This window comes from Hemibagrus wyckioides, linkage group LG02 (assembly GCF_019097595.1).
Source record: "Hemibagrus wyckioides isolate EC202008001 linkage group LG02, SWU_Hwy_1.0, whole genome shotgun sequence".
Classification (NCBI taxonomy): domain Eukaryota; kingdom Metazoa; phylum Chordata; class Actinopteri; order Siluriformes; family Bagridae; genus Hemibagrus; species Hemibagrus wyckioides.
The window spans coordinates 7,764,432-8,052,789 of record NC_080711.1 but is presented as its reverse complement, the minus strand read 5'-3'; the positions used below and the strand labels follow the sequence as shown (position 1 = coordinate 8,052,789).

The 288,358-nt window shown below is 37.7% G+C and overlaps 1 protein-coding gene and 1 non-coding gene across 2 annotated transcripts; one reads left to right on the top strand and one right to left on the bottom strand.

Annotated features, from left to right (window-relative positions):
- Positions 1-36,456: 36,456 nt before the first annotated feature.
- Positions 36,457-36,528, bottom strand: trnac-gca (transfer RNA cysteine (anticodon GCA)). Its single transcript has one exon. It is a non-coding gene; the product is annotated as a tRNA-Cys (tRNA).
- Positions 36,529-87,687: 51,159 nt separating this feature from the next.
- Positions 87,688-228,231, top strand: crhr1 (corticotropin releasing hormone receptor 1). Its single transcript, XM_058405397.1, has 14 exons — positions 87,688-88,755; positions 131,290-131,377; positions 145,986-146,036; positions 150,667-150,786; positions 162,988-163,073; positions 179,003-179,109; positions 202,215-202,335; positions 207,925-208,078; positions 208,987-209,047; positions 210,915-210,987; positions 212,108-212,193; positions 215,774-215,909; positions 217,673-217,714; positions 224,642-228,231. Exons 1-14 carry the CDS (start codon positions 88,732-88,734, stop codon positions 224,780-224,782), a joined length of 1,290 nt encoding a protein of 429 aa, XP_058261380.1. The 5' UTR covers positions 87,688-88,731; the 3' UTR covers positions 224,783-228,231.
- The last annotated feature ends 60,127 nt before the right edge of the window (positions 228,232-288,358 follow it).

The window sequence follows — 288,358 nt, the reverse complement described above, 5'->3', positions numbered from 1 at the left end:
GAAGCTTAACGAGGGGAAGGGAACATTAGCTAAAATGTTATCTCAAGCTAAATTCTGAGTTAGTTTAATATAGTTAGCATAATATAATAATAAATAATAAGACAACACAACACAGACTCTATGTACAACACACACTACCTCAATTGACTCTTTGCACAGTACAGTTATACATTTTGTGCACTAAAAACTTCACACAATTACACAAAATTGTCCATAAGTTGTCAGTCACTATATCATTTTCATACGCTGCAATTTAATATATATATATATCCTGGAATATATATATATATATATATATATATATATATATATATATATACTTTATTTCATTTTCCATTACTCTATTTTGCTTAGCTTATGATATTGTACCTTAATTTATTTCATTTTATTCAGTTGTGTTTTATTTACATACACACACACCTTTTATTCACACACACACACACACACACACACCTTTTTTCACCCTCCTCTATTTGATTCTTTTATCACATAAACATAATCTTTTCACTGCATATTGTACTGTGTATGATTGATATGATGACTGTGTATATGGTCAATAAAATTTGAATTTGATATAGTTCTATACCAAATTCTGAATAATATTTAATAAATATTTAATTTAAACATAATATGTGTATCTGATAACCGGATTGGATTAGTCTTATTTGACCGTATTTATTTATTTATTCATTTTTAATATTTAAAAAAATGTAAATATATTTTTTCAAAAATATTTAATTTAATAACTCCTGAATATTTGAGTAGGTTCAGTCAAATACTCTTAAACCTTTTTCTTTTAATTATAATAATAAGAATAAGATTTTCATACAGCTTTTTTCACCCCTACACACACACACACACACAAACTTTATTATCCTTCTGAGGACCATCTATTCGTTTGATATAAGTATTAATAATCTGACATACATACATAATTTTGCATAATTATTAATGCAATTAATTAATGCTTTGCCTACGAAAGGCAACAAGCAGCAAAGCTACAAACAAAAATAAAACCTCATACAAATAACAACAACAACAACACCTGTTTATTTGTAGGGACAAGCAAAATGTCCCCACATGTATAATAATATCTAACAGTTTGGACACTGTAGGGAAATTGACCTGGTCCTCATGAGGGAAACTTTTATTACAAAAGCAGATTGTACTTTGACCCTAAAGGATTTCCTAATTAGAAGATTTAAAACTCAACACTTCATGGATTATAGGCAGTAAATAATGCTGCTCATTTTACACCCAGGAAAAACAACAGACTGAGAAACTATTTGTCACATCCATCATTTAACTCAAATAAATCATGGACATTCCTCACAAGTTACTTTTCCACAGCTGACTCCAAAGGTACTGTATTTAGTTATGTAAGTGTTTCATCTGCCACTGAATCAATGGAACTATTCATGGATTGAGGAAAATTATGTCTGCATGGACTATTTCAGAATTTATGATGTATAAACATTTACTGGCAATAAACACTTTCATGCAACTCATGAACTTTCTGTTCATGGTATTTCCACAATGGTGGAGAAAAGGGACAGAAAAATGAAACCTCGTGTTTCTGTATTCACTGTTTTGTGTTTGGTTTTGCATTTGTTGTGTCATTGTTGTTCTGTTGTGTTTTCTAATTTGCTTCACTTTTCTGATTGTTATTCTATTTTGCACTATAGACCACTGTACATTATTCTTAAAGTGAACCTGGTAAATGGGCTGTTTCAGGACGTTTTGTTCCAACAAAAGCACCGGATCTAATAATGTTGTGAAAGCACTGTAGCTGAGTTATGTCCATGGGTTTGGTCCAGGTTTTGCTTTGCCTCAAGGAAACGTCAGCGATAACTCACGCAGAGAAAGAGAGCGATCAAACTTGTAAATCGTTGATTGTTTACAAATGTTGGCTCCTTAACGCCGGGATTCTTTCCTGCCAAATGTATTTCTTTTGACTGAGCCGTATGAAAATAATAAGAACCTCAAATAAGGGTGAAAATGTGGAACCAGAAGATCACATCCAGGGACCACAAATCATTTCAGAATCGATTTAGTTCCTTTGGAAAACCTCTTCCAGGACTTGGACCTTCAAGTGTACACATATTTTGGCCAGTACACAGATTAATCCGCGTCAGCTAAAACAAGCAAACTAATGAAGTCTTCTCTGCCCTCAGCCCCTTCCTCAGCAGGCTGCTCCTTCTTTTCTTTCCATTTCTGTTCACTTGTCATCTTCCATTCGATACCTAGCCGCTGACCAAAAGGAAGTAATTGCTTTTTCCCTACAGGAGTGCGACCAGCAAGGCCAAGAGGACTAATGAAATCACACAAAGTGAACAAGGCCTCAGAGCATGTTGCTATAAATACAGTGCTAAGAGGCACATGGCTAAGATATTAATTGTCCTCCGGTCAGCCAGAAAGCCTCATGGTGGCACTTTCCACAATATGCACAGACACTCTCTGATGAAGCTAAATACAATTATATTAATGAATCGGAATGTAGAGACACAGCACCTGTTGCTACGTGGGCATGGAGCGAACACATATCTCCTTCTCTGAAAGAGCTTAAAGGTTAAACATAGTGATGATGGGCTACTGAAAAATAAATAATGGTGGAAAACATTATGCTGTAAATGTTGCTGCTGAATGAAAATAGTGTGAATATATTCTTATGTGTTTTATTGTTTAGTTTTTCACATTACTGCAGCAGGGTTGTGTTGGATCCAGAGAGATCCAGGAAACACAGGATGGTTTTCTGTGATCCAAATCCACAATGTTGGTCTGGTTGCAGACTCACTTGATTCTTTCGAAACTCCAGTGCATTTATTTTCATCTTACATCATCACAAACCTGCATGGAGATCACAACCATATCAACTCATTATATTTTCTGTCTTTTGTAAAATAGATAGATAGATAGATAGATAGATAGATAGATAGATAGATAGATAGATAGATAGATAGATAGATAGATAGATAGATAGATAGATAGATAGATAGATAGATAGATAGATAGATAGATAGATGTGCAAACAGTAGAAATTGTACAAATGAACAAGTGCAAATAAATAAATATTTGCAAGTTGTCTTTACAGCACATAATGTGTAAAGAAAAACATAATTATATAAATGTATAAATATAAAAAATTTGTACATTTGAACTCACACCACCTCCTACAGTAGGCTCGGGTTCGGTAACTTCCTGGTCCATATGACAGCTTTCAACATTACCAATGTGTCATGCAAACTGTGCTATGATTTGGATTAAACGATTAAAGCCTCCTGAGTGTGAGGCCCGTGAATATGCCCTGTATGGGATTGCCATTACAGGGCACCATGCACACACACACACACACACACACACACATATATACATACATACTGATATTTTTTTAAATTGGTTGGAGGAAACCAAATAAACTTGAGAAAACACGCAGAAGGGAAAATAGACAAATATGATGGAAAATGAAAAAATATAATGGAAAAAAAGGACAGGAAAAACAGGTTTAAAACTAGAGAGTGAAAAGATCAAATCAGGGATCCTGAGGTAAATTTCCTGCTGTTCCACTGCAGCCTTGTTAATATGATACATTTATCATAGGTGCAGTCTTCCTGCATGAGCTTCTTAGAACAATTTGTGATTAGAAAATCATTAATTTATCAGTGACAACGAGCACAATCATGAATTCTGCTCTCACATCTAATGGCTTGCCTTGGCTTGATGTGCCCTGTTCATGTTTTGTTTTCAATTTCCTCCATGTGCTTTTTGTTTATAATTAACATGTGTTTCCAATTGAGTCTTGAAGCTTGTGTCTTGTCATTCGTGTGTTTTCCTGAACGTGTCCAGGTGCCTATTAATATCCTCCCGTGTCTTTGTCAATATTAATATGCATTACTGAGACTTAATTGTAGTATCCTTGTTTTCTAGCTCCATGACATCCTAGTTTTGATCTCTTCCTGGAATATGAATAATGATTCATAGATCGACTCAAAGAAAAGACACAATGATTTTACTCACTTGCGTCCTGTCTTCATCAGCCATGTGTCACTGTAATTCTTAAATTAATTCAGTCTTTAAGACTTTTCATTCATTCACTTCACTATTCAGAGGACTCAGAGAACACGCTGAGCATGCTCACGCTAGGATATGCTGCTACACAAAACCCCACTCATCGGTTATTATAGCTAAGAGGAATAAATTTTATTAATGTGGTTATAGACGTAGGCTAAATTTACATTTACAGTCTGGTAAAATTGGCAAGAATGCATTTAACACTTTCTAGGAGTCAAGCACAAACATAGACAGTTAAAATAAAAGAAGCAATTTGACCATTTACTCATAACTGTTTCGTTTTAATTTATTATAAACAAAGACTGCTATATTATTATTATCATTATTATTATTATTATTATTATTATTATTATTAATAATAATAAAATTATTTAAATGATTACAAATATTAAACTTATTAAAATTATTCTATATAAATATATTTACTATAAATGTTATCTTTTAAAGATGTATTTGTAATGTATGTAAGCAAAACATTCACACAATGGCATCAAGCAACACTATTTTACTGATTTTTCTTTTGCACATTAAATGCACAAAAGCTGATGTCTCTAATATTTAGGTAAACAAGACCTAAATGATATGCAGAATGTGTCCTAGGTTTTTATTGCATGGACAAATTGATTTGCTTGATTTACTTGTGTCTGTAAATGAATTCACACAGTTGCCTTTAATGAATCATTCGGGAATGGCTCCTCGCTGGCAGAGATGGGAAAAACCCAGATGGCAGGAAATTAATTTGTAGTCTACCCAAAGAAAAGCAAACAAAGGACAAAGCGTTTTGCTGTGAGACAAATGATTTAAGCATCCTTGCCCCTCAATGCATGCCTACTCACATGCCCATATTAATTATCACTATCTCATGTCATTATTTTTTCCTTTCTATTTAGCCCACACTCCGTGTCTGGGCCTTGACCTGTAAAGGTCAGTGATGCTGACTGAAGTAATTAAACTAAACTGACACTGCACAATGAAGAGTAGACGTTGACACTTGTGAAGGAGAATTCTCAAAAGCTATGTCCGGGGGGTTGCGTTACCTCTCAGGGTAGACATGCATGCCATGACTTATGGCTTCTCTAAAGTAAACGGAAATTACTATGGCCTCTGAAAACACAGCTAGGAGAATAACTGATTTGGGAGTAGGCAATGGCTTACCCTAATGAAGAAGAAAAAGGATTGGTGTGGTCAGAAAAGACCCTTTAATTAAAAAATTAAACACATCACCTCAGATAATAAATAAACTGAAACTTTATATTTTTAAATATATATATAGTGTTGCACATATCAGACCTCATGTACACTTTATTTGCATAAAAGATTCTGCTTACAGCCAGAATTACACGCTCCTTGTCCTCACAAAGCTAGCAATAAACTCCTTTTTCCAGTCATTCCCTGTCCTCTATTCATCATGTTGCTTCTCATAACTATTCGGAACCATGTCAGATCTCCCTGGTCTGCCGTCTTAGTTAGATTCCCTTATTAGCTCCCTAGTCTTGTAATCTATCACTCACATGAGTGTTGCCCAGTACAGCACTCACCTCTCAATCATCTTGGTAAGGTCTTCCTCTGCACATTTATTTATTCATGCAGGCCGGTGTCTAGTGTCCTGCTGGCCGGTGAATGTGAGCCTAAAGCATCACCATACTGCACCCTTTCCTACTGACCTCGAATACACTAACATGCATAGCGGCGTCTCCATCAACACACCCTTTGTTCTAACACAACCTCTAACACCCTTTGTTCTCACCACCGGTCCTAGTTAACCAATGCATGCATATACAGAACCTGTTCATAGCTATCCTACCACATTAGCATGACACAAGTCTATTTTTCACTCTCAGTGGTTCTTTTACCTGCTTCCACATCCCTCACTGTCTAGACTAGTGGATCTGTAGCTTAATATAAATAGCATTGTTCAAGTTTTTTTTTTAAACCAGCCATAACACATGCATCTCTTGGTTAGTTACCACATGAACTGAGTTTGACTATGCACAGCCTCAGCTATAAGTGACTAATGAACCCCTGGAAGATGGGGATGAGCAATAGGGGTAGCGTTGCAGGGCTGGGAGTTGAACTCATCTTCTTCTGAACCCTAACCACTGAATCCTATGTCCTTGACTTGGGATTTTATGTAATTGAGGCTGTATTCTGACCATAATTGCCCAAATTCTGCTGTTAAATGTATTCAGAGCTTGTGGAATGTGAAAAAGCCTCCACAGCAAGGATTTTAAATATCTTAATTTATATAAAGGTTTGACGATCCAAAAACCATCCAAAAACATAACAATAAACACAAAATTACAGTAATTGAAAGAGTAAGTACATGTAATAATCCACTTCCTTTCCCCACCAAAAAAAGTCCTATACCATATTATAGAGATTAAGATTAAGGTGTCCTACAAGATAAAAGATAAAGATCTATTTTAACATGCACAGCTGAATAGCTGATCAAATCACTGTTGTATTACTATACAAATCTGCAGGTGCCACTTCTGAGACATTCGTATGATATTCAATGATCATCTGAATAGATTCCAACAAAGCGATAATGACAGTGTGGCATCATAATGAGGCACTTGCCATTTATGAAAGCTGCCTTAATTCCTGAAAGGAGGTAGTGCAATATGGACCACGGTGAAAACATATTCATGTTCAAAATTCTGCGAAGTACTGAACAATGGAACAGGGCAAAATTAGGATTAAAAGGATGTGGGGCAGAGGAGGAATGGAAGAAAACAGTGATGAAAAGGTAAACTCAAAGGTCAGGTGAGATGATACTCCACCACAACTGATGATGCTGTATCCATGACATTTCCTCAGTGACATGAGGGCAAAATAAAGTCTTGGATGGGTTGTGTACCAGAATGGACAAAGAGAAAATAACACACAACAGAACTAACCCATGACAACCAGACTGGAGACACACTTCCTGTTTGGAATAGATATACACTGTGTATCATTGGGTCTTAGTTATTTTCTAGCTATTTCTTTTCTTTTTGGAGCTCTGTTTTTTTGAGAACTGACACTGACTAGGTGTCCACTTGTCACAAGCAGCATGTCTTCCACAGGTCTTGCTGCTAATAAATTGATGCCACTGTCTGTGTGAAAACCACCACTCACTGTCAAGCAATGTGTTTACCAAAAAGTACTATTCAAATGGAAGGATATAAATGTCAAACCCAAATAATTCAGTTTTGCTTACTGACTGGCAGCAGCAGGTATCTTAACCACCTCACAGCTCCAGAGTCCCTGGTTCAATTCTGAGCTCCTGTGGGTTACTGTTTTGCATGTTTATGGGTTTCCCCTGGGTTCAACGGTTTCCTCCCACCTCCCAAAACCATGCCAGTTGGTGGATTGTAGAAAAGTATGATGTCCTCTGTTGCCAGAAGCTGGCAGGTTGTCTATTAAAAGCCATAAAATGTAAAATGTTGCATCAAATATCCAATTAAAGTATCTGTCAGAAGAACACAACACACAATTGCCACTAAAATTGTTTTGCTTGCTAAGTTTGGTTTCTTTAGTTACTTTAGTTTTATAACTTCCTCAAGCCATTTGATCCATTATTCACTATGAAAATTCTCAAATAAACCAAAAGAAACATTTCCTCCTGCAGCATTTCTGTGTTCATCACAGTCAGCCACTGTATTGAAAAAGTTATGAAGCGGCACCAATTGAGCCAAAAATAACAGCTTGGGGAGTTTAAGAGAGAGTAGAAATTCAGCTGAGAGCCAGAATTGGATGATGGAAATAAAATGAATTGGCATAAAACCTTCCATTCAGAAGATGTGTGAAAGTGCTGGCTAACAAGGAAGGGATTTGAACTTGACTACAATACGAAGGGAAATAATTTAAACTATGGAGATAGGTCAGTGTTTCTCTCTCTCTCTCTCTCTCTCTCTCCCCAAGTCTGCACACAAGACACACAATATAAACTGAAACAACAGCGTACTGTAGTTATCATGAAAAGTTTCCAGGATTAAGGAAGAAGTGTCATAATCCCCTCATATTATAACCACATCTATAACCACATCATGTAAGGTTTGTATTTACTGAAATCAGTATTCAAGCCTCGGGTGTAACTAAAGACTTAAGCACTACATAATGTGAAGAATAAATGGCTAATTTATAATCTGCTGAATAATGAGGCTGGAAGCCATACTGTTAAATTAAATTAAATCTGCAGTGTGATATCTCTAGGACTTTTCCTGCTGCCAATGTTTTAAGCTTATAAGGGAGTGCTTGTGTCTAAGCGGTCAAGGTGCTGGAAAACCCTGTACTCACGAAAGATCTGGCAACCTGGGAGTCATGCACTACATGCAGTTAATTGGAATAATCTGAATGGAGTAGAAGGTGCATAACCTGTCTCTGAATAAGAGTAACTTTCCATCCAGAAATACTAATAACTTTTAGACCCTGAATCTGAATTCAGCCTTTAATGGTTAAGAAGAAACACGTTTCTAAAGCAGTTTCTTTGCACCAAAATAGTAGCTCACATGACCACTTGAACCACATGAAAAAGGTCAAACCAGAAAGTGAAAGCCGAAAAGAAAACAACTTGACCGCTCTTAGCTTTATACCATAAACAAACAGAATGGATAACGTAAAGAAACAAAACCAGCAGCAGAGTTTTCCTATTTACAAGCAGCTGGAACAGTCAACGCTGTGTGTGCGGCTAAATCACCATGTCTTAGCAGGAAAACAAATCCCTGTAGCAGACAAAACAGAGCCAACATGCCAGATGCCAGTCTACCCAAACATGTCTTTTAAGCAATATAGATGAAATAAAAAACTTTGGGACCCCACTAGCTTCCTACTGGAGGCAGATGAAATGGTTTAATCATTTTAGTAAACCCTACAGCAGATGTCAACTTCAATAGAAAACAAAGAGAGATTCAAATTTACCTCATCTGAGAAAATACCAAGTGGATGAAGTGAGAAATCTACAAATCTTACAGCGAAGAGGGAGTCAGTACCAACCTGGCATCTCTACATTGTAGTTGAATAATTTAGTATAGTCATATGGGTTTTTTGTGTTTTTATATGTGTTTATTTCTACTTATCCTGACTGTTTAAAACCAGAACCCGTCACTCCACTGCAGTATTTATAGTACAGTGGTACCTCGGTGTTCGACCTTAATTCGTTCCAAAAGTCTGGTCGAAAACTGAATTATTTTTCCCCATAGGAAATAATGTAAAACGAATTAATCTGTTTCAATTCGATGGTTGATCTCACAACTTTCCTCTTGGCAGCACTGATGCCTGATTTCCCCTTTTTCAGAGAAATGGCTACTGAAATGATACCACAAAAGATAGCGTTCCTAACGGTCGAGTCGTACACCGAAAACATTTTCATACACAGAGGTCAAATTCTAATCAAATACCGAAAATTCAAACACAGGGGTGGTCAAGGACCGAGGTACCACTGTACATAGTAACTAATGCTAGCTGGCCAACATGACAGGATTTAATGGTGAATATTAAGCCAGGAAATTTGTACACAAATCTGAGTAAGATTTTTTAATAAGATTATCCTCATTGTGATCCACAAATGTGATTGACAGGGGCCAGTGAGCCGGTACATGTGTCTATTTTTTAATGCAGTTCTATAAGACTCCTATTTGCAAAGGGATTACATTTTTAATAATCTATTCCTTCATATCTTAAACAGACTCCCACAGGAAATATCTGGTTTTATTATATAACATGTTCCAAGTCACATTTTATTGTCATTTCAGCCATATACAGCTGGTTCAGTACACAGTAAAATAAAATCTCAGTTATTTCCCCTCTCAGTGTGTGGGCAGTAACAAAAGCAATCAAACTCTTTTGACTTAACTTAAATACAGTTTTAGCACAATTTTAACATACTGATGGATATTTATAAGTCCATGAATTAGCAGTTCTTTGAACCTGGCAAAACTATGAAATTTAACCTTAACTCATGAAATATTAATGTCCGTAACTTTATTATATCATTATCTACTACGAATTTGAAGAGTCCATAAAATTTTTTTTATCTTTTTTGTAACATGAGCACATGTAAGACAGTACAGTACATAGTTTGTAGATAATATAATGTATCCAATGCGAAAAAATATTGCGGATGTAAAAAATGAAAAAAAATAATTAACATCAGCCGTCTGGAAAAAAAAGTCACTTATTGTTTCACAGCCAAAATAAATGGGAGGTCCATATGAGAAGCTTCAGAAGTGTGTTTTAAACTCAAGTGGTAGGGTAGGTTCATTTAATTAGTAATGGCTTGGTGGATGCAGCACACAAAATAAAAAGAGAAAAGAAATGTCACATTCAACACGGCAGTGGATTTTACCAAAGTAGCACATGAGAAGGATGCGCCAGAATCTGTGATAGTAAGCAAATATGAATCCATTACGTTTTCCTAAAAATTGCATTATTGGAAAAGTTGGAATTTCTACACACTCCTGTTCTCAGCATGTCCCTGTGGGATTCCTTTAAGTTCTCTGCTTTCCTCTTAGAGAAAGAATTCCATCCAGAAGACTTAAAATTATAGCTGTACCTCTGACTGTTACAAAGTGCTGACACTGTAGACTTTGTCCAAAAAATTTTCAGTAGAAATGCCTGCGTAAGGAACAACAGAACGTATTAGAACGAGCGCATTATTCCAAACCTGGCAGCTAGCACTACTTTCAGAGCGGCTGTAATGGAAAACACCTTTTGAACAATCGTAATAGAGACTTCAACAGTGCTGTGGTATGAATGGAAATTAAGTAATGCTAAATAGTATTAGTGAAAACAGAGCAGGTTTGATGTAAATCTATCAGACAATCAATCAGTAAAGTCAGATTAAGGACTTGTATAATGATATAGTCTATTAGGTCTATATTTGAAGTGCTGGAATTAAATTGCTACTCCAAAAGAAGGATGTGGAAATGGGATTTCTTTAATCATGGAGGTGAATAAAAAATGAAACCATCCCACAGTTTTAAAGTTACCTGTAGAGATGACACTTACAGGCTGCAGGATGGAGCTTTACGGCGAATACCAAAATCTCATTTTCCTGTTTCACCTTTTTTTCAGGTCACATCTGTTACTTTCAAAGCATCGTCTCATTTCTGTGTGGCCGCTCAGAATGGGAGTACGCATTGCATGGGTGCATCAGAACCATAACTTACAGTGGAATGACTTTCAGTGCTTAAATAAAAAATGCAAAGACCTGGATATTCTCTCTCTTACCATGTCAGTAACCCAGCAAGAAGATTTTTTTCTTAATGTCTTTTCAGGTTTCCTTTTAAGTTAAAATGAAATAAAAAATAAATGATAGATGTTGTATAATAGAGCTGATTTAAACATCAGAGCCAGTGAGTTTTAGTCTAAATATTAACATTGTCAGTCAATCTAATTATATATAATACGTAAACATGTCATTGTTGTGTTACTTCCAAAGTCTTCTCTAAAAAATGATAATAATAAAAATCTTAAAGAAGGCATTTGGGATAGGGGATTTCTTTAGCCACTGAGAACATAAACATTAAACATACCATTACAGTGATGGAAGCACATGGCTTTAAATCAAGCAGTGTCATTGATGTGCATCACTTTGCTGTGTCATGGTAATTTAGAACATGGAATGAGTATGGCTTTCATTTATGACAAACTAAAACCAGTACACTTTGCCATTTGTTCGGCATCGTGCAGTCATACAAGTCTAATGTAATATACGTCATAGCAAGTGTAAAAAAACAGCACTTAAATATCTTCAATATTGTCAAATTTAGCTAGAATTTCTCAAATATGAGATAATTAAACGTGTTTCTAGACAACTTTAATCGTTTCTAGCTTTAGATTTGCTTATTGTATTGGCAGATCATTTTGCTTCTTTCTAGTGAAATAAATTTAAAAAGTTTAAAATAAGTAAAATATATGAATAGGTTTATAATAAATAGGATTTGTAATGATATTCGTAATAGTATAAAACAAAATACTAGCTAAATTTGACTATATTTTTTCTGTTTTCTAAGATAGCATTTTTTTGAAGTGTTCTGTAATCTCCCATAATGCATTGCTATAGGCAAAGAGTACACTATGCAGTTTGTAGGGTGTAATGCAGGGATGCAACAAAGACACTTATGAAAGTACAGACTGGCAATTATCATGAATAAATGGTAAGATAGTTATAAATAAGACGTAAGAACATAAGGATATGTTACGGTGTTTCATGCCACCATTTTCGATTAGTGCCATGGACTCTAGTCAATAGATGAGACACATTTGGAATGTGATGCAGAGAGAATAAACACAAATCTCCATCTGTTCATCTTTAAACATTCTGCTTTCAAACATTTACTTTGAAACAGAAAACGCATCAAGCCATTTTGTCTGTTTGCTAAAGTAATAAAATGAAAAATCTATGAAAGTCTAGATAAAACCAGTTCCTATCTGACCTAACATCTCTAGCCATGTAGCTATATTCCATAATGACATAAATGAATGTAATTGGATAATCCTATAATAAACAGAGCCCCTGCTACAGAAGTCGCATTGGTTTATATTTCGAAAACTTCATTACGGTTTTTTCCCCCAATTTGTTTTTCTCCAGTACTCAAATTTGTGATGATCAAATACTTTCCTGGTTCTGCATCTGGACCAAGGTCCAATAACTAACAACCCTCAGTGTCGGAGGTAAGCTGCCATTTTGGATAGATATTAAGGCTCTGAATTAATGCAAAGGCTAAGAATATAACACAAAACAAAAGAAGAAGCATGTGACCTTGTTGCTGTAGGAACCCTGGTTACAAGTGTGGAGGCTTAGATCATGACTATTATTGGCATCGCATTAAAGCTTTAGCATGTATCTTAATTAGATTAACAGTAGAGAAATATGATACTGTTCCATGCTACTATCTGTTGTAACATCAATCTTTACTGATCAGACCAGAAATCTTTACTCTTAGACATCATCTACAGTGAAGTCATTTCCATTGCATTTAAAAGATACTAAAGTTTTTTGTTTTTTTTTATCTATGTGGATCAGTGAGCTGTAAATGGCTACGTACAATAGTCCTGAACTCCACACAAACATTACACTGTATGCAGAAATCTTCGTTACGTCATTTTCTTAAAGCGGATGCCAAAACCTGCTGCGATAATGATTTAAGACTTAAAATCGTTTAGTGAACGCATCCCGACTCTGATGACTAGTGATTAAGCGTCTCTGCTAGCGAAAGTTAATTTCTGTCTTCGCTTCCATGTTAATCACTGGCCCGATAGTCCAATCTGAAAAATATGAAATATACGTGAGGAAGTTCAATCAGATGGAAATCAAGCTGAGCAGATTTCGGCTAAGGAAAATGAAGTTGATTACTTTTTAAATTACTGCTAATGCTTGGGCATCTGTTTGATTCACTACCAATGATGACTCATGAGTAGTTAGAGAGTCCATTCTCAGAGATTGGTCTTTTTTCTTTCTTGGCAGTAAATAAGAAAGCAGATGTTCCAACATTTTGGCCTATTTTACATTTACAGCAGTTAGCAGGCACTTTTATCCAGACCTACAAAAAGTGTTTAGTAGTCTCTATCAAACATGTGTTAAATGTACCATTGAGCTAAAACTACAGTGTACAGACAGAGTACAGTGTGAACTGAAAACACACAAATCACACGACTCATATCATGTTTAAATTCAAGTGCTGGTTAAAATGTTAAGCCTGTTCTCTTCAGATAGTTCAGATAGCCATGTGAGGAGATGATTTCGCAGAGAGCACAGCTATAGAGGTAGAAGAGAGGAGGATCCAACACTGAGCCTTGTGGGACGCAAATGAAGAGTCTGCATGGGGGCGATAGAGATGCCTTCACTGTCACTTAACGTGACTGCTGTCCCTACAAGTAAAAAGACTTCCAGTCAGACCAGAATAAAATTCATCTAGTGGAAAAGGCAATTCAGCGAAGGAGAAAGGACACAAGATGATTTTATTTCAAACTGAGCTGTGAATTCATGAACCTTGGTCTTGCGAGCCAATAAAAAGCAAATGGGAGGGACTTTGTCGTCTCTACCTTTCGACTATGAAGTAGTGATCGGTGTAAACATTTTCTTCTTCAAAGAATTCATCATCTGACATAGTTTTTTTTATTATGTAAAATTCTGCTTATTTCTCTGTGCTTTTTTAGGATTTTCTGTTTGCAGTTTGTAGTAAGAAACTAAAACTGATGCAGTCCAATTTGGTCACCACATAGCTCTCTATCCTCTAAACAATCTCTCTTGTTCCCAGAAACGGTTCAGTAACAACACACATTTGCCCGAGAGTAGGATTGACAAGGATATAATAAAAAGTCTGGGCAGATGGCAGCCTTCCTCGAGGGACAGTGTAACAATAAAGAAAGCTCTATGCTGTATGGATAGATGCCCACCAAAGGCTTTCTGTGTTATTGACAAACATTCAGCTGTCTACAGGTGGGTATAAGTCAAATGACTCATAGTGCCAATTTTACATTTTTGGAATGAGGATATCAACTGTGGCTCAATGTCACGGTGTCATTTCTGAATTTTCTTATGAATACATAAAACACAAAAATTTACAATATTAAATTAGGATTAGGGCAAATGTGGCACATGGTAAATCATGGTCAGTGATTCTGTGACTGATTACAGGAGAAAAGAAAGAAAAATTGCTATGCGACAATGATTCAGCAGACTCTATATAGACAGACAATAGCAACAAAAAAGAGATAGCTTTAACATAAATAACGATGACCTCCCAATTTATTTTTAATTCCATTTAGCAATTGTTCCACCACATTAATTAAAATACGCCACATCCTACTTTTAGCCATTTCCAGTTACATTTAATGTTGAGAAAAGACCACAAAACATGTTACTTCCTGTTATCACAAATTATAAGAGCTTCAACCATCTGTTCCATCGCCAGCCTCTTTTCTACTCTCTTCTAGTTAATAAGACAGTAAAACCTGCAGTAAATTACATTACAGAGAAATGACAAATCCCTCTGTCCTGAGCACTTCCTGTGTCTGAAAACTTAGAGTTACAGCTTTACCTCGGACTCCAGATGTGACAATAAAAACACCTTCCAAAAATAAAAAAAGTTTCCTCAGTGCCACAAATGTCAATACATTTAAACAAGTACGCATGTTTCTTTTCTGTATCAGGGGAGCATCCTCCATACATACGAGCCCTTAAGTAAGCCATTACTATCTATCTATCTATCTATCTATCTATCTATCTATCTATCTATCTATCTATCTATCTATCTATCTATCTATCTATCTATCTATCTATCACAGAGGTTAACATCACAAACTCTGCTTTACTACAAACATGGCCACCATGGTCCATGGCAACTCCCAGCAACCATCTGCAATTCCACGTTCACGGTCATCAGCTTTTGGATGATGTTCACCTGTGTATAATTCTGTATGTTTTGTTAGCACCTTCCACAAATGTTTCAGTTTACTTTTGTGAAGTATATATGCTCAGTTCCTTTGTTTGTGGCATTTTCCAATCTGCCTCTTGCAATTCTGATTTCCTGTTTGTTTGAATGTTGTCTGTTCACGACTCTGACCTTATGCAGCCCATGTGGATGTGTCTACTGTCTATCTGTTTGACCCTGCTTTTTGGGTTTTTTTGGAAGGTTTGCCTACCTGGTTTGCCTTTGTTCCTAATTTTTTGAACTAAACCTATTATTTACACCAGGCACTTGCACTTACATTCAGGGGGTTAAATACATGACTTTCTCACACTCTTTCTCTTTTCTCTAGACAGACAGACAGATAGACAGACAGACAGACAGACAGACAGAGCTTATTTAAATTTTGGTATTAAGATTAATAAAAAAATTTGCATGTGTGTTAATGTCCAATCTAGCAAATTGTATAATCATTCTAATAATAATAATTAATTACTGTGTCTTTATGACTGATGTTACACCATGGAGGCTGAGTGATAGAATGAACGTTAATGTGTTCATTAATGAAAATTATAGTGAACATTAATGTGACACATTCTACATTGTATCGTAATTAACCAAGATTTTTCTACATAAAAAACAAGGATTGTTTACATAAATCCTTCAACCCACATTAGCTGATATGGTACACTAAGGCTAATATTTCCACTGAGTTCTTACACAGCTGACATTCAGCCTTCTGGGAAAACTTCAGCTTGACAAAGCTAAACATAATCTACGTTTATTGCCCTCGGCGGGCCAGAGCATGCTGTGTTGAAGGCGAGAACTTGTTTCAACAAAAATCCACATGATGTTCTAGTGACAGACTCCAGATTCAAGAGCACTATAGCAAAAGAGTTCAACTTTAACTCACTTTCAGGAGTCAAACAGGGCTGTAGTATGCATTGTGGCTAACTGTGGAGTCACTTTTTTATTATTATTTTTGTCTTTAACCTTTTAATAAATACTATAAATCTGTAAGCCTGCATTAATAAGCACTGTGAATCACTAGCTGGACCACTCTGAGGCTGCGTATTCTTTAATATAACAAGAAATAAATGTCCAAAAGGTGTGAGCATCTCTTCTTCCTTACCGTGCCAATAGATCTATACAATTAACTAACTGCGTATGTATGAGGTAGGAGTTTTATAGCACTTTATCTGAAGTGCTGTAAAGAAATCTATCTTTCTTTGGCCGAGTCTGGATTGGCTGAGTCAGTGCATAAGTGATCTGTGACCTCTGGCATATGGTGTTATTGCAACGTTTTGCCATACATTGAGAAAAGGTGAAGAAAGAGTAAAGAAGAAAAGCAGAGAGTACAGGCAAGTGCCGCAAGTCTTGAGGGGATTCTTGAGTGGTGTTAAATGAAAATGTTAGCCTTATGCTTAGGAGATTGCAAGTTTAAATAGTGATGACGCCAAATACATAGGAGGCCTGGTCTTTGTGTGGACGTCATGGTGTATTCTCTCTCGTAGAGGGTAGGTCGAGGGACGGTGGTGGCTCAAACAGTTAAAGACTGGTTACTGATCAGAAGGTTGGGGGTTTAACACCCAGCACCTCCAATCTGCCACTTTTGGGGAAAAAATAGAGATGGTTTGATGTCCAAATAACATTAAGGATTCTAAAAAAAAAAAAAAGTGTTGCCTGCTAGTGTGTCAGCTAACAGGATACTCCACATAAACCACCAAACAACTAAACGCATTTTACAAATGAACTCACTCACCACAGCCATTTCTCAGAGTTAATGCTGATATATGTTCACAGTGCATTAGAGTATAACTCACAGTTGCTCCATTTCTGAGCTCGCATTGTATATTGGCTAAAATAACGATGAGCAATAAGTCATATTAAAACACTTGATATGGTTTAAAAAAAAAAGAAGAGCCACATTTAAGTCTCTATATTCTTGCTTTCCTTGTTCTCTTTCTACGGAAGTATTTTGTTTGTGTGTTTGTTTCACAAAATGCCCGTCATTCAGTTGCCACCATATTTGATAGAGGAGGTGTTGTGAGTGCTTTAGCTGCCGGTGTCTGGTTTTGTCACTAAGCAGCTCTCTTTTTCTGCTGCCGGATCTCATCTCTGCATCCCCCCTGTGCGAGAATAAATCAGATCTGAAGCCAAATCCATCCTGTCAGAATGCTGCCTCACATCGTCTGCACACTGAGGCCGCCAAACTTTACAGCCTCGTCTATCATGCCTGCAGTCCTCACTGCACCCAGTCACTCCTCTGTAGCGTTATTTATGACTCCAACAGTGAGCCAGTCGTCTGTTGGTGTGGCGCTGCTTTCTGCCCCTTTCTGACAGAAATGAAACTCTTTGGTCTGCAAGCATTTTTTTTTTTCATTTCATTCTCACCGCACATACCAGAATGTTTACACAGAAGGATGCTTTGCACTTTATTGTGCTTCATTCTACATCATTTTAATTGTGATCTGAATATCTTATATAGAAAAAGTTAAGTATTGTTGTAAAACTTTGGCCTACAATCTTGGAAGAAATTTCTAGAAGTCTAGACAATCTGGCACTTAATTTGACAGAAAGGCGAATCCTAGCACAGTATTGCATCACACTCTAAACGAATGAGATGTAGAAACTAAATAAAATCTAGAAAGATGTGTGTATGTGACTGTGTGTGTGTCTATAGACTGCTAAAAGATTCAGCTTTCCACTCTTTGGTTTTGCTGAACAGTTTAGTGAAGTCCCAGTATGGCGACGGATTTGTCAACATGCTGCTTTTTGTCAATAGCAGGGCTTTTAATATTGCTAGCACATCAGGGAGCCAAGTGAGTGCACTGGGACAGCGCAACAAGATTAAGTGACTTGAAAGGAGATCACTGGGGTTTGGAACAAGGCAGGATGGGGTGATTGGAGTGGTGATCACTGCACAGGGATTGGCAAACAAACCACACTTCAGCTAATAACCTCAGCCAAGTCATTTACCTGGCATCTTTCTGTGTATTCAAGATTCAAGAAAGGAATCTGGTTGTGGAGAAAAAAACCTGGACCTGGGGTTGTCTATTAGAAGGTTATGAAGCCTAATAGAGAACTGAATGAACTGTTGTAGTGCAAAATGTTTTTAATGGTGGAACACGGCTAAAGTCTTTACGAGGAGAAGTGGTGGAAAGAATACAAAAGTCAATGGTATGAGCAAAATTCAGGCTATTGTAGTAATCATTCACTTGATCAGCCAAAAAACTTGCACCTCACTTCACCTGTAAAACCTCAAACCTACACCTTAGTACACCTTTACATACCTCTTAACACCTCACCAGTTATCTACACACCTCTCAACACCTTATCCCTTATCTACACACCTCGCAATACCTTTACACACCTCTCAACACCTCATCACTTATCTACACACCTCACAACACCTTACAGTACCTTTGAACTCTTCACATTCCTCTCTCTGTAACAGAAAAACGTGGCCTTTATGCCTGATATTTGGGATTGTTAGATTTTTTTTCTCCTATTAAACTCCACTGTAACTATTCTTGTAGTAATGTAAATTGTGCTGAAGTAAAGGAGTAATGATTTGCACACAAATATCTATCTAAATCAGTAGCATTACTCGATTGCTTTTACTTAATTAGAAGATACTATGCTGAGCATTCTGGAAGTCAAGCAGGGATGCTCCTGGCTTAGAGTTTGACTCCCGCCCTACTTCCAAGTTTACAAAAGATCAAGTGGAGCTGTCACTGCAATACAGAGCCTGCCTTCTTCTACCTGAGGCTATTTCAACCCCAAGGCAACCATTTAGTGCTGGAAATCGACCATGCTATGGCCCAGGAAGAGAAAAACAAAAATTGATTTTGTCTTTTGAGGCCGACAAAATGGATTTCAAAACTGCATGTCATTCTAGAATGAAAGGATATTAACTGCGAGATGGGATATTATTGACAGAAAAAAGGACAGGGCTTTGAATGAGAAACAATGTGGAATATTTACACTAACAATGCGCAAAATATCACAAGTAACACACTGTTGTACAATATTTGCACATAATATGATATTTGATGATGCTTAGTTCGCTGTGGACTGTCACTAGTATGACAGTTCGTTAAGGAATAAAACACGACTAAACGTGTCCTTATAAGAAACTACAACTGGGGGGAGTGCTTTATTCTTTTTATACCACAGCAATTTGCCAACAGTGATCAATTTTTTGTACTACACAGGGTTCCAGGGTACCTGGAGGTTATACGCAAACTCATCACAGGGTAAAATCACACAATGTAGAGATGCCAATCAGCTTACAATGCATGTGTTTGGACTGGCAGAAGAAACTGGAGAACCCAGAAGAAACCCCTAAAACACTGGAAGAAAATGAAAGTTCTGAATACACAGGACAGAGTCAGGAATCAAACCTCCAACCCAGAAGGTGCACGGCAAACATCCTAACCACTAAACCATCAGTCGTTTTATTTATTTATTTTTTAATCTGTACTTTGAATGGTCTTAAATATCATTAAAAATGCTCCTGTTATCACTTACCACAACAGTTGTTCCCTCACCAGCTCCACTCTAAGTGAGGTTTAGATGGTTAGAAAAACTTAAACTTAACTTATCATTAGTCATTCGTTATGTAGAAAACCCTCTGTGCTCCGTCCATAAGGAGACACTATTTTTTTTTAATCTCCTTACAGACAGCCTACAATCATAATTTTTTAAAACCCTTTTATTTTTAGCCTTGATTATGTGGAGCATCCAGCCTATGAGCATACAAGTCCCTATGAGCTAGCATTTACTATAATATTTATAACAGATTTGAACAGGCGCATTAATATAAACCTGTGAGTTGCATTACAGCTGGCACTACTGTCATAGCTGCTATTTTGTGCAAGAATTATGCCTCAGATCCATGCCTGAGGCCAGAAGACAGACAGCAGTGAAAAGCTGAAAATAATTAAAACTGCACACAACACAAACAATTACACACATCTGCATTGTATTAATAATAGTAGTACTGTATTCATATCTTTTCATATCCGTAATATGGGATCTGTATTCACATACTATTTTATTTCCGATATATTTTAACCAATTTTCTACTGTACATTTAAATTCTATATTTATTGTCATTTTATTCTTTAGTCTATTTTTATTTTGACTTTCATAAAAAGCGTTTCATGTCATATGTTGTTCGATTCTATATGTGACTAATAAAATCTGAATTTGAATTACAAAGGATTGGACAGCTAAAGAAGCTGGAGACCACAAAACTCCGAGAAACAGCTAACTGCCCACATGCCGAAAGACGCCGGAATGCGCAAACACAACAGAACGAAACACAGGTGAGACAAAACAGATGCAGCTGCACACAACAATGAGAGGCATGGATAATCCAGAGCTGCAAGTTAACAGCTGTGTTATGTGACAAGAGCAGCATCAAGTGTGGGTAAGTGTCACTATGGTGTTTTTTTCCCCCAAAAAAAATCTTAAAATTCTATATTCATCATAAATGACTGCAGAGATTTAGAAATTCCCTGCTGAGAAAATAAGCTACATGCTGTTCATGACTCAACAAAGCTGGAAAAAGAAATGATCCAGAATAACTGATACAAAGTGTGTTATCATGGTAACATAAAATATCTGTCATACTTTATTGTGTAGCCAGAACATGTTCACAAAAGAGTGATAATGTGTGCAAAGATGTAATGAGGTAAGTATGTGGATAGGTTTCGCTTTCCTTTCAAAAGGAGAGTAGGAAGCATCCACTCTGATCATTCTGGATGAGACAAGAATCCACTCATCATGTTAGCTAAAAGAGAGAGAGAGAGAGAGAGAGAGAGAGAAATCCCACGGGATCTAGAGCCAATCCCGGGAATACTGTGCACTAAGTAGGAATACACCCAGAATCCGTTATAGGACTGAATACATCAAGCAAACACATGTTCACACACTTGCTTGTTTAGACCTAGGGGCAATTTATCAGAGCTCAACTCAACTACCAGCATGTTTTTGGACAGTAGGAATATTTCAGAGAATACAAAGAAAGCTCACACAAAACCCAGAGACCACGGGTACTGAAGCTCTGAGGTGGTACCTGTTTCACCACTATGCTGCAAATATTATTATTTTAAAAGCTTCCCTCCTTCCTTCCTTCCTTCCTTCCTTCCTTCCTTCCTTCCTTCCTTCCTTCCTCCCTCCCTCCCTCCCTCCGTCCGTCTGTCCTTCCATCTCCAACTATAGATCAGTGCTTATCCAGCAAAAAAAGAGTAAAATCAAAGCTTAGAAAAAAATATATTTGGAAAGCAGTTCAAAAATCAAAGGTAAAAGAGACAATAATAATAATAATAATAATAATAATAATAATAATAATACATGTTTTGTGTCAGGTTTAGAGGCGGAGCTTATATAAGTCATTAAAAAAATAGATTTACATAAACTGGTTTAAGGATCATTGATGCAAATAAAGTGTTTAATATGACAAAAGAAAAATATCTCATATTGTTTGTGATTTTTATCAACAATTTACAATTTTCTTCTTAAAACGTTACAACACTGGATAAAGGTAATGAAATATTATGAAATATTATTCGTTATTACTGTATCAGGCACAACTGTCTGACTTTCTAAACGTGATGGAACTGAATGTGACTTGCTGAAGAGTTAATAAATAAATAAAATAAAAGCCGTTCTTAAATCTTTTATTTACACCATGACAATTTCAAAGAAGGCCAAACTCTGTTAGCTTTAAGTAGTCAAAAAAAAACGCAAGAGCAGGTCAGTAAAATCTTTTTTTCACAAAAACTTTCTATGAAGGTCATGTGTAGAATGAGCTATGAACACATTCATTGTAATATATATATATATATATATATATATATATATATATATATATATATATATATATATATATATAAATATCTTATAATATTTATAAGATATTATACTAACTGTTATAATTATTATAATAATTGTTCTCTACAGGAAGGCTTCAAACCTTTACTATGGCGAGCTGAAAGACAAAACAAAAGGAAACAAAAAATAAAAAGATTGGTGCCAGCTCAGCTTTTGGCTGCATCAGCAATTTTCCATCCTGTGAAGCTGCCAAATTGCTGATGAAAAATGCAGCTAAATTCAATTACTCTCTGTTCTGTTGACATAAAGGAGAGCTGAAAACATGTGGCTGTGCTTATGCCCATAAATGCAGGAGCTAAAACTGATAAACTGACAGACAAATGTTAGCATGATCTCTGATTGGTATTTATGCCCCGGCCTGACATATGAAATTCAGTATAAATACAATAGAACACTGATGTTTTGTGTGTATATAGTTAAGGCTCATGATAATTTCAAAGAGAGTCAAATTCTCAAACAGTTAGCTTTAAGTAGTGAAGTTAAGAATCCACTGATATTGTTAATACATCGTTTCTATATATAGAAATACACATATTACGTAATATGAAAAGAACTTATATAAAGAATGAACTCATTCTTTACATGCATTCATAAGGTTATAACGATATAACATAACTGTTATAACAAGCTTGGAAAATACATAAATCTCAGGTCAGTTTGATTAATGTAGGAGTCTATAACTTGTCTATGATTTGTAAATTTGTTGCAATAAAATTGTAGCTTAAAATAAAAATTTAAAAAAATAATGATAATAAAAAATCAATTGCGTGAACAGGCATCCCATTCAAGCTGTATTCATTCCTCAAGCCCAGTGATCCACTGCAACCCTGACCAGGAAGAGGATGAAAAAAAAAACAACAACCTTGTTTTCTATTTTACTGAAAGGAACACAGCTCTTCATGAACCTGTCACTACTACAGAGTGCTCAATGCAGCCCAAATAGCATTAATTCATTCCTGACACCTCCAAACTACAGCGAACTCGAAAACCACAACACAGTACACTACCATGTCTTCCTTTAGCAAACTGCTGGTCTAATGTTACTTCCCATATAAAAATTTTATAAAATTATTTTATGACATGATTACAAATTTTCGAATTTGTGCAACTGATAGGACTTCATTGTCCCATTATGTTATGTAGTGTAAAGTGAAAATGATGGGGATGGCATGGTAAGAAAAACAAGTAAAGGCAAACTGAAAGGAAATTTTACATTTAATAATTAATCAACAGATAGGTTTTTATTTTTTAATTGACAAAAGCTAACTCTTATGGTAAACATATCTGGGTATTTAGCTCCCATTCAGAGATTTAAGAGAACCATATTGCTTACAATTTACTATAAGGTCCATAGATAATAACCATATACAATATTAATACTCATAATCCTCATAAAAATAATCAACAATGGGCTTTCTAATGTCCCAGTATTTTATACCTTTGCAAGCTGCCAATGCTTAGCATGTATGTATGTATGTATGTATGTGTGTATGTATTTGTTTGTTTTTTTAAAGAAGACCCTATAATTGAGCTTCACTGAGCACCATTGTTGTTGCACTGAATGCCGTGAACCCTTGTTCATGTTTTAAGAGCTTTATACAGTTGTTTCCTCACTGGACTATTTTTTCCTCTACTTTTCTCTCCTTCCTCTATACTTAAACCTTATAAATTAATACAAAAAGCTTCACCAAGGCAACAAAAATAGGTTAAAAAAAAAGACTCAAATGATGTGGAGCATCTGCCATAATAGTCCTTTTAAATCAGCTGTTACTATAGAAACCATAACATGTTAGAAAGCATGTGTTAATATAAACCTGTCAGAGCTGTGCAGAAGTGAGGATTCAACACTGCTTTAATTATATATAGTATAATATAATTAAATGAGCACTTAAATGAATAGAATTGAATGCACTAACCATTAGCCCATTGGGACGTTTGGACATAAACAGCATCTGAGTCACATATGAATAACCATAAATAATGTTTATAGTTAAGTATTATATTTTGTTAGCTCATTCTGCTAATGAATGCAGTGACCTTCAGTTTTTATAAAGCTTGCTATTATTATTATTATTATTATTATTATTATTATTATTATTATTATTATTATTATTATTATTATTATTATTATTATTATTATGAATGGTATTTGGTGCGAAGCAGGTTAGGCAATCAGCCAATCATGTGGCAGCAGCTCAATGCATAATCTCATGCAGGTGCAGGTCAAGAGCTTCAGTTAATGTGCATCTGAATATCATCTAAATGACTTTGACCTGTCTTTATTGACAGAATATTCACACACAACCGTCTCTAGAGTATATACAGAATGGTTGGAAAAACACATCCAAACACATCCAGTGAGCAGCAGCTCTGTGGGTAGAAACACCTTGGTGATGAAATAAAAAAGCAAAGGAGTGCGGTCAGAGTGGTTCTAGATGACAGAAAGGCAACTCAAATAATCACCATGATGAGCAGAAAAGCCTCTCAGAAAGCACTTCCCACCAAACCATGAGGCAGATAACCTACAACAACAGACGATCACATGGGGTTCCACTTCCTGTCAGCCTAAGAAGTGAATCTAAGGCTACAGTGGAAACATGCTGGACAGTTGGAGATTAGAAAAAGACCACGAGATGTTTTGTGTGGTTTCAGTGAGCCTGTGCACATATTCCTCTTGTGTGAATATATTGTGCATTTTTATAAGTATGCAGTAATTTGAGGAGAAATGATATATAATTAGGGACCCAACTTACATTACAATAAACCAGATAATTACGTTTTTACACTCTCAACTCTAAAACCACTAATTGTTCTGGTAAGTTCTACATGCTGTTCATGACTCAACAAAGCTGGAAGAAAGAAATGCTCCAAAATAACTGATGCAAAGTGTGTTATTATAGTCATATAAAGTATCTGTCATACTTTACTGTGTAGCTAGAACATTTGGGTTAAGTTTATGTATGTTTAATTCCACTGAGAAAAAAAATTATTTGTATTTGTATTTATTTATAATAAATGACTTCACTTGCATTATAGACTTCATATAGGTTAACATATATATATATGTTTAGTTCTGTGTTGTTTTATGTATTTCTGTGTCTTTTTGTAGCACCATGGTCCTGATTTTCACTATCAGCAATATTCTGTCAAAATAACAATAATAGCTTCCTGAATCTTGGCTTATTCATATGCAGTATGACTCAGAGGCTGTTAAGATATGCGCTTCATTGTTTTCTGATATGGAAAGGATTCGTTTATGTGTTAATTACCATTTTTTTGTCCCGAACATCTCCTAAAAAGTTGCCAAGGACACAAGGACAGGTACATACAGTACTGTATGTTTTTAAAGTACAGTATCATGATCATATCATAAATCATGATCAAATGTCATGCTGGATTTATGTTGGAAATGCTAGTTTTGGAGCTTATCTGTGAGCACGTGTGAAGGGATGATAAATGGTGGAGTTGGTAGAGCTGTCAGTCTGCCAGCGAAGCATACAGAGGATGTAGACATGGAGAAGGTGGTGAACGACGTATAGAAACACAAAAATGATGAATGAGGAAACAAAAAGGAACAAAAGGATAGTAGTTGAGAATAAGTAAGAAAGATGAAAAAAGTAAGGGATAAAAAATGAAAGAAAAGCTTGTTGGATTACTCAAAATGGTATTCCTGAGGTAATCCTGCTCATGAGACTGAATTAATAAAAAGAATATCTGGAAATGCAGAATAATTTTGCAATAGATATAGATATATAATGCACAGGCATGGAAGTTAAAGTTACATAGTCATTAGAGAGTTAAAATGTCAGTAATGAAGTTATCTGCATTGCTGCGAAAATGATATACATTCATCATCTGCTGATCTCAATATGCAAGGTGTATCTGGTGCATACTATTACGTTACTCATAAAACTCACAATTCAACACTTATCCAATCAACAAACCATCTTGTTGCATAGATAAGATTCATAAGTTTATATTATTCATTCAAAAGGAAGGGTTTCAGTGAGAAAGACAAGTGGAGACAAGGATTTTTTTTTTTTTTGCTCTGACGTTAGATGACTACTCTGAAGGTTGTGAGGTCGAAGCCCAGGTCCACCAAGCTGCCTATCCTGGGCCGTTGAGCAAGGCCCTACAACCCTCAGTTGTATAAATGAGCTAAATACAAGCCTGGATACGAGTGTCTGCCAAATGTCCAACTGCTGTTAGAATCTTAATTATGTTCTTGTTCCTTTTTTAGTCTGGTTCCTCTCCAGGTCTCTTCCTCATATCATCTCATGAAGTTTTTCATTTTTATTGCTTCTTTCTTGCTCATATGGTATAAATATAAATGTAACCTTACCTGTTAAGCACTACACAAATAAAATAATAATAGAACTGAAAGTCTTTAGTCTTAGCTCTTCGAAATATCCTTGATTTTGAATAATTACATCCTGAGACCTCATCTGAAAGGAAGGGGAAATCCTTCAGGGTCACACTGCAAGGTGGATAGAGTACATAAGATGTCAATGTCCATTACCAGGTGCACTGATGATATAAGTCAACAATGTATTGACTTGCTGTGGGTCACTGCTCAGCTCTCCACAACTATTTACTTTGACAAATATCTTTCTGCTTCTCTAACCATGTCGACACCATACCTGCAGCCACCTGGCAGGTTCAGGATGCCATCTGTTTAAACAGCACCTATACAGCAACCTAGCCATATGAATCAGTAACCACATCCACCATGTACCCAACGTTAGAAGAAATCTTTAGAGCATTGCTAAATTTCTTTTTCAATAAAACTGCATAAAAATCTAAGGTCTGTGTATCTATTTGTATCCATCCGATCTGTGTATTGTGAATACACGTGTACAGTGATATAAAGCCATTTTATTCTACCAGCAAATATGTCCACTGTTAAAAAGCATATCGTTAAAAATGATTTGTTTGGCTAATGCTAAACCTTAGATCAGACAACAAACAGAATGACCTCAAGGATGCATGTGGTTACAATAATACTGTGTATGGAAAGTGATGTTTAAGATATAATTTAACAGTATAATAAATACAGTGGATATAAAAAGTCTAGGTGGGACAGTGGTTACTGCGTTTGCCGCACACCTCCAGGATTTGTGTTGTAGGCTGTTTGGCATCTCTAAATTATGTGAATGGGTGTATGAGTGAATGTGTGATTGTGCCCTGTGATGAAGGTCATCTAGGGTGTCCCCTGCCTTGTGCTCTGAGTACTCTGGGACTTCTGGTTCCCCATGACCCTATGTAAGACAAGATGTACAGAAAATGTATGGATGGATGGTTGGATTGTTAAAAAAAAGTCTACACAACGCTGTTAAAAGAAACAACGAATAATTTGTTTGCTCAGGCAATGTAGCACTTTACACCTTGATTTTCCAAAAAATATCCCATCTGATCACCTTATGAAGGGGATCACTTGTGCACAAGTCATTCCAGAGATTTCCAATAGTATTTCTATTTCTGCACTGACTGGGCTATTCCAAAATTTGGTCTTCTTCTTCTGAAGCCATCATGTTGACTTCAAACTGTGCTTTGGGTTGTTATCATGATGGAAGCTGATTTTCTTCATCATCTTCAGAAGAAGCCTACAGGTACTGAGCCAAAATAGATTGGTATTTGGAGTTGTCCATGATTCCAGCTTATCTTGACCAGAGCTCGGTCCCAGCTGAAGAAAGGCAGAACCATTGCATGATGCTGCCACCACCATGTTTCAATGTGGTTCTTTGGGTAATAAGGTTTCTTATTCTTGACTCAAATGTGTTATGCCAAAAAAAGGTTTCTGCCCTGGTCTCATCAGAAGAAAGTGCTTCTGTCTAGCCACCATACCCCACATCTGAGATATGTGAAGAATACAAGAGACTGTTGTCACATGCACATAGTAATCAGTCCTGCAACTACTTTAATTTTGCGATATGTCTCCTTGAGAGCCTTGGAAGGACGTCTTATTCTTTAGTAACGTTCCTGTGATGCCCAATTTCTGCACTTGTTGACAAGGCCTTCAGTGTTCCATGGTATATTTTACTAGGTTTTGGAAGTAATTTTTAGCCATTCAAAATTTAAAACAATTAGATCCCATACATGCTTTGTAAGATTCTTTGAGGCTTCAGCAACCAGACAAAACCAAGAAGAGTCCAAGAAAATCTTACAGAAATGGCAGATCTCTTTTAGGGTTTAATTGGAATCTCTTCATTGATAACAGATGAATTAGGAAAGGGTGTGCATACTAATGCAACCAAGTTTTTCCCTCCTAAAGAATTTCTATTTGTTTTAGACATTTGTTAGTTGCTTTATCGCGTTAAAAATGGAAAAAGCTCTGATGTAATTTTATTGGTTGCATTTTTTTATATCACAAAAACCAATTATTATAGTGGTGTGTATACTTTTTATATCCAATCTCCAACAGTAATATTACATTAGAAATAAAACACAAACAAAAAAACACACACAGCTTGTTATGTTACAGAGAATCTGGAACGTTCTTCTGCCAATGTCCTCCCTCTTGAGACTTTTCCAGAAAGGTTTTTGCAGTTCACTGGTTTTTAAAGTGTTGATGCTGGACACTTCTTCAACAAATCCATATCTGTATCCTTATAGGAAACATCACAATATGAACAATTATATGTTGACCAAAAAAACCTCATGGGAAAGTATCACGGCAGGAATCCAACATCCAAGATCCACAGTTTCATGTTTTTTTTTCTACTCCATGTTCAGACTATGATTCATTCTGTATGTGTGACCATGTACGGTATGACTCTTTCAGCAATTACACCACTCAAAAACAAAATCATAGATATTATAAGCACATGGAATAAACGGCTGTCATCGCTTAATCTGCTGGGTTATTCAGCCGGTAAAATGCAGATGTATTTTAAGCCGATTCTTTGCAGTTTACTCTCTCTTGCTGTATGGGGAGAAAAGACTGGCTGTACTGGCGTATATGAAGCGGTGCAACATGGGGGGAATTGACAGTTCGCTGTCACAGTGATATTTTCAACGTGCTTTGGTCTAAAATAGGACTTGCTTAACTGTGGGAAACTTCCTGTTAGCACAAACTCGCTAGCAAAACAATGTTACGGCTCAGCGCTCAGTTTCCAAATGTCATGCAAATGAATTCATTACCAGATTGCCAAATTATATTGCAGATGTCAGATAATCAGTTTTATTTCTTTTTTTTATTTTTACCTGTGGAAAAAAATCTGTATTAGCCTGATATCATAAGTTACACCCTTTGCATTTTAACTATTATTATAAAGACGGGTTGTTTTTTGGTGAAGATCGATAATATACCACTACCTTACAAATACTGAATAAACTCTTCATATCATAAATAAGTCAACTATAGACTTATTTAGCCAGGATATTTTGATACCAGATGATTGTTTTAGGACTCAGCCATCCAGGAAGATTTATTCAGCCCTCCAGCAATGCATTTTTTTTTTACCTTCTTCCACTAAAGACCACCAAATGCCTAGTGCCCTGAAATGTAATATGTGATAAATAAGCTGTGTTTAAACTGCTAAACTGTCGGCATGGTATTTACATCGGAATCTGCATCGACCTCAAAAGCAATTTTCACCAGCAGGTCCCATGGGATTCGGACTGCTCTTTGTGTTTATAGATGTTCGTCCAGGTAGACTTATGAAACCACCAGAGGAGCTTGTTAAATACTTTTAGAGTTTATGAGTTAGGGGAAGAGTGGTGAATAGCAGCAGTCAATGATAATCTTCCAGTGTTGGGCCAGAGATGAATCACAATCACTGGTTCTATTACCAATCAACATTTATTGATAAGGAGGAATACTACCTGGATGTCTGGGTGACAAGTCTGAGGTAGATAAGCTAGTTGTTGTTTCGGCTGCTCCTTGTTTGGTGTCACCACATCTGGATCATCTGGTCTGCATATTTGATTTGCCACAGGTTTTACACTGGATGCCCATCTTGACATGGCCCTCCCATTTTATCCAACCGGGATTGAGAGTTAACTCTTTAGTGTCTGGGTTATTTCCCTGCCCAGGAATCGAACCCGGTCCACAGCAATGAGAGCACAGGATCCTGCTGCTGGACCACCAAAGGACTGGGTTATGCAAAGTTACAGTATCCAAAAGACATCTCCTTATTATAAGTTATGCTAAGAATTGTTTTTCAGGTCTTACAATGTCCAGATTCTTCGCTGGACCAGGAACCAGGAGTGGAACCAGGAGTGGTCTTCTGCTGTTGTAGCCCATTTACTTTATGATATATAATGTTGTGAATTCTTTTCTGAAATGCTTTTCTGCTTAGCCAGGCTGCAAGAATGATTATTAGATTGTCTGATATATAGGTCACAGTAGAAGGTAAGATTGAAAGATGGCTGAGGGATTAAAGGATTTAATCCTTAAAACAATACCACACAAACCTCTATCATGAATAATAATAATAATAATAATAATAATAATAATAAAACAGGTACTGGTGAATATACTGTATTTGGAGCACTCATGAGCAAAGATCTTTGCAGTTTTTCTTTTCTTATTGACTATAAAAAGAAACCCAGACATGTACAGTATCGCAGCTTGTTATTATTTACCCGCCAGCAAATTCTATTCACTCTGAATCCGCTAGTGAGGAGTGAGAAAGTTCTTTATCATGTTGTTTACAATCCCTATGACAGATAATCCCAAAACACTTACGCTGTCACTTCCTAATGAAGCGTCAACCCGGTATCGACAACTGAAGACAAATCTATTTGTGTCTTATGGAAATAAGCAGTTCACCTTGTAACTGTGACTTTTCTTCACCTGTCAGATCTGTCTGAAGAAAAACACCGTTTACACACTGGAGTTCTGCTGGCTTGATCAAGGTCAGAAAGATACTCAAAGATATATGAAGATATAAAGAACAGAATAAAAAAGCCAGCTTGTTTTTTTCCCCCTTCTGTTTTCTTTTTCACTTTTTTATGGTGCTTTGTATTTTGTTCTTGTATTTATTTATTTATTTATTTATTTATTTATTTATTTATTTATTTATTTATTTGTGTGTGTGTGTGTGTGTGTGTGTGTGTGTGTGTATATATAAAAACAAAAAACAATATTTGGTCCGTTCATTATGGAACCTCATGGCATTCCACATCTATGTTAAAGAAGTAAATGAGGAGTGAAATCTTTTGACACCCTTCAAAAAACATTGAGGGGAAATTATACAATAAACATAAATAAACACACGATGACATAATATTTTAAGTACAAAAAAAATAAAAAATTAAATCCCTAACCACAGAGGTGTGAGGCAAACATTCAAAGCACTAAGCCATAGGAAAACCTAGATTTTTAAAAGAAAAAAAAAAAGAAAAAAAACGCTCAATAAAAAGAATTAATTAATTTAAAAAAATTGAAAATGAATTAAAAAATAATAATAATAATGGCATATGGTTAAAATACATTGCTCTTTCTGCAATGATCTTTTTACTCTTTTAAAGAAAGGTTGGGAATAATTCTTATTATAATATTATTATTATTATTTGATCGGTTTTAATTATTATCCTATTAAGTTAGTGCACAACAGGTTATAGTAAATGCTATAGGTATTAAAAGTTGTACCTTTTGGTTAAACCATACTTGTTTAACAACAGTAAATTGTTAACTTGATAATGGTTGCTTACTGTATACAATGAAAAATGGCCAGGAATTAAAATATATTAATGCAAAAAAAAAAAACCCTATAATGTTGCCATATGGTTGTCCTACGCTTAAAATAAAAATGTGCATTTCTTCCTCTTTTTTCTTGCTATTTATTATTTAAATAAATAATTCAGGGCTGTATACTATCATATTATTTCTAAGCTTAAAGGGCTTTTTCTCTTGCCCATGCCCATATATTTGTCTGAAGCCAAGAATTCAGTTTAAGGGACTGCACATATGTACAAAACAATTATCCCTCTTCAACCATTTTAATTACTTTATGTAGCTTAATTCTTTGCATTATGCAGTACGCAGATGGCAGAGTGCCTGACTGTTCAGAGTCTCACTACATCTACAGTTGCACAAATTGTCTCTTAACCAACGGAGATGATGAAACAGTCGGAGAAACAGTCTGTGATTAACCTTGAGGAAAATTCAATTATAAGCTAACAACATGTTTATTATGTATGTTTAAACGTTACGGATTTCACTGTACCTCAAAGCTACTAAGTAAAGTAACCACACACCTCACTACCTGCTGCACTACATACATCAGCCAACCATTTGGCAGAAGAAGTGATCTGGCTGATGGTGGATGTTTAAACTAGCCGGATAAATTAAAACGCATGTGTGACAGACGGTCACGATTATCAAGAACAAGCAGAAACATATGAAGTAACACTGATGAACCCGAGCAAAATAAATTTCAAGACATCCGAATATCCTAAAAAACCCTACTATACAGTTGGTGAAAGGACGCCAAATCAGTATTATGTCTGAATTGTCAGTAATCATAAAGGTGAGAAATACCTGTATGGACTACACCTTCCCCAGATATTCTGCAGGATGGAAGCTCTGTGCTATCCCAGAAGGCAACTGGACAGAGTTTTCAGGAACAAAAATAGCGGAAGGCAGCACTTTTTAAGGGTAGGTGCTATAGGTATTAATAGATGAATCATACTTGTTTAACAACACCTGAGTAAACTGTTAACGTAAAGGTTTATAAAAAGGTTTTTTACGGCTAATGTGACATTGTAGGTCACATAACATCGGGAACATGGTGGATGTATGTCCGGATTGTGTTATTACTATATACATGTACTGATCTGTACATACTGTTACAACAACCAAGCAGTAGGTACTGAATTGATGAAGTTCAAGCTGTCATGCAAGTTAACACACACACTCTCTCTCTCTTTTCATAATTTAACATATTTAGAGAAAACTAAACCCCTAACCAGACTCACATGAACTCTTTCATGCAGAAACACCAAAATGGTGCCCAAAGACTTGCAGACGATTTCTTGACAACACAAACTAATTAGTAAGCATGATTGCAAAAGATCGCTATCTCTACTCGTTCATTTCCCATTACTTTGTATTAACGAACTTTTAAGCTGAGCTCATCATACCATTACCTACATTAGCTACTGATTTTCAGACAGGAATCAAAACACTGAATTGGCAACACACTGGAGATATTTGTTTAAGTTATAGTTAAGTTATTAAGTTACAAATATTTTAAGATATTTGTCTATTGTTCACCTGTGAATGGAATGAAAAAAAAAAAACAAATCATGAGAATGAGTGAAATGAAGAAGCTTAGAAATGGGAAATCAAATAGCTAAACAGACAGCTGTAATTTACATGAGTCATTCACACAACATCCTGTTTTTGGACCACTAATGGAGACATTGGGTGGAAAAACCGTCTGGTTGGAAGAAGTGCAACAGATGGTGCATCAGTGGCTTCACACGCAACTGGAAGAATTTTTTCGTCGAGTGCTGGAAGACTTTGCACGGAATCGAATGGAGATGACGGAGAAAAGTGATAGACTTTTTGAGACTTATTTTCAAACGCAATTGCAAAATTAGTACTTTTTTTCCCAAAGGTTTTAATTTGCCTGACAGTTCAACTAGAAAAAAACAGTACAATTTGCAACGACACGTCTCAAACGCGAGTCACGCAGCGCTACTGGCGCTCATCTCCACCTTTCATATATGAAGTTTAACTACTAAATTCCCTCTCTAGAACCGGTGAGAGTAACATAAAATGCGAAACGAATGCCGTTGAAATTTCACTGCAGTAAAATGTAGTTATTGTTCCTCAGGCCATGAAATGATTGGAAAGGACATTATAGGGAAAACAAAAAACAAAAAAAACTCACACCAATCTATAATAAGTAATTGTTCAGTTACACAGGAAAAGACCTGGGTTTCACTGACAATTAAGTCAAATTAAGTTAACTATATTCTCAGTGTTGCTCAATGTTTATGCAAACTAGCTTTACATGTACTCTTTTTACTCTGCACATTGCTTAGGGCACATATATTCCCCCTACTTGTTCCCAGTGGCTTTTGATTCAATGTTTATATCGTGTAGAATCTTGTATCTAAGACATCTGTAAATTTGGTCTTTTTTAATCACCTAATAAATGCAATTAACAAACAACAGCATGATATGTTAAGTAACAGTCTGGTCTACGCTCACCATCAACTTTATAAGGAACGCCTGTACACCTGTATTTTAACGCAGCAAACTAAAAACAATCCGCGAGCAGAGGAACCGCAGGCTGAAACACCGTACTGAAGAGAGAGAGATCAGAGAAGAATGAAACTCAAATGCAGTAACTCAAATCATCACTCTGTACAACAGGGGTGAGCAGAACAACATCTCGAACCGTGCAACACATCAAAGCTCGAGGAGGATGAGCTACAACATCGGATGCACAGGTGTTTCTAATAAAATGGACAGGGTGAGTGTTACATATACAACCATACACAGTGCTTTATCGGCTGGCCGAGTCATAAAATTAAATTTAATTTAAAAAAAAGAATAGAATAAAATATATATTAGAATACAATTTCAATGAAATGAATAAAATGACAATAAATAAAAAAAATTCAGTTAATCGTGTTCTCTCTCTCTCTCTCTCTCCCTCTTTCTTTCTCTCTCACCCCCCCTTTCTCTCTCTCTCTTAATCTCTCTCTCCCCCTCACTCCGCCGTTCTCTCTCTCTTGCACCAAATTAATCATAGAAATAATAGAAATTAGGCACAGAAAAATTTTATATTAAAAATCATTATTAGATTGTATTCAGTGATTTTCTTTTTTTTTTTTTTTTGGTTTTTTAAAAAAGTCTCTCACTTCTATGCTATAACGTATTACATTGAACATCGAAGCAACAGAAACAAAGTGAATTGGTTCCTCAGTCCGCGTTTTCTATCCCCTGATTTCTTTTTCCAGTCTTTACAGCATTTGGCAAATATTCTTATCCAGAGCTACTTACATTTATCTCATGTACACAAGTGAACAGTTGAGGGTTATAAGGGCCTTGCTCAAGGGCCCAGCAGTGGCAGCTTGGCTGTGGTGGGATTTGAACTCCTGACCTTTTCCTCAGTAGACCAACTGAGTGAATCTGAATACGCTTAATACCCTGACCAGAATATGGAATGAACTACTGTATTTAAGTCTACTGTAATTTAAGTGGAGAAGTCAGTGTCAGTGTAAGAAAAAATATAGCAACTCTACACCGCTGCTCAGCTCAGCATCCAGTCTGAGTTCTACACTGGACGTTAAATTTCCTTCAGGATTTGAAATGTTTATTTTCTTTGTGGTTCTCTCACTCTCTCTCTCTCTCTCTCTCTCTCCCTCTCTCCTGTGTGTTTGTTCCTGGCCCTTCAGGCTGCTCCACAGCCCCCAGCTTATTTGAACCTCATGTTAGTGGGCCCTACGGGAACATTTCTCATTTATGTCTCAAGACCATCCAGAACCACATCACATCATTGCTTTACCTCACTTTCTGTGCCTTTGCTGATGTTCCTGTTCAATGTGAATCCAGAAAAAACTGTTACTATACAATACTATGTCTATATTTTATCCCTAATCTGCTGTACAGTCTCTGCCTCATATTGTACTTGCTCTATTACAATAATTTTTTTTTTTTTTTTTACTAAAATCAAGGTCATGAGAGTCCTGGGACTAAAACTTAGCCGAACAAGTAGACATAGCAGGTTTAAAAACTCCAATACTAGTCATTTTTAATTAAAAATCAGTGTGATATATGTGAGATTCTGCGTATTGACATTGCCACCTACACACAAGTATATTTTTATACATGGTTTTATTTTTGCCTACTCAAAGCACATTAATACTACACCTACATCAATTAAAATGTATGCACAGTGTCTTTAGACGTGCAAAGACGTGCAAAGTGTGGGCAAAATTTAATTAGTTCTAAATTAGTTTTATTCGTTGAATCCATTTACACAAATAAGTGAGGCTGCTGGAGAGAGATGGAAGGTCCTGCCATGGATTACAATGGTGTTGTTAATAATGATTTAAAGTGTATGGACAATATCCTTTATCTTATGGGTTATATCCACTGACACATTAACCATAACACAAATCAAGCAGGGGGCACCCGGAGTTGAACCAGGGACCACTTGATCTGCAGTCAAATGCTCTACCACTGAGCTATACCCCCACAGGCAAGTAAGTGCAACTGAGAACAGGTCTGTTTTAAAATAAAATAAAGGGTCAAACCCTGACAGTGAAGTAGTATCCAACAGACACATTTTGTCAAAATGTACACTATGTAGTGTGCAAGGTGTAGAATTAGGAGTTAGGAAAGGCTTAAGTCTCTCGAGGCTTCCATACTATTCTCATTAGCTGGTCATTGACTCACTGAGAATAGTTGGCTTCCAATGTCAATAAATCTCTTTCAGGGTAAATGTCCGTGTGCAGTTACATCAAATAGCCTTTAGTTTGTGGACACCTGACCATCATATCCTTTCATCCTCCCTCACATCCTTCAGTTGTCTAGGATGTTGGGGTTAGAGCACAAGGTCAGCGAGGATACACCGTCCCTGGAGCAGAGAGAGGCAGGTTAAGGGCCTTGTTTAAGGGCCCAACACTGGCAGTTTTCAGTGTTGGGGCTTAAACTCTAACCTTTTAAGCAACATCCTAAAGCCTTAACCATTTGACCCAACACTGCTCTATAAAATATAAACTGCTCTCTATATGATTCTTTAATAATTCTTGCATATGATTTTGTGGGAACTTCTACAGCAGATGTAAACCCAGATAGCAACCAAACATACTGACCTACAAGTGTCTTTGCACTTGATTTCTGATTAAATTGGAAAGTCAATGATTTTTGGATCAATATAGCTTCAGCCAGGCATTTTTTAAAAACACAAAACTCCGAAAATATGCAAGCATTTTAATGTCTTCTCACAAAGCACATCAACTCGGAAAAATACTAACAGTATGTTTGACAACTAAAAAGGGCTTCTGTTGTGCAATGATTAAAATCATGCAGAGGTTTGATTAATGTTCTTATTAAACACAATGGAAAAATTTTGGGGTGACTTTGACTTGACATTGGCATGTTTATTGGAGATCAGAGAAAAATGACCATACTGGTTTGAGCTGACAGAAAGACTACTCAAGAATAACTAATAATAAAAATAGGCACTCTTTACAACTGTGGTGAGCAGAAAAGCAACTCAAACTCACAACACCTCCAACTTTGAGGTGGATAGGATACAGGGAGAAGACCACATCGGGTTCCTCTCCTGTCAGAACGAGAACAGGAATCTTAGGCTATATTGAGCAACAAAACTGGAACAGTTGAAGATTGAGTGTATTAATGTGCTCATAATAATAATATTGTTTACATAGTTTGCATTGTTCACTGGATCAGAAATACCTGTGCTTTACGGCAGGCTGAACATCCCCTGAGTGTTGATTATTTTCCTTAGAACAGCATGCAGTGGAATTTTTTTATTCCTCACTAATGAGATGTGTTGCTTGATTTGTTCTCTAGTGTTTTATGCTTTTAAAATTGTCATGGACGTGTCATACCGCATCAATCTCTGCAAACGAAAAGATATGTATTCCTGATATAAATGGTAGGGCACACACACACACACACACCATACCCACAGCACCACACCAACATTCACAATCCATGGAGTGAAGTAAACGAGCAGATGGGTGCTGTTTTTTTTTAGTTCCATTTCCGTGTCAAAGCCCACGGCCCACTGACGTCTCAACCAGCCCACACGCTCACGGTTCCCATCTTGCAAGAATCTTGGAATCTCCAATAAAGGAAGTAAACACAGGGTGAGCCTGTAAATCTTCCTTCGATACAGCTCTTTGACACACAGTATGACGGACAGCAACGTGCTCTAATAAAGTAAACAACCTTCTAGCGCTGAGGCTTCAGGTAGTTTGATTTGTTTGCTGTCAGCCTTGAAATGCCTTGCGAAAAGATATAAATAAATAAAAATGTGAACACCCCACTTTCAAATAGAGTGGAAATGTGAAACGGAGTCTCTTTATTCCATCTGACTTTAAGCCAGCTCTGTAGCCTTCTTTATAAATATGAAATAGGTTTAAGAGAACCCTTAACACTTAATACTGATGATAAAATAGCTCCAAAACAAGATCGTATAAAGCGGCTCATGGAGTCTGGCAGGATCGTAAAAAGGAAGTGGTGCTTTGCCAGTACTACGTCCTCCACTGGAATGATTAAAAACGGCATTTGTTATGTCACGCTAAAAGGTCCACAGGGATATTTTCTTTCTGCTAACGGACTCTTTGACAATCCTGCTATTCAGTGATGGAAACTGGGCTTATGAAACATGGACTTGCACTTTTAATTACTCACACCTTGTAAAAGATCTCTGTTTTGTTTTGCTTTTTCCTCTATAGAAATGAATGTGGCCTTTGCGTGAAAGGCTAATTCATGGAACCTCTCCATTGTGCCTAATTACATTATTTTAGATGATAAAGACAAATCAGAATGAAGACGTGAGATGAGAACCTCCATCGGCTTTCCATGATTTAACTCTCAGGGGAAATTTCAGACCTCATTGACAAAAGAGGAAAATTTTTTTCTCAATTTTCATTTCTCCATCTCTGTGTTTTAATGCTCCTGGTGTACCTTACAAAGAGAGAGAGAGAGAGAGAGAGAGAGACAGAAAATTCATTTAGAAATATAGCTCTTAAAAATTGTTTCCTGGCCCATATTCCTGCTCTTTATTTGCTGCTTTCATGTTACACTTGCTTCCTAGATCATCTGAGAGCTGAGTATTCACATTAAACATGCATCCAGGAGCCAGAATTGACTATTTCTGCTCGGAAGAATTACATAAGTTCAACTAATAAAAAAATATTACAAATTATTAATAAAATAAAATTATTTTATTATTATTAATAATAAAAAAACATGTATTATGATAAATTATTTAATATTTGAGCCTATAAAAAATCTAGCAATATCTCTAAACACTTTCTTTCATAACTTCGCTAAGCTTCGCTATCCTCTGTGGTATACTCTGTCTTTATGGACTGTGAGCCTGGATGTGTGAAGCTTCGAAGCTTTTAAAAGGAAACATCTGTTCTGCCGAATCAGAGAACTGGTTACGATCCAGTGAGGTTCAGTGAGTGAAGTGTGCTGCAGTGCTGCATGAGAGTGTAGGAGCTCTTCACTAGCAGGAAAAAACAAACACAGCCTACAGAACCCACGATGTTTATCACATAATAACGGTGTGGCTTTAGTTAATGAGTGTGCGCTTAGCTAACAATAAAGGGTTAAAATAACTCACAACAGAGTGTTATCGTAGCTAATAATGGTGCTATTTAAAACAGGATGTTAGCTGACAACAGAGTTACCATAACTAATAATAGGGTGTTAACTAACAATAGCATGTTACGATATCTAATATTAGTGTGTTAGCTAACAATGTTCTGTTATTATAGGGAAGTGGTAGCTCAGTGAGTTCAAATCCCAGGACATAAGGGCATCTGCCAAATGCTGTAAATGTAAAATTATAGCTAATAATGCAGAGTCTTGCCACAACTAAAAACTTGAGTGCTATGTATGACAGTGCTAGCTCATTGGTTAATATGTTGGACTTCTAATCAGAATAACTGTATGAATTTGATAAATGCAATTCGTTCTGGATAATGGTATCTGCCAAATGTCATAAATGCAAATGTAATCGTAGCTAACAACAACATTAACTTAGCTAACAATAAAGTGTTAGCATAGCAAACAATAGAGTGCACCTAAGCTAATGATAATATTTTATAACAATAGCAATTTATTTGAGTGTTACCTTAGCTAATAATAGAATGTTAATTTAAAAAAAGGGGGTGAAACCGTTGCTAACTATAGTGTTATCTCTATTAATAATATGTTTTACAGAAGGTAACAGTAGCGATCTTTTTGCTAAAAATAACATCCGCAGAAGTTAACACTGAAAGCTAGCTAGGTGTTTATTATTAATACAGTTTTTTACCTTGTTTGTGATAAGTTAGGGAGACATTTTAGAATTCTGTAACATTTTATTTACTATCTGTACAGAGAGGATTGCTCTTCACCCTTGCTAACACTAGCTAATTTTATCTTTAAATAAACCTTCATGTGAACACGTCCTCAGTTTCCACAGGCGAATCGGAAATACTACAAAGTTCTCCCTTAGCGCTTTACTTTATTTCTTTCTGTTGCCTGGCGAAAGTATATTTTACTTGGCTGACTTTGAAAAGAACTTTCTGGAATAAAATTACAAATATGCTAACCATGTTAGGCTTAATAGGTATTGTCATTCCTGGCAAAAAAATGAAAAAAAGGAAAAACAAACTTTTTGAAATCTTATTAAGCTTATTTGCAGCAAATAGTCCATGCAGGAAGACTCCATTTTGTATGAGGCAAAAATGTTTTTGTTCTATTTGCTGACTGTAGCTCATTTGTTGACTAGCTTAAACAAACAAACTCACCAACCCCCCCATTCATATGTTCATATGCATCACATTCTCAGACAGCCATAATGTACCTCCACCTTATCTTATGTCCCTTCCTCAAACTGCAAGTACAATTAAGTTAATGTTTCCATCTTCACTGAATATAGCATTCGTAATTTAATGTTTGCACTGGTTCACTTTTTATACAAAATTTTACTGCACTATTACACATTTCCTCTTGCTTATATGTTTCTTTCCATTTTTATGTTTAAATTTTAATTTTAGCGCACCAATACACCAAGGCAAATTTCTTGTAAAACCCACAGTCAATGATTCTGATTTTCTAGTCACTGCAGCTTTCTCCTATGTTTTTTTGTATCTGTTTTCTATTCTTTGAAACTGTGTTTCTCTTGCAGATGTTTCCCTCTTCTGATGCCTGAAACATGTCCCCTCTTAAGAAATTATGTTCTCATTTTTTTATAGCACATGTTCAAGTGTGTGATACAACAAATAACATAACAGCTCAGAAATAGCGTCTCTAGGTAGGCACAGTTCCTGAAAGCCCTGCATATTAGTTAATTACAACGAGGCTTGAGGTGAATATTTATAGTGTGTTGCTGTTGATTGAATCCTGGCTCACTGCACCACTATTCATCTTCCTTCTCTTCTGTTGGTGGAGCTGTAAAAGCAACCGCTGCAAAATCCAAGATTAGCTTTACAAACCCAGAGAATGCTGAACAAGGAAAAATGGCTTTCTATATATAGCAACAGAGAATGAGAGAGACAGAGAGAGAGAGAGAGAGAGAGAGCAGTGAGTGAGTGAGTGAAAGAGAGAGAGAGAGAGAGAGATTATTATGAGCTGTGAAATCTGTTAAACTAGCTAGCTAATTTCCTCACGCTATTCCACAACATTTGTCATGTTTTATAAGGAACCAAACTACTTCGGCGTGTGATTCTTCCTCAGGACTGATGCACTGTGGGGCGTGGAGGCTAAATGTGTCCTCTGACCTTCAACTCAGAGTTCAGAGTAATGTCAAGTCAACAGCTCTAAGCATAGTAGTTGAGTGCTAGGTCAGCTTTTCCTTTAAACCATGGGCATGTTTGTTTGTTTGTTTGCTTGTTTTTGTCTTTCTTTTTTTTTTGGATAGCACCTAAAATACCCCCCAAAATACTGCCATTCTATTATTCATTTTATTATAGAGAATGTACAATAAACTAGCTTAATGTACATATGACACATGGTCTTAATTAAAAATTCATTCAGTTACAATTGTTCAATCAATTATCTCTTCATCCAGCAGTATGCAAATTAAATACAAATGACACTCCTTTCAGATTTATGATTTATTTTTATTCTTTACAGCCCACATTTCCTGCCCCAGATTTTTCAGACTTGAAAATCTGGCAGGAGTTTAAAGCCTGTGGTCTAGACATTACTACTTGTACACTTTTACCCAAGGAAAAAAAGTAGAATTTATAATATAATCTGCATGATGTGGTGATGTTTGTATAGTTAGTATATCAGTATTTTATGATTACTGGCTCAGGAACATTTAGTCTAAAACTGTGTATATAAGGAAAGGCAACATAAAAGTCAAACATATTCCAGAGCACAATTTACAGAAAATTAACTTCTAAATAACTTGGAAATACTAGCTATACTCCAAGCTTGAAATTTTACCTAGACATTAAATGATGTGTACAAGGTAACTCCTGAAATATGGAGCAGATATTAGCTTAAACGTCATTCTATAACATGTTGGGAAAAATGTTAGAAAAAAAGTATATGCATCCTTATCTTTCTGCTTTCACCCGCTGCCTTGTGAAGACAGTTTATCTGCATTTATTCTGCTGTGCTACAGGAGCCATTTCTAATATACACATATTTCTAATCCGTGGAGAAATAGCATTGCTCTAATAATAGAGATAATCTTTAACGATAAAGATGTCTTCCTGTCAGATTTCATACTTCGTTTTTACAGAGCGCAACAAAAGTCTAGCCTTAGCAATACAACCGGTACATACCTATACCTCCAAGTCCTAGCTAGTCTTTATTCCAGATGTCATGTGTTCCATGGTAACATCTGGAGACAAGGTAATCACAGACTACAAAAAAAAAAAAATCATTTGTCTGGAATCATTTATCCTCGCCAGGGGCGAAAACACTTAAAAACGCATCAATCGTTCTGTGGTACCATCAGAAACACTGCTTCCTCATTTGGAGAATGATCTCTTGTCATTTTACAATTTGTCACGGTTGAAGGCGTGAGTCTATTATTTCAGGGAAAAGTTTGCAAGACCGCATGCTAGCGGGGTTTTTTGTTTGCAGAAACTTTTAGCAGACTGTTACAGTTTTATCTGCTTGTCTCAATGATTTTACCAAACCTCATTAAGATTCATTAGAAAAGCTCTAGAAATAAGTTGCAGGTAATTTCCTTGTCATTAAATCAAGTCTTAATAGCTTTTAAAGTCTCTTAACTGCTTCTAATAGTTGGAACGATCCTGTGACAGACCTTCTTTATAAGGCATAATATTCATTCAACAGCAAGGTCTGACTTCGAACCTAAAAGCAAACTAAACTGGCCACATTATTTCATTAGATTTCATAAAAAATTAAGTTGGAGTGTATGCTTCAGCTACGAAATGTGGGTCTAACCTTAATCATTTATAATGTTTCCTTTATTTTGGCTTGGGTCTTACAAATTTGAAAAAAGCTGGATTAGTTACTTGATTTTTAGATGCTAGGAGGCACAATGAAGATTTTTTAGAGTTGATTTTGAATGCAGGGTCAGTTTCACTTTACTTGATTTAATTCCCTTATAATCATAAGTGTAAAGTTTGTCACTTAGGTATTATTGAGGGGGTTTACTAGTAATTGTTAAAGACATGAAATATTGGTAAGGAGACATGATGGCTTCAGTGTTCTCACAATGCCTAGCTCTCCGGTTTGACCCTGAGATCCAGGCTACTGTCCTTGCAGAGTTACTCATGCATGGTCTCCTAAGGTTTGTGCAGGTTTTTGTCAGGGTTCTCAAGTTTCCTCTCATCTCCCAAACACCCATTAGGTGGATTAGTTATTCTAAATTGCCCGTGTGTGTCCTCAGTTTTGTGCAGGTTTTTTTGCAGGGTTCTCAAAATTCCTTCCAACTCCTGACCAGACCATTAGATGGATTTGTTATTCTAAAGTTGCTTCGGTGTGTCCTCAGGATTGTGCAGGTTTGGTCAGGGTTCTTAAGTTTCCTTCTACCTCCCAAGTAGAACATTAGGTGGATTAGTTATTCTAAGTTGCCACTGGATGTGAATGTGTGCAAAGCTTAAAGCTGTATCCTGTCACAGATGTGTTTCCACATGACACCCAGTATTCCCAGGATTAGCTCCAGATCCACCTCGACGCTGACCAGGATAAAGCAATAACTTCAGATGAATCAATGAAATCACATTTTTGTTCATCTTTTTTTTTAAGTCTACACTTTTATTTATCTAAATATTCTCCACACAGGTGGACCTTTACTTTTCCTCCAGGCATGGCAATAATTATTTATGAGGAATAGTAGCTCTAACAACTGAAGACACAGAAGGAGTGCAACCTTAAATAATAAATAAATAAAATCATTTTACTGAAGGGTCTCTGAATTAGACCTTGATATGTAGCATATTCATAAGTATCAATCATTTAGGAAGTACTGTACTGCTACTTGATTTACATCAAGTCAGTGAGGACATATTTAGCGACATTAGATGTTTATATAGAATTATGACCAAGAAAAACATGTTACGTTACTCCTACATTTACATTAGTTTATGTGAGTGCAAAAGTAAAAGGCTTTGGGGACAACATCATGAATTTTATACCATCTGAAAGCTGGGGCTCCGACAACCAAAATTTTGGTGGAGACAGAATTTTCCTTTTTGTTTCAGCTGTGAAAGGAATAAACATTGAGCAAAATGTAATGTCCAAACAATTCCAAATAGTAAACAAACAGGCTCATTTTGGATCATTTTCACTCTGTTCAGTGAATATTTTTTCACGCAAATGTTTCTATCTTCAAAGTTAATGCTGATATCAAACCCATTTCTGCTCTCTAAGATGCCCCAAGTGCTTTTTCATAAGCAGCTAAAAATTTGAAGGCGTTTTTATTCAACCACTAAAATTCTGTGTAAGGTTATCCAACAGAGAGGAAAACGCACCTCACACTGAAAGCCAACAGAGTCCCGACTCATTTTATATCAGACTTGCAGCCATAAAATAATCCATTTGTTTATATTGATTGAAAACGTCCGATACATCGATTTGTGTACTCGTAAAAAGGGTTAAAAGCATTTCACCAGTACTGAAATCCATGACACCAGGGACGTATGTCAGGTTTTATTTCCAATTTTAATTATTGTCCTGTAATTATCAGGCTATGACTGTGTCTTCAGCTAATAAAGTTTACAACAACACATAAAAGAAAATGGAAATGAAGACCAAAATAGTAAATATTAAAAGAAATTTACGGTGATATTTATCCTGTAATCAATGTTTGGATCAATCTTAATGACTGTTTCGGAAATTTCACCCCTGATATTTTTTTAAATACAGCAACTAGAACATTACCTACATCTTATCCAGCACGGGGAAGTCTAATCGAAATTCTAACTACATCCTTTAGCGTAAAACAGGAAACAAAAAATTCTGAATTCTACTTACTGAATAAAAAAAAGCAGGATTTTTTCCTTTCTTCCTCCATACAATCCCATTAGCTGAGAGCCTCACTATGCAACTAAAAGGATTAAAAAAAACCTGGCAGGCTGTACATATGTGTACTCTAATATCATTTCCTGGAGGTATTCATAGCATTTGTAGCAACATTAGAAAAAAAATTTCAACATTTCAAGAAAAAAATGCTCATAGTTAAAGTTCTTAAAATGGATGTAATCTTACCGAGTTGTACATAAATGTAAATACTGTATTCTTACTTAACGTGTTCTTTTACCCTTTAGCCATAACATATTATTTGACGAACATCAAAACAAGAGCTTCATGAAGGCTAGCTGGAGTTATATTTATTAAAATAATCTAGAAAGACTTTCTTTGAGGAAGGAAAAGCCATTTAATTGAGAAAAAAAAAAAACATTTTCAAAACTTAATGTCAAAATTACAACCTAGCTGCTAAATGCCTGATAAATACAGTACCATTTAAAACTAGCAGTTTGCACTTATTGTAATATATTATAAGCAAAGCTTGATTTAATAGTATTTTAAATGGTTTAAATATTGAAGCTAATAGTGATTTACTAGTAGAAGAAATAAAATGTTCAGATGAGAAACATTTGATTTAAACTATATGTTTTCTCTGTAAAACAGAACATTATCCCAAAAGGCTTGTCTCACTTTTATCAACTACACCTTGCTGTTCCTCTTAGCCAGCAGTAGTTTTTACCTTACAGCTCTCCCATGAATACTGTTTTTTGCCCAGTCTCTTTCACACGTTGGACTCATGAGCGCTGACCTTACCTGAGCTGAACGAGGCCTGCAGCTCCTTAGATGTTCATCATGATTGTTTGGAGTCTTCTGGGAAGACTCAGCTGTTCCACGTTTTCTCCATTTGAAGATAATGGCTCTCACTGTGCTTCGCTGGAGTCCCAGAAACTTTTAATGGCTCAGGTTCCAGACTGATTTACAGACAGATATAACTTTCTTTCTCAGTTCTAGTGAGAAAGTGTTCCACTTCATGTTGCTAAAAAAGGTTCGCATTGATTTAAGTGCTGTATAGATTGAACAAGGCTGGCACTAATCAAGCCTGGGCGTGTGTAGTCTAATTAAACCCAATTATCAGTTACATTTAGGTAATTACTTTATTGAGCAGTAAGATTACAATTACTTGTTCACACAGAGCCAGATGAGGTTGGATATTTTTTTTTATAATACTTATACAGTGAATATAATACGTTTATATTTATATTATATCATAAAAATATGACGTTTCTCATTAATGCTTGACTTTATTGCTTAAACTAAACTTCATTCAAATTTAAAACAAATTTCTAATTACTAGTGTGAATTATATAGCGTGAGCATTATCGATGCACATAGTAGCCTATTAGCATAAATGAATTACATTATGAAATCTCGCCACTGATGGGAATTACACTACAATGAACAAAAAAATCTCTGAATTGTTTTAAACTTGTGTATCGATTCCATTTCTTTGAATTGAGTTACACTAACACAGTTCATTATCATACATCGAAGACAAATTAATCATGTATATTTCAAAGCTCTGAATAAAATCGCACTCTGCGCTCTCACCTGACCTGAGGATCGATCCCGGGTCCCTGGCTCTCTTCACATAAATACTATATACACTACCCGTCAAAAGTTTGGACACACCTTCTAATTCCATGGTCTTTCCTGATGTTTATTTCTTTCTACATTGTAAAACAATGCTGAAGGCGGCTGAAATACACAATAATGTCCTTTGAACAGTTGATATTGAGATATGTCTGCTACTGATGCTCTGTAAATCCTTCATAACGGCTCTAATCTGAGGTGCTGTTAATTGGTGATTTCTGAGGCTGGTCACTCTAAATGAACTTCTCCTCTGCAGCAGAGGTAAATTTTGGTCTTGCTTTACTGGGATGGTCTTCATGTGGTCCAGTTTCATCCTGGTGCTTGATGGGTTTTGCAAATGCACTTGACAATACTGTTCTTGCAAGAACTATTCCAGAACACCTGACCTTCGTGTCTTAAAATAACAACTGACTGTGTTTTGTTGTCATTACATATGGATTACTTAAGTCCATGTGTGTCATTTCATAGTTTTGAAATCTCCAGTATTGTTCTAGAATGTAGAAAATAAATCCCTAAACAAAAAACATTGAATTAGAAGGTGTGTCCAAACCTTTGACTGGTAGTGTATAAGACATAGCAATTAAAAACTCTTAAATTTACATTAAGTTTAATAAGATCAATGAAATCACATTTTGATGAGAAACTTTATTATTTGTATCTTAATTTCACGTAATGTTTTCTTGAATTTGATCGATTTTTTTTAGCGTGTAGTATTAAAAACACATTTCAGACAAAAATACATTATCAAATCATGTTGGATGTATGAAAACAAATTGTGTTCATGTAATTCGATCAAATATCTGACTCCCTGATCAGTGCTGTGATTACTGAACTTTAGAGCTGATTGAGACGCAGCCTTTAATACCCGTGTTCGTTAAACGTTATAGTGGATCAGGTACAAACAGTCACGTGAGCTGTGAGGCGAGTGTTGTGATCAGGTGAGGTGCATCTGTGACAGACAAGCTCAATAAATCTAATCATACGACATGAAAAAGCACAAAATATATGCATGATGTGGCCAACTTCTTTTTAATTATTTATTTTAGAAAATAAAGAAGCGGTAAACTTCTTCAAATAGAAGCGCAGTAGTGTTTGATAATGTCGATAATCAAAGTCTGTATGGTTCTGCCAGTTCCACTTATAGAAGGAGCACCAGAAAAGTCTACTTTTATTTTTCATGTTTGTTGTGTTTGGAGTCAATGCATAAGAGTCCATGCAGAGTTTCGATGCAAACAGTCAAACCAATGGATCAATGCCAGCAGCCACAGCGAGGGTCAGCTCCATGTAAAAGGTTCCTTAAGTCAATTAATCGAAAGCTACAATCAGGGCATCCATCTCAAATTCAAATTCAAATTCAAATTCAAATTCAAATTCAAATTCAAATTCAAATTCAAATTTTATTAGTCACATACATAATCGTACACAGTATGATATGCAGTGAAATGCTTACACGACTGTTATGACCCTAGGAAAAGGAAAAGGAATAAGGACAGAACAAAAGACAAGGATAAAATCTAAAAATAAAATCTAAAAATATGAAATATAAAAAATAAGAATATGAATTATACTAAAATATGAAATATAAAATATAAAAACAAGTTCACAGCAAGCAAAAAAAATAGAATAGAATAAAAATAGAATAAAATAGAATAAATATAAATAAAGTAGGGTATGTATATATGTATATAGAATATGTATATAAAATAAGATAGAATATGTATACAGGAAGTGTAAAATACAACAACTGTGATGCAAAATTATATAAAATTATATAAAGTGAATAGTGTGTAGTGCAATAGTGTCCAAGGTGCAGACAGCAGCAGTACAAAATTTTGCAAAATTATATAAAGTGAAGTGTGTAGTGTGCAATAGTGTCCAAGGTGCAGACAGCAGCAGTACGGGGTGGTCACGAAGTGGAATGAGGTGATGAGAGCAGTGGTTTTGTCCATCTTTAAAGTGCAGATGTGCAAAAGTCCTCTATGTATGTAAACGAGAGCAGACTGTGCAACATGTATGTTTATGTGTTGTATTGTGTGCACAGTCCTGTAATGTGTAGTGTCCAGTGTGGTTGGTTGGAGTTCCAACACGTGTGTAGGAGCATAGTAGGTCTAATCAGTTGAGTCCTATGTGAGGTTCTGATTGAGAGACCGTATAGCCTGTGGGAAGAAGCTTCTCCTCAGTCTCTCAGTGTTGGCCTTCAGGGAGCGGAGGCACTTCCCTGACCTCAACAGAGAGAAAAGTCCATTGTTGGGATGGCTGAGGTCCTTCACGATCTTCCTGGCCTTGGTCCAGCACCACTTGTTGTAGATCGAGTGCAGGTCAGGGAGCTCGGTACAGATGATGCGCTCAGCTGATCGCACCACCCTCTGAAGAGCTCGTCTGTCCTGCATGGTGCTGTTCCCGAACCAGGTGGTGATGTTTCCCATCAGGATGCTCTCTATGGTGCAGGAATAAAAGTTCCTTAGCACCTTAGCAGGCAGTCTAAAGTCTCTCAAGTGTCTGAGGTGGAAGAGATGCTGCTGGGCCTTCTTCACCACGGTGTTGATGTGACAGGACCATGACTGGTCCTGCGTGATGTGAACACTGAGGTATCTCAAGCTGTCCACTCTCTCCACTGGGCTGCTGTTGATCACAGGGGTCTGGTAGTTCCTCTCCTGCTTTCTGCTGAAGTCCACTATCAGCTCCTTAGTCTTGCGGACGTTAAGGTGGAGGGTGTTCCTCCGGCACCAGTCCTCCAGAGTCTTAATCTCCTCCAGGTAGGCCATCTAATTGTTGTCGGAGATCAATCCGACCACAACGGTGTCTTCAGCAAACTTGATAATGTTGGTGGAGTTGGTAGTGGCCATGCAGTCATATGTGTACAAAGAGTACAGCAGGGGGCTCAGAACACAACCCTGGGGGACTCCAGTGCTGAGGGTGAGTGAGGCTGAGACATGTCTGCCCATCCTTGCTGCCTGTGGCCTGCCAGTTAGGAAATTAGAGATCCACTGACAAAGAGATGGGCTGAGTCCCAAGTGCTCCAGCTTGGTGGTGAGTGTGGAGGGGATTATAGTGTTAAACACTGAACTGTAGTCAACAAACAGCATTCTAACATAATTCCCCTTTCTAGTGTCCAGGTGAGTGAGTGATGTGTGATCTTCAGACTTTGTTGACATTCTACATATTCAATGCTACCATATGATAATGTAAAATATTTGTAATGTTTTTAACAGTAGTAAAACAGGTAGTAGTATTCTGTATGTGGTGCATACTGATTAGCATCCAAACTAGATTGTAGCTTAATTAAAGCAGATGTGAGAGACAGTACTGTGGCTAGGGTCGAGAGGTGTGTGTGTGTTTGTGTGTGTGTGTGTCAGAGAGAGAGAGAGAGAGAAAGAGAGAGAGAGAGAGAGTTCACTCCTTTGATGGTTTCAGAGCGATGTCAGCTGATGGAGGAGAGATCATTAAATTGCTGTCGGTGAGAGATCTAGTGCACCTCCATTATAGCTGTGTGTGCAATAAAGTGCATAAAATAAGAGAAATGTAGGTCATTAGAATTCATAAAAAGTGCTGGAATATCAGTGTTGTAGTTTTTTTTATAAATACCTGCATATGCACTCAGCTAATGTGTGGTCTTTAGAGTACACTGAAATACTGAGTACAGTAGGACCTTGATTCACGAACACAATTCGTTCCTAAACTTTGTTCGTGTTCCAAAATGTTCGTGACCTAAAGTTAATTTCCCCATAAGGTTTAATGGGAATACGATTAGTTTGTTCATGACCCCTCCGAACCATTATAAATTACGTATTTTATGTTTTATTTTACACAGATAATATTAAACAAAGTGCAACCTTAATATATCTAATAATATAATTTATAATAGTAAACTAAAACTATAAAAACATTTAAAAAGTGAACACTTACGTTGGCTGACACAACTTCTGGCTTGACAGACGAGAGAAGAGGAGGGTGGGTGGGGAGGAGGTTATTGCGCAGAGGGAGAGCCCTCCGTATCCAGGTCGGGGAAATCTCGTTCCGGAGATTCATCTCTTCTGGGTTTTTTTTTGCACTTTTAATCACAATCTTATCCAATGTCTGTTGCCTTTTCCTTCCTAGCATAACTGTTCTAAAATGATTCATTAAATTTCCATTGACCATGTTCACGATCCTGTTCGTAACAATTTTGTTTGTATGGTACAACTCAAGGAAACAATGGACATCACTCCACTTTTCTGTTGCGGATTTAATTAACTCACTGCTGGCATCTGTAACTTCCTCCCCATCCTCCTCTTCGTCATATGATTGCTCCTGAGCCAGCTCCTTCTGCTGCTCTTTGTGGAGTTGAACAAGTTCGTCCGCGGTCAAATCCTCTGCATATTCAGCGACCAGTTCTTCAACATCTTCCTCGTTGACTTCCAGACCCATATTGTTGCCCATGGACACAATTTCTTGCACAACCTCTGCATCGAAGCCCTCAAAGTCACGGTCAGTTACGCACTCAGCCCAAAGTTTCCGCCACGCAGAATTTAAGGTGCGGTACCAGACCTCATTCCATGTGTTGTCAGTGAGGGTTATGCAGTGAAAAATATTAAAGTGCTTCTTCCAAAATTCTTTCAGAGTTAATTGTGTATCTTCAGTCACACGGAAGCATCTACTGAAGAGCGCCTTGGTGTATAATTTCTTAAAATTACAAACTTGACTTGTTGGTCCATGGGCTGCAGAATAGGGGTCGTGTTTGGTGGGAGAAACTTTCAATGCTGTCAGCCAAGTAGGGAGGGTGTGCCAGGGCATTGTCCATGACCAGAAGGCACCGCTCGGGCAGCTGGTTCTCGCTTAGGTACTGCCTCACGGTCGGTGCAAACACTTTGTCCAGCCATTCCATAAACAAGTTCCGTGTCACCCATGCCTTTATATTGGCCCTCCACATTACAGGCAGTCTGGCCTTATTCACGTTGTGTTGCTTAAAGGCACGGGGGTTGTTTGAATGGTAGATGAGTAGTGGCTTTAGTTTCAAGTCGCCACTTGTGTTCGCACATAACAAAAGCATAAGTCTGTCCTTCATGGGCTTGTGGCCCGGCAGCATCTTCTTCCAGAAGAGGCCCGTTTCATCACAATTGAAAACTTGCTGCGGGACGTATCCTTTGGCCTCCACGTACTCGGCAAACTCGGTCACGTATGCCTCGGCAGCAGCCTTGTCTGCGCTAGCAGCCTCACCATGCCTAAGTACAAAATGGATGCCAGTTCTCCTCCTGAAGTTGTCGAACCACCCTTTACTAGCCTTAAACTCCTCAGGCGTGGCACTAGTAGAGGGGGTTTCCTTCAGCAAACTCTGATGAACTTTCCAAGCTTTCTCGCAGATGATCGGCTCGTTGATGCTATCACCTGCCATCTGTTTCTCGTTTACCCACTTCAAAAGGATTTTTTCTACCTCTTCGAGCGTTTGGGATCTCATCTTATTAAGTACAGTCACGCCCTTTGCAACATTAGCCTCTTTAATGCCTCCGTGTTTTTCAAAAATCGTTGACTTGGCCATCTTGTAGTCGGTCGCGAGGTCGGTCACACGAATACCACACTCATACTTTTCTATAATTTCTTTCTTTATTTCAATGGTTATCTACTTCTGCATCTTTTTCTCACCATCACTCTTCACTTTCTTAGGGGCCATTATGAAAAAAAATCACAAGTTTGCACACAAAAAAGCACAAAGAGTTAGAAGCGAATGAACGCATGTCTACTCAAGTTCGAAATCAAAACAGACTAAGCGTGGGTGGAAGTGCGTGGGAAGTGCGTGGGAGATGTACAGTACCCTAGAATAACAAGATGGCGGCCCCCATAGAGGCTCGGATGCACCCACATGAGATGAGCGATTGCCGACATTTTTCAAATTTTGGCCATCGGACCATGTTCATGAATCAAAAATTAGTTCGTGAATCAAACAGCATTTTTATATATATATTTTTTTGTGAATCAATTTGTTCGTGGGTTAATGTGTTCGTGAATCAATGTCCTACTGTATACTATAGTGTAAGGTACAATAATGCATTAAATAGAACACTACATAACTAATAGTCATAAAATATGACACAAAAATAGTCAACAGCCTATAGCAGGACATCACAAAGCCCCTTTTAGACCTCAGCACTTTGGCAATGCTAACAATTTTTCATATCATACTTTTCATTCTTTTATAGTTTTATGTAATGTTATACTATAGCAGGAGTATAAGCTAAAACCACAGCTTATCATGTTACAAAATACGAAAATACATGTAACGAAATACAAAATTCTCCATGCTGAAGGCTTTCCCATGTCATTTCCAAGGTCACAGGGAGTCTGGAGTATGTTCCAAGGGACTCAGGGTACGCATGGGATGCCCTGGACTGGGTGCTAACTCTTCTCAAGACACAACTGTGTGCACACACTCACACCTATTCACAATTTAGAGAATTCAGAGATGACAATCTGCCTACAAAAGTCTTTGGACTGGGGAAGGAAAATAGAATACCCAGAGGAAACCTCCAAAGCACTAGGAGAGTAAGCAAACACCCACACCCACACAGGGCAGAGTCAAACCGCCAACCCTGGACGTGCAAGACAAACATGCTAACCTCTAAACCACCATGCCTCTAGTCCTATCACAGAAAATTTTACCTTATTGTTACAAAACACTGACACAGGAGACTCCTTAAATAAATAAATAAATAAATAAATCTCCTTTAAGAAAACTAAACCATATAAAAATCTCACTGTGTAGGTTGTTGCCATAGAATTGATAACTTTTAACTTGATAAGCTGGAGCTGCTGTCCAAGCTGCTGTTATTGAAAATTAATTAACCTTCAGACCAATCAGACTGGAGCATTCAGGACTACTGTGGTAAGAAAAATGCATAATGTATGTCTTTACTAAAAAATGGGTAATGGATAAAAAAGTCTAGTGCATGTTAGTACATATCAGTAGCCTGGTGACTCACACTATCATAACAGTCAGCTGTCCGGATTTAGTAAACACTTTAAGTAACTTTAATGCTAGAGCTGTTCATTGCAGTGGGGCATAAAACAAGTGCACATTTTGCTACAGTGTCATGAAAGTGGGCTATGATCGGATTCTGCTATTAGAGTCACTTACAGCTCAAGTGTCAGCACAAGAGGTCACTTACACCGTTCCTGTAAACTAGCATTATAATCAAGCGATAATTTTTACTACAGTTTGTGGACAACCGAGGATGACTCACTGGCAACAAAAACCACAAAAACACCCGTCCTCCGTTGAGGGCCTTGTCACGACAAAACTAGTCTTCAAATGTTAATCAATTTCAAATAGCATTTAAGTGAACACAATGCCTCCCTCGTACAGACGGAAGGGATCAAAGACATCGGAAACGAAAAAACCTCTCATCACGTAAGCAGATGCAAATGGCCTTCGTGTCCTTCGTCCAAAACAAGGTTCATTTAAAAATAAAATGAATAACGTTATACTAAAAAACAAATGCTAACACCGAAGGAACAGCTTGGAAAAATGGCCCTTCACGAACGTGGGTCTCAGAGCATGAGCAGATCTAAATATAACAGCTTTTAATGGATGCATGAAAGGCTGGGAATGTGAGAAAGGCGTTACATTTTGTTTTATTTTTAATAGTGTCATCTTTCTATATTTGTGCAAAAGTAGTGAGCCAAGCAAAATCTTCATCAGTCATCAATCAGCAACAGATGAGAGCAGTTTTAAATTTCTACCTTGTTGTAACGTTCATATTGTCAGGAAGTGGACAAAAAAAATCTGCTTTTATTAAACCAAACACAATGGCTTAGAAATAATTACAATCATTAAGCAGGACAAGGGCAAACAAGCATAAATTAGACAGTTAAATCTTTAAATAGTGAGCAGGTGGAGGTCAGAACGGGTAAATAACAACAGTTTGAATTTCTCACACATGTGACGCTAAAGAAAGACTATAAAAGTAGAAATAACACGGCGGTCCTGTTCACACCAGGTATTAATATCCAGCTCTAGGGATCTGATCACGAGTAGACAGCCAAGATGTATATAGCTATTCACACCAGGCTTTACGAATGCGTCTCCTGTGACTGCTTGCATTCAGATTTCATTTATTACAACAGTCTTCTGCTGCATTAGTTTTCAGGCTGAAATATCTGAACGTTTCTATTTTATATCCATGTAGAGATTGCTTTAAACGTGTGGTAAGAAACCTCTACAACAGTAGATGAGATGGAAAATGAAGCTTTCATGCTTCCAGCTGTTTCAGACACACTAGAGATAATTTAGATAGTGTAGTTGTTATCACTGGATATCAGTTTGACACAAGACTTACAGCAATTACGTATTCTTCAGCTAGTGTGATGACTCGTGACGATTTATTGGGACTTTTTTGCTGTTGAGGATACAATGAGATGATTTTGCATTCATACATCAGCTGTCATTTGGTGGTGACTCAAGTGGTTAAGGCTGTGGGTTGTTGATCAGAGGATCAGGGTTTAAGCCCCAGCACCACCAAGCTCCGTTGCTGGGCAATTGAGCAAGGCCCTTAACCCTCTCTGCTCCAAGGGGCAGTGTATCATAGCTGCCCCTGCACTCTGACCTCAACTTCCTCAGCTGGGATATGCAAAGAAAAGAATTCCACTGTGCTGTAATGTAAGTGTGGTGATAATTAAGGTTTCATGCCCTCATGCATCCCAGACCACCATCAAATGTGGATTCAGTGATTGGATGTAGAAATACTTTATGTATAATGTACTTAGTTCCTAGTTCTGTGTTGTTATATGTAGCATATATGGTTGAAATGACAATAAAAGCTTCTTGACTCAACTTGGATCACAATGAACCTTTGAGACACATTTGATTCTGTTCATACTTCATACTGTTCATCACTTATTAGCTGATCATACAGGACACACATCACTGTGCACCTTCTATTACAACTTCTTATTTCTATTCATTTTTTTAACTTCTTAATTGAATTTTATTTATTTATTTATTTATTTATTTATTTAATTTATTTTATTTTAAACTTCTTAATTTTATTTTATTTTATTTTATTTATTTATTTATTTATTTATTTAACTGCACAGTCTAAGAGGAACAGGAATTTGATACATACCATATGCCCCTGCTGTGGAAGCACTGACGCACACTGATCAGTGGACACATCTGGCATCACAGCTGGAAACCTGTTTTCTTTCACTGTAGCATCTAATTCAGGAGCCAATCACTGCATATTGAATGAGCTTTTAATTTGTTCCTAATTGTCCCACATGTCCCTCATGCAGGTGTGCAGGTCGACTCAGATCACACAGCACACTCTCCGGTTTTGTTGGGTAGAACCAGGGATTTTACATAACTAAAATCACCCCAAAATAATAATTATATTATTATTCTCATAAACTTAATAAAGATTTGGGTTTTTTGTAAAGAAGCTGCTGAACCTTATCATTTGATTTCACCAAGATTTTCATTCTGTGCTCTGTTTCCCTTTTTGTCATATGGATTGCAATGCAATTAAACCTTAAAATCTTAATGAATAAATTGTTACGTGTTAAATAAGTAAGTCTTATATAAATAATTAAGCCTAATTAAGTCTGATAAGGTCTGATTCATAACACAATGTACAATGTATTAGTAAAAATTGAAAATTGAAAAAAGTGAAAATTTGAGTGAAAAAAAAATATATATATATAGTAATAAGTGGAGGCTTCTGCCCAGCCCATATGTTTTTGTAAGTTCATATATATATATATATATATATATATATATATATATATATATATATATATATATATATATATATATATATATATATATGAACTTACAAAAACATATGGGCTGGGCAGAAGCCTCCACTTGCCCAGTGGGCTATGAGCAAATGAATGACACCTTCATCCACCTCTTTAGAGTAATACTACTGCGAACAATCAATCAGAAGCTGGGGGAAGATGATGACACTTCATTCAAGAGCATTGTCCATTACATTGTTCAGTTAGAGTACAGGTTTTATCATCAAGGTGAGAGGTTTTGTCTTTGAACACGGACACAACGTGTAATTGATGCAAATGTCTACTCTTGTGGTTTTTCACAGAGAAAAACACACAAAAATGGATTAGATCCATCACTGGTTACACATAAAAACTGGTTTAGATCCATCACACCATTTGTTAGTAGCTTGGAGAGTGAAACATTTAAAAAAATTGTTTTTGACAAACTGCAAAGTTGACATTCTTTTACAGGGCTATTTACACATGAATATGGGTGATTGTAAAGTCCAGCTAAAGAAAATCCTGTGTTTCACATTTTACACTGCTCATACCTTACCCCGGGTTAACGACAACCATGACTAGATAAATTCTACCAGTGACTGCTTTAAATAATGGTTTGTCTTATCATTTTTGAGAAAAAAGGACACGTCTGCTGTTCTGCACCCGAGTACATATTGTTATTCATTACAGCTTTGTATACTTGTCGTTTACTTGAGCAGGCGATCACTAATATCCAACTTTCAGTAATTTTTCATTGTCACATATGTCCCTCTCGCTTGATCAAATCTTTGATGCTCAGTGTTTTATAGCTTGGTGCATAATTTTAGTTAATTGTTGGTTTTTACATCCTTGTTTTGTCTGCTGCTAAGCATCTCACTGTAACATTCTAACTGAATCATTTCACGCTGTACACATTTGGCACCGCAATGCAGCACTATAAAAAGTGTAGCTAATCCTGCTTCAGAGCAGTGTTTTATAACCCTGGGTAAAAAGTTTCTAAAATACTAAGTGTGAAACATTTCTTCATCTGGAGCTAATAAAGGTTTTAGGACAAACATCACCCAGGGGTTAAGCGCAGTATGAAAAGCCCAAAATCCAGCCACCCGTCTGTGGACCCTCCAACCATCATACAATACACACATTTCCTTTTTGAACACCAGATTCTAGATTAATAAATTGTGTTCTCCCAAATTTGTGTGTTTGGGGAAGGTCTACATATGGGTGTGATGTGCAGGACAACAATAATGCATGGTGTGAAAGAGTGAGTTACACACCAAATTCTTGAGGGGCTTCACATCTGAAAAGGAATTGCATAATATAATCAAGTCTTCCAAGCTCAAAGATTAATGCAGTCTAAAAAAAGCAGGACTTGCCACTAATATATTCTGATTAGAAGACATTTCATTGCCACAGTGGTGTAAAAGAACTTCTCAAGGCTTTCTTGTTCTCTATGAAAAACTACAGCATGTAGAAACTTTTGTGATTTTTTTTTGTTGTTGATGGTATTTTTGTGTTCTTGAATGCCACATTTCCATAATAATAAGCCTTTTGCTGCCCCATGTATTTTTCTGTATATAAAAGTTATGCATTAGAATGAATTGGGCAGGGTGAGTCAACATGGGGCACAAAGCTGGATATATTTTGCAGCTGAATTTTAGGATGTTTTTTTATTTCTTTTCTGCACCAGGGTTTCTTTGGGATTATGAGACGAAGTCTCTCATTCTCATTCTTCAAAGGGAAGAATGTCTTGAAAATTCTGCTTAAGAAACTGACACTGGAGACTAGACAGTATGACTGCATTCTTTTACTGGCCAACACAATTCAACCATCAGATCTGTCAAAGACACAGACCAGATGGATGCGATTTATGAAATTTTGCATGCAAAGCCTTTTCATTTTTTCTGACGGTCATCAAGTTATGACTTCATTTCTTATCCTTCATTTGTCTTTTCAGACATGTCTAAAGGCTGCATTTTTCTCAAGTGAAAGCTAACTCTACCTTGAGTCATGATCTCTGTAAAAAGAGTCGCACACGTCTTCACGTTCGACTGACTCATGTTTGAACCCAGACAACTGCCTGTTATTATCAAAAATATATTATGTACAATTGTGATGCTACAAAACACCAACTCACCAAATTTACAAGACTTGCTCCAGAGTTTTTTCCTGTCTATCAGACAAGTTATAGAAAGGAAATTATTTAGATTCTTACTATCCAGTGTCATTCAAATGAGGATGGGTTACCTTTTGAGTCTGGTTTCTCTCAAGGTTTCTTCCTCATATCATCTCAGGGAGTTCTTCCTTGCTACCGTCCATTCTGGCTTGTTCATTATAAACCAGGAACAGTGTCATCATCATAGACTCCACTCACCTAGGTCACAGAATGTTTGTTTCCTTACCATCTGGGAAAAGGTACCACACCCCACCCCCACCCCCACCCCCACCCCCGCATATCAATCACCCCTCAAGAACTGTTCGAGGACTAAGGACAATTTTCAATAAACCCATCCTTTGCTACTACTCCTTCCCTGTACAACTGTCAAGGACTAAGGACATATACTTAGCTACTACTCTAAGACAATTTACAGTGCAGTAATGCTATCTTTGCTGCAACACACACTACAGTCAAGTGGGCCTGAAACCAGACAAATGCTGCCATTTCCCATCATGAAAACCAGCTTATTCACAGCTATAGGCAAATTATTGCAGTTAATCGATCTACCTCCTTGTTTTTGAAGAGGGAAACTCCACAGAGACAGAAACCTGAGCTCAGTATTGAACCCCGAACCCTATTTTTCAGGCAGCACTGCTCACTACACAACCGTGTCCCCAATTCCTTCAAATCATCTTCTAGTGAAGAGTAAGGAGCCACTTTACCAACACTGTGACAAATCACTCTACTTTATGAAGTCTGAAGTGGGATGGTGAATACTAGGCTTTGATCAAGTTGTTGTGTAGCTACATGCCATAGTGAAATCAACATAAGACTTATCAGTTCAGTATGTATTAATGCTATGATGCCACTGACAAATTGGAAGCTTAAATGCTGTTGGGTAAGTCATTATATTTCTTAAAATATTCCATTTACTGTTATTTAAAAGAAATAGTCTGGAAATAGTGAATATGATATGGGACTTTCATTCTTGTTTTCTGGTTTATTTCATCCTCCCTAAAATGTGATAGTAAATCAATCAAGCAATAAATAAATCAATATAAAAAAAAGCATGAATATTGGATTTGCCTCTTTACTAGCTTTGACCACAGATATTCATTTGTAGCAGAATTCTAGAAAAAGCCTCAATGAAGCGATCCAGGCATTAATCTCAGGAGGCAGGAATAAACAGAAAAGTATTCTCCAAAATCTGTGAAATCAATAGCATTTAAACTTTTATATGCTTAGCTGATGTTAAGCATTTGATGCACAGTTCAAGTCAGCATTATCGTCTCTTCACACATAGCAGTTGGTGGGTGAAAGGTTGAAAATGCATTAAACAGACGTTACCACAGTGGGGAAAAAGTGTGTCCTTCATAATGTGTGTGGTCCTTGAACATCCATACATGATTACCGGCATTTATACCTGACCATGAGTTCAACGTGTTGGCTTGGTAGTCACGGTTCTGTGGGCGTTAGGTATGTTTGACGTTGGTTGTGGGTTGTTAATTGGGTTACATATTTGCCCACACATTGCAAAAGGTTGAGAAGCTCTTCAGTAAGTGTTCTGTGTCGTAGTCATTATTTTGCATCCTATGAAAGAAATAGTGAAATTGCAGCAATCTAGTCTAAAGGGCTTTAATACAGCTAGGAACTGAAATATGAAATATTATCTAGTGTGGAAATCTATTGTGCTGCTAAAAGAAAGAATCAGCTTTATTGACAAGTACTGTGGGTTTTACATGAACAAGGAATTTGCCTTGGTGTATTGGTGCTCAACAATAAAATACATATATAGGTTTATAGAAAATTTGAGCAAGAGTAAATATTAACTGTGCAGTATAATATTGTATAAAAAGTAGGGCTGTCAGTCGATCAAAATTTTTAATCTAATTAATTACATGATGTGACAATTAATTAATCTAATTAATCGCATTTAATCAAACATGAACATTGGCTGAGAAATTACCCCCAAAATGATCATTTAAAGTCATTACTGTGTTAGACGAGCATTAAATAGACATTACAACAAATACTTTTTTATATTATTTATTAATGAACAACAGCCTATCACTTAGACTACAACATATTTAGCTTGAGCTAATCTTTCCTCTTTTGATTTTTTTTCGGTGTCAAACAGCTGAATTATTTTCGAAAGTACTGTAGTTCTTGACTATTCGAAATGCATCCATTAACCTTGTCTTCCACTATATTAATAGGCCTACAGTCCACAGAAATCCATTTAGCTATCGTATTTGCAAGTTTTTCCGTTTTTCCGAATTTTGTCGCAACTAGCCTCAGGCAGTGTGGTTTGGTGGAGCGTGTTGATTGTAGCAGCCGGGGTTGTGCTAACTGTAGAGCTCGCTAAAACATGCTTTGAGTTCATGTGGTATTTCAGGCTAGAACTGCTTTGATGGTATGCAAATTCCTTACTGCAGACAATGCAGACGACTTTGGTTTGATCAGTGGCTCCATCTGGATGAGTTTTAAATTTACATTGTCCCTTCAGAGGGTAGATCTTTGTCGTGGTTTTGCATCATCACTACAGCTTACAGTGCTAAGATGATGTACAGGTCTGGAACGGGACGGGTGCGTTAACTGCGTTAAAGTATTTTAATCACGTTATTTTTCCATTACTAATTAATTAAGTTAACGCATTAAACTGACAGCCCTAATAAAAAGTGAACCAGTGCAAACACTGAAAGACGACAAATTAAAAAACATCATAAAAAAATACCCTGATATGGTGTAATGGATATTTTGCTTGTATGGTTTGTAGAGCGGAGGTGTCCAACATCTGGCCATGGAGTCAGATGCAGCCTGTGGACAGATGTTAAATAGCCCATTGTCATGTCACCATCAGGCATGATCTCCACTTTCCAGCAAACACTACAGCCTTCCAACATGGCCGCCGTGGATTACACTACCCAAAACAAACACACACTACTGACTGAGCATACATGTGTTTAATCAGCCACACACGCAAAGGCTCCTCATTCATTCAAACTTTACGACATATCATACGGTTTACACTCCGTTCCTGATGTACCCAGTTTTACCATCATTGCTCCTGTATTTTTGCCTCAGCCTGTGTTATACTGTCTGCTGACCACCTGACCTCGGCCTGTTCTGACTAACGCTCTGGAATATTTGTCTGTTTTTTTTTTCATTACAACCTGCATTGTATCCACTTCTGCTAGTTTTCTTGACATCCACAGCTTCTCAATAGAACATGTTGCACTCTCTCTTTCACTCTGTTAACACATCTTAATTGCAAAAATCTTTATTTTTCCTGACTACACTTGCAAATGAATTTACTGAATGATATTTACTCATAGCTACAGTAAATAGTCAGAAGGAGTGATTTCAAACAAGCTGGAAACAAGAATACCTTCTCAGAGAGCCATAGCAAATGCAGGTGTCTCACTAGTCAAGAGACCGTCACGGTAATTAAGGAATTCAGTATTGAAAGACGTTATGAAACAAATCATGTACTCTGTAATACAAAAAATATTCAGGGGGATAGAAGGGCAGAGAAACTAAAGCAGCTGGAATTTATCCTGACAGAACTTTTTATCAGAGCAATCAGAGAAAATGAGCCACAGAGCATTACCAGAACTAATATGTGCCGATGCTTCCAACCACTAAGGATGGAAAGCTGGTAAGGATGGTAAATTCTTGAAAGAGTCCATAAATAAAGTGGTTAATGTCATTTGTCCTTGAACAAAAGCACACATGTACAAGTATCATTTTGTGTGCAACTGTCAGGTGATTCCACAGTAATATTCCACTAATAATATTTTAAACCCTGACCCTCAGGTACTTAGATGTGGTTTAATCTGGCCCTCTAATCTGGACACCGCAGCCTAAGAGGGTCATTACAAATCAATACAGTTGATCTCACCCATCACCGTTATCCTATAATGAATCATTTCCCTCCTTGATAGTAGAGGCCTCTTCCCAGATGACCCCGACCTCATTCACGGGGTACAACATCTAACTAAATGGTTTGATGATTATCTCTTCTGGATTTTATGGCCATCACTAGATTTCAACCCAATTAAAAATCTACGGGAGATTTTTGGAGCAATGTCCTAAACAGTGCTCTTCACCATCAGCTTTAAAACAACAATTGAGGAAATATCTTAAGGAGAAATGCTGTTCATTTATCTAATACAGGTCCAAAGATTTATTCTAAGGAGCACTGGGGATGTTCTTGTCACTTGTGGTGGCCCAAAATATCACGGCCTTTACTTTGCCACACGTCTATACATTAATATTTTTTGAAAGGAGATGTAGAATATGAAATGTATTTTCTAAAATATATAATAAACAGAATAATCAGATAACTGCTTGTAACTGCTTGTAAGTACCCAAGAAGTGGTCAGTAAACTTTCCTAGATATAAAAACTCCTGGCAATTTTTTTTCAACTGTACCTTCTTTTTTAGACAAGCTAATAATGCATGTTGAAGAATGCCCAGTAAATCAAGCACCTTTTACTGTCTTTTAAAGATTGTCAGGTTTACAAGGTAGAGCTGTCATTCAAGAAAGGCAGCTTCATAGGGGAGTGGCATTTATATCAGTAGGACTAGCCACAATAAAACATAACAATAAAAAAAATAAAAAAAAAGTTCTCACTAGGAATTGGTGGAAATCGAAATGACATTTACAGCTACAACCTTGTAAGCCCTGGCATGCTCGTGTTCACTGGCACTTTTGCTCGATGTTCCATTCGTCAAACGTAACGACTGCCACTTATGTAGGCATTAGGTTTTATATATACATATATGTGTGTGTGTACGAAGTGTAATCCAGGTCAAACTGGAACCTGTGACTATTTTTACATAAGCTGCATTAAATTGAATCTCGTAATGCTAATTCAACATCATATCCTAGGTAACACGAGGAAGTATGTATATTTTGAACAGGGTTAGAAACTGGAGACTGGAATTTGACCTGTACTCTGTTCAGAGAATATGTCCAGTGAAGTGTATGCCAATTTTCCACCCATCAGAAGCCTGGCTTGACAATAAACTGTAGGAAGGTTTACCCTCATCAACAACACATAAATATACTCAGTGAGTCTCATGAACTTTGCTATGTCATCAAGAAGGCCTGTTAAAGCTGTGTTAAATCTTTTTTATTGACATTTCAGCTAACTGTGAGATTATGTAGGTAGTGTGTTATATGATGGTTGGAATAATTCAACACCATGGACATGCCTGGGCAAACAAAGTGTTTTTGTCATAACAATCTATTATATTAACCTGATAATAATAGTTCATCCCCTTGGATAGCATTAAACACAACCAGGAGTTTTGTGGGGTTTTTTTTATGGAAATCACAAGCAGATGTTTATTATTAAGCAATCTGACTGGTCAATTGAATTGAATGGCTTTAAATCAAATCTTGATAGCTCCATAGCAATTCCCCTGTAGTTAAGGAATTATCACGATAAGGAAGCTGATACTGACGCAAGTGTAGCTGAGGCGGTTTGAAAGAAAGTTCAGCAAACAATCCAGAGAATATACGAGGCCAGGTGATCAACACTTGGCCAGGTGAGAACACAAGCAACTATGCAAACAAACAAGGTCAAACCAGGAAAGCATGAACAGGTAACGAAATATCATCAAAGGACAAAGGCTTGGTGTCATTAGAACATTAGTGTAATCTGAGTATATTCTTTGTGATATGGTTGTGACTGAGAGTTTTAAGCATTTTTGTGTGAACACAGGTGTGTCTCTGGGAACAAGTATGCACTGTGGGAAGTTTGTAGGCTGCAGTGCATGTTGGGGATAAAAGTTCCAGGATTTGTTTGACCTGACAGTAATTTTTACAAATCAGTGGAACAATCAAGAATTAAAACATTTTTGGCTCCAATAAATACACTATATGACACCTGCCCATTCTTCCCAAAAATGTTGCCACAGATTTGAAAGCACACAATTGTATACACTGTATTTGTACACTGTAAATATAAAATTTCCCTTCACTTGAACTAAAAGGCTCAAACAGCATGATCATGACAATGTCCCTGGGCACAAAGTGAGCTCCATGAAGTGTTCTGCACAAAGCTCTGACCTCAACGCCACTGAACACTTTGGAATAAACTAAAACATTGACTGCAACCCAGAACTCCAGACCTGACATCAGTGCCTGATCTCACTAATGCTCTTGTAGCTGAATGAATACAAATAGCCATATGACAATATCTAGTTCATATGGGTATGATGACCAGCTGCCCATATACTTCTGACAATACAGTGTAGCAAGAATATTATTTACAAGTGATATTAACAAAATCTTTGTACTGAGAGATTTTCTGTACTGCTAAAGGGATAGTTGAAGACTTCTTCTGGTAGCAGCAACCTAGAATTATCCAAAGCTCATATTTGTTAATAAGGTACATTAGCAATGAAGCCACCTTCGCTGCTTTTATCACGATCCTATTTAAGTCTGCTGAAGAGAAAACTCTAACTCCAGAATAACTCCGGCTCTCCCATGGCTCTAGTGTCATTTATGATAATGATTTGTGCTTGCTTCAGTGTCAACACCACAGAGCGTCTCTTTAAGCTGATCTTAATTAGCTGCTTAAGTGAGGCATTGTAGAAGCTAGGTAATTGGCCCTCAGTGAGGGATGATAGCAGAAAATTAAATACCATATGTATGCGCCAGTTCACAAAAGTGCACAGATATACACTTTTTAAAGCAGACCAAAACATTTAAAAAAGTAAAATAAAATTATTCGGTCAGTTCATATCATATCTACATATTTTGCCTAAAACATATTTACACTTCCATGGTAACAGTTTACACAGGAGCTTGTACTATGGACATGCCACATAAATGGATTAAAAGCAGTTGTTTGTATGGTGGCATTTTCTGGAGGAGAAATTTACCTAGAGTTTATGGAAGGAGTCTCCATTTTCAGCACTTTGTAACAGACAGTGTTATAGCTGTAAACATATGGAGGATGGAAGGCTTTGCGGCTTTTCCATATCATAACCTGCATTTTTTTTCTTCATCTTATTATCTTCACATGAGAGAAACATGAGACACTTGATGACTGCTGCTATGTAAGTAAGTAAGTGCACAGTATTAAACATTGTACTATAAGTGGATGAAATGCTAAAAATAATAAAGTATAGCGGTTATTTCATGATGCATAAGACATTAAAAACACTAATGTCATTTGAAATTGATCAAGTTTGTGGTGGAATCAACATCAGACTAGTGTGACATTGATTATTGTCTCATAACAGCACATCTTGTCATGTAAAATATTTATTTATTTTATACATATGTTGTAATAATACTGAGAAACCAGTAACCCTGACCCCTGTTGCTCTCTGGACCTGAGGATGTTAACTTCATAATAAAGCTAGAATGAATTTACCTGGTTATGCAATTGCACTTCTTGATCATATAGTACACCGCTATAGAAGGGATGTGGCTGGGTTCCATTTTGAGTCTGGTACCTTTCAAGGATTTTTCATCAAATATCTCCTTACCATCTCCACTGGCTTGCTCATTAGGAATAAATATAAAATGTATAATCTATATCCTGAATTTATATCTATTTCTGTAAAGTTGCTTTGGTACTGTGCTATACAAATAACATTGAATTGAATTGAATTGAATTGAATTAAAGCATGTATAGAATAAACAGTATAATTATTGTATAATTACCTTTACAATGTAAAAAAAACAAACAAAAACACTGCAGGTTTCCATGGTGATGAAAATGCACAAGCTTGAGGGTTCATGAAACAACTGAGAGCATCTCTTGGAAGAGCTCATGACTTCAATTTTTATCTCATCCTCACCCTTCAACTGAGTTACAAAGTCACTTATCATGACGTTCTAATATAAGTCATGTCAGAAAAATATCAATTTCTTTACATAGGTGTTTCTGTCATCTTGTTATTTCGACTGTAATCGCTCACGTTTTCATTTCTCCTACTAATTAGCGTTTTGTTGGCACTGAAAAATTGTTCCTGGATGAGAATATGGGCAAACAGTTGGCATTTCTTGTAAACCGAAAAACATGAATTCTCCACTCCATTCAACAGCCAAAAATCTGCTGCTTCATGATTATTATGAGAGCTCTGCTCTGCTTTTTCGTCAGTTGAGAGAGAAAAGACAGTCGGACAAAAGTGAGAGTTTATTTGGGTTTTTTTTTTTGTTGTAGTTTTTAATTTGCACTCAGAATTAAACTGGCAAAATGTAGAAGACAGCATTTTTGTTGCATCTCTCTTTAAGCAAGCTATAGCCTTTATTTGTCACATATACATTACAGCACAGTGAAATTCTTTCTTCACATATCCCATCTGTCACGGATCTGTGGGACTCTGTGACGTCACCACGCCCTAGTCACCTGAGTGCCGCCGGTGCACCTGCTGGCAATTAGCCAAAGTTAGTATTTAAAGGCCAAACTCGCCAGAATCAGCGGCGAGTATTAGCGTCTATTTTCGAGTTTCACGTTATGCTTGATGCCTGCCTTTTTCCCTGCTTATCTAAGTTTTGTAGTTTGACGTGATTCCCTGAGTTTATTCCTTTTCCCTTCAAGGACGTTTTTGTGTTCTGGCCAAGAATAAATCACCCTTTGAGAGCATACCTGTCCCATCTGGTTCCTTCCTCAGCTGACTGTGACAGAATACTCGCCCTAACTGTAAGAAAGCAGTGGCCACTTACCTGGAGAATGTCAGTCCCACACGCCGGCGCACCTTCCCCACCGGACCCGCAGCCACCGCAAGCTGGACCGCCACCTGCTCCCAACCCTTTCAGGGAACTGGCCATCTCGCTGCGGGAGACCATACAGGCCGCTGCGGCTCCTCCGGCTTGTCCCGTGGCCAAACCGGCGTTATACTCAGGGGAAGCATCGGAATGTGCCGGATTCCTTATGCAGTGTCAGCTCTATTTCGAGGTGGTCCCTCAGCAGTTCCCCACCGACGGTGCAAAGATTGCGTTTATGCTCTCCTTACTGTCAGGGGAGGCTCGACGCTGGGCGGAGGCGTTATGGACATCTGAGAGTCCCACCCTTGCCTCCCTGGACAGCTTCAAGTCGCAATTCAAGGCAGTCTTCGGCGCAAGCGCGTCCGCCGTTTCGGTCCACAATGAGCTGTTTTCCCTGTGGGTGGAACGACACGGCGCTACTCGCGGCTTACTGGCGAGGCTTACGGCCCGAGGTCCGACGGCAGATGGCCATTTATGATGACTCCGCCAGCCTTGAAGCCTTCATGCTGAAGGCACAGAGTGTGGCACGACATCTCACCGCAGTCAGTGCTGAGGGACACTATACGTCTGACACTTCACCCCAAGAGGACTTTCCCGCATCAGAGCCCATGCAGACGGATGAATACCACCTCTCCACCAGCGAACGGCAACGCCGTGTTCAGCGTGGACTCTGCCTCTACTGCGGGGAGGCCGGGCATTCCATCCCTACCTGTCCGGTCCGGTCCCAACGCCCAGCGGTGAGTACTATCCAATTGAACTCCTTAATGTTTAACCCCCGGTACCATGAGGCTACTCTGATTTCTGATTCTCGCTCTTATCCAGTGCAAGTACTTTTCGACTCCGGGGCCTCGGGAAATTTTATCTCCTCCCAGGTTCTGGCGGCCTGCCATATACCCCGACAGCCGACTCCCAGGCATTATCAGATTACCACTATCCAAGGAAAACCGCTGGGTCAGGGACTGGTGAAGTGGATCTCGCCCAAACTCATTCTCCGTATCGTGGTGCTGCATGAAGAGACCTTGTCGTTCCTGGTGCTGGAGGATTCTCGGGTGGATATCGTGCTGGGACGCCCCTGGCTGGCTCTTCACCAACCCAGCATCCGGTGGAGCGAAGGGAGCATCGACCAGTGGAGCAGCTACTGTCTACGGGCCTGTCTATGTGGCCTTCCAGTCACTAAACCTATGGACCTAGCCCTGGGATCGACCTCCATAGAGAGCCCCCAAAGCTGCCCTTCAGTGGATATCCCAACTGAATACCGGCACTTCAGGGATGTCTTCTGTAAGACCGCTGCCACTAAGCTACCTCCGCACTGGCCATGGGATTGCGCGATAGAGCTCCAGCCTGATGCCAAAATGCCCAAAGGACACATCTACCCTCTGTCTGTTCTGGAACATAAAGCGATGGAGGAGTACATTCAGGAAGTGTTACACCAAGGGTTTATACGCCCGTCTACCTCCCTGACGGCGTCCAGTTTTTTCTTTGTGGCTAAGAAGGATGGGGGACTACGGCCCTGCATCGATTACAGGAAACTAAACGCCCAAACGGTGAAATTTGCCTACCCCTTACCTCTGGTCCCTGCGGCACTTGAAAAACTTTGAGGATCGCGCAGCTTCACCAAGCTTGATCTCCGGAGCGTGTATAACCTGATCCAAATCCGCCATGGCCATGAATGGAAAACAGCTTTCATCACCCCTTCCGGACATTATGAATATCGTGTCATGCCCTACGGTCTCGCCAACGCCCCCTCTGTTTTCCAGAACTTCATGAATGAGATTCTTTGGGACATGCCACATCGCTTCGTAGTGGTATACATAGATGACATCCTAATTTATTCCCCAAACTGCGCTACACACGTCCATCATGTCCTGCTAGTGCTCGCTCATCTTCGACAACACCACCTTTTCCTTAAACTGGAGAAATGCAAGTTTCATCAGCTCTCAATACATTTCCTGGGATATGTTATATCTGCCAACGGCATTCAGATGGATCAAGCCAAAGTACAAGCCGTGAGGGAGTGGCCAAAGCTGCAAACGGTCAAGGAATTACAATGCTTTCTGGGGTTCTCGAACTTTTACCGTCGCTTCGTGGCAGGTTACAGCCAGCATGCTGCCCCGCTTACTTCTCTTCTTCGAAACAGTCCCAAAAAACTTGACTGGACCACCGAAGCCGGAGACGCCTTCCAAGATCTGAAAGCCACTTTCTGTTCCCCACCCACCTTAATACACCCCGATCCCACTTACCCGTTCATAGTAGAGATAGACACCTCCTCCGTGGGGGTTGGAGCAGTGTTATCTCAGCGTGGGGGCGACCCCGCGGTACTCCGACCATGCGCTTTCTTCTCAAAGAAGTTATCCCCGGCGGAGCAAAATTACGATATTGGAAATCGTGAACTACTGGCAATCAAATTAGCCCTAGAGGAATGGCGGCACTGGCTCGAGGGTGCTAGACATCCATTTGAAGTGATCACTGATCATAAAAACCTCCAATACCTCCGAGAAGCCAAGCGATTAAATCCTCGGCAAGCGCGTTGGGCTCTATTCTTCACAAGGTTTCAATTTGCGGTTACCTACCACCCGGGGCATAAAAATGTCAAAGCCGATGCTCTGTCACGTGTCCACACTCCAGAGCAGAAATTAGAAGAATCAGAGCCCATATTACCGCCTAAGCTCTTCGTCAGTCCCATTCTATGGTCCCTTAATGATGAGATCCATGCCGCTACCTTGGAGGAACCTGCTCCGCCGGGAAGCCCGGAGGGGAAAATTTACGTGCCCACATCCTGTCGTTTACGCTTGCTGGACTCGTTGCACTCCTCTCCGGGCTCTGGGCATCCGGGCAGACAGAGAACCCTCTCACTCCTGAGGAACAGGTATTGGTGGCCGAACATGGTGTGAGAAGTTGCGCGTTTTGTGAAGGGATGCTCGGTCTGTGCCGTCATTTGCACACCATGCCGGCTGCCAGAGGGCAAGCTCGTTCCACTCCCGATTCCTCATCGGCCCTGGTCACATCTGGGAGTCGATTTCGTCACCAAATTGCCCTCGTCTGAAAATTACACCACTATTCTCATCGTGGTAGACCGGTTCTCTAAGGCGTGTAAACTTATCCCGCCCCGAGGTTTACCTACCGCCTTAGAGACGGTTGAAGCTCTATTCCATCACATCTTTGCCGAAATTTTGGCATTCCAGAGGACATCGTATCTGACAGGGGACCCCAATTTACATCCAAGGAATGGCGAAGTTTCTTTAAGAAGTTAAATGTATCAATCAGTCTATCTTCTGGTTATCATCCCCAGACTAACGGCCAGACCGAGTGCAAGGTCCAGGAGATCGGACGCTACCTGCGTGCCTACTGCCGAGGTCACCAGAATACCTGGAGCCAATACCTGCCCTGGGCCGAGTACGCACAGAATTCACTTCGCCAGGACACTACAGGACTCACTCCGTTCCAGTGTGTGCTCGGTTACCAGCCACCTCTGTTCCCGTGGTCTGGAGAACCTTCAGAAATCCCCGCCGTAGACTACTGGTTCAGAGAGAGTGAGAGGGTCTGGGAATCGGCACACATTCATCTGCACCGCGCCGTAAGCCGGCACAAACATCAAGCCGATACCCACAGGCGGGAGGCACCGTTATACCAGCCGGGAGACAAGGTCTGGCTTTCTACACGTGATCTGTGGCTCAAACTTCCCTGTAGAAAGCTGAGCCCCCGATACATCGGACCTTTTATCATCCGACGCGCCATAAATGAAGTGACGTTTGAACTGGACTTGAATTGCCGGCGCAATATCGGATCTCATCCTCTTTTCATACATCACTTCTAAAACCCTATATTGACCCCATTCTCCCTTCTTCCACAGAGACGGCCGAATCGCAGCAACCAGAGGTGGTCGCAGACGACACAGTCTACCAGGTCCGGGAAATCCTCAACTCATGACGACAGGGCAGCCGACTCCAATACTTAGTCAACTGGGAAGGATATGGTCCGGAGGAGAGGTCGTGGGTGAATCGTGAAGACATCCTCGATCCCGTGCTCCTCTCCGAATTCCATCAACGTCGACCGGACCGGCCCGCTCCCAGAGGCCGGGGGCGGCCCCATCGTCGAATCCGGACGTCTGGAGAATAAATCACCCTTTGAGAGCATACCTGACCCGTCTGGTTCCTTCCCCAGCTGACTGTGACACCATCCTTGGAGGTTGGCGTCAGAGCACAGGGTCAGCCATGATACAGCAACCCTGGAGCAAAGAGGGTTAAGGGTCTTGCTCAAGGACCCAACAGTGGCAACTTGGGGGTGCTGGGGCTTGAACCCCCAATCTGAGCCACTACCATCTTTACACCAGCTCATCACTGATCTGTTACCTGATGTGTGCACCTGTTCTGAGTTTATTGCTTAATATTTTGTCTATTCATCTCCTTGTCAAGCATTTGCATAGTTAAGGGTCTTCATTACTTAGTTTCAATTTTTTTAATATAAATTATTTAAAATTGTCTATGATTCTCGACTTTCCAAAATGTCCATAACACAGAGTTTATGCTGCTAATCAACCTCACAAGCATATTTACAGCATAATGAATTCTTAATATATTTATTTCATGTAGTGACATACTCTTAAAGCATTATATATTATTATTATATATTATATTATTAGTCATCACCCGTACTAATGTAGTCTAGCATCTTTATTTATATTGCATTAATATTTTTTCTTTAATAAATTACAGTTTTTCCCAACTGTTTACACACATGTGCTGACTTTTTGGTCCATTATCCCCAAAGCTCTAAACACAAAACCAAAAAAAAAACACAAAATGAAAAAGTCTGCAAATCTCTAGCAAATGAAAAAAAAATTGCATTCAAAACTGTTTATCTGCGTTCTCTTCTTTTGGATCAACATGACAAAAGAAAACCAGAAAAAAACATTCAGTAAGACAAAATAAATAAATGAAATAAATACATAAAGAAAGAAAGAAAGAAAGAAAGAAAGAAAGAAAGAAAGAAAGAAAGAAAGAAAGAAAGAAAGAAATGAAATGGAATAAATAAATAAATAAATAAATAAATAAATAAATAAATAAATAAATAAATAAATACTATTTATTTATTTATTTATTTTTATTTATTTTAATTTATTTAAAATGTAAAAAATAGAAATTAGGCAGCTGTCCTCCCTTGTCCTATATATGGAAGAATCAAGAATTCAGTGTAATACATCTGAGTGCAAGAAAACAGAATTTTAATATATGTAAATTTAGCAGCACATCCTCCTGTATCTCTGGCATGTTTCTTAACATTGTAAGTACAGCGCTAATGTACAGGAAGAGGATTGTGACCTAGATACAGCAGATATCATATTTGCCATCCTACATTGCTGAGACTTTTTTCTCGCTTCCTATTCCCCCTGTGTTTACTTTCTTATCAGTTTTGGCTCTGACTGGAGTCTGCTGTGTAAACCTGAAGGTACCTTTGAGGTTTCGATGGATAGCAGCCAAGCACACACACAGCACAGGGTGAATCCCCCAAGATCTTAGATACTGGTGCTTTTTTTTTTTTTTTACTTGTCCCTTATGTTATGGATGCCATTCGTGTCCGGGTAAAATTTTGTGATTGCCTATTTAAATGCACCATACATTATATGCACCACTCATGTAAGTGGATGCTGCTCCACAGTAGAGCGCATTAGCTGCTTAGCAGTAAACTGACTGGCTAATTTATTATGATTTATTTCCAATATCAGAAGGAAATAAATTAACCGAGAGAATCGAATCACAGCTAAGACATCACTTCAGATGGATTTTAAATCGCAACTTCTATTTTTGTATTGCTACACTGTGTGATAGGAGCTGTGTGTGTGTGTTTGTGTGTGTGTGTGTGTGTGTGTGCAAGAGAGAAATGAAGTCATCCTTTCCAGAATGGCAACTTGCCCAATCAACATCAGTCACTGCAAAATTATTGTAGGTGAAGTCTCAGGGTTCATGTTATCATATCCAAAGCCAGCACTCTAATTACACTGTCACACTGGTGCTAATGTCATGCTTTAGTCAAAGTTGACCACAGAAGTTGGAGATGGGATTACAAGGCAATCATCTTTCTCGAAATAACAATGCTTCCAGAAAGAGAATGAAGGATCTAAAAATAGTGTCTCTATCCTTGGCCTTTTTGAAAAGGTTACCTTATGTTGTGGCGTTCGTAATCTGAGTCCAGCCTAAGGCGATAGTGAATAATTAATACGCAGGAAGTTAAACCAGATGTAATCTATTTCTAGTGACAAAATACAGAACAAATGTCACCGTGATGATGTTATTAGACTTTATTAGGTGCAATAATAAGGCAAAGACCTTGTAAGGTGAACGTTCACTGGCTCAGTTATGAGCAGGATTGAGCATCATGCTGTCATCATCGATTGTCAATCACTTTTGGTCCAATGTCACCGGGGCTGGACCAGAAAAAGAAAACAGATTTTGTGACCAACACCACATCTATAAGTCCCCTTAAATGTATTAATTTAAGGTATATCATTTGTAGCAATATATACAGGCTTGCGATTTGTTAACAATTTTGTCTTTTCAAAGCGCACTGGATCATGTAACAGACGATACAGAGAGAGAGAGAGAGAGAGAGAGAGAAAGAGCGCTTCACACACTCATTTAAACTGGGAGCTTCTCATTTCTTTAATTGCGCCTCTTGGCTCATCCCTCTGGGGGACACAAGGAAAGGCTGCAAGACAAGGAAACAAGAACAGGATGAATCACAGGCAAACATATCAGCCGTTTGAGACGAGGTGTCCTTCCTCGATGATGCAAAGATTCAAGGATGCAAATGTGATCTTATTCTAAAATAATTCACTCCTAGAAAAACACATTGAACAGAGAGAAAGAATTTTGCTTAAGCACAACATGGTGTAATTACATAATAATATAATCATCGAAGACAACGTCAGTGCATGTGTATATCATGCTTTAGTCACAAAACTGTAGAATTTGATCTATATGTAGATAATGCTGCAAGATGTTTTAATATATGTTTACATATGACATCCTCTAGATAAGATCACAATTAGAAACTGAAATGATTGAAACATTTAAATAAGACGGTAGGAGCTTTGCTGTTATCAATACTATATACAGTTAGTTTATAACAATGTTATAATTAATTTATACTTTGTTTGAATTTGCTGTATTTTATTAACAACAACAACAAAAACAACAATAATAATAATAATAATAATAATAATAATAATAATAATAATGATAATAATAACTTGGATTCAATGAATCCTTCAACATGGTTCTATATAAAGAACCATTCTGGGTTTCCATATATGAAGCAAGTGATATTTTAGGTTCTATACACCATTCTATAACCATTCCTTATAATGAATGTTCACACTGCGCTCTTTTATTTATTTTTTTTATTGCTTTTGTTCATTAATATATTACTTTAACAGCAAGGTAATCATATAATTATTCACAATGTGATTCATCGTGTCTAATTCCATCTCTCTTATTATTTTATAAAACTATTTTCCACTTTTTTTTTAACATCTGTGGGCTTGGATTGGATTTTATTGCTTAAATGCATCTGCCATTAATGTAATAATAAATATAATAATGTAAATTTTTTTAATACATTTTTTATTTTTAAATTCATTATGCTTTTGGTTTGATCTTCAGATTGTCCAGCCTTAATACTGTATAACAAACTTTCTGTATGAAAGACTTACAGAAAATATTAAGACTTCTGTATGAAAACGGCATAAAATCAGGATGGTTCTGAAAAGCATGCGACTGAGAATTAAAACCATTGTTGTGACAGCGATAATTATGAGTATTGTTATAACGTTCTAATTATCCATTAAATAACCGCAAATTTCTGTATTCCAGGCGTTCTATTAGATCGATAGTAATTACTAATAATTATAACACCTTCAACTCTCAACAAAACATCATTAATACCTTGATTGTCACAATGATGAGGTTGGTGGTTATGGGCTCAGTTTCCCCGTTTGTGTCTCGGGTTGCAGTAAATAACCTGTAAATCGACCCAGTAACTGACCACTGGTGAATAAATAATCAAGAATGGAAGGAAGGATTGAATGGTCTTGGAGTAATTATTCATGAATAAATTCCCAGTCATTATTACACTTTGTCGAAGCTGAGAAATAATCAGTTGCATTCACGAATGTGGTTATCAAACATGCAGACAATAATTAAAATATCTCCTGTGAAATGTAAAGAATTGATTAGAGAAGAGTCTTCCTTTCTCATGGCTGACAAGTGACCTTTAAATGACTAATGATGTCCTCACAGATAAACTGCACTGTCAAATCATTTCAGCACATTTTTTGTATTCAAACTTCTGCACTGAAAAAAAAAAAATAAAACATAAATAAATAAGTAAATATATATATATATATATATATATATATATATATATATATATATATATATATATATAAGTATATATATATATATATATATATATATATATATATATATATATATATATATAAGTATATATATATATATATATATATATATATATATATATATATATATATATATATTTGGAAAAGCTGCAGTTGTTGGATGCTGGATTTTGCTGCAGCTTTTTTCCAAAATTTTTACAAGCAGAGGATTTCTTTTTCAAACTCCTATCATTTAAGGCACATGTGAAATGGCTTTCTCTGATAGATGTATGTCGATGATGCATGTAAATGAAAGAGAGCTTAGTGTGTGTTGTAAAGACAGAAAAATCTGCAGTAACTTTGGAACATTTGGCTCCTCTGAATATCGCAGAGATTTCTTGATTTTGAATCAATTCAGCAAAATCCCAAAACATTTAAATCTGTCAGAAACTAAGTTGTTATGGAATCGTTCTGTATGCTTGAACGAAAGCATTTTAAAATTATTCCTTATTGCTAAACTGTACATACATTGATTCATGCTATTTAAATTGTAATGGAAAAAATTACTCATAAGCACACTTATTTTTTGCACTTTTTATGTAACTATTTTAAAAGAACAAATATTGAATCAACACAATTAGGCCCTTATATATATATATATATATATATATATATATATATATATATATATAAAAGTTCAAATACAAAATGGTCTAATTTGCATGTGCAATGTTGTGGTTGGGCCTCAAAGAGACTCCCAGAAGAGTATAACACCAATTAAAAGTTAAGTCACACGTCAAGACACTGTTCAACACACATTATGAATGCTAAATCAAAGTTTAGACATAAATGTGTGTTCTGGTGATAAGAAAAAAAATGTTTTACTGGCTTTTTAAATCAGAGGTGTGAACACACTTTGGTGCATACACAGTAAAAACCACATTTATTCAATCATTCATCTGTTTTTCTTGGAGAAAGTTGCAGAAGGTCATTCCAGACTTCTCTAGCTCCGGCTATCTTCCAGATATTCCCAAACCAAGTATGACATTTAATCTCTCAGAAGTCCCAGGTCTTCCCTGGGGTTTCTGTTAAGTAGGACATGCCTGATACCAATTTTAGTGACCACCTCGACCGGCTTCTCTCGATTTGACACAGCAGACATTCTCCAGAGTACTCAGATACCATATCCCAAATGAGCCTTGGCCGCCCATGAACCCGGTTCACCACTGTTCCTTCTTTGGACCACTTTTGATAGATACTGACCACTACAGACCGGGAACACCCCACAAGAGCTGCAGTTTTGGAGATGCTCTGATCCGGTCATCTAGCCATTACAATTTGTCAAACTCGCTTCAATCCTTACTCTTGCCCATTTTTCCTGCTTCTAACACATCAACTTTGAGGACAAAATGTTCACTTGCTGCCTAATATATCCCACCCACTAACAGGTGCCATGATGAGGAGATCATCAGTGTTATTCACTTCACCTCTCACTGCTCATAATGTTATGGCTGATCGGTGTATTTAACTACAGAATTATAATTTCAAGAAACTTCATTGAGTAAAGAATTTATTTAATCTTTAAATAATGACAGTGGACCAAATTTAATACCTGTCCTTTGGTTGCATTAATTTGCATACACAATAGGTTTTCCAGAGCTGTCTATCACAATGCGGATGTTCATTCAAATCAATTTTTATTTGTATAGCACTTTTAACCATGGACATTGTCTCAAAGCAGCTTTACAGAACACAAGAAAGAAAGTTCTTGAAAAAAAATTCAAGCTTAATATTAGACAAAAACAAGATTAACATTGGACTTATATTTACATTTATTTGTATTTAGCCCTAATGAGCAAGCCTGAGGTGACTATGGCAAGGAAAAACTCCTTTTGATGGTAAGAGTAAGAAACCTTGAGAGGAACCAGAGTCATAAGGGAACCTCATCCTCATTTGGGTGACACTGTAGTGTTTGAATTACCGTAAACACTGGAGAGTGTGATTATGAATAATGTACCAGTACACTGTTGTTCCATTTTGGCTTTCCAGGGAAATTGAAATAAATTTTCTTATTAAGTCCTTATAAACAAGTGTTTTTTCACAGCAAGTCTGATATGAAATTAGGCTTTCACTGTGAGATATTTTGATCTCTGTTTGTATAAACTTAATTTTAGTTGCGAAAGATATAAATAAAATATATAATCCTTTGGGTGAAAATAAACCTAACCATTGTTTTTTGGGGACTTTTCTGTGTGTATGTTGCCCAAAAACAGAAATAGTGAGTGCTTGCTCTCATATGAGTTATTAACCACCACTGTGGAGTGTGACATGTCAAAGAAATGGGCACGATAAAAACAGGTACAAATTCCATTTTTTGGATTTAATCTTCATAAAGTCATCATTAATTCATACACTTTATAACTTTGGAATGCCGCTGAAATACTAAATACCTCTTTGGAGTGAAAATATTATTAATTTTTTCTACAGATCAGAACATTTTTCCAATTGTCCCATGATTAGCTTGAATTTCAAGATGTTGGGCAAATCATGGCGCCACTTCCGTGGAATTATTATTGTACCTAGTGGCCGAACATGGGAACTGCAACAAGAGATCTATACAGTGTGGCCTAAAATTTCTCTGCCTCATCACTCTATGAACAATTTCCATGGAGGAGGAACAGTGGACAGTACAATTAATTACAGATAAAAGAGCCACCAAGATTTTAGTTGACAGCTGATTTAAAAAGTGTATGTGTAGACAGTGTGTCAGACAGGTAAGTCTAAAAGCATTCAAAACGAACTGCTAAGCTAGACTTCTATCTATTTATTTACTGCATATTTTGGGGGTTAGTAAAGTAAATTCACTAAATAGTAGACTAAAGCAGAAGTCAAGTGTGGTAGCCTCTGGACTTAATTGTGCTTGAGGCTATGTGGTTATTAATGTTTGCCCCAGGTCATAGAAATCTTACAGCACACTGAATTGAAAGCCTTCAGGCATGAGAATGCCTCTTTAAAGTGAAGGATCTGGAAAGATTCGCTGAATTGATTCAATAATCTAATGAATAATGCAGTTGCCTGCTTGAACATTTTAGCATATGAAGCAGTACAAAGTAAAGACTAATGTTCACCCAGGGCTCCTGTAACTGTGTGTGTGTGTGTGTGTGTGTGTAAGTGTGTGTAGCACTTTGTGATGATCAGAAGTAATCATATTTATAGGACTGTGTCAAATGTCCCCATGATTACCAGGTCCACACAAAAATAAGGTATTAAAATATTTCCTTATAGTTACTGAGATTAAGGTCATGGTTATGGATATAGCATTAATTAGCTACAGCAATTATCATGCCAGTAAAAGGTCCTCACAAAATCAGCGTGTGTGCGTGTTCAGGTCAGTTGGTGGGTACAAGGTGGGTGGGTTCTACCCAGTGTTGGGTAGGTTACTTTGGAAATGTAATAGGTTACAGATTACAAGTTACTCTGTTTAAAATGTAATAAGTAGTGTAACTTTTCAATTACTTTATAAAAGTAAAGTAACTGATTACATTCGATTACTTTTTGATTACTTTTAAGTTTCTAATGGATATTTTCAACAAAATCATTTATACCAGGCATTTATACCATTTACATTTATCCCAGGCAAGGTTAACCTTACAGTAGAACTCAACTCTGTTTACTGTTAGAATTTTAAATCTTTTCATCACTTGAATTAAGATTATATTAATTTAATTTTAAGCACAGCCACCATAAAACCAGACTTCAGAACAAAAACTGTTTAATACTGTTTTAGGAATCAAATCTTTGACAGGACACACTAGCAAGTAACAATGCCTTGGAAAAAAACATAATCTGAAAAGAGTCATCATAATGTACGCTACAGTGCCAAAATAACTAAGTTATATTAGATCTGACATTACCAACACATTTTCAAGGAGGAAAAGTGTGAGCTATATATTTTCTGTCAAAGGGTTCATAAATAGAAGTGTGCCTGGTAAAGGTAGCTAGCAGCAGGGACGATTTTAGGATTTTCATTTAAGTGGGGCTCAGCCCCCAATGAGGGTATAATAGTAAAAATAAATAAATAATAAATAAATAAATAAATAAATAAATAAATAAATAAATAAATAATAAAATAAAATAAAGGTTTTACTAAAAGGGTATGATAGTAAACTTAATGCAGCATTCCACCGTATTGCATAGATGTGTATAACATTTGAGTACTGAACAAGCCAAATACGAGTCTTCCTGATCACACACACACACACACACTTGTCCTCTGATCCTCGCTCTGTGACGCCGCGGTTTGCGGATTTAAGAATGTGCTGAAAGACGGGGAGGAGCCGAAGAGCCGCCGTTTTCATATGAAATTTAAAGGGGACTGAGGCGATCACTTATTCGTGTACAGTTTATGGACAATCGCAGAATTTTAGGGGGGCTTTAAAATGGCCTAGCGACGCCCATGGCTAGCAGACTAGCTAATTTGTTCTGAATGTTTTGAATATAGGTCTTGAGCACACTATGGGCTTTAGTGGATTTTTTTCCACACAGCAGCTTCAGTAAATCAACTGACCACTCCGTCACTTTTTATTATACAGAAACGAGTAATATATCATTCGAAACTAAAGGGTCTGTTTTTATTTCTGTACACTCACAATAATGACAAAAAATTTTACATTTTAAATATATTATAAAATAAAGAAAGCCTAGGTTCCATACCTGCAGATGCTTCCTCAGGTTCAACATTGAAGCCTTTGATGCTGAAAGCATTTTAACAGCTAGCAAACTAATTTCCCACTGAACTGTTATATTTGCCCCTTATTGGATTTCAGGATGAAATTATTTTTAAATTTCCAGGACTGAAATGCATTTTTATCACTCGCCATGGTGGCAACTCTCAGACAGTGTAGTAGCCTAAAGCTTTCCGGGGCAATGTGGATTAACGTAATTGGCAGACGCACCGCAAATTCAAACCAGAGAACCAATCAAAATCATCAGAATAGCACCGCTTTAACAAACTCTAACAACAAATTAATATTTATTCAACATATGCTAGTTTTTTTAAAGAAAATATTCAGATGTAACTCTATTTGTAATCTTTAACATTTTCATAAGTAACTAATTTTAATTACATATTTTTCTAAGTAACAGTAACGAGTTACTGTTACAATTATTTTGTAATTAAGTTACGTAACGCCGTTACATGTAACTAGTTACTCCCCAACACTGGTTCTACCTCGCTAACCTTGTATTTGGGCAATAATTTTCTGTACACGTTTTTCGCCTTTTGTGAGGACCAAAAAGGACCAAAAGTCCTCATATTGATAGGGTTGTGTCAAATGCCTTCATCTGGTTCTTAGAAAATTAAGGTGTTTTTAAATAGAAGTAAAATATACTTCGTTCTTTTAACTGGGTTTAAATTCGAGCTTAGGGTTTAGCATAAATTAGCAACAGTAATTCTATCAGTGAAAAATCCTCCAAAAATGTGTGTGCGCGTGTGTGTGTGTGTGTGTGTGTGTGTGTGTTTGAGTCAGTGGGTGGTACAAGACCTTTGCTGACCTTGTCACTGAGTAACACATTCTCTCCAGCTATCTTTCTGATTTCTGAAGTGCTTCTATACATTTCCGTCCTTTTTCTGGGGACAATACTGAGGACGATAGCAGTCTGTCATATGTTGATAAAAATGCTGTGGTTTAAGCTTTTATTTTAAAAAAGAGTATAAAGATTTATCTGGTTAGGTTTAGACATAGCATGAATAATGTCAATGGAAGGCCATTACAAAGACAAAAAAGACAAGTGTGTGTGTGTGTGTGTGTGTGAGTGTGTATATATATATGTGTGTGTTGTATGTCACCATAAAGGACATTATCCTTAGGCCTGGCCTTGGAAATAACAACACCTCTCATAAACCAAACTAAAAAAAGTCACACTTGATGTATTTATAGTCTAGAAACATTTACACATGGCATTCCATCCTGGGACTATTTTATTTTAGTGACATACGGTGGTAGACAGCACAGTAGAAGACAAGTAGAAGACTCTCTCTTTAAACACTCTAAAGGGAACAAAGATGTCATGAATCTCATCAAGGTGCTCAATACAGTCAATTCTGCATCTTAATTCTGAATTCATCATAGTCAAAGGAGGAAATTGCATAACCCCATTAAGTTCTAGCTTATTATTCAGTTATTCAGTTATTCAGTAATATGTTAAAACATATTATCCAGAAACTATGAATTACTCAGCAGTTTAATAACTGCTAATCTTCTTTGATTTTTGTAGTCATGACAGTCTCTATCGTTTGCACAGAACGATGCCTCGTTTAGGAAAAACGTCTGAGGTGAATGAACAGGAAGGCTATGGTGATGAAAATGATCACTCTTTGCAGCCATGCTAAACAGAAAAGCATGTCATAACACAAAACAACTTAAAGCTCTGACTTTTCTGGACTTGCCTGTATAGCACAGCACACTTTTTATGCATTGACACATTGCACACACATGCGCGTCATTCATAAACAGTCATTCTATATTCATATCACCATATATCATCAGTCATTGTATTGTTTTTTTTTTTTATGCTGCATTTTTTTTTAAAAATGTTTTTTATTTATTTATTCTCTTTTTCTCCTCTGGTCTTTGTACAGCTATTTTTCTTTTATTTTCATTTTTTTTATTTAATTAAATTTAATTTTATGTATAGTACAGCTAATTCCATTAAATGAAATTTCGCTTTTTATATTTTTATTTAATGAATTATACATTAAATAATATCACTTTAATATACTACTTAATTGAATTTTAATTTCTTTTTAAATTCACCTTTTTGACCCTATTATTACTTGACTTAATTTTAATACTATATTTATTCTCTTTTTCTCCTCTGGTCTTTGTACAGCTAATTTTATTTTATTTTCATTTTTTTTATTTAATTAAATTTAATTTTATTTATAGTACAGCTAATTCCATTAAATGAAATTTCGCTTTTTATATTTTTATTTAATGAATTATACATTAAATAATATCACTTTAATATACTACTTAATTGAATTTTAATTTCTTTTTAAATTCACCTTTTTGACCCTATTATTACTTGACTTAATTTTAATACTATATTTATTCTCTTTTTCTCCTCTGGTCTTTGTACAGCTAATTTTATTTTATTTTCATTTTTTTAAATTTAATTAAATTTAATTTTATGTATAGTACAGCTAATTCCATTAAATGAAATTTAGCTTTTTATATTTTATTTAATAAATATTCATTAAATAATATCAATTCAATATACTATTTATTTGAATTTTAATTTCTTTTTAAATCCACCTTTTTGACCCTATTATTACTTGCAAACACTAAGGACAAGTCAGTGGAAAGGAAAACTTTGTGTTAATATAAAAGAGGTTGACATGGTTGAATTTCTGAAAATGGAATTCACATTTGAAAAGGTTTAATGTCATGTGGATGAAGAATGCTTAAGCATCTACAGTATATACAGTGAAATTGCTATGCTACATTATTATAGTGATATGAACAGTGTGTACATAGGCATAGAGCGAGATATTCACTAAATTATTAACATAATAAGGATGGTTATGTACATACAGTGGGTTGTGGTTGAGGCGGTGTTATTGGTTATACTTCAATAGTCTGATGGAAGAAACAAAACACTAAGCAGTGATCCTTAACTTAAACCTTTGTAGATTCTCATATTTGCAATACAAAGTTTCAGATTTCCAATTTCAGTACAATATCGAAAAGCAAGGCTACTGAGTAAGGCAAAAAGAAAGATTGTCAGGAGGATGCATCTGAGGATGCAACAGACCAGTAGTGGCCATAGACTCCATGTTATCTGAGACTCTGTGTAGGATGAGTACTACATAAAATGGATAAAAGGATGGATGTAATAATAATAATAATAATAATAATAATAATAATAATAATAATAATAATAATAATGAGAGTAGAATATAGAGATACATGCATTTTTGAGTCACATTTTGATTTGTGTTTAAGATGTTCTCCGAACATTGCAGCTAGAAAAGAACAGCATTTCTTGAATACTTCCTCTCAGTTAAATTTCTTCTAAATGTCCTGCCTGTGGTGCTAATAGCACTGAACCTAATGAGATGAAACATCAGCATTCGCTGCTGCATCATTCAAAATAATAATAATAATAATAATAATAATAATAATAATAATAATAATAATAATAATAATAATAATTTCCACAACAGCATGCAGCAAAAAAAAGTGTTAAAGTGTCACTTTAATGCATTCTTGGAGAAAATTGTTTGCTTTGGTGCTTCCTGCTAGATGCACAAGAGAGTCATGAATGAAGAAGAAGCAACTCAATGCCACCTAGACATAATATGGATGTCATACCACCGGAAGATTCCGGTGAAGTGTGTGTGTGTGTGTGTGTGTGTGTGTGTGGGCGCGGGGGGGCTGCTATGGTGAATTCTTAGATAACGAGCATTTCTGTGACAGGTTTGCTTGCTAGGGGGTTTGTTATTACTGAAATATATAGAAATGGAGTCTGTGTGGCATGACTATTTGTTAATAGGCCTGGGTGGCAAGAAACAACTGCCTACAATAAAAAATAGACCCTAAAGCTATATTCATGATATGAAGCAACGGTTGAATTTGAAGGTGGTAGGAGTGAGGTGAAAGGACTGGCACAGGTTTGGGAGTATGGCTTCAGATTTCATCACAAAACAAACCAAAAGCACTGACAAATACAAACAACATGCGAGGGTATTGGTAGAGTGGATCTTACATCGGAGAAACTCAAGAAAAATATATGAGAGCATGAGAAAAACAAAGCAAATGCAAAATTTAAGAAATCTATTGTCATACTGCACAATGAAAGTCTTTATGCTGTGTCCACAGATACGGTGATTTTATCATTGCCAGTGAAGTCGCCAGTAGGCGTTCCTCCTACTGGTTGCCGTAGTGATAATGTTTATCAGTGGCTGTAGCAACTAGAATTTTTTACTAAATAGGTTTTCTTGCCGCTAAAATGAAATCTGGAGGGATTTTTTTTTTGGATATATAAAATTCATCATGTTTTCACTCCCATAGATAGTCGCTGCAGCAAGATGCTCCATACTTGTATAAAAGTTAAACTTTTATCAACTTTGTCACCTCTCTGGACATGTCCACTTCTAGTCACCAACAGTCTGTGTGGCTCATGTGGTCTAAAGTCAGCAGCTCACACTGACAGTGAATAATCTCTGGTTGCTTTACAGCTGCGACTCGCACTATGTATGAACATAGCATTAGTTTGCTTATTGCTGCACAGTTTATTGTTTTTAAATTTCCCTCAAAGCCTGTGGGGAATCGTGTATATGCATACGTACAGACGTCAGAGTAGTCAATGATATTCCGGTAATATTTATGTATACACAAAACTGTATATGCAAAACCACTTAGTAGATTAAGTACAAGAACACTTATTTAAAAATAGGAACATCATGGTACACCTTAACCACCAAACACATTTCAGGACCTCTGACCGTGCACTGAGATAAAGGAAGAATTACAGATGATGGATATGGTCTTTCTTTTTTTTTCCCTTTTCGAAACCTGCTGAATTCATTCAGCACATACCCATACATCAGGAATACATTTAAATCTCTACGTCTGTGAATGACAGCAAATATATCACAAGGATTTAGACCGTTGTCACTCTAAACTGGGGGCAGGTGGCTTTCCAATCAATACTGACCTCTAATGCACTAAGGAAAAAAGCCTGCGCTGAGACACAGTTGGAGAGAACACGCTGGAAAATGAAAATCTTGCAGGTGCTTTTCACGGTGTTGTGGAGTTATATTTCTTTATTTTGCTCTTTAACTATAAAAACATGGCAGGATATCGGAACAAAGCTAACGTTAGAATACGTAAAGGAAACATTCGAGCAGGTCTGCCAGCTGAGGTGGAGCTTCTTAAGTAATAGCGAGAAATTGATTTTCCTGTTTAGACCTTGAGTCTTGCCATGGTGTTTAATGAGACTGCGTGTGTACAAATGATATTAATGAGACAAATAAAGCCTTTTGGAGTTTATGCTTCCTTTACTTCAAAACAGGGTGCACATTTTCTATCTTTTTTTTTTTTTTACGAGATTAGAAATGTGGAAGCAATTCTACTCATGTAATCACGTAGATACAATTCAAGAGCTTCAGTTAATGTTAATGTCACCCACCAGAATGCAGAAAAATGTGATCTCAGCGACTTTGACAGTGGCATGGTTGTTAGTAACAGATGGATTCATTTGATTATTTCACAAACTGCGGATCTCTGGAGATTTTCGTGCACAGCTGCCTGTAGAATTTAGACAGAATGGAGCAAAATGGCACAGTTCTTCGGTTGGAAATGCCTTGTTCATGAGAGAGGTCAGAGGAGAATGGTCAGCCTGGTTCAATTAATCACTCTTTATAACCTTGGTGAGCAGAAAAGCATCTCAAATGCACAACATATGGAGACCTGAGGCAGGTGGGCTTCAACAGCAAGAGACATATGCATTGTATGTAGGAATCTTAGAACACATGAATGTGAATTTTATGAAAGGAAATGGAAATTTATATATATATATATATATATATATGTATTCTAAAGTCGAAGTGAGATTATAAATTAAGTCATGTACTGAAGTATACTTGGACATCAAAAGTAAATTTTTGCTCCTGATTCATCACTCTGTGTGTGTGTGTGTGTGTGTGTGTGTGTGTTTACGTTCTCTGAAGCGCTGAGCTCATGCGGGCTGGCTCGCGCACCACAGCGACTCCGCGCTCCAACAACTGCACGAGCTGAACGCGTAAGGAGCACGCGCGCGCGCAGATCCACATACAGTTTTAATTGCTTGAGGCTATGCCACGGCAACAGAGCTTGTAATTACGCACCATACTCCCAGGCTGCCTCCCAGATTGTTTATTGCTTACTCCTGATTGTTTTTTGTTATGTTCTGCTTTCCTAACTGCATGCTATCTAGCGGCGCGTGGGTTTGACATACTATTTAGTACATTACGCTATTCAGATAACAAAAGACTTTCAAATCTGGACTAAAATGGAAATGTGATGCGTGAAAAGTGTCGAAACGATCTTTTTCCTCCCCAGTAGTCTAGTGTTTTAACTTGTGATATGAGACGTTCAAGTTGGTCTATATTAAAGGAAGTAGGCTGTATGCATCCTCACGTAAAATGCACTAATTCGTAGGATGAATGCAAGTAGCATTAAAGGTCGGCTAAAAGTCGACTATGACGTGCAGGTTTTATATAAGAGCACCACCTAATTAAGCAGAGAGCACGGGTGCAGCTGCAGAGTATATGACTGTTGCAGAGTGAACGGGGCATAATGAGTATATTATCATTTCTAATCCTTAAGGGATTTGTTTATATTTAGATGAACTAGATGTGGATAATTAAGTCTGCAGGAATTGTGGCAATAGAGGGTTGCTGCAATTGTCAATGCATTCTTCTTCGTTTGATGATGATGATATTATTATTATTATTATTATTATTATTATTATTATTATTATTATTTGTTGTTGTTGTTGTTCATGAAGTGCTTATCTCCAAAGTCACCACTAACTCGTCACGCATTGTGGAGCACGGTGCATTGCGTAAGTGAGACGTGAGAATTGAACGCGGACAGCCTCGCGAGCACTGTCACTGAGAGCAGAAAGGCGCGTGAGCTCTCCAACTGCACAGCGCTGTCGCTTGAGCGCGCGAGTGCGCGAGACAGCAGAACCGGTCGAACTAGCGAGGGAAGTAAAGGCGCTCTAGCTTAACATAAACCAGCTGAGGTTTTCACACAGTTTACGCTTTGATTGTCCTACAAACTATTTCCCTCACCCCTACGTTCTTTGTTTATTTATTCCTTTTCTTCTTCTTCTTCTTTTTCTCCGGATCCATTCCGCTCGCGCACAGCAGGCATCCACGCAGTGCTTCGTCACTCCGGTAGCCTACGTATTAATGAAACGCAAGTAGTTCAGGAGAGACTGGCTGAGCGCAAAGCGATCTGTGCATGGAGAACGGAGGTTGTGGGAACGTTTGTTTAGGAAGAAGAGGAAGAAAACGAGGAGAAAGGATCGCACGTGGGACGAAACCGGATGCGTGAAAAGTTCATTCTGTTGCTGCAGGATTTAAAAAAGCAAGCAAGCAAACAAACAAACAAACCGGCGCGTTATTTCTTCGTGGATCACCTATACCAATTTTGAAGGACAGAACTGAGTGGTTAAGCGCACGTATGCATGGACACTTACTGAGGATTTGGAGACATCGATTGCGCACGAGATCGGGGATTCCCTTATAGGAAGGAAAACGAGGCAAATGCAATTGGGCTTTCATTAAGATGTAGCCTGAAGTGCACACCGCTTCCCAGAACTAACCGAGCACAATTCTCTGACAGGCTCTATAATGAACCCGGCATCATAGCTCTTATACATTTCGTGCACACAGAGTTGGAGCATGTGGAAGTGACTAAAGACGAGTGCGCACGCATGCTTTCTTTCTTCATAGAGCTTCATTAGGTTCCTCTCGGCGTTGCTCCAAGCGTGAGACACCGGGGAGATATTTCAGCGATCATGCATTTCCTTCTGCGTCCTCAGGTGAGTCTGAGATTTCATCTTTGTCTCAAAGAATGCGAGTGGAATAGAAACAACTTTCCAGTTTTGATTTGTGTGAAACCTGTCAAAGAGCGCTGTCACTGAATGAAGCATGAGGGTAATTTAAAAAAAAAATTCAGCACATGTGACAGTACTGGAGGCATTATTAATACTAGCTATGTCTCTTCTCATATCACACACATCGTATCTTCTCACACACACACACACACACACACACGTTTGTAAATACTGAGTGCAAAATGATGAGTATACATTTACAAAACACTGGGAGTTCCTACAAGCTGAAAAATGAGAAATGAAGGATCTGCCAGAAAGGAACCTTGGAGTGCTCTTCCAGGAACCTCTGGAGGCGTGTTTAAGTGCTCCACTGAGAGATGTTTAATGGACTGTTTGTTTTCTGTAGATCGGCTTCATTAGCTATAAGAACAGAGCAGAAAAGTGGTAGGTCAGCAAAGATTTTTTTTTTTCCTGGTAATTATTCATTATGGGTGAGAGATATGAGATGTGAACGACTTGTTAGGGTAAATTGGTTAGTCTTAAGGGTTCTGCAGTTGCTCATATGGGTTCTTTGTTTAATTCTTTAAGCGTTCTTTGGTTGTCAGTCTGGGTTCATTTTTTTCCTTCTTTCTTTTTATCCTTTAGGATCCTTCCTTCCTTCCTTCCCTTTTCATCTAGCAACTTAAATGTCCGTTTTCTTTTTAGCTTTATAGAAAGTGAGAACCATTGCCCATCTATGCAACTGTTTCTTTCTTACATTTTTTTTTATTACTTTGGGCATTTTAAAAAATCTTTAGTGCAATCTCTCTCTCTCTCTCTCTCTCTCTCTCTCTCAAGAAATTGAAAGCATGCCTGCAATTTTGACCAAAAAAAAAATAAATTGATGAGCAGCTCAACCTGAGTGCAGTGCTGCCAGGCATTGATATGCATTTGCATTTCTGACACGCTGTAATGCAATAACACAGTGAACGTGATTGGGGCATAATGGCAGAAGGGCATACCATCTGTGGTAAAATATCTAAAAATGTAACATTTCACTGAATATCAGTTGACTCACTGAGAGGTGATTAACAAGAGTGTGTGTTACATAATTTCAAGAATACACAGAATAGAAGGTTGTTTTGGGCAGGTTTTATTGGTAGTGTTATTAGAAAATCTCAGCACTCCCTGTAACAAACTGGAGGTCTATTAGATCAGTAACACTTGTTAATATGGAACTTGATGTTTTTTTCATTTTAGTGAGAGGGGAGAACATGTCCAGATGAAGTTGGTTGCCAAGAATATAAAAGAAGTCCTAATGAACGTGATGCACTTGCTCGTCATTTACATTTAGATCCTCCATTCACCCTATTCAAATTCTGCACTTCATACATTTATACTCTCCCCCAACTTTCAAGCCAGGTCAAGAACAGATGAATTTTCATTTTGAAGATTAACATCATCCCCAGCATAGGAATGATCTTATCCTGTTATCAGATCATCTTATCTCCTCCTCCAACAAGATTGGAATTGATCTGCTCTCCTGTCAAATGTCATGCACCCTGCACTGTTGGCTCTCGACCTTGAGGTGGCGACCCCACCTGGACTTGTGGATGGGGTCGCGGGAGATGTAACCAACCATAATTTATGACATCGTCCCGTTCATGTAAACGTGATTGATAAAATATTTCGTTATAATTCAAGAGACCAGATTAGCATTATTTAAAATTTTATTAGTCTTCATTTTAATTTTCGAGTGCCTCTTGAGCCCAGTTTGAACAGCAGTGCTGTTACCAACACACTGTCATGTTAATCGAAGTGTTCTTTTCTCATTAGACACTGGATGTGCAGTGAAAGGCTATTTAAAATTTAAGAAATAATCATATTTTGCATGATAAAAGTCATGGTTTATGAAAAACGCTATCTTTGTAGTGTATGCTCATAATCTAAACAGCACATGAAGTATATTTCAGTCTGTAGTGTACTGCAGCAGCACACACTCTGGCTTTGGTTCAAAGCCAAACTTTGTGGAAGTACTAACTGTGCGTCGAAGTGAAAATCTTCAAGCAATTGAATACGGTGATAAAATGCATAAAACAGGCTTTACATAAATGTAGAAATGATATGAAATGAAATAATGAACATGACTAAACCGTTTGCAAGCACTTATTTATTCACCAGGTTCAGTAGGATGCCCTGTAGGTGAAAGGTCTAAAGCTATGTTCACACATACAGTGACTTTATCACTGCAAGTCATCGTTCTACGATGAAGTCTTCAGTAGGCGTTCATACTACTGGTTGCCGTAGTAATAACATCAGTGGGTGGTGCAACTAGCTATTCCACTCGAGGACAAATCCGTTTTCTTGCTGCTGAAATAAAACATCCTTTGGCATTTGTGTATAAATCCACCAATGTTTATATGCATCATATCATGAGAGAAGCAATGTGAAGCAATGTGTTCTGTACTAATGTCTTCACTCAATTGCAATCACTTCACTGAGTCATTCGTATCAGAATCAGGTTTATTGAGCGAGTATGTTTTTATACATGCAGGAACTGCCTGCTGATGACCCTCAAATGTACAGATTTAAGATACTACACTATACATATAATTTACGAACAATGTTATACAAAAAATAAATAAAATCCACAATATACAGATTATTAGACAGGTTATAAATGTATATAAAGTGAGTGTATACTAGTGCAGCAATAGTGTGTGTAACATATGAGGGTGAAGTGACTGGTCTTACAGTAGAGTATATGTAGATGTTAAGTTAAGTAGATTTATTGCATGTCCCGTCCTTGATTCATGATGCAGCAACCCTGGAGCAGTAAGGGTTGGGGGCCTTGCTCAAGGGCCCATTGGTGGCAGCTTGTCAGTGCCAGGGTTTAAACCCCAATCTTCTGATCAACAACCCAGAGCCTTAACCACTTGAGCTACCACCAAGTGAAGTGTTTATACAAAGTATTTGTATAAAGATTTTCTCTATTTTGTCAGGTCACTGGACAGACCCACATCTAGTCATTGGCATCAATCTCACTGGAAGTCGGTAGCACTCAATGATAACAAATCAGCTCTGGTCACTTTGTCACTGAGTGCCCATGTATTTGTGTATATATAGGGTAAGTTGGATGTAACAACCTGGGCTCTTTTGGCTAGACACTGATACCCTCACAGTGCTGCAGTGTGACGCACAAGCCCAGACCTCTCAGTACAGAAGGGAGCTCTTACACAGTGATTCATTAAATATGTAAATATAAAGAGCCCAAGTGTAATCTTTTCCTCTTTGTAGTACAACAAGTGTGATGTAAATGTGATGTAAATGAGATACATGCACTGTTTTTTATATTTTGATGTGATTTATGTGTTTATAAATCAAGTACGTTTTGTCTGCATATTTTACCTGGAAACCTTCAAATAATTTACAGTACATAACTAGACCTTAACGACTCTTACTGTAAAAATAAGTTAAAAAAGTAACATGACTTGTAAAAGGTGTCATACTGAAGATAAAAACAAAGCATGCACACTTAAAGGTAACCCCTTACACACAGTAGCGAGGCTTGGTACCTTTATTTCGGAGAGTATAAGGTATATTTTTGCTGAATACAGAATATATATTGTTCGAAAATAAATAAACATCTAGTGAGCGGGAGCTTTGACCTAGGATATATCTTGTTGATAAGAGAGGTCAGAGAAGAATGTCCAGATTGGTTTGTGTTGGCAGAAAGGCTATGGTAGCTGACAAAGGACTCATAAAAACCGTGGTGTGCTGAAAAGCACATCAGAATGCACAGCATATCCAATCCTGATGTAAACAGGCTCATGAAGACCACCTCGGGTTCCAGTCCTGTCAGCCATGTATACGAGGGTGAAGGTATACGAGAACATGTGAATGTGAGTGTTTAGGAAGGAATATTTTTCAATTTCTTTTTGTAATTTATGCTTACCAACTTAGCTTGCTAATTGGAGTAAGTTAACAAATGGTTGGGCCATAGACTCAATAATACTGCTCAGTTGAAGATCTGTTTTCTGTTGCTAATCAGGTGTACAGCCTTAATATGAATTCATCTGATCTAATCTGTAGGTCCTGCCTTTATTATTACCAATCCACATATTCCCTGAACCGTCACTCCACTCCTTTAGTGCTGGTATCATATCCGTGTCATCCAAAAGGCTTGAACCCAATCAGTCTTAGCCACTGTCATTAAAGTCAATCTATTGAAGGTGAGTAAGGACACACTGATTTAATAACCCTGTCACAGGCATGTCATATGCCTATAGTAGGCCGTTCTCAGCTCTGTGCATACATCTGTACTGGAGGATGATGGAATAGAAGGATGGAGAAGAGGTTCAAGAAGTGTTCAAGTTGCTCCTCTGAGCATAAAAGTACAACTTGATTTGCTGGCAGAAACGTAAGAGCTATACTGAGGTCATATTTATTTCCAGGCACAATCCAGGGGCTGAGCTATTTGCTTGCACTCCTGCAATGATGCCAGTAGGTAAGAGTATCTCATTATTCCCTCTAGTGCACAACACCAACCAGCCTCCATCACCCAGGAGAGCAGTTTTATCACAACCTGCTCTGCGCCAATAAAAGCGAACAGTCAAGGAGCTGAGATGCAGGGAAGTCATACAATGCCTCTGCTAAAGGGAACACTTTCCTTTACAGCACCTGAAAGCATCTGAGCATTTAAGCAGTCATAGACATGGACTGTTTCTATATGAGACTTTTATGGCAATATTGGTGCTTAAAAATATGGAGCTAATGTCCTCAAAGGGGCATTCATTTCTGTTTCTCAGCCGATGATTTAAATTATATTCTGTCCTGTAATGTTTGGCACAATAACAACCAAGCAGAGAAAATATCCCATTACTGCGTGGGTTATCTCCTCATTGTGGATTATTTTCCTGTAACTGGGCAACCTGTCATGTTTTATTTCTCATTATTTCTCCACAGCAATTTGCCATTGATTATAATTTATTAAGGCATTTTGCTTTTCAACTATTCATAGATATATTTATTATAGAAAAGCATAATCAAAACACTTTAGTTCCTGTTAATACTTATATCACTATAGCCACAATAATAACAATTATACTGTGGGCTGACACTGGAGACTCCTTCCTTAATAAACACTTAATAAGCATCTCCCTACAAAAAAACTTTCATAATACATTTCCAATACACTTTTCTAATCAGTATAAACAAATGAATTATTTTCCTGGCTGCAAGTCTGATATTTGAATATGCAGTAATCCCCCGCCATATCACGGTTCATATATCACGGTCCCGGCATATCGCGGATAACTTCTTTTTTTCACGGATTTTCCCGGTATATCACGGTATCCGCAAACCTTATAGTGAATTGTTATTATGTTGGAATAAGGTAATTTATTATTAAAAATATAATGATTAATTACAAAATATAAACATTAATTGAAAATGAAGTAAAATGTTAATAAGAACACGTAGCGTTGTTTAGGAAAGAGCGGCTACGGCTGGAGGAACGAGTCTGGCCAATCGGAAGGCCCCATTCATTTAATCGCGGTAGTGATTGGCTGCTGGCTATGTGTGCAGTTGGGGAAGGGGATGCAGAATTCTCCAGCATCCCAATTCTTCGCGTGTCACTTTCGTTTTGTTCTGTGTACACTTTTTCTTGTTTTTCTGCAAGCTCTATTATGTCGAATTTACTCCAAATCCATCTCGCTATATGCTTGCAAATGTTTTCTGTGTGTGTTTAAAGAGTGTGGGAGGGTCATTTACGGCTTGAACAATAAAAAAAAAGAGCATTTGGGGGTGGCGTCCGTGTATCGCAGATGTTCGTTTATCGTGGGTGGTTTTGGAACGTAACCCCCGCTATAAACGGGGGATTACTGTATTGCCCCTAGTAGGCTGAGTGAAATAAAAAATACTTATGAACTTCTTAAATCCCCGAGAGTCTACTTTTATGTGAGCCATTAAAACACCACTGTGGAGTTTAAAATGACGAAGAAGTTCGATGCTGAATATGGACAGAGATTCATGGTACAAACAAGACTAGTAATTGGACTCACAGTAACAAAAGAAAAAGAGAAAAAGAATCATTTTCTCCTCGAATAGAGAAGATAAGAACCACTTGAGAGGATTTCAGAGAGTTACCTTGTACTTACCTCGTTTTTTTTCTTGTTGCAGAAGACAAATGTAAGATTTTGGAGTGTCCTGTGTGACTTAAAAGCATTTTGTGTTTATATAGTTTTCTTCTTATCTAAGCCTCCTGGTGGTCAAGCGGCAGGATCCCATGCACTCATTGCCACGGCCCGGGTTCGATTCCCGACCAGGGAGCTAGCCCAGCCATTGAAGAGTTAGCTCTCAGTGCTGGTCCCAAATAAAACCTGTGCCAAATCAAAAATATGTGGAACAAATGATCTACTGTGGTGAACCGAGCAAGGAACAGCCGAAAGAACAGCAACGTTGTTTTCTTTTTATCTCTACTCAAAAAGAAAAAACCATGAACCAGCTTCATCAAAATGGTATGGAAATGTGTCTGTTTAGACTAGACCTTGCCTACCAATCTTGCCTTGATCATGTGCATACTGATCATGTTGTATGAGAAGCAAACACAGCAAAAGATCTCGCAAACCTTTCCATCCAAGATTGTTTTTCTCACAGCTTGTTGAAGCCAGGTCGTATTCATACAAACCTAATCAGTTCAGTTTGTCAGATAAGAGCTGTCAAAAATCTCGTCAATGTTCCTGCGTTGTTACATCATCAAAACAAAAGGCAATCACACGCGCTGTATAGTATATATATTACAGCAGTGTTTTATAATGTTTAAATGTCACAACGATGACTAAACGATGTTGAGTCACCAGAACAGAAGTGACTAAATTAATCCAAGATTATTTTCCCAATTGATGAATCAAGCGATCAGACAACTGTTGATGAGTTGTGTACAGGAGACGATGCTGATTATTAAGTGATAACTTGCAATTTCCTATTGTAAGACTAAAATTTGAAATCTACATACATTGGAACCTCGGCATATGAATGCCCTCCCTTTTGAATTGAAATTTTGCAAGAAATTTGCATTGGCATACAAAGAATTCTTCGGCATATGAACGATCCGGACTGAACACCAGCTAAGTTGCTTGTACATCTGGGAGCCATTCAAGACTTGTTTGCGTCAGTGGAAAGCCAGGCAAAGCCGGCAAGTTTATGCATTTTACATTTGTTTGTTTTTCTCATACAGAAAAGAGACAACCCAAGATACTAACGTTGCCTTCGACATGCATTTAAAAGCTATGTGATTTTTCACGTGTTTTTTGGTGACAGATTGGTGGCGTGGGTGGTCCGTTCTATTTTTAGCCCAAGCTTGGTGGCACGACATTCTGTAAGGACCCTTGACATGGAATGCTTGGGTCGGTTCTTTGTAAGCAGCCGTACAGTTTACATATGCTACGTATTGGTAATATCGGTAATATTCTTGGGTGGCTGGAACAGATTATCTGCATTTACATTATTTGTTATGAGGAAATTTGTTTCGCAATACAAACTTTCACCTTAAGAACTCGTCTGCAGAACGAATTAAATTTGCATGCCACGGTTCCACTGAACGTAGATTAGGTTATAAATATGTGGTACGTAGATTGGAACTGGAATTACATCTTTAAATGGAATTTTACATTTTTATTTGTTCGAATAATACTAAGCCATCAATGTCGGTTTAGGAAAGCTTTTTGAAGTCTAGCCATACAATGGGAACTGTAAAAAATCGGACAAATTTATGCAGCAGCGAATATTTTCAAAGAGCAGAAAAATGTGTCAAACGGCTTCTTACAGAGCACTCTCTGGACTCCAGCCACGTCCTTGAAGCTCATCCCAGCCTTAATCGCTTCCTCTCTGTGTTCTCAGCTTTTTCTCGGTGTCACTCCAGAATGCTGATCTCAAATGCTCTGCAGATAATCCCTCAATCCACCCCCTCTATAAAAAAAAACAGCCGCATAATGCATGACTGTAATTCAGAAAGTGTATTCTGTTCATAATTAAAAATGATTCCGTGGTGATTATACAATAGGTATAACCAGTGTAACTAGCATCCATGCTACTCTGCAATCTGTTCTAGTGACAGGACTGGCTTATTAAGATTCATTGAAACATTTTCCATTGTAGCGGCTATACATGAAGCAGGATGTAAAAACACGTGGCTTAAGCGGCAATGTGGGCAATGGGCAAACTCGCAGCGGACATGTAGGTCAGAGTGCGGACAGGCTCTTGGAGTGAAAGTGTACAAACAGGATCAGATGCAAATGAGCAGAGCAGGAAATAAGCAAAGTTCAGCCTGCGCAAAGGACTTGGCAAGAACGAGCAGATAGAGCAGAACAATCCTGAGAAATAGTGCCCTGATGTAGGCTGGTGTCATACAGCATGTAGGGTGTAGCGATGGTTGGTGGTTATTAAATGAAGATAAGTACATCTATCTATTACAGATTATACTGTATACTGTATATATTTATCATGAACGAGGTTTATGTTTATGCACTTGTCCTTTCAAATGTATTATGGCTCATTCATTGTAATGTGAGACTCATAATAAACACAGCCAGTCATTCAATTAAGCTCCCTGACTTTTTAATGAAATGGTCTTCCCCCTTGTTTCATTTTCAGTCTCTCCTCATTCATATAAACATCAAGACTTTTCAATACTCAGATCATTTAGCAGAGTCTGCCATATTGTGTTAAAAAGCTGCTAGCTGAAGATGGAAGTCACAGCTAGATTTTTAAACAACAGATGTCACTTACTGTGTATCTGAAAAAATTACCTCCAGGGTTGTGGTTTGATTTCCGCTTCTCCCCTGTGTGTCCAGTTTCCTCCCCTGGTTCAAAGACATATATTGTAGGTTGATTTGCATAACTAAATCGTCTCTAGTGTGTAAATGGTGTGTATGTGATTGTGCCCTGTGATGGGTTAGGGTTAGGGTTAGAGTTCCTAGTCCCCTGGGAAAAACTCCAGGCTCCCTGTAAACCTGTGTAGGATATGCGGTCCAGAAAATAGATGGATGCATGGACGGATGTTCAGTCCTGATTTACTGATTGGTAGGTGGTTGCGAGGTTCTGCCCCTTTCTGCGAAGTCTACCAATCATCATGAGGAGAAACCCTGCATCAATGCAGGACAAACAAGGAATGCACTGTACACTGAATGACAAGATGTTCTTTTAGTTGTTAAATCCTGTTGTCCGATGAGAATTAATGTATCGTCCAATTAAAACAGTGAGTAGACAAACGTGTAACAAAAACTAATTGACCCACCAGCTTCACAGCTCATTCTATTTGAATAAAAGCTTTAAGTTAAATGAACAAACAGATAAATATTGATTGATTTGGAACATTTCATTAACTAAAATAATAGCTAAATTATATACCAAGATTGATTGAGACGGAGACATTTCATTACCGCATTTCCAATACAGTTCTATTGGAAAGCCGTGCTTCCTGTGTAGAGCTTGATGGATCGAGCATGACCCCGACCCAGATCAGGCCAATTTCCCATGAATAAGGGGCAGGTTGCAGCGGTCAGTAAATGGGTGACTGTAAAAGCTAACTCAGACGGAGGCGTATCCGGGGGTGTGACAGGCATCATTATTATATAACCGATTATATAACTATGTAGGGTCACTATCTCAGTGCTTCCACATGTGGGAGAGATTTCACACTGCCTCATTAAACCATCAACTGGTGTTGTCCCACCAGTAAAACTCTGATATTAATCCTTGACTAATGTCTGTGGATTATTTAATCTTATCACAGTTTAATTGCTTTGTTTGAATCTCAATCACTCAGTCACTGCTCTGGGGCTCAAGAGAAGACAGGCAGCTTTTCTTATCAAAAAAAATCTTAGCTAGGAACCAACACATTATTATTATTATTATTATTATTATTATTATTATTATTATTATTATTATTATTATTATTAATAATAATAATAATAATATACTAAATGGCAATTATGATTTATTTAAATAATAAAATCCAAATTACACAGTATGTCAAAACACCTGCTTTGTAAAAGGAAAAGAAAAACAACATTTTTTAAATTCCCAGTTATCTAAATTAGTATTTGTCTCAGCCATCTTTTTTTTTTTTGCTAGTTAAATCAACACCAATAAATATTCATCCCCTTTAAAACAAGTAAAAAAAACCATTTTGCTCTAATTGGTCAATTTGTAAGATATTTGTGAGGTGAATATTCGAACCACTTGAAACATATCAAAAACATTTTGTTTAGAAAAAAACATTAGATGTGCTATGTAGATATGATAATATGAGTTTAAATGAATAGTTAAAGATATTTTAAAAAGTAGCATTTTTTCTGATTAGATAATGCGTGGAAGCTGAGTGAGAATATATGAGGCTTTGTGAAGAAATGATCTAACTGCTTGAAAGACAAGGAAAGAATATGAGAATATGAAAAGAATAATAATTATGTGAATGCTTGGAAATTACCGAAAAGAAAGGGAGTTAATTGAGATGTTCGAGAATGTATGTGTCTGTGTGTGTGTGTGTGTGTGTGTGAGAGAGAGAGAGAGAGAGAGAGATATGATGGATGGTTAATAGACGGTTATGAGGACATAATGAAAGTGACCAATTTCAGTTTATTATGAGTGAGACAATGCTACTGTCTGTATCTGTATTCAGAATTGGATTTAGAAGTAAGCATGCTCCAAACCAGAAGGTTCAAATCACTGCAAAAATGGTGTCAGAAAAATCCTATTTACGTGTTCAAGGCGCATGAACAGCACTACAAAGTCGGAAAAGTTCCGAATTTCCAAGTCAGGGTGTGTCAGTAAGAAAACATGGTGGAATCAATGGTCTGTAATAAATTTGTAAATTCGTTGAAATTGAATGTTTACTCGTCTCAGAAACTGATTTCAATTCCTTGTATAATTTGCATTCCTTGTTTTTTCAAAGCCGAAATAAAAAAAAACCTTGCTGTATTTTTTTTGTAGTTCACCTCCGACTTGCTCCAACCAAAGTGACTTGAACGCACCTGAAGTCATAATTACGACTTCCCAACTCATAAATACAACTTCCCAGGAGGACTTGAACACAGAAACATTGCTACTGGAAAAAGATACACATTTTCCTCACAAAATTTAACAAGAAATAGCAATTCACAGAAGATTCTGCAGATCACTCGAGTTCATAAACAATCTCAGACAGAAGCGTGGGGGAAATTTCCTGGTAGAAAAGTAACTGACCAAGTTATTTTTTAAAACAATATTTTTTATTTTTTTAATCGGAAGCTTTTGTTTACAGTCGACAACAATAACCCGATTTGGTTTTTCCTTCAGTTTTTGAGTTTCGGAAATATCAGAAAAGCTTTCAGAAGCTACTATGATGCTGCCCTGTGCCCCGTGAGTTTTCATGGGTTATGTGGAATAAAAGTATATTTCTTTGCAAATATTCTTTGTGAAGTAGTTTCTTTTATGTAGTTTCTTTATGTTCTTTTATGATGTGGTTAAAATGGTTTTATTCTGGAGCTGTGTAAGGCACTGTGCACTGTAGGTTAGGCAAGCCCACAAACAAAAAAAAAAAACATCCAAAAATAAAAACTTTATTTTCATTTCAAAAAGATTTTTAAAAAAAACCACGAGAGTTATTTCAATCTATTTTTTATTAAATACAAAAGAAAAAATGTATTGATGCAGAAAAACTGAATTGCTCAATGCATTATGCATACTACAGATAGATGATAGCGGAAGCTGATCCTCATGTCCACGTAGCCGATTACACAGACATGCTAAAATAGCTTAGCCAGAGATCAAGTGACAATGGCCTTGTAACCGTACTCTAATACAAATTTAGATATGGCAAAAAAGAAAAAAAAAAGTTCTGTTGTCTTTGTTAATATCAGAGTTCGTGATCTAAGAATATGGGGACACGTTTGGGTTTTCCTCAAGAAATTTAAGAAGATTTTTGGCTGAATGAAGCTTAAGTCAACTCTCAAGACGATAGAATTCTTTAGTTTGACTCATTACTTTATCCGATTTACTAATTAATCTAAGTTCCAATGCTTTCAATTAATCATTTTTAAGTAATGTATGCATCATTAATGCAAATATTTAGTTAACTGTTGTAGCTGGGTTTTGTATTTTTTTTTGTATTTATTTAACTATGTTTTATCAATTAGATTATAAATCTAATTTGTTGCATTTTATACATAGAACATGTTTTTCAGGTTTGTTAAGGAATAAGCTACTATTGTAGATAATTCATGCTATTTTTTCCAGAATGTGAATGACAGTATTGAAGCTTTCTCATCCAGGCTGTAGGATCAATCCTGACATCTCACTATTCCTCACACTGACCTTAATTAATGCAGCACCTCCATATTCCAGTAGATAATCATCCCAAGTAATTCCAGGTTTAACTGCATTATCCCGGAAGAAGTTTTTCTCGGCAAGAAGCTGGAGCTGTTAGCACTAATCCTGGCTAGGTCCTTTGTATTCTCTTACTTTCTTTACTTCTTCCCAGACAAAGTGCAATTTTTGCACAAAGAGGTTGGTTGTAACGTCAAACCATATACTGCATGTCCTAACTATCATTTAATAGTAACTGAAAGATACAAAAGCTGTGTCAGGTCATATACTGAAACACTTTATCGGTGCTAGTGCTGAAAAAGAGTGTAGGAACTTCACTGATCAGCAGTGTATGGCATTGCAATGTGCAGAAGTGACACACTTCTCATGTCTGGTTCAATAAAATGGTCTGAATTGAGCTTGACTTTCCAGGATTTTTAACATTACACCATCACTAATTAACCAGTGTGGATTTTCCAGAGGTTGGGGGTTCGATTCCCACCTCTGCCTTATGTGTGTATGGCATTTATTCTCCTTGTGGTTCAGGGGTTTCGTCTGAGTGTGCTGGCCTTCAGTTTAAAGACATGTGTTGTTGGTTGATTGGCGTCTTTAAATTATTTGTACTGTGTGAATGGGTATGAATGGGTGTGGGTACTGTCTGATGCGTTGGCACCCTGAGTGATACCCTGATGGGATAATCTCCAGATTTCCGGTGACTTCCTGGGACAGTACAGAAAATGGAAGGAAGGATAGCTGGAGATATGTATGAATGGATGGATATATGTATGAATGGCTGGATATATGGATGGATGGATGAGATTTTATGATACAAATACACATATCTCTATGAGAAGCTAAAGTTTTGGCTTCCAGTAGAAGTATTAGTTACATAAAGCTTTTTTTATTTTATTTTTTTACAGTACTAGGTATAGATCATGATCAGCCCTTTAGATCATAGTGCATCCACTCTGTTGATTATAATTCCTTTCAGCATTTAACTAAATTACCATATTTACACTTTTATATTTACACATTTATAACTACTACATAAAACTGTGTGTGTGTGATACATATCCCCAGGCACAAAGATGCTGAGTGAGCAGGACAGAAGTCGCTTTGGTTTCTCTTCTCTTTTTTTTGTATTTGATGTAGTCGACGGTAAATTCAACACGGAAGCTGTAATTACTATTAAGAAGCAAATTATGCAAATAAGTATACAGCAGCTCTGTGCATATTAGCTTTGTATATATTAGTGCTTAATATGGTCTTAATCAGATAGAATTAGTGCTGAATTCATTGGCAGGAGAAGCACTGCATTGTGGTGATACTGGTGCACAGCATCCAGATGAATGCTAACCCCTGGCCTCGTGGGCCATCAGCACAAGCGCAGTAGCATATTTACACCGTCCAATTTTACATCATTGGCTAGGCAAGTGGTGCTAATGGGGTGAAGTCAAGTGGAGGCACTCAACCCTGTTTTGTTACTGCAGAAAGTCTGAGGAGAGGAGGATATCTCATCTACAATAGAAAATTTTATGCCAGTCTCTGGCCTTGCACTTAAATGAAGCCTTTACAAGCAGACAGCAATTCCCAATGGAGCTTGCATAGCAGTTGTTGGAGTCACGTACTGCTTCGTCTAGTCCAAAAGCCCTGGAGAACATTTTGAAACTTGTTCACTCTGGGATTCTACACAGCCTTCTTTAGTTTATTACAAAATGAAAACATGCTTATATTTAGAGGGAGCAAACACTGAACGTCCCTATTGGTATTCTAACTCTTCTTCTTCATCTTCTTCCTTTTCTTCTTCTTCTTCTCCATCTTCTTCTTCTTCTTCTTCCTTGGTCTGTCTATGACACCCCATAGAACCATCTGGTAAGTTGTGAAATTTCTCCCACTGATTGTAGAGGATTAAACAAGCCCAGTGCTGCCAATGCTCAAGCATCACAATCAGGTCAAATTAGGGACTAATCTGGAAGTGTTTTTATTTTAATTACTTTTCAACCATATGTCCAAAATGTAAAAGTCAGGCTTCACTAATTTTCCTGGGTTAAGGCAAGTTCAATGTACCCTGTGGTGTCAATTTCAACATAATTACATTTTCTGCCATCTTGGATTTTGTCAAAAACGTTTTTCACTCCTCCTCCGACAAACTATGTCTAATCAACACCAAATTTGGCATACTTCATCTTCAAGCCAAGCTAGACAAAAGAAAAGGATTTTTGATTACTCAATATAGTTTGCTCATCACTGGGGCCAAAGAATCTGACAGCGAAGCCACCAGACAAGATGTGAGGCTGTACCTCAACAAATGGCTTTGCACATTGACACAAAACTTGGTTAGCATCTTCAGCACCGTGACCTGAGGCTACACAACAAATTTCTTGTCAGCATGACCTACTGGACAAAAACCAGTAGATTCACATCCTCCTGATACCTCGTTGCAGTTAACACCACAGGTTACAGCTGCAGCAGCAATGCCACTCTGCTGCTCATTCGTTCTTCTAGACTTTTCCTCCTACAGTCCACTGATGTCCATCCGTGGTGAAAACATACACACCATGAGTGAAAGTACACATCACTTTTGAATCGCTGTGCAGAAAATTATGACTCTGCTTTCCTGTGTTTGTTTAAGTGTAGTGCATCTGTGAATGTGTGGCTCCAACATATTTTCCATGCAATTGTATAATTAAGTGCTTCTTTGAACCTGGGTCTTCTTCACCACTGCTATGCGCAGTGTAGTCTTTCCATTTCTCTAACACACCTGTTTCAACTCATCTGCCACTTCACGGGATGAAGGAGGCATGTTAGAGCAGGAGCGGAGCTACACTGAACAACGCGGTAGCACTTCAGGACTGGATTGTGAAAACATAGTCAGCTGTGATACAGATTTCAAATCGTGCTGATTAGAATGAGGTGAATGTGGTTCGATTCCCAAATTTGACTGGTCAGAAGGTGCTGATTAATATTCGGTTACAGAACCTGGGATGGGGAAGAAGTGCAGGCTTCAAGGCAGATCAAAGGTTTATGTGAATACACTCGTACTTTAGGGATACAAGAACATTCAGTAGCAGAAACTTCACCTTAGTGCTATATAAAAGAAACAAAACACTCATCTTATGAGAAAATAATCCAACTGCACTTGGTTGCACTAAGAACCATCGCTGATTATTTTCCCATGAAAGCACACCTTACTGTTTATTATTATGCCTTACTTTATACCATTCTACTGCACTTCAGGTCTAATTGATAATGCTCCTGCTTAAAATCCCAGGACAATTTGTCAGCACCTACTTTTCATCGATCTCTCTTGTAACTAAATACCTTTCCTTTTAATTCACTGTACCTAAAGAAAAACATTACCGGCTGTGCTGTTACTGGAAAATAACAACCAGTCGACACAAATCATGTTACATTATAGCAGCTCTAATACAGCTCCCATTCCTTCACCAGCATCTCTGTTTTGTCTCACTTGAAACTGATATGTCCAAAAAATGTGGCAAGAAAATCTGTGGTGGAAAACTCACTGAACGGTACAAAATGCTGGCACACGAGAGTCCTTTTATAAATGTGTCTGTAAAGAAATGTGTCCTTACCTGTGGATGTGGTAGCTTAGTGGTCGAGACTACTGATTGGATGGTTGTTAGTGGGTCCCTGAGCAAGGCCCTTAACCCCCAATTGCTCAGTTGTGTAAAACGAGTTATGCAAAATATCACTCTGGATTAGGGCGTCTGCCAAATGCCATAAATGTAAACGTACGAAAAGCTTCCGAAGTAGAATGGGAGTACATTCATTCACGTAATCCTTGCGGCTGAAACTACTGTAATCAGAGCTGCTGTTATAGAAAAGCCTTCGGATCAATCAGATTCAGAAATTTCACAGTGCTGTGGTATAAATACTCGTAATTACTAAAAATAACCGTATAATAATTGATTATACTGAGGAGTTTCACTGCAAGAATTGTTTTTTTTCTAGATGTAGGATAAATAAAAAATATTAAATAGATGCATTATAGATAGTATAGTTGCGATTTGACAGAGTTGCTAAGATATTTATCTTAATTATTTATGCAGATGTACCGATTTTCATTTAATTACTATATACACACTCAATGCTGCGCTAAAAGCTAATTTCTAACCTTCTTCCTCCTCATATCACCATTTATCCTAACACGAAGCCCAGCCAACTCTGCATTCGTTATCTTTGCTAAATGATAGCTTGATTCAGAGAAGGAAAAAAATAGCAGCTTTCGTTGCATTAAGCAATTACAGTATTTAACATAAATTAGTTCCCTTACTAACATGGGCAATTTGCTGGTATCCATTTGCATGACAAACAATAGAGATTATATCAATATATTAGTGTGTCCACCTACACTGCAGTGAGAGTAAGTGCAGAATAAACGCTCGCTCAGTCACACACCGAGTGGCACGTTTAACCCGCACGTAGCCGCGCATACACTACACCAACAAAGAATTTGCTGTATCAGGGGTATTGAGTGGATTAAACAGAGGTGAACTCTGGATCAGTAGCGTTATTAATTACACCCCCACACCATAAGAATGCAGGCATAAAATAGATTGACTCTCAGAGCTATCTCAACAGCCCATGTCATCTCCAATTTATCATAATTAAAGCTGCCTGCTACTTAAAGTGTAACCATGCAGAGATGCCTCAAGGTCAGGATTCAGGTTTTTTTTTATATTTTATTTATACTGCAGCAAACTGAGTTAAGATTATGGGTCAAAGGTATGTATTTTTCCATCCCTCAGATTATGTGTAAAGTCAAACATTGGGATCGGATATAGACACTGTCTTTGTCAGATGCAAAGGACAGATCACTTGGCGTGATTTGTCTGGAAGACATATCTCTTTGTCAATATACATTTCAGCCATCATGTGTTTATCATGCTGACTCTATTTCAGCCATGTCTTGACCACACGCTCTATAAGAAGATCCTTGTTAAACAATAACAGAAAGAGTCTCTGCTGTCAGAACCTGCGGTTTCTTACTAACAAGCTGGATTGTTTCCTCTCTTATTAACTTGAAGAGTAAGTGATGGAATAATTAATTGCTATTGCAGGAGTGTAACAGGAACTTCTTTGTTGGCTGACAGTCTGAAATATAAATGTAACTATAAAAAAGGACAAAAAGGTTGATGTTCTTTTGTTGTATTTGTGTGTAAATCCAAAGTGGGTGTGGTGTAAACACGCCTCCTATTTGTATCTGGCTTCATATCTATATAGATACTCTCTCACGCTCACCTTTGTCCTTTTCCTGCCAACTTCTACATTCGGTGGCTCAATTCCTACACACACACACACACACACACATACACACACACACGCACCAGGATTTGTAAGCTGCCTCTTGAATACCCTGAGCTGCTCATTATCTTTTCCCTGCTAGTCTTCATGCTGATAATCAGTAGGGAGTGAAAACAGAAGTGATTGACAGTAGTTTTTCCAAATACAGCTTAGTAAAATCATCAGTGCTGCAAATACGTCTGCCGCTTTAGCTTAAGAGCAGAATGCATTTAATGTTTATTATTGCGTCAGTGTTTTCCATGGTTAACTGAATCTGTTCAATCTCTAAAAATTATTGCTACATTATTCACAGTGTTGTGGTGTAAATCTATCTATCTATCTATCTATCTATCTATCTATCTATCTATCTATCTATCTATCTATCTATCTATCTATCTATCTATCTATCTATCTATCCACAAATAGATACAGTAGAATAAAAAAACATATCCCCCAAAGCCTTACTGCATTACAGAAGTGACAACAGTGACACACACCAAACAGCAAGAGCAAGAACCTAATGGGGACAATATAAAACTGTATAGCACAGTCATTGTAAGACTGCTGCACTCATACATGCTGCCATCTTGAACTTTGTGTCAAACAGAGAAGAGCACTTGTGTATTGTGGATGCTCCACATGTACGGATTAAAATACACAGTTAATCATTTTAACTGTCCTAGTTTTGTTAGAAGGTCCTAGTTAGAGCCCACTACATGGAAAGGTTATCCATGAGGAATAAACCAAATAACTCTTTCATACAAATTCTTGACTCTGTACCCAGCAAGGATTCTGGCCTTGTTTGGGGGAGGGGCTTATTATCATGGGTTTGCTTTCACATAGAAAAAATTCATTTCAAACTGTGGAAAGGACTCCATGTGCAATTCCATATCTTGAGCCAGTCGGTCGATTGGTTTGAAGAGCAGCACTTTGTTGGTGCATGAATATCTGCAAACGAGGAGTCATTTACGCATCAGTAGATTTTTTTCGCCATTTTTCACGCTTGCATGCAGGTGAACTAATACAGCATTCCAGTCATATGAAGGTCATGGTTTCATTGGGGGTTCAGCGGTTAAGGCTTTTTAGTTACTGAGCAGAAGGTTGATGCTTCAAGCCCCAGCACTGCTAAGCTGCCACTGTTGGGCCCTTGAGCAAATCCCTTAACCCTCTCTGCTTCAGTTGCACTGTATCCTGGCTGGGCTGGGATATAGAATTTTACTGTGCTAAAATGTATATGTGAAAAATAAAGGCTTCTTCTTCTATATATCAGAAAGGTGTTCTGATCCTCTGATGACCAAATTCTTGTCCATGCCATGATGTAGCTTTAGTATAACTTCTTATTAAGAATAAGTATAATAATAAGGATAACTGGATGTGTGGAGCAACCCAGGTTTTTGGGTCTAGCAAAATCCAGATCAATATTCTCAAAATCTCAAGAGACTGTTTCATAGGCCTACTCCTGGGCTCAAAAACTGCTTTCACACTTCATCAAAAGCATCGAACTCTCAGGGCAAATGGTTCAGGGTTCTTCAGTTTGGCTAAATTCACCTTTCCAAAAGTGGCTTGGAAACATCTGTTGTAAGAAACGTATGTAAAAACGTTGTCATGTTCCAAGATTGAACCCTTTATGGTTCCTCCAAAGCAACAAGCAAGAACCCATTAGGTTGCTTTAGTTTTGGCCGATTATAATGTTGTGTGAAAGAAGCAGGCAGATGAATTAAAGAATGTAGTATAATCAGAAAAGTAAAACCTCTCATTAATCATTCGCTACCTGAATGAAGGACACAAGGCTTTCTAACATGCCAAAGCACATTCTAACACGATGCCACCCGGCCTCCCCAGCTCACTATCCGCAGAATCACAGATGCTATTGCTAAAGAGTCCCCGCGAGGACGATGGAATGATAGGATCTGATTGATGAGAAGCATCTAAATGAGCTATGTAATGAGAGCGCTTTGAATCCGACACTCATCCCGTAGCGGACTACAGTGTCCTCACCAATCAGCAGCCCGTGTCTTTCACCCACTCAAACCTGAAGCATGACATCAAAATACCAGGCTAAGACGCATGACATGAAAATACCAGGGCTTCGATTTCAAAATTCACGCCCGAGCTAACCTGCTTGTCTGTATCCACGCAGAGCAGCTTCAGAACTGCAAACCTGGCGACCTACATATGGAAAGCGCTGGCTCCTTGTGTACAGTACACAGTGTTTACGCTCAGCAGCAGAGCTCACTTTCACCAGATGGTTACCCAGCATGCTCACTAAACCTCACAAGCAACACGCCATTTCATTCTTACTCGCTCGGTCTGCTCGAGGAGCCACCTGCGTGCATGAAAGAAATGCAAAAAAACCGTGCGTGCCATTCATCAGAGTGCTAAAATGCAAGTCTCTTGTGCTGCGTAGAAAATAAGCCACAACGAATATAACATCTCATACCTCACTTGACAGAGCCTGGAGGCTGAATAGTCAGGATTAATCACTGCTCACACTGGCTGCATTATCTCGTCTCCAACTTAGGCGTTGTCTTTTATCTTCAGCTTCTCCGTCTCATGACGGGTATTACTCTGAGGAAGACTAAAACTCAGACGGGGGAAGACATTTCAAACCGCTGAGTACACGGGGTGCATGTTCAGAGCATTGTTCGCTTGAGGGATTCTTTGCCTGATTTGGTTTGTTAAAAAGTGGTTGGACGTTGCTACATTAACCAAAAAAAACATCATGTACTAAATCTCATTATTGCTTCTTATTATAATATTAAATACACACACACACACACACACACTGTACACTAGAGTGTAGATTAAAGTGTCTGGCTGTGTGAAGTGCTTTCTTCCCAAATAGGAAATATTTGGTGTGAACGGAAAAATCTGAATTATTTCTTTACATGTTTGCTGTGTTCACATTTGCTTGTAAATGTACTACATGGCAATGTGAGTGTACAGGAATTAAGCAGACCAGAACACATGTGTTCACACTTCAGATGTGAAAAAGAATTTGCCCCTAAGATGGGTTACATACATGTGCATGTTAAACATACATGTGTAGTATGTATGTGCACAAATCTGTGCCATTGTATTATTTCATATCTTATTCAGCCAGGACATTCTCAAATTCAATTACATTTACTCAATTCAATTTAATTGCCTATAGCACAACCCATATTATAACTGTTTACATGCTGTTTTTGCACACATTTCAAACTGCCACCAATTGCTGCTATTACAGACGTGTATAAGTTTACAAGAACCCTCTTTGTTTACAGCTCTCTTATTTTTGCACACTGTACTGTATAAAATTATACAGAATGCATACTGGTTAGTGCTATTTTGTGTATCTGTCCTGTACTGTTTTGTTTTGTATTGTCTGTTTGCGCTGACTTTTGTCTTGCACTGTTTGCACTAGGTTGCCCGTGATGCACTTTCTGTGGCTAGGACATCTTACTTTTAGTCCTTAGCTCTGTGTTGTTTTATGTAGCTTTGTGTTTTATGTAGCACCAGGGTCCTGGAGAGACGTTGTTTCATTTGCTGTGTACTGCGTCAACCGTATATGGTTGAAATGACAATAAAAGCTTCTTGACTTGACTCTTGAAATTAGTCAAATGTACAGTATATAGTTTTACAAACTGCAGGTTTCTTGCAAAAGAATTGTTTTCTCATTTACGCACTCCTGCAACATCTGTTGGAATAATTGCCCAAATGAGCAGCTATACAGATGTTCCTCAAACACTGGTCTAAGCCTGAAAAATAGCATCAGTGAAGCTATTTATTACGATTTACATTTTAAATCATTAATGTGGAGAAAACGCATGCCACATGTTGATTAGTCCTCGAGAATGAATTGCACTGTGTAGGGATAAATTGTTGTGTACATGTAAAGTCCACAGCGTAAGTTAGCTCTAACTTTGTTCAAGGAGTTCAAGAAGTTTATGGTTTAATACTACAGAAATCATAAAAAGGTTTGATCCAGTTCTGAGGAGTTATTTCCTTTTTAATCGACAAGTTTACTCTCCCAAATATCTCCACATGACCATAACATTTAGGCTTCAAGGCCTTTACGCCTTTAACATTTACACCTTTTGAACCTCGTTTTTTTTTCTAACTGGCTATGAAATTGTGTTCGAATTGCACTTCTTTTTGAACTCCTCTCCTCTCATATGGAGTAATCATTGAAAAGGCAGATACGGGCGACTGCTGCAGGGGCTTCACTGTCGGATTACCAGAACAGGCTTTGTTATGAGTTTATATGCTAGTGGTAGCAGTTCTGGACGGCAGACTTTGGCTTTCTCTGTGTACTCAATAGCAGCTGTTCTTAACCTGCTGGCTGTGACCCACCAGGGGGTTGCAATGGGGTAGCGTGGGGTGTCACAAAAAAATGGGAGTATAAAATGCATCCTAATGGCACCACCTACCAGTAACATGATAGAAATATTGGGGAAAAGTCACATGGGTTTAGCAATTTGCTGATTAGACATAAAGTGTCAGACTCAGAGTTGAAAATATTTTTCTCAGCACAACTGGAGCACTTCACATCTTCTGTCCAAGTCCAACCATCCTACTGAGTGAGCAGCCTGAAGCATTGAAGCTGATATTAATCTGTATCCATCTAACGTTCTTTAAAGTTGGTCTCACTCTCAAAAAGGTTACCGTCTCAAGTTGTAGTTTGTTATGTCTCCTTTCTTCATTTGCACAAGACAATAACAAACCACTTCGATATCACTGAAATTGACTGACTTCTTTTTTTAAACTAAAACTTCGTCATCTTCAGCAGACGTTTGATTCTTCTCAGTCACTCTTTTATATGTTTCTGAAAATATTATATTATTATTATTATTATAATATTATTATTATTATATTATATGTTCTTCTTCATCCTGGTTTCGGGAACGTGTGTCACATTTCAGCTACATGATGTAACTGCTGTAATGTCCACAAAGGACTTCCACTGAAAGAAACGTGTAAGTGTGTACTATTAACTGTAAATAATTTTCGTCTAAATATCGAAAATTGCTCAGAAAGTTTATTATTAATATCTATATCTTAATTAAGCTATTGATATCGATATATAAATATTTTATAATAATAATAATAATATCTAATATCTATAATTAATAATAAACTTATTGCAACCTTAAAAACACACATCGTACACTGGAGAAAGTGTCGGGATGCGTGGTTTATACCCTAACAGGAAATGTCAAGGCTATCAGTCGATCGGTATGAAAACAAAAACTTTTTTTTTTTTTGCTGTGTTGACATTTGCTTGTAAACCGAGTCATTTATTATTAAATATCAGTTAATCACCCACCCCAAAGCTGGGAGTGAGAGATTTTATCTGTATTATGTATAGAGCATAAAATCTTCATGATGATCTCTCGTGTTGCTTGATTATTATTTAATTAATATAAAATCTGGTTATATTTATTATTTATTTACAAAAATGTCATGGTTAAAGACAGAATGCTGTTTACAGTAATAACATATATGGGTCACTCAAATAAAAAAAATTAAAAAGAGAGAAAGAGAGAGAGAGACCAATAAGGCCAATAAGACTTCCAGTGCAAATAGTGTGTGTGTTTTCTGCATTGTTTTGACAGATGCTTTCAGTAGAAAATAACAGAGCAGAAGTACCACGTTTGGGAACTTGCTCTATTACTTCTGCATAGCTGCTGGAATTGATGTGTTCAATCCGTGTCAAAATAACTCGCTTTAAAATCGTACTGTAAGCAATAATACGTCACAACATTTCCACTATTTTTCCCTCTGAATTTTCCACTAAAGTAACCCTCGAGGATTCCTGTATTACGTATAATGTGCATCAAAGTGAGGATAAATCGGGTATTTTTAAATAAACACTACATTCACATTATAATAGAGTTCATGGGAAAAGGGGTATGCTTTGATTACATATTTCTTTACACATATTGTGCTGTATATACAATTTGCACATATTTTTATGCACATACTACCTGCCATAGCCTTATTCACTTGATGTATATATATATATATATATATATATATATATATATATATATATATATATATATATATATATATTTACATATTTATCTGAACTTATTTTTACAGTTTCTCCAATTTGCACTTGGGTGCACTGGGTGATGCTAAATGACATTTCTTTGCTATGTACCTGTACTTTGCAAATGACAATAAAGATCTATCTAGCTAGCTAGCTGGTTCTAAACAGAATGCTGGTTTTCACGCTGCTCATACTTTACCCTGGGTCAACAATTAATCCTGGCTATTAATAGCCATCTGACTGATATCAGCTATCTGACTTCTTACACTGTACATTCCTAAACCCTGGGTTAACCTTTTTATTTGCATATTTGCAATGTCAACAATCACGTTTGGCACCGCAATCTGGCTTTAACACTGCAAAAGCGCTGCTAACCCTGCTTTAGAACAAGGCATAACCGCAGGTAAAAAGAGCTCCTAAACCAGCTTCCAAATTACAAGTGTGAAACATTCCTCTACACAGGGTTAAAAGTAGGGTTTCGATCAACCATTAGTTCAGCTTTTTTATTAGTCATATACACAATCACACACAGTTTTATACAACATGCACTGAAATGCTTTTTATGATGGGCTTTAATTAAAAAAAATAAAATAAAGAGTAAAAATAAAAAATGGAATTTAAAATAAAATTAAATGGATTTAGCTGTACAGATCAGACAAAAATAAATTGACACAATATTTTATTATTTTTAAAAAAGCATGTAAATACAATAGAATGAATATAAACATGAATTTGACCCTTGGTTGCTCTATGTAGAGCCCTACAACAGAGAGTTTTTTTACTTTCTTAATATACATTTTGCTAATATACAATGAACTCTTTAAGAAAGCCTTCAGGAGGCCTTTTTATTTACATTTACAGTCTTTTTACCGACGCTCTTATCCAGAGCGACTTACATTCTTGTCATTTTTTTATACAAGTGAGCAATTTAAGCTCCTTGCTCAAGGGCCCAGCAGTGGCAGCTTGTTGGTCCTGGGATTCAAACACACAACCTTCCATCAGTCCAACACCTTAACTAACATAAGGGTTAATGGGAACAAACGTACTGTCGCATAAGTTGTTAATTATAACACATATAACAGTGTGATGCTTTACAGATGCCTTATGGGAACAGAAAGGAATGTTCGCCCCGTACTAACAGCTCAGCTTCAGTCTTGTTGATGACTGTGTTAATGATTCCATGAAAGGAGAAAATTGACAGTGAAACGATCTGAATATAGCTGAAACGCACATGATGTGAAATTGCTTTTGGAAAACAGTTAAACTTTTATCTCATGCCTATCAAACACCATGATAGAAGCATGTGCAGGATTTCAGTCACTGGCAATGAGGAGATATTTCCAGCAGAGAACCCGAGCGTTTGTACCATCATGATATCATCTTTCTGCATTTTTCAGGCCATTAAGATTCCTCTGGTAAATGTTTCTCCACCGTGTTGCTGTCAAAATTGCAAGAATGGTAGGAATACAGAGAAGCATGATTTATTTTATTTTTTTTCTCCAAAGTCTATATCTCGCACACTTTGCTCCTTACAGACGGGTGAGGTCTAGAGAAAGGGGTTAAAGCATCTCCTTGCACTGGCCTTTTCATGGACCACTATCCGTCTACCCCTGAAATGAATTTCATTAAATATTAATGTCTAGTGGACCTTTCCTAAAATGCTTAAGCTATTTTTAACTTTAGGAAAGTCAGCTACCTGAGAGGTAAAGGTCTGACCTGGATAGATTCGCATGGACTGCCTTGGTTGTCCATTTCTTCACAATCCACGGTTTAATTCTCCATATGCTGTGTCTTTGTAATATTATCAGCACACCGCTGTGAGCTTTTTCAGGCTGGTTTTCCAGATCTTTGATGTTTTTAATCTGCTTTGGGAGTCTGGGAGGTTGTTCATCATGGCTGAGAAGGATGACAATGCTGAGGTGGGATGATGCATCAAAGCTTTCGGACGACTTCTATAACTCAGAAACACACACAGTTTTTAAAAATATATCATGTCTTGGCCCAAATATATCATGTTTCGGCCGAAATCTGTGGAAAATCTGCGGTACTTTAGCTAAATTATCACGCGTGTGAGTTTGCTTGAATTCTTGAAATTCTGGAAGCACTGATATAGTAATCGAAATAATCTATAATAAATAGCTCACCCCATTTAAAGCAGGTCCTAACATTTAACCATTAACGGTATTCCAATAGCTTTGAAAATACTGGCGAGATCTTGTCGCCTTAACTCAGAATGGCAGCTTACGAGATAACATGACAAATCTAAGCGCCTTTTTGAAACACAGCCAGTTATAAGCAGTGTTTGTGACTGTCACTTCTGCATGCATGGCCCAAAAAAGTGTACCCTCTTTCAAAGCCACTCAGATCTTTCCCTCATACAATCTTGATGAAGGCTAATGGGCTCTGCTCAGCATTTTGTTACAAGCCACAGTGCATGTTAGGATGTTAACTGCTTATTATGCAGGACACTCTCATGCTGGAAGCATCTGCATTTGTTTTTGTGTTAATCATCAATTTATTCAGATTTTTATACCACAGTGCTGCTGAATTTTCAAATCTGATTAGTCAGAAGTCGATTTCTATAACAGCAGCTCTGAATGTAGTTCTGGCTGCAAGGTACATCACACGATTACATTCATTGTTCTAATACATCATATGCATCGACAGTAACAGCTTGTTCATGGAGACGTTGACAGTGGACGAACTAGCCGAAAGAACAACAATAATCAAAATGTGTTGATGCAAGTCACATGTAAGTAAACTGTCCTCTCATTGGTTAGAATGCTCCTGTTTACATTACAGGTTCCTCTAATAGTGGAGAGATCATCCAGCAAGATGGATAGTCAGCAGCTCTGTGAGATTATTGTTGCTTTCTTTTTAGATTTAGTATTTGTTATAATTTTTCATTTTGAGAGGGAATCAAGGTTCCATTGGGATAACATTGTTTAAATTCACCTGTTTCAGAGAAGAAAAAACATTATAGGTCATGTAACAAAGAACCAAGAATTAGTTTAAAATGAACCTGAACACGTTTTTTTTGGTCCCAAGAGATCCAAATGAGTCTGCCGACACAATATAGATCTATTAATAACCATGTCGTAAAAAAAAAAACAATGTTCAATAAAAACACAAAGCCGTTGATGCTTATTTAGCATTTTTGGAAAGAGTCTCCGGGTTCAGCACCTTGTAACAGTCAGAAGTAAAGCTATAACTGTTGAGGATTTGATGGTGAGTTGCAGTTTGTTTTTGTGTTACTATCTAAAAAAATATGAGGCTGGTGAGGTTAAATGTGCCGTCATTATTGAATTAAAAAATAAAACAAAAAGACTTTAGCAAATTGCTGTAATTTTTGCCCTGAAAAAAACAAAAACAAATAATATGTTGCATCTAATCAAATTATCTAGCTATTTTTATTATACGATTACAACAGAATATAAGATTATTAAACCTTTTTACATATTTTAAGCTTAAAATCTTTAATTTAAAATTTTTTATTGCCAGATAATTTAGCTGCTTTTTCAGAATTTGATGATTAAATAATCTGGACAATGGAATAAGAACATTTAAAGCTTGAAATATGCAAAATATGTCTAGAAATAGGTTTAATAATCATAGATTTTGTTTTGTTTCTTTGACTATATACACCAGTGAATTATCCCCAAACCATCATGAGAACTTTCTGATAATTACAACACAGCAAAACACGGTACACACACAGTCACACCCCATTCCATACTCATGCAGTTTATCTAATCACAGCTGACATGCACTGTATCATATCGAAGAAAAATGTTTCTGTCATACAGCCGGTGTTCAGTCAGAGGCTCTGGCATGAGAGTCAGGCATGATGAACTGCTTTATTTTCTCTCCTAGTCCTCTACAACATTAAACGCTTTCGTAAAAATGGAAGAGCTCAAATTCCCTTCAGTTACCTGCTGCAGCCTATATTAAATTAGCTGCATGCTGGCTGTGACATTTAGAATGTATTTCATACCGCCTTGAAAATAATTACCTTCAGTTCTAATTAGGAAAATAATTAATTGAAACTAAATTACTGATGCAGAAACTCAAGGCATGATTTGATAATACTAATAAATAACATTTATTATTTCATCACTAGGCAGTAGATGAGCAATAATAATAATAATAATAATTGTTATAAATAAACTAATAACAGCATAATAGTGCTGGTTATTGTTGTTATTATTATTATTCATTTGTTTATTTATTTTAGTTTTTTTTTTTATTGTTTCTTTCTAAAAAAAAAAAAAAAATCAAAACAACCAGATGCAGCCTATATCAAAAGGATTCTTTCATCTGAACAACAACAACAACAACAACAACAACAAAAAAGTTCAACTGTTAGCAAACACTGCTGTAAATACTATGATTTTCCAGTCTCTGCAGTGTCGCTTGCCATCTGAGGCCGAGTTCACAAATGACCTCATCCTGCACTGCTGTTACATGACAGATCTTGTCTCACATAGCCAGACCATCAGACTGATGGCAGAAGGTCTGGACTCCATAGCAGCTTTTATTGGCCAAGGACCGCCCAATAGGGTGTCTGACTGACGTGTAAAGCAGCCAATCACAAATCATTTTATTTAGCTTGTGCAAGGGCATGAAAATGTAAAGTCAGTGTCATTACAAAAACAGTCCAGCGTGCAGCCCTAGTTCGTTTGGTTAAGAAAGTCGTCCAGATTAACGAGTCTATACCGTGAACTTCACATCATTTGGAAAATCCAGTGTTCCTTATAAGCACCCATTTTCACAGTTGTAAACTCGACAGCTTCCTTCATCCATGAGGGAAGCAGAGCATCATGATGGCTTTGTTTCCAGCTTACACACGTCTCCGGAAAATCCTGTAGAATTCAACCAAGAAAATTCAACCACTTCAGAACTTCTGAAGCGTTTCCAAATCTGTGTGCCATATGCATCAGACGTTCAGCCAAAGTTCGTGGGCAAGACGTCTGAGGTTAAGGCGTGACAGATGGCAAATGAGGTGTTTGAATGGTCATTTTTTTGAGTAAAAAGAAATTACAAGATAAAATAGAAACAATAAGACATATGACATAAGGTTATGTTATATTATGTTATAATATTTGAATATACCAAAGTAAAGTGTACTGAAAGAATATATATATTGTTGTTAAATTATATATATTATGTAAATTGTTGTTAAACGGAACTATATAAAATGTATTCATATTTAATATGTAAATTAAAATCTATTTTTAAAAGTTTATTTCTTAGTTAAGTTGCATACTGCACTTGTGCATTCTGGGAGATTGTGGTACCTGTGTGCAATTCTTTTGATTCATAGACCCATACTGCATATATTCCACTCACACACACACACACACACATACACACACACAGTGTACTGAGTCACCACCTCCACCATCAAAGCTCCAGAGAGGTGTAAAGGCCACTCATTATTGCAGCAGTTATACGAGCAGGATTATGCTGCTTGTAGGCGGCCTGATGCATCACTTATCAAAGAAAGAAGACACACGCCTTCTCCACACTACTGCTGTTCCTTACATCACGAAAAGATTTCTCTGCACTCATTTTACTGTCCTAAAGTCTCAACCTCACAGCTTTTGCTGTGACAAACAGGACTGAGGATTGTATAGAAACACAGTGATCCTGTCACTCACTGCTAAGGACATCTAGGGACATATTTATTAAACCTTGACAAGGCATCTCACAGCTGTGACAGGTTTAAAGTCCAACTGTCCCTGAGATAGAGAGGAAGCAGGGTCCTGAAACCAAAAAGATGTATTTAAAAAATTGAAAAAATTCACTTTCTCTATTTGTTGCTTCTCTCTCTCTCTCTTTATTTTAATTTTTTAATCTTAATTAAGCAACAGAGCCGATCAACATATGAATGTGGGATGTTTGACAGTCACACTCCAATATGAACAGACACCTCAGGAAGCCCCGCCCTCTTCCCATATCTCACTTCAGTAATCTTTTGTTAGTGCTCTAATCACAACTTGATTTTCCTGCATAAATGATGTGACACGCTCAAGTTTTAAGTTCGTTGTGAAAAAATGTGAAAAAATCTATATATTTATTTGTCCCAGTTACATTACAGCACAATGAAACTCTTTCATTGGAAGTTGGGGTCAGACATGACACAGCACCCCTGGAGCAGTGAGGGGTGGCAACAGTGGCAGCTTGGCAGTGAACCCCAACCTTCAGATCAACAACCCAAAACCTTAACTGCTTGAGCTACAGCAAAGATTCTGCCAAAAATAGTCAAAACTGCATTTTTCAAGCAAAACGATCTAGACTTTTTAAAGACTAAAATTCACGTCTAACAAATTACAAATACTTTTTCCCCATTTATCTCCCCAGTTCCTATGTACTAGTCAGCTCTCCTCTATCACACACCAGGCTAATTGATGACTTGGAAATGGTAATGTACAATTGTAATATTGTATTTCCTGGGATGCATTCACGTTACTTGGGCTAAAAGGATCACTTGCAGCCACACAAACTCAGAAAAAAACAATTCACATTGAGTACAGCATAAGAAAATCAATGACTCTTTGTCTAGTAGTTTATAAAAGCAGTAGTGAGCTAATAGTGTTTCTGCTGGACTGTAGCTGTTTCATTAACACGGCATACTGCGTTAACAGACCTTCAAGCCTTATTGAGATTTTGATTGAGTTCCATCTGCATAATAAGCTTTTTGACATGTGAACTGGTGAAAACATGGATGCCGTCATGAAAGTTTTTGTTTGCTCTCTGAAAGACAACAAGGCTCATAAAACCTACTTCAACCACACTTTTGCAGTTACATCTACTTTAAACACACAGCAACAACAGCAAGAAGCTTAGCAACAAGCTAGCCACCAGACAATTGTGAATAGCTTAGCAACAAGCAAATCGGCTGAGATTAGTGATCACTTTAATGCTGATGATGGTTAATGTTATGCATTTAACCAAGTACTGTGTATATAAACAGATCGAACTAAGAACTGTTAGAGAACTTTACACTGTTTACAGTGTGAGCGTCCATGTTGATTTGATGCCACTCTGTAAACAGAATAGGAACTGATCATACCCCAAGCTGATGAGTGTTTTTGGTGGCTTTTCCTGGTTTAATGTAGGGAATTACAAGATGCAATTTTTCCTGAATGTAGCATAAACCAGCTGATTGCATCTTTTCAAACTACAATGCTGTCTGCCCTTTTCCACGGATATCACAGATATCCACAATTGGCTAGTGTTGTTGTGATTGAGAGTATAAAATTCCTCCCACCCAAAGAGCACTCACAGTGTTAGGCTTTCCTTGACAACGGATAACTGTGACATGATTGAGATTTTTGGATGATTGGGCAAACACTTTTTTGTTACACCATCTGGGATTCTCATTACAAATCATGATTATGGCAAAGTGATAAAGAAATCTGTTAGTTTTCTTGTGCACCAGTCACCAGCAGCAAATAAACAGCTTCCTTGTGCCCCTTGTGCATCTCTTGTCATTTGAAGACTGGACTGCTGCAACTCTCTGCTGGCAGGTCTACCTCTGAACATAATTTGTTGTCTGCAAATGATCCAAAATGCAGCTGCATGACTTGTTTTCAACCTGCCTAAGTTCTCACACACCACCCCTTCCACTGGCTTCTGGTAGCTGCACTCATTACATTCAAAACACTGATGTTGGCCTACAAAGCCAAGAATGGACCAGCTTCATCTTACTTCAAAGCTCTTATTACTCCTCACACTTCACTACACTCCCTCAGATCTACTAGCACTGCTCAACTGGTCCCACCATCTCTCAGGGTAAGAGGTAGGTATACATCTAGACTCTTCTCTGCTCTGGCACCGAGGTGGTAGAATGAACTTCCCAGAGATGTCCAAAAAGCTGAGTCACTGACTGTCTTCAAATGACAGGTGCAGACCTACCTCTTCCTGAAACACTTAAATTGATGGTTATTTATCCCTGTTTTATTTATTTATTTATTTATTTATTTTTCAATGTTCCCAATATAGTTTTAGGCTGATGCTATTCTACGTCCATGACCTAGTGAACCAATGGTTGCTCTGGATATGGGCGTCTGCTAAATGCCATAAATGAACAGTACAACTGTTTACTTTGTGGAACCATTTCATTTCACCTCCATCTATTACCCCTAACTGTCCTTCCCCCTTCAGCAGGACTACATATTATTTCTCTTCAAGGGTTGGCCAGCCTGTCTTTGTTTCCCACCCTCTTGTTTTGACTCAGAGTCATTAGGACGGGGGGGTGAGAGTGCGTGGGATGTGTCACAGACCTAGTTTAAGGTCACTCTCAGTCACTCCTGTCAGACATACAGCAGCAGGTGCTTCATGGCATTGACAGCAGTGGATGTTGGGCTCAGAGGGAAAGAACATGTGGGCTGTGCTAAGTCAGTATCAGTTTGAACATTTGCAACTGGCAATTTGCAGAGCTTAAAATATCTAGTAAGTCAAGGTAATGATAATCTTCGACTTTCATGAAAGAATGTGGATGGGTAGGGGACATGTCTTCCAGAGTGTACTGCAGGTCCAGTATCTACTCTACAGTATACAGTATCTATAGTCCCTAATCAATACGGTTTGTTGGTTGGGGAACCTTTAATATATAGAGAGAGTTCTGTAACCCCCATTAGAAGGAAAAAGAATATCTGAGGAACTATTTTTTATAATACTGCAGTTCCAGTCATTTTAATGTGAGCTGGATAATCAATCATTCCCCATTCCTCAATCATTCCTCATTCCTCAAAATCTCAGGCAGAGTCTTTAACCCTTATGAGATCTTTGGAGGAAATGAAGGAGGAAAAGGTCCTAGGGTCAGTAATACTGGCATTTAAAATGTACTTTGATAATGAAAAAAAATCCTCACACACTCTTGGGAAAAAGGTTACATTTAGAACCCTTTTCAGTTCTTTGATTCATCCCTCAGGGAGCCATTAAAGGTCAGAGAGGGTTCTGTAATGGCTCTTGAAGGCCAAGTATTGGTCACTGTATGAGTGTGTTTACATTCTTAAGAATAAAGGTTCTTAAATGGTTCTTTGTCAGGATGTATGGTTCTGTGAAGAACATTTCAGCTGCACAAAAGGTTCTTTTTGAAGTGTAAAGGGGTCTTTTAATTTATTAATTTATTATGTTCTTTATGTCAATAAGAAAAAAAGGGATTCTGTTTAAGTTTATTGAAAGGTTCTGTGGGGAACCAAAAATGGTTCTTCTATGGCATCACTGTGAAAGATCATTTTTGGTTATTCATGGACATGGATTTTTTTAAAGAATGTACTCAAACATACCCAAACATGGGTTCAATCCTAGAACCCTTACCAGTTGACATAATAGTTTGTCTTTCTGGAATTCTGGTTCCCAACCCTGGACCTGAAGCACACCCAGTCCTGCTGAATCAACTAATCAGGTGTGTGTTTTAGAGGAAAATGCTTGGATATTGCCACAGTGTGCAGGTTCTCCAGGAGTAGGGTTCTATGTAAACCTTTTCTGATTCATAATGGGGCAAAACCACTTCAGAAACCTTTGTAGGAGCCTAAATGATGAATCAAACAATATCGCACTGACACAAACTCAGAAAATATCTAGTCACGTTTCTCTAGTAGTTTATAAAAGCAATAGTGAGCTAATAGTGTTTCTGCTGGAATGTAGCTGTTCTCTTAACACACCATACTGTGTTAACGGACCTTCAAGCCTTATTGAGAGTTAGATTGAGTTTCATCTGCATAATAAGCTGAATCGAGCATCCTGAATGTAATTTGGCACACAAATCGCTAAATAAGAGCAGAATTGGCCTTAATACATGAATAAGGTGGATGTAATTTACAACCTCGAATGCCTACTGTCTGATGCAAAGGCTTTTCCAGACCATAATAAATGGATGCTGATCTCTCGGGGATAGCTCTGGCAGATCAGCCTGGCTGCAGTGCGAAAGGTATCGCAGGCCTGCGGAAGCAGCTGCTAATCGTACGTGCTTCTCTCTCTTACCTCCGATAGTGCCTCTGACTGACACTGTCTAACAGGATCGGAATTGTCAGATGACCCTAAGAGATCATGACAGCTTTAGCCCTTCCCTTGTCAAGGGCTCAGACTTGCACAAGAGAATCAGTCCGCCAGGATTTGTGCCTCCCTATATGCCAGGCTTTTTCCTGGAAGGCTTTGCGTAGACATGGCCCAGTACGCCAGATTCTCACGTGCTGTTGCGTTAGACCCGAGAGCCTCTGGCTCCTGCCAATCAAGCTTTTTTTGTCTGACAGTTTTTTTCCAGGAGCACTCTGGGCCAGTGGCAGAAGTAGAAGCTGCGGCGTGTTTGTGGTATTCTTGCATGTTAGGGCCTATTGTTAGGGCAGGATTACCCATTTCATAGCCTGCACAGCTGCTGGCTGGATCAGACTCCAGGCACAAGCATCTGCCTTGACCTCTGGAATAAATGCTGAAGGTCCTGAGATACCAGCATGGCGTTTGCTTAAAGGTACGCCAACCAATATCTGTGAAGAAAACATTAGTCATGTACTTGGTAAATTAATGGTGTTAATTTCTTTTATTATTTCTGTGTTTTTTTTATTTTGTTATTACCTTAAAAAGTTGCATGCTGCTTTATTGTCACAGAGAGAAATCGCTCGCATGGTTCAACAAATCTGAATCATCTCAAGATAACCATCAGGTTTGCAGTAACTAGAAACCCTCTACAAATAAAAGAGCAGGAGCTTTTTTATCACTCAGCATTTTTCAGTAAGGTTTAACATTGTATTAATGAGAAATTCACTATAGAAGTATTAAACACTGGAGTCAAAGTTTCAGTACAAAACAACAGCTACTGTGTATAGTGCTAAGTTACAGCAGCAACCTGACTCAGCTAGTCAGCAGTCAGACTAAATGACTAAAGAACTCCTGCATCCTTTTTTTAGTAGACATGTAATGAAGACTGAATTCCACTGCTATATTCAAGATTCAAGATTTTTTTTTTCATATGTACAGCAAACAGTGTGTTACACCATACAATAAAATTCTTCCTCTGTAAGTCGTCTAGCAGCCCAACACATAAGTTAAGGACATAAAAAAGAAAGAATAAAATATACAAGGTGTGAATTACCTTTTGGGGGTTACTATAGGAAAAGGGAAGAAAAACTAAAAAACAGAGTGATACAAAACATAGGGATCGGATTGTCAACACTTTTGCTTCCTCTGTCTGAGCAGCGCCTCAAAAATATTAACTCTTTATAGTGAGAACAAACCTGCTGATGAATGGAGGGATATGAATTGAAAAGAATTAAAAATGGCCATATAGGCAAATTTAACTTGTATGTGTAATTTGGAGAGGAGATTGAATGTAAAATTATTTAAAAAAATCTATAATAATTGAATAATCGTTAACAAAAAGGAAAATTTTTTTACTCATTTCAAATTGGAAGTTGGATATTTTTCCTGAAATACATACTTGAAATAAAAATCAAATTCATTCATTCATTTGTTCGTTCAACTTTAGTATGTACTTTATCCTGGTCAGGGTTGTTAATTAGAAGTCTATCCCAGGAATTCTGGGCACAAGGTCGGATTAAACCTAGGATGTGATGACAGTAAAATATGTTGAATATTGTCACATTTTGTCAAATACTATATAAAAAGTTTGATTATGACATCATGATAGACATATTCCTAAACTTTCCCAAATCTGTTTTAATGACATAGTTTAGCTTCTTACTCTATATATACATTATACATATATACTCATTGACCATTTTAGTGAAAAAATCCTGTAAACAACTTGCTTACCTATGCAGTAGTGATCTAATCAGCCTATCATGTGGTAGCAGAGAAATGCATCCGAACAAGCAGATACATGTCAAGAACTTCAGTTAATGTTCACATCATACATCAGAATGGGTGAAAATGGGTCGAGGGAGAGAGAGAGAGAGAGACCTTACAGACGAATGAAGTTCTTTTCCATGCAGCATGTCTCTCACAATCTCTGTTCAACGTATTTTCACTTGATATCATTAGACACCATTTTTTGCAGTATAAAGCTTCACATATCTCAAAAACAAGGACAGGCAAGAAGTCAAGCGATCAGCAAACATCAAGTCAGAAACAGAATGTTCATAAGCATCTTAAAATTCAAGTTGTTACCTTCAACCACTAAAATTCTGTGTAAGGTTATCACAACAGAGGGAAAAACATCTCACACCGAAAGCCAACAGTGTTGGCTTGTGGCAATAAAATGATTCATTTGTTTATACTAATTAAAAATAATAATAAATTGAAAAAACTAAATAAATTTAATAGATACAATCTTCTAAAGTGATTTGCATTTGACTGGTGGAATGTAACACTAGTGTCCTGGTAAAAAGGGTTAAATTATAGGTAATGCAATGTCTGTCAGGTAATACAGTATGACTAATGGTATGATATTATTATTCCAGCATATTATATTTGGCACATATTGGCTGGTTTAATATCATAATATAACAAGGTTACGCTCAATTCATTACCTTGTCACCTCCTTTAGCATTGGTACACGGAGAGTCAAGGTTCTTGCTTTGTGAGCATCATGTTACAGTAAAATATTACAAGGGATCTGATCTGCCTAACATACCACATATTAGATCAACGGGGTCAAAATCATATCAAGTCTCCTACAGTGATCAGGGCAGTTTCTGAATGAAAGAATAGTTCATTTTATTTCAAATTGCTGTAGATGAGAAAGAGAGAGTCCTCTAAAAACTGGTACTAGCATATCAACCCTAGGAATAATGGTCACTATCGATTCGCGGCACGTCCGTAAGCTCATTATTCCATGATGGTCCTCAATTATGGTGATTATAGATTTCCAGCAGGGTTGTGGTGATGGTTACCAAATGTGTTAATGGTTACCAAATGTCTTATTCATTGTATTAAAAAAAAGGAAATTAGCATTTTTTTTTTCATCATAATCTTTAATACATCATTTGGTAAATCCATCGTATACAGTATGGCTGTGGAGGATTTAATTAACCACTTGTTTAGCCAACTGTTAAATTGGATTAAAATATTTCACCAGGATACACTGATACCTTTTAGGGTATAGTGAATGGAAAAAGAGAAGGGTACTTCTATTTACTACTTATCTGCGAAATAATACAATTATATAATAAGAATAGCTATAGTGGGGGAGGAGCTACAGCGGTTTAGTGGTTAGCACAGTTGCCTTGTACCACCAGGGTTGTGGTTCAATTTCCAACCCGATATTTGTAGGCACAGCCTGTCTGATTAGGAGAAGTTCCCTTTTGAGTCTGGTTCCTCTCAAGGTTTCTTCCTCATATGATCTCAGAGAGTTATTCCTTGTGTCCATTTGATCTGCTGTACATGTTGAGATGCTTTTCTGCTCACCACAGTTATGATATGAGTTACTATAGACTTCCTGACAGCTCAAACCAATCTGGCCATTTTTCTCTGACGTCTCTTATCAACAAGGTGTTTCCACTCACAGAATTGTCCATCGCTCAATGTTTTTGGTTTTATCCATCATTTTGTGTAAACTTCTGAGTGTGTGAAACTCTCAGGATATCAACCGTTTCTGAAATAGTCACAAAGATCACTTATTTTCCACATTCTGATGTTTAATGTGAAGAGTAACTGAAGCACTTGATCTGTATCTGTGTGATTATATGCATCGTTCCGCTGCCATGTGATTGGTTAATTGGATAACAGCATAAATGGTAAAGTGTAGAGGTGTTTCTAAAGTAAAAAAAGTCAGTATCGTCGCCTTTATCTGGGAAACACAGGCTTCCATAAATTGAATACATGCCTTTTGGTTGTATAAATTCGTGTATTTCATCAACATTTGTAAAGTGAATTCCATTTTTTGTACACGGAACTTTGAGTGCTAAATGAATTCATTTGCATAAACACTACCCTGTATTTTGCACCTTGAGGTCGCTCCAAAATTGCTTATTCATGAAGGCAAACATGCCAAATGGGCAAATCACTATTACGAAAAATTGGAAATACTAACCTAAGGCCCTGTTAGTAAACAATTTAATATTTGCAGGTTTGTCTGTCTTTTTTTAAAATCACAGCCTGTATATTTTAAATGAAAATTTTATTTGAAATGCCCTCGATTTCTTCATTTTTCTTACATTTTCTCAGAACTTTTGCATTCGGCTGTAAAGCTCTGACTAGCAGGATTATTCAGATCAGTTAAGAAATCCAATTTAACACTTCTCAGCAGGTTCCTGTATACTTTGGTGTTTAGGGACGCATGTAATCAAATATCTGTTGGATAGAGACAGATTTTCAAGTCACACAGTCACAAGATTGTGCTTGTTAATGTGGGCAGGGAATTAGCATTCACACATATTTATTGTGCACTTCAGATTGCTTAGTTTGGCAATTCCCACCTCTCTCATGCATGAGACTATGAGAACAGTCCCAGTGGAACCAGGAGGTTTTTAAACCTCAGAAAATTCCATTTAAATATTTTTGAGCACTGGGAAAGAAAGATTGAAGCATCTAACAGCCAGGGAATCAGAAAACAGAGCCAGAAGCAGGCAGAAAACGTGATGAAAACATCATGTCAGTGTTTGACTGAGGGATTACAAGAGTATCACGTCAGATGGGATGCTTCAAAGATTGAATTATTTACCAGCACTCTGTGGGTAAACATTTCCTGCAGTGTGTCAATGCGAGGATGTAGCAACTGTCTGATGGTCCAGCTGCTTACTGCCCAATGCACTCGTCTGGTCCTGTACCTCCTTGATGGGAAAACTTGACACCAGTGTCAGACATTAGGGAAAAGAGACAGGAAGGTGGAGTTTTTCAGTCATCTAGGTAAATCTAGTGGTAAGTCCAGATGAATGGATTTATAGCCTTGGTGTCATGAGAGTTTTATTGACACAAAGGCACAGTATCCAAATCGATAAGGCAGCAATTCAGGTCAAAGACAACATGAGCAGGTCAGGTGATCAGCAAACAGCTCGGAGGCAAGAAAACCTGAAGCGATATCAAATACCAGAGAAACGATCAATAAATAAAGGCTCTGTAATGACAGACTCTTCGTAATATCAGTGAATGTGTGAGACACTTTTAACGACGACCGAAAATCGGAACAAAGGGGCAAAGGAGTCCATTTTATGGTCATGACAAATTGAGAGGTTTAAGACACTTTCGCATATGCTGTGCTTAGTTGGTTTAAATGTAAGCCTGTGGTATTTATCTTCTTTTAATCAATCACGCACTTATACATAAACCAATGATGCGACGTATTAGCCAGTTGGTCTTCATCCAGTTCAACGTCAGTGAAAAAAAACTCGACTCGTAATCAACACGACTTCAATAAGTGACCAAAAAAAGCCGTGTGTGTTAAAGGTTTTTAGATGTGAGACACAAACTGAGTCATAGGAAAGAGCAGCAGAAATTCAATACAAAAGCACTGAAAATCGCTAATAGTTTAAACTAGATATTTATAGAATTATTTGTTCATTTCTGTGCTCTTTGTGCTTGTTTTATTTATTTTTTTTACTTCTGTGTACTTGCCAATAATTCCCACTGCCATATTTCTCAACAAAAAAAATAATAGTCTTTAGAGTACATTACAGTTTAAAATTTTAAGGCTTTTGTGTTATGAAACGTTTCGCAATATAAAGTATTTCAGTAACTTTTTATAGTTTGCTCTCTTTGTGTTACTCAGTCAGATATATGTGTGTACCGGACATGGCTAAGTTGTCATGCTGGGTTTTACTAATTTAGTTTTTAACAAACACTGACACGTGTTCTCATTAGAGTACTCATATACATCTCATAGAGTTATATAGAGGTAATATCTCATAAAGTACTCATATTTCTGAGGTAAAAAAAAAAAAAAGAGTCTTTTCAGTCCTGCATCTTTTTATCCCTATGCAATTTTGTCGCGTCTGGTTTTGTTTTCCGTCTCTGCATTGTTTTGTCTGGTTTTGTTATGTGCACAGTGAAATTGCGACATTGCAATTGAACCAAAAGTATCAACTGAAAAAGCAGAATAGATAAGAAAGAAAGTGTGTGCCTGTACAAATTAGGTCGTACGCTACGGAAAGACACTAAACTTTAACTTTAACAACCGTGAAGATTTCATTCAGCTGTGAACTATCTCATTCCTGACGTTTCACACACGTGTGTTTCAGGCTTGCGAAGCTAACAAGCTTCATTTGACATTACTATCTTGTAAACAACATATTTGGGTGTCTGTATGCAGGCGTAACTCTGACCTACTTCTCCATCCATCATGAGGCTTGGCATTATGGAGTCGGGGGCTGGATTAGCTCTCGGCATGGAGCTCTTTAAACTCAAGCTTTAGAGAGGTCACAAACTAGAAGAAAATCAGCAGCAACTGCCCTATTCACTATTAGTAAAATCATCTCTGATTGTGTATTCAGCTCATGCCGTGGAACGAGAACATGTGCACTGTGATCTGCTGATGTTCTCCAGAATGCAGGACAAGCTTTCTTTGATCTGAATCCCTGAGAGCACTGATAGGTCAATTCATCACGCCAGGTTTTGCCCTTGTAAAACGAATTATAGGACTCGGGGCGACTGGATGTTTTATTACATTAAAAGCACCATGCCGGGTCGCCGTCAGATGGCCATAAAAGTGTCCTTTACTTTATTAAGATGGTGACATCCCAGGGACACATCCCAAATCATGACTCGCTGACCATTTTTACTTGTTCATTAAGAGACTTTAATGAAATCATCTAGAAAGTTTAACCCAAACCACAGATGTGTCATATTCCTCCATCCTTCATATTCCTTTTTTATTTATATTTGTCCTTTTAAAAAAGAGAGGCTTGCTATAAATAAGCTGCTCCTGTTCTGTTAATACCAATGATTTTGGCAGCAGTATCAGTGTAAGAGGGTGCGTGAGCATAGGCACTCGCACTGACCTTCTTCTAAAGCATGTAAGGCATGACACCACATCTTTTCCAGCTGACATATACACAGCATTACATACCTCCGCATGCTCTGGAAAAGAAGGTTAACCCCATACATCTCTACGCACTGGATACACTGCAGCAGACAACATGGTAGACTACAAGAAATTCTCTATGGCGTGGCATCTCAAGAACGAGTAGTTAAATTGTTGTAGGATTTATATGGAATTAGTTTTGTAAACAGCAGAAATAATTAGTTTTAATAAGTCCGTATCAATTATATCATAATAATAATAATAATAATAAATGATTTTAAAATAAGCTGGTTACAATTAATTACAGTCAATTATAGTCAAGTAATTAAGCCTGCGACGCTTGAAGTTCTGTGCATGCACAATGAGAACAGCCATATTGTCTCTGTGGTTGGGGTGTGGCTTATGAAGTCATTTTTTGCATATGGTTTGAGCATCCTTTTTTTCCTTTTTTGAAAATTATTAATTAGGGGTTAATTTCAATATATCAATATTGCTTTGTGCTGGTTTTAACGTAACATTTGTGTAGTTCGCTCTCTTTGTGTTTCTCATTCAGTTGTATGTGTGAGTAGGACTTGGTTAAGCCCTTTAACCAGCACACTGATGAAATCAGCTTAGTGGACATTTTTAATCAGTATAAACAAATGAATTATTCAATGGCCACAAGTCTGGTAGAAAATGAATCAGTACTCTGTTGGCTTTCAGTGTGAGGCGGGTGTTTTTCCCTCAGTTAGATAACCTTACAGACTTTAAATTTTAGATGCTTATGGACCAGCACTTTTTTTGTGTGTCTTTTTGACTTTTCATTGAATTTATTGCCTCTAGTAATCAAGATAAAAACACTCATGAAAAGTACTTCAAGTCCTGAGTGTCTATTTTCCACCATTGTGGAGTGTGACATGAAAAAGAAATTCATTGCTGAAAATGGACACTATAAAACAGGCAGAAATTTTAGTTCTTGGCATTTGGGAAAAAGAGATACGTAGTCATGTGGGATTTGGCTAATTTAATTTTTAGAAAAGTGCTACACATGGCTTGAGCAGATTAAGGTGTTATTAGTCCCTTAGCAGTAGTAATGATGAATGATTTAAAAAATCAGATGAAGCGAGATAAAAGAACAAGACACAGAGGTTAGGTAATGTGTACTTTTTTAAAAAAATATATATATATATATATATATATATATATATATATATATATATATATATATATATATTTTTTTTTTTTTTTTTTTTTTGCAATAAAATAAGTTAAAATTTTTTATAAAAGTTACAAAAGTTAGCTTTTTAAAAAGTTAAAAGGTAAATTTTTATTGCATAATTTTCAGCTTGTTTGACACAGTTTATTCACGATTTATAAATGAGACGTGATTAGACACAAAATTTCTCACATGACAGATTAAAGGCAGATTAAATTCAAGCAACCGCTTGACATTTAAAAATGAAGTGAATAGGACACTTTTTCATGTAAGTTCGGATGCTGCTTAGTGGCAGAGCCATCTCCATTTATGACACTGACGGTTATTCAAAGCTTATTAAGGCTGCAGAAAATTGTTTGTAGCTGTCAAAGGAGCAACAGCTATAGAAAATCCTGACCTTGATTTGTCACATTTTATCTATAAAACACAAAATAGAGGCCATCTCACACACAGCTACACACATACACCCACACACACGCACACACAGTACACAAAAAAGTGAATCTCCGATTGAAGCCAAGTTGCATAACTGTCATATAATATATTCATTAAAAAGAAAAACAGATTTCTATCATTTAAATGATTTAATGATCTCATGGCTCGCTCGCATATTAACTCTTTTAAGGAAGTTTGTAATACAAAACAAAAAAAAAATCATTGTTTTATGACTAGACTAAGGGAATATGTCTACATTTATTATGTATGAATAATTATTGTCCTGCTTTTTGCTCCATGCAGGTGTTTTCCATCTGGATCACACTGTTCTCTGGGGCCACAGCCGAGCTCACGTGCGACACTTTGCTCCTTCTGTCTACCAACCTCACGGGTGAGTCTGTCCTCATCTATCATATGCTTTCTGACCTCTCCATTACAGTCTCTATTACATTTCCAAACCTTACTATGTAATATTTGACTGATTATGGTTATATTGTGTTATATAAGAGCGGAAATATGAAGCGAGTTTCAAGGTTTGACTTTGATGTCTATTTTAACACACATAAATATTAGTATAAAGGATTCTGGTCTTTCATTCTGAATTAAAGCTGCCCAGCTAGGGTTTTTTAATCCGTCACAGAATGTTAAGCATAAAACGCTCCCAAAAATGTTGGGCTTATGTGTCATGGAACAGACGGACGGATGCCAGTGCAGGTTTTATCTCATGTTTTTATTGTAACCAATATGGTGGACAAGCTAACACACAGAAACATAAGACATAAGGATAAAGGTGAAGCCATCTAGATTCAAACTCAAATCAAGGCTGGCAAAGGACAGGAGCTTGGATTTGTCACGGATGCAATTCTGGAGCAATGCTTCGCAAAGTCCGAGTCTGGGTTATTCACGATGGTGGCACGGATTGTTGTCTGTGTGTTTTGAAATTAATTTGAAAAAATCATAAGATTTTCCAAACAGTTTTAAACTAATTACTATTGTGCAATAACCCTCAAATTTCTCCATTTCTTTAAACATTTCAGCTCAATTTTTGCACTAAAAATAATAAAGCTAAAATAATAATTAATATAAATATACACTCTAAATAACAATAGTTATATTTTGAATTTAGGAGAAATATTGTCAGTAAAAATGAAACAAAACTGTTCATCTCACCAATACATGTACCTGTAAGAAAAAACATAAACTGATTATTTTGCAGTGGTCTCTTATTTTTTTCAGAGCTGTATATATATATATATATATAAACTAAGCCATGTACAGAACCTAAAGGAACCTCAAATGAGAAATGTTGTTTATTTGCCTGCCAGCTATACCCTCCCATGTTAGCGATCCCCATGTCAAAAGCAAAAATGGGTTGGTTGCGTCGTAGCTACTAATTAAACACTACTAAATGGTGATTTCTTTGCATGCTGAAAGACATGGCTTTTTATATAGTGTTGCAAAAAATGCCACCAAAGCTGCGCTTTGCCCTGACGGCCCCCAGCCATATGATGACATAATTACACATAGCTGGAGGAATTCATGCGGGAACACACACAGCTGTGAAAACACACCAGCTCTCTGCACCATGTCTACCACGTACCTTTTACAACTCGGCAAAGTTTTGACACCCATGTCGTTCTCACGCAAAATCGGGTGAACAATCTAAAAAAGTAGGGGCAATCCATTCAATTCTGATAGTCTTAGTATATATTTTGGCTTTTAACTATAAGAGCAATGAAAGTCCAGTGAACCACACTGTATGGAAACATCAGCGTGGCACAAAATAAATATTGGCACCCTGGGATTCACTTACCCTTTATTTACAACCAAAATATTGTTACACAAGTACAATACACAGACTGTTCCTAATTGTGAAGTGTTTAACGTGGCCCCAGGAATCTGCTTGATGCAACATTTCTGAATCGTGAAAGCTGTTTGTTTTGTTGTGCTGCACATTAAATAAAATTCTTAAATAACATTAAATACTTAAACAGCAGATACTTTGGCATTATGAGAAACTTATGATCGCTCGTAAATGTTGTAGGCATTCACATCGCAATTTCTTTTCACAGTTGGAAAAGACGTTTCTCGGTTAAATAAAAATCAGCTGTTTGTGTCTAATGAAGTTCACAAGAGAGGAAGAAGAAATCGTGAAGTGTAACAGGAAGAATCAAGAAAATTTTACAAAATGCACAATAAGGACCTGATTGTTAAGGAGTGGCTTGAAACAATTATTATCCCCCGTATCATTTTGTTGCAGCTGACTCTTTGTGCTTTTCACCTAGCCTTTATTCTCCTGTCTGAGCTTTATTTAGCACCACATGCACTGGTGATGATCTGCGTTATTAACTCCTGGCAGGCTTATGATGAGTTATGGAATGGTTTACACAAAAAGACAGCATGTAACTAATACTTTCCACACGATTATAAACTGACATCATGCTGTTAGCCACACACTTTATAATTCCTCACTTTAGCCAAACTGCACATTTTGCAGATTTACAGCTCAGATGGGAAATAGCCTCAGAATTAGCTCTGAGCAGGGAAAACAGGGAGACTGAACATTCCAGTGGTCGAAAGAAAAAAACGATGCTTTTGGAGTAGAAAAATCTAGAAATTTACTTGAATTATGGGCTGATTAGTGTATGGTCTTTTAGATTTATTTTGGTGTCTGGTACTCCACTTAGGAACAAGCCACTACAGTGTGGGCTGTTAGAGGAAAATGCACAAATGACAGGGTGGTGTCATACATTCAGGGGCATCAGACAGGGGGTAATAGAGGATCTGATCCTTATTACTGGAGAAAGTTATTGGGGCACAATACTTAAAATTATCGTGACATCATTACATAGTTCTAAATAAAATAGTAAAAATTGTGCTATCACTTATCACATATATGGAACCACAGAATGTTCTCTTTCTCTTTTAATAATATTAATTATTAATAATTCATTTGATAAATTTTTAATTATTAATAATATTAATTTTATTATTATATACGTCTATAGACAAGAAGATCCAGCAAATTCCAACACACTATAAATTTATTTCAGCAAAAATAACAGCATTGTGTTATGAAAATCCTTTACTAAAACTATCTATCTATCTTTCGATTGAATTTAACTATAGATAGAAAGATAGATAGATGAACCAAGCTCAAGTCATCGATCATGATCGCTTAAGAAAGGTGCAGTTGTGTGACTGTAGCTCTTTAATTAGATTTGAGTGCTTAAAAATCTAATAAACCTCCATATTGACATTTTACTTCCCTTAGACGCAGCTTAACAACAAAGTCAACTCAATAGGGAAATATCACACACTCCATGTTATTCTCTCTCTTTCTCTCTCTTCGAAGTCGAATCTTACACCAAAACAAATCTCGTTTAATACCCAGACAAAGTTAGTGATAACACAACTCACAACTCAAAGTCAGGAGTAATTCCATTAGCCGCTCATCAGCCCATAAATTTTTTAATTAAGTTCAGGGCTATGGTGATTTTATCAACTTTTGCATTTTAATTACAGCTATGCTCTCATCATTTTTAGCTTATTCTCTGTGTGGAAGATAAAGGTTTTAATTAGACAAACAACGCAAAATTAGAGTGTGAGTTTTACATCCCATACGCGACAGAAGGACAGGGGGAATTAATTGGTGTGTTTTTCAGTGACAAGCCTTGTGTTACTCCACAGCAGCGTAGTCATTATCAAAACCCTCTCCATTTCCATAACATCTCCAGTGACAGCTGTGGGCCTGTTTATCCCAGTATGCCTTGCACGAACCTGTGATTACCTGTGAGTGTGAAGTGTCACACTTCAATTAACATTTAAGTGATTGGCAGCTATTCACAGTGACTCACCATGGCAATTGGAAGCTTGTTTCTCCGATTCATTATGGGTTCCAGCCTCTTTCCATTGCTGCGCTTTACATGACAACATCATGGCAATTACACAGCAAAGGGTTAATTGTAAAAACACCAGAAAGTCCCAGGTTGTGTAGCAATCAACTACCGTGAAATCGAACATAATTCCAGGGTCGTTTTCCACAGGGCTTAAGTGTGATCAGAAATGAAAAGTTTGACACAGACACATCAGGCACCTTCTGGGATTTCTGATTTAAAACATTGCACACATTTAAAGGAGAAATGTCTGGAAATTGGAGAGAATGATCTGCTTCCTCAGGGATTTCCAATGTTGTCACTGCAGTTTTTGGCAAAAACATGGAATTTGCACCTGTTTTGTTGCTTCTGTGTTCAGCACTGAATGTCTTTGTCACATCACACTCCACAGTGGAGGTTGATATGAAGCTCATATGAAAGCAAACACTCAGGCCACAAGAATTTGTAGTGTTTCATAAGTATTTCTGTGTTAACCCAGTCTATTAGGGGCAAAATATTCATAGAAAAGTTCACAATAAACAAAAACTTTCTACACTTTCATATTCTCTCTTCATAGTTGATAGGTGATATCAAACCCATTTCCACTGTCTGAGATGCTGCATGTGATTCCTGAAAGAAAGAAACAGGGTATATGAAACATTTGTGCTACTTAATACATTTAGGATTAATATACACTTATCAGAAATCAAATTCTGGACTAAATAATGAAGTTGTTTATTTTCAAATGTAAGTGTTGGACAAAATAAAGAAGATTATAGGTTGTTAAAAATTAATAAATACATCTGAATGCTATAATAAAAAAGTGTTAGAACAAATTAAAAAAAATCCTGATTTTACAATTTTTTTTACATATTTTAAATGCGAAAATACCTAAAGACAAATATAATATTTCTAGCAATAGTCCATGTTTTTTTTCCCCCAACCCCTCCCCACAATCCAGTTTTTAAAAATAATTATATTATTAATGAATTGCATATATTGCAGAATTTATATTTTCGATATATTTTTTCACTTTGCTTGTACAGGTAATTTTATTTCTATTTTTTTAAATTATTTTTATTCCACTTTTTATGACATGCAGTACTTGGAATGTTTAATCATGAACATTTGGATTTGAATTATATTGAAAATAAAATACTAAATTCAACCAAATGAAGAACATTGATGTTCTGTGTTTGTCATTTCAAGTGTTTTTGAGTGTCCATGACTTGCCTCTCACTGCAGTGAGGTCGTCTTACAAAATGTTTTTCTTTTGCCTTGAAGCTTGCACTGGCATTTTTCTCCCAAAGAAGGAGAAAGTACCAGATTTGAAATCCATCAGCATTAAGAGCAGTAATAAACAAGCCTGTCTTGACGTGATTTTTTTCCACTTTTTCATGCTCTTTATTGACACTAGCAGTGCTCAGTCGATGAGGCTGTGCTGAGGACTGCTTTAACCACATCGTCTCACTCGATCAGTGCTCAGTCATCTGCAAGATGGCCATCTGCTCCTGTATTAAACCATTGATTCACAAACAACATGACTCTAGGGTAGAGGTTGCATGGCTTGTTTTGAATGAACAGATAGAGGATGTGTCATTCTCTCTTTCTCTCTCTCTCTATTAGCTGTTAGCTTTTTTAATGATCGACTGAACTGTATATAATCATTGTTTTCCTGTGGGAATGGAGCTTCCTTGGTACAGTCCTGAGATAATGACTGTACCTATACCAAGGCAGCAGCCCACTGAGGCACCTTATTATAGTTACACCTTAAAGAAACACATCCTTACTGCTAAAGAACAAAGTACAGACTGCACACAACTTATCAGGATTATGTTTAAAAATGTATTGTTGACAGCTAACCTTTCCTTTTTTGTAGATTGTCATGCAGCTAATAGTTAGCTTTAATTAGCAGCTCTTTACATGGGGTTAAAATTAACTAGCTAATGTAACACAACCTCATAGATTGCATAGGTAGTTTATATACCTGAATAATATTATGCTTCAGCTACGCTGCAATCTATTTTGTATGTCATTAAAATTAATATGCAAGTGTAACATAGCCTCACAGGTTGTATAGCTAGTTTGTGTAGCTAAATTATTGTTAGCTTTAGTTAACCAGCTTTAGCTATCTGTTTTATGTGGCTAAAATGAACCAGATTGAGCTAGTTTAATGCAACCTCACAGCTTTTGCTTGTATTCTGGTATAGAATGTAAAGTGATGACGTCTAAGGAAAGTTTCATTTGGTTAAACTGTGATTAACTGTGAGGAAGAATCTCAGGAGTCTTCTTCTTCTTCTTTCGGCTTTTCCCTTCAGGGGTCACCACAGCGAATCATCTCTCTCCACCTATCCCTATCTTCTGCATCCTCAACACGTACACCCACTAGCGTCATATCCTCATTTATTACATCCATATACCTCCTCTTTGGCCTTCCTCTTTGCCTCCTGCCTGGCAGCTCCATGTCCAACATTCTCCTACCGATACACTCACTCTCCCTCCTCTGGACATGTCCAAACCATCTTAATCTGGCCTCCATAACTTTGTCCCCCAAACGTCCAACATGAGCTGTCTCAGTAGTATTGAACTAATATTTGTGAAGCTTCAGCTACATAAAAATCTTTGCTGTGATTGACTTTCTGAAAAGCAATATACTTATCATTTAATTAAAAAAAAAACTCTGTTGAAAAAGATTTTATTTCTATTATAAGCTGCCTTTAGGTAAATATTTGCCTTAAATGCATGTGCTGCAACAAATCATGGCACAGTATCTACTACAGAAGCTTTTGTGACTTATTTTTAAGGAAAAACAACAACAACTGAGCAGCCAGGGTTTTTTGTTTTGAAGAGAAATACTTTGCTGGGCCTACATCCAGACCACGATCTTCTAGTTGACAAGATCTTCTAAAGGTTGCCAGACGTTGCTCAGAATGTTGTATGTTAAAATTGGATAACGACGCTGGGCAAAGTGACAGGCAGAATTGACTCTGTCTACACCAAGATCAAATGGCTTTACTGTCATTTCCAACATCTACGTCTGTAAACAGTACAGTACACAGTGAAACAATACCCCGTTTCAGTGTGCTGCATAAAAACAACACAGAACTACTCCTCACAGGACTACATAGAATGCACATGTACACTTCAGACAGTATCATTTTTACTAGAAAAGGACACAAGGCACAATAAAAGATCAGTACACAGTTCTAGTGTGGAAAAGTGTCAGATATTTCTTATTTTCTTAAGGTTTTCTGAGGTATTTCCATTTAAATACAAGGCAAGCATACATGATGTATTGTCCCAGAGCATCAATCATGGTGAAATCAACCAGTTTCATCAAGAGCTGAAGTCAAGCATTGTCCCAATATCCCTACTTCTTTACTCTACAATAGATGAAAAGCAGTACCACAAATTCTGAGTATTCATAAAACATCTATCCATCCATTGTCTATACCCGCTTATTCCTAATTAGGGTCACAGGGGTCTGCTGGAGCCTATTCCAGCGCAGATAGGGCAGAAGGCAGGGCTACACCCTGTCGCCAGTCCATCGCAGTATTCATAAAACAGTAAGTGAGAAATACCCGCATGACCTACTGCTTCCTCAGAGATTCTGCTTTATAGAAACAATGGACACTCCGCCGTCCCATAATTCGACTGGGACTGAGTGTAAGTGCTATAGGTATTAAATACTGTAATTCTGGTATTAATCATTTGTAACAGCATCTGTGTAAAAGGTTGAAGGTTTCAACAAGAATCTTATGTTAAAGGATGATCAGTGGCTTCTAAATCAATAGCTAAGCAGCAGACAAGTAGGTGCTGACATAATATGCATGTTTTGGGAAATATCGGCGTGATCCTGAAGCATTTGGTTTGTCCAGCAGTGAGTCCATCTTCAAGCCCATGGCCATGTGGTGTGAACTGTAATTCCTTTCTGATGTCCAGTAGCTCTAACATGACACAAGGGAAGCACATGTGTTTATCTCACACATCCTCTGAGTCATGTTCTCCCTATAAACCCCTTCAGCTAAACCCCTACACGGTGCTATTCATAATAAACACCACATGTGATACAAGCCTATAGCACAGTCTCACCTAAAGACTACACTAATATACAATTAGCATTCAAATTATTATAGGATTCAAAATATTCTTCACATTATTATATATTATTTTATCTTGTAGTGTTTGGTTATGCAGCGAGGACCGGTGGAGCTCTGTGAGTGTTTCTGTGGGGGGTTTCTTAAAGATTAAACATTTGTACTGTGTAATACATTTAGGATTATTAGACGCTATTAAACGCTTTCGTAAATGACAAAATTTTTTTAATTGTTTTGGACGACTGGGGTATTTTACTCAGTTAAATATTTATGTACACTAATGTACATTGTGAGAAAAAGTGTACATTTTTCATGTTTTTATACATTTCATGTATATAAAATTACATTAATTTATATATATTAAATTATATAAATTATATATTAAATTATATTATATACCGTGGATTTTATTGCATAGTATAAAGGATTCCATGATTTTGAGATATATATAAAAAAAAAATTAAACCAGGATAAATCTGGTCAGATTTTTGTCCGCTAAGGAGAAATGTTAAACAAAATTCGTATTCGCAAAATATAAATGATAAAGGAGAAAAAGAAAAAAAACTGTGTTAATAATCTTAATGCATAAGTGTGCACACTTGTAAAACAGTGCTCAGAATCCTTTATCTTAAGCTGAGCAATAATATATATATATATATATATATATATATATATATATATATATATATATATATATATATATATATATACATATATATATATATATATATATATATATATATATATATATATATATATATATATATATATGCTGGAAAAGAGTTTTCTCCCTGTCCTTTTGTCAATTTTAGAGGGATGTCCTGTTCTTGGTGATGTGGTGTCATTTTCTTCAATTCTTGACGATGGCCTTCATGGTGTTCCATGGAACATCTTTGTTTGGGAAATTCTTTTGCACACCTCCCCAGAGTTATACTTTCTTACAGTGAGATCTCATACATGCAGACCACAGCTTTAGCAGATGCATGAAACCAAGAAAAAAAATCTACAGAAACTGCTGATCTTTACTTGCAGTTAATCAGAATTTCTTTATTCTATTCTATCCAGTCACAGAAATTAGCGTAAAACCAAGCAATCCTGAATTTTTAGAGAATGTTTCTGCAGATTTGGTCCAAGAAGCATCATGTGATGTCATCACAACACACACACACAAACACACACACACACACAGTCAGAGCCCTAATCAATTTTCATATCAAACATGAGTACAGCTATCATAGAAAGTTAATAACATGTGTCTTCACTGGTAGGAGTTTAAAAGAAGAATCCTGTGTTTGCAGTTTCACCAATTCAGGTAGTTTTCTGCAAAAACTCCACAGGTTGCATCGCAAATTCGGATCAAAACCAAGCGTTTTCAGTTGCAACAATCGTACAATCATACAAAATCTCCTTGAAATGCTGCAGAGACACACACACACAGTAGAGCACAGGACACAGCACATAAATGCACACACACACACACACACACAAACACACACAGAGAACAACATGTATACAGGCGCACACACATGCATACACACCACATACACACACAAACCACAGCACGCTCACACACACAGCACAAACATGCACACACACACAGCTCAGCACACAGATGCACACACACACACAGCACACAATAGCATGGTGATGAGCTCATTATGATATTTTGTCTTTTGATTAGACTGCAGAGAATTGCTGATTCTTGCCTGTTGCTTCATTTATTAATTTGGTGTTACAGTTAGAAGTGTAATTATTGCTGAACACTCCCTACAGGTTTCTGATTATGACTGGTGGCTGAAACATTTCAACGCCACTGTTCCCACGATTACAGCATATTGTTGTCTTAATTCATATCCATGGTCCTTCAATGAAACAATCAGTATTTATTTTTTTGTATAATCTATTGAAAGTAAGCGACATTGCCCATGCCATTTAAGAAATGCAGTGTCATTTCCTGAAATTAGGGACCAGGGCATCTTCTGTCCTTTTGCTGTCGTTACAGTGAAATGAAATAATATGCCAGATTGTTGAAAGATCATTTGGAAGTGTCCGGTGGTTTGAAAGCATTTTGGAGATGAACTGATCTAACTGCAAAAACTCCACAAGTTGCATCACAATTTGGGATCAAAAAATCTTTGGCCCCAACAATCACACAAAATCTCCTTAAAAAATGCTGGAGGGTCTGATGAGGGTTTGATGGCACACAGAACAGCACAGCTCACACACGCATGCATACACACACACACCACACACTCAAACACACCCAGCACAGCACACAAAGGCACACACAAACACATACATTCATACACACTGAAACAAACACACACAGAGCACACACAAATACATACACACTGAAACAAACACACACATACCATATACACCATACACACATACAAAACCATGCATACAAATGCATACACCACACACACATATATGCATTCACACCCAAAGCACAGCACACAAATGCACACATATACAGCACATACAAAGACACACACATGCATACACACTCAGAATACTCACATGCACACAGATTAACTGTTCGGCCAAGATTCATGTTGATGAAGACTGTGAATGAAGATTTTGGTTCACAATTTTAACCAAATACAGCATTTTTATAGCAAACTTACACCCTGTTAACAAGCCTTCAGCAAACTTACCAACCAGCCTCTAGCTATGATACGAAATGTACCTCCTTTGTAAAGTCCTTTAAATCTATTCATTTCAGCCAGCTCCTTGTACACAGAGCTTTTACAAATTGCAGACAGCATTTCTGTTGTGAACTCAATTTTTTATTTTTATTTTTTTGCAAGTCATCATCCTGTCAGATCTTCCCTGTCTGCACTCCACCTCTTAAAATGTGTGACAAATTCCTCTGCCTGTTAGATAGCTTGTATAGTGTGTCTCTGGTTGCAGGTTCTGTCTTTAATAAATTCAAAATTGCACCTGTCACACCAATAAATATATATATATATATATATATATATATATATATATATATATATATATATATATATATATATTGCCCATGCTTTAATAGACAATTTCAGAGCTCTTTCAGTCATGTTTTGGAATGTATGGTGGCCTTGGAGGCGACGAACTTTGAGATGACATGAGGATCGGGAAGACTCAAAAAGCAACCCATATTCTTCCTCATGACACTGCTAAGTGGTATTATAAATCGTTTCTCTTCTCCACATAATAAAATGGAATATACAGTCAGAATCGCGTTTTGAAGTTTTGTAGATTTTCAGTATGAAGGTATTTGGAATCTGAATCAGTTCAAATCTACAGCATTCAGATGAGATTAAAACACTACTTTAATAAATAATAAGAACACGAAAGGGTTAACCTATTATCTTGCGTTTTTCAAAGTTCGTGCACAAATAATGTGCAGTGAAGTTTTTCACAACATGTGAAAAACAAACCCCTGATAATGATGCAAGCAAGTCTAGAATCGATCCTGGCATTAGACTGAAGTTTTGGGGCCAAGTGTGAAAGCTTTAAAGCGTTGAAAGGTTTCTGCTTGCAGACGTCCAGATTTAGAAATTCCACACACTCCTCACAGAGACGTCAGCTGCTACTGTGTAGTATTTTATTCACTTCAATTTGATTGGATTTTATTATGTATAGGTTTAACAATAGATATTGTTAGGAAAGTTTAACATTTACATTTATATTTTTCCCTAATGAGCAAGTTAGAGGTCATGATGCTGAGGAAAAACTTATCCTTTTTATCTTACTAAACGGGATGAACTGCATTTGCATCCATCTCAACTCATCACTTGTGACAAATAAAAGCTCAAGTTTATGAGTAGTCAGCACCCCCTTTCCCTCATATTGAAATATGTTTATACATATCAATAGAAAATCCTAGGTATTACTTACATAAAGCTGGTATCTAGGCATTCTTGCTCTCAGCATGGATGGGTGTAGTGTCAAACTGGTAGTACTGGGAACATTGCTGTCATTTTTCCTTTCTTGGACCACACTCAGGTTTTGAACCCTAGACAAGGCACTCAGTTCACTTTTATTTACACATTTTCCCCATCCAGCTACTGTACATTAAAAATGGTGAAAAATCACTTTGATTATTCTTTTTTTTTGGCGTCCTAGAATTAAACTGGTTCTGTAAATTAAAAATCATATAAATCGGCAGCTAAAATGTGTATGCAATGCAAATAATAAAAAAGAAAGGAACAGAAAGAAATCAGGATATATTAATGACATTGAGTACCAGTTACTCAGGCTGTGTATTTTATCTCGAGTATAATGCAAATGCCTCATTTTTTCAGTTTAATGCCTTGCTGTGGCCTCATACATTCCCTGAGCTTTATCCGGCCGGCTTTAACTTGTACATCCCTGCATACACTTTCAGCTCCTTTTGCACTATATTGTGGTCTCTAAGCTGGAGGACATGTTAAAACATCCCATAATCATCAGGAAATTTATTTGTCACCATTTCCTGTTGAACATGTTAATATTACAGATATTTTATTGTTCCATTTTAGATTATGACTGGAAACTGGAAGTAAAAACTGACATTAATGCTAAATTTGACTAAAAATAAAACTGAATTTCCAATTTCCGATTAGGAAACACCCCATTAACTCAGAATTCCAACTTAGAAAGTTGGGAGGTTCAGCAGACTCCTGTACTGTATGTTGTTAACAAAGTAAAATTAATTTAATAAATAAATAAATAAAATAAACCATGCATGGATGAACTGTATGGAATTCTTGGAAATCAGGTCCTTGTTGCATATTCAAGTGTAAATTCCAGGTTGTACCTCTTGTAAGGAAGATTCTGCAGTGCTGAAGAGTCTTTCAGTAAAAATATTCACTGAAAATATCTAGCTCTGGTTAGAACCTTGGAACTTTTCTTTTTTCTTCTTTTTCCTTCTTTAAAGCTTAATATAAGCTAACCATTTTAACTAACACAATTACCTTTCCTTATTCCCTGCCATTATTGGATCTAGAGCCCTAAAACTCTCATATAACATTATTATTGACGATAAATCATTTTCAACATTGGAGCTGAGAAAACATGCATTTAACCAATTAACAAGTTTCTTTGCTGACAATGGCTGCAAGTAACAGCACTGATTTTTATGGTGATTTTTAATTGTCAAATACACAAAATGTGCACACCACTTTGGGTATGGTCTAAGCACATTAAGGATCTGATCATTTAATTGAATAATTCATGGATTTATTGTACATTTCACATATCCATATAATACATGTTTACTGATGACATGGTACCTATTTATGTATTTGATACATACATTCATAAAGTAAGGAATAGATTCTCTTTATATTATTTAAATTAATTTATTTGATGATGATGATGATGATGATGATGATAACACTTTATTGATCCCACAGTGGGGAAATTCAACCCTCACAGCATAATAATAATAATAATAATAATAACTTTGTCATTTTTCATAACTTATAATGGTGTCCTCATGGAAAATAATATTTCAAACCTTTTTTAAGGTCAAATGTAGTTATAGTGGGCCAAGTCTTTGTTAATGTTTTAAGTTTTTTTCACATGGATTGTCATGAATTACATATTCCCTAATTTGATGTGTTTCACATTTCTTTTATATATCTATATGTAACGCAAAATCAGCAAAACAATCAGGGAATCAACCAATAGTAGTCACCATCAGCCAGTAGTGTTAGCAGCTATAGTCATAGTGTACTGTATTTCATATATTTCAAAAGCTGTTAGATATCTGGCAGCTGTGTTACTCTGTCATTTCAACCTTCTTGATCTCCGCTAGGCTAAGAGCATTTCTTTGTGTGGTGAATGATTAATTCCTTGATGCTTTTATCTGAGTTAACAGCCGATATGCAGACGGGTAGCCAAGCCCAGACAGCAGATATAAATAAACAGAAATACAGAGAAAACCCCAGAATCATTAAAATTTAGAAATCAGTCACAACATCAAGCAGAATGAGACACAATACCGGCTGGCTCCTAAAATTTTGATAGACTTTATTCTTTACTTTATGGATTTATCAAGTACTTTATTAGGTACCATGTCAAGAGTATACATGTATTACATGGATAAGGTTATTATTTTCTATAAATGCATGGGTTGCTTAATAACATTAGTTTAAATGCATTATTCTACAGAGCTGCTAAGGTATTTTATTTCTTTGTTAAATATCATGTCTTAGACTCGTGTCCATATTCTTTCTATCAAATACTATCAGAGCCTTTAATGTGGCATTGTGGTAACTCCTGAATAAAGCCAAAGACTCCCTTTCCCAGCAACCACCAGCCTTCTGATTATGTTCACTGGTGTTCAGTTATGTATATTTGTTTTTTGGAACTTATAAGCGCCTTGGTTTCAGTGCTTTGTGGCAAGGTATATGCTCTTTTCCTTTGGTCCGTGACATTACTAACTCTGTTTAACTGTGTCTGTGATTTTTCAACGGTTTTATTTATTTATTTTTGTCTAGCCCTTGCAATTCTTGGTCCAATATTTTTGACCTACCTCTGATTTTGTGCCTTTCCACAATATTTCTGTCCTATTCCTAATTGTGTGCCTGTGTCTGATGTTTTTGATCCGAGTCTGAATCGTGACAATATTGTGACCACAAAAAAAACAGTTTGTGGGCAGTTTTTAAGTATGGTGTTCTTTGGTCAACATGATAATTCATGATACCAGTTACCAAGTTTGAATAACATGAACTTAAATATTAATATAAATATTGGAGGCCTACATTGTGGTTTGTTAAATGTCAAATAGAATCGTGGCCGAAATATATATTTTTTTCTTATAAACAACAGAGTGTGCAGTGTTTATAGAGTATAGTACAAGTTTCCACAGCAAGTCCACTGCTTGGCAAGCTTATAACAGGTCATGACACCTGAAAGTCTATAACAGTGGTTCCCATTCGTACAGTGTATATTTTTTGTGATATTATTGCTCTAAAACAACTTGCTTTTTAAATGACAAAAAAAAGATATGACTTGAGATTTGATATTTCTTCTTTTGTTTGTTTTCCAGCTCGCACGTTAATGCTATGGAACCAGACTACAAGCTCGAGTAATGCCACAGGTAGAGTTATCTAGAATATCTAATCAATATGCAATCATAACTAATCATTATTGTGCTGCTCATTTACTAAATAACCCATTATTTAATACTAATACTCAGGTTCTTCTAAAGCCTTGGTGTCATGTTGAAGAAGCAGGTTAAATATTACTAAAGCATTATTATAGCAATATTACTCAGCATTCCCGTAACACCATTCTCAGGTCCTTCCTTCCTTCCTTTCTTTCTTTCTTTCTTTCTTTCTTTCTTTCTTTCTTTCTTTCTTTCTTTCTTTCTTTCTTTCTTTCTTTCTTTCTTTTAAATGTCACTCAGAAAGCTTGAAATTTAACAGCGTAAAAAATACATTTGCAGCCAAAAGCACGAATGATTCATCTGATGATTTATGTCATAATGTCATATTTATATATTTATCATTGTCCAAATGATAAAAAGACATGATTTTTTTGTGTGGATTCACATTCAAAACACTCAATTAAATATTTTTGTTTACAGCCGATATTACCTTAGAGTGAACACTGCACAACAAATACACATTTACTGTCACTGAATAACTGAGCCTCACCTTAAAAATACCTCCAGAGATAATTCTGAGGTCTGAATACCGATGCGTGTGATTTTGTAATTAAATCCTCACCCGCTTATCTCTGAATACTGCCTGCAATGTATAATTTGAACTTGCCAGCTTGAACGCAACTAATATGCAAGAGTGGATTGATAAAATTGTGTTTTGCTAGAATTCTCTTTCTGTAATGAATTGGTTTTAATCTCTTTTTGATAATACAGTACAATGCAATACAATACAATACAATACAAAAAAAAGGTAGAAAACACATTTGCAGTAGTTATGTGTTATTTCGTCCAGTTTTAAAAATGGCATTGCATGAGCTGCCAGAAAACTTGCTTTTTAACCTCCTACAACCTGCCGTCCACATACCTGGACATCACATTTTTGGTTGTGTGCACCATAATACTTAATTCTTTGTAACTGGAACCTGTTGTACACAAAAGAAGTGGCTTCATGTTCAAAAATATCTGGTTATTATATTTATTGGTTCCTCCAAATAGCTAGAAGAAATCTGAAATGCAAGCCAAACCAAAGCTTAGGAGGTTAAAGGGAATGTGGAAAACTGATTTAACTGGATACTGCAGCAGCATTTTATTGTATTAATTCCAACCTTAACCTTTTTATCCCAATATGTTCAAATTATTTTGCTCTTGGTTGATTTATTGTCTGCACCAATGGTCATCAATGTGTGTGCCACACCCACACACTAACGTCCCGATAAACTAATATGATAAACATTATGTTGTTACACACCATAATTGTCTTCACCTGCATATAAACCAGGCTTGTGTATGTTTTCTGGTCTCCCAGATTAGAAGTGAAAATTGTTTTTAAACGAGTGTTGGTGTATGAGGTTTTTCATCTTTGTTCAGATTTATACTCTACGAACTCTCCTCTGATCTCTGAGCCTCTTTAATTATTCCAAACTCCCTGTATATATATATATATATATGTTACGCTGTGCTTTTTTATCTTCCCTCTGATGAACAGGGATACAGGTCAAACCATGTCATTCTGCCGCAGCAACTGATTCCACTAACAGCCCAGGAATGCAGTGGGCTCGAAATTAAATGAAAGGGAAAATAAAAATCATACCAAGAATGTCAGTTGACATGCTGTTTAACATCTTTTTGTAGCTGTGTGGTAGAGCATGCAGCCAAGCAGAATGCCAATTAATCCCTTACATTTCGACGTGTCTGATTAATCAAATGGTTTTTTCTGGTTTTTCTTCTCTGCTGTCCATTTCTGTCTCACACTGTGTGTATAACATCCACATAGGAAACAGAATACCGGGCTACAGAGCTTCTCCAGGCACAAAATCACCTTTATTCACAGCCAGGGTAGAGTAATCACATGGCACTGGGTTGCATTTCACATGTATAATTCACCGTGAAGAACCTCCATTAAAGGTCCGATCGAGAATTCGACCATTGGATCCATGTCAAGAAAGCACAGGTGGATTTATGACACATTTGATCAGGCAGATAATCAGAAATATAAACACCTGGCAACCTAGTAGCCTGTAGCCATAAAAAAAATAGTAAATATGTAGTAGATAACACAGTTTACCTCAAAAGCATGATAAGACATACAAACAATAGCATGATAGTAGTAACTTTTATTTTACTGGGATAAAAACTCATTGTGATTAAATCTCTAATCTACAAGAGTTCCTCAGTAGAAGTCACAACAATAAATATGGCTTAAGAATGACCTAAAAATACAAAGCAGACATAAAAAATAAAAATACAACAGAGGACAAAACTACAAACATAGTAATATACAATCAAATATCACAGATATCCTGCATGACTATACACAAAGTTCTTTATCATAATAGGGCCATAATTTCAACCAGCAAAGAGAGAACAGTAAGCTTTACATCTTCCTGTAAGTTGCTCAGTGTTGAAAAGGCATTACAGTTAAACGCTCAAACTTAACACAGCTCAAACGTACCACATGGAATATCATACTAATAAACTAATAAGACTACTAATAAACATAAGGAATGGAATCATTCGACTCTGGAATCATTGCTCTCTGATGTAGCATATTGTTTTCTCACCCTTTCTTGTAAATTCTCCCCAGTTTGGTCACCTGCCAATTGCCACCCGCCCACCATATCTCCTTTATCGTATGAAAGCTAGCATTGGGAAAAAGTGCAAGCTAACACATAGGTTAGTCCAAGACTCATGAAGAGAATATCCTGTGTCTGAAAATATGTTAGAAGAGGGTAATAATCCCGGGAATCTCCTAACCTCATTCCCAATGCAACCCCTCTTTTGTGTTAAAAATACAACGTACGGTATTTTGCGACAGCCATATGTGGTTCTTTCTTAAACTGTAGCCATGAATCTGGAACACACACAATTATACAGGATGTCTGTATGTTGCAGCATTACACGTTCCCTTTACTAGAATTAAGAGGCCCAAACATGTTCTAGTATTACTTGCAAGCGGGGTGTAATTTCCACTTCCAATGACAAGCAGACTCTGGATGCTAGTTTAAGTTTAGAGTCAATATGATCATACCATCATTTTTATATCGTTATAAAAGTCGTTATTTATCGCTAATATAGTCGTTATATTTTTTTTATGTTTGTGAGATTGTGTGCCAATCTTGCATCCTGTATACCAAATAAGTAGTGTATCTATTGTGTTATCAATTTCCCCATTCTTTTTTATTACAGATTTTTACTTCCTACCCTGGTGTAATACAGTGTTGGATGCATAAAAATGTTTATTTTTACACTAATTTAGGTATTTGTGCTGCACAGAAATTTATCACCAGGAATGTAAATATTTAAATTTGTTCATTAACTAGGGGCGGTTGTTTATGCATGAGAGACAATTATTAATGATCAACATTTTCCATATAATTACATATTCATGTTGCTGCTGTCTGTCTGCAGTTGATATTGCAAAATAGTGATTCAACACACACAGTTCATAAAAGCTTTCTGCTGTTTCTATTCTAAAGTTAGTACTAGGCAGTTTGTTGAAGCTTTGACTTGCAATTCCAAATCCTTCACACTCTCTGTGGTGGGGCGGTGGAAGGTTGTTGATGGGAAGATCAGGGTTCAAGCCTCAGCGCTGCCAAGCTGCCACCATTGGGCCCTTGAGCAAGGACCCTAACCCCCTTGCTCCAAGGGCACTGCATCATGGCTGACCCTATGCTCTGACCCCAACCCTCTAAGGATGGGATATGTGAAGAAAGAATTTCACTGTGCAGTAATGTATCTGTGACAAATAAAGGCTACTAAACTCTCTACATCCTAATGCATGCCTTCCCCTGGACTGAGATACCCTATAACATGCATTTACATTACATTACAGGCATTTGTCAGACATCCTTATCCAGAGTAACTTACAATTTATCTCATTTTATAGAACTGAGCAACTGAGGGTTAAAGGCCTTGCTCAGGCAGCCAGCAGTGGCAGCTTGGTGGACCTGGGATTTGAACTCACAACCTCCTGATCAGTAGTCCAACAGTGCTGAGATTCTGCCTGGAATCATATTAGATGTACCAGCAAACGATTAAAAACCCATCATGAAACTCAACCCACTGAGCCTGCACATGAAACATTGTTATATAAGACGCAGCTCTGAGCTCAAAGGTATTTCACACGCTGCTGTGTATAGCAGATGCTGGGCAAAGTGAAAGGAAATACTGAAGCTCAAAGGGTGGCATGGACTCCAAGGACAAGATCACTGTAGATTAAATAAAACTTCAAAGCTCTCAGAAAAGGAGGTAAATGAAAGGGGCATCACTGTCAGTGAAAAAATAAACAGAAGGAAATTGTAGGTGGAATATTTCTATGAAAGCTATTTGTATATTGGCCATGACTTGTAATGGCTTGTAATGATTTGCATTTGCATTGCAGAGAGAATACACTTCAGCCAAGATGAACTAAATTACACGCTTGTGAAAATGACACTCTTGCAGGAAAAAGATGGGAAAAATTCCCCATAGGCAGGAGCATTCATAAATAATGTTTAGGCTACAATATAAATCACTGACTTGCTCTGTCTGTCTCTCTTGGTCTCTCTCTCTCTCTCTCAAACAGGTTTATACTGTAATATATCTATAGATGGCATCGGGACATGTTGGCCCAGGAGCAGCGCGGGGGAGATAGTAGCACGGCCGTGTCCTGAGACCTTCTTGGGTGTCCGCTACAACACCACCAGTGAGTCCAGCACCAATTAATGAACCAAAGGGAATGATAGATTCGGATTCTGTCTATTAAATGTTATCAGTTGCATGCTACTGGATAACCTGGGCAACGTTGTGTCCGATTCACTAATTCTGACATTCATGATATTTTCACAGACTAAACCATGACAACAACAGGGCAAATATCACACATGCTTAAAATGTTTTATACTATAATGTGAGAATGAACCTTACCATCAATTCAAAAGTGTGAATAAGGTAGGAAATAGGGTCAGGGTCTAAGAATACTTTTTGTTTGTTTGTTTTATTGCTCATTAAACAAAACTTAAATAATTAAATAAAATAAAAAAATAATCAAACAAATAAATAAATAATTATTTGTATTTTAAATGTATTTTTAAAAAAATTCTAATTGAAGGTAGCAAATGAGTCAAATAGATAAATATTTCGTCAGAATATTTCCTCCAGATTTTCCGGATTTTCTGATAGCAGAAATTAATGCAAGATCAAGCAAACTCCATGTGCGATATTTGAAGCAGCTTGCAGTTATGCAGCAGATTTCCTGACAATTTGAGCCAAAATGCGTCCGTGTGACGTGATCACAACACGCATTAAGCCACAGCCGTCTTTCATTCACGTGCGACAAACATGAGTATAGCTATCATAGGAAGTAACTACATACGTGTCTTCACCAATAGGAGTTTAAATGACGAATAATGTGCTTTAAAAAAAAACATTTATGTGGCACTTGTCTAGTTAATTACACCTTATATTTGAAACACATTTTTTCCCACTTCTTGAATACCACAGCATCTCTTTCTTTTCGATTTTTATAGACATTCACGTGGAAAATGAGTTTTAAAATATCCAGGATTTCTTATTACTGTGTTTGTGCTTGTCAATCACATGACAGGTGCCACTGGAACAATACAGTGTTAAAGAAATGAACAGTTCTTCACAGTTCATCTACAGTGAGATTATCCACTGAAGCAAGAGTGAGTCTTGGGAATAAATAGAATTTTTTGTGGAATTATCTGGAGCAGCAGAAATTGATTCCGTAGCACAGAAATGCCAGAAACTAAATGATTAGCTTAATATTTCCAAAAATGTAGCATTTTTTTATAAACAGAATTTAAAGTAATAATTGTCATTACAAACCATGTTAATCTCTGTAAAAATAAAATAAAAATGTAAAAAATATTTTTGATCATTTCTAATATCATTTTTTCATTTAATGTAATTTATATATTTTTAATTTTTGTTTTTATTTTTTATTAAAATCAACTCAATTCAAGCTCATAAACTGCCATTTTTCATTTTGGATTTTGTTTTATGGTTGAAAAAATATAATTTAGGTCACTTACTTACTTAAGGGTTTTTCATGCTTTGAAATAGCTTCCATCTGTATCAGTTTTACATTATAATTTTTATAAAAAAGGTCTCATATATGTGTCGTATACTGCATTTTCTTTCCTTATATCTTACAGTACATTAGTAAATCTGTAGCACACAAAAGCGTCTCACTCTCACACACGTTTAGCTGGTACATCACTTAGCGACAAGCAGAAAGACAGACCTATCTCCTGACCTTTTGATTGCATCAGAAGCCAAACAGCCAGAGGAGTTATTGCCGTGTGTGTGTGTGTGTGTGTGTGTGTGTGTGTGTACTGTGCAGTTACACACACCATTGTAGATGCCCGTGTCCCTGCCGTGAGTAGATAAGGACGGAAATAGCTATGGCTGCTTGTGTGATCCGACAGATGAGACCCAGGTGGAGGGACTTTAAGTGTGTGTGTGTGTGTATGTCTCAGTGTGAGTGTCTTATTTAAATAGGAAAAGGGAATTAATTAAAGAATCATTGCTGAAGTAATACTAGATGCCATATTCCCTGTGGACTGACGTGTCAATTTGTTAAAAGAGTTTCAAATAGTAGTCTCAGTCTTTCAGATATGTACAGTTTACATATGTGTACAGTTTATTTATCTTAGTATACAATATCTTCCTCATTGCATACATCTAAATCATTGCACTCATTGTACATAACTCCTCTGTATACTGTTTACATATTTAATTATTATCATGGTATACAATACCTTCTTTATTGCACCACTATAATCATTTGCTCATTTGCACTCATTGCATTTACCTCCCACTGTATACTGTTTATATACTGTTATACAGTATATGCAAATTATTTATATATTTTTGTATATTGTTTATATATGCAAATTATTTATTGTTATATACTTATTATATATGCTAACTATTTGCACTGCGAAAATGCACTTCTGGTTAGATGCTAACTGTATTTCACTGCCTTGTACCCACATGTGCAGTGACAATAATGTTGAATCTAATCTAATCTAATCTAATCTAATCTAATCTAATCTAATCTAATCTAATCTAATCTAATTTAATCTAATCTAATCTAATCTAATCTAATCTAGTTTCAAGGTGAATATCCAGATCCTCTAGTCTCCCTTTCTCTGTGTGAGATGGAAGATCTCCACATAGTTACAGGCTAGGATCCAACTTCAAATGATGATAATGACTAGATAATTGAATACTGATGCAATACAATTACAGTTATTTCCTTTCCCTTTGCTCTACCCTTACAAAATGTCTGTATTTATAAGTAGTTAATGATAACAGTGTTATTATATGAGACAGGTGATGGACTATATTATGTAAGGAATAAAACATGATATGGTGCTTTGTTATTAAAAACTAATCTACATCAGGCTGAGGTTATATGGCTAGCATGAAGCAGAGGGTCAGTCTCACCCCAAAGTGCTTCATTACTTCGCCACTTCACCTTAACTGCATCACCATTCCACCTTAAACTGCATCACCATTCCACCTTAAACTGCTTCACCATTCCACCTTAAACTGCTTCACCATTCCACCTTAAACTGCATCACCATTCCACCTTAAACTGCATCCCCATTCCACCTTAAACTGCATCACCATTCCACCTTAAACTGCTTCACCATTCCACCTTAAACTGCATCACCATTCCACCTTAAACTGCTCCACCATTCCACCTTAAAATGCTTCACCATTCCACCTTAAATTGCATCACCATTCCACCTTAAACTGCATCACCATTCCACCTTAAACTGCTTCACCATTCCACCTTAAACTGCATCACCATTCCACCTTAAACTGCTTCACCATTCCACCTTAAACTGCATCACCATTCCACCTTAAACTGCTTCACTGTTCCACCTTAAACTGCATCACCATTCCACCTTAAACTGCATCACCATTCCACCTTAAACAGCATCACCATCCCACCTTAAACTGCAGCACCATTCCACCTTAAACGGCATCACCATCCCACCTTAAACTGCATCACCATCCCACCTTAAACTGCTTTACCATTCCACCTTAAACTGCATCACCATTCCACCTTAAACTGCATCACCATCTCACCTTAAACTGCATCACCATCCCACCTTAAACTGCTTCACCATCCCACCTTAAACTGCTTCACCATTCCACCTTAAACTGCATCACCATCTCACCTTAAACTGCATCACCATCCCACCTTAAACTGCATCACCATCCCACCTTAAACTGCATCACCATTCCACCTTAAACAGCATCGCCATTCCACCTTAAACTGCTTCACCATTCCACCTTAAATGTGCATATGCTTTATACCGATGTCAAATAGCTATAATAAAATATTATTATTATATCAAGGGGTTTACAAGGACAATGCACACCGCCATACTTTTCCCACCAGTACAGTAATATTCCTTCCTGGAATGCTGTCATAGTCCTAAATATGTTGTGTTGGGATGTTGGAAGGTTTAAAGCAAGAGAATGGAAAACTACTGTAGCAAATACAGGAATAAAGACACACGCTTCTTAAAACCAAAGCAAATGAAAAATGACGAATATGAAAGATGATACAAAAAGGTCACTTATTCAAGACACGTTACAGGTGAACACAATCAGAGCCAATGGCATGACAAGAAGAGCAGACCAAACAGACACAAAAGCACCTTACAAACCGATAAATGATAAATCTCACTGAATTTGTTTTTTGTTTGTTTGTTTGTTTGTTTTGTTTTGATGCCTCCCTTCCCTTTTTTTTGTTGTTTTTTTAAAAAAAAGGTCCAGCGTGGACTAGCAAGGACCAAGCAGGTAATTTGGATAATCTGCAATGGGACAAGCTTCAGTCCATGATATATAACTGTTTACCATTTTCTGGCTTATGTTTTACTTTTCTGCTCCTGACTCAAACGCTAAACAAATTCATGTGCTTACATGCACACACACACACAAACACACACACACACACAAGAATCAAAATGAATGAATCAGCTATCAAGGAGCCAACTGGGGGCAACAAGCCCAGAACACCACACCTACCCACCACATGCATGCACATAAACACCTAGACACACACACACACCTTTCCATGCAGTAAGGAAGCCTGGTTACTGAAATAAAAGATAACCCACTGTAAATCCTCCACTGGACATTGCCTACTGTAGTATATTGTCTCTGGATGTTATTCGGTGTGTGTGTGTGTGTGTGCCTGAGCGGATTGTGTGAGAAGAAGGAACAGTGTGTGGGTGGTGGAGCACAGAGACACGTTTCTGATGAATGCATAGTGGGTAATGCATCACTTTAATCAGCAGCGCATATTTTCATCACTCCAAGTAATTACTCGCTAAGAAACGGTCCCATTCTTCTGAGCCGTGTTCAGTCGTGATGATTCATGTGCACACATTACAGGAGTCACAGATTTCAACTTTGTTGTGTCATTGCTTTGAGAATTGGGTTTACGCTGAGTGACCTTGGCTTTAATTATTTTTTTTCAGTTGAGCTTATAAAAGTTTAAAAATGTCTTAACAGGTCAGTATCCATAAATTGTGAATGAATATTTACAGAAATCCAAATGAAACGAAATTAGAATCAAATAGCAGTGCTGATTTGATCCTGAGCTCAGATTATATTATTAGATTATATATTAGTGGTGGCTCAAGAAGTTACGGCACTGGGGTGATGATGCCAAGCTGCCACTGTTGAGCCTTAACCCTCAGTGCTCCAGGGGCACTGCATCATGGCTGACCCTACGCTCTGATCCCATATGCAAAGAAAGAATTTCATGTACACTACCAGTCAAAAGTTTTTAATTCAATGTTTTTTGTTTAGGGATTTACTTTCTACATTCTTGAACAATACTGGAGATTTCAAAACTATGAAATAACACACATGGACTTAAGTAATCCATATGTAATGACAACAAAAAACAGTCAGTTGTTATTTTAAGACACGAAGGTCAGGTGTTCTGGAATAGTTCTTGCAAGAACAGTATTGTCAAGTGCATTTGCAAAACCCATCAAGCACCATGATGAAACTGGCTCACATGAAGACCATCCCAGTAAAGCAAGACCAAAACTGACCTCTGCTGCAGAGGAGAAGTTCATTTAGAGTGACCAGCCTCAGAAATCACCAATTAACAGCACCTCAGATTAGAGCCATTATGAAGGATTTACAGAGCATCAGTAGCAGACATCTCTCAATATCAACTGTTCAAAGGACATTATTGTGTATTTCAGCCGCCTCCAGCATTGTTTTACAATGTAGAAAGAAATAAACATCAGGAAAGAGCATTTTTGACTGGTAGTATATATGTGACAATTAAAGGCTTCTATCTATCTATCTGTTAGACAGAAGAAATAAAATCTAATATATAGGTATGCCAAAAGCTCAACAGTGAAACTACTATACTGCATTATATCACAAGGTCTCAATGCTAATAAGGATGATGTGAGACAAACCAGCACACACACACATAGGACACAGTCACATCCTGGTACACTCACAGTATAAGAGCACATTCAGGTCATTCACACTATATGCTTGGTGTCTGTCAGTACCAGTCGTTGCCTGTCCCTGTTTATGCTCCCTGTACATCTCCTGGCCTGTACTTGTTTATCGACTATCTTTTTGGATCTTGTCTTTTTGCCAGTTTAATTACCTGGTGGTCCAGCAGCAAGATTCCCTGGTAGGGAACCGCCCCAGCCTTTGAGGGGTTAACTCCTAGTGCAGGTCCGAACCCCACATAAATGGTACTGTTGTGTAAGGAAGAGCTTCTGGCGTAAAACCTGTGCCAAAATTAAATACGTGGATCGGATGATACGCTGTAGCAACCTGAACAGGGAACAGCCGAAGGACAACAAATACACCAAAATATGAAACTTTCACCTGTTTTGGGCCAGCTTGTGTTCAGCGTTGAATTACTTTATATAAGGCTAATAGATTATATAACCGATAGAAATGTGCATGATTTATAAAACCAGAACCAACTGGATTTTCGTCTTTGTAGGTAATGCAAGGAAGTTAACGTTTCTAAAAAGTCTGATTATTGGGTTTAAATGTTGTAATTGTGTTTTACTAAAAGAAGTTTGAGTGGAGCTGTATGTTATCTCTTAATGTGGAGAGAATTGTGAATTGTTTGCCCAGCAGGAGGCTCAAAACCCCGCCCCTTTTCAAGTCTTTTATATCAGGCTTGCGGTGATTAAATAATTAATTTGTTTATACTAATTGAAAATGTCTGTAGTCGATATCCGGTGTCCTGGTAAATAAGGTTAAGTTGAGGTTAAGGGTTAAGGCTTGAATGTAAATCATTAATAATCCAATCCGATATGGATGCCTAAAATGAACCGTACATTGATGGGGTTTTTTTTTTATCTTTGAAAGACAGACAGGCTTAGTGCTGCATAACTCTGCATATCCATATAGCTGCAGATCTGTACACCACTTTAAGCTTTTTACAGAGCTAGCTCAGTCAGGTCAATTTAACACAGCTGTTCTTTATTGAAGCACAGGATGGAGTAAATCCCTGTTTGGATTAGATTAGGTTTACATTGGGGGGTGGGCTAATGTAATTATTACCAGAGTGTCTCTGGGATTTCAGTTCTTCTTTAGTTCCAAACCTATCTTGTTAGTCATTTGTTACTGTGTGTGTGTGTGTGTGTGTGTGCGCATATCTCTGGAATATACTGTATATGACATAAGACATACCGTATGAAATGTGGGTCTATAAAATGACCACTCCAGGTAATACACTTCCTGCCAATCAAAGGTTACCTGATATCCTTTGGGAAAAGAAAATAAGTGCTCACTCTTTCTTCTATTGAAACCTGAACAGAGCGAAGTATTGACCAAGCTAAAGAAAAAAAAAGAAAACTACAATATACATGAGGTTGAAAAGGGCTTTTCAGAGAAGTGACCTTTGTTTGGTTATTAAGTTTCCAAACACAGGTGTTGTGTATGGATGGTAGGGTCATGTGATATACTGATGATCAAGTGGCACTTGTATGGGCACAAGCACACATAAAGTGCTTTTATGAAGCAACAAAATAATCTGTATTAAAATGAGGTGTATGCAGCATACATGGTATTGTTAAGGTGATGGGAATTATGTATAAAGACAGTATACATGAGTATCCTGTGCTCAGGAATCAGTCATACATAGACACACATTATCAGTGTCTTGTAAGATGTAACATATCTTTATATCAGAGGCTAAAAAATTAGTCTTTAGTAGCTTTTCATAAGTATTTCTGTTTTTATCTAGCCTTCTAGGAGCAATATATTCATAGAAAAGGTCCAAAAAAAACAAAAACAGTTATTTTTTATACAGATTTTCAGAGTAAATGGTGAACCAACCTCATTTCTGCTCTCTGAGATGTCCCAAGTGCTTGTTCATAAGCATCTAAAATTTGAAGCTAGAATTCTGTATAAGGTTATCCAACAGTGGGAAAAACACACGTCTCACACTGAAAGCCAACAATTGAGTCCTGATTCATTTTATAACAGACTTGCAGCCAGAAGATATTCATTTGTTTATATTGATTATATAGCTCTGTCACCCGGGAGGGGCTCGGAGTAGAGCCGCTGCTCCTCCACATCGAAAGAGGCCAGTTGAGGCGGCTTGGGCATCTGTTTCGGATGCCTCCTTGACGTCTCCCATGGAAGGTGTTGCGGGCATGCCCCACCAGGAAGAGACCCCGGGGAAGACCCAGGACATGCTGGAGGGACTATGTCTCTCTACTGACCTGGGAATGCCTTGGAATTCCCCCAGATGAGTTGGAGGAAGTGGCTAGGGAGAGGGAAGTCTGGGCGTTCCTGCTTAGACTGCTGCCCCAGCGACCTGGCTACGGATAAGCAGGAGAGAATGATGATGATGATGATGATTATATTGAAATTGTCCCATAAGCTACATAATGTCCACATAATGGAAGGGCAATGTACTGGTAGAAAGTTTTAAAGGATGCGGCTCAACACATCACTGTAGTGTTTTCCTCAAATAATACCAAAGTTGCAAAAAAATTCCTAATTGAATTTTAAGCCAATCAGAGTGAAGTATAGCTAAACAATTTTTTAGACCCAATTCTGGACATGGCTTCATGACATAGCTTTATGACAATGAAATGTAAGAGCTAAAGTAGTAAATACAAAATGTAAGAGCTCAGGCTACAATATAAGAGCCAGCAGCATGAACTTTATTAACTTTAACTAAATGCCAAAAAATTTGAATTGCTACGTCCTTGAAACAACTAAGTGGGTAAAGACTGCTAGCTCCCAACCTGCATATAGCTAGGCAGTTCAGATGTACTGCATCAGTATGTCAGTATAGTGTGTATAGGGGTTGGAGCACTAGACCCTAGCTCACTTCACACTGCATATTACTGGGTGTTTAGCAGTGCTAGTGAACTAGCTGTATATTACTCCTAACTAGCTCCATATTTTTAGGTATATTCTATATTATTAGCTAGCTAAGTGTGTGCTTACAATCTGTTTCCATTTTAACAAATTAAATAGTGTAAATCCAGCATACCAACCTATAGGGATCTTCATGTTTTGTTTTTTTTTCTTTATATAGATAATTACAACAGATGATTTTTATTTTATGAAAAATTCCACTGAAAACCTCTTGAGAAAACTAGAAATGGTACTCATCCAAAAAATCTTTGGGTAAGAGTGCATTTCCTGTTTATTACTGGGGGATTTTTTTGGTTTGGTTTGGGGTTTTTTTTTTTCTTGGTTGTTTTGTTATTTATTTTGAGGGACAGCTGTCCTACTGTTCTGAATGTTCACGAATGTTTCCTGAGTTCCTGAAAAATTGTTTCAAGTGATGTTTCGAGAGAGAGAGAGAGAGAGAGAGAGAGAGAGAGAGAGAGAGGAGAGAAAGAGAGAGAGATCCTTACCCCTAAAGCTGTGCTGTTCTCACAACACAGCTGTGTAATTTTAGACATCAATTCCTCAATGTCATAACCTCACACTAATCCCAAGACTCCACCTATCACCCCATTCACTGGTTCTTTTTAAGACATTCAAACACATTATTTTTTTTTCCTCCTCGGTGTCATTGGCATACATTGCTTTCTAACCCACTCTTGCTTACTTGCTTACATTAAACGTGGACGCACAAAACCACAGAAACCAAAGACACCACAGGAGGAGACTGTTGGAGGTGTGAGCTAATGGGTAACAGTTTCGGTATCAACCAACCTGCCTGGGTATAGAAAGCATTAGCTGGTCAGTGTTATTTTTAGCACGTGAGATCGAATATCGATGCATTGTCTGAGAAGCGCTCAGAATATCATGAGGTCATGTATTGATCGCGTCCCGCCTGGAATGTTGGCTGGAGCGATGCATAAACATAAATCTTCTTTAGTGACAGCATGCCGGCTTAGACAGCAGCTGCTGAAGAGCTTGAAGGGAACATAACCTCAGAAACCCCGATCATAAACTCCGGCAGAAGTAAAGTAACTAAGAAACACCGGATGTTTTCACTTACAATGCTAAATTATAAATATATATTCAATGCAATATATGGAATACTTAAAAAGACAGTGACTAGAGCTGCATCCCAAAATGACATACTACACACTATGTACTCTACTGTATGAATTTTAGAAGGGTCGTGTCTTATCAAATGGAACATTAACGCTTTTTACTAACTGGAAGTGTAAGTCGTTTCCCAGTCGATGCCAAATGACGTTGCTTCAGCAGAATTATTTTATTGTTGAAAAATCAATCACACAACACTGCCTCATTTAACAACATTTATAAGTCATCCACAGTGTTGTCAGCCATCTTGAACATTTTCCCTCATCCAGCATCAGCACCCGCTAGCTCCGCCTCTTTTCCACTACATTAGATGAATATTTTCAGGTTGAATAAGTGACTCATCCTTGCGTTCACGTCCTCATTTGTAAGTTGTTCTGGATAACAGCATCTGCTACATGAATAAATGTAAATGAAAAAATAAAGTGCACTTCTACTTGTTAGGCTTTTCGGAGTAAATAGTGCATAAGTGTGCAATTTGGGATGCAGCTTATGGATTTGTATTAGTTATATTGTGTAAGTGTAAAGCACTGTTGTGCTCAAAATCTCCAAAAATCAGTCAGAATTCCCTTCACAAAGTTTTACTTTAGTTTCTTTAGTTTCCCGCATGAGTACTGAAACACAGCCTGCTCCAGATTTCACACTGCACCTTGAGCACAGCGATTTAGCTACAACCCTCATTCCTAATTTGAAATGGTTGTGTATCTCACAACATGTCTATTGACTTTTAAATTGCTTAAATGTGGTCAGATGTATAAGAGTGTGGCCCTGAACTTTGCAGGAAGTGTTGTGTTGTTGTTAGAAATAGCCTTTATTTGTCACATATACATTACAGCACAGTGAAATTCTTTCTTCGCATATCCCACTCTTTGAGGTTGGGGTCAGAGTGCAGGGTCAGCCATGATACAGCGCCCCTGGAGCAGAGAGGGCTAAGGCCCTTGCTCAAGGGCCCAACAGTGGCAACTTGGCGGTGCTGGGCTGGGTTGTTGTTGTTGTTGCAACGTTTCTGTTGATTGCTTATTATGGTGCCTTCAAAGATGGCTGCCAGATCCAACATATTTTTAGATGCACAAGCAACTTACTTGTATGTGAACCTGTTAACCATCAGTACTTTTTCAATTATCACACAATTATCTTCCTCATTTATTCAATGACAAAACCCAAAACCTGCCATAGCAGTGACGGTTCATTAAAATTACTTTAAGAGATTAAAAGCAATAAATTATACTCATATTCAGTCAATTTCAGTGAGTACTTTATTTACTTGAGATGTCTTTACAGTAAGCGAGTGTTAGTTCCTGATCCTATTTGAGGTTTAGACTGGTTGTTGTTGATCCTGTTTGCCTGATTGTTTGAGTGTTTAAGGTGTTAACCTTGATTGATCTGTTGAAGTTCTGTTTAAATCACCACAAACTATATAACTATATAACTTACAGAACAAAAAAATATATACAACCTGACAAAAATGACATTTAATGAGCTTGACTCTGATTTCATGCAATGGCACAATGCCACTTTTTCTTTTTTGATATTGATACTGAACCCTGAGTATCAGCTGTTACTGCTACCCGAGTGAAGTGAATCGAATTGATTTATTAAGGACATGCTGTCATTAATATTAACTCTATGGTGTGTCCATGTTCAGCATTGAATGTCTTTGTCATGGCACACTCTACAGTGGTGGTTCATAGCTCATATGAAACACTCGGGACTTTAAGAATTTGTAGTTTTTCGTAAGTATTTCTGTTTTTATTACTAGGTACAATATATTAATTTATTATGAATTATCATTGTTGATGTATTAAACATTTTCACACAAATGTCATGTCACACTCCACAGTGGGGTTTAATATAAAGCTCATATCAAAGTAGACACTCAGGAATATGTAGTTTGTCATAAGTTTTTAAGTTTTTATCTAGACAAGCTAGGGGCAATACATTCATAAAAAGGTCCAAAAAAACGAAAAGAAATATATTTTTACACAAAGTAAATATTAATATCAAACCCATTTCTGCTCTGCAAGATGCCCCAAGTGGTTGTAAATAAACCTATAAAATTTGAAGGTGTTATCTTCAACCACTAAAATTCTGTGTAAGGTTATCCAACAGAGGAAAAAACACACAATGAAAACCAACAAAAGTTCTAACTTATTTTACATCAGACTTTCATCCATAAAATTATTCATTTGCTTATACTGGTTGAAAATGTCGCATAAGTCATTTTCAAATGCATTAAAAGGGGTTAACAAAGAAGCTGTATTAGCTGCTGTAGTTTTCCGCATGATGCTATGACTTGTCTAACAATGGAAACTTTTGTTTCTTTCTGATTTTTCAGATAACGTCTACAGAGAATGTCTGGCTAATGGAACTTGGGCGAAGAAGGGAAACTATTCTCAGTGTCAAGAAATTCTCAACGAAGAGGTAGAGTCATAAAATCTACAGGATTTAGTGGAAGGTTAAGAGATAATTAGTTGTTAAAGGGCTGGAAAATGTTCAGACAAATGACTCTTAAGTGGTAAGGGTTTAATGATGCAGGCTATTCCATCTAAAAATACCACTTCTGTTACAGGAAGTGTAATAAACATTTCAACTTCATCAAGCCATTTCTGAAAAATTAACTTCCTCATTCTATCAAATCAGGATAGACTATGTGTGTGTGAGCTATTTTTTGCTATTGCTATTACACGGGCTAATATTCGAGCAGATTTATATAAATCATATCAGCATATCATGTAGCATCATGTAAATGGAAACACAAAGACACACGTCCTTCTGGTTTTAAGACAGGTTTTTTTTTTTTTTTTTTTGGTTCATTTAATCCAGGTTTAAGAACATCACTTCTTTTCAGCGATTGGAACATTTTTACAGTGTCTAGAGATGTGAAACTCCACAAAATAACAAAATAATGTTTTTTGGAATCAATTTTTGAGAAGTAATAAAAAAAAATCAATAATAACGTTACCAAAACTTCGCCGCCCCTCATTTTAACACACAAACATTGCTCTGATTCTGACTTTTTCCCCAAATACTGCAACTTTTTCTCATAATATAATAACATATATATCACAACTTTATTTGTAAAATATCACAGATACTTTCTAATCATATCAGATATTACACTAAAAAAATTTTTCTCAAAATATTACCACTTCTATAAAAATCTTTTTAAAGTTTTATCTTTTAAAGTTTTTACTTTTTAAACACTGGACCTAAAATGCCAATGACCTGAGTTAATAAAAAGTTGTTTAAAAAAGTTATATAGTTGTAAATCGCAGCACAGTTATAATGATTCATGGATATGGGCTTTGTGGAAAAAATTGCCAAGATATTAAGGAGATACTGACGAGTCATATTTAAGCAAAGATGCAGCACAGGTATTGTCTTCTTGTACGATTTATCAGCTGCCATCAATTGTAAGACTAACGGTTAGAAGAGGAAATAAATAATGTATACATCTTCCGCTTTCTGTGCTTATCTGCTTTCAAAGTGAGCGTTTAAGCAGGCACGGCAGGAAGCTGTCTGTATGTAGGATCTTAAAAGCGAGAAGCAGTTCTGTGTGCGCGGTATTAAATCGGGCAGAGTTCAATAATGCATAAGCTGACAGTTATATAGCAGGAGGGTGGGCTTCAACTGCTATTAACTCCACCTAGTAGGCCATTACACCCAGCTACTGGATTGGGATAGTCACTATTGTTTGCAGATCAGTGCTCCCTTTTATTCCGCCACAACGAGTTGCAAGAAATTCTTCGCTCTCGCTCCAAACAAGTGTAAGAGGGTGAAATTCAAGCAAGCTGTCCTATTATATAAGACAGTTTAAGAGGAATATTATAAATTGTATATCGCTGAAACAGCTTTATAGACCAGTGAATCCTCTACTTCAATACTGCTGAACCGCACAAAATGCTCACTTAATACTCCACAGTGCAGCTGGGCATCTAGACTAGCCCTAATGTCTAGCCTACATCCTACATAGTTAAGCAAACTAAACGATTATACACTTAGTTATATTTTGTTCCTGTTTACTTAATGAGCCGGTGTTTTATTTGTGTTTGTTTGATTATAAGCTGGTTTGTGGTGGTGGTGTTTTTTTCTTATTTAATTGAATAGGAATGAACTGCCCTTAACACGCCTGGTCAACCTTCACCTCCCAGCTTTAATGTGATAATAAAGTAAGATGAATATGTTAGTAGCCAAGTTGCAGAAAATAGTGATTGTGAAACTTTTATCTCCCCCACAAATGTTTTAACCATTTTGTTAGCTTGAATATGAAGGTGCTTCACTTAGTTCCACATTATAGTTGGTGATTAAATCGTTTTTATTTCCTTCAGCTTTTGTTTGTTTTCTAAAAGAAATAATGAATGATGTTTGTTTTTTCAAAACTGTTGTTCAATGATAAAATGAGTTAACAAGAATTTTACACAAATGAAACAAATGTTAATTAAAGAATGAGATGACATACATTGAATCTGTTTTAGCTACGTTTAAATTGTTAAACCTCCATCAACAATAACAATAAACCCTTAAGTCTAACAATCCTTACCTTAGCCCAAAGCTTAAACCCTAACATCAACCCTTAAACCTAAGCCATGAATTTTAACCCTAACCCCCAACACTAAACCCTGACTCTAACCCTAAACCCCAACCCTAAGCCATAGCACAAACCCTTAAACCTTAACCCTAACCCTAAACCCTGACTCTAACCCTAAACCCCAACCCTAAGCCATAGCACAAACCCTTAAACCTTAACCCTAACCCTAAACCCCAACCCTAAGCCATAGCACAAACCCTTAAACCTTAACCCTAACTCTAAACCCTGACTCCAACCCTAAACCCCAACCCTAAGCCATAGCACAAACCCTTAAACCTTAACCCTAACCCTAAACCCTGACTCCAACCCTAAACCCCAACCCTAAGCCATAGCACAAACCCTTAAACCTTAACCCTAACCCTAAACCCTGACTCCAACCCTAAGCCATAGCACAAACCCTTAAACCTTAACCCTAACCCTAAACCCTGACTCCAACCCTAAACCCCAACCCTAAGCCATAGCACAAACCCTTAAACCTTAACCCTAACCCCTGACTCCAAGCCCTAACATCAACCCTTAAACCTAAGCCATAACCTTAAACCTAAACCCTAACCCCCAATCCTTAAACCTAAGCCATAACGGCTTACACTGGTGACACTGGAGACAACTTCCATTCAAGTCCATAAGAGACTCCTAATAGAAAGTGCCTACACAATATGCACAAAACTATGTGGTCACATGACCTTCACACACATTCGTGGTTCGTCCCCAGACTGTTGCCACAAATTTGGAAGTGCACAATTGGATCAAATGTTTTTTAAGCTAAAGCATTAAGATGACCTTCACTGGAACTAAGGAACCCAAACCTGATCCAGCATGTACACAAAGCGAGACATGGTTTAACAAGATCAGAGTAGAACAACCCGAGTGTTCTTCACAGAGCTCTGACCTCAACCTCACTGAACACCTCTGGGATGAACTGGAACATTTCCCAGACCTCATCACCCACCATCAGTGCCTGACCTTATTAATGCTCTTGTGGATGAATGAGCAAATAATCACAGTTACACTGCAAAATCTAGTGGAAAGCCTTTCCAGAAGAGTAGAGCTTATTATGGGATATTCAACATATATATATATATATGTATATGTATATAGTTTGGGATCACTTGGAAACCCATTTGATAAACATTAAATTAACCAGATCTTTAAAGTAAGATTCACACTGTTGCCCATTATTAACAACTGTCAGCTGAAAACTGTTGTGCTGATTAATGGAGCAATAAAAGTGGCCTTCTTTAAGGTTAGTTTAGTATCTGGAGCATCACGCATTGAGGGTTTGTTTACAAGCTCAAAATATCCAGAAAGAAAGAACTTTCTTTCTTTTCATGGAAAGAACTGATCTTGCCATGCTGTGAACTACTCCCTTCATAGAACAGCACAAACTGGTTCTAACCAGAGCAAAAAAAGGAGTGGGAGGCCCCTTTGCCCTTCTGGAAAACAAGGAAATTTCCAAGTGATTCAAAACTTTTGTACAGTAATCTATTTCCCGTTAGCTTTAAATAATATGCAGCATCCATCATACCCTGGGAATGAGCTGAATCTATAGAAACCATTACATATTAGATGAGCACATTAATACCAAACCTGTGATAGCTGATAGAATGTCCACTTTTTGAAAAGTCTGGTTCCCACCAAAATACAGTATATCAGTAGCCTTACAGTGGTACTGTTATAGAAAAGGAATCAACAGTTTTCGACCAATCAGATTCAATAGAGTTCACTAACTTGATCATATTGAGTGGTACAAGTTGTATTATGTTAAATTTTTCCTTTATATTCATCTGCTGGTGAGCTCGTGACTGGTTTTTTGAGACACTAAATTGAAATCCTGGGAAAAGATCCATAATGCTAATCTACTTTTCAGCTAATTCCCATCTGCATTCTACTTCCTGAATTTTAGATGAATCATCCTGGATTTCACCTACACCGGTAATGGGAATTCTGTTGAGGCTTTGGTCATTAATGGACTCCATATTTTTCCTCTATCCATAACATATGGCTGAGTCAATTCATCAGTGATATACTGTATTAAGCGCTTTATTAATTGAGTCAGTGATCTTGGATTTGAAATGGCAAAAATTTGTGCTGGCTTGTGGCTCACATATTTCAGTAAAATGATCTACATGGTCTCTTTGTCACAGCTGGCAGATATAGAGAATAACCGAGATGAATGCAAAATTCTTGTTACTTCACGCTACTTTACTTCAAATTTCAGCGTTTTGCCAGCTCTTCTCTATTCTAAAATAGTAACTGAGATCATTACCAAAACCAGACGTTTGGCTATATTAGAGCAATGCTATGAACAAGCTTTTCTTTGCACCAAAACATGGCAGAACTTTAAAAAATGATGTCATGAGAGAGCCTAATTTTTTTTTAGAAATGTACAGTATATATTTCTATATTATATAAAGCTGCTTGGTGACAGTATCCATTGTTCAAAGTGCTATAAAAGACAATTAAATAACTTCTTCTATTTGGATAATTCATAAACTACTTATAAGAAAATGATCATCAAAGATGTTCATACAAAAATGCTTTTGTTGAGCGATTTACAGAAGTCTATATATTTCGGTCTAAGAACTAATAGTACAGTATGTTTGCTTGCATGCTGCTTCTAATATGAAGGGAAAAAGGCAGTAAATCCACCGTGTCACATCTCTGTGACTTTTGAATTTACCCGAGCGAATATCTGGAAATTTTTCCTCTCCACCAAAATGGGTGAACTGATTGCATGGCTCTGTTCCAGCTTGTCCCTGGAGAATCAGCTAGGTTATTATTTGTTTGTTTCCTTTTTCAAAGTTTTTTCTCCAAGATGGAACCTTGTCAGTTTTTTTTTCCAGATATGTCCTCTAATAAACATATATTTTTTTTTCATTTGAATAAATACTCAGAATTACCTGTTAATTAAATCATTAGTGTGTGTCGAGCACAAAATAATTGTGATTTTTTCAGAGCAGATTATGTGTTTTCATTAGGAGAGAAGTTGAGGAGAGGACTTAATCATCTCACATGGAGTCAAATGGAAACAAATTTCTTCTGTTACTTCAAGTAGTAATGACTATCTGTTTTACTACATTCACACATACAGCGACTCACAGTGACAAAGCGACCAGAGATCGATTGTTTTCAGTGAGAACTGCTGACTTCTAGTAACAGCAAGCATTGTCCACTATATGTGTGAAACTAGCGACATGTTTAACATGTATAACATGTTTAACTGTCATACAGTTTAACTTTATGCAGACATTTGTAGTATTTGTTTAATCAGGCAGAGTTGAAATTTACCTTTACCTACACTGGCACATATGACTAGGATGTTCAGTACCCCCTACACACACCACATACTCGCGCTCAGAGCCACACACACATACAAAATGCCAAGCATACGGGAGCTAGCTACCAGTGATCTCTGCCATCTGTTTCCTGCTGGACTGGAGGTTTAATAATTAATAAGTCCACTCACGAAGGGGAACATGTGGTTGTGCTACACTGTTCTTGCTTTAAGCAGAAGGCCCTATCGCATGGGTTCTGCCCGGGAAAACTTAGCTTAAAAGTAATTTGCTAGCTTAAACGAAGTGTAGCGATGTCAGCAATCTAGAATCTGGTAGTTCACCACAGTATTTCCCGTAACGCTGAAGTCTTCCTCGAACCTTTGAATCTGTGTAATCCATGAGGCACTTATGACTTATGCCCAGTGAACAGATACAGACTTTTGTACTTACAAGTTGTTGATATAATCTGGAACTGTTCCTGTTTCCTGTGGAAAATAAGTGGCTCTATAACCACAAAAATCTGATTAATACTGTCACCAAAATGTGGCTGGTCTGGAACCAATAACCATGATATCACTGGTTTTGTGGCGCAATTCAAACAACTGAATTACCAATGAATTATTGATATATTTAAAGAGAACGACCAAATAAAATACACAGTAGACACAAATGTTCCAACTAGAGAAAGTACTAACAGATGAATCCAATTGTTTGCATCCCCTCATTTTTCACAGAGGATGAAAAGGGAAAATGTACATCCTTTTATCATTTGTTAACAGACTTCCAATATTGGAAGTAGAGTGGTGTGGATGAGTTTTGTCAAATCAGTTGGAATTTTCCTAAATTTCATAGGGATACATTCTGGAGCTGAAATGGACTTAACTGGGATCGTAATGTGTGTCATGAATTTTTACGCTTATTGGCAGATGCCTTATCCAGAGCTACTTACAGAAGGGCTTTGAAGTTTCTATGAATGATTAAATCCTGACACTGACTCACTAGATCACAGACTAGATCAGTACATACCATCAGTCTAATCAACTCTGTTGGGGAGGTAATGTACCAAGAAAAGCTCGCAGTTAGTTGTAATCCTTTTCTGGTGTTCCAGTACGCTCATGAAACAACTTATGCAGCATTTTCAATCAACATAAACAAATGAATTATTTTCCGGTCGCAAGTCTGATATAAAATGAGTCAGGACACTGTTGGCTTTCAGTGTGTGGCGTGTTTTTCCCTCTGTTGGGATGACCTCAAGGGCATTCCTAGGATTTGAAAACATCAGGGGCTGAGCCCGAAACATCAGGGGCTAATTAGAGAGAAGGGGTAAGCAAGAATAACACGTTTTGAAAGGGCATTTTTATGTAAGATTTTTTAATAATAAACACAAATGAACACAAACAGTAGCCGACTACAAAATTTCATTCGATTTTTTTTCTGACTCATTTCAGAGTCTTGTTACTAAAAAAGGAGTTGATTAAATTCATTACATTTTCTCTCTCACAGATACACCATGCATTATTATCTCTCTTACAGCATGTGTGTAAAGCAGTGCCGTGTTGATCCTTTTTTATTATTATCATTTTACAATAATCTATATTATACTTGCACCTCTTATTTCATTCCTCATTTATGCTGCCACTACTGTATGAATTATTCTTTGTTTATTTTGTTTATGCTTGTATCTTGTCTACTTCATGCTCTTGGTGACTTTTCTATCCTATTTTTTTGAGGGTGGAATCATCAGAGAGTATCTCAGAGACTTGACTTGAGCAAAAAGGGTCAACTACCATACTAGTATTTAATAGAGCTGAGAATTCCTTTTTCAATGGACAGAAGAGCCGAATGATGGAGTCTGTTCTGGTCCATTGTTCACCTAAGCCATGCATGTATTTTAACTTAAATACTGCATTAGCTGAATAATAGAAAGTCATGATGTTCAGACTGTAATGTCTTAGTGCTTTAACAGTTTATATTTTATTATATTATGTTTTATCTCGTGGTATTTTGGTGTGTGTGTGTGTGTGTGCGGAGAGAGATGTCAGTCAAAATTGCGTATAGTAAACGGCAACAGTGCTCAACTAAACCGATCAACATTTACTTAATCCCTCTACACTCCGGTGGCAAAATTCTGGATTAAACATTCAGGGCTAGATTAAAATCATTCGGGGCTTTTAGATGGTCTCAGAAAGCAGAAATGGGTTTTATATCACCAATTACTTTGAAGATGGAAACATTTTGTGTGAGAAAAATAACCGTTCTGCGGGGGTTTTGGATGTTATCTATGATTATATTGCTGGCTAGATAAAAACGGAAGTACTTATAAACCTCTATAAATTCTTAAAGCTTGGAGTGTCTACTTTCAAATTAGTCATTAATGCCAAAAAAATTCAATGTTGGACATTGCAGGCACAAAATCCATTTTTTGGCCACTGGTTAAAAGAGTTAAAGTGCTAGTTGAAGTCAGGAAAAGGTAGGTCTTTAGACGCTGATTGTAAGCCAGTGATTCAGCTGTTCAGATGTCTCTGAGGTGTGCATCTCTCCAGTTCCTTCAAATTTAGCCACTCTGTTGTGTTTTGGTGGACGTCCTCCTCAGGGCAGAGGCACGGTCGTGTCATATTGTTTCCATTTTGTAATACTGGATTTAATTGTACTCCACAGGATGTTCAGTTTTATTTTATTTTTTTACCAAACCGTGACTGATAATTTTCCAGAACTTTGTCCCAGATTGTTTCACTTGGTCCTTGGACTTCCTGATGCCACTCAATTAGATATGATCTCTAACCAGTGCTGAAGCCTTCCAGATCCGTCTGTGTTCATGTTGAGATCACTTTAAGAGAATGAAGGTTTACTACAATAGAAAAACAAAACTAGGAAATATGTGACCACTCAGATTTAAGAGAATTACTTGTTGCATATGGGACACTCACCAAAACATAATTTCATTGCTTATGCTAAATTTATTTGAAGAATGTTTCTAGTTGCTAAATCAAACCAATTACACTGGGAATTCCCATGAGCACGTTGGCACTGATGAGAACTATAGTATTTGGAGAACTTGAGCCTCAGTTCAGATGACAGTTTATAGTTATATAGTAGTTATAGTTATATAGTTGATAGTTTTTTATTCAGTGCTTTGAAAATACATGATGAAATCATTTTGCATGTACAAAACCCGAACTGCATCAATATAACTCAATCAAAAAAAACGTAAAGGCTCTGGAGCTGATGATCAGATTGCCTCCAGACAGTTGTGCAGCTGCCAGGGTTACACCCTTAAATAAGACTCTTTAACCTATTCTCTGACCATGTGCTCTGATCACAATACTAACAAACTGGGATATACAGTATGAAAAAAAAAAGAAGAAAGGTTGGAGGTTTGATTTCTGCTTCCACTATATGGGTACAGAGTTTGCATGTTCTCCCTGAGGGTTTCCTCCAGGTACTCCAGTGTCCTCTCCTATTCCAAAGACGTGTGTTGTATGCTTATTGGCATGTCTAAATGCTCTGTTGGGTTGGCACACCATCCCGTGAGTCCCCCGACTCTTTCCAATATCCACAATATCCATCCATTTGCTTTCTGTACCATTTATCCTACTCAGGGTCCTGGGGTCATGTGGTCAGGGTCATGTGGTAGGATAAGCAGTAAAAAAAAAACTGATGGATATACATGTATTCTTGACAAATAAAGCTTGTTTTCCTTTACTTCCCAGTTAAAAACAACATATATATATATATATATATATATATATTTTTTTTTTTCTTTTTTCATATTGTGCCTGATCTATAGGTAATATCTATAGGATTTGTTTTTGGAGGGTAAAATGTTCTCAGAACCTGAGTTTAATGTGTAAAGTTATTACTTTTACACTAACAGAAAATCTGACATGAAAATTGCAGGCACTCTGAAGATTATTTGATCAATTTAGTGAAATTTGGCCACTAACTGAGTTGCTGGCAGCTGTGAAAAATTAAATCAGATCAGCTTAGTATAGAGTAGCAAAAAAAAGTAATTAAATAAATTGTCACTTAATGATCTTCTATTCTGATGGATGTCTATTTTTTATTTTTTTGGGGGGTGTAAGAGCATTTAAGGATTTGACTTTGATTGTGTCAGGAACAGCTGGACAGTTCCTTGGAAGCCTGCTTCTTTGTGTGTCTTGTTACGCCCTTCCTATTGTTCCTATCCTGATTGTGTCACCTGTATCCCATTAGCCCTAATGTCTACCCCTATAAATAGGGATCCTTGTGTTTGTGTCCTTGTCCATGATTGTTATCTGTACCGTGGTTTCTGTTGGGGTTTTGTTTGCTAGGTTCCATGGCCAAGCTAATGTCTAGGTTTTGTTTTGTTTTGTTTAGTTAACCACGCCATGTCTAGTGTTACGTTTGTTTCCCTATGTCGCGTCTTAAATGTAATAAAAGCAGTGCTTCGCTGAATCCTGCGCATGGGTCTCATTACACCGTGTGCTGGCGTGCGCACACACACCACGGGCGTCTGGGGTCGAGCCCCGCATAGGGCGGGGGTCCCAGACATTACAGATTGACAGATTATTGACAGGGTTGGTGGAACTGGCCTGTTTTTTCTGAATGAGCACCAGATGAGTCCCAGCTCCAGCATCTTGACACCTTGTCAGTAAAATGTGTAACAGGTATCAAAAATAATAAATCTGCGCAATCCTGAGACTTTGATAGAACCAAGAATTAAGTGTCATTTTTTCTTGAAACACCTGCAAAATGCCAAGTTATTAAATCTCGACTAAAGCTGTTACAATGGATTTTTGAAGTTTGAGAGTTATTTCATCATACTGAATTCTGATTTTCTGCTTGAGAAGATACTGAATGTCACTGCTGTCCTCCTGATCCAGTTGCACGAATAACTAGGCAAATGAGAAACGATCGGTTTGTGCCCCTTCACTTCCTCTTCTGTGTCAGCTGAAGTGAGTGTTTTATTTATTTATTTTATTGTTGAGTTGACAAGAAGGTGTGGATTTATTTCAAGCAGCTTCAAGACAAATCACGGGGTTATATTTGTTTACAAGTAGACTGCGAAATCTTTTTATGGAAGTCTGCAGTGTCAGCACTTTGTAACAGTCAGGATTAAGCTGATCATTTCAATTTTTTACACTTCCTGGTTTCTCTGTAACCTTTTGAGAGAGAGAGAGAGAGAGAGAGTTCCTAGCTACTACAACATAAATAACAAGTCCACAATATTCCACATAACTATAAATGGAAGGAATACCATCACTTTGGGAAAACTGTGACAGCAACTCCTTTGTATCAGACGACATCATTCCATCCAGTTATCGATTATTTTCCTAAAACTGCATGGCTGCTCATGTTTGATTCCTAATTTCACAATCTGGCAACCATTTCACATTTATTTCCACAAGCTGCCTAGTTTATGAAAAATAGAATTATAAGATGACAATGTATATAAGATTATATAATATATAATGTATATCTTATATAATATCATTAAAAGATTATAGTCTAATCTAAAAGCACAAGATCCAAAAATTTCCATTTGCCATAAATCATTTGATATATTATTAGAAAAATTAGAATTACAGTCTTTCTGATTTAAGAAACCTTCTTTTTAACAGGTTCGGACAGCTTTATACCCTCTAGTTGCTTCCTCTCTTTCTCAGGTCATGTAAGCACTAAATTTGCTTTGCCAATCCCATGATCTGTCCAAACACAAGAAAGCACTTTCCCATGTGTTACACTTGATGCCCTCTAAAGGATTATAGCAAGCAAAAAGCATTGACAATGGGGCCAGTGTGATCGAGCTATTCCCTAAAGTGACATGGTGCAAATGCAACGCTGGATTAAAAGTAACCCCAGGTGCTGCTGAGAGAACGAGAGCAAAGCTTGAAAAGCTTGTAAAGATAGTAGCATGGACGCTAAAAGACAGGAAGTCGTGTCTACTGGATAAAAGGTCCGGTGAGGTTTAATTCTGTAAATGGCGGTGAAGTAAGAGTTGTAAAAGAATGTGGCTCCATTTAGGATATTGGATTAGGGGAACCACTTTTGGCTTGAGTGACTTGAACATTTAAGCATTGTTAAAGAACATTTCAAAAGAATAAACATTGCTAGGAAATGGAAGGAAAGTAGGATGGTAGCTCTAGTAACACTAATAAATCAAATCACACAAAATTCCACAGACGTACTACAAGCATACCCACATCTCAGAATAATAGGCGTAAAGTACATTTAATTTACACTTTCATAGGAACGCCTATGCACATGCATGGAATTCTCTAATCAGCTAATCATATAGCAGCAGGAGGATGCATAACATCATGCAGATACACGTCAAGTTAATCTTCACATCCAACATCAGAAAGTGTAATCTTTGGGGCTTTAACCATGACATGGTTGTTGGTGCCAGATGAGCTGGTTTGAGTATTTCAGAAACTGCTGATCTCCTGGGATTTTCACACAGGACAGCCTCCAGAGACACATCCACAATCTTCCTCTCTTTCAGCGTGTCATGTTTTATACTGACAACCACATGTATTTATCGTCCCTTTAATTCTCTACCGCTTCATTCAACAGACTCATGTGTTTAAGTTCTCTTATTTCACACAGTAGGATCCTGCTAGCGTTAGAGCGACTCACCCACATGTTTAATCTTTGCCTCAGGCAGCTGTCTGCAAGATGAAAGGACATATTGAGTATTTGCTAGAATTTGATGCAGGACGTCTCTTTCTTTGATAAGTGTCATTTCCATCACTCGCTCGGCAAAAAAAAAGTGTTTTTCTCAAGCAAGAATCCACACATGATACTACGATATTGATCAAAGGCATATTTAAGTTTCCATATTCCCAGTAAGAGCCTTCCTAGAAGATCTACATTGTCCTTGTGTGACACATGCTAAGGGTGTGACAACATCTGTATTTGTTATGTGTCTGACTTGATAGAAATATAGTTTTATTTTGGAGCTCAGTAGCCACCTCGAGATGATCAGTGGCAAAACTTCTTTGCAGCAGTGAAGAAATAGTTTCTTTATGGAAAGGGCTGTATTGCTTCATTTACAGGCAGCACATACTTGGGCATTGACTTCAATGCCTTGGCATTGTATGAAAATGTGCAACCAATGAGATGAGTCCCCATACACTATACGGACAAAAGTATATGAACACCTGACAATCACACCAATATCTGTTTTTTCCCCAAACTATTGCCACAAAGTTGGACACACACTTGTGTAGCATGTCTTTGTATGCTGAAGCATTAGAATTTCCCTTCACTGGAGATAAGAGGCTGCTGTTTTGTTGCTTTGTGCTTTTGTCCTTGACTCTTGTTACCTGGTTTTTGTGTCCTGTTTTTGGTTTTGGTTCACTTTTTTTCCTATTTCCCTGGATCTTGTGTTTTTGTTGGTCTTGATTCTGTTCCTGTGGGGGCACCCACATATTAACACAAACACGTTCCAGCAGGACAATGTCCCATGCCCCTGTACATAATGCAAGATCCATGAAAACATGGTTTTCAAGGTTGTTGTGTAAGAACTTGCAACCACACTGAACACCTTTGAGATGAACTGGAACACTGACTGCACCCCAGACCTCCATCAGTGCCTAATCTCAATAATGCTTTTGTAGCTGAATGGATGAATCCCCACAACCATGCTATAAAATCTAGTGGAAAAGCCTTCACATAAGGATTGAGGTTGGTAGACAAGAAATCTCCATATTAATGCCTGTGGTTTTGGACATGGATGTGAAGTATGTCCATGTACTGTACTGAAGGCCATATAGTGTTTAGGTGGTAACAAAATGTTTAACAGTCATGTAGCATATACAGTTTAATTCTTTCTTCACATATCCCATCCTCAGGTTGGGGTCAGAGCACAGGGTCAGCCATAATGCAGCACCCCTGGAGCAAGCAGGGTTGGGGGCCTTGCTCAAGAGCTCAATGGAGGCAGCTTTGCAGTGCTGGGGCTTGAACCCTGATCTTCCAGTCAATAGCCCAGAGCCTTAACCACCCGAGCCACCACCGCCCTGATTAAAAAAAGGGTAGCAATTTTTTGACCTCACTGCAGAAACACTGTGAATCTTCTTCCTCACTAACACTAAGCACTAATCTTCTTCCTCACTAACACTAAGCACTAATCTTCTTCCTCACTAACACTAAGCACTAATCTTCTTCCTCACTAACACTAAACGCTTATATTGAATAATAAGTATATAAATAATAATAAGCGTTTTTTGTTTTGTTTTGTTGAGAATGGATTTTTTTCACTCATTTTATATGCATCAAATTGGCAACATGCTGCTATTTTTTACTTTACCAGTAAGCAATTTATTGACCATTAACGGGCAGTTTTCAGTTTTCACTTTACACTAGCTTTCAGGACTGACACATACACAAACAATCCAAAAACACCAACAGGGCCCACCTCAGGGTTCTGCTCTTTGTGAAAGCCACAGGAAACGAGTGACGTATTTGTGCAGCAGGAGTTCACAGCCTGGAAGCATATGGAGGGGGTTCTGGCCCCTGTGTCCCCAACACGCACATACAAACCTGCTCGTTACGTGACCGGCATATGCTCCCTCGGATCCAAGCATGTCATTTTCACAGAGCCACAGGGCAGAAGACACAAAACACATGTCCTGCAAATCAGTTAGAGAGTTTCAAAACACTATGACACGAATGAACGTGAGCCTTCGAAACACGAGACACCTTTTGAATCCAGCTGGCCAAATAATCAGAGGTTGAATACACGTCATCACGCGTTGTATCTGACACAAGGCAATGGAATGTGATCTCCAACCTGAAGATCTTTGTTTATAAAAATTTTTAATTGCGTGTTTGGGTCTGTTGTGCATTCAGGCTGTTATAATATGACAGAGATAACATGAGCTCCAGAATTATGGTTAGATTTTCTTCATCTGTGTACACAGGTGAATTATACAATGGCGAAAAAAAGAAGAAGAAGCTGTTACTAATTATTAATCATTTAAAAAAAAGGTTTTTCAGATAATGCTCGAATGATCATTCATTCAGAATAACAATTCTTTATAAACTGATAAAAATATTCCTGCACATTTTTTTCTCTACTAGTGCCTCGTAAAGTGGTTATAATGTGTTACAAGCAATCTGTTGATAGATAATTGTGTTTAAACACACGTTTAGTGCCATTATATTTTCATATACTAAATATCTAATTAACTTATAGTGTACTGAATCTATAACTTATGATCCATGCAGATTTACAAGCTGGCTGTAGATGTTCTACCTGGCTTTAGGACTGCAATTACGTGAATTGAACAGGTTTACACACAAGTCTCCGTGAATAAACAGTTGATAACGTTGACAAAATAGACTTCAATTTAAAATTGATAATGACTAAATGTCATATAATACACAGTTGTAGAAGGGAAATAATTTTATAATCACACACTCCAGGTTCTGATGGTGTCTTCCTAATGTTGTCTCAGGGCGTTGTTCCTTACAGCCCTCATCTTTGGCTTTTCCCTCATTATAATTATATATATATTCAGGAACTGTTCAAAAGTTGTTTGCGCCAGTAGAAATCCAAGCAAAGCCATCCGAACCGAGTTTACGGAATTTTTTTCAGGCAGCGAAAGCTGTTTCAAAAGAGTAAACCCACCTACCAATGTTGCTGATAGATTGGTGCCGTGGGTGATCTGTTCTGTTTATAGCCCAAGCTTGGCGGCATGACTTCCTGTGAGGCCCCTTGACATGGAATTCTTGGCTGGGGTCAGTTCTTTGTAAGCAGCCATACAGTTTTTATACGGCTTGTATTGGTCATATTGGTAATATTTTCGGGTGGCTGGAACGTATTATCTGCATTTACATTATTTCCTATGGGAAAATTCATTTTGCAATACAATTTTTTTTTGCATTATAAGAACTCGCCTCCAGAACGAATTAAATTCATATGCTAAGGTTTTACTGTATTTCTGTAAAGCTGCTTTGTGGCAGTGTTCACTGTTATCAGCACTATACAAATACAGTTGAACTGAATTGAAATTGGACATGAAGTCCAAGTTTACAGGAAGCGTTTTTACAAACTGCCAATTCACCAGTCCAAATATAAAACTGGAATTTCTGGACATTGTCAGCAGTCATTGAAATTATGGGGGGGGGACTTGCTCTTGGTAAAAGAAGCAAACATGTGCATGATGTGATATTATGAGGAAGTATGAAGTCATTTATTTCAATGAGATCACTATTGAGCAACAGAAAAAGGTGGCTTTTATTTGAAACAATGATATCCTGTCTTAGATGTGTAAGAAAAAAAGCCCTTAGCATAAGGCTGAATTTTATAACTGAGACTCAGATGATATCAACTGGTTGAAAGAATTTAACTAATTGATTAAAAATGTTGGAAGGTAATGTATATTGAGCTTATGCTATGAATATCATAGATTTTTTTTTACTGTATACAAACGTTTGCTACGAGCTTTTACCAGAAATGTTTCTAACATTTTTTTTTTTTCATTCTTGTTTTAATTCTTTAGAAAAAGAGCAAGCTGCACTACCACATTGCAGTGATTATAAACTACCTTGGCCACTGTATCTCTCTCGGAGCTCTTCTGGTTGCCTTCATTCTCTTTATGAGGCTGAGGTAAGTTCAGTCCTTCCTCATGTTTTGCCTGAACCCTGATCCTGTAACGTGTCTGATTTGTTCGCTTGTTCACATTATTAAAATTTAAAAAATCATTACCACTGAACATATGTATTACAAGGAGCAGCGTGGGGATTAGTACTCTGGTTCACTGCATGAGATCTGAGGGTTGCACATTAATTACTCAAGCGTGGAAAAGTGTGCAGGATTGAAATCGTCTTGTTGTAAAAGAGATTCAGAGTAAGTAGATCAGATCGGGTGAAAGAATTTGGCAGCGCTGTTCTGTGTGTTTTGCCAAATTTTGTGTTTGGCTTTACAGAAATCTCACCCAAACTCTGGAACGGTTCGAGTTTTAAATACGCTCTCTACAAACAACAAATGTTGCTCAATGCAATTTTCTGTATCTGTTAAATACTCCACATATCCATTTGCCTTTTTTTTTTTTTTTAATTAAATACGAACCCACCACTCTGAACCTGCCACCAGAAACACTGGAATATTGGAATAATTTATTTATTTATTTACTGAGTGTTTATTTATTCTTTCATTATATTTTTATTTTTTATTGTCTATCTATCTATCTATCTATCTATCTATCTATCTATCTATCTATCTATCTATCTATCTATCTTTTAACTAAAAATGAATGAACGAATGTATCTCACAACTCTGCATGCTCATGTTGCTCTTCCTCACAAAAACCTTCACACTTTTACACACTACACGCTCTCATTGATCAACTGTGATGCCTTGTGATTCGATCTAGCGATATTTCTCCAATCCAGTTTAGCTTTTCTAGCTTTTTCTATATTTGGATATGTTAAGACATCACTAAACTCCGAACACTGCCTTCAATTTCAGTCATATCCCTACTCCTAACAAAGAACATGAACATTCTAGCAACGCTTCCCTCCAGCATAACAATCCAACGTCGACATGCTAATAAGGACCATGCAGGGAATAATAACTGCCATAATCACTGGCATTAAACAGCAAAATGTGACACCAAGTTTAGACTGTCTGGGTTGCATCGCAGTGCTCGACTGATCATTATGAGGCAAGAGAAGTCAGAAAATTCCAGGGCATTGGGCACATATGTACAAAAGTGTTCAGTTGCTAGGTACTCATATAGCACTAAGATTTCATGTTTTACTGCATTGACATCATATGGGAACAGCTGGTATAACAATATTTCCCATGTTGCCAGTTTTAACCTACAAATTCCAAGTCTTCAATCAAACTGGCAAAAATGAACATCCCATAAATCCAAGTAAATTTTGGGGTTGTTGATTAGATTTCACTTTATAACGAACTTTCATTCCAAGGTAGTGGTGGTTCAAATGGCTAAGGGTCTGGGTTGTTGATCAAAAGGTTGGGGATTCAAGTGCCTCTACTTCCAAACTGCCACTTTTGCGCCCTTGATGAAGGCCCTTAAACCTCTCTTCTTCAGAGAGTGCTCTATCATGGCTGACCCCAAATTCCTAAGCCGGTATATGCAAAGAAATGCATTTTACTGTGCTGTAATGTATATGTGACAAATAAAGGCTTCTTCATTTTCTGTTCATCTAAATAGTTACAAATAATTTCCACCAATTTCTCATCCTAACACACATCACTTAATATTATCAACATCCAGAATAGTGGCTATGAGTTCTGGTTTGAAAAACAACACCTTTGGTTTCTGTAGGTCAGTATATCTCCGGATTAGTCCCACTTGATTAATCCAGATGAGAAATGCCATCTCATTTGGAATTGGATGATTAAACTCCACATCCTTCTACTAATCTCCTAAAGCCAGTGCATCATGAAGGAGCTGATTTAGAAGTCATAGATCATGAGCATAAAACTCAGTCTAGTCTGGTTTTGGTCTCGTCTTGTCTTGATGCAGTGTGATAAAATAATCACGCTTCCATGTTCAAACCTCCATGATATATACATTTCTAGCCTTAAAGCCTATACAGAGGAAGGTGGAATTTATTTATTTGTTCTTTTACTAAGCTTGTTAGTGTTTCCCATCTGAAGATATATGTGTGTTTCTGTGAGGGTTTGATCCCTGTTGAGTTATGAAGCCTGATAAAGAGCTCAGGAATCTGGAACAGATGCTGAGAGGTATGTGGTGAAAAAGTGTACAGGTATATATCTTATGCTAGGATACAAGACGGTAGCCTACATTGTTGCATAAAATGCAGCTATTCAATTTCAAATTTTCTATTTTTAACCAATTACAACACATTACAACGTACAGTTCTCTAATCAGCCAATCATATTGCAGCAGCACGATGTATAAAATCGTGCAGATACAAGTCAAGAGCTTCAGTTCATCTTCACATCAAACATCAGAATCGGGGGAAAAAAGTGAAATCTCTGTGACTTTAAATGTTGGTTGTTACCAGATGCGCTGGTTTGTGTTTCTCAGAAACTGCTGATCTCCTGCGATTTCTCTCTCTAGAGTTTACACAGAATGGTGTGAAAAACTAAAATTCTGCTGATGAGAGAGAGCAGAGCAGAATGATCAGGTTTGAGCTGACAGTCTATAGTATCTCAAACAATCAGTCTGTACAAACGTGGTGTGCAGAAAAGCATCTCAGAACGTTTAACACATTAAACCTTGAGCTGGATGAGCACAAGAGTTCCTAATAAAATGGACAGTGAATGTAGTAATTCATTTGTAGTGCACGGGGTTGTTCGTATTTAAGATTTCCATTTTTCATTTGTACAGCCATATCCTCAGAGTAGTAGGCATGCAGTAAGATTAAAGAGCATTCCTGAACAGATTTTGCTTTTGGGAGATTTGGGCAGTCGGACAAAGCGGCGTGGGCAACACCAGGGCTGAAGTGTGCCGGCTGAGAGAGTTTAAGACATTTCTGCAGGCGTGAAGCAAAGGGAATTGGAGCTGGCCAGATGCTCTCACTCAGGCACTGAAGTGTGAAAAAGAGACCGAAGACTCAGCAAGCGGTTCAGTGAAAGCTAACCTCACAGAGCCTCAGGTCAAGACTGCAGTGACAAGAAGCTGTCTACATCCAGTGCTTCATTTCCTGGTTTGTGACAAGCAGGCTGGTTAACGTTACACTGAGGTGGCTTCCTGCATTGGTGTGAAAGAGAGTGTGAGTGAAATATACAAGAAGACGATGCAGACGTCTTCTGCAGTGGTGGACAGAAGGAACAATTCAGGGGAATGTCATATTGTTCGGGAAATTTCTTCAGTCATACTTAAAATAACAAAATAGCAAATAAAAACGATACAAATCATCATGCATAATCGTCCCTGTTAGTATCTCTGTCAGCTAGCAGGAAAACCCAAAACTACAGGGCAGTGAAGATAAGAGTAAATAAAATGAAAATAAATAAATAAATAAAATAAAATAAAGTGAAAATAAAAGTAGAGAATATATCAGTCTTAGATGTACAGTCTTTGGCACACGCCCTTATCCAGAGCGACTTACAGAAGTGTTTTGAAGTCTCTATCAATGAATACATCCTGATACTGATTCACTGGGTCACAGACTAAGCATACCATCAGTCTAAATGCTCCTGTTGGGAGGTAAGGAATTCAGACAAGCAGCACTTTTTTATGTTTCCAAGTGCTAGTTTAAGTGCTACAGTAAGCGGTAGGTCTTTAGACATGGTTTGAAGAGTGCCTCAGCTGTTCAGACATCTAGAGTAAGTTCATTCCACCACCTAAGTGCCAGAAGAGAGAAGAGTCTTGATGCATGCCTTCCTTAGAGAGATGGTGGGATCAGTCGAGCAGGAGGGAGCGTGGTGCAGTAAGGGGTGTGATGAGTGCTTTGAGGCAAAGATGGAGCTGGTTTGTTTTTGGCTTTGTAGGCAAGCATCGGTGTTTTCAATCTGATACAGGAAGCCAACAGTGGAAGCATAGCAGTGAGGTGGTGTGGGAGATCTTGCTGTAAGAAAGGTTGAAAACAAGTCACGCAACTGCATTATGGATCGGTTGCAGAGGCAATCAGAGGCAAAGCCATAAGAAGCAAGTTGCTCTAGTCCAGTCTCAGAATGACAGGAGACTGAACAAGCACCTGAGGCCAGAGTCTTGACCATCGTATGATGACTGAGGTGATAATGAATATAAATCATTAATGTCAATCAATCCCCCCCTAACTGAATTTGAGGGGCAGGGGGCATGTGGCCCATATAACTAAGGGAAGAAATAGGCAGGTTGTGTTATTCTGTTCTGGTTAACAATGCAGTGTGACAACAAATACATTGGTAGACATTATACACCAAACATAATGTAAAGTAATAAATATGTAAATGTTATAAAGTATGCAGTAATATAAAGCAAAGCACCCAGACGCTATTTTAGAATTAATTGCTTGCCCCTGCTTGTTTGTCACCTTCAGAAGTGCGTGCCATTTAATTTCTTGCATTGCATCCGACGCAATCAGATGAAAAATTGGTATGAATAGCAATGACACAGTACCAAGGGCTGTGTGTTGACGTTGTGTTATTTCATGCAAATAAAGTCAGAAGATTTTTCAAATGCAGCGTTTGTAAAATAACACCTTTGCAGTGGTAGCTGATTCATTGATTTGACGTAAAAAAACAAAAGAGAGCGATGAAGTATTATAACTTCGTCAGTCTCAGTGCTAGCACAATCAAGAAGGTTTATCTAAACGTCTGTAAATCAGATTTTCAAAGGGTTAACAAAGGTTAATATGGTCGTTTTACAACGTTTTGTGTCCAATACGAGGAGGTCCTCTGTCCTGCTATTTGTAGCCTCGCTGACGTAGATAAGTTCAGCAGGGCAGAGAGGCAGCAGACCTCAGAGCACATGGTCACTGCGTGAGCCACTGGCTCTCTGCCAACTTCCTGCCATGCACCACGTGGACACAGACCTCTGCCTCCAACAAAGCCCTAGTATGAGGTGTTACAAGTACATCTGCGCCTCTTTCGGGTAGCAGGCCGCTTTGGGACACCATTTTGTAAGCGCTCCAATGCCGCAGGGACCGCACTGAGCAGAGAGGACACTCTAAATTAGGCCTCCCGCAGACACACAAACCCTACTGCCTTAACACACTCCTGTGCATCTGTGTCCCTTACATTTCTGTCCAGCTTGTGTCACTTCCATGCATTTTCTTTTTCTCTGCATAAACAACGGGAAGTTGGCCAAGCAAAAAAAAAATCTGTAGGGTGCTTTTTTGTTTTGGCACAGATTATTCATAAAAGGACAGCACTTGAGCCCAAAAGAAAGCTGAAGCACCACGGTGATGAAACCTGAGTAATAATGTGGAAGTCTGGAGCAGACAGCTGCAGTAATGAACTCCCTTTAATGCAGACAAATGCTACTGGGCTTAGGTACGGAATGAGCACGATGGGTTTTTTTTTTTCAATTCATAACAAGAATTCAGGTCGTGTTGCAATAGTGCTGAATCCTGACAACAGAATGTGGTGAAAATGAGGGATTTATCTATGCTAATTGGCAGCTATATATTTGACCTAAAAGTATGTGCACACCTGACCATCACATCCATATGTGTTTGTTGAACATGTCTTTCTAGATTTAGTCCTCCTTTGCTGTAATAATAACTTCCATTCCTCTAGAAGGCTTTCCACCAGATTTTGGGGCATGGCTATAGGGATTTGTCTATTCATGATACACAAGATTAGTCGTATCAGGCACTGATGTCTGGTGAGGAGGCCTGGGGAATGTTCCAGTTCATCCCAAAAGTGTTGAGTGGGGTTGAGATCAGAGTATTGTGCAACCCAATCAAGTTATTCCACTCCAACTTGGGCAAACAATGTCTTCTTGGACTTTTATGTGCATAGTACACATGCCCCATGGTGGAGAAAGCATAGCAGAGGAAACCAAAACACAGGGAGAAAATGCAAACTCAGTCTACACAGGGCAGAATCAGGAATCAAATGAGGCAAACATCCCATACTTAGCCATCATTGTTGTCAGATAGTTGTGGTATAAAGAAATCAAATAATTTGTATGCTATAATTAGACAGAAATCAACATCGGAATGGTATCAGTGACTCCTCTTAACGTTGGTTTGCATCACACTTCCTCCCATCATCTGACATTCCTCAATCATATTTTAGTCTATTCTTTTAATTTATATCATATTATATTATAAAACTCACATGTCGTTAATGTATACTTCACAAGAACAGATGGGTAAATGAATTTAGTGAGTTCAGCCAGCTGTTAGGGAAGCAGGATCTGCTCATGCCAACGTGACAGCTGAAATGCAGCGCTGTAGGCACTGGCTCTGACTTTTCCCCTCAGTGCCAACATCAACAATTTCAATAGCTCATCTGACAGAAACCACACATAAACACCGAAGACAGCTTTGTTTCATATGCCAAAGCCTATTTGTTGTCCACAGCCCAAACCAGGAAATAATTAAAGTTTTAAATGCTAAAGCACAAATTTTATAAAGTACAGCAAAAAATAGCAGTAGTCAGGTGAATAACAAGCTTGTTTTCATGTCATTTGTTCCACTTAGCTTACGTCTGACTCGGCTGTACACAATATTACACGCAATTAATCACCACTTTGCTGGGGGAAAAAAGGTGTAAATGGATTGTCATAGTAACTCCATTTCATGGTGCACATTCAGGTTAATAGTTTGTTATTAATACTGTTAGTGGTTTAGGCAATAGTTTAGTCCAAGCACATGTCCAGGTTTCCACTGGGGAGAGTTTATGGGCTATGAGAGCTTAACTTCCTCCATATCACTGCCAGTGTTATTACCACTATTAGGAATCTGAACTGCCCCTGAAATGTCTGTTTGTATTGACATGGGGCTGTCTTGATCTTATTGGACTTATTGGTCTGGTCTCGGGCATTGGTCACACATTAAAATGAGATTCTATAAAATACCAACTATGTTGTCTTTCTTATTTGCATGAACTGTGAACATAAACATAAATATCAGCCAAACCTTTGGTACAATTCATAAATATAAAGGCAACTAGTTGAAATAAAGACTGGACCCTGATAAGTATTTGGTGGTTTAATCTTAAGTCTTGCTTTTATTAAAACACCATTTTGCATTAAGGCTCTTGGTTTTGACAGTGGCTGTCTTGATTACACCCCTGTATCTTTAAGGGTACACATAGGATTCCTCTGAGTTCAGTGGTTTCATTCCTTTTCTCAAAAATAGTAGCTGGATTGCTTAATCTAACTTGCACAAGTGTGAATGTGTGTGTTTGTGGTATTGTGATGGACTGACATCCCAGCCATTATGCATTCCCACCTTCTATCAGTATTCTTGGAAAAGACTCTGGATCCATTGTACCCCTGACCAGAGGTAAGCAGGTACTGAAAATGAATGAAGGAGTGAATAAATTGTATTAACACTTATGGGACTAGTCAGTACTTACATACAGTCTGGGCAAGGTGCTCAAAATTTTTACAGTGGACCAACTGGTCTGTTTTATTTTTCTTTACGAATGTTCTTTTTTACAATCTTTCTATGAATTGAGTAAGATATATACCCACATACAAAACCCTGTCCACTTAAATAATTAATTTTGACCCAAGATACATGGGAATGGCATTCCCCTTTCTGACCTCCACTAATAGCATCTTAGCAGTGTTGTGACAAATATTAAGACCCTTCTGGAAACATCTAATGAGTTTTTTTTCTCCTCAAGGTTAAATGGCTGCACTCGTTTTGTGTAGAATAGTGTTGTGATGAATTGTTTGAGCTGTAATTGGGTGCCATGCATAACATTTTGTCCCTAAGGCCCTTGGTCAATGTTTTACCAGGTTTTAACCTTGAATGAATACATGAAAGCTATAGTCAGCTATATGGTCTATATATACACACTAATTAGGAGCTAAACACAGAACAGGTGAACACAATAGGGCAACAAATCAATTACAGGACATAAGCGAAGACAGGGCTAAAACGGAAACAAAGGCATACTGAAATGTTCAAGCACAACCTGAAACAAAGCATCATGACATCACAGTTATCACTAAGAGAGGGATATTTGTGACAGTCTTTGTGAACAGTTCTTGGGTATAAATCTGCTGTCTACATGTGAGATTATCTACTGAAGCAAGGGTGAGACATGGGCAGAACCCCAATACATTGAACCATGAATTGGGAAGTAAAGCATGAGGAAAAATCAGTCAGGTCCAGAGAACAAGAGGATTTACCTGGCATTACATTAGGCAGCACGAGTGTGTATACCTATACCCTGTATATACACACTAATTAAGGACTAAACATAGAACAGGTAAACACAACATACAGTAAGCTTTAGCTTTATTATTTTGTTATTGACCTTTTCTGTGCTTTTTAAACACCCCAAATTCAGGAGGACTTACCATAAGTGCTGCGCCATCCTAAAATGCACATCTTATACAAATCCCCATTCACTCCAGCTGCACTTCCTAATCCCTCCACTGGCACCGCATCATTTCCAGTTATTTATATCCACTGATCTGAACCTACCTGCTCATGTTGTGCATTTTACCATTGACATTACTAACTTAATCCATGTGTGACAATAAATAACCCAGCTCCTCCTTATATATATATATATATGTGTGTGTGTGTGTGTGATTTTGTTTGGGGTAGTAAACATTGATCATACATCATATTCCTGCATAAGTGCAGTGGGAGATTAAGAAGCAGGCAAGGAATGCCTGAGGGCAGTGGAATAGGTCACACGCAATGCATTTATAGGGGACTTTAATAAACGATCAGGGTCATTTACTGAGGAGAAAAATCACAGAGCTTTGGAGAGAGAGCAGTGGTATTTATTGGGCATACTTAGGACTGACTAAAATAACTAAGCTAGCATGGATACGATCTTCATATGTTTAGGGGAAAAAAACCTAGGACAAACATTTGCATTCACATCATTGTATTGTTAACAAATGTCATGATTTTGTCAAGATTTTCTTTTTATGAATTTCAACAGCACTACTAGTGGTTATAAGAGTAAATGCATGCATGAGTTAGAGGCTGATTTCTTTCCAGCCCAGGCTGTAGATTCACAAATCCTATACACAAGTGAAAGACTCCCAGAATTCACTGTCCAGTGGAGCTATTGTAATAGCTAATGCCTTTCTACAAAAAGTAGAAGTAATTAAAAGGAGCATATGCTGTCCAATACAGTACAAATTACATAATGGGAAAGAACTGTGCATTTTATGTGGTTGGAATGAAAAAGCTAGCTAACAGCAAATGCAGCGTTTTCAGATTGTTTGGGATGTAGTTCCTACATCTGTTTCCGAGAGGTTTTCTGTCTTGGGCTTGTTCATTTGTGTTTGGACTAGTCCTGGTCTTGAGGACTGGACTCACTATGGTCATGGTATGGACTGAGAGTGTATAAAATAATGTTCTTATTTTTAAGTTGCATATTTCCTTCTCTAGAAAACATTCCATAATCATTGGCACAATGCACAAATGAAGCCAGCTAGTTTAAGAATGACTAAATTGACTCTGTCTTGCTTTTATTTAGACTCAATTTTGACTTTTTACTCTCACGTTATTACTCGGTCTGGAGTCCAGCTTGGCAAGTCCTGGACTTGACAAAAGTGATCTTCATACAGTCCTACTGTTTAATATATTTGCTATTAACACAAGATGACTATGGACTTAAGAAACTTGACTTTAAAAAATAGGAAGCATAAAGGGTGATCATTGTCTGTCTTGCAATGGACCTGGTAGCAACAGTTTTTACCCAAGTTTTAACCCATTCTTCCATTCTTTTTCAAGTTGGTTGGAAGTTTATTGACTGAAATTGCCACAGATTCTCACATTTTTAGCCGGACTTTTTAGCCATTTTAGAATATTCACCTTTTTCGTTTGAACCATTCCAGCATTACTTTGGTCTTGTTTGGGACCACTGGGTCCTACTGAAAGCTGAAGTTATTTTTTTTTAGCAGACTGAAGCAGGTTCAGTACTTTGCACCATTCATTTGCCCCATTCATGCTGCCACCACCATATTTCACCGTAGGAATGATGTGTGGAAAAGCTCATGAATTTGGAATAAAAATCCTGCCTGGAAGAATATATGTATTTATCATTTATTATTCAGAAAACTGAGACAAACAGATCAGATAGATTTGCTCTTGTTGCAAAGACAGATCGATTTGATGTCTTGGAAAGATCCACACAGAGAAAACAACATGTCAGTTTGGAAGCCTGGCACTGAATATAGTTCTTCTTTAAAGCTGGTGTGTACAGCTGTTTCTTTTTACACACTGTAACTCGATTTAGATTTATAGGCTTCAGCATGCTGGTTCTGTTAGAGATGAACTAAAGTGAAACCGAGCCAAGCCCAAATCAAGACCAAAACCAGTGTGGGGTGAGGCCAAGACTATAACAACAGTGTCTGAGAATGAGATAAGGCAGTTTATATTTGCATGGTCATTTACAGCAATTTGGAAGATGACCATAATATCCCAAGAAGCCTACCGAAGTGTTTTATGGTCTTTATGGAAAACATATACTTTAACTAGTGCAAATAAGCCATGGTCTAAGAATACCTTTAAATTAATGCTCATAAAAATGACAGAATGAATGGAACTGTGTACATTACTGATTGCTTAGTTGTTTGTTTTGGTTGTTTTTTTAGTGTTTAAATCCATGAAATAAACTATAAAATAAACAATCGTTCCAACTCCACAAATAACGGTTATATAATCTATGACTCACAAATACAAATGTAACAAGGAAAAAAATATCTTCACTGCTCTTCCACCTCTAATCCGATCCGAATCCAGAACGAATTTTACACCGTTCACACACCTGACTTCCATCACACCTTCTTCCTGTTTATCACGCTGTCAATTTAAACTGCTTACTCATACCCACACTTTTTGCGAGGTTTTGTCATTTTTTTCTGCGTGCTACTCTGAGCATTGTGAGCATTATTTTCCTTCTGGTTTTGACCTTTCTGATCTTTCATGTTTGCAAGTCGTTTTATTTTCTTTTGCTCTTTTCTGTTTGCCTGATTCTTTGACCTCCTGCCTGTCAAAATCTCACATTTCCATCCACCTGCTTCTGATTTGTGACTCTTTTTTTTTTACCAACAGTGAAATCTCATAGCTAGACATTATTTTTAAGGAATAAAGCTTAGATATGTTTTTAGATGTGTTTTCTAAAGTCACTGAAGGAAAATGGAAAGATGAACATAAAATCAAGGGGCAGCTTTATAAGTATGGGCTTAATCCAATATGGGTTTAATCCAGGTATAAGTATGGGTTTACCCCCCAAAAAAATACTCTGGTTTCCAGTGACATGTGTTGTAAGCTGCTCAGCATCTGTAAACTGTCCATAGTGTGTGAATGGGTATGTGAGTGTGTGTGATTGTGTCCTGTGTATGAGAGTTGGTACCATGTTCTGGAGGGTCCTCATTCTTGGGCCCTGGGATAGACTCCAGGTGACACTGTGTAGGATATGTGTTACAGAAAATGGGTGGATCTATGAATGGATGGATGGATGGATGGATGGATGGGTGGGTAAGTAGATGTGGGTGGATGAATGGATGGTTGAAAGGATGAATGGATGGGTAGATGGATAAATGGATGGGTGAGTGAATTGATGGATGAATGGTGGGAGGGAGGGAGGGAGGGATGGATGGATGGACGGGTGTATGGACGGAAGGGTGGGTAAGTAGGTGTGGGTGGATGAATGGATGGTTGAAAGGATGAATGGATGGTTGAAAGGATGAATGGATGGATAGATGGATAAATGGATGGGTGAATGGATGGATGGATGGACAGGTGTATGGACAGATAAGTGGGTAAGTAGATGTGGGTGGATGAATGAATGGTTGAAAGGATGAATGGATGGTTGAAAGGATGAATGGATGGATAAATGGATAAATGGATGGGTGAATGAACTGATGGATGGATGGATGGATATCATTGTTGTTTGTTATTATGCCAAATCTAAATGTGAAGTTCATCAGAAACTTGCACCAGTTAAATATACATTATACTGCAACTCACGTTACACACTCACCATTCTCAATACATCAGCAAGAAATTTGCAAACTTCATCATTTATAGCTACGCCTCATAAACAGAAGTGACACGCTTGACAGGTTTTAGATTTCAACCATCAGCGGTCATTCCTCCATATCCATTTGTGCTGGTGATTACGGTCCAGGAGACACAACAGTTCTGCAGAGCCATTTACATTGTCAGTTTCACAACACAATTTCACACACAGATGGCCAGCACTTCTTCTGTTTTCAGCACACGCTTGATTGACAAGAATTTATTCCTAGCAAAATATAAGCCAATGGTCTGCTTCACTGTCACTCTGCACTGTGTGCATCTACAAGCTTGATGTAGCCCAGCTGGACACATCTGAGGAACGACATCCTGAGTCCTTTAGGCACTGAATGATGGCGTGAATAATTCTGATTTTACAGATCAGTTTTTCCTTTTCTCCAAGCAACTGATAGCTAAAGATTTTATTATATTAGTTCCTAGATGTATTCATTTTGTTTATTGTACAGAGTTCCTTCAAACTTCATTAGAGATTCTTTCCATCTATGTCTGTTAAAAAGAAAGAAAGAAAGAAAGAGAGAGGAAAGGACATGCTTTGTTTCTCTCTCTCTCTCTCTCTCTCTCTCTCTCTCTCTCTCTCTCTTTTTCCTCCTATTTATACCTTACTTTTTTCTTTCACACCTTGTTTCCCAGTTTCTTCCTTCATTTAATTTTCCTTCTTCTTTACATTCTGTTTCTTTCTTTCTTTCTTTCTTTCTTTCTTTCTTTCTTTCTTTCTTTCTTTCTTTCTTTTTCTTTCTTTCTTTCTTATGTATTTTTTTTCACACACTTTCTGCTTTGTTATCTTTCTTTCTTTCTTTCCACTTTTTTTATATCTTGCTTTTTTATTGCTTCAGTTTTCCTTCCTTCCTTCCTTCCTTCCTTCCTTCCTTCCTTCTCCTCTCAGCACTCAGATAGCTGCATCCTAATTTGGGGTGTTTGTTTGTATGTTTGTTTGTTTGTCCTTTCTTTCATCTTTTCTTCATTTCCTCCCTACTTTCATCTTGTCTTTCATCCTTTCTTCATTTCTTCCCTTTCTTTCATCCATTCGTAATATTTTTCCTTTCTTCCTTTCTTTCATTCTTTCATTCTTTTCTTTCTTTCTTTCTTTCTTTCTTTCTCTCATACCTTGATTTATTTTCCTTTTTCAGTTTTTCTCCTTCCTTCCTTCCTTCCTTCCTTCCTTCCTTCCTTCCTTCCTTCCTTCCTTCCTTCCTTCCTTCATTCCTTCCAATTTTCTTTCTTTCTTTCTTTCTTTCTTTCTTTCTTTCTTTCTTTCTTTCTTTCTTTCTTTCTTTCTTTCTTCTGCTTCTGATCTCTCTCTCTCTCTCTCTCTTTTCTATCTAACTATTCAGTTCAGTTCCTTTGAACCATTTTCTAGTTATCACCAATTGTCCAGTGATTCTTCTCCATTCTTTCTTCTTTCTTTTTCCTTTCTTCCTATTCCTCCCTTTCTTCTGAGCACTGGATATATCTTCATCAGTGTTAACATCCTCACAGCTGGTGAATGCACAGGGCAGCTGTGTGTGAGCCGTGTTTCTGTGTCACTGTGTTCAGGCTTGGAGCAAATCCACATGGTTACTATCTATAGGTCTATTATTAGACTCATGCATTTTAATGGACTGTATTTTTTCCTTCCACATCTTTATTACTCCTCTACTTTCTTTACCCCATTAAATATATATATACACATTTTTTTTTACCTTAACACCATTTCTTCTTAATAGCATTCTCCTTTTAAGAATACTTTCCATCTATATTTCTCCACACTATCATTACATTACAGAGCGAGTCTCAGTCTTTCGGCCATGTAGGGGTCAGTGTGAGGATGTGATTAATTCTTAATGAGTTGTTGCTTTCATTAAAGTGCACTATACAGTGTACAGTACACCAGTCTAATCTCTGTTACCCGTTTCGTGCTTTGCTTCTACCTACAGCTGGGTTTTCCAGCTTTTATACACTCACTTGTTCTCTTTGTGCCGCTTAAGCTTCAGGCGTCAACCTTTCCTTCTTATCACGCTGCAGTTTGTACAAATAATTGCTTCTCTGGATTTTCGCTCGTGATGAAATGTTGTGGCAAAGGGTTCAAAAGAAGCTTTTTAGCAACCTGATATCTTAATTGATTTCCTAAAATCCCACTCATTACTTACATAAATGAATTTCCTCACGTACTTGTCTACATCAAAGCAAAGCAAAAGCAACTTGGCAAGAGTGTGTGTGTGTGTGTGTGTGTGTGTGTTAATGTTCTGCAGATGGGCATTTAAAAACATGTGGAATGCCCCATGGTTTTATGGCAGCCTCCCGGTGCTCATCATGCTTGGCATATTTTCAGCAAAATGATTTTTAACAAGCTGCTGGTCAGCTCGGGTTAATGGCCTCAGCTCACTGCTGTTCAGTGCAGATACATTACTCCAGTGTTTACTCTCCTCTCAGCACTCCCAGAGCTGCATCCTAATCTAATTTGTTTGTCCTTTTCTTTCATCTTTTCTTCCTTTCCTCCCTACTTTCATCCTGTCTTTCATCCTTTCTTCGTTTCTTTCTTCCATCTGTATTTTTTTTTTCCTTTCAATCATTCTTTCTTCCTTTGATCCTTTCATTCTTTTCTTCCTTTCTAGCTTTCCTCCGTTCATTTTTTTCTTTTCTCATCTTTCATCCTTTCATTATTTTTTTCTTCCTTTCTGTCATCCTTTCTAGCTATCTTCCTTTCTTTTGTTCCTTCTCTCATCTTTCATCCTTCCTTTCATTCTTTTCTTCTTTCTGTCATCCTTTCTAACTTTCCTCCTTTCTTTTTTCCTTTTCTCATCTTTGATGTAGACACTGATGATGTAGACGCTGATGATGTAGACGCTGATGATGTAGACACTGATGATGTAGACGCTGATGATGTAGACGCTGATGATGTAGACAGTGATGATGTAGACACTGATGTAGACGCTGATGATGTAGACAGTGATGATGTAGACACTGATGATGTAGACACTGATGTAGACGCTGATGATGTAGACAGTGATGATGTAGACACTGATGATGTAGACGCTGATGATGTACACAGTGATGATGTAGACGCTGATGATGTAGACACTGATGATGTAGACAGTGATGATGTAGACACTGATGATGTAGACACTGATGTAGACGCTGATGATGTAGACACTGATGATGTAGACACTGATGTAGACGCTGATGATGTAGACAGTGATGATGTAGACGCTGATGATGTAGACAGTGATGATGTAGACGCTGATGATGTAGACACTGATGATGTAGACAGTGATGATGTAGACACTGATGATGTAGACACTGATGATGTAGACGCTGATGATGTAGACAGTGATGATGTAGACGCTGATGATGTAGACAGTGATGATGTAGACGCTGATGATGTAGACACTGATGATGTAGACAGTGATGATGTAGACACTGATGATGTAGACACTGATGATGTAGACGCTGATGATGTAGACAGTGATGATGTAGACGCTGATGATGTAGACAGTGATGATGTAGACGCTGATGATGTAGACGCTGATGATGTAGACACTGATGATGTAGACGCTGATGATGTAGACGCTGATGATGTAGACAGTGATGATGTGGACGCTGATGATGTAGACACTGATGATGTAGACACTGATGATGTAGACGCTAATGATGTAGACACTGATGATGTAGACACTGATGATGTAGACGCTAATGATGTAGACGCTGATGATGTAGACGCTGATGATGTAGACGCTGATGATGTAGACATTGATGATGTAGTCACTGATGATGTAGACGCTGATGATGTAGACAGTGATGATGTAGACACTGATGATGTAGACACTGATGATGTAGACAGTGATGATGTAGATGCTGATGATGTAGATACTGATGATGTAGACACTGATGATGTAGACACTAATGATGTAGACGCTGATGATGTAGACAGTGATGATGTAGACACTGATGATGTAGACGCTGATGATGTGGACGCTGATGATGTGGACACTGATGATGTGGACGCTGATGATGTAGACAGTGATGATGTAGACGCTGATGATGTAGACACTGATGATGTAGACGCTGATGATGTAGACGCTGATGATGTAGACAGTGATGATGTAGACGCTGATGATGTAGACATTGATGATGTAGACGCTGATGATGTAGACGCTGATGATGTAGACAGTGATGATGTAGACGCTGATGATGTAGACACTGATGATGTAGACACTGATGATGTAGATGCTGATGATGTAGATGCTGATGATGTAGATACTGATGATGTAGACAGTGATGATGTGGACGCTGATGATGTAGACACTGATGATGTAGACACTGATGATGTAGACAGTGATGATGTAGACACTGATGATGTAGATGCTGATGATGTAGATACTGATGATGTAGACACTGATGATGTAGACACTAATGATGTAGACGCTGATGATGTAGACGCTGATGATGTAGACACTGATGATGTAGACGCTGATGATGTAGACAGTGATGATGTAGACACTGATGATGTAGACGCTGATGATGTAGACGCTGATGATGTAGACGCTGATGATGTAGACGCTGATAATGTAGACAGTGATGATGTAGACGCTGATGATGTAGACACTGATGATGTAGACGCTGATGATGTAGACAGTGATGATGTAGACGCTGATGATGTAGACAGTGATGATGTAGACGCTGATAATGTAGACAGTGATGATGTAGACGCTGATGATGTAGACACTGATGATGTAGACACTGATGATGTAGACGCTGATGATGTAGACAGTGATGATGTAGACGCTGATAATGTAGACAGTGATGATGTAGACGCTGATGATGTAGACACTGATGATGTAGACACTGATGATGTAGACGCTGATGATGTAGACAGTGATGATGTAGATGCTGATGATGTAGATGCTGATGATGTAGATACTGATGATGTACACAGTGATGATGTGGACGCTGATGATGTAGACACTGATGATGTAGACACTGATGATGTAGACGCTGATGATGTAGACACTGATGATGTAGACACTGATGATGTAGACACTAATGATGTAGACGCTGATGATGTAGACGCTGATGATGTAGACAGTGATGATGTAGATGCTGATGATGTAGATACTGATGATGTAGACACTGATGATGTAGACACTAATGATGTAGACGCTGATGATGTAGACGCTGATGATGTAGACGCTGATGATGTAGACAGTGATGATGTAGACGCTGATGATGTAGACGCTGATGTAGACGCTGATGATGTAGACGCTGATGATGTAGACAGTGTTGATGTAGACACTGATGATGTAGACGCTGATGATGTAGACAGTGATGATGTAGACGCTGATGATGTAGACACTGATGATGTAGACACTGATGTAGACACTGATGATGTAGACACTGATGATGTAGACACTGATGTAGACACTGATGATGTAGACGCTGATGATGTAGACACTGATGATGTAGACACTGATGTAGGCACTGATGATGTAGACACTTATGATGTAGACGCTGATGATGTAGACACTGATGATGTAGACGCTGATGATGTAGACACTGATGATGTAGACACTGATGTAGACACTGATGATGTAGACACTGATGTAGACACTGATGATGTAGACACTGATGATGTAGACGCTGATGATGTAGACACTGATGATGTAGACACTGATGATGTAGACGCTGATGATGTACACACTGATGATGTAGACAGTGATGATGTAGACTCTGATGATGTAGACACTGATGTAGACGCTGATGATGTAGACAGTGATGATGTAGACGCTGATGATGTAGACACTGATGATGTAGACAGTGATGATGTAGACACTGATGATGTAGACACTGATGATGTAGACACTGATGATGTAGACGCTGATGATGTAGACGCTGATGATGTACACACTGATGATGTAGACAGTGATGATGTAGACTCTGATGATGTAGACACTGTACACACTGATGATGTCGCTGATGATGTAGATGCTGATGATGTAGACACTGATGATGTAGACACTGATGATGTAGATGCTGATGATGTAGACACTGATGATGTAGACACTGATGATGTAGACACTGATGATGTAGATGCTGATGATGTAGACACTGATGATGTAGATGCTGATGATGTAGACACTGATGTAGACACTGATGTAGACACTGATGAAGTAGATGCTGATGATGTAGACACTGATGTAGACACTGATGTAGACACTGATGATGTAGACACTGATGTAGACACTGATGATGTAGATGCTGATGATGTAGACACTGATGTAGACACTGATGATGTAGATGCTGATGATGTAGACACTGATGATGTAGACACTGATGTAGACACTGATGATGTAGATGCTGATGATGTAGACACTGATGATGTAGACACTGATGATGTAGACGCTGATGATGTAGACACTGATGTAGACACTGATGATGTAGACACTGATGATGTAGACACTGATGATGTAGACACTGATGTAGACACTGATGATGTAGACACTGATGATGTAGACACTGATGATGTAGACACTGATGTAGACACTGATGATGTAGACACTGATGATGTAGACACTGATGATGTAGACGCTGATGATGTAGACGCTGATGATGTACACACTGATGATGTAGACAGTGATGATGTAGACTCTGATGATGTAGACACTGTACACACTGATGATGTCGCTGATGATGTAGATGCTGATGATGTAGACACTGATGATGTAGACACTGATGATGTAGATGCTGATGATGTAGACACTGATGATGTAGACACTGATGATGTAGACACTGATGATGTAGATGCTGATGATGTAGACACTGATGATGTAGATGCTGATGATGTAGACACTGATGATGTAGATGCTGATGATGTAGACACTGATGTAGACACTGATGTAGACACTGATGAAGTAGATGCTGATGATGTAGACACTGATGTAGACACTGATGTAGACACTGATGATGTAGACACTGATGTAGACACTGATGATGTAGATGCTGATGATGTAGACACTGATGTAGACACTGATGATGTAGATGCTGATGATGTAGACACTGATGATGTAGACACTGATGTAGACACTGATGATGTAGATGCTGATGATGTAGACACTGATGATGTAGACACTGATGATGTAGACACTTATGATGTAGACGCTGATGATGTAGACACTGATGTAGACACTGATGATGTAGATGCTGATGATGTAGACACTGATGATGTAGACACTGATGATGTAGACACTTATGATGTAGACGCTGATGATGTAGACACTGATGATGTAGACACTGATGTAGACACTGATGATGTAGATGCTGATGATGTAGACACTGATGTAGACACTGATGATGTAGACACTGATGTAGACACTGATGATGTAGATGCTGATGATGTAGACACTGATGTAGACACTGATGATGTAGACACTGATGTAGACACTGATGATGTAGATGCTGATGATGAATGCGGTGATTAAACTTTATTCTATTTTCTAGTTCTGTTTATCTTTCTATATGTACATTCGAGTGATTAGTAGACAGACTGATGAAATAGTTTACAGTGTAAATATTATTATTTCTAATTCTACATTACTTTTGTTATGCAATCTAAACTATACTGATATTACACCTGGGGGACTAAAGTTTTAGACTCAATTAGATTAGATTCAACTTTATTTAAGTACTTTCAGTAGATGGGCAAAGCCAAAGCCAGTGAAATGCAGTATTTTCATGGTCATTATATTAGTTGGATTTATTACATAGGAAGTCCATAAATCAGTGTGTTGCTCTGTTTCAGTGCAGGTGTAGAAATCAAATCTTCAAATATTCACACATTTCTAAAATACTTTAGCTTTACATGTGTTTGATAAATGTGCAAAAAAGAAAGCATAGTCCTGAAAACTTTATTATGTGAATGTTTTTTTCCAGGTCAGTGGACATGACTGTGAACTGTGACCACTGGTGTTTATTTTATTATTATCTTTTCCTCATGCTCGTGTACAGGTTCTCTTTTTCTTTCAACTGCCAGAATTAGGAAGAGAAGTGTGTGTGTGTTTGTGTGTGTGTGTGTGTGTGTGTGTGTGTGTGTGGGAGAGAGTGGGTGGGTGGGTGTGAGCGAGGAAGGGAGAGATAAAGGCAGAGACAGAGAGAGATCAGTAGACGAGATCTGTGGCGTGTTACTGATCTCTGTGAAGCACAAAAGCACATTGGGGATGTAGACAACAGAGAAAGATCTGGAATATGAAAAGGGGAGTGTGGAAAAAATGCAAGATATGGATAAGAAAGACTCGGACAGTACCATGGTTTCATCAGGGCATTTTATTCCAGTTGAAAACTCAGTATGGCAGAATGCCTGCACTCTACATGTCTGATTTAATGACACATGCAACATTTAGCGTCAACATTATTAGAACAAAAAGCACTGCTGCAGTCGGTGTGTTACTTCAGCATGTTAGACTGGAATTCAGTTTTAACAAGTCCGTCATTTATTACCTCATTCATTCATTCAGTTCTCTGATCTACAAGTCTGAGTCGAGTCTCAGGTCTTGGAGGTACAAGTCTAAGTCATGTCTCTGAGGTACAAGTCTAAGTCATGTCTCTGAGGTACAAGTCTAAGTCATATTTCAGGGGTACAAGTCTAAGTCATGTCTCTGAGGTACAAGTCTAAGTCATGTCTCTGAGGTACAAGTTTAAGTCATGTCTCTGAGGTACAAGTCTAAGTCATATTTCAGGGGTACAAGTCTAAGTCACATCTCAGGGGTACAAGTCTAAGTCACATCTCAGGGGTACAAGTCTAAGTCACATTTCAGGGGTACAAGTCTAATTCACATCTCAGGGGTACAAGTCTAATTCACATCTCAGGGGTACAAGTCTAAGTCACATCTCAGAGGTACAAGTCTAAGTCACATCTCAGAGGTACAAGTCTAAGTCACATCTCAGAGGTACAAGTCTGAGTCAAGTGTTGAGTGTCTGAGGTACAAGAACAAAAACAACATTTATTATCTTATTCATTCATTCATTCATTCATTCGTTTCTTTGAGCTATTATACAATTCTGAGTCAAGTCTTGAGTCTCTGGGCTTCAGTTCTGAGTCAAGTGTTGAGTCTCTGAGGTACAAGTCTGAGTCAAGTGCTGAGTCTTTGAGCTACAAGTCTGATCATTTATTATCTCATTTATTCATTCATTCATTCATTCATTCAATTCTCTGAGCTACAAGCCTGAGTCAAGTCTCAAGTCTCTGGGTTTCATATCTGAGTCATATGATCAAGTCTGAGTCGTCTTATGTCTCTGAGCTTTAAGTCTGAGTAAAGCATCAAGTCTCTGAGTCTGTCTCAGAAGTCTCAATTCAGAGAACTCCAAGTCCAAGTCAACTCCCATTTCTCTGAATCAGAGTCAAGTCTCTGAACTACAAGCCCAAATCAGGTCTCATGGTCTGAGCCACAGGATCCGAGTCAAGTGCCACATCTCTGAGTCTCGAGTCTCTGAGCTACAAGTCCATGTTCATATCTCATGTATTGTTAATTAACACTCAAACTCTTAACAGAGGTATTTGTCGAGGGTATTTTTTTTGAACACGACTATGTGAATGATTTGTTTTTTCAAAGCATGATCGATTTTTTTTTCTACACATCCCTTTTAAAACAGACGTGGTGTTTGAATATTTCAGCAAACGTGTGAATAAAAGATGTTTCGGATGTTTCTCATTCAGGATGCCTGAAGACACAAACAGAGAAACCCCCGGAGAAGCTTCCAGAACAGAGTGGAGTAAATGTGTTGAACCCGTCTTGGGTTTCTGACCGGAGTAATCTGCAGCTTTGGTTTCTGCTTGAGCAATATGTTTTAGCAAAGCTAACCTTTAAGAGCAAGAACAAAATGTCTTGTAAAGAAGAAAAAAAACATATTTGAAACGTGGTCTGTTTTTTCTCTTATTTCTACTTTGACCTGGATACTTTCTGTAATTTTAACTACCAACAAAAACATGAGCCTGTAATCGTCAGTCCTCACAGCCGCCATGCTCAGTGCACGATGTACTTGACTCTGGGATGGACACCAGATACAAGTAATACTAGATACTTTTGTTAGCCGCTATTGTCCAAACCAAAAGACGTAATACACACACACAATAGGCATTCGTACATAACCTAGAAACGTCCTTATCAAGCACCAGGGTCCAATTTCCACAGCATTTGTGTGGCATTGAAATAAAGTTGAAAAACAGGCCGAAGGTGTTGTATTGAAAGGACGTGGACATTGTGTGTGTGTGTTTCTGTGTATTTTGGCGTATATGTGTGTGTTTGTGTAACTGTGTGTGTTTGCAAATATATGTATGTTTGCATATATGTGTGTGTTTGCGTATGAGTTTGTCTTTCTCTGTGTGTTTGCATAAATATATATGTGTGTGTGAGTGAGTGAGTGTGTGATTCTGTGTGTGTTTGCATATGTCTGTGTGTGTACGTGTGTTTGCGTATATATGTGTGTACGTGTGTGTTTCAGTGTGTGTTTGCATATGTGTGTGTCTGTGTGTACGTGTGTGTTTCAGTGTGTGCTTGCATATATGTATGTCTGTCTGTGTGTGTTTGCGTATACGTGCATGTGTCAGTGTGTGAATGTTTCAGTGTGTGCTTGCATATATGTATGTGTGTCTGTGTGTGAATGTTTCTCTGTGTGTTTACATATGTGTGTGTCTGTGTGTGTGTGTGTATACATGTGTATGTGTATATATGTATATGTGCTTGCATATGTGTGTGTATGTTTCTGTATGTGTTTGTGTGTGTGTGTGTGTGTTTGCGTATATGTGTGTGTGTCAGTGTGTGAAGGTTTCCCTGTGTGTTTGCGTATATGCATTTGTTTGTGTGTGTCTCTTTCAGTTTCTCCATTTATGTGTGTGTGTGTGTGTGTGTTTTTGTGAGTTTGTGTGTACACAAAACGTAGCAGAATCATGAGAAATAAATTTGTTCTGTGACACTTTACTTTCAGTGCAGTACATCATGCAGCAGCCAAGCAACAGCTTCTACACCCCTCATCTGTTCCCATTACCAGCAACTAAATGTGAAATTAGTAGAACTTAGAAGAGTTGAAAATCTGTAGATGATCAAGAAGTGTGTGTGTGTGTGTGTGCAGGAGTATCCGATGCCTTAGGAACATCATTCACTGGAATCTGATTACGGCTTTTATCCTGCGCAATGCAACATGGTTCGTCGTGCAGCTGACCATGAACCCGGAGGTGCATGAGAGCAACGTGGTGAGTTAGAGCACTAACACACACACACACACACACTATCTAGCTAGAGTAATGATGTTTACTTATTGGTCACCAATGTTATTTTGCATTTCTTATGAAATCCACATGTACACACTTGTCAATTCTAACCTGTTCACTAGACATGGTCACTTCATAGGGTGCAAGATGGTGTTGGAGGCCAAAGCAGCAATAAAACACCATTAAGTTAAAAAAAAAAAAACAATTATTAAATTAAATGAGATGTCAGAAGCTGCTTGTTGAATGAACTTTGTTCAGAAAATGTGTACATAATTGTAGAAATAGTGAGGATAAAATGTAACTAATTTAATTTATACCGATCAGGCATAACATTATGAGCACCTGCCTAATATTGTGTTGGTCCCCCTTTTGCTGCCAAAACAGCCCTGACCCATCATACACTGTGTATTCTGACACCTTTCTATAAGAACCGGAGCAACAGTAGCTCGTCTGTTGGATCGGATCACACGGGCCAGCCTTCGCTCCCCACATGCATCAGTGAGCCTTGGCCAATCATGACCCTGTCACCAGTTCACCACTTTTTATAGATACTGACCACTGCAGACCGGGAACACTCCACAAGAGCTGCAGTTTTGGAGATGCTCTGATCCAGTCGTCTAGCCATCACAATCTGGCCCTTCGTCAAACTCGCTCAAATCCTTACACTCACCCATTTTTCCTGCTTCTAACACATCAACTTTGAGGACAAAATGTTGACTTGCAGCCTAATATATCCCACCCACTAACAGGTGTCATGATGAGGAGATCATTGGTGTTATTCACTTCACCTCTCACTGCTCATAATGTTATGCCTGATCGGTGTATACACTATATTCAGAGCCTGTATATTTTATCAAGTAGCCTAAGTGGTCAAATTTCTCGGTTAGTTGTGTCTCTTTAGATTTCTGTTATTTGTCAATAACACACATCCACATACACACGTAATGTATATACATAAATACACACAGATGCTTTGTGGTTAGTTTGTTTACCTCACAGTTCCAGGGTTAAGGGTTTGATTTCTGTCCTCTGTATGGTCTTTGTATGTTTTCCCTGTGCTTCAGGGGTTTCCTCCAGATACTCTGTTTCCTCTCTCAGTCCAGAGACATGCATTGTAGGCTGACTGGCATCTCTAAATTGTTTGTTGTGTGTTTGTGAGTGTGTGCGACTGTGCCCTGTGATGGCGTGGCATCTTGTCCAGGATGTCCTCTGAATGTGCCCTGAGTATGCTGGGATAGGCTGCAGGCTTCCTGTGACCATGTATCGAATCAGTGATAGAGAAAATGGATGGATGGATCATCATTGCTCTGATAAAATAAACAAGCAGTTTGAGTTGTCATTAATGTTACATCCATCACTGTCGAATGGTCTGAACACTGGAAAGAAGAAATCCTTCATTATACCGGTACAAAGGTTCATGACAGTATATATAAACTTCCTGTCCAGTTTGATGATGAAAACAAGATCTTTCAGTGTATTAATGTGACACGTTTTATAGTATGAATGAGGAGCTAGGTTCAGCGTCTGTGTTTTCTGTTCTGAGCTTGTACATATTACAGAGCAAGAATTCTTCAGTGTACAGATGAACAGTGAGCCGAGATGGTGCAAGACAAATAAATATGCAATGTCAATATGTATTCCAGAGAGAGAGAGTAAGAGAGAGAGAGAGAGAGAGAGAGAGAGAGAGACTCTGAAGGGTCCCGTGTGTGTAGTGTAAGTGTTGGTATCCTCTCGCCCTCTTCTAATAGAAACCTTCATTCTCACTCAGTTCCTCTCCTACACACAGCACGGACTGAGCAGCTCTCTGTCTCAACCCACCCATCACACACACACACACACAAGTGTACATTTATACTCTGTGTGTGTGTGTGTGTGTGTGCATCAGAGAGAGAGAGAGAGAGAGAGAGAGAGAGAGAGAGGTAAACAGCTTGAGCCCTGAGTAGCTGTCAGATGAGCCTCCAGGCTAGTCAATTACCCCCCGCTTGTGTGTACTACTTTAATGAACTCCTCAATAGTGAGAAAATTAATTAACATAACGCCTTGTCAATAGCAGACCCAGAGGAATCTCTCAAACACTCATCAACAGGAGTATGTTTGCTCTGCCATACAGCTCCATGTTTTCAGACTGCTCGACACATGTTGGATGTACACACTGCTGGGCACACATTAGACACGGGGTGTATAGTCTAATCTTGTCTCATTCCTTTTTTACCAGTGAACCATTTACCTGATATTTTCACACCTCTTAGATTATGGCTGCAAGACTCTTTTTAGAGTGAATCCAGTGGTTTTATCTTTAACTTTAAACAGAATGTTAGTGGTTGAAGATGACACCTTCAAATTTGAGATGCTTATGAAGGAGCACTTGGAGCATCTCAGAGAGCATAAGTGGGTTTGATATCACCATTTACTTTAATGATAGAAACATTTGTGTGCCGTTTTTGTTTTGTTTTGTTCTATGAATATATTGCCCCTAGTAGGCTAGGGTACAAAAAGAAATACTAACGAAACACTATAATTTCGTAAAGCTCTTTATGTCTACTTTCATATGAGCTTCATATTAACCACCACTGTGGAGTGTGACTTGACAAAAACATTCAATTCTGAACATAGACACAACAAAACAGGGGCAAATTCAATTTCTTGGCCTCTGGTGAAAGGAGTTAAATGCACACGCAGGGGCTAAACAAAGTTTGATGTTCAGGGTTACTAATAGCTTTTCAGTGAGTTAATAAACACATCAAGGAATTTTTCCTGTGAGAGGATTTGCACTGCATTTAAGATCCAAATACCTTCTTTACTAATTTAATACATTTGCAGGTTTAATACATGTACACATTTTATTACACATTTGACTTCATTATTGACAGCTTGAGTGAAAAGTAGAATCTTTAAAATATTTACATGAGTATTTTGCTACATCCCCATTTCGCTTTAATGACTATGCCCTCGAGCTGCCTGGACTCCACACATTTGGGCAAAACCTTATGATTTTAGATTTTAATTTTAGATCAAATCCATCAGTGTGTCTTCAGTAGAAGATGAGGAAAATCTGACCTTTTTTTACAAAGCAGTTAACAGTATGAGTATCACACATATGCTTAGATTTAAATAGAGACCTAGACAAAGTGCAAAATTTTGAGCAATAAACATTCAAGATATTGAATTGATATTGATATTGGAGGTAGCAGAGCTGAAGATGTTGAGGTTCTCTTTGGGAGTGGACAGGATTAGGAACAAGTACATCAGAGGGACGGACGGCTCATGTTGGACATTTGGGGGACAAAGTTAGGGAGGCCAGATTAAGATGTTTTGGACATGTTCAGAGGAGGGAGAGTGAGTATATTGGTAGGAGAGTGTTGGACATGGAGCTGCCAGGCAGGAGGCAAAGAGGAAGGCCAAAGAGGAGGTATATGGATGTAATAAATGAGGATATGAAGCTAATGGGTGTAAGTGTTGAGGATGCAGAAGATGAGAGAGATGATTCACTGTGGAGACCCCTGAAGGGAAAAGCCGAAAGAAGAAGAAGAAGAAGAAGAAGAAGAAGAAGAAGATGTGATTAAGACTATTAATGTTCATGTAACTTTGATTGATGTGATGATATCCATTACCTGATTTAAGCAAGAAAACAGTACTTGCTTAAAAGCAACCGTTACATAGGGGTGTCAATACTTTATTATGAAAATTAGTTATAATAAGAACTAATAAGTTATAATTTTTTTTTTGAGAAGAAAGATTGGCTGAATTTGTGTATTTTATACAATCAAATTTACTCATTTTTTTATGAAGGGTGCCAATACTTTTAGGAGACTGTATTCAGAGCCATTTCCTACAAGTGGCACAGGAATCCCTTGGCTTGTCTCCTCAGATTTTCTGTTCGTCCTAAATATTATTTAAATAAATAGAACTATGAAACTGTGACGTTTGTTCTCACAGCTGAAGTAGGAATTTACCGTAGCAAGGAGTCAAGAAGAAAAACTAATTTCGATGTTGGAGAAATCCATACGGCTTCCAAACTTCCAAGCTTATCTGTTCTGTTCGCTCCATTTCACACGTTTATACACGGTTGATGCAGAACGGAAGTAATGATCTGTGCGCTAATAACACTGTAATTAGAAACGCACTTCACTAGCATCTAATGCTCAAATGGGTGACTATTTAATTTGCATCTGCGTCTTATAGTCAGGCCGCATCCCACCGTTGATTATTCATCTATAACAGCAAACCCACAAATATTTTATTCCTTTCTGAACAATCAGAAAACTCTTGCACTAAATACTGGTCATCTTCACATAGATTACGCTGTAGATTACAATCCACTTGTTTTCGGCTGTGTTTCTAAAAGTGTTCCTTCTTCACATTCATCATTACAGCACCCCCCCCCCCACACACACACACACACACACCCAAATCAGTTCTTTGCTTTCATTACATGCGTGAAATTGCTACAGTCAAATGATTTAGCCGACAATTAACAGCATTTAACAAAATGACACTCTTAAGAAATTAATACGGCTGACAAATTATAATTCCGGTTAATTATCTCACACGTGTCATGCTTAGAAAGCCCATCTGGTTACCTTAGATAATATTGCTCTGGGAAAAAATCGTGCAGTAATGTGTTGTGTTTAAACGTTTGTGTATGGTTGTGTAGAGAACATTTCCTCTTTAAAATTATTTATATATAACCCTAAATTTTCACACATCCATCCATCTATTTTCCTACACAGGGTCACAGTAAACATGGAGACTTCCTCAGGGGACTCGAGGGGACAAGGTGGGGGAGATCCCATCACAGGGCATGATCACATACACACTCACATTACGGACCATTTAGAGATAACAATCTGTCTGAAAACGCATGTCTTTAGACTGCGGGATGAAACTGGAGTACCAGAAGAAGTACCAGAACTTGTCAACTCTGTGCACACAGGGTAGAGTTCGGAATCGAATCCCCAACCCTGGAGGTGTGAGGCAGACATGATAAACACAAGCCAATGAGCCCCACATATTCACTTGTTACATACTCAACTCACAAAATTGGGTGTGGGCATGGATGGATGGATGGATAGATGGATGGATAGATAATTAGACAGATAGATGGATGATAGGATGGATCAATTGACAGGATGGATGGATGGATGGACAGATGAATGGATCAATAGATAGGTGCATCGATGGATGGATGGATGGATAGTATTTCATTGCTAGGCTTAATTTCTACTTAACCTAAAGTAAACTAAAGACATTGAATCTTTAAATATTTATTTGTTTCTTTCTTTATTTGTATATTACTCAACTACCAATTTAATCAACCACATTTCTGCACATTTAAGCATTTGAACATCATTATTATATTCAACTGTATTAAAAAAAACAATATGTCTGTGTCCTATTTTTCTCACTTGCTCTTCCGAACGCAAATCTGTTTTGCTGCTAATGATTTACGAGCTATTTTTAAAAAATCTTGTAAAGACCTTACAGTGTAAAGGCCCATATGAAAAAGAGACCATGTTTGTGTCCTCTTCAGGGACGGTTTTCTATAATCTTCCTTTCCTTTCTGTCTGACAGATCTGGTGCAGGCTGGTTACAGCAGCGTATAATTACTTTCATGTGACCAACTTCTTCTGGATGTTTGGTGAGGGCTGCTATCTGCACACGGCCATCGTGCTGACCTACTCCACCGATAAGCTCAGGAAGTGGATGTTCATCTGTATCGGCTGGTGTGAGTACTGCTATTCCTTCAGAACCTCTGTTAATCAGAAGTGGCACTTACTAAATAAATAAATATACTGCTGTGTTATGACATGAAGTTATATTTTATTTACATAATCCACTTTAGACACTCTGTACTTTAGACCACAAATCATGTAGAGATGGACAGTCCCTCCAGGATTTCATGATTTTGTGAACAGATAGTAATGCAAAGTCAAGCACTCTAATCTTAATTTTCTGCAGAATTGGGCAGAGACGTGTCATTTGATGTTATCACAACATATATTAATATTTAGCCAAAGCTCTTTTCGATTCCCATGCTTCGGTTATGAAGTGATTAACATAGGAAGTAATTATATGTGTCTTCACTGGCTGAACTGTAAAAGAAGAATCTGTCAATTCATACATTACATTTATAGCATTTGGCAGATGCTCCTACCCAGAGTGCCTTACATTTTATCTCATTTTATACAACTGAGCAATTGAGGGTTAAGGGCCTTGGTCAGGGACCCAACAGTGGCAACTTGGTGGACCTGGGATTCAAACAACTTTCCAGTAGACAAACACCTTGACCATTAAATTACCACATCCCCAGAAAATTCACAAAATCATTGCAGGTTTTGCAAATTTTGAGGCTGCATTTGTGGCTCTGGCAGCTTGGCAGCTTGAACCCATAACCTTCTGATCCCAGAGACTTAACTTTTGAGCCAACACATTTACATGCCATTCAGGCATCCACATATACACCATAACTGATGGATCTTTGCTTTCATATATGCAAGTAGATGCTATTTTTAACCAGCAGTAGGTGGACAAATGGGTGTCACTAATGAGTGGCACTTTCATTACAGTAATTGTGGTGTTTATTGTTCAGCTGTGAAAATAATGAGAGCGGGTGGCATTTGTTTCTTTTCGCAGGTATTCCCTTTCCTATCATCGTTGCATGGGCCATTGGTAAGCTGTACTACGACAATGAAAAGTAAGTGCCTTGAGTTCTCCTGCTCTTTTGATATCCATCTATCCATCTCTCTCTCTCTCTCTCTCATTCACTTTCTCATCAGATTTGTGGCCAGATATGCTGATGAGTTAAACGCTTTCACCCAAACATAATCCTTTATATTTACTGTATATAGATCTATACCTCAAAATTCTTGATTCTGATTGGTCAGAAGGTGTTGACTTTCTTTAAACAGCAGCTCTGAGTGTTTCTACAAGCTTTATTTGAATGCACTCTTGCAGACTTATAAAACCTTTCATTGTAAAATTACACAAAAATCCTGTCGGCTGCGAAACCAGCCACTTACTGCCGGACCACTTCTGTGAAAATCATTTAAAGTACAGTCCTGTTATTACACTATCCTACTGTAACATCACACAATTCTACACATACTTCTGCTGGTTATAGCAATACCATGCATTATTTATAGAGGAACACTGTAATGGCTGCTTTGTATACTTTTCGTACTTATTATTACATTAATCCCAGAATGCGATGTCTCTACAATACGAGACTGTGTTACAGGCTGAAAACAGAAAACTTCTGTATAAGTCACAGCGTGTTGCTGTTTTATGGAAATCCAGTAAAATATAGGTAGAAATGTCCTGTACATTTACAGTAAAGCAAATTCTAATAGATTATTGTTTCCATAGTAACAGCTTACACAGGGACTTGCTCCACAGTGTGTAGTTGTAGTGTCTCCATTTGCTTAGCTTTTTTTTTTGGATGGTGCTTCAAATGACAGCTCTTTATAACTACCAGAGTTTTTAAGACTAAGAAAAAGATGTCAAGGAGACTCTGCTGAAATATTGACTCTTTAGAGTGCTTTTGACACATTCAACATAATTATAAATGGGTAAAGAAAAAAAGTGCAAAGTTTTGTTCTTTCCATCATTTCCTGGGCTATTCATTCCAAATAAACTTAGTACTTCTGAGATTCTCTTAATAAAATGTGAGAAATCATTTCACTTCCCATCCTATCATCAACCATCAAATCTTTAAAATGTTTGCCCGAAATATTCTTTATCGCACACCGTGATGAAAAGGCACTGAATCGGGATAAGAGATTTTTTTTCAGAGTATGCCAGACTTATAGCTTTAGTTTGGAGCACAATAAGCAGCACGTCAAGTAAATTTCCGTGCATCAGCAAAAGTGTTAGTGTTTAAAGCTGCTCTGTAATTGATTTTGGCAGGCAGCATGTTTTGCCTTTTCATAGTTTGACCTCCCAGAATCTTCGCTGCCAGGCAATCATTTCATCTGCTCCACACTGGAGATCTCAAACACACACACAAAATCCAAACATGCACATGGGATGAGCCTGTTAGTATCTGAACATATCAGTCTGCAAACTGTTTCAAGATCATAAACCACAAACTGTATAACTTCTTTCCTCCCTCTCTCTCTCTCTCTCTCTCTCTCTCTCACACACACACACACACACACACTGTGATTAAATGCCCCACTGAACAGAGATTGTTCACTAAAGGAATCTGACCATATCTCAGCCTATGAGCCAGTTTTTTTTTTCTGTCCTTCTTTGTTCTTCCAAAGAAAAACGTTTGACAAAAGCGATTTTTAAATGTTTTTGAAGGGTATTTTTCTTTAAAGTAATCACTTAGTTGGATTTGTTCCATCGTCACACCCTTCGTCTTTTTAAATCTCCATACTTTTTCAGCTTCACTCAAAGTGCCTGTAGAAATGGGGCAGGCATTTTAGGCACGCTTAACTGAAAGCAGTTGGGGATTGAGAGAAGTGAACTGAATGAATGGCATATCATCAGTTGAGAATCACTTTTCTGCATTTTATTGCAGGAGCTCATTGGCTTTCCTCTGTTCTGTGTGACTGTAGGTGCTGGTTCGGGAAGCGAGCTGGGGTTTATACTGACTACATCTATCAGGGTCCCATGATCCTTGTTCTTCTGGTATGTTGGAGCTCTAATGTGTTTCAAATGAGCCATCAGTCGAATTTAGCTCTAGAGTGTATTGAGATTGACATAAAATTTAAATTCTTTATTTCTTTATTTATTTGGCAGGGAAATGATTCATTCAATTCAAATAAAAATTGATTGGTCACATACACAATCATGCACAGTATCACATGCAGTAAAATGCTGTTTTTGACCGTTTTTGTCATAAAAATAGAATAAAATTACAATAAAAAATTAACTTTAAATATACTACTGTACGAAAAAAATCTCTTATTTTACCACTTTATTTTATAAGAGATAGAAAATAATAATGAATAAAAAGCAGGTGTGTGCCATTTTAGGTCAGTTACAGTATTCGAGTAGAAAATCTGGGTCAAAATCAAAGAGTAAAAAAGAATTCAGCACCCATATTTATATTTGGGTAAGTGTAAAAAAAAATCAGCCTGCAGTAATTCAGATGCACAGATGGAAAATTTAGGATAAACAACCAGAAGATCAAGTCCAGATCGAACAGGACTCAATCCACGACTTTTTATTTTTATATTTTAAGTTTTGTAAATCATTGTCATATGAAAACCTCATAACAGAAAAGGTGATGGGGTTTTCAACACTGTTGAATTTATTTCAGTTTCAGATAGCACTTTGAGCACTAGATATCTTCCCGAAGCAGTTTTGCAGAAATCCAGATCCCTGATGAACAAAGCAGAAGCAACAGTGGTAATAAAAAAAATAAAAAAAAAGCTGTGTTAGATAGCATGAGGAAGAAACCTTGCGATTCAACAATGAACCCATATTTAACCCGACCCATAATGAGATTAAAAAACAAATAATAATTTACATTACAACTTTCATTTGACTAAAATAGCTTTTTCGATAGTTTACTGCACACATGGCCTGATGCCTGTTGTGATTTTTATGTTTTTGGGAAGACTAAAATGCAGTTTGTTTGGATGAAATTGCTTTCACATAAATGGTATGAAGTAGATTATTGAGATATATTATCATTCATTATTATAGGGCACGATATTTGAGTGTTATATCATTGCCCAGCTTTCCCCAATAATAAACTGTAGTTCTCTTTCACTCTCTCATTTCCTCTTTCTCTTTTCTACAGATCAACTTTATTTTCCTTTTCAACATCGTGAGGATCCTGATGACGAAGCTAAGAGCCTCCACCACATCAGAGACAATTCAGTACAGGTGACTAGAATTTCGGTACAGGTGCTTTAACTTAAATCTGGATTTACTATCAGTTGGTTTGTAATTTGGTTACACTGTTAGTTATAGTTATCATATTGATTAGTTACAGACGCCTCCATAACTGGCATCTGATTAAGATTTCTGGAGCGAAACTCTAACTCTAATGTTGTTATGGTTACATTGGTACCAAGGCTATAACTAGCTTAACTAGACTGAGGTAACTGTCAAAAATTCAATTCAATTCTATTCTATTTATTTATATATTGCTTTTAGCAATGGACCTTGTCTCAAAGAAATATAGAAAGATAGGATATAATTATAAAGTTTAAAAATTAACCTCTAACATCTATTCCCTAATGAGCAAGCCTGAGGCAATGGCATCTAGGAAAAACTATGAGGAAGAAACCATGAGAGGAACCAGACTCAGAAGGGAACCTCATCCAATTTGGTGAAAAATGGTTTATTTGGTTCCAGTATTAGTTACAGACATCTCCAGAATTATTGGCATCCAATTGCAAATTAAGATGGGGAAACTACATTGCCATGGTAACATTGCCAGTAAACTTGCGGTGAACCAGGTTAAGGTTACAGTTTACAAATAAACAGTTTATTAGGCATCTGCAATCATAATTAATTTATATATATTGGCAAAAATCTTGTGCCTCTCAGGTCAGATTATGTTGTGGACAATAAAGTGATTGGCTCTTACTTGTATCCTGTCAAACACAATTGGACTTTACTATACTCATGATGCCCATCAAGCAGAAAACTCTCTTTTTTATTATTATTTTTTTTACATTCTCCTGAGTTACTGTCGGTGCCAGAATGCTGTTCTGGATCTCCAAGCATCAAAATTTGAGCAACATTTTGGGGGTCACCGCCATGCCAGCAAACTATTTGAAAAGGCATGCCTTGCTTCAAACCACAAAAATAAGCATCTGGAGTTCATTGGAACCAAAGTGGTCACGTGAAAAAACTCGAGCATTTTGAGCAAGACAATCGGTGGGTTAATCAGAAAATGAAGGGGAAAAATCTCTGCTGTCAAGTATGCTGAGGATCTGTGATATTGTGGAGCTGTTTTTCCTTCAAAGAAAAGGAACCTCCATCTGTCGGTGTATGTAGAAGTAATCTACAGAGGTACTCAGGGATACAAACTTTTGCACACACACACTGAGTATACTGTAGATTTTAATGTGTAAGGGTTTGCTTGAACAGACAGAGGTCCAATAGATGTGTTTCCTTTCAGACTGTCAGTCATTGTGTGAGTCCTGTATGATGCACCTGACAGCCTGTAGCTATTATTCATGCACTTGCCAGGCACATTCAGTGTCCTGTGGCAAAATAATTCATGGGGTTCAAACCAAATCTATCTTAATGTCATTGTGTTGAACAGTCGGTGTGACATCCATCTTAACATCATCGGTTGAGAACGTCGCATTAATCTTTATCATCGCATGCAAGCGATGATTAAATTCCTTTCAGATAATCTGATTGATTCGTTTGCCAATCATTTGATGACAGTAATGCAGCCCTGTCATTTGCAGTAATTACACTGTAGAGCAACAGCCTTCCCTGATGATTATGCTTGCTAAAATTCTCTATTGGATTTTAATCAAGGAGGATTTTTGTTGATGTTGCTTGTTTTCTTTCTTTCTTTATTTGAGGATCAGAAGCCTGTGACTTATGCATTACAGCACAGTTAAATTCTTTTCTTCGCTTATCCTGGCTTCATAGTGTAGGAAAAAAATGATGAGGACGTTGAAGATCTTGATGAAGAAGAAGTTTATTACAGCTTAGATGAAGTACTTTGAGTCAAAAAGAATGCCTGCTCAAACATTTTAATCTGTCTTTCCTGTAATTTAAACCTTTGAGTTTTGCTCTAAATGCAAATTGAGTGCAAGAACTGACTATCACCCAAATGGCCGTCTGATTACTATTATTTAGCCGGATGTCTGTAAATGCTAAATACAGTCACGTACAACTTTGCTCAGAGATGGTCCTTGATGCCTTGCTGCTGCTCCCATGCTAAAACTGATTAAAGGTTATTCATTTAGTATTCTACATATATTCCTCTATAATATTTAAGCCATTTGGGGAACAAGTTCTTTCTGTCTTATATTATGGAGTGGAATCCAGGTTGAGGCAGTCTGTAATTTCTTATAATATGAAATTCAGGTCCAGAGCAAGGATCAGTCATGATATGCCCCCTGGAGCAGAGAGGGTTAAGAGCCTTGTTCAAGGGCCCAACAGAGGCAGCTTAGAGGTGCTGGGGCTTGAGTCCCCAGTAACCCACAGCCTTAACCATTGATCCAACTTCAACCACCGAATACAACTCTATAAAGAAAAGAACCTGCTCTTATTTCCACCTTCGTTTGCAAAAAATAAACGCAATTAGGGACCTTGTGGTGCAGAACTCAGTACACCCATCTAACAAGGTTTCTTTTCAGTCCCTTCAATATCAAATAAGAGAAAAAATATACTACATTTTTTAAAAAAACAAAAAAAATGCACAGGTCTCTGTTGCAGCCCAGTCCCATTTGCAAACCCTTCAATCTCAATTTTCAGACAGGCAAAGATTCAACCTGACAGTTTGTTAGTCAGTTTTGGGTCACACTTGAGCATTTTTACATTCATTTGCAGTGAAATGACAGACTTCCTCTGGAACAATTTGCTCACCTCACGCAAAAGCACCAGGCTGCTGTGCTTAAGGGACCAATATATAGTTACAGTTTAAGCAACACTCTAAAAGGTTTGCATGTGCTGTGACAAAATAAACCCAACCAAGCTCGTTTGCTTCCAGAGGCCTGCTTCTTTTATATGAGCAAAATGGCAACATGGGCGGTGTGAGAAAAGGTTCTGGAAATCAGTAAAGGTAATATTAGGCTTTAATTTAGATCTCCGAAGGGTGTCAAAATTATATTATTTACTGTATTTTACAAAAGTTTGTGGACTTCTGACCATAACACTTATATGTTCTTGTTAAACATTTTTATTTCAGATTTAGTCTTGGTTTGCTATTAGAACATAGCCATCTTCTAAGAAGGTTTTCTACATGTGGCTTTGGAGATTTGTGCTCATTCAACTACAAGAGCATTAGTGAGATCAGGCTCTGATGTCAGGTCAGAAGGTCTGAGGTGCAGTCAGCAATCCAGTTCATCTTACAGGTGTTCAATGGGGTTGAGGTCAGGGCCTTGTGCTGGATATTCAAGGTCTTCCACATCAGCCTCGGTAAACCATGTCTTCATACATTAGAGGGAGCTTGCTATGTGCATAGGAACATTGTCATGCTATAACATTGTTTGGGTCTAGGAAAGGAAACTTACAGGTTCAGAGTGTGTTTTTTAGCAGCACTAGTCAAAAAGGCATTAATATTACTGTTTGAGGCAGCAGTGTATTTTTTAGTCCACAGTGAAAAGACCTTTACGTCAAACCGTTTCAAAGCATATTACCAGATTGCACAAGCAAATTAGCCCTCTGTTCTTGGAATCGTACAGCAGTTGAACAAACTTCAGTTCATGTTGAGCAAGTCTCTCGAAACGTTCTTGAACTGACATCTCTAATTACATCTCTCTCATTATAGGAAAGCGGTGAAAGCCACTCTGGTCCTGTTGCCTCTCCTCGGCATCACCTACATGCTTTTCTTCGTCAACCCCGGAGAGGACGAAATCTCCCAAATCGTCTTCATCTATTTCAATTCTTTCCTTGAGTCCTTTCAAGTAAGCAATATCCTAATTGCTAGTCTTGAAAGCATTACAGCATAAAAAACATGAGTTATATTCCTTTTTTGCTGGTAGTGTAATTTAGTTTGTCATCTGTCACCATAAAACAGATTAAATGGCTATAATGGTTTATTTTAAAAGATGACTCTCACCATTGAAACGTTTACATAAGCGTCACGCTTGTGAAAGTCATAATAATAATAATAAACTGTTTGCAGTTGGTCTTTTGCCATTTTGGAAAGTCATATTACATTGACGCCGGCTTGGCAAGTCGCACAGGGTTTGAATATGGAAGCAGTTAATTCACATAGCATTGTTTTGTGCAACTCTTTAAAAACAGGCCTGTTCTTGTGTTAGAGGTATTGAGATATTGATTTCAACATTGCCTTCAAAAGAGCAGGGCCAAAAATATTTCGTTTTATTTTCCAGAACAATCCTGATTTCAACCGAAGCATGATCTCACCATCTACAAAGCACATATTCATAAATCCTATAATAATTCCGTTAGGTGCATTTTATACGCTAACTCTAATAATGCCACGTAAAGCCCTTTGTAACTAAAGCAACTGTGACATTTATTTACTATGAAATATATTAGAAACCTTTTAAATGTCATCATTCAACGCCTCAAGAAAAGTGAGGACGCATGTTAAATTGTTTATTATTAAGCATTATGACACTATAAACATTAACATGATTTCCGCAATGTTGATTCTACACATGATGAACATGTTTATGTGCTATTTACAGACATGTTATGTCTATTATTATAAACAGATGAAGGAATTATTTATAGAACATGGCTTCATGATGCATGATTTGAGTTTAGAAAAATGTTTAGAGTGAAGCATTGCAATCTTACAAACAGTTATAAGCACCGTTATTCATGGACAATCCTAACTTTTCCACCTCATAAAGCTTTAATAATGTGCTATAAGTAATTCTTTGGTATGACATGAATTCTATAATGATTTATAGCACTGGTCATACTAGCTAAGAACAGGAAATAAATGCAAACTGTATGACATTTCCAGTTGGTTAAACATAGAATTGAAAATTCATCTGCTGCCATAAAACGTGGGTCAACTCAACGGTGAAGATTTGTTTCAACAGTGGATTACTTTTCATTTTTTATTTAAGTTGTCATGACAGAAAAGAAATGCGTTCGCTTAACTTAAAGAAGCTATCATGGTTTACAGTGTATTATGTTTTAAAGCCTTATGAAATGCTCTTAAACTATTGTGGAGCTGCTTTTATGAACATTTATGTAAAGTAATGTGAAGATGCCAAGCCTTGATGATTCATATGTCTTTGTAAATGCGCATCTAATGTATTACCTAATACAAAGAAAGTGGTACCTTACAGATTATGTAATAGAGAGCATGGTACACACTTCATATGTAGAGATAAGAAATTTCATACAATGCAGTTAATGAGAATATGCGTTTCTTGCGAGGATGGAAAAATGAGGCGATTGATCACTGCAACAACTTTAATGTAAGAATGCAAAGAAAGAATGGTTTGAGTTTAAGCAGGAGAACAGCTCAGTTGTTAAATTAAAATGTTATTTCATGGAGTAGGAAAAGCAGGCGGTACTTATTCTAAAAATAATAACTGTTTTTCCTAATCAGAGTGAAATTACTTCTGTGTTTCTCATTTTTTTTTGGCATGCAGTTTATATTAAGCTTATGTGAAACACATGCATGCTTTCGTTCTGCCTGATTTCATCCTAAAATGACGTAATCTCTCTTTCTCCCCAGGGTTTCTTCGTGTCCGTGTTTTATTGCTTCCTGAACAGTGAAGTAAGTCAACTCTTTTGCATTCCTCTCCCGTTCCACTCTTTCCTCTTCTAACAAGCCGTACTCATTTTACACGCACAGGAGCATATCTGCACCGTGTCCCCTAGGGAGAACGGTGGTAAAAACGCACTCTAAGTCAAAGCTGTCGAAAGTCTGAAGTGCAGCGCAAGCAAACCAAGTAATTTGGCCAGATTCCCTGGGTCTGACCCATACAATCGATAAGATCACATTGAGCTCCAGTTCTTGCTCTCAGCTGTAGTCAATAACAAAGGGGTCAATAATGATAAAAACAGGATTGTCATAAAATATTCATCCACGCAAGGAATAATTATGGTTTATCTTATAGAAATGGTTTGAATTTTCTAGGATTTTTTAGCTTAGAGGATATCCGGGAGTAAAAGGAGGACTACCGACATGGAGAAGAAAACTGATCCAAGGTCACTCAGAATCGATGGTAAAATCCGAAGAACAAAATCTGAGCAAAGCATAATATCTAACCTTTGTACTCGTACTGAAAGGACAAACAAGTTGTAAACATCAATGCTAACACTGATCTATTTCCATAACCCGGTAATATAATATAGAGGTTGACCTCCAATACACTCAAATCAGCTACAGTATCACACTAAGCGGCGCAGCGGGAGGAATTCATGCCTCCCAGCTTGGTGTTTGATCCTGAGTTCGACTTGCTGTCTCTGAGGAGTTTTATATATCTGTGTGGGTTTCTTCAGCGCTTTCTGGTTTCCTCCATCAACCCGATAATATGCTAGTGGGTGTTCTGGCAACTGTAATGAATTTAATGTTCACAAAGAGTACAAAAACATAAACGCATTAGAACAAACTGCACCAACTAGCAGTAAGACAGAGTGTCATGTTTTACAGATATATTTCCGGGTTTGGTAGCTTAGTGGTTAAGGTGTTGGACTCCTGATTAAAGGTTGTGAGTTTGAATCCTGGGTCCACCAAGCTGCCCCTGCTGGGCCCCTGAACAAGGCCCTTGTTGTATGAATGAGATAAATGTAAGTTTCTCTGGATAAGGGTGACAAATGGTAAATGAATTCCTCCCATTAAAATGTCCCTGTTTGTCCTGAAGGATCTTTGATATTTAGAATTTATTGGAACTCTATTTGTACTTCATTAGAAATAAAATGATGTCGTGTTTTGGGAAAATTCTTGGAAATTACAGAGGGTGCTGTGGAAGTTTGAAAATTCTAAAAGATAGATAGATAGATAGATAGATAGATAGATAGATAGATAGATAGATAGATAGATAGATAGATAGATAGATAGATAGATAGATAGATAGATAGATAGATAGATTATATAGTATAATATTATTATATTATATAGTATAATAGTATATTATCCTATTTCATATTTATATATATATAATATACTCTAATTAATTTTAGATTATTATCAGATTTATATGATTTATCTACCTATAGATAATGTAAATCATCCTCTAATTATGTAAAAATATCAGTTTGCATCTAGACCTGAACAGGAACCCAATTTGATCCTACGGGATATTTATGTCTTGTCCACAAAGTCAGCAATCATATAGGAATGATGCCAAAATATGATCGAATTTTTTTTTTTACAAGGGTCATTTTCACAAGTGGCACAAACCAGGAAATATTGTATGTCAGGAATATTAAGATTAAAGTAAAACAAAACACATTCAAAAAGCTGAATGTGATATAAATGTTCTCCAATAACTAGTAGGCACCCTTTGCCTTCAAGCCTCTGTCAAATCATCTAAACAGATTTTGGATCATCTGAATAATATTTGATTCCCCCATATCCCAGCACATTCCACCTGATATGTTTCTTCTAACTCTTCCAGATTTCTTGGAAAATCTTGTTCATTCTTCATGATATATCTGTTATAACTCTCCCAGATGTCACACACCATCTCCTTCATATCAGCTCTGGAGGCATAAAGGATAGTGACAAATACATTATTGTTATGTTTTTGCTTTGTTTTATGATTTGGCTTTGTTTTGGTTTATTTATCTTGTTGCGGGATATACCCACATTTGATTGAACTTCTGTTTAATCACAAAGATAGATAGATAGATAGATAGATAGATAGATAGATAGATAGATAGATAGATAGATAGATAGATAGATAGATAGATAGATATTTGTAGATAAAAAAAAATAGGCCATGCAAAATGTTGCCCTCAGATTTTATCATCATCATAATATCATGTGTAACAATATTTGTAACCATAACATCATAGTTTTTATCAGCCATAAAAGTTTACTACTAGTAAATTTTAATTTTTTTATTTATTTTTTTTTACTTTTTTAGATAAAGATGCAAGAATAATGTGTTGCTATTAAATAAATAAATAAATAAATAAATAAATAAATAAATAAATAAATAAATAAATATTTTGCTGCCCCAAAACCCAAGATGGTCCCACATTTGCAAATTCACTAATGTTGCATAAAATTATAATATTAAGAATATTGGCCACAGATAATGTTAATACTGATTCATATGGCTTTATTGATGTGAAACTGAACCTGCCTTCCAATTTTATCTAATGAGATCTGGTTCCTATGCTAAACTTGCTACCTGGCAAAATATTGAATAGTTCTGTTCTTCATATCATAAAATTACATTATAAAAAAAACTTTCACCAAGTGCAGCATGGCATAATGTGAATTTGGAATTGTTTATTCGCGTAAATCTGTTAGATTCTTTGTAATATCTTTGAAGAATACAATCGAATCCTGCTTGTATGATTTGACTTTATAGCTACTTATACTACAGATCTATTTAAAGCACAATTCTGGGTAAAAGGAGGTGATTCATTTCCTATAGCAGCAGGTCTGACAGTAGTTTATATTTTATTAATGCACTCATTTTAATACATTATGCTTTCTACTGCAGCAACTTACACAAGGATTTAAAATCATTTATAATTCCTGATATTTAACATTAATGGAAGTGCTGTAAAGTCTTAAATTCCGTACTTGTATTGCATTCAACTGGAGAGAGAGAGAGAGAGAGAGAGAGAGAGAGAGAGAGTGTTTCTGAAGTTTGAACTGCAGGTTATACTCCAGTGTTTAGATAGGCTCTTGGAGCTCTGCTGAAAACAAGGCATCCCAGGAGGCATATCCTACAGACTAAACACAGAATGGTGGCTCAATGTTTATCATGACAGGCTTCTCATTGATTTGCTGAGATGTGGGCTAGGACATTTCTTTGACTGGCAGATCACTGATTAAATAAAACAGCCTTGCTCTGTCAATGTTTCAATGTTTTATTACCTTTCAACAATGTTTAATCACATCTGCACAGCATTCTGCCTGGCTTTCATACCATTTAGAATGCTTTTTTTCTCAGTTAGTTATTTACTGTATAATTTTTCGTGATGAGAGAGCAGACAGTAGGAAAGCATACTGCATAATATTTTTCCTCATTAATAATTTTCTCTTATTTTATTTCCTCTTCACCCCTTGTACAAATATTGTACTACATGGGTTATATTACAGGAAGTGTTTCATTCCTCTTACACCACAGCAATTTTCTTATGAAGTAATGAACGACACATCATGCTTTTTATCCTTTTTAGCATTTTACATTTAACTGTCCATGACTTGCCATGTTACTGAGATAACAGGAAGTCCTGATGACTTTCCACATGACTGTTATAGCACTGATTATGGAGACTCTGTCAATAATTGTTTAATGAACTTCATCAGTGCTGATGCATTTTTCCTTGTTAAATAATAACAACATTTTGCCTGTGTATTGTTCGGCTTAGATTATCCATTTGATTACGTCAATGGTCACAAGGCGGGGGACACCCTGGACAGGGTGCCAGTCCATTACAGGGCACACTCGCACACATCATGACATACAATTCAGAGATGACAATCCACCTACAGCTCATGTATTTGGTCTAGAGGTGGAAAGAATTAGGAAACCGGAGTACCAGGAGGAAAACCAACAAAATACAGGGGGTAACAAGCTCTGTGAACACAAGTCTTCAAAAGCCTGGAGCTGATAGATAGATAGATAGATAGATAGATAGATAGATAGATAGATAGATAGATAGATAGATAGATAGATAGATAGATAGATAGATAGATAGATAGATAGATAGATAGATAGATAGATAGTGAAGTGAAGTGCTCTGTTGTATAGACGATCTAAACGTCACTCACCGGATTCTTTCACTACAACAGCTCAGAGCAAAAGCTGTTTTCTGTGCTCATGCCACAATCCGTTTAATAATCTTAATCTTCAATAAAAATGCCAAATTGTATTAAGCAAACAGTTGAACATTACTCAGAAGAAGAGCGTTATTCGCCGACATGTTCTGCCTCTGATCTACTTTCCGACATATCCGTCAAACATTCTTCCCCATCGAAAAACACAGCACACAGCTGTCTTCCCCATTATGGCCTCACTGGCTGAGGACACATTTAAAGGTCACATGGAAATTGAGCTGACATTTCGCTTAATTCCCACTAGAAAACTCATGTAATCCAAAAGAACATAACCTGATATGTAATTAGTGCCTTTTTTTCACCCTGTGCTCTTGAAAGTTTTAATTAACAGCGTGGAAGTGCGTAATGTTTTAATACAAGTCATTGTTCCTTAACATTATGAGATGACCTCTATTAGATAACAACAGTTATAACCTTTAGCAGGGTAACATCAGAAGACATGTGGGGGAAAGTAAAATCAGGCAAATGAGCCATGATTTGACACCAATAACACAGACAAAGATCTAAACACAGAGCCAGAAATAACAAGGTTGAGACTTGTCGGAGAATAAATTTGTCGGAGAACTGGACCGTACAGCACAGGAAATGAATATTCAAAACAAATGAGGGGAAATAAGACACAGGTAAGAAATTAGGTAGAAAAGACAGAACTAAAAATAAAAAATAAAGGCATGTGGCAATCTACGTCATGGAAAAGGTGATCCGTGTCAGGCTGGTGAGCTCGTGACACCTGATGTGCTTGCATTATTGTGTTGTGTTGATTTATAGTCTTCTGGAGTTAACAGTTAAGCCTCTTGGAGGTGAACTAGCATAAATAATAGCAGAATATTTTTTCTTAAATGTTGTTCAAGATAAGATAAAGCTTTATTGTATTTCCGCACTGTGGGATCATCTTTTATCTTATCTTATCTTATCTTATCTTATCTTATCTTATCTTATCTTATCTTATCTTATCAACAGTGTCCTACATTACCCACAATGCCATTCGACTCACCTACTGATATTGGCGCCACTGTTATTTAGCCCTGGCTAAAGAGCTAGCCTAGCACAGCCTAGCCTTCTGTATCTCTATGTTCATTTAAGCAAACATTTTTGTCCTTGAGTCTGTTTAGCTCTCTCATTTCCACACAGGTTCCAAGAATTCACCTTTTATTCTGTTATCACTGTAAGGAAGTAGAACAAAAACGTCACAGAATTAGGAATTATTCAAAGGAAAGATTGCAAAAACGTCAGACAAACAGCAGAGCACTGGGAACAGCATCCATATAAGCTAGGCAAGGTCAGAACAGGGAACACAAAGTCAAAAACCAGGTCGTCAAATAGCAATAGATGAGCACTATGACATCACAAAAGTTCAAGAACTGAACGTATACTACACAAAGAATGAATTATATTGTATTATAAAGGGTGATAAATAAAACATACATAATTAGACTATCATAACATTGGTAACTGGGAGCTGGAGTCTTTGGGGCCCATGTTTGTGTGACAATCACCCTCATTGTACCCTTATCTAGAGTGACTTACAATTGATTTCATTTCATACAACTGAGGGATAAGGGCCTTGCTCAAGGGCCCAGCAGTGGTAGCTTGGTTGCCCTGGGATTTGAACTCACAACCTGCAAATCAGTAGCCCATAGTAACTATGCTACCACATCCCCTCAACACCATTTACTCGTCTTCTTATAAACAGACAAGACGAACCGTCTCGGCCCTAAGTCTCGGCCATACGTCGTTTACAGTAGCATCATTGCATTCTGGAGCTTTAAGTCCAGCATTTTCTGTCTTCAATATTTTTTCTCATTAATATGATGTATATTACTGGAAAATGGTAAGTGATAAAGAATCTCTTCCTATTGATTTTCGGCGCTAACAGCCAAACCTGGTCATGATCCCTGATGTTTGAGATCATTAACTGCCACTGTAACTGCACTGGCAATGTCACCCTGTCATGTCAGTGACTTAACTTATTCCTCGCAGGAATAATGCAAAGCAGGCAACACATCAGCACCAGAACGTTACATATTTTATCTATTGAATAACGAACTGCTGAATTTCAACACGCAAGGAAAATTCTTGCTGAGAAAGGTCGATTATATAGGCTAATGCTAAGCTACAGCTGTCACAATTTCCCCTCTCAGCTTGTGATTCGGGGCATTTTGTTTTGTTTTAAGCTCATTCATTGTGCTTCTTCTTGTTGTGACATATGCTTTCGTTTTGTTTCGTTTTCAATTCTAGTCCTGCCTCCTCCTCTATCCTGTCATCGGTGTATTTCCCAATTGTGTTTCCCTGTGCTTTAATTGTCATTAATTTGTCTATTTATTCCCTGTTACCATAGAGACCATTTATATATCTACTTGCAAAGTCTTGCCTCACTATTTGTCCATAAATTTCTTTGCTTCTCTAAATGAATAAATAGCAAATCGATTTTATGCATTTGCATCTTGCCTCTCACTACCACTCATTAACACAACAATACTGAATGCCATTTAATGCAAAAAAATGTGTAAATAGCAACAACCAATGGCTGGTTTATTAAACCATCAGTAGTCCAGGATAATAAAACACTGTGTACAATGTACGGTTCAGAATTATCCCAAATTATTTAAATCTTGTTCTCCCTAAAGATGAGAATTTGAAGTTATTCAGACGTGATTGCTCTCCCTCTCTCCCCAGGTCCGTTCAGCTGTCCGGAAGCGCTGGCACCGTTGGCAGGACAAGCACTCAATCCGGGCACGGGTGGCACGTGCCATGTCCATTCCCACCTCACCCACTCGGGTCAGCTTCCACAGCATCAAGCAGTCATCCGCTGTCTGATCTTAACTGATATCGAGCACTACAACTTTCCTTTTAGTGCACTCCCCCTTACCCTCCATTGCTAAGCAAACCCAGGGAACAGCTGCAGTCCAAACAGGGTACAAGACCTTCAGTTCTATAATGGCGCAAAAAGTGGTGTGCAAACGTAGACACAAGTTCTAGACTAGTCTACCAGCGTGGTGGTGGAGAAAGAGAGATGGGAGGAAGAAACCTGGAGCAGGAGTTACCCTCTGATCAAGTGAGAGGGGGGTGAGACTACTCGATCATCCTCTGAAGAATAAAGGGTAGAAATTCCAAGCTTCAAAAACACTGTGATGGGGCCTGTCTGGTTGTAATGGTCAACATTTAATTTAATTGCTTTCCCCTTGTCAGCTCTTTTTGTGAGGGATTTTTCACTCAGAGACTGCTGGGGTCAAATCAGGATAAAGTTGTATCAGGATAACGGAGCCTGGAAGCGTTATGGAAAAGTCTGTCGAAATACCTGCAGCTTCAAAACAAAGCATTTGGTGAACTTTGATGGTGACACTTTCCATGTGGTCATAGATGGAACAGGCCAGTTTGGGATAAACAAAAAAAAAATTTTTGTTGGTATTAGGTAGCTGAAGTGTTGTATATTAGAATGGGTACAAGTTCAGAGAATATATGGACCATCTCTCAAATATAAAATGATTGCAGCTTTCTCAGTCTGCTGCCCTTTAACATAAGGAGTCATTATAAACATGAATACTCAGTTAAGTCTTTTATTTTGTTCTCAAACACAGTCAGTTATCACAGAAAGGATTCAGAGGTTTGTTAAAGCACTACCCTTTCTAATATCACAACTTCTCAAATGATTTCCCACAATTTGTACCATTCCATTAAGCAAGTTAAACAGAGAGATTACCTAAGACAGTAGTAACTACAATCAACCCCAGAAGCTAGCATATGGCTTGTGAGGTTTTTGTTTAAGAGTATTCATTCAAGAGGACCAATAATATAATCTTAGAAGCTATGAAATTTCAACAAATATGATTCGTCCTTATGTTTTGTCCCATCACTGCATTATGGAAAGCTATTGAGTTTCTTTCACTTTCAAATCCTACTTATATAAATGGTCATCTGTATTTTAGCACACTGTGAAGTTTTGGCCCGTGTGGTATATCTTACGTCCATAATGTTTTCAAGGGTTAGGGTTAGAGTTAGGGTTAACCCGATGGCCAACTTAATATATTCAAATACAATCCAGCTTCCTGTTTAGATTCTGCTTCATTCTACAGATGACTTTAGGCAAACAAGGTGCATACAAACCAAGCAGCACTAGAAATAAGAAAAGGCAATTCTCTAAATGAAAATCCCAAACCACACCAAAAGCATGTAGAGGCGTGTGAGAGGATTTGTTTGTGCTTTAAACAGACACAGTTTCACTGTTCCAGCTTTAAAAACCCTGTCAATTTGTACAGAAACTGGAAACACAGTTTGACTTTGATCACTCAAGCTTTTTGCAAAAAGACAGAAAATGTCAAGCACAAGAAGGCAGCCATTATGTTAATTGTGGAAAGTTTTTTTTTTTTCCCCCCAGGGCAGTGTTTTTGTCATAAAGCATGCTGATAAAACATTTAGGAGAGATATATGGGATGGCACAAGATTAAAGTTGCACTGCCCCGGGGATCTAAAATTCTAATCCAATCTATGATCTGTGCCATTGGGAGAGAAAAAGCTGTAAAGCTGTCCATATCAGTAAGAATAGGCAACATCTGCAAACATCATTCAGATCTCTCTGAATTCAAGGAACTTACAAACCAGAGCGAGGAAATGGTCACATGTGCTGTAACCCTACATTCAGAGTCAATGCGATAGCCAGCCATTTCTTTTCACTGTACACAGGCGTTGATGTCAGCAACAGCTGTAAGAGACAGCAGTTGAGAATTTTCTCAGTTCTGCTAATTATGACTTAGAAATGCGACAAATTAAATACAATCAGCTTGAGCCGAACATGTCGTATAGAGACATTATGAAAAAAAAGTAAAACATAGCTCGCATGGCTAGCTTGCGTTGCTACTCTGTCAACGAAGCTAGTACAAAGCCTAGCGTGTAAACAAATTCACACTGAACAGACATAAATTTGTAGTTCATGACTAGAATAGTCACCGAATTGAATTCGCATAGAGCTAGTTGGCTATAGAAGTAAAATGTATAGCTACTATTTTTTCTCATGGTACAGAAAAATGGTGGAAAGTGTAGTAAACACAAAAATGAGAAATTTGGCAGTGCACACCAACAAGAGTCAGATATGAGTGACTTGATAAAAATTGATGTGCAATTGATCAAGACTGGATTTATCGAAACTGATCCAAAAATTAGTGTATAAGATCCAAATAGTGGCTGACTCGTACCTTAGCATCCGAATACCACAATATACTATTGTGATTAAACATATGTTACATAAGTTGATACAGAAATAACACAATTCTAATGACAGACATCAAGCTGGTTCTTCTCTGCCATCTGATTTTGGTTTGATTTTATTCCAGTTTGGTCTTGGTCTTATATCAGGATTTTCCCACTCGTGCTTGTTCATTGCAGTTTACAGTATAGTTCAGTTTGGTCATTTGGTTTATTTCATACTTGTTAGCATGGGTCTTGTCTTGGCCATGGCTTAGACTATCTTGACTAGTACACTGCAATCTACAGAATACAGAATTATCCAAAACTATAACTTTGTTAAATGTGTCCTCATTGGACCTGCTATTGTTAAGCTGAAGGATGAAGCATCAGTGTTGAAAATTTCTCAGTGTTCGTTTAGCACATTTCAGCCCTCAACTCCAATCAGTTTTGTTGCATGTTGCTGGATGGTGACCCTTGAAAGTAAATAAGACACATTTCCAGGTTAGTTAAAAAGTATTGATCACCATGAAGCAACATTTAATTCCCTGTGATGACTTCAACTCGCGAGATTCCCCAAAAGTGCAGTAAAATGATAGCGAGAGTTCTTTACATGCTCTTTCAGACATTCATAATGATAGATCTATGATTTCCGACTTGGAACACAAAACCCGATATCTATTTCATTAAGTGATGAGACACGCTTTGACAGATGCCGATGGATATTTTACAATTTGTGCCGTCATTATTGTGGAAGATCACACTAGGTCCTTCATATGCAAGCACTTAAATGACATGAAAATCTTCACAGTTATGTCATCTCTGTAACTCTCTGGTTTCCCTATTAAAGCGGGGATCTTGGTTTGAAAAACAGCTCACAGGTCCATGATTCAGCTGACCGAGACCTGTGACTGCAAACTGCTGACTCTGGGCACTGGGCAGCATCTAACCTTTGGATGATATCCAAAAAGCAATGACACTCAGGATCTATAACATTTCTACATTCTCCCATGTCCTATATTCTCTAGTGTGTTAGTCAAGGGTCAAGGTGAAGTAGATAAGCATGTATGTAATTCTGTACATTCGGCCAGCACTTATATATATATATATATATATATATATATATATATATATATATATATATATATATATAAAACATAAATATAATTATATATAACAATGTACAGTTGCTGTATTTCTTGTTCTTTTCTTTTTTTAATATCTTTACCTAACATTTTTGGCTTTTATTCCCAACATTTTAACAGAAAAATCTCCACTTTCTACTCAGTGAATTTCTCATTTCTCCATAATCCCATATTTGTCCTAAGGCAACCTATCAGCAACAGATAACGTCAAGAACTACCTGGTAGTACTAAGTAACTACCACATCTAAACTTTAACAGCAATAATAGCATGACACCTAATAAAACCCGCTGTATAAAGTATTTGTTGCTACATGCACTGCTTATTTATGAGAGTAATTTGCATTGTCAGAGCAAGCATTTTAAGATATTAGCATTCAGCTAGTTCGCTCACATCAGCTAGCTAACATTCAAGACCTAGTTAGCCTTAGCTATTGATTGTCCTGGCTTTCATTGTTCATTTGTGAATGGGTCACTAGTTTAGCTTCAGTAATTAAAATCAGTGTTTGTGAATTTTTCTTGGGCTTTACTTTCATACTTGAGTGTAGAACCTGCACTTTTACTTGAGTAAAGAATTGCGGTACTTTTACCAACTCTCCACATTATTAGGAACACGTGTAAGCGCTGCTCATTCCTGAAAGTATTTGAATCATCCAATCATGTGGCAGTATGAAATCCTGCAGAAACAGATTAAGCTAATGTTCGCAACAAATATCAGAATAGAGGAAAAATGTCATTTTAGTGGCTTGAACCGTTGAATGTTTGCTGGTACCAGAATATTCATACACAAATTTTAGAATTTCATAGAATTCAGTAAGCAGTAGTTGATGAAAGAGGTTAGAGAAGAACGAGTCAAACTTGTTCTATGTGGCTGGTAGACTACAGTAACCTCAAATAATCACTCTTAACAACCATGGTGAGCAGAAAGGTATCTCAGAATGCTTCAACACATTGAGAGAGAGATGAGCTTCAACCATTGGGTTCCATTTCCTGTCAGTCAGTAACAGAAATCTGAGGTTAACTGAAACTGAAATCAGACAGCTGATGTCATATGGTCACCCCATTCTGGTGTTTGATGACCTAAATCTCATGGCATGTACCTGAGTAATTTTATCCTGTTACATGATTGCACGGCTACAAGGATGATTAGTGTCTCTTTGTAAAGTTGTTGATGAGTGTGTATATCTCACACTTTTTAATCAGATATTAGTCCATTCTAGATTCACAACCCAACAAAAAAGACTTGCTCTTTTGCCATTCCACTAAGGCTAGGAATATAGTCACGGCATATTCGGTTTAATGTGTCTCTTACCAAACTTCTTGAATGAAAAGGAAAGTTTCATCATTAACTAGTAGTTATTGTAGTTGTAGTAGTATTAGTAGTAGTAGTAGTAGTAGTAGAGTACTATATTAATCCCCAAGTGGAAATTTGGTGTCAACACAAGGGCAAACATGGAGGACTAAGACTTAACAGTGCACAATATGCTACAAATAATAAAAGAAATAAAAAAATATGCATATAATTAACTTTCCATCTTATTTATTTGGTATTAGCTGTACAAAATATATAACAGGTTGGCAAGTTTTAACGTGATTAATAATTGATCATGACATCCTAGCTGTTTGGAGGTGAAAGACACTAAAGGCCATCGGAGACTTTCATTCAGAATCGCATCCAAGCCTCTTTTTTTTTTTAGGTCTTTAGTACAAACGGTCCCTGTGTTCAAAAGGAATAGCAGAAAACTACTGAATACAAAAACTGCTTGCTTTAAGCAAATGACATATTCAAATATTATATCAAAGCTATACATTGAAAATTCACAATAGTATTCCTGAACTTTAGAAGAGCAGTAATGTGTAAAAAGAAGAAAAAACGAAAAAATGCATGTAGTCTTTTATTCAAAGCTGTGAACTGTTGTATTTTTTTTTCCGGATTTATTTTTCTGTATTTTAATTTTCTTTTCTTTTTCATTCGTTTTCACAATATTCCACCAGCACACTCATATGTTTGGTGTACATTTTGAACCTATCCGTCAGTATCGCTTACCCATGTTGTTTCCACAATGCAAAAAGATATAAATATATATATATGTATGTATATTTGTATGTATTGTAGTTCAGTAGAACTCCCATCCACGATAGGGTCAGTGTCTGTATCAGATTTGTTGGCCGTAGTCCTGTAGACTATATTGAGGTTCTTTGCAGATATCCTTTTGTTTTCTTTCTAAAACGCTTGGTCATCATCACAGGATCACATAAAAAAAAAAGCGTGATTAGGAAGACATTTCTGTTCTGAACTTTATTTCCATATAAAAAAAATGAAAAGCTGCTGTCTTTTTATTTCGCTTCTGATTCATTCGGTTCTTCTTCTCGTGTCTGCAGTAGACATGAGCTGTACAGGGCCTGGACCGAGTTGTATCTTTAATGTCCTGATGTGTGTTGTTTTTTTTTTGTTTTGTTTGTTTTTTTGCTTTTTTCTTCTGTTGTGCTCATCAATGTCGTGAAGGTGTACATATAAAATATTTATTTATATGTATATGACACAGAAATCTATATTTATTACATTATTTAAAAGAAATATGTTTGGAGTATGTAGGTGCACAAGTATCAGAGCTCATTAAATACCAAATGAAGTGTGTGGATTTTGAAAGGAGGAATTTTGAAAGGAGGAATAGATCAAATTTGTGTGTGTGTGTGTGTGTGTGTGCGTTTTGTGTCGAAAAAGGATTTGATTGGAGCTCCTGCAGTGTTTAATGAACGCCATGTTTCATTACATCAGTTTACGTGTTGCGTCATTTTCACGTTATAGAATTGAGGACCTGTCTCGGAGTGTGGATTTACAACGAATGATCTTGCCATCTTTAATTTTCATTGTTTGTTTGTTTGTTTGTTGGTTTGTTTGTTTTTGCCTTACAAATTTGGAGGATTTGATACGATTGTGTGATGATGCATTTGGAAATTGAACGTCTTATGTCTCTCCACAGCACACTTTTCAGGTCATGGGAAAAACAAAAATATATGAGATCCAAATGAAAGGGAATGTAATTCAGCCATAGATTTGTGGCAAAAAATCATTTCATTCCATTACTGGACAATGAAACTGAGAGTGTATTATAGAGTCAAATTATTAAAAAGTGTTTATCACAAAACCGCCTATGTCTGGAGTCACATTTTATCTTAATTTAATTTAATTTAATTTAATTTAATTTAATTTAATTTAATTTAATTTAATTTAATTTAATTTAATTTATTTATTTATTTATTTATTTATTTATTTATTTATTTTTGTTTCATGTTGTCAAGCTTTTGTGTCGGCTTATTTACTTATAATCTCACCTACAGGCTACTTCCTGTAAAGGTCATGCTGGGTAAGGAGTCAGTTCAACAGGTCATTCTGGGTAAGGAGCCAATTTCTCTGGGTGGGAGGGAAATGAACAAATGAAGGCCATCACTATAACGCAAAATTTCTTTCTCAAAATTTCTTTTCAGAATATTTCACCAGCATAACTCATTATTGGCATACATTTTTAACATATCTATCACTATCCTACAGTAACACCCATATTGTATACGCTCCAATACACTACAAAAAAGATATATGTATATTTGTATATGTTGTAGTTTAGAGAGACTCACTCCCCTGTCAATCACAGCGACGCTAGCCAGTCGTGACCATCTGTGAACTCGTGTACTGTATGTGATAGACAGCACATAGTATTTTTCACTGAGTCTGTTACACTGCCATATGATGCAGCATGAGCAACAGTTCATAAAAAGATGCAGTCGGCTAGCTCTGAACATTTAGACTAGATCCTAGATGGGCTAAATGCTAGCTCTGTACATCAAGATGTCTACGGAATAGATGTAAGCAGGGGCGATTCTAGGATTTTCACTTAAGGGGGGGCTCAGTCCCCATTGAGGGTATATTAAGTAAAAAATAAATAAATAAATAAAATAAAGGTTTGGCTAACAAGCTAATTGCAGCATTCCACTGTATTGCATAGATGTGTATAACATTTGAGTACTGAACAAGCCAAATACGAGCCTTCCTGATCACACACACACACACACTCTCACACACACTTGTCCTCTAAACCTCGCTCTGCCACGCCGTGGTTTGCGGATTGAGGCGATCACGAATTTTTGTACAGTTTACGGAGAATCACAGAATTTTTAGGGGGCTGAGTAGAAATTTTAAAAATGGCCTAGCAACACCCATGGATGTAAGCCTTCACTATTTTTGCTTGTTAGCGCTCATATAACTGATGTTTAAAACCTCGCTAGCTAATTGATTTCCTCACACAGTGGGGAATGTCACGTTTGGAGCAAGTTGTTGGATAGAGAAAGTTGGTATCAGCTGAATCGGTTTAGTTTGTAATCAGATACAGGTGTCCAAATGACATCCACAATGTTCCTTTTATCTCAGTCTGAACAAAATCTTGAAGTTTTACTTTGTCATTGAGATGCATGCAAAAAAAAAATGTAAATACTAGTGTTATGTATAATTTACAGCCAGTTATAGAGGTATTATGAGGAGATTGTACAGTACGATATAAAGGTGCGCTCAATAAAGTTCCACAGTTTTAACAGTTATAAGTTGAAGCGAAGTTCTTGGATGTGAACATCAAGCACATCTATTGATAGAAAGTTGAAAAACTAGATTAAATCAAAGCCACATTTTTTTTCTGGCTGACTGGAACATTATACGCCTGACATTCAGATCCAAAAATATGAGATCTCTATGTTTAAAGATACGTTGTACATCAGTGTCATTGTTTCAAGCTGTATTGCATCTGGTGTTCTCTTGTGTGTGTGTGTGTGTGTTCTCTGAATCATAGGATTTGGCCACAGGGCTATATAATCTTTGTGTGAACATATTTGTTTTGTACCCATATGTTTTCAGCGTCATGGCTTGGTCGCTAGCACACACCAGCAAGACGGGAATCTGTGAAATCAGTTTTCGCTTCAAGTTGATTGTCCAGGATTTTCTCATTCACCAAATTTTCTACTCTGGAGGAAAAGTATTTATCTCTTCAAAACAAGACCAAGCGTGAAATACTGTACAGATGTACAGAAATACTATATAAAAGCCTTGTGTGAAACCAAGGCTAATTCAAACACATCTTTCTTTCCTTCTTTCTTTTCCTTTTACGTCTTTAAATTTGAGGCATAACCTTTGCTAATTGCTTAAGCAAGCATTCAATTTTTTTAATAGTTTTGATGTCAAATGTTTTTCAGAACACCGCCGCACAGATTGATTTCAAATAAGGGATCATTATTGAAATATTTCCAACGTCCATTTGCACATTTTTATTTTTATTGTTTTCTGGACATACAAAATAAGAGACCATTGCCCAATCTCCAGATTTGAAAACCTCTGGAATGTCAAGAGGAAGATGGATGGTCACAAACCATCAAGCGAAGCTGAGCTGTTTGCTGTTTTTGCAAAAAGAGTGGTATAAAGTTCCCCAACAGCAATGTGAGAAACTGGTGGAGAGCATGGAGCCAAAACGCATGCAAATCAGGGTTATTCCACCAAATACTGATTTCTTAATGTTATTTACCCAAAGCATTAACACAATTTGTTTACAAATTATTTGCATTTTGTTTTATTTGAGTTATTAAAGCTCTGCAAATGCTGCATGATTTTGGGTTGTTTTGATGTGTTGGCATTTCCTTTAAATATACACTCTAAATAACAATAGTTATATTTTGAATTTAGGAGAAATATTGGCAGCAGTTCACAAAAAATGAAACAAAACTGTTCATCTCACCAATACATGAACCTGGAAGAAAAAACATAAGAAACTGATTATTTTGCAAAAATAAAACTTTTTTTTTTTTCCAGAGCTGTAATTTGGTCCAAAACAAAATTATTTATAGTTGAATTGTTTTTGAGTTAGTGAGATTTAAGCTGCATCCCAAATGCTAGACCCTTCTACTCTATGCACTACAGCATGTTCTCTACCCTTTAGTGTATGAAGTTTAGAAGAGTGGGATCACCTCAAAGGGAAAACTAACAGTAAATAAAAGCATTTTTGCAAGATCATTGGTAAAAATCCAAACAAACACACACAAGCTTTAGAAAAAGATGGCGAAGTTTTAAAAATGCTGAAAAAAATCCCACAATATGGGTTCAATTAAAAGACTTTTGTAAGACATCTTGTCCACTTTATTGCCATCATTGTCTTGTAGCCCCACCCCTCTTCTGCCATGTAAGCAAAGCACAGTGTTGAGTGCATGAAGTGTCCAACATTCCATACTTCGTTTTGTTTTGTTTTGGGTAGTTGAAGTGCACTTCTTGTTGTTGGAATTGTCAGTGTAAACATTACTACCTCTACTACAGAATGGAGCAGAATTTGTGATTTGGGACGCACCTTTTAGATTTAGTGCAGAAGTCAGAGTAGAGAATTTATTCTTGTTGCTCTCAGTGTTTCAGTGTTAGACTCTGGATCGACTACAACCCTGGATAAAGCTGTTTCTAAATATCAGTGAATGAGTGAGTGAGTCAGTGAGTAAGTGAGTGAGTAAGTGAGTGAGTGAGTGAGTGAGTGAGTCAGCGAGTAAGTGAGTGAGTGAGTGAGTGAGTGAGTGAGTGAGTGAGTGAGTCAGTGAGTGAGTGAGTGAGTCAGTGAGTCAGTGAGTGAGTGAGTGAGTCAGTGAGTCAGTGAGTGAGTGAGTGAGTGAGTGAGTGAGTGAGTCAGTGAGTGAGTGAGTGAGTGAGTGAGTGAGTGAGTGAGTGAGTGAGTGAGTCAGTGAGTGAGTGAGTGAGTGAGTGAGTGAGTCAGTGAGTGAGTGAGTGAGCAAGCAAGCGAGTGAGTCAGTGAGTCATTGAGTGAGTGAATTGAGGTGAGTGTATGAGTGAGTGAGTGAGTGTGTGAGTGAGTGTGTGAGTGAGTCAGTGTGTGAGTGAGTGAGTCAGTGAGTGAGTCAGCCAGTCAGTCAGTCAGTGAGTGAGTGAGTGAGTGAGTGAATTGAGGTGAGTGCATGAGTGATTGTATGAGTGAGTGAGTGAGTGAGTCAGTGAGTGTGTGTGAGTGAGTGTGTGAGTGAGTGAGTCAGTGTGTGAGTGAGTGAGGCAGTGAGTGAGTAAGTGGGTGAGTGAATGAGTGAGTGAGTGAATTGAGGTGAGTGTATGAGTGAGTGAGTGAGTCAGTGTGTGAGTGAGTGAGTCAGTAAGTGAGTGAGTCAATCAGTCAGTGAGTGAGTGAATTGAGGTGACTGTATGAGTGAGTCAGTGTGTGAGTGAGTGAGTGTGTGAGTGAGTGTGTGAGTGAGTGAGTGAGTGAGTGAGTGAGTGAGTGAGTAAGTGGGTGAGTGAATTGAGCTGAGTGTATGAGTGAGTGAGTGAGTAAGTGAGTCAGTCAGTCAGTCAGTGAGTGAGTGAGTGAGTGAGTCAGTGAGTGAGTGTGTGAGTGAGTGTGTGAGTGAGTGAGTGAGTGAGTCAGTGAGTGAGTAAGTGGGTGAGTGAATTGAGCTGAGTGTATGAGTGAGTGAGTGAGTAAGTGAGTCAGTCAGTCAGTGAGTGAGTGAGTGAGTGAGTCAGTGAGTGAATGTGTGAGTGAGTGTGTGAGTGAGTGAGTGAGTGAGTCAGTGAGTGAGTAAGTGGGTGAGTGAATTGAGCTGAGTGTATGAGTGAGTGAGTGAGTAAGTGAGTGAGTCAGTCAGTCAGTCAGTGAGTGAGTGAGTGAGTCAGTGTGTGAGTGAGTGAGTGTGTGAGTGAGTGTGTGAGTGAGTGAGTGAGTCAGTGAGTAAGTGGGTGAGTGAATTGAGCTGAGTGTATGAGTGAGTGAGTGAGTAAGTGAGTGAGTCAGTCAGTCAGTCAGTGAGTGAGTGAGTGAGTGAGTCAGTGAGTGAGTAAGTGGGTGAGTGAATTGAGGTGAGTGTATGAGTGAGTGAGTGAGTGAGTCAGTGAGTAAGTGAGTGAGTCAGTCAGTCAGTCAGTGAGTGAGTGAGTGAGTGAGTGAGTGAATGAATTGAGGTGACTGTATGAGTGAGTCAGTGTGTGAGTGAGTGAGTGAGTCAGTCAGTGAGTCAGTGAGTGAATTGAGGTGAGTGAGTGAGTGAATTGAGGTGAGTGTATGAGTGAGTGAGTCAGTCAGTCAGTGAGTCAGTGAGTGAGTGAGTGAGTGAGTGAGTGAGTGAGTGAATTGAGGTGAGTGTATGAGTGAGTGAGTCAGTCAGTCAGTCAGTCAGTGAGTCAGTGAGTGAGTGAGTAAGTGAGTGAGTGAGTGAATTGAGGTGAGTGTATGAGTGAGTGAGTCAGTCAGTCAGTCAGTCAGTGAGTCAGTGAGTGAGTGAGTGAGTGAGTGAGTGAGTGAATTGAGGTGAGTGTATGAGTGAGTGAGTCAGTCAGTCAGTCAGTGAGTGAGTGAGTGAGTGAGTGAGTGAGTGAATGAATTGAGGTGACTGTATGAGTGAGTCAGTGTGTGAGTGAGTGAGTGAGTCAGTCAGTGAGTCAGTGAGTGAATTGAGGTGAGTGAGTGAGTGAATTGAGGTGAGTGTATGAGTGAGTGAGTCAGTCAGTCAGTGAGTCAGTGAGTGAGTGAGTAAGTGAGTGAGTGAGTGAATTGAGGTCAAGTGATGGCTTTACAGACTCCTGGAGTTCCCCAGCCTCTATTTTAAGTATTTAATGCATGACATATTTCCTCTGTGTTTTCAGGGCACATTCTTAATTCAGAACCTTGTTCTACTTTTACTTATTTGCCGTTTTCCTGAAAGTGTACCAAACATCTCCTACCCCTTACACCAAAAGAATGCGTACATGTGATCCATTTGGGCAAAGTCTTTCACCCGGACAGGGTAAAAATGGATCAGTGGAATGATTTTGTCATGATGTGTCTTAAGAAAGGAAAGTATGAGGGGAATGAGTGCCTTTATGATGCCAGGAGAAAAATACTACTGAACCACTACATAGCACTTTTACTCTCTTTTGCATTCTGTTTTTGGCACAGTGGCTCAGTCTGTTATAAAACCTGTGGGGTTTTTTTTTCATTTGGTTTTGTGGTATAGTAAATCATTCCATTTTTCCAAGACGTTCTGCAGTGTCTGTATAAAAAAAGGTATTTACAATCATGAAGACAAAACCTGTTATGCTTAAATCACACCAGCTGTTGACCTTGAATCACACACACACACACACACACACACACACACATAAGAGGACACCAGGAATAGTATCATCTCAATATGTTTACATTATTCTTTAGTATCCTGGATATATTCAATTCTAGATAAGATTTTGATGTATATGTAGGACGGATATTTATCTTTATCAACTTAAAGCTAATAACAGTGTGTACACCGTATAAGGAATATAAATGCATCAAGAGCCTTCAGTCCTGATCTATAGCCATGCAAGAAGGTAATTATACACGTTTTCTTTCCAGTCGTTTCTTCAACGGAGATTCTGAGATTCATAAATAGGTTCTATATGGAACACTTGCAGATAGGGAAAAGTTAGGTTCTATGGAGAACCTTTAAATTATCCACCACAAGGTCAAGTAAAGATGTGTAGAAGAATGAAATTTGTCATTCCGATTTAAAAGATTAAGGTTGTCAGTACGAGGCTTAGTCTAGAACCCCTTAAGCTACTCTTAAGCATTAAGGGTTTCGAGTAAAATCAAAGCATGCTCTGAAGCTATATATATATTTTCTGTTTTACTTTTCTTGAATTTTAATCCATGGATTTTGATCATTCTCTAGCAAAACACACGTGCAGTCAAGTCATCAGTTGTGTTTCAATGTATTTCAAGTCATGTCAGGTTCTCAAGTCAAGTTCTTCTTAGCTTTTTCCTTCTTGACTATTTCCTTTTCCCCCATTTTCTGCTTAATTTGGACCCATCAGCCACCTCTCCTTTATCATACAACAACAACGACTAAGACAGCTAGGTAGGGTAAAGTAAATCATATATATATTACAAAATGTCACACGTCATGCCATGTGTCCTCATTACTCTTTTACTGTATTTGTGGTTTTCTCTCTTTTTTCTTCATCCATTTAAGCCGTAAGCACGGCACTGGAAAAGCTTCAGTGATACCATCGATTGTCCATATGTGATGGCAGTGGTGTAAATGGGATAGCACGGTCTGTCTGTAAAGATAAAATAACATCAATGTACTGTAAGTTTAATTTTTTGGTGTCCAGATCAGACTCCCTGCAGTGGAACCAAGTACAAAACCAATAATGGTCATAAGATAAATATTGGGCCATAAAGTAAGCGTGGATTCTTCAGGATCTATTTAGAGCAGTGGAGTAAATATAAACAGAACACTTCGTCATATTGTGTCCGAATTGTCAATTACTCTATGTTAATTTCTTGTTTATATAACTCCTGTTAAAAGGGAATATCAGACACATAATCATGTGGTTATAAAGAATATCAAGACAGCTGTGACCAGCCATCAGTGTGTTGAGAAAGAATGTGGTTATGCTTGCTACAGACCGATTCTTTTAAATTAGTCTGCCTGCCTGATGGGCAGCTTCTTGTCAGTGTCCTTCAGCTTCAGCTTCAATATGATTTAAAAGCAAAAAGGTGAGTGAGTGAATGAGTGTATCAGTGAGAAAGTAAGTTTATGAGTGAGTGTATGAGGGAGAGAGTGAGTGAGCGAGTGAGTGTATAAGTGAGCGAATGAGTGTTTGAGTGAGTGAGTGAGTGAGTGAGTGAGTGAGTGAGTGAGTGAGTGAGAGTGAGTGAGTGAGTGGATGAGTGTGTGAGTGAGAGTGAGTGAGTGAGTGAGTGAGTGAGTGGGTGAGTGAGAATGAGTGAGTGAGTGGGTGAGTGAGAGTGAGTGAGTGGGTGAGTGTGTGAGTGAGAATGAGTGAGTGAGTGGGTGAGTGTGAGAGTGAGTGGGTGAGAGTGAGTGAGTGAGAGTGAGTGAGTGGGTGTGTGAGTGAGTGGGTGGGTGTATGAGTGAGTGAGTGAGAGTGAGTGGGTGGGTGAGTGAGTGAGTGGGTGTGTGAGTGAGTGGGTGGGTGTATGAGTGAGTGAGTGAGAGTGAATGGGTGGGTGTATGAGTGAGTGAGTGAGTGGGTGGGTGGGTGTATGTGTGAGTGGGTGTATGAGTGAGTGAGTGAGTGTATGAGTGAGTGAGTAAATGAGTGAGTGTATGAGTGAGTGAGTGAGTGTATGAGTGAGTGAGTAAATGAGTGAGTGAGTGTATGAGTGGGTGTATGAGTGAGTGAGTGAGTGAGTAAATGAGTGAGTGTATGAGTGAGTGAGTGTATGAGTGGGTGTATGAGTGAGTGAGTAAATGAGTGAGTGTATGAGTGAGTGAGTGTATGAGTGGGTGTATGAGTGAGTGAGTAAATGAGTGAGTGTATGAGTGAGTGAGTGTATGAGTGGGTGTATGAGTGAGTGAGTGAGTGAGTAAATGAGTGAGTGAGTGAGTGAGTGAGTAAATGAGTGAGTGAGTGAGTGTATGAGTGAGTGTATGAGTGAGTGAGTGAGTGAGTGAGTGAGTGTATGAGTGAGTGAGTGAGTGAGTAAATGAGTGAGTGAGTGTATGAGTGAGTGAGTGAGTGTATGAGTGAGTGAGTGTATGAGTGAGTGAGTGAGTAAATGAGTGAGTGTATGAGTGAGTGAGTGTATGAGTGAGTGAGTGAGTAAATGAGTGAGTGTATGAGTGAGTGAGTGTATGAGTGAGTGAGTGTATGAGTGAGTAAATGAGTGAGTGTATGAGTGAGTGAGTGTATGAGTGAGTGTGAGTGAGTGAGTGAGTGAGTGAGTGAGTGAGTGAGTGAGTAAGTGAATGAGTGAGTGTATGAGTGAGTGTATGAGTGAGTGAGTGAGTGAGTGAGTGTATGAGTGAGTGAGTGAGTGTATGAGTGAGTGTATGAGTGAGTGAGTGAGTGAGTGAGTGAGTGAGTGTATGAGTGAGTGAGTGAGTGAGTGAGTAAATGAGTGAGTAAATGAGTGAGTGTGAGTGAGTGTATGAGTGAGTGAGTGAGTGAGTAAGTGTGTGAGTGAGTGAGTGAGTAAGTGACTGAGTGAGTGTATGAGTGAGTGAGTGTATGAGTGAGTGACTGAGTGAGTAAATGAGTGAGTGAGAGTGAGTGAGTGAGTGAGTGAGTGAGTGAGTGAGTGAGTAAGTGAATGAGTGAGTGTATGAGTGAGTGAGTGGGTGTATGAGTGAGTGAGTGAGTAAGTGAATGAGTGAGTGTATGAGTGAGTGAGTGAGTAAGTGACTGAGTGAGTAAATGAGTGAGTGAGTGAGAGTGAGTGAGTGTGTGAGTGAGTGAGTGAGTGAGTGTATGAGTGAGTAAGTGAATGAGTGAGTGTATGAGTGAGTGAGTGGGTGTATGAGTGAGTGAGTGAGTAAGTGACTGAGTGAGTGTATGAGTGAGTGAGTGTATGAGTGAGTGAGTGTATGAGTGAGTGAGTGTATGAGTGAGTGACTGAGTGAGTAAATGAGTGAGTGAGTGAGAGTGAGTGTGTGAGTGAGTGAGTGGGTGAATGAGTGAGTGAGTGAGTGAGTCAGTGAGTGTATGAGTGAGTGAGTGTATGAGTGAGTGAGTGTATGAGTGAGTGACTGAGTGAGTAAATGAGTGAGTGAGTGAGAGTGAGTGTGTGAGTGAGTGAGTGGGTGAATGAGTGACTGAGTGAGTGAGTCAGTGAGTGAATGAGTGAGTGAGTGAATGAGTGAGTGTATGAGTGAGTGAGTGAGTGAGTGTATGAGTGAGTGAGTGACTGAGTCAGTGAGTGAATGAGTGAGTGAGTGAGTGAGTGTATGAGTGAGTGAGTGACTGAGTCAGTGAGTGAATGAGTGAGTGAGTGAGTGAGTGTGTGAGTGAGTGAGTGGGTGTATGAGTGAGTGAGTGAGTGAGTGAGTGAGTGTAAGAGTGAGTGAGTGACTGAGTGAGTGGGTGTATGAGTGAGTGAGTGTATGAGTGAGTGGGTGGGTGTATGAGTGAGTGTATGAGTGAGTGATTGAGTGAGTAAGTGAGAGTGAGTGAGTGAGTCAGTGAGTGTATGAGTGAGTGACTGAGTGAGTAAATGAGTGAGTGAGTGTATGAGTGAGTGTATGAGTGAGTGAGTGTATGAGTGAGTGAGTAAATGAGTGAGTGAGTGAGTAAGTGAATGAGTGAGTGTATGAGTGAGTGAGTGTATGAGTGAGTGAGTGAGTGAGTAAATGAGTGAGTGTGAGTGAGTGACTGACTGAGTGTATGAGTGAGTGTATGAGTGAGTGAGTGAGTGACTGAGTGGGTGTATGAGTGAGTGACTGAGTGGGTGTATGAGTGAGTGAGTGAGTGACTGAGTGGGTGTATGAGTGAGTGAGTGAGTGAGTGAGTGAGTGAGTGTATGAGTGAGTGAGTGAGTGAGTGAGTAAATGAGTGAGTGTGAGTGAGTGAGTGAGTGAGTGAGTGAGTGACTGACTGAGTGTATGAGTGAGTGTATGAGTGAGTGACTGAGTGGGTGTATGAGTGAGTGAGTGAGTGACTGAGTGGGTGTATGAGTGAGTGAGTGAGTGTTTGAGTGGGTGTATGAGTGAGTGAGTGAGTGAGTGAGTGTATGAGTGAGTGTATGAGTGAGTGAGTGAGTGTTTGAGTGGGTGTATGAGTGAGTGAGTGAGTGAGTGTTTGAGTGGGTGTATGAGTGAGTGAGTGTTTGAGTGGGTGTATGAGTGAGTGAGTGAGTGTTTGAGTGGGTGTATGAGTGAGTGAGTGTTTGAGTGGGTGTATGAGTGAGTGAGTGAGTGTTTGAGTGGGTGTATGAGTGAGGAGTGACTGACTGAGTGTATGAGTGAGTGTATGAGTGAGTGTATGAGTGAGTGAGTGAGTGACTGAGTGGGTGTATGAGTGAGTGAGTGAGTGACTGAGTGGGTGTATGAGTGAGTGAGTGAGTGTTTGAGTGGGTGTATGAGTGAGTGTATGAGTGAGTGAGTGTATGAGTGAGTGAGTGACTGAGTGGGTGTATGAGTGAGTGAGTGAGTGACTGACTGAGTGTATGAGTGAGTGTATGAGTGAGTGTATGAGTGACTGACTGAGTGTATGAGTGAGTGTATGAGTGGGTGTATGAGTGAGTGAGTGAGTGACTGACTGAGTGTATGAGTGAGTGTATGAGTGGGTGTATGAGTGAGTGTATGAGTGACTGACTGAGTGTATGAGTGGGTGTATGAGTGAGTGAGTGAGTGACTGACTGAGTGTATGAGTGAGTGTATGAGTGAGTGTATGAGTGAGTGAGTGACTGACTGACTGAGTGTATGAGTGAGTGTATGAGTGAGTGATTAAGTGACTGACTGAGTGTATGAGTGAGTGTATGAGTGAGTGATTAAGTGACTGAGTGGGTGCATGAGTGAGTGAGTGAGTGAGTGACTGAGTGAGTGTATGAGTGAGTGAGTGAGTGAGTGACTGAGTGAGTGTATGAGTGAGTGAGTGAGTGTATGAGTGAGTGAGTGAGTGAGTGACTGAGTGAGTGTATGAGTGAGTGAGTGAGTGTTTGAGTGGGTGTATGAGTGAGTGAGTGAGTGAGTGACTGAGTGAGTGTATGAGTGAGTGAGTGAGTGTTTGAGTGGGTGTATGAGTGAGTGACTGAGTGAGTGTATGAGTGAGTGAGTGTTTGAGTGGGTGTATGAGTGAGTGAGTGAGTGACTGAGTGAGTGTATGAGTGAGTGAGTGAGTGAGTGAGTGTATGAGTGAGTGACTGAGTGGGTGTATGAGTGAGTGAGTGAGTGAGTGAGTGACTGAGTGAGTGACTGAGTGAGTGTATGAGTGAGTGTATGAGTGAGTGAGTGAGTGAGTGAGTGACTGAGTGAGTGTATGAGTGCGTGTATGAGTGAGTGAGTGAGTGAGTGAGTGACTGAGTGAGTGTATGAGTGAGTGTATGAGTGAGTGAGTGAGTGACTGAGTGGGTGAATGAGTGAGTGACTGAGTGAGTGTATGAGTGAGTGAGTGAGTGAGTGTATGAGTGAGTGTATGAGTGAGTGTATGAGTGTATGAGTGAGTGAGTGAGTGAGTGTTTGAGTGAGTGTATGAGTGAGTGTATGAGTGAGTGAGTGAGTGAGTGACTGAGTGTATGAGTGAGTGTATGAGTGAGTGAGTGAGTGACTGACTGAGTGTATGAGTGAGTGTTTGAGTGAGTGTATGAGTGAGTATATGAGTGAGTGTATGAGTGAGTGACTGAGTGTATGAGTGAGTGTATGAGTGAGTGTATGAGTGAGTGACTGAGTGTATGAGTGAGTGTATGAGTGAGTGTATGAGTGAGTGAGTGAGTGACTGAGTGTATGAGTGAGTGAGTGAGTGTATGAGTGAGTGGGTGTATGTGTGAGTGAGTGAGTGAGTGACTGAGTGGGTGTATGAGTGAGTGAGTGAGTGACTGAGTGGGTGTATGAGTGAGTGTATGAGTGAGTGACTGAGTGACTGAGTGAGTGAGTGAGTGTATGAGTGAGTGAGTGAGTGTATGAGTGAGTGTATGAGTGAGTGACTGAGTGTATGAGTGAGTGAGTGAGTGAGTGAGTGAGTGAGTGTTTGAGTGAGTGTATGAGTGAGTGAGTGAGTGAGTGACTGAGTGTATGAGTGAGTGTATGAGTGAGTGAGTGAGTGACTGACTGAGTGTATGAGTGAGTGTTTGAGTGAGTGTATGAGTGAGTGTATGAGTGAGTGTATGAGTGAGTGAGTGAGTGAGTGAGTGTATGAGTGAGTGAGTGAGTGTATGAGTGAGTGAGTGAGTGACTGAGTGGGTGAGTGAGTGAGTGAGTGAGTGAGTGAGTGAGTGACTGAGTGGGTGTATGAGTGAGTGAGTGAGTGAGTGAGTTAGTGAGTGAGTGACTGAGTGGGTGTATGAGTGAGTGAGTGAGTGACTGAGTGGGTGTATGAGTGAGTGTATGAGTGAGTGTATGAGTGAGTGAGTGAGTGACTGAGTGTATGAGTGAGTGTATGAGTGAGTGTATGAGTGAGTGAGTGACTGAGTGGGTGTATGAGTGAGTGAGTGACTGACTGACTGAGTGTATGAGTGAGTGAGTGAGTGACTGAGTGAGTGAGTGAGTGTATGAGTGAGTGAGTGAGTGACTGAGTGGGTGAGTGAGTGAGTGAGTGAGTGACTGAGTGGGTGTATGAGTGAGTGAGTGAGTGACTGAGTGGGTGTATGAGTGAGTGTATGAGTGAGTGTATGAGTGAGTGAGTGACTGAGTGTATGAGTGAGTGTATGAGTGAGTGAGTGACTGAGTGGGTGTATGAGTGAGTGAGTGAGTGACTGACTGAGTGTATGAGTGAGTGTATGAGTGAGTGTATGAGTGAGTGAGTGACTGAGTGGGTGTATGAGTGAGTGAGTGAGTGACTGACTGAGTGTATGAGTGAGTGTATGAGTGAGTGAGTGAGTGAGTGACTGAGTGGGTGTATGAGTGAGTGAGTGAGTGAGTTAGTGAGTGAGTGACTGAGTGGGTGTATGAGTGAGTGAGTGAGTGAGTGTTTGAGTGGGTGTATGAGTGAGTGTATGAGTGAGTGAGTGTATGAGTGAGTGTATGAGTGAGTGAGTGACTGAGTGGGTGTATGAGTGAGTGAGTGACTGACTGAGTGTATGAGTGAGTGTATGAGTGAGTGTATGAGTGAGTGAGTGACTGAGTGGGTGTATGAGTGAGTGAGTGAGTGACTGAGTGGGTGTATGAGTGAGTGAGTGAGTGACTGAGTGGGTGTATGAGTGAGTGAGTGAGTGAGTGTTTGAGTGGGTGTATGAGTGAGTGAGTGAGTGTTTGAGTGGGTGTATGAGTGAGTGAGTGAGTGACTGACTGAGTGTATGAGTGAGTGTATGAGTGAGTGTATGAGTGAGTGAGTGAGTGACTGAGTGGGTGTATGAGTGAGTGAGTGAGTGACTGAGTGGGTGTATGAGTGAGTGAGTGAGTGACTGAGTGGGTGTATGAGTGAGTGAGTGAGTGTTTGAGTGGGTGTATGAGTGAGTGAGTGAGTGTTTGAGTGGGTGTATGAGTGAGTGAGTGAGTGTTTGAGTGGGTGTATGAGTGAGTGAGTGAGTGACTGACTGAGTGTATGAGTGAGTGAGTGAGTGACTGAGTGGGTGTATGAGTGAGTGAGTGAGTGAGTGTTTGAGTGGGTGTGTGAGTGAGTGAGTGACTGACTGAGTGTATGAGTGAGTGTATGAGTGAGTGAGTGAGTGACTGAGTGGGTGTATGAGTGAGTGTATGAGTGAGTGTTTGAGTGGGTGTATGAGTGACTGAGTGAGTGTATGAGTGAGTGTATGAGTGGGTGTATGAGTGAGTGAGTGAGTGAGTGAGTGTTTGAGTGAGTGTATGAGTGAGTGAGTGTATGAGTGAGTGAGTGACTGAGTGGGTGTATGAGTGAGTGAGTGAGTGAGTGAGTGAGTGTTTGAGTGAGTGTATGAGTGAGTGAGTGTATGAGTGAGTGAGTGACTGAGTGGGTGTATGAGTGAGTGAGTGAGTGACTGACTGAGTGTATGAGTGAGTGTATGAGTGAGTGAGTGAGTGACTGAGTGTATGAGTGAGTGTATGAGTGAGTGAGTGACTGAGTGGGTGTATGAGTGAGTGAGTGAGTGACTGACTGAGTGTATGAGTGAGTGTATGAGTGAGTGTATGAGTGAGTGTATGAGTGAGTGATTAAGTGACTGAGTGGGTGTATGAGTGAGTGAGTGAGTGAGTGTTTGAGTGGGTGTATGAGTGAGTGTATGAGTGAGTGAGTGACTGAGTGGGTGTATGAGTGAGAGAGTGAGTGACTGACTGAGTGTATGAGTGAGTGTATGTATGAGTGAGTGAGTGAGTGAGTGACTGACTGAGTGTATGAGTGAGTGTATGAGTGAGTGTATGAGTGAGTGAGTGTATGAGTGAGTGAGTGACTGAGTGGGTGTATGAGTGAGTGAGTGAGTGTATGAGTGAGTGTATGAGTGAGTGTATGAGTGAGTGATTAAGTGACTGAGTGAGAGAGCAGGATACAACAGGTTCTATAGTGAAGGTCAGTTATTTCAGCCTTTCTGTAACACAGACTGGAACAGGTGTGGTATTAATAGCTTGTTCCTGCTCTGTGCCTGTGTTTTAATCCTGCAGTGACATTCTGCGTACACAACAAAGTCAGCAAGATTGATTTCCAGCTCACTGTTCATGACCTTGAGGCCGGTTAAAACTGCATCCAGTGGAAATCCTAAACCACTTAATGTCACTCGAGACTGCGGTCATTCTGTAAAGAGTGCTGAGGCTGAGAAGCTTTGTTGCTCTGTAAAAAGAGTAAAAAGCAATAACTGGCTCTCTGGGCTTTACTGTTAATCCCACAATGCCCTTGTGGGCTTATATGCTAATATCTGTACAGGCAACATCCCGAGTAAACGTCTAAACTGTTTCTATATCAGCAGGGCGGCATTAAGGTTTGTATGAGGTCTTTAGTAAGAATGGATTGCTCAGATAATAGCTTATAATAGCTTAGGGGAAACGATGATGAATTATTGAAGCGGCTTGTTGCAAATTCATTTTTACATTCTGCAATACTGTAAAAGACACTGCTGAAGAAATAACTAGAATAAATTCAAGAAAAAAAAGCTTGTTTCTCAGAAATGCACTCATTCAAATAGGTCCAAAACACCAATCATTCAATCAATAAACAGAACAACTATGAATGATAACGTGGGAAATCAACACAATTTATTGCTGTTAATGTTTCACATTGAGCCATTTCCTATGCATTTGTTTTCACAAGTAATTTTTCCAATGCTCAATTTATTTACACAAATCCTTTTACCCATGATTTGTTTATTTTTGCAATTTTTTAAAATAAAATGAATTTATTTTATTTGTGATTTTTACACACAATTCATTTATTTTCAAATGTTGTTATTTAATTAGTTAATTTTCTCTTTCAATATTTTTTTACTTTACTAAGATTTACTTTTCGGATTTTAATTTTCCTTAAGATTCCTTTATTGTCATATGTATGTTTTAACATATAGTTTATCTATTTTCACGTGATTTTAGATTTAATTAATATTATGTATTTTTTACCCAATAATTCTTTTATGTTGACATACAAATTTTTCCAACAATTCTCAATTTTCAGATGTGATTTTTATATGATTCATTTATTTATACTTTCTTTTTTTTTCCCAATGATTCATTTATTTTGACGTGATTTTTGTACATTATCCATTTATTTGTGCATGTGTTAAAATTTTTTTATTTTTCTACATGCTTTTCAACAAAGATTTATGGAATTTCACATTTTTGAATGTTAACATGATGCTGCCTTCAGTGTGGAAATTCTAGTGCTGAAATAAACCTTTCGTTATTTTTCTGTCAGGGAAAACACAGCTTCATATGGTGCATGAAAGCAATTGTTTTCATCCTTTACCACTTTGTTTCAATACAAGGAGTAAAAGTGAGTTTACTCTGTTTAGAGCAAAGTGCTGATAAGACCTCAGGGAAAGCTTCTGTTATCAGGCTGACCCACACTCCCAACCTCAGCTACAGACAGATGCACTGCAGAAATGATTAAACTGCTGTGGTCAAGTGTGTCAATGGAGTGAGATAATCGAAAATAATCCAGCACAGCTTTGAAAGATTGCTTGAAAAAAGTGAGTGAGAGTGTGAGTGAGTCAGTGAGTGAGTGAGGAAGTGAGTGAGAGTGTGAGTGAGTGAGTGAGTGAGTGAGTCAGTGAGTCAGTGAGTCAGTGAGTGAGTGAGTCAGTGAGTGAGTTAGTGAGTGAGTGAGTGAGTGAGTGAGGAAGTGAGAGTGTGAGTGTCAGTGAGTGAGTGAGTGAGTGAGTCAGTGAGTGAGTGATTGAATGAGTGAGTGAGTGAGTGAGTGAGTGAGTGAGTGAGTCAGTGAGTGAGTGAGTCAGTGAGTGAGTGAGTGAGTCAGTGAGTGAGTGAGGAAGTGAGTGAGTGAGTTAGTGAGTGAGTGAGTGAGTGAGTGAGTGAGTGAGTCAGTGAGTGAGTGAGTGAGTGAGTGAGTCAGTGAGTGAGTGAGTGAGTGAGTCAGTGAGTGAGTGAGTCAGTGAGTGAGTGAGTGAGTGAGTCAGTGAGTGAGTTAGTGAGTGAGTGAGTGAGTGAGGAAGTGAGTGAGTGAGTTAGTGAGTGAGAGTGTGAGTGTCAGTGAGTGAGTGAGTCAGTGAGTGAGTGAGTGAGTCAGTGAGTGAGTGATTGAATGAGTGAGTGAGTCAGTGAGTGAGTGAGTCAGTGAGTGAGTGAGTGAGTGAGTTAGTGAGTGAGTGAGTGAGTGAGGAAGTGAGTGAGTGAGTGAGTGAGGAAGTGAGAGTGTGAGTGTCAGTGAGTGAGTGAGTCAGTGAGTGAGTGAGTGAGTGAGTGAGTCAGTGAGTGAGTGATTGAGTGAGTGAGTCAGTGAGTGAGTGAGTCAGTGAGTGAGTGAGTCAGTGAGTCAGTGAGTGAGTGAGCGAGTGAGTCAGTGAGTGAGTGAGTGAGTGAGTGAGTCAGTGAGTGAGTGAGTGAGTCAGTGAGTGAGTGAGTGAGTGAGTGAGTGAGTCAGTGAGTGAGTGAGTGAGTGAGTCAGTGAGTCAGTGAGTGAGTGTACCATACAGCACTTTTTAATGATATTCTAAATAAAAACTAGAAAGCAAACATTGTATGCTGCATATTTAGAGACCACATCCTCTCTGTTCATCTGCAGTAAAGTGGATGAACAGAATTGTAGCATCATGATGGGTGACCAGTGGAAGAAAAGAAAACACCCAGGCTGCATATTTGATTAAGTCTAAATGAAGCCCAAAGAATATTAAAATAATCAATCAAGATGAAAATGAAGAATGGAATCCATGCATTTATCTGCATTTTATTCAAATCACAGAAATGCAGAATAGTTTGACATGAACTTTTGAAGATATATAACAAACATCAATAATAATAATAATAATAATAATAATAATAATAATAATAATAATAATAATAATAATAATAACAGACAACTTTTTCTTTTATTTAATTCCTTTCTGTCGGTTATTCAGAATAATCAATTGACTTCTTTACCCATCAACCGCTGCATGTCACATGACCTGGTCACTTGTCTCACTGACCATATTACAATGAGTATTAAGAAGAATGCAGAAGTGTTCATGTAATAAGCTCACTAAATACCTGGTTCATCTTGATATTGATAATAACACAATAGCCAAAATAATGATCAAACATTAATGCTTATGGATCATTACACAGCTCCAGACACTCCTCATTTGTCACTTCCTCATTCAGAAGAACACCCCGAGGATAGAAGTCAGGAAATTCAATTAGAATGTAATCAGGTGAACTGTCACTTGCACAGTTTGCATAGTTTATCTGATATAAAACATCTGCATTTCATTACGAAGCATTACAAAAGGTCTAACATGCACCAATGCGCTTCGAATGTTCCATCACTAAGAAACAAGAGAAAAAAACGATCATTCTACACTGGATTAAGACGATGTCCCAAAGCAGATCCAGCTGGCTTTATTTGCTTAAGTGAAATATGAAGTCCGATGTTCAGAAAGGATCAGATTTATACACACCACTGGATACAACGACCGTGAACAAACACGTGTCTAATAGATTACCGTCTGTTCAAATTAGCCTCAGCAGAAAGGGCAAAAGCAATCTTCAGGTGGCTGCACTGAGCTACTTACCCTTAAAGGCCATTTATGCTTAATGTTGATGAGCACAGGTGAGACTGGATGCCTTGTCATGAGAAATGCTGATGGAAGTCAGTCATTCGGTTGGTCAGCTTGGCTTTGTAAGGTCAAAGATATAATGGGAAGTTATGTTTAATTCATGATGGCACACAGGCACAGCAGATGTTTTAAAGTGCTGAAAGCAGGGAAAATATTAGAAGCTAGGAACTGTCAATCATCTCATTAGCCATGCCCGTTACTTATTGTCATATAAAAATGTAATCAATTATTACAAGGAATTATACTAAGGGGCAGGATTTTAAAGAAAACATTAAAAGAAATTATTTGTGGAGATATTTTGAAGTTGTTGTTTTTTCCCACTGAGTAACATGTGACTGGGCGGGGTTAAAAATGGTACTCTAGCCAGCAGCGCTAAAGGGTCTTACAGATATCTCCATCCATCCATTCATCCATCCATCGTCTATACCCGCTTTATTCCTAATTAGGGTCACGGGGATCTGCTGGAGCCTATCCCAGCGTACATAGGGCGAATGGCAGGGGTACACCCTGGACAGGTCTCCAGTCCATCACAGGGCCAAATATAGACAGACAACCACACACACTCACTCACTCCTATGGGCAATTTAGAATCAACAATCAACCTAATGTACATGTTTTTGGACTGTGGGAGGAAACCGGAGTACCTGGAGTAAACCCATGCAGGCACGGGGAGAACATGCAAACTCCACACAGAAAGACCCCTGCCTGTTCGAACCCAGGACCTTCTTGCTGTGAGGCAACAGTGCTAACCACTAATCCCCTGTGCTGCCAAAACAAGATATCTCCACCCACCCATATATGTAGTCAACGGTTGCAACATGCGCATCAATGACTTTTTTTTGCAGTCTTGTTTTTCTTCCCTCCATCCCTGCTTGTAACAAAGCAGATTTACAGAAATCCAGATCCAGAAAAAAATTATAAGCTATGAAGAAGTCAAAAGCTCCTAGAAGTCTATTTCAGACATAATGCTGAAGTGATCTTAGTCCATTATAGAGAAACGGTGCAATTTCCCAGCCTGGAGATCAAAGGCCCGGAGTCATCATCACACCACTTCTTGTCTCGATGGTTCCAGCTCTGAGCAAATGGTCAGTCTTTAAGTAAGTGCCATAGTAGTGACTGGAACTGTTTAAAGTTTTATAACACTGAAAATTAACTAGCATGCAGCCGTAAGGTAAGTGTGAGTCGCTGATGTAATACGCCAACTGAAGATAAACAGCAGTCAAAATTTCCAGTCAATCTTTCTTTTTTAAGGGGAAAGAAATCTCTGAACTTTTTGATTTTCAGCTCGCTCTGATACCTGCACTAACCCACAGATAGAGCTCTGGTCAAGAAGCCATACTTTCTGAGAGTTGAGGCCATTATCATTTTTACATTATTTACTGTCCAGTGTCACCCAAATGAGGATGAGGTTCCTGTCTGAGCCTGGTTCCTCTTAAGGTTTCTTCCTCATATCATCTCAGGGAGTCTTTCCTTGCCACCGTCGCCTCAGCCTCGCTCATTACGGATAAATGTTAGGGATAAATAGTATCTTAACTTTAAACTGTATCACTTCATCTGTAAAGCTGCTTTGAGACAATGTCCAAAAAGCGCTATACAAATAAATTGAATTGAATTGATGATAAGTTCCTGCAGGATTTTGCTTGAAAACTTCTTGGAGGAGCTTGCAATTTTGTTTTTTTGTTTTTTTACATTACCAAATGTTTTTTTTAGGGGGGAAAAGTGTCGTCTGACGTCAGTACAAGCACTCATTCAGTCCAAACCCTCTTTGATTCAAATGTGGTGAGCATGGGTACAGCTATCATAGAAAGTATGAAATTATGTATGTGGAGGATTGTGTTTTTGCAATTTTGCCAATTCAGATAAAAGAGAAAATAATCGAGAAAAATAAAACCCACAAAAACCCCTCAAGTTTCATCGCGAATTTTGAAAAAAGCTGAAAAATCACATTATAAAATACTGGAGGTACTGATAAGTGCCGTAAACAGATATTGCATATTGCACTGTATTTAGAGTTAAGTGAGAATTTATTACCTATTCAGACATCAGAATTACTTTTCAGGTGAACTTATTATATGTACAGAATCACAAATATTATAAATATATAATTATAATATAAGTGACGGTGGTAGCTCAAGTGGTTAAGGCTCTGGGTTGTTGATCGGGGTTCAAGCCCCATCACCGCGAAGCTGCCAATGTTGGTCCCTTGAGCAAGGCCCTCAACCCCTCCAGGGGTGGTGCATCATGGCTGACCCTGCGCTCTGACCCCAACCCTAAAACGATGGGATATGCGAAGAAAGAATTTCACTGTGCAGTAATGTATATGTGACAAATAAAGGCTACTTAAACATACAATTAACACTAAGTATTGTGCTTAAAGTAAACATTAAGTACAGAATCACATCACTGACTGACAGTTTGGATGTAACCACAACACGTCATACTGAAATTTATATTCGGGCTGTAAATACACCACAAATACACACATAATTAATTACATAACTAATAGTACTGTCTATTGGTCATCATGTTTTGGGTTTGTTTTTTGCACTTAGAGGGCATTGTTGCTTTTCTCGAGGACAGAAAGAAATACGATTTTAACAGGTTTGATTTAACTTACAGTGATTTATACAAATACAAATAGAGCAGTAAGGGTGAGTCTAAATATTATTAAACTTTTCAGCAGTCAGCAGGAGCAATTAAAATGCCACACACTCTCTAATCCAGCTTAATGCTCTGAAATCACAAAATAAAGATCAGAGCAGGAAATTCTCCTCAACAAGCTCATCAGCTTCTGTCTAATGTAACTAATGTTGTTCAGAGAGAGTGAGGAGGAGTGATGGAAAGCGTGCATCGCAGACATGGGGCAAAACGGACATCCTGGCAGCCCACAAACTGGATGATATCTTGACTAGACTTATTGCTCCCTCAGGAATGAGAAGACTGCAAAAAGTCCTCCAACGCTATCTCACTGACTCATTCGGAGCTGAGAGAAAAAAGTCTTTAAACAATTTATCAAATTTAGTTTTTTATGCAATCCCTGGTAGCAGCAAACTAACGTGCAAACAGCAACGGGAGAAACGAAGCCTCCTCAAAAGTGGGACTGAATTAATCTTCATCAGTTGAGTCACATCGTTCTTTTATTCTCAGTGGGAAGTAAGTAAAAGTAAAGTAAAATAAAATTTCATTAGGTGGTGAAATGTGCTGTATGTATACAGATGACAAGTTTGTTCCTCCCTCAAGTGCTACCTCACCATTATTTTGGGTCCTATATGAGGTACACATGATATTCCACATATTCTGTACTGTGTTTTTTCACATATTATAGTATGCAATTGTGGAAGAGCAATTATATATAAATCCCACAATTCAGTGTCACCCACGAGAGGATAGGTTCACTTTTGAGTCTGGTTTCTTTCAAGGTTGCTTCCTCGAGTTTTTCCTTGACACTGACATCTCTGGCTTACACGTTAGGTATCTAAATCCGGCTTTCTGTAAAGCTGCTTTGTGTGTCTGCTGTTAAAAGAGCTATATATAAAACTCAGCTAAAATGAATTGAATAGATCTACCTAAACTTCCTCACTGGAGAATTCTCCAATGGTGATTTTTTTGAAGATATTTTATGATGTAATTTTTTTTTTTCTTTTTGGGGAAAATCATTAAAAGTTTCATCTCCAAACTCAGGGTGAAAAAAAAAACCTGCCAGCCAGTCATCACCAGGAAGACTCGACTCAGGATGAATGCAACATCGATGGCCTTGGCCAACCAGTTTCCATGATTTATTTGCGTTCACAGGAAAGAATAGACTTAAATCCTATAGGAAATGTAGATGTTTGACATACACTATATTGCCAAAAGTATTCGCTCACCTGCCTTGACTCGCATATGAACTTAAGTGACATCCCATTCCTAATCCATAGGGTTCAATATGACGTCGGTCCACCCTTTGCAGCTATAACAGCTTCAACTCTTCTGGGAAGGCTGTCCACAAGGTTTAGGAGTGTGTTTATGGGAATTTTTGACCATTCTTCCAGAAGCGCATTTGTGAGGTCAGACACTGATGTTGGACGAGAAGGCCTGGCTCTCAGTCTCCGCTCTAATTCATCCCAAAGGTGTTCTATCGGGTTGAGGTCAGGACTCTGTGCAGGCCAGTCAAGTTCATCCACACCAGACTCTGTCATCCATGTCTTTATGGACCTTGCTTTGTGCACTGGTGCACAGTCATGTTGGAAGAGGAAGGGGCCAGCCCCAAACTGTTCCCACAAAGTTGGGAGCATGGAATTGTCCAAAATGTCTTGGTATGCTGAAGCATTCAGAGTTCCTTTCACTGGAACTAAGGGGCCAAGCCCAGCTCCTGAAAAACAACCCCACACCATAATCCCCCCTCCACCAAACTTTACACTTGGCACAATGCAGTCAGACAAGTACCGTTCTCCTGGCAACCGCCAAACCCAGACTCGTCCATCAGATTGCCAGATGGAGAAGCGCGATTCGTCACTCCAGAGAACGCGTCTCCACTGCTCTAGAGTCCAGTGGCGGCGTGCTTTACACCACTGCATCCGACGCTTTGCATTGCACTTGGTGATGTATGGCTTGGATGCAGCTGCTCGGCCATGGAAACCCATTCCATGAAGCTCTCTGCGCACTGTTCTTGAGCTAATCTGAAGGCCACATGAAGTTTGGAGGTCTGTAGCGATTGACTCTGCAGAAAGTTGGCGACCTCTTCGCACTATGCGCCTCAGCATCCGCTGACCCCGCTCCGTCAGTTTACGCGGCCTACCACTTCGTGGCTGAGTTGCTGTCGTTCCCAGACACTTCCACGTTCTTATAATACAGCTGACAGTTGACTGTGGAATATTTAGGAGCGAGGAAATTTCACGACTGGATTTGTTGCACAGGTGGCATCCTATCACAGTTCCACGCTGGAATTCACTGAGCTCCTGAGAGCGACCCATTCTTTCACAAATGTTTGTAAAAACAGTCTGCATGCCTAGGTGCTTGATTTTATACACCTGTGGCCATGGAAGTGATTGGAACACCTGATTCTGATTATTTGGATGGGTGAGCGAATACTTTTGGCAATATAGTGTATGTTTTGCATAAAAGTTCCACAGTACTCACCTTCAGCCTTCAGTCTTCAAAGCTAATACTGTGGCTAACATCAAACGATATTAGCATTAAACATTAATATATATAAAACATTAACATTTCAATGTAACCTGCACTACAAGACCTGTAGTATATATTATAATTTATTTGAATATGTTTGGTTTACAGTGAAATGAGTTTTTTTCCGGGTCAAACTATGTTTGTTGAAAAGCATAAATAATCACAATGTCTGATTTTATTACCATTTATTAGTTATTTAATGAGACTAAGTCTGATAGAGCTGTATTCTATTCATATAGCATTGTAGTTCATTCAAATTGAAGACCTTTCCAGTTTCGCTAGCTCTAATGTCAACACATTGATTTCCCATATCTCAAAATGGCTCATCAATAAAGTTTCCTTTTTATTTATCAGTCATTAAGGATTCACTTATTACCTGCACTAGATTCTGAGTTATCAGACACATAAGTAGGGCATTAAAGATTCCATCCTGCATCACACCACTTCTTAGTGTTTACCTTCCATTACCAAGCCACTCTCTTTCCACTTCATTTCCTCATCCTCATCATAATCACATCAGCCAGGTTAGAAATGATATAAAAAGCACAGAGCTGAACGCTTGAAGAAATGAGAGAAGCCCCTTTTAGGGCATTTCACAAGGTTATGTATTTGGAGTGAAAGCTTTTGCAGAAGCGGTGTTCCTCTATTGAACCCATTAGACATGGCTGGTCCTGAGCTAGAGAAGGCTCCATATCTGGATAAATGCCAGAGCAGGAGAGGAGCCAGCAATCTCAATGACAAATACAAGGCCATCTGCTCAGCCTTTGCACACATTCTTTAACTTTCTACAACTCTGTTGCATATTAAGTAAGAAGCAATAACAAATATGAATATTTTAAGGTGGTGAACGGCGCCAGTAATGTCAATGACTGTTAAAAGATTTTTTTTCATCTTGGAACAAAAGAATGTGAGTCAGTAAGAGACAGAGAGTTTCCCATCAAAACCTATCAGAGTTAAAAGTTTGTAGAACGCTGGTACACTTTTAAAGATGTCGTGAGTGATTCTCTTAGTTTACAACAATCAATGTGAGCTGTAATGTTTACTAAGCCTCAGTGCATGTGAGCCGATTTCAGATATACCATATATGCTTATTATTTCTTTGTCCCTTAAAAAAAACAGAGAAATGAAATTGAAATAATGAGGCCATATAGAAAATGTGAGCTAATGCATGCAATAAGGCTGTCTTCATATATTTGGTCTATGAAACAACGATCCATTCCCCAACACGTCTATATATAGTACACAAAATAAAATTTATACAAATTTGTATAGTGACTTGTGTAACACTTGAGCTATCATTAGTAGTGTAATGGCTTAGTTTCTTAGAGTCAGGCCCATCAGGTAGTTTTAAATCAAGCAACTTTACTTTTATGTTGAATAAAGTTGAATTGTTGCCACAAAGGCAAAAAAAAATATATGAAGACTCTGTCTTTAAAACAAAAGCTTTTATTATTTTATTAAGCTTTTTATTTAAAAGATTTTATTTATTTAGTTAGTTAGTTAGTTAGTTAGTTAGTTAGTTAGTTAGTTAGTTAGTTAGTTTTGATTCTGTGTAAAATCTACAGACTGTTGTGTGTGAAAATCTCAGCCACAAATCTGATCGTCTGGCAGCAATAACCTTGCTACGGTCACTAAATTACATATTTTCCTTCCCCATTCTGTTGTTTGAATTGTTTATTAACTGAAGCTCTTGACCTCTATGTGCATGATTGAATGCATTGGGCTTCTGTCACATGATAATCGCATGAATGAAGTATATAGGCGTTCATAATAAAGTCATTTGTGTGAAGAATATTCAGTAGGTGACTGGAATAAAGGTATACAGTACAGATAAAGGTAAAGACATAGTTAAAGCAATGAAAAAGTAGCTATACGATAAAAAAGTAAAGTATGATCAGACAGTATTGTAAAACATATTGCCAGAACATCAGGGATGCTGCTGTGTCATACACTAAACAGAAAGATCGGCTGTGTTATTTATTATAGATTTTTTTTTATTACATAAGGCAGAATTGCTATGCATAGTTTTTATTGTTACTGTGATTTTGCTTATTTTCACAGCTTCAATCTTCAACAAACTAAATGAGTGAGACCATTAATTCCTTACTGTTTACACCCACAAGTGATCCTAATAGCAGCATGTCTTTGGCTGTTCTGTATACCACAGTTTCTGTTTCTCTCTCTCTCTCTCTCTCACATGTGAGCGGTGTAAGAAAAGTCTTTTTGAACCGCTTTAAACACAGCTGATTTCAAAGAGATTATATACTGCTCTGAGGATATATGGATATATGTTTTCATTACAGATTTCATGACAATTTTCACTTATTGGACAGTCATTAAGCTTGAAATGGGTGGTGGAGATGGTGGTGGAAATGGTGGTGTCGTGTCAAAAATCTGTTCGACGAGTCGCCAGTTCGATCCTCAGCATGTTTTGCCATTATCCATGTGGTTTCCAGAATGCTGATAAGTGGAATTGCTGGGCTAAATTAGTCCTAGCTGTGAATGGTGTGTCTGTGAGACCATAGTGAAGATGAATGAATAAATTATGCGTCAGCAATTGACAATTCTACATAAAAAATCTTTAAGGGTTTTCCCAGGGTGACTCTTTAGATGTAGAAAAGAGTTGTGTGTGTGTGTGAGAGAGAGAGAGAGAGAGAGAGAGAGAGAGAGAGGATGTGGGATATGGTGTTGCCGATTTTGTTTCATCTCCTTTGGGATGAATTCATTATGAAGCTAAAGAAATCCAGTCTTGTGGGTGGACTGCGTCTGTGAACCATAGTCATCAGTCTCATGTGGATCCCCCTTAGCTACAAATATGCCAAGATTAGTTTACTGGCCTCTGACAGAAGAGCTTAATGAGCACTAGCAGCTTGAAGTCTTCACTCTGTCTAGTGTAAGGACAGTGTGAGGCATATTGCCACAGTATCAAGGATATCTAAAACCCACAAACTCAATTTAAAAGGCTAGTGGCTTAACATGGGTCTGTTGCAACAGTCCAGCATCTCATCTTCAAGCCATGTTGAAATATCTGTCCACCCTGACTTTCCAACCAAGTCGGAGAAGACACAGGTCAAAGTTTTTAACAGTTTCTATTACTTTCCGGTGTTTGCCCTCGAGTCCCAGAGATTCTTTGAACTCATGGCCAAAAGATCTGCACAAAAAGAGAAGAAGAAACAGAGTCACAGGGAGAATAGTGGAGTACATTTATCTGGATATTGCCAGTATGGTTTCATCTGTTTCACACAGTTTTGATATCACCTGTAAAGAATTTTATTGTTAAGTGTTGATTTCTACTGCATTTCCAAACTTCTTAATTCCCTGCAGCATTCCCAGTCTGTGAACAGGATATAGCTCAGTGTCCCAAGGGGAGATTTTTTTTATTTTTTTTATTTTCCTGCTTTTAGATTCTTGTCCTTGTGTTAGTTCAATAATGAGAAGGTTACAATAACCCAGAAGGTGTGATAGCATCTTGTGTAATATTTTATGCGGAACAGAAAAAAAGAGTGCAAGATTCATTCTTGTAAAAAGCAACTGAGGAGGAACATGGAAGGTAGAAAGAAAGCAAGCAAGAAAATCAGCTAAGTATTCCATAAAGCTATATTAGCTATAATGTTATTATGCCAAAACTCATTTCAGTACCTTTCAGATACTATAAACAACAGGTAACGGAATACTCCGCCTGCTCTTGTCAGGTTTGCATTCAGAATGTTTTTCTGATTGTAAAGCTCCACATGGACTAGCAGCAGATTATATTTTTTAACCGTACTGTTTTCCATCGCGCCCAGAGATCTCTTAGATCTAACAACCAGATGCTTCTTGATATTCCTCAGTCACGCTTAAAGGATAAAGGAGATCATGCAGTCTCTGTTGCTGGCCCAAAGCTGTGGAACAGAGTACCATTGTTTATTAGATCTTCGCCGTCTGTGAACATGTTTAAATCCCGTCTTAAGACGTATCTTGTTAATGCAGCCGTCTGTCTGGTGTGGAACAGATGTAGCCTGCTTGTGGTGTTTTATGTATTTTTATCTTACTGATATTATGAGATTATCCTTTGTTTTCCTTTTTGTACAGCACTTCGGTACACCCTGTGTTTTTTTTTTTAAAGTGCTTCAGATTTTAAATGTAAAACTTTATTTGAAAGAAAGCAAGATGGTTTATAATTGGCTGGGCATACAGTATGAGCATAGACCAAGGGTGTCCAACATATGACCCGTGAGCTGGGACCAGCCCTGTAAGGATCCTAATCCAGTGGCCCAGCAAATGAATTTTTTGAATTTGTGTTCATCTTGTGGAATGTAACTGAATGAAAGATGCGAGCTTTTTTATTCCACTAGGAGAGAAATAGTGTAATTCAGGCAGGCCATAAACTTAAGTACTGTAAAAAATATTTAATTCTTATATTGCATTATTTAATACTTATGCAATCACAACTTTTACATTTTTATTTGTAATGAATTTTGCATGATTTATTGATTTTAGTTTGCGTGTGTGTGTGTGATTTGTGTGCTTGTTTTTTTGTTTTTTTTTTATTAAGCTCTGTTTAATTCTCAAGGTAAATTCCAATAAAACACTTTAGAGTTGTTGATGCATTTACTCGACTAAACAGATTAATTTTTTCAGTTCACTCCACTTGACATTGTACTAAGTAAAATGAAGCCCATTACCTAAAATCAGACCTCCAGCCCTGGTACAGATCATGTGTGAGTTGAGTGGATTAAATTCTTGCTCTCTGCTAACAGAGCAGTGTTTTGTGTTTAGTCAGCTTCAGTGATCAGTGTACTTTCTCCTCAAAGCGCTTCAATCATTGGGATCTTTGGGGTTTCTGAGACAAGGTACCCATTGTAAGGTACCCATTGTACGACACGAACAAGAACCGTTTAATCTTTATTAAACTCGGAACATCTTGTGTGGATTTTAATGTGCTGTGTTTTGCTTACCTATTGAAAAATTGCTCACCCAAGAAAAAATAGCCATTAATTTTCAAAACTCTCAATAACTGTATTGTGTGTCAAACCTGTCCAGTGGAATTTAGAAGCTTGTATTAGTCACAGTTTCCAGGTATGAGTATAATTATCCTAAACATGACATGAAGAAAAGCAGTTAAGCAAATAACTACCCATCAGGGAACAAAACGGCTGCCTTGGTTGTTCTCAGTATATGAAAAACAGGTGTTCACATAAAGCACATTTCACAATAAGTCTGCTCTGTTTAACCGCCTTTCAGCAGGAACACTATATGTCAGAGGGAGTCCAACAAATATTTCCTTCCCAGTAATTACCTCCAGGGCTCCAAGGTCATCTTTGGTCCTTTTCTAGGACTGAATGCAACCTTGTTAAGGAGACTGAACTAATAGCACTGTTCGGAATTTTGTATATAAGGGTAAATTCCCTTTTCCTTGGAGAAAACCTTTCAGGTGAGGCTACAGGAAAACTGAGGAACAGTGAATGGTCCAGAGCAGCGTAACAGAATCGCTCCTAGTGGCTAATAAATCTTCAAGAGGAGCATCTGTGAGCAAAACAATGCATTATCCATGCTTTAGGAAAGAGAATGATGGGTGAAATTGTTTGATTTAACCTGCAATAGATGGTCTGGACAGAGATGTCAGTACAGCTGATTCCTTAGCAGAATCCTTAAGGATAATTCAATATAGTAGCTAAGACTCATCTATGTTGACTGGCCAATTTTTTTCATATTAGTGCAAAACACTGAATATTCAATATATATATAGAAGAAACTAAAGCTACTTATTTCCCTCGAGGTGTCTTTGGTCATTGTTGTGGCTAAACTGGAGAACGTTGTGGCTTCGAAGGAGTTATACATTCAATTTAGACAAAACATAAGCCTTCAACAGCCATAAACAAAGTAATGAACATCAGCGTTTGGTTTTGGGGTGTTTTTTCTGTAATGTGAACTTAAATTTAGGGGCCACTTATAAGATATCTCAGAAGGAAGCCAACAGTGGAAACTCTTCGGCAGTTGTTATCTGAGTTGTCATTGAATGTGTGGGAAGTGAAAAAAGACTTAGCACCTTACATTAAGGTGGCAATTCATTGTCGCATCTTGGCAGATATGTTGCTTAGCAAAGAACATTTCAATTCTTTCCCATATGACAGAAAATATGTACTCATGTACTTAATGTAAGGAATAATACAGATAATAATAATTATTAATGCTGAGGTGGTATAATACACTGCACATACTGAAGTGTGTTATTCCTCTTATATCACAGCAATTTCCCTACCATTTACATTTAAAGAATAACATTAAATATTTCAAACTGAAATTAAATGAAAATAAAATCGATTTATTGACTATTATTTTTGATTTGTTATTTAAAATCTAAGCATTTGGATAGAGAGAATTTGCTGAAATATAAATGTGCCATTAGCCATCAGTAAAAAGGAATAGAAATAAACATGCACACACTTAATATGAAAACAGTTTTCATGTAGATTGTGGTAGTGACATGGTTATGAATCAATTGTGAATGGGTGCTTGACAATGTTACACATCAGTCATCTCACATCATCTCACAATGATTGACTCATTGGATGCAAACTTGAACTGTGCTACCTTGAAATGACCTTTTTATCTTTTGTGACACATGTGGCTACTCTTTGCTTTGACAATACAAATTTTTGGGACCTGGTAAACGAGGAAGCTCTGACAAAAGCATTTCTGCATCCAGGAAGGATCAATAAAAACAGTTATGATGCTCTTCATTGCCTTCCAGCTGGTGAGTGGGAATTAAGTGCATCATAGACTAAGTGTATCATAAACCTGGGGCAAGAGGAAAGACTATTAGCTCTGCAGGCTCTCCTCGGTCCAGACCAGAAAATATTCAGGGCAGAGAGGCGGAGTCAAGTTATTGCAGAGTCAGTGTCATACTCTGGCAAGTTTGCCGATGGGCTCCATATATATTTGTTTTGTCTTCTTCGGATATTATTTTATAAAAGATAAAAATGCTGAATAAGCAGGTTTAAATGCTAGGTATAAACTTTATTTGGATATCCTGAAAAGTTCATAAATGAATAATTGCTTAGCCACAAGGAGAGGGACAAAAGGCATCATTTTGTATCATTTTGCTACCACAGATTTACTTTCCTCCTGGCAGTTGTGGTCATATGTTTATGTCTTGAACACATCGAATAAATATCAAGAATAAATAAAAGAATTAAAAGCACAAAACAAGCCCATTGTCAGCTCAATGTTTAAAACTGTAACCCTACTAAAACAGTGGGAAATGCTGAAAATCACATTTTGTGAGCATTACTACTATTTGTGAGTCTTTAAGATGAAGAGCACTGTATAATATCTGTAAGATAAACAACATTGTGTACTGTAGTAGCTGTACCTGCATAGTTGTGAGCTGCCATGCAAGTCATGTCCCAGTTGAGCTTTTGGACTACGCTGCTTGGCAAAGCTGACCAAGGTTAGAGGGATCTGTATACACACCTGTTTCCGTTAGCCTTCAGTCCAGGTTGTTCCCCACCAAGAGTACCAACTAGTGTCATTGTGATGCTGGCTCTTTGTCTTTTTATTTTTTTATGAAACAGGAGTGTTTACTGGAAGTGATCCAAAGCCACTCACTCCATTATCCAAGTGCCAGTCAAGATGTCAGGATGAAACCAACAGTGTGCCACATGAAGGACCTGTCTCATTTATTGGACAGGACACAAATACTCAGCACACATAATTGTGCAAAACCCCTGGGTAGTGTACTATTTACATATTGTTCTGTTGTGACTTTCACAAAAGATAGTGTCCATGAGTTGCTGGAATGGCTTTTGGGAAATTTGTGTGAGGCACAGGCAAATGAAAGGCTTGTTAGTTAGTGGCAAAGCAAAAAAAGAAAATGGCACATCCTCCCTTTCTTTGTCTCTCTCTCTCTCTCTTTCGTATCCCTTAGCATGTTTTATGCAAGCCCTCACCTATCACCAGCAAGGGCAGCATAGGGCAATTAACTTCCACCACCCAATGCCACTTGAAGGCAACTCTGCCTGGGTACTTGTGCTTTTATTGTTGCTCTTTGGGAGCTCTCCAGGGTGCTTAAGCACTGAGTATCTTCATCCTGTATCATAATGAATTTCCACATACAGTATAACCACATATACAATATATTTGCATGTTATATGTGGCATATGTTTCCTTTATTTAAAAAAAAGCATGACTTTTACAAATACAAATACAAACATGTAACAGTAGTCTTAACCACATCTACACTGGCATATACATTCAACCTTTCTATTCAATTGTCTGTATACTCTACAGCAAGACAGTAAACAAGAATAGAAAGAAATGTTTTACCATGGTGCTTTTTTTCTGCAAAAATATATAACCAAATCATACCACCCACCTGATATTCCATAACTAACATGCAGACATTGGGCCCTGCCAGGAGTCTTACCAGAAGGTCAAGGGTAGAGATGCCAAACTTTGGGAACACAATCATAACCGAACATTCCTGAACAGATGATTGTCTTGTTCTGTGTTATGTTGTGGATAAGAAACAAGCACCTTTCAAAATACTGACACCAGGACAATACTCCACACACACTTCACCTGTCTTCGCTTTGAAAGGACCCTTGCTCAGTAGACCTTCTTACTTGTCCCTGCATTATCATGGTCCCCAAGAGGGCAAAGATAATAGCCATGCTTATAATCATGAGATGCACATAGCTATTATCTGTCAGCTTTAATCACAGTGAAAGCACTTCTCCAGAGTCTCCTGTGTGCTTTCACTGTAATTAAACTGTTCATTGTCATGAAATGATGGCACGCATCATCATGGTTATGAATAGAGTTGTGGAGGAATAAGTCTAGGTATTATATGGAAAGGAAAAAAAATTAAATAATAGATATGAGAGGGAATAAAACAATAATTAAGTATTAGTTATTCTCTTTCCTAGTGGAAATTTCAGACCTAGAACAAAAAATTTGCTTGCTTTATGCCGTGATCTACCTTAAATACAAATTAGTATGTTGGCCCTGTCCATTGAATCACATCAAAGGGGGGAAATTAGTATCAGCAGGTCTTTCCACTGCACCTGGGTTACTTCATGGTTTTGTTGAAGTTTTCCACCTGTGGCCCCTAAACACTTAATCACTGACTCTCCACTTCATGAACCACCTGCACAGTTATTTATTAGTCTTTTTCCCACAACAGAGCAAATCAGGTCTCACTGGGACTTCTAACAAGAAGAAAAATAGCCTGTGTGTCACCTGATTGGCTGAGAAAAGCTTTCATGTATAAATTCATGAGGTGAAAATTTTTTGCTTTCAAAGTAATAGCCTTGCATCAGCAAACTTGGGAGCTAGATAGAAAAACATACAACGAATTTAGATGTATATTCATGAGGTGGAAAGTTTTTTTGTTGTGTGAGTAATAGCCTTGTATCAGCAACTTGGTAGCCAGAAAGAAACCTTTGTGTGTATTGTACAGACAGTATACAATATTTGTACACAGCACTAATGGCACTAATTTGCTTAATATATATCACATTTCATTTTTGTAAGATCTTCCTGAAGTACAATCAGCATTAACCGTATTGTTAATCAACAGAAACGTCTTTAATTATTGTATCCTGCACGACATTCAGGGTTAAAAGCGTATGTTCTGTTTAGCTTTGGATATGTGATCAGATTCTGTAGGTCTGATACAGAAGGTTTGATGTAGTGACTCATGACATTGGGGACATTCATGCTATTGCAGTGTTCTGTTTATAGCATGAATTACACTATATGGCCAAAAAATTCCCATTAATCTGGATGCACACAATTGTCTCTATATGCTGTGGCATTACAGTTTCATTTCACTGAGCAATTAGGGGGTCCAAAGTCACAATGTGAAGTCCATTATCAGTGTTCAAGCTCAGTGTTAAAGGCTTGTGAATTCAAGGCATCACCATGCTGTCATAGTTGGGCCCTTAAACATTATCTGCCTTTTCTCAAATGCTGCTTTGGATTTAAGTGTCTGCCAAATGAGAAAAATAGGCCTTTCTTATACTCTTATACTCTCAGACAATTCTTACACCAAGACGTTCATTGAGATGTTGCCTGACAGCTTCATAGTCATAAGGATGAATTGGTCTTGAGTTTATTTTGAAGGGCATTTTATCTCGTCTGATATTATATCTGGCTATGGAAGTCAGATCATATGTTAAATTATTAAAAACTGGCATTTAATGCTACATGTGTTTTATTGTTCAAGCCAATCCTGGGTTTCTGTGAGTTAATGTATTTGGAAGAGTATAGATAGCGCATTTCTCTGAGTGTAATACGGTACCCTGTGACACAGCTTGAGAAGCAGTTTGAAAAATTGCAGTTGAGTGGCTTCAAGTGTGTCCCCAGTTGGTGGCTGTTATATGGTAGAGGAGAGCTGGCTGGTTAGTGGGAATTGGCAGGTGATCAAATCAGGAGGAAAATGGAGAAAAACATTTCCTTCCCTAGCCTTTTGCACTTCAAATCAAATTCAATTACGAAAACCTTTTAAAAAACTTTACTGATTTGCATTACTTCTTTACTGATAAAAAAGGAAGAAAGAAAAAAAAGGACACTAAACAAACGCTGTCCAAATGGCTATATGGGGTTCTCTCTGTTCTTCCTACAGTACATGTGTCTGGTTGGTGTAAGACGGTGAAGATGCATCACAACCCTCATGGTTGAATATTCTCCTATAAGACGAGAGCACGGTCTGGACATTTTTAATTCCTTTCTCTACAAAGTTTTTCTGTTTCAGTCTGTCTTCTCAACCTGTAATGCAGTGAACCGTCTGCCAAGTACATTTTTGTGAGTGGATATAATTAAATTTCTTTTGTTAAGGGTCAGTTTATCCCGACCCACAGACCCTGGCCATTACATAATAGTTTAAATGTATGTACCACTGCTTAATTTTGTTTTCTCAGGATGAAATCGATACCCTCGATACCTATTACAAGAATCCTTTACAGTGTTCATAGTGATTTAGCTAACGGTTCCACGAATTACCCTGAAATTGTAAAAAGCCATGGGAACACAAAAAACTGCACAGAATTAGGCTTTAAGCATGGATACTTAATTTACAAGGGCATCACCTGTTCTTTTTGGAAAACATCTCAAAACTGTCCAAGGTTTTTTTTTTTTTATCTTTTGTAGTCCATTAATTTACTGAAATAAATCATGGAGGTGTATAGAAATAGAAAGTTATGGCACTGTTTATAAAGCTGTTTCAGGACAAGATCAAGTAGAACATCTTTCAATTTCATCTGCAAATGAACTTTATTTTCTAAATGTTGTATTCATAGCTATATTTTTATTCAAATGAAAACTGTATGATATGACTTGATGCATAACCACAGTCAGATTTAATTAAAGCTTTATATATTTATACAAGTGAGATATTTCCTCATTCAGAACCCCCAGCTGGCACAGAATGCCCTGTGGGAGGAAGAGGCAACACAATTGACCCTCCTTCTGAAAGTATATAACACATATAACAGACTGAATCACACAGATCCTTAATTAAAATAAATTAGACACTGGAAGAAAGAATGAAAATAATTTTGTTTGGTTTTGTAACCTTGATATCTACATGTTCGCCCCAATGCAGCTACAGGTTGCTTTTTGTCCATAAATGCACGTATGAATGAACTAAAACTAATAAGTTGATTAAAAAAATCTCATTTTGGGCATTCACGTGGGCTCAGGTGTCCTGGTTACAGACTCTCCACCACTTCTATACTGTAAATAACTGTGTACAAAATCTTGAATTATGATTATCATTTTTTTCTACTTTGATTTTCATTACAGTAGTTATTATACATGATTTCTCAATTGATAATATAAATGGTTTTCACTCACTCTCACACACTTTCAGTAACTCCTGTATCCTGGTCAGGGTTAAGCTAGATCCAGAGTCTATCCACGATCATCCAGTAGATCGGAATTCTTAGTAAGACACAGGATGACACTTTGGGTGGGATGGATACCAGTCCATCACCTGGCACTATACACACACTTCTTCACAACCAAGGAAATTTATTCTAGCAAGTCCACCAACTAACATGTTTTTTGCAGCTGAGTGTGGACCAGAAATCCCACATGAAACCCATATGGGGAGATCTCCAAAGCTACAGCATCCCAAATTCCCAAAACCCAGACCCCCTGAAGCTGTATTACTTCAATTCTACCCACTGCACCATCCTCCCATCTGACATTTTTCAGGTTAATAAAATGTTACACTCATTTAATGGTCAGATTTGACCAAGCAAAACTTTGATGAGTGAAGGCACAACTAAAGAGTAAAGGCACTTCATAAACAGATAATTTATGTAGAAAAGAACAAAACAACACATGAGAGCACTGCAGTTTCCCACAACAGGTCAAAGAAGCAGCAAAAACTGGCTGTAAAAACGCAGGCTTGTGTAAACAGCTTCATGGCCTCTGGCCTCATAGAAAAGCTTTTGATTCACTGTTTGGAGAGGGCTGTAATGTTGAGAAAACACTGCAGATATTAAACTGAGCAGTATGCAGAAAATATGCATGAAATTCCTCCAGTCCTACACACCAAATTCCCATATTGCATAATTAGAGATAAAAGATTCATAGGTCTCTATATTGACATCATTTTCACATCAAGAGTTTCACATCTGATTGCACTTTACCACATTTCCTGTGGAATACAAAGGAGGTTTAAAGTCTAGGAAGTATTATACAAGATTAGGTTCATGTGTGGAGCAAAGCATTTTAGTCATTATGCAAAATAACAATATATAAAAATTCTAAAATCATATTTATTACATTCATACCACATCGCTGTACTGTACTATAGTAAAGTTAGTATATCTGTAACCAGATACTACTTTTCCTATATCATTTCTATATTTGTTTCTATTGTAATTTTCCACCATATTTCCCTGCATGCCCTATATATTCTATTTTATTTTATTGTATCTTATTTGTACTATATTTTTATTTTCTACCTCAGTGTTAATTGCTTTTTTTTTTAGAATGTTACTATCTGACTCTATTTTTCATATCAAGGACATTCTTAAAAAATCATTTCATTGCATATACTATTGTGTATGACTGTGTATAAAACTTTTTTATTTAAAACAATCTAAATTGAAGTATTCGTAATTCATTTAGTTTGCCTTACTGGCTTTGATCATTGACATGTTTTAAGTGGTTGAAGTGGAGTGTTGAAAAAAAAAATCCCCATGGTTCCATATTCCCAAAGACGTTTTTAATATGATTCAGTTCAGTTCAATTTTATTTTACAAAGAGCATTGTCTCAAAGCAGCTTTACATAAGAAACAACAAACAGACAAACAGTCCTAGATGTTATCCCAAGTGAGCAAGCCTGAGGCAACTGAGGCGAATGTGGCAAGGAAAAACTCCCTTAGATGGTAAGAGGAAGAAACCTTGAGAGGAACCAGACTCAAAAGGGAACCTTTCCTCATTTGGGTGACACCAGAAAGTGTGATATGAACAATGTCCTTTGCGCATTTATGTATAGTCAATTGTGTGATGCCGATACAGCATGTGTAGAATGTTGTGTAAATTAATACTGAGGTTGTTGTCGTCCACAGCGTTGCTTTGAATACCCCAGTCCTCACAAAGCAGAACCCGGCTGGAGCTGGTCCATCTCTGGTCCATCGCCATGCTATGACATCCCTATCATCAGTCTCTTTTAAACACTCTGCATGGTTGTTTGGCACTTTGAAATAATAAATTTCATTCATAAAAATAAATAATAGTCATAAGAAGTACAATGCTCTGTTTTATACGTATCATATCAATACTATTTAAGGAATAACACACACAAGGCCATCCTGTGCTGTGTTACCACATAAAGCATATTCATTTTATATTTGTAAATACATGGTCTGAATGCTTTATTCCACTTATACTGCAGCAGTGATTACAATGTTTAATTTATTAACAAATTACACGTTACACTGCTAAACATTTGATGTCGTGAGAATGTCATCCATGAGGATAGTTAGTTCCTATCACTTTTGTTGCTATAACAACAATAACCAGTCATCACCCGCAACTCTCTTAGCTCTCTTGAAGTTAATGAGACAAAAACACAGCTTGTCATTTTAACAAGGACCCAGATAGCACAAAACTTTTCCTGGGCTGGGAAAACTTTACAAAGAACCATGGCTGTTACAAATCGTTAACACATATAATATCTCCTAACAAAAATCTTCATGATTACATGCTTTTCTTTGTCAAACACACTTTTTTTAATCGCTGTATTATTTGTCTTCGATTACGTAAAGCACATACGAATGAGCTGTTACTATAGAAACAATAACGTATTTTAATGTCAGGCCTAATGAAACTTTAAACTCCAACTCCCAAGAAGCACTGCAGCCTATAATCATGCCTCTACGTCCCAGAAGACATCTGTACTTCCTCATTCAGTGTCAGCAATCACCCTCACCTGCTCTCGATCACACTAACACACACCCTTTAAGAGAGACTTTTTACACATTCGCCAGATTTAAATTATTCACTCAGATATGCTTTGTCCTTCCTTGATTCTGCCAGCTAAGTTGCTTTGTGGAAATCCAAGCAAAGCCAACCAAAGCGAGTTTATGAGTATTATTATTATTATTTTTATTCAGTCAGTGAAAGCTATTTTGAAAGAGACAACCCACGATACAAACGTTGCACTGGGCATGCGTTCAAAAGCATTGTGATTTTTTTTGTTGACCGATTGGTGGAGTGGGCGGTCTGTTCTATTTTTAGCCCAAGCTTGGTGGCATGACTTCCTGTGAGGACCCTTGACATGGTATGCTTAGCTCTGGTCAGTTCTTTGTAAGCTGCCATACAGTTTACAAACGCTTCGTATTGGTAATATTGGTCATATTTTTGGGTGGCTGGAATGGATTATCTGCATTTACATTACTTCTTATGGGAAAATTTGTTTTCGCAATACTAATTTTCAAGTTAGGTACATTCCCCTGTATGTCCAACCTTCATTAAAACTGACCTGTACTTGCACCCTCTCAAGAACATCAAGTTCATGTTACAGCCAAAACTACTGTCCTAGTCATAATAATGTTCTATTGCTACAATTATTGAAAGTAAAATTTAATATAATGTTCAAAAACAGTCAAAGAAATGCGTTTATTCCCTTTTTCGAAAATCTCTTCTCTTCATGTCAAAACTGGCAATGTGAAGCACCACTGAGAAACAAAACATTACCCCTGTGAATGTTCTTAATTAGAGTCCTAAATTAATCACTAATGGTTAAGCATTTAAAAGGTAAATGTCATCTCCAAGGGTGTTAAGAGTTGCCCCTTTACACATTTTAGTCGCATGCGTCTGCTCTAGGTTATCTCAATGCTAATAGACTGATTCTCTTTAATTATTTCAATTCACAAAATCACAGCCTTGGCACTTCAAGCAAAGTTACTGCCAACTCTGAGCCTTTTTTATTTGGAAACAGTCTGAGATTCGAGCCAGAGCCCTGTCACCTTAACCAACAGACCGGTGAAACAATATTAAACGAGGTCAGCCCTCATATATTTTCAACATACCGGGAATGAAAATGTTTTTTCACACATCCTACCACTTTTCACACTTCCTAACACTTCTGACTACACTGCATATCGCACCAATGCCAGGTTAAATGATTCCATCTCTTTTTAAGCTCTAAGACTGGGATATCATTTTACTAGAGCAATCACACAGGCATATCCATGTGCAGGCTTGGCAAAGCAATTGAAATGCATTTTATTTTTCATTAAAAAATAATGCTATTCCTAAATATAAAATGTCAGCAACAACATATAAAAAATGACAAATCATGTCAACATTGAGTACATTTTTAAGCAGTAGCTGATCATATCATATTTAAGTTGAATATTACCATATAAACCATTTTTCCTGCAAATTACCTTTAATACTATCCTTGTTGAGTGTAACTAGCAGTCTATTTCAATTTAAATACCAAACACCATAATAACTGTAACCTTTTAAGAAAAACAAAAGTTATATGTGTTGAAGTTTTCACAATTATTTTTTCTCTCCATTGGTCTTCTTGCCCAGGGCCTTGTGTGAAGATTGATAGCATCATGAATCCACTCCTAAGTACAAGGTTAATTTAGCCCAAAGTGGAGACACCACTGACAGGAGGCAAAGTTTTGCCCAGAAACATACTTTTTAACCAAATAATGACCCCAAACATACAGAATATCAAAATATCAGATGTCCTTTTCAGCAGTCCACCTTCTCAAAGCTAAGGATTTAAAGGAGTGTGAACTGTTAGATCCCATGTAAACATCTTCAGTCATGTTAGATATTAGAGTAAGAGGAGCAGTACTTTTATTCACCAAATTTCATATAAGTCAACAATTTGGAAAGCTGTGACTTGTAGACAGAATGGCATTACAAGCTAATCTTATGTATGTGAGCTTATGTATACAGAAGATGGCAAACATCATTAAATCAGAGAAGATGTAACAGCTGGCTTCAAGTGTTTCAGAAGAAATATACACTACTCACAAAAAGTTAAGGATATTCGGCTTTCGGGTGAAATTTCAGGATGCACCTAAAATGCACTATAACCTTTAAAGGTGAACTTAATTTGACCTTCTCTACACTTTTGAATGCACATGTCCAACTGTTCAGTGTTTCAGTACTTTTTGCATAACTTGCTGTTCTCTAACAAGGTGCTTAACGGCAAAATTCACAACTGGTGTTTGATCCATGAATCGAGCAATAAATTTTCTGGTTCAATTAGAATTGGTATTTAAACAGTCCTCTTCATCATGCTGTTCACATTTTGACATCATGAGACCAAGACCACACCTAACAATTGATCAACAGTACCTCGTCATTGCAAGTCTTCAAACAGGATGTTCTCAGAGGGAAGTGGCCACTGAGCTTAGAGTGTCACAGAGTGTCATCAACAGGTTGTGACAGAGATAGAGAGAGACTGGAAGAGTCACAGAAAGGCATAGAAGTGGACGTCCTTTGGCCACATCCCACGTTGATGCCCGCTTCATTGTGAACAGTGCCCTGCGGAACCGGATGATGAATGCCACTCAACTCCAGGCACATGTAAGGGAGGTGAGAGGCACCCAAGTGTCACGTCAGACCATTCAAAACCGTTTACATCAGTGTGGTCTGCGTGCTAGACGACCTGCAAGGGTACCTGACCACACCACCAGGCACAGGTGTCATCGTCTTGCATGGGCCAGGGAGCATTTACGCTGGATGAGGGACCAGTGGGCCTCACTGCTGTTCTCTGATGAAAGTCGATTCATGTTGAGCAGAAATGATGGCCGCCAACGATGTTGGAGACGTCAAGGAGAGCGCTATGCATCAGCCACTGTTGTGGTGGTGTTACAGTCTGGGCAGGTGTGTCTACTTGTGAATGGTACAGTGACAAGCCAATACTAACTTAATAACACCATTAATCCAGTCATTGTGCCCCTGCATGAACAACACAGGCCTAATTTCATCTTCACGGACGACAATGCTCCATCTTATCGAGGTCGCATCATTAGGGAACGGCTGCTGGAGGCTGGGGTACCTCAAATGGAGTGGCCTGCACTTTCTCCAGAACCTGAGGGCCACCACCCTTCAAGAAGAGTGGAATGCCATGCCTCAGTCGACTTGCGAACAGCATGAGACGTCGTTGTCAAGCTGTAATTGATGGTCAAGGGCACGTGACAAATTATTGAGACATTGACATTTTTTGTTGTGGTATACCCACCACTGTTGTTGGCTTTTGTTTCAATAAATTGTTTGAGATGAGGAAATCACCATTGCATGCTTCTACTTAAATGCCCTACTTTCATGATATAATATCACTGTAGCGTGAACTTTTTACATTTTCCATAAATTTCACCCAAAAGCCAAATATCCTTAACTTTTTGTGAGTAGTGTATGTTAGCATAAACCTCTCCAACTGGCAGCTGACATGTGTGGGGGAAAGCCAGCTAGTGGTTCGGAACTGGCAAATGACAGTAGTAGCAATGCTCATAGGAAAGTAGAAGAAAAATGGAGAAGAAATCACTGTTTTTTCACTGCATATTGGGTTAAAAAAAAGTTAAGGAATGATGATTAAGGAAGACCAAAAGTGTACACTTTATTTTGCTTATTGTTTGGCTACCAGTGAATGTTTCTTGATTCTACCACATCAAGGCAAAGAATGAATCAAACTCTTCGGAGCATGTGATGTCTGTAAGATGTATTCCTTATTGTTTTAAAGTATTATTTCTGTCTGGACAGCATGATATATTAGTTTATTCAAATTACTTAATTTAGTTTTGCAAACATTTCAACATTTTAGCACAGACCATTATTATTAACTTTCACAAATTTCATAATTTCTGACAAATCATATAAACCATGAGCCCAATTCCTCACCTCTATGCCAATAAACACAAGCTATTTTTGGATCATAGTGAGGTGAAATTCAAGAGTGAGCCGTAATCTTAATCTTGATCTTGTGAAAGAGAAAGTCGAAGCGATGGCCACTGGGTAGTTAAAGATGATTATTGAGAGCTGATGGAGCTTCTGTCTGTGCCAATTAGCCCGACTAGCTGTCAGCAAATGAAAGGTGGTTTAAGGGAAATGAGATGCAGGGAGACATCAGTGAAACCAAGAGGAACAAAAATATGCCTAATAAGATGGCTAATGTGCTGGAGGTGGAGAACAGTTGAGGATGTTTTGAAGTTTCACATAAAGATTCGTAAAAGGAGATACGAATATTAAGCTATGGACCATTCACCATTGCAACCATTGTGTTTAACAAGAATTAAAGGGTAGAAGTTGTAAGTTATTCCCTGAATTTACTAAAATATCTATATAACAAATATAAAAAAGATCATTTTTACATATTCATTATGCATTTTGATTCACCCAAAATACTGAGAAAACTGTTCCACCAAAACAAGGAACAAATAATGAAAACTATTCTTTGCTTTATTTCTGTGTGAGGTTATCCAAACAGAGATAAAAACGTCTCACTCTGAAGAAAAAATTATATCAGACTTGCGGCAATAAAATAATTCGTTTGTTTATGCCGATTGAAAATGGCTGATAAGTCAATTTCCATTCCGCTGGCAGAACGGAATGCTAGCTCACTGGAAAAAAGTGTGTGCAAAATGTGCACAGGACACTGAAAGCATATTATCATCATAATTTTATGTTTACCTGGTTGTCCCCATTACATTGGGAAAAGTTATTAAATATGAAGAAAATATATATATATATATATATATATATGTTAAACTTATATTTAGGGTTATTTAAGGGTTATTTAAGTGGGGACAAACTGACCCCAAGGATAATAGTAGGGTTAAACTAACCAAGATGTTCTTCTCTTTCACCATATGCTTTAGGACCCCATCCATAAAGACACATATTTCATTTTCCGATTTTACAAAAAGTAAATACACTGTACACCATGTACAGTCTGTGGAAATGGATTTTTACTATTCAAGTAGCGTGTAGAAGCAATTCCTTAGATACTGAAAGAAAAAACGGCAATTACCAGGAGTAATGGAACTGCCTTGTAAATCAGGTTTCTTTTAAAACACTTTAAACAGCATGTCTCAGTTCAGCATCTTAAAGAATTGTTATAAATGAAGTAAAACCAAAAGAGAAGCTTTGGTCTGTTATATGTCCCATTGGGGAAAAGTCAGTTTGGAATAGGATTTAGCAATGGCTTGAACCTTCATCAGAATGGATCTTTGCTTAAGTCCAATGTTTACTTTGTATATTGGAGCTAGACAGTGATGATGAAGTGTGGGATATGAAAGTGCGCTGGAGAACAAGAGAGCCATAGAGGGGAAGAAATTTGAAATGGATGAATGAAGTTCTCAATAACACCAGAATGCTGCCACAGAATATTAAAGCAATCTGTTTTCTTTTGCTTAAATCTTCTTTGACAGACAAGCAACAATACTACACTGTACATCAAATGAATTTAGTGCTTGTGAAAGTGCAAATCCTTGACCAGAACATGAATCACTTCCATTACCTCTCTATGCTTCTTCAGAGACAATCAAATGATAGCTTGTATATCCTTGTATTAAAGTCCATTTTTATTGACCCCTTTTCTTCAACACTTTTTTTTCCCAGCCCATTTTCTGTCCTCCAGTGCTTATAATTTGTCAGTAAGTAGGTCTAGTGTCCACTGGTACCATTTCAACTGACACAATATGCTAAATGCAGAGCTATTCCAGAGAACAGGTCAAGGCTTTTATGGACCATTGACCTTCACTGCAAGCTTGGAGACAAAGCAGTCATATGTCTGCAACATCAGCAACTCCAGCTGAAATACTGACCTCAATACATATAACAGATATGTCAGAACTGGTTTTAGACCACTGTGGTAAGTCAACGCCTTCTAGCAACACAAGGACACATTCCCTCTTGGCCTATTTACATACAGATAGAGCACATGATCAGATGAAAAGTGAAGAGATTGCGCTCGACAAGCAGGTGGGACAAAATATTCTCAATCATCTCAATAACTATTCACAGTTACTGTTAAGTATTAATAACTACCTTTTATAGTCTTAAGGAGGAGTTTATAGTCTCCCAATTAACATGATTTTTGCCAATATTTGTTATATTTTTTGCATTTTTACGTTGCAAACAACTGAGTTAATCATTTGACACACTACGATATGTTAAATAAAGAGATGCTTTTATCCTGGTCAGGGTCTCAGTGGATCAGGAGGCACACAGTAGGCACACAAGACAGGAATACATTGCGGATAGATTGCCAGTCCATCATATGTCATCACGAAGATGTTCAGTTTTTGGAGGTGATTGGGAAATACAAGATTGACAAGCATAAGCAATTGTAAAAGAACTATATATTATATAATGCACTATTATATAAGTATAATTAAATTCTAAACACTACTTAAAATATTACAGTTACGACATGGGACAAGATGAGATGATAAAAAAAATATACGTATGTGAAAAGCTGATTCCCAGTTTCTTTCCTGTTATATCCCCTTTGTCACAGACAGAACAATTAAGTAATCAATGCTGGGTTCAAGACATCCTGAGCAGGAGACCAGCAACATCAACCAACCATAGCTTTCTGATTCAAAGATGGACGTGATCACTGACTAAACCTGTTTCCTGCAAAGACAAGAGTCCAGAGGTCAATAACAAGGGAACTAGATGATAATATACATTGTAGTGATATGTTTTTGAAGCTTGGATTTTAGCATCTTTATACAATAAATGACTCTCAAGAAGCCAGCTCAATCTCCTGGTTCCTTCCTGATAGGTGGTCCTGAGTGGAGCCAATCAGAGAACTCTTTGGCTTGCCTTCTCCACATGCCAACTGGCCTGGGGATGATAACCAGATGTTACAGACTCTCTTAATTTATCTATAAAGGCCTTCCAGACTTGGTATGTAAATGGGGCATCCATTTTAGAGGCAGTGGTTAAAGTTGACAAAGAGTCTGAGAATCATTGAGCATCTGTTTATAACCACCAAGATAGAAGAAAGAGTAAAGCCTGTACTGTCACATATACATGTACAATTCAATGAAAATATTTTCTTTATATGTCCCAGCTTGTTAGATATTTCAGTACAGAGAACAACCATGACATGACAAGCCTTCTGATCAGTAACCCAGAGCCTTATCCAATGTGCCATCACTGCCTCACAAGCCCAGAGAAGACAAGGTCTAATGGGGCCAGAGTCGTTGAAGGAGTAGCAGAGGAAGGAGTTTTCCCAATGAAAATGTTCTGGATGTCAACCCGACCTACAAGTGCCTGTGAATAAAGACCACCAGTATTTAGTGGTGAGCATTTTTGTTTTGGTTTTGCTGACACCTGGATGTGCGGTGGTTAGTGAAGTGTTATCTTGAAGACGTGTGTTATCTATCTTTCAATGTCCCAAATAAGGGTGGCGATAAAACAAGAGAGGGGTCACTGCTCTATTCATATGGCATGACTAGTAATTCTAGTCAGAGAGAACAGAGAGGCCACTCTGATATCACTGAGCTCTCAGACTTTACATTATAAAAAGGCATCAGTCTTTCTGCTGTTTATTTCAAGACAAATGTCAACCTAAAACTTGTAAACATGCAGATGTTAGAGTCCATGTATGCAGGATTTATCATTCTGTCTGATTAACACTGTGGAAAAGGGTAACATTTTTATAAATAGTAAATATTTACTTATTTGGGGTAAGGCAGTGATGTGTAACCCATCGGTCAGGGAACTAGAGGGGCAGCTTTAAACACTGAGGTCAGAGTCAATGGCCCATAATGTTAGCTGGATTAAAGCCTAAAGGAAAACACAAACAAATCCATCAACTAAAAAGGGGAGCCCAAATTTATACTCAGTCCAAAATGTCAAAAGCAAAGGTTCATAAGCTACTTCATGTATGTTAATTCTTTGTCCTGTCAATAGAAATACAGATAGATTGGATATATATTCTTGAGGCTGTATACAATGACATGGAATTTTGTTCCTTTTGCACCTTGCATTTCTGTCATTAAAATATCCCATAAGTCTGTCCTGCAAAGGCAAAAAGTCAAAAGTAGTCCTTCCTGGTATATTCCCTGTGTCATAGAACAATTATGTAATGAATGCTGGGTTCAAGACATCTTGAGCAGAATCCCAGCAACATCAACCAACCATAGCTTTATGAGTCAAAGATGAACGTGATCACTGACTAAATGAATTTAACGCAAAGACAAGAGGTCCAGAGGTCAATAACAAGGGAACTAGGTGATAATATATGTAGCGTACTTTCTTAAAGTTTGCTGGAATAGTCACATGACCTAAAACCTACATATACATAACACTACATGATATATTATACATATACATAACACTACATGATATATTATACAAAAACACTACATATACATATACACTACATATACATTGTAGTGATGTGTTACTTGAAGCTTGCATGTTAGCATCTTTATACAATAAATGACTCTCAAGAAACCAGCTCGATCTCCTGGTTCCTTGATTAAACTAATTAATGCTAACATTCAATCTGCGGACAAAAACTAGCCCATGGCAATAAGTCAATAGTAGTCCAGTTCAGTGGGAAAACTGCACAACTAGCAAACTTGAATGGCAGGGCTGTTAATAATGTGCTGTCGTATAACTACATTAGCTAAATAGAAATAGCTAATTATAGCTTCATAATCCAAGGTATTCATTACGGCTAGCAGGCTATCATTAATCTACTGGGGTCTTGGATGAGCATGTAAACATAAATGGATCGCTAGTTGGCTACTATTTATCTTTAAAATAAATGATCGAGACACAAGACCTTTTGCTTATTTAAATTTAAAGAGAATAATGTGTATCACTTAATATGTCTTCCTCTTCAATAACACAGCCTCTTTGTTGACTGGGACAAAATCCAGGCCTGTACACTGCTTTGCCCTTAGCGACTGACATGTTTTTTGACTAATGTACTGAAAGAGACTTTACCCTTGAGTTTTGTCTTTATGCCAAAAGGAGCAGGGTACATTTTATGACTTTTAATTATATAATATAAAGTCCTTTAAGGATATATCAAAATGACCCACCATGTTCAGAATATCTGGTATAGGAAAAAAAAAAAACAATCTAGACATTAAGGTTTTAATTAAGGTGATTCGTTTACGACAAACTACAAACCAACCACCTTTGATAGAAAGATCATGCTCCATAAACTTGAGCACATATTGGAAATCGTTAATTAAATATCCCACTTCATGTTATTTTCAAGGGTGTCCACACTTGAAAATATTTCCATGATTTCCATGATTTCTTTGATTCCGATCCAAAGCCATCCATAATTACTTTTTTTGCGTAGTGTAAGTCATGCAGCTTCATATTTTTGGGATTTTGCAATCAGTGATTCAAACCTAAACATTGCTCATGGATATCCTGATCCCTTTGTGAAGATTTTTCTGATCTGTTGCTGCCTTTTATCTATTTGTCATGGTGGAGTAGAGGACCATATCACTGGGAGATGATGAGGCCATTCTTTATTCTTGTAAATAAAACACTTAAAAACTTGTAGTAATTATTTGTATAGTGCTTTTAGCAATGGCCTTTGTCACAAAGAAGCTTTACGGGAACATATAAAAGCCACGAATCTCCAATAGTCAGTTGCATTGTATACATTTTATACATGTTTTGAATGAAGAGACGTTTTACCGTTAGCACTGTATCATTGGTAGAAAGAGAGACAGTATTCCTCGCTGTACTTTGCAAAGCATAATGTATTCTTGTTTCTGCTCAGTAGGTGGAAAGGTGTAGCAGTTGTATCAGTTTGGGCTCATTTAACACCACTGTGCTTGGAGTGGCTGGTTTTCTGCCTCACTTGTAAAATACTTTGGAGAAAAGTGTTTGCCAATTGAACAAACGTACAAGACTGTCTAAAATTGGCTGACATACAAAATACTAAAATAATTGCCAGCACATACGTGTCCCTGTTGTACGCCTGTTAAAAATGAAATCAGATGAAAACTGAATTATCTAGCACTGCAAGGAGGCTTATATAAAATGAAATTTGGAAGCTGCTGGAAGACTGACAGTGATTGGGGAGGAGGTTGAAGTTTTAATTAGACCTCATTAGACCTGCATTAATATCAGTAGAGCTGATGTGTAAGGTTTTGGTTCACCACACACGCAAATCAAATGGGACACACAACAGAACAGAAAATGTCTGGCGGATTTCAATTAATTACAGTAGCTAGTGATTTTCACGCTTCTGCTACTTGCTACATCAGATTACACTAGCTAGCTAAGTCAATCAGCAGTTTAGCTACTGATAATCCGAGAAACAAGTTTGGACATGATGAGGATTTGATTAAAGTTGTGACAGTCCCACCTCTTGGTGCTCTTCCTGACCGGAAGATCAGGGTTCAAGCCCAACTGCAATCTGCCATCGTTGTGCCCTTGAGCAAGGCTCCCAACCCAACCCACCCTGCTCCTGGGGCACTGTTTCATGGCTGACCCTGTGCTCTGACCCTAACCCCCAAGGATGGGATATGCGAAAAAAGAATTTCACTGTGCAATAATGTATATGTGACCAATAAAGATGAACTTATCTTAAAGATGAACTATGATTGTCTGTTTTTGGCTATTTTTCTGACACATAATTGTTTCTCTGACTGCAAGTTCCATTCCTTCTTTCCATCAGTCTGCATTACAAGCAACAACAAGTGACCAGCAGGCCCAAATAATCTGTCTTTAAGTATGTTCATTTATGTCTCAAACAAATCCATGCTAATCTGTCTTCCTAGACAGAATGGGGAGAAGAAAAATGGCTCTGGATTCATCAGGGACCGATAGTAAGAAAAAGTTCAAAAAAATTGGCATTAAGCTCTATAGCTTTAAACCCCCAGTTAACTCTGCTGTGTAGCAGTCTGCCAAAGACCTCCATTCAGTTTAAGTGTGGTCAGACAATTGCTGTGCTTACTTCATTTTTCTTTCTTGTGTGTATGCCAACAAGTCAGCAGGCACTTTCTGGTCCATTTCTTTTTAATTTAAGCTTGATTTATCACCCTCTATTAGTCTTGTTGCCTGTAATTTTCAAAGTGACTTGTGATCGTGGCAATTCGTTTAGGAGGTGATATAAGAGTGTGACAAGAGAGTACTGCTCAACATTTACCTTAGAGCCTTTATACAATCATCATTAACACAAAATCCTGTCACAGCTGGGTATAAATAATGTCAGTATCTATTAATATCTCTTGCAGGCATGATGACAGTTTACCGTTAAGAAAAAAAATCAGATTTTTTTTCTGGTCCATTGCATGTAAAGATTTGTTGTATATGCAATTTATATAGATATTTTTGGAAAATATACAATATATGGCCAAAAGTTTGTGGACACTTAATTTGTGATTTTTCCCCAAACTGTGGCCACAAACTTAGAAGCACACAATAGCCTAGAATGTCTTTGTATACTGTAGCAGTAAGATTTCCTTCTAGCATAGCAGTGACCTGGTCCATGAAGTGTCACTTGATGTTGAGCTATGCGGTTACTGTAGCATGTGTAATACCATTATATACACAATACACACGAATAAACCCCTTTAACTTTAACACCTACTGTATAGCATTTGCTCCCTTCCTTGTCAATTATTAGGAAAGTAGGTTGATTTTCACTTATTTTTCCTAATATGTCATTAAAAGGGTAGAAAAAATTAAGCAAAAGTTGGACAGTTATAGAACAAAAGTGAACATACAGGTTTTTAGAAAATATTTTTTAATAATAATGGTTTGTAGAATTTCTATAATAAATAATTATGTTTATATCTTCAATATAATTCTGCGTTATTAGTATAGCATTTTAACAAAAGAAACAACGTTTCTCCAGGACCCTGGTGCTACATAAACAACATACAACATGTAATTACAAACAGAAACAACAACACAGAAGTTCGTCCTAGCTACATAAAGTGCAACTAGGTGCAAATAGTGCAAAGGCAACAGGAAGTACAAAAAAAACAACACAAGACAGAACACATAGCGCCGAAGAAAAACATGTGCAAGGAAATAAAATGGAATGATGTGCAAACTTGAGAAACTGTAACAACCAGGTATCTACTAACATATAGGATTATAACAATCTAGTCTGCTCATTTTTACCTGTTCTTAATGTCAGGAGCCATCGACTTCAAAAACAAGGATTGTAAATGTTGAAGAAGTATTGAACTGAGGGCTGAAATATTTCTCATACACAGGTACCTGGCTTAAAACTGTCTATTAGGTACTGTTTCACAGCTTCAATATTCTCTATTAGCACACAAAAAGCCAACGTCCTTAAAAGCAGACAATGGTTGGTACTCCAGGTCGATGAATTCCACTATTTACTGGTTAGAGTTTGTGCATTGGCATTTTCTGGCTACAGATGGCATCTGAGTGTTAGCAGGGACTTTCATTGTTGCTTTTTGTTGATCTGCTGAATGCATCTGTGCTGAATGCCACAATAAAGGAGTAACAAACAGCATTTTCTCTCATTCTCTCTGCCTCTTTTAGTTAGTTCTTGTTGTTGCCAAATATAAGCCTTTTTTTTTTCCTCTATTGGATTAAAACCAAAAATACCATTTAGGATTATTTTCATCTGAAAATATAAGGTAAAATATTCTGTAACAAAGCAGTAAACTTTAACAGTTTTACCAGCCATTAGTGGTGTATTTTTAGTTTGTATTTTTATTTTTTTATTTATTTTTAGTAATCATATGATCAGAATATGAATTTGTTTATTTTATTTTATTTTTTTCTACATAACTCCACTATTATATTTTTTGTTTGTTTGTTTGTTTGCTCGATTGTTTGTTTGTTGGTTCGTTTGTTTGTTTGTTTTAACCTAACAGGGCTCAGAATTCTCAGAAAGAGGTACAAAATAATTTCCTGTAAAGATTCGTGTTCGCACTAAGAATCGGGTTCAAGAAAACAACTAAAAAAGAAATAGTTTCCATGCCAAAATATTTTCCAATTGAATTTTAATCCGTGGAGAATTGTTCAGTTTTCCAGTTTTCTATAAATGGACAGATATTTCGAGGATTCAGATAGTTCTGATGTAGTGACACTGGTAATATTTTTATATTAATATAAATCATGATCTGATTTTTATATTTGCAGTTTTCTACAATTTTCAGGATGCTATTGGTGGATTCACATCATGCCATTTGGCTATCCATGTAATTTGGGTTTCTTCGGGTATCTTTAACTCCACACATACTGAGCATACCGTACATTCCAAAACTCATAAAAAACAGCTGGATCAGCAGCATATCAACATTAACTCTATACAGAAAGGTTCTTTTGCTTGGTGAATTGAATTGTTGCTGATTAGTCTCAGTGTATGAGATCACAAGGAAGAATGTTTTGTTTACTGTGATGAGTAATACTTTCTTACAAATAACTTCCTTCAGCCAGCTGTTGAGTGTTTGCCTACTCATATAAATGTCATGCAATGTGGACATCATATCTAAAATAAAATCATATGAATACCCTTTATACAAATAAGCACACTCATTAATGCTCATATTTCCTCGTACTGTAAACATCCTCCAGGCCTTTATGTTTTTTTCCTGCTGTCTCTGACTGTAGCGACAAGCACATGATGTTCAATATGGACTTACTTCATGTTAAGGTTGATGTGTTGCTGATGTTCCTTCCCTTTTTGAGTCCTTTCTTCCTAATAGTATCAAATAGGGAGTTGATACATGCCACTGTTCTCTCTGGCTTGCTCATTCAGGATGAAAATAAATTTAAGTTTCTAATTTATTTTCTGAATATTTCTATTTATGTAACACAGCAATGTCTATTGTTAAAAGTGCTATACAACTAGAATAGAATTGAATTAAATCGAATTTTTTATTGTGTTTTCGCACAAGTAGGCCACTGTAATTCTGAACATTGACAAGACCAGATTAAAACTGGATGAAAGAAAGGCGAAATGTTTCTCTATTTTATGACTAGAGGTGAGAAGGTTAGGCTGCATCCTGCAACAAGATAATAATCCAAGCTCCAAGGCAAAATTGTTCAAGAAGAACCAAGTGTAAATTTAAAAGCCGATAGAATATGTACTGTTTATTAGATCCAGAAGTTTTGGGTTGATGTCATTAGACTTTATTTTACTATACAAACATTTACATATCCTGTTCCATATTTCTTAGAAAACATTGCAAATGCTTGGTATATAAAAATAATTTTGTGTCTAGATTTTGTCCTAAGGGTATGTAAATGTTTGTACACAACTTTGTTGACAAAAAAATAATTTGTAGTAATGTGTATTTTGTATAGTTAACATTGAGAAATAAAATAATAAAATGAAATCCTTTTACCTATTTATTTTTCTTTCTGTCTTTCTTTCTTTCTTCTTTTTTTTTTTTACTTTTTCTTATATAAAATATAACAATATCAATACAACTGTTATTATTTCTTTACCAATGTTGTGTTGGCAACAGTTCAGTTTTGTTTTGTAAAATGAAAAAAGGAACATTAAAAAATAATATAATATTTTGCTAAATCTACTTAAAACAAGGTATCTATAATGAAAGGTAGAGAACGTTGTGGAGAAAAAGAGAAGCATTGCTGGAGAAGCAAGTAGCTGTGCTTTGTGGAGGGACTGAATTCATCCAGTCTAAGAAAACAGGACCCAGGAATCTTTGGCCTTCTCTCACCCAACCTTCCAGGTTTCTAAAATATGAGTTCACAACCTCAATTTCATCATGTGAACACAGATGTTCTATGACCTTTGTGTGAGTATATTATTCATAGACTAAGGCTTCATATGGCTCTGCAAGTTCCTTCACAAATATGATTAGATTTAATCTGCACACTTCTCACAGAAAACTGTCAAGCCTGAAGCTATTCTCAAATGGGTAAGTGATGAAAATCTCCTTCCAGTAAATATCACTGTATGATATTTCTTTAGACCGTATCTGATGCAGTATGAAAGGTGAAAGTACACGTTTTGCGTGAGTATGATGATGGCTGATGAACTTTCGGCTTCCTGTGATGCCTAATGGTCTGCATTAAATTTGCATTCATTACTGTGAGCATCACCGGCGCACGAGACAGCTGCTGCCTGCACATCGTTTTCTCATTTTCATCTTTTTTCTTTTAAATGGCAGATTTATTATGAGATGACTCCACAGGAAGTTACAAGTAGGTTTTATCTATGGGACAGGCAATGAGAAACTTTCACAAATCATACTCTTGGTATCAGCTGCAGTAAAATGGTCAAGAGCCCTAATGGAAACATGCGAGCGTTCCGAGATGAGCTTCGAGAATAATTGTTTTTAACTTATTTTACACAGGGACCATTAAGTGCCATAGTTCTTTACGTGGATATATAGAAAGAATGATTGCAATCCCATTATCACCACTTTTAACATTGCCATCTCTCAGCTTGATGGTTCTCTTTCATCATTGGGAAGGATCCTTGAGAGAAACCAAGCTTAAAAAGGGAACCTATTCTCTTCTGGTTCTTCTCACCCATCGCTCTAATCTCAGACATTTCTAAGTGCGTTAAAAGACAGTTCAGTATGAGCAAATTATAAATACGTGTCCTGTAATATGCACAGGAGCACCTTTATGATTACAACAGCAGTTCTTTGATCCAAATCTACAGTATCCAGGTGAGATTATTCATCGATGAAAGGGTGAAGCTTGGCATAAAGTGAATTTGGGAAAAACTAGTTTTTTGATCCTCCATGTGAAACTATTCTCAGCAGAACAGTACAGGATTTCCTTTTCAAACCCAGTGATCCATCATTCATGCATTGCTAAGTCAGGTACCAACATCCGCACAGCATGAGAATTAAATTTGGTGCTCAAAGTTGAATTTTATTTGGGTTTTCTTGCATCCCTTGTCTACCAGACAAATCTCTTTGCCTCCAGATCTGCTGGCAATACTTAGTTTGAAGACTGTGATGGAGATAATAGCCTCAGAATTAATATAGTCCTCCTCTGGCACTTAGAGTCTAGCAGCATTTCACAAGCCAAAAACATTTAACCACTCCTAGAGGCAAATCCCCCAAAGCTTTATATCCACCTAGACATTTATGTAGGCAAGGGTGGCTCAGTGGTTAAGACACTTCAGGCTACAGACTGGAAGGTTGTGAGTTAAAATCCCAGCACCACCAAGCTGTTGGCCCCTTGAGCAAAGCCTTTAGTGTACAACTGCTCAGTTGTATCCTCTCACAATTATATGTGACTTTGGAAAAAAGTATCAACCAAATGATGGGAATGGAAATGACGAGCCAACGATCAAGTCTGAACTTAAACACATACTCAATACACATCCGTGTCTACAGCATCACCCATATTGAAACTGCTTACATGTTGTCTTGCACATTCACTCAACACATTTCAAAACTTCTGCAATAATTGTGGTGTTGTGGGTGTTAATGGGGCTTAATAACAATAATAAAACACAGAGACCATAAGGAGCTCTTCAATCATAGTCTTTTTCTTTCTTTATTTCTCTCCTTAATTACAAAGACCCCCCCCCAAGAAGTTATTGCTGTTCCCCCCAATTCCACTCAATTTTCAGCAAAAATAAAAGTGCCTTAGAATCTTCTCAGGAAAAAAAATAAAGTCCATTCATAAATACAGAATATTATTAACAATCTTCCTCATTCCACTCTTCACTCATTCAACTATTACATAAGTGCCCTCTTGTTACAATTCTCTTATTTTTGCACAACGTACTGTATAATGTGCAGAATGTACACTGGTCGGCGCTATTTTGTGTTATTGTGTGTATTTTGTGCATCTCTCCTGCAGTGTTTTGTATTGTCTGTTCGCATTGTCTTTTCTCTTGCACTGTTTGCACTAGGTTGCATATGATGCACTTTATGTGGCTAGTCCTTAGCTCTGTGTTGTTTTATGTATTTTCCGTGAGGATTTGGGTATATCGAAGCAACACTGCCAACTCTATGTGGACTTTGAGGACGACAACAGCCTCTTAATTAATATACACACTAACATTCTACATTTGCTGTATCTGCATCACACAACTGACTGTACATAACTGCAGAAAGGGCATTGTTCATATCAGACTCTATAATCACCCTTTTGAGTCTGCTTCCTCTCAAGGTTTCTTCCTCATACCATCTAAGGGAGTTTTTCCTTGCCTCAGGCTAGCTCACTAGGGATGATTTTGTCTAACATCTAGGACTTTTTGCACTATGTTTTTTGTTTCTTATGTTCTGTAATGCTGCTTTAAGACAATGTTAAAAGCGCTATACAAATAAAATTGAATTGAATTGAATTGAATGTAGCACCAGGGTCCTGAAAAAACGTTGTTTCATTTCACTGTGTACTGCGTCGGCTGTATATGGTTGAAATGGCAATAAACGCTTCTTAATTCTTGACTTCAGGGCTGATTTGACTGATAAATGTTCATGCCCAAATCCAGTAAAAAGAGGAATTAGGGTGCCTGTGCAATTTGTTTACTTAAACCTGTATACACTGGAAAGGAGAACAAAACCAGTAGAGTACTGACTTAGACTGACATACTGTAGTCATGGAGGTACTCCTTGATGTTTTATTGCCATGTGCTGACAGTTTCTTTTCACTTTTCATCTGTTTCTCTGTGATGCCATCAAAACAAACTAGAAGCAGTTACCTCAAAGCATCAGAAGTAGAAAACTGAATATGGGAGAGCATGAAATAGTGCTTGTGTGCAGATGGAGGGATGAGAGGGATTGTTTCTTCTTTCCGTCTAATACTTTTTGGCAGGTTGCACTAGAAAAAGTGGTGGAAAGTGGTGGAAATCTGTGTTTTGAGGAAAGCTCAATATTGCCATTATAATTCATACACTGAATGCTAGCTAAGAATTTTATAAAATGATGTCTGATGTCTGAATCCACTGCTGGTCCAGAAAGCACTAAAAACTGAATTTCCTACTCCAGTCTGGACAACTCTCACCTGATTACTGACACCTGCTTCCTGTTTCACTCCCTTTTCTCTGTGTATATAAACTGATCGATTCACTTCACCTCTCAGTGAGGTGTCGCTATGCAAATCTGAGCCATGTTGATTTGTCAGAGATGCAAGATGTGGTGAAGTATCACCCCATCATCTAATCAGGCATCTGGTTCGAATTATAATAAATAAAAAAGTCAAATTTCATATTCAGATTTTATTCGGCACATACTCAGTCATGCACAGTATGACTGAAAAAAAGAAAAAAAGAAAAATACTTTTTAGGACTGTCTGCGTATAAATAAAACAAGATATAGTCAAGAATTTAAAAGTAAAATAAAATAAGAGTGAATAAAAATAGAATAATAAAGAAATAAAAATGTGCTCTAGTTGATTATAAAGTAGGAATCTGTGCAAAGCAAAATATGGGGAAAATATGGCATGTGAATAAAATGCCTGATGTTGATATGAATGGAATGAATATGTTATAGTATTAAATAAAATTGGGTGTGTATTTTGCGGTGATCATATCAAATATATGCAAACCTTTTTTGAATGTTCAATAAAAGCCTAGTTGTTTCTCATTTATACTCACAGTCCTTTCATTTATCCAGAGTTAGACTGACTATTTATTAATAATGCACTATGTATATGCATATACAATATAGATTATATTAATATACTATAGATTATATAAAGCATATAGACCTCCTGACTGTGTATTGATGCCTCTTCACTGATACCCCCATGCTTCCATTAGCAATGTACATGACAGGTGACTTCATCACCCTCAGAGGCTGTAGACTGTGTTTGAAGAATTTAAAAGTCACGTTCTTTGTGTCGCTAATCTGCTTGTTTTGGGTTGGTTTGGCGATATGCCATCTGGCGATTGTAAATCATGTGGCACT

Bases quoted from the DNA above. Each gene is read 5' to 3' on its own strand.
- crhr1 (XM_058405397.1), top strand. From the start codon at position 88,732: ATGCATTTCCTTCTGCGTCCTCAG. The intron at 88,756-131,289 runs GTGAGTCTGAGA...TGCTCCATGCAG, and splicing joins ATTTCCTTCTGCGTCCTCAG to GTGTTTTCCATCTGGATCAC. The intron at 215,910-217,672 runs GTAAGCAATATC...CTTTCTCCCCAG, and splicing joins CTTTCCTTGAGTCCTTTCAA to GGTTTCTTCGTGTCCGTGTT.